The sequence below is a fragment of the Lissotriton helveticus genome, chromosome 2_1 (genome assembly GCF_964261635.1).
Source record: "Lissotriton helveticus chromosome 2_1, aLisHel1.1, whole genome shotgun sequence".
Lineage (NCBI taxonomy): Eukaryota > Metazoa > Chordata > Amphibia > Caudata > Salamandridae > Lissotriton > Lissotriton helveticus.
In genome coordinates, this window is record NC_136059.1 from 1,390,223,581 (window position 1) to 1,390,511,938 (window position 288,358).

Below are 288,358 nucleotides of genomic sequence, written 5' to 3' on the forward strand. Positions count from 1 at the left end.
GTACCACCACTGTATAGTCAGGATAGAACTCTAGTTTGTTTCCCTGGTAGGTCACTTGTTGTTTTTGCCTCGCCATCCTTAGAATGCTGTCTCTATCCCGATAGTTCAGTAGTCGGGCCACTATAGGGCGAGGTGCCGCTCCTGGTGGTGGACGTGGAGCCAACGACCTATGAGCTCTTTCGACTATAAATATTGGGGACAGTTGATCCTTGCCGAAGAGTGACCGACACATCTCCTCCACATATGCCTCCATTCGTCCCGTATTTGTAGATTCAGGAACTCCAGCTATGCGGACATTATTACGGCGCGACCGCGCCTCCAAATCCTCCGCTTTGTTTCTGAGGACTTCCAGTGTTTTTTCCATCCCATTACATTTTGATGTGCTTGTGTGGGCTTCGTCCTCCACTGCCGATAGTCGGTTTTCGGCCTCATCTAGCCTTTCTCCTTGGCGGTCCAGTTTAGTCGCCATATTGTCCATGCGGCACGTAAGGTGATCAAGTTTACCATTGATGTCCTGCAGACTAGTTTGAATTGCCTGTAGAATGGTTTCTATGCTGGTCTTGGGAGGGTTGTCTGTGTCCGCTTCCATGTCTGATTGAGCTGTAGCACCACGAACCGACCTCTGTGGTTCAAAAGTTAGTTTAGGCTGCTGTCTATTAGGTTTTCCCATCGCCTACAATTATAACGTGAACACAGTCCGATAATGGTATCGCGTATACAGCACTAAAGTAGGGTCCAACTTATCATGGTGCCAGACCCGATATCTGAAACTTATGGTATTTCTCCCCACGTGTCGGTAGCTTTGCGAATAGATCTGCTGGATCTCGAGTATTAGGCCAGTGAGTGTGTAATGCAGCGTGCTGAAATGGATCCTGGGCAGTTACCGTCAATCGATGCACTGGGAACAGACCGTAGCAACCGGTATACGCATGTATGGTACTCACTTAGTCGTTTTACTGTTGTGAGCGAGGTGCCGCTAGAGGAAATATTTGTGCAAACATCTACTTATACCTCGCGTTGTACCTTCAGGTTGTCATTGTATTTCATATCCTCCCTGCAAGATGATGGCCGCCATTTCTGCTCTCCATTTCATAGCGCGATGTGTCTGATTTCCCATTGGTTCAGCGCATGCAATGGAGTGCAGCGCTTACATGTAATGTCTACAAAATGGCCGCTCGATAGTTTCCCTTCATAACCATACCATAGGCACGATGTTACACTGTTTTTTTTTTATTTGCCTTTCAGCATGCACAGCCCAGGAAACTTCGCGTTTTGAGTGTCAGCGCCGATAAATACCGATGTGCGACCACTCAGAGCTTCACTGCATCAGTCTCTGAATTATTCACAGTTCGGGCGCCTCATATAGTATGCAAAATAACAATGCAGTCTCTCGCATTGCATTCTCTCTTATCGGCATGTTATCATCACGTCCCTGTATTCCCACACGCGCTGCATCCAACCAGCCGTATTTGTTCACTGTAAGTAGCGCTTTATGAAACGAGCCGATCAGCTGTCATGGGGCGGTAAAAATGTTCATACAATCCAGTACAGTTTATGGGCGCCGCCATTTTGCAAATTTGTCAATGACCTGTCTCCGTTTATTTCGAGGAGCCTTCAATATCCGACAGCGCGTGTTAATCTATTAGCGCTTACCGGAGTAAGAGATGCGTCCTCTCGTAGCAGGGCAGTTCGCGGTTGCAGGGCGCTAGCTGTGAGGATGTATTTCAGCTTTGCTCGCGTGAAGCGCCCGCCATCTTACCGCTCTGCATTCACGTCACTCCGGAGTTTCAAAGAGCGTTTTCGGGTGCCTAAGGATGTTGTTTCTTCTGTCACTGCATCTCGCAGCTGCTCAATATGTTCCGATAGCCAGTCACGTTATTCCGTTGCCATTATTTGCCTCTAATGCTGGGATATGATGCGGTTTAAGGATCTGCCTGGTGGAGCTGTCATTCTAGCCAGCCATCCCGCAGTGCGCCCTCTAGCGCCCCCAGTCATTGTTTTGTTAATAACACAGTTGTGAGCGGATCCGATCAAGCAAGTAAACCTTCTAAGGAAGAGACAGGCCGGAGGAAGGGGACTTACTAGAGAGATGCCTTTGCTGAGCGGAACACAGTATGCATTTCAAGGTTGGGTGATGTGATATGCCAGAGGTGTTTATGGGCCTTTGCCAAATTATACACAGAATTACAGCTTGAGTAAACCAGTGCTACAAATATCTCCAGTTACTGCACAATCGTAGCCCGTACATTAAAATGGGGGGGTGGGGGGCTGCTCTCGGACTTCAATCAAACTTAACCAATAATGTTGACAATAAAATGATCTCTGACGAATACTTAAAAATTTGCTAACACTCGTGCCAAGAATTTTCAATTCTAGTAAGGACAGGAGGCGAGGATTATGCTTTCTCTATTTCTTTACTGAAAAATACAGCAGCTAATCAGCACACAGTAAAGAAAAAAGCAACTACAATACCCATGATACCTGGGCAACCATAGAGTATACAACACTATATAAAGGATCATAGAGGTCACAACTTCCTCTTTCTTTGTCCATAACCGTCACTAAAGGAAAAGTTCAAATGCGGCAAACTCAAACAATCCATGAAGGACGTCCCGAGGATAGGCCATCATCAGGTCGAAGTGAGGAGGCAACATCCGAATCTCGCTGGAACAACCATAGACCATCCAACAGGAGAAGACTGAACCATACTTCATTTAAGGTCGGAGCCTGAAAGAAGTAAAACAGAGCCGTAAAATCCATCCCCATAAAGGATTAAACACAGAATCCATAAGAGGGCGGGACATTGCATAGAACATTCAAAATAATGGCACAGCAGAAATGCATAGAAACAATGCAATCAATTATTAGAAATAAAATAAGGGTGGGATAATCCTCGCCTCCTGTCCTTAATAGAATTGTAAATTCTTGGCACGAATGTTAGCAAATTTTTAATTCTATGGCAGGACGGAGACTCCGATTATGCTTGTTCAAAGCTTAGCCACCACTACTGAAGCAACATTTACAATAGGTTTAAAATAGAATGTCTTAAATACAGATTCATAGACCAATCAGCGGCCTTCATGATGTCATGAAGACTGGCACCCATGGAAAAAGCCTTGGAAGCCATAGCTCCCCGTATCGAATGGGAACCAAAGAGGGAAACATCAATTCCTGCTTCCAGCATGAGCTATCGTAACCAACGTGCTAACGTAGCAGGAGTAACGGGCTTGAAAGGTTTCTGCAAAGCAATCAGTAATTGACCTTGTAAATCATGTCGAAAAGGTGCAGTGCTTACCTAGTAATCCTTGATACATTGGACCACACACAGTTGAGGGTTGTGAGGAAAAGACGGGTAAGTAACGGAAGACGTATTACACAGTCTGTCTCGAGATAACAAAAGTGACGCCCTCTGGGGAGAAAGTACGACCAGCGAGGTCCAAAGCCCGAACATCAGAAACCCTCCAATCGCTGTAATCTCTCAGATGACGAGAATTCCAATCCGCAATCCGATTGTCGCGGCCCGGCAGGTATTCTGCAATAACTATGATCTGACGTTGCAGACAAAGATGCCAGAAGTCTTTCGCAATCTCCGCCAGAAGTCTGGACCTGGTACCCCCCCAGTTTGTTGACATAACGCACTGCCGAGATATTGTCAATTCGGAGTAGAATGGAACAATTTGTCCGTTGAGGAGACAGACACCGAATTGCGAAAGAGCCCGCCAGAAGCTCCAAGCAATTGATGTGAAGGGACAGCTCCTCCTGGGACCATCGACCTCCCGTCGCAACCGGACCGCACCGGGCTCCCCAACCCCAAAGGCTGGCATCGGATTCGATCACTACATCCGGAGTCCTCCCGAACAGCGCACGGCCGTTCCATGACTCCATGTGGTCCAACCACTACAACATCTCCGCTCGGGCATCCTCCGTCAGAGGAACGTGATCCGAATACCGAAGACCCTTCTGCAGGTGTCTGATCTTGAGACGCTGCAACGCGCGGTAATGCAATGGGCCAGAAAGATCGCTTGAATCGAAGAGGACAGAAGACCTACTATTCGAGCCACCGATCTCAAGGAGACAGTCTGGTGAGCCAGGATCAATCGCAAGCCCCTCTTCATGGATCTGATTTTCTGACCGGGTAAGAGGAGTTGACAGGAGACTGAATCTATCTGAAAGCCAAGGAAATCCATCGACTGAGATGGAACAAATTCGGACTTCTGAGGATTCACTAGAAAACCCAGAGATTGTAATAGATCTATGGACCACTGTAAATGAGACCGTAGAAGAAGTGGGCACTGTGCCAAGAGGAGGACATCGTCCAGATAAACTATTAAGAAACCCCGCGCGACCTCAAAGACTCCATCACTGGACGAAGAAGCTTTGTGAAGCACCACGGAGCTGAAGAGACGCCGAATGGAAGGACCTTGTACTCGTACCAGGTCCGAAGCCACTGAAACTGTAGGTAACGACGATGAGGGGTGTAAATCGGAACCGACAGATAGGCATCCTTCAGATCCAGGCGAACCATCCAGTCGCCCTCCTGAAGCAGGTCCCTCAGAAGATGGATGCCTTCCATCTTGAAATGACGGTACACCACTCCGCCGTTAAACTCCTTTAGGTTGAGGACCAAATGAGCCCCTCCTCCCTTTTTCTCTACGAGAAACACATTGCTGACGAATCCCTGTGGATGAGGTTTTGTGGAGACGATGGCCCCTTTGGCCAGAAGAGAAGCGACCTCTGCGGAGATGAATTCCTGATCTTGTTGGGAAAAAACAAGTGGAGGAGGCCGATGACGTTGGTGAGGGTGACTGTAAAATTCTATTTTGAAACCCTGCACCGTCTCCAACACCCAGGCATCGTTTGAGATTAAACGCCAATTTGGGAGAAAAAATTGCAGTCTGCCCCCTAAAACCACATCTGAAGCGAGAATCAAGCTCACCTGAGGTTGAGGAATCCGGACGTCCTCCCTGGTTTCCGTTGTAACCTCCTTTCTTGTATTGTCCTCTGCCTTTCCGAGAGGGATAGAAATTGGATTTTCCGAAGGAGTAATGCTGCCCACCCTTTTGGGACTTGAAACCTCGTTGAGAGTTTAGATCTGAACCACGGCCGAACGAGCGTCCTCGTCGTCCGGCCCTGCCAAAAACTGGGCGAAAAGCCCGGCGCAGATTAGACTGGGCCTTATCCAAACCACTAAAAGTGGCCACAAACTTTGTAAGTTCTTTAAAAAAAGGGGAGCCAAACAGCAAACCCTGGGCTTGGGGCCCCGACGCGGAAGAAGCCAAGTCCGTGAGCTTGGGATCCAGTTTCATCAAGATTGAGCGGCGACGCTCAGAAGAAAGAGCACAGTTGGCATTTCCCAAGATGCAAATTGCTCGTTGCGACCATCCCACTAATTCGTCTGGATCAATTAGTGCGCCGGATTCTTTGGCCTGAAAGCCCAAGTCAAGAATTTTAGTTAGGGGACCCAGCAGATCCTGCAACTTGTCCTGGCAGGACCGCCAGGATCGGTCCAAACCTTTCTTGGGGTCTTTAGAATATTTTTTCATATAAGTGACCATGGTGGGGTCCACTTCAGGGGTTTCAGCAAGCTTATCTGCAAGGTCCGGACGCGGACATTCTGAGCGCAAACGCGCACGCACATCCTTTTCAAAAGGTTGGCGTATATGGTTTTGGATCTAATCCGCCACCTCAGGAGAGGGTAACCAGGACGAAGAATTAGGATGAATAATATCGGTCGGGTCAAAAGTAAGCAACTGGGGCGTAGAAGGAGCATCAACAAAATGTTCCTTACGTGTCTTCTTTGAAGGAGGAGGCTGTGCTGGGTCAGAGGATGAAGAAGAAGATGAAGAGCCATCATCAGAATCAGAAATAGGGGTAGAAAGGCCAGACGCAGCTGGTTTTTTGGATGGAGGTTCGGAAGACAGAGTCTTTGCCAGTTTTGCGAAGTCCGAATGATGAGGATTTCTGGGAGACTTCTTAGTGCGCCCAGAAGATGGAGGCAACCAACCCTGTTGCACAGCGTATTCAGATAAGTGACGTTTCAAAGGGGCAATGGCCTGAAACAAAGCCTGACCCATGAAATCATCCACAGAGCCAGAGGGCTCCTCTTCTTCATAATAGTATCCTTCCTCTTCGTAATAATCTCCCATGGCGACAATAGTCTGCCAAATAAATGCCCACAGGAAGGAGAAAGGTACTTTCAATAGCCAAGGCCAATTCAGGGGGAGTGGAGCCCCAAAGCAAGCCAACAATGCAGGAAAACCTGCCAAAAAAGGTAAGTCAAAAGTGGAGGGAAGACTTGCTTAACAAAAAGTAATTAGCCACTCCAGGCAGAGCCTATGCGAATTTTACAACCCCCAACTATATTGTCAGAGGGCTTGAATGGAGGCCAGTCGACAGGCTTGTGGGCACGCTGAAGTACAGCTGTCAAATTCGCTGTCTGAGGCAAAGCGCCGGCAAAGGAAAGCCGAGCCAGTCAGAGCGAATGAAAATAAAGCTGTTGCGCATGCGCGAACAGCCGCCTGCCGAAGGGAGAGACGTGCGAGCTTCGCGCGCGACTCCCGATCCCCTATCTCCAGCTCCACAAGAAGAACAGACGCGGACAACGCGCGCCTGCACCGGGGAGGTGACCCACGGTCCCGAACAAACGCCGGCACAAGAGCCGAGAAAAACAGTCAAAACACTCGCATGTACAAAAGCGCTACAACGCGAACAATAGAAGCGTACCAAGTGGCAAAAGTGCAAATAAGAACAGCGCAAAGGCAATACAGTAATTAGTAATAAGAAAAGTGCACTTAACTGGCTGCGGCGCAGCAAAGAAAGAGGAAGTTGTGACCTCTATGATCCTTTATATAGTGTTGTATACTCTATGGTTGCCCAGGTATCATGGGTATTGAAGTTGCTTTTTTCTTTACGGAGTGCTGATTGGCTGCTGTATTTTTCAGTAAAGAAATAGAGAAAGCATAATCGGAACCTCCGTCCTGCCATAGAATTAACATTTGCTGTTCATTAACTGAATGAATTTGTGAAACTCAAGACCTGGGAGATGAACGTGGATGAGCTGATGACGTTCGAGGACTGGACACAGACTCTTATGGAATCAAATGAAATTGTAACCTCATCTTGATGTCTACTGAGACCGTTCAAATCCATGCAGAGGGTCTATTAAAACAGGGTGTGGACGATAAAAGGGATTTTACTACTCAGTTGTCTGAAATTATATACAGAAAGTGCTGATTTCTTTCACACTGGCGAAGCTGTACAGCGCTTTAGGCATTTTGGATGGGGAGCGTTGTTTCCAAAATGTTAGGATGACAGCTAACCTTAAGGCAGTGCTAAGGGTTCTCTTTGCGAACATGGACGGTAAAAGCGGCTTCCAAGCAGTGTGTGTAGCTTTAGAGAAATGATGGTTAAATGGAATACTAGAAAGGCCTGTTCGGCTTTTCTTGTCAGGAGACAGCTGGAGACAGACTCTTATTGAACCAAATTAAATTGTAACCTCATCTTGATGTCTACTGAGACAGTTCAAATCTATGCAAAGGTTCTATTAAAAAGGGTGTGGCCGATAAAAGGGGATTTACCACTCAGTTGTCTGAAATTATAGACAGAAAGGGGTGATTTCTTTCACACTGGCGAAGCTGTACAGCGCTTTAGGCATTTTGGATGGGGAGTGTCGTTTCCAAAATGTTAGGATGACAGCTAACCTTAAGGCAGTGTTAAGGGTTCTCTTTGCGAACATGGACGGTAAAAGCGGCTTCCAAGCAGTGTGTGTAGCTTTAGAGAAATGATGGTTAAATGGAATACTAGAAAGGCCGGTTCGGCTTTTCTTGTCAGGAGACAGCTGGCAAGCTAAACTTAATTTTATTTGTCGAGTAACATAATCATTACACTTTACATGAAACAAATGTACAACATCTAAAAACGAACCAGTATATAACACATTTTGCCAAATAAGGACTAGATTGCACAACATTTTTCGTAAACTAACTCATTGTAGACGCACATGATTAGAGCATGATTATGGATGTCGTTGGGTTTCAAATAAATCCAAAGGTATACACTTTAAGATCTACTAAAATCACAGTCATGTGTAGATGTCCAACTATAATTTAGCGGATGCTCTTCTCGTAGAAATATGCCCATTTACGATTATTTCAAAATGTGCAAATGCACCATAACGTTTTTCTTCCCTGAGCACAAGCCCATTCTCACTAAGCCCTAGGGCAGATTTGTGTTGTTTGGGGATGTTTCACAAGGGCATATTTAGATTTAGAAAACTAAATTGAACATGGTGAATACTGGCAGAGTTATACACTTACGGCGTTTATCCCATTTCCATTTTTTACCGTCATGCCCCTTTAGTGTGAATATATTCCATGTTCCCAAAGTTACATCAGTAAAAAAATGAAGGATTTTCCCTTTCGTAAGTGGCGTATGGGCTTGTAAATTTTCACTAAAAACGTAAATGCTTTTTATGCGAAACTAATTTGTGTCTTTTAACTTAATGCCTCTCCAGCCAGCACATAATTTAAAAAATAAGATTAATCTCTAGACAAATTGGTCAGTTTGATAGACCCTCCATTCCCACGTTTTTTTTGGCAGAGCCAAAGTCTTACTAAATTGAAATGCACGTTCCTTTGACCCTTCTCCTCACTTCTGAGCTTCCACATATGTCGTTGGACCAAAAGCAAACAAAATGTCAGCACTTCTGTGTATTGTGATTTTCCACAAAATCATTGAGTAACAGTGCAGGTGTTAACATTCTGGTTTTGTTAAGTACAGTACATCACATCTTTTTAGCCATTGCCGGAATGGTGAACAGAGCTGATGGGCTTTACTCTAAGCACTTCTGCAAAGCCTTCTCCAAACCAACAAGTGATGTGAACCATGTCCAGTGTGAAGTAATATAGACGGTCCTCGCAGCGCTTCCTCCTGTATACGGAGCGAGGGTCGGCGGCTAACAATGTTGTTATGGCACGCTTTGCTTCTTCTGTGGACTGCAAATATTTAAATGGCGTTTTTTCAGGATCTGTATAGTAAAAAGACAAAGCAAATATAATGCTAAACCGAGGAGCACAATATGTTCACTTCGAACGGTTGTTAAATTATCCTTCCTTCTAAATACAACTACTTCTGTTTGTAACGAGAGATTACTATACGTACACATAGGTCTGGGCATGCCTTTCAATTAATACACTGAGACAGATTCACTAAAGTGCTTACCTTGCTTAAAACATGCTTAAAAGGTCTTAAGCTAAGGAAACTATCAATATAATTCAGAAGCCCTTTAGTGTGAATGACTTGGGTACTCCTCTTCACTTGGGTGTGAATTGTTTGTGAAGCCCCTCACCCCACACACACACAAAATCCCCCCCACACCTGAAGCTTCTCGCCCCTTCAATTCCGGCACATTTTATTTACTTATTTCAGCAAGGGTTCAGCAGCTGCACATTGCTACATGCAGATCTCTTGCCCAGGAGTTGCTCTTTGGACCTCTTTCTTGTGAGACTATTTTTAGGTCGAGCCTCAACAGCGCATGCGTTGTCTGCAAGACCTGATGTATCTCTTCTATGGACTTTTGTCACACCTGCCAAATGCCATTGGTTCTTTCTTGTGCCATTCTGAAATGATGGCTTTTTATTGGCCCATTCCCCTCAATTCTCCCTCCTTCCAGCGCTTGTTTCAGTGGAGGCGATTTCACTAAGTGACTCCTTTCGTTGGCCATCACAGCTCCCTCCAGCACAGCGCGCGTGATGGCCCCCCCTCCCATCTGGGCATCGCAGTCTGTTACAGACTGAAACTGTCTGTGGACTTTTGGTTGGCACAGGGATTATCGCAACACACACGATTTACTTTAATAAACAAAGAGTTTTAACATGCTGTTGATAGCGCTAATTCAACCGCAATGTATCGGAGCCCATTATGTGAACACCAGTTGCTTCACAAGCGGGTTATCGCATACAAACACGATTTACTTTAAAAACAATGCATTTTAACATGCTGGGCATTTTAACATGCTGGTAATAGCGCTAACTCAACCGTAAGGTATCAGAGCCCATTACGTGAGCATCAATTGCTTTACAAGGGGACACATTCATTTATAGGCACAGGGCGATACATGTATTGGAATCACAGGATGTTTGAGTGTCCGTGCCGGGACTCGAACCAGGTTCCTCCAGCTTCGAAGTCAGATGCTCTAGCCGTTCTGCTGTGTTGCTGTACAGCCAAGTACATGTATATTCCGGAGCTCTTATTGAAGTGCTTCTGTGCTGACAGATGAGGGTGCCATGACAAGCAACACCGACAAGTGTGTGGGGCCGCAAGACCTGAAAGAGCTGAGCGATGATTTCCTGCCACAAGAAGGCTACATGGGGTCAGCATAGGGGCGCGATCTGTGTGGATTTCTGCAAAGGACCCCCTAGTATCGTCTGCATTGCTGATGCCATGTTTAACTATCTGATTCGCTCGGAAATCACTGCTCAATAAGTGATTCCATACTATTCACATTACGGTATGTGCACTTTTGCATAGGGCTGCTATCATTTTTTAGTAGTACAGGCTTGTTTTATTTTGGTATCGCGGCCATTCATAAAATGCATAAAAAAGTAAGGGAAAGGTAACTCGGAGTTCAATGGGTTGGGTACAGTGATTGTGGGGGTGGGGCCTGACATATGGCTGAAAATAATACAACATTATGTAACTAATCTGCTGGTCTTTCAACCACAGGTAAATTACATTTATTTATAGTGCTAGAAGGTCGCAGCCTGTGCATGAAAGCATTGTGACATAAGCAAGACATCAACAAGAAGCTTCAAATGACTTAATCAAATAAGGCCATATACTGGCTCGAAAGCTGCCTTTAGATGTGCTGTGGTAAGATAGCTAGTTTCTCCTTTCATTGCCGGCCTACCCCTTAGCTTCACAGTAGCGTAGACCACCCCGCATTCCCTTCTCTAACAAATAGGGGAGCCTCCAGCATTACATTGACCATTAAGGAAGAGAAGCTTTTTTAAACAAAAAGTAGGGAACTGTTTTTGTAAAATTAAAATAGATTTGGAACGCCGTTTCGAACAGATCAAGGGCACTTCATCCACATAGACTAGGCCCAGCTAGAAAAGGGATTCATGTTGGTCTCTACCTCACACTCACTGCTTCCTCCATGATCTACCCTCTAATATCACACCCTGAAACCATTCCAAGTGACAAGAACTTGGCTATTGGGAAGAGAGGCAGTGCCGTGTAAGACTCCTTTGTTCCTTGACCCAAACCCAAACTTTAGCACAAGAGGTGACTAACATGAGTGCCGTCTTTGATGGGGGTGGGAGTGATGCAACTTGGCCCTCATTTCTCGAGGACCAGAAAAACTATGAAAGACACACGCCGAGTACCATTGACGATTGGCCTTTCAGGGCTAAAACTGAGATTTACGAACTGTCATTATTCAACAAAATATTTAACTTGGTACTTATGGAAGAGTCATTCTAACGTTAAGAGTTCACCGGGACTGGATATGATTTCATTTCTGTGAACCGCGAAGGAAAATGAATTCCTCCAGATGAGAAACACGCTCCACTTCTCTCTTCCTTTTCATCTGCATTTTTAATAGAATATTTTGGCAAAACCAGACAGTCAGAAATAAAGCCACTAAAACTGATCAGATCTGTAGTAATGATATCATCACTTGAAGTCTTGTTGTGAGAGGACGTTTCCAGCAAGTGTGTGTGACGTCGGATGTGGCCCTATAGTGAGCGCTACCCAGGCGTGTGGTGTCAGCTAGCTCATTTTATGTCATTTGTGGTGATGGGAAATGTGGTCCCAGCTCACATATCTGAGTGGCTGATGCTGGAGGGAGTTCCCTGGTTAGGTCGAGCATCAGCTCTGACCTGTTGTATCTCTCTGAGGGGCTATGGCAAACCCACCCATTGTCATTGGCAGTTAGCTGTGCCATTCATACATGCTGGCTACTGTTTAATTTGTTACTGTAATTGTCTCTCCTTTGTGTGGCTCCTTCCTCCCATGGCGATTTCACTAATGGTTTCTTTTGGTTCTCCCTTTTCATTTGCAGCAGTTCCCTGGCTCAGTGCGGCACCTGATTCATGGACAACGCACTTTATTTTTCACACATGCTCTCTGCCCTCCCCCTTATTTGGTTTTGTTTTCATATGTTATGTTATGTTATGTTATGTTATGTTATGTTATACAAGGGTTTTATATAGCGTGCGGCTACTCGAAGGAGTGTCCCGACGCTTTGAATTGCACACTAATCTCATAACACAACAGGGAAAATAAATAAAAGAAAAACCAGAAAAAGAGAAAACCTAATGGGGGCCAGAACTAAGAAGTAAAAAGCCAGGTTTTGAGCCCTTTCCTAAAGGCCAACAAATTAGGAATGCTGCGCAGGGACACAGGCAGTTTATTCCACAACTGTGGCGCTAGTAGTTTAAAAGAGCGGCCACCGATGCGAGCTCTCTTCACACGAGGAACCGCCGCAAGAGACAGGGTTTCAGACCTGAGCGACCTGGCAGGAAGGTAAAACGTCAACCTTTTCTGAAGGTATTTTGCTCCGGAGGCGTGCAAGGCTTTGTGTGCCAGGGTGAGAGTCTTAAAAATTATCCGCTTCCGGACAGGGAGCCAGTGCAGAGCCTCCAGGAGGCCCGAGGCTCTAGCACGGCGAGAAAGTCCAAAGATGGCACGTGCTGCCGAATTCTGGACAACCTGTAGCCGTTGGAGCAGGTATTCTGGCAGGCCGAGATAGAGGACGTTGGAATAGTCAATTCTCGAGCCAATAATCGCCTGCACCGTGATCTTCCTATGTTCCTCCGATAGCAGGGGAAGGAACTTGCGTAGCATCCGAAGTAGGCCAAAGCAGGTGCCAGTAAGACCGATTACCTGTGAGCGTAGTGTGAGGCCATTGTCGATCTTAATCCCAAGGTTTTTAGCTACCTGGGACGAACTTGCTGGTGGAAACATGTTCTCAGGCCACCACACTTTCCAGTCCGGATCCGAACTGCACCCAAAAAAGAGGACCTCGGATTTATCCGAGTTGCACTTGAGGCTGTTATGATGGAACCATTGAAACACAGCCTCAAGGCAACCCTGGATCCTACCTCCATCGAAGTCCGCACCCCTCTCACAGGTGAAGAGGAGCTGGGTGTCCTACTTTGTTTAGTATCCACATGTATCTGTCATGAAACCATTGTTTACATTTAATTACAATTATTATGCTATAGTTCTTAAGTACAGCGAGCGGTGATTAGTCTTAATTTTATTCTTAAAACATTTTCGTATAATCTATTAATGGGGTTTGGGCATCTACTGTAACCCGAGCAACTACTCAACATTGCCGGACTGTCAGACTGCAATGGCGACAGCTTTTTAACCATTGGTATGGACCATTTGATAGTCATACCTTTATCTCCATAGCCTCCAGCACATGGGTGACTATTCAAACATACACCAGACTCAGCTTTTCTGGTCCATTCTTTTTTTATGATGTCGAGCCTAGTGTAAACCAATATTTCCTCCTGTTGTTGCTGTGAAACCTCTCTCTGCTGTCACTCACAGCCAAGATTCCACAGAGGATATATTTCAGTCATGAAAACATTTCCTGATGCAGCCAGCAAGTTTTGGGAAGTAAATTAAATATTGACAGGTTTTGTGCATGTTTTAAGGACCCGGTGCTGGGCTCTAGGGAAGCAGAGAGGAAGTTTTTAAGGATCTCTTGCAAGTTCACATGGGCCCCACATACATAAATTCAAGTTTATTACAGGAAAGCACCGCAGCGTTAGTAATAATTGCATATTCTTTATTAACTTGTTTTATGTAGGCGTTTCGGGTAGGTTCTTGTAGGCGATTGTGCTTATTTGCCACATTGGGCGTGGCAGTAAAATGTAGGAGAGCAGCACCCTAGAGTTCTCCCTTAAATATCAGTCTTGGCGATCTCGCAGAGCCATGGGCTGAGGGTGGGGCGGGATTGCTCATGAGGTAGTGTTGGAGAGCCAAGGTCTGAAGAATTCCAATGTGCCCCTAGTTCAGTGGGTCATTGTGGCCTGAAGCTGTAGTTTCACACCCGCTTTGCCTGTATGTGGGATTTACGCCAGCATGGCCAGTCCAACTTGAAGTGCAATGAGTTTTGCTGCTTTGTGCAAGTCAGTGAGCTGGTTAAGGTAGTCTGTGCAGGAGGCTGAAGCTTTGCGATGCCGTGGGTGCGGTGCTGCAAGGTCTTCTGAGGCTGCAGTTAACAGAGGCACTTCTGCTCTCGCTGCCGGGGAGACACTTGCTAGATTTAGAGTATGGTGCTCCTACCCTGACACCCAAGGGCATTGGGTTTGCCGGAGAGTAAACAGGCATTGTTCTTAGTTACACATCTGTCTGAATGGTGAACTGTAGGCAATACAAAGTGCCAGTGCCACTGGCTTCAGATTGCAAGAATATAATTGCTGTGGCACTTGGCATGCAGAGATTTCAAGTTGCTTCTTTGTCTGGTGTAAGCAGATCTCAAAGCTCAGTTCTTTTTTGCTTTCTGGTACTGTAGCAAGTCATTTGTTTGGTAAACTCCACATTAAACATGCAGCAGTGCAATGTAACTGTAGGACAACATACTTAGGGCCATATGTAGGTAAACTACATTTACCGATTCTAAAATACCGAATTTTACCGATTCGGTATTTTAGAATCGGTAAATGCAATGTAGGTAAAAATTCGGTAAGTATTACCGAATCGGTACGATTCGGTATTTACCGAATCGGTATTTATCGATTCGGTAATTCCCATTCATTCCTATGGGCCTGGAGGCCCATAAGAATGAATGGGAATGAATGGGAATGGGAATGGGAATTACCGAATCGGTAAATACCAATTCGGTAAAAGGGGGAACACATTGAAGGGTGGCAGGGTGTCACTTTGACACCCTGTTGCACCCCTCAATAGTGCATGGGTGCCCTTGTGGCACACATACATGCCCTAAGGGCATGTGTGTCTGCCACATGTCACTGTTTCAAATTGCAAAAAATTGCTTCTTTTAGGGTTTTCGATATTTACCACCAACTTGTAGTTGGTGGTAAATAACGAATCCTAAAATGGGAAAAGCACTCATTTGAGTGCTCCCTACATTACGGATTCGGTAATTTACCGAATCGGTATGTTAAGAATTCGGTAATTTACTGATTCCTTAAGTTACCGATTCTGTAAAATACAGAATCCTACAATCATGCCACCTACATCTGAAAAGCCTAATACCGGTCGGTAACGGCCTAAATTCGGTAATTTCAGCAGTTACCGACCGGTATTAGGCTACCTACATCTGGCCCTTACTCCCTAAATGGGGCACGTTGGGGGATTTGAACTTGTGCCCTATGTTCATCATGAAGTAGCTACTTATTGGGTTGCTACCTAGTCAGCATCTTTTCTAGAATCCGTGCATCGATTTAGTAAAAACATGTGCTGTATTTACTGGAGGACTCTGGCAACAACATTTAACGTAGCTTGACTCCTTCTACATGGATGTGAATGTTTCAACTTCACCACAATAAATCTGTGCAGATTTAAATTTTCTCAAGTTTTGGACATTTTTGGGTTGTTAGCTGCTTTGTGTAACATCTCCTTTATCACTGTCTCATAGAACATTTTAGGCATTTCAGAGCAGAAATTTGCTGAATCCAGTTGATAGCTAAATACTCATAAGACCCCAAAGGCGAGATCGACTGCAATGCAAATGCTTGTTTTTTTATACTACGGAAGCTGCACGCTGATTTCTTTACAAATACACACACACATACAGATATATAGATCTATATATTGTCACTGTGTAGTTATAGATCTGACTGTGCTTCCATTGAAAAGGCATTTTTTGATTTGTCTATAACTTTGACACAGTGGACGGATTTGCATAAAACATGGCAATCGGTGTGAGTTATTGTGTGTGTTGAGCCGTTTATAACCATTGCCAGTGAATTTTGGTAGCTTTAAGCATTTGAGCACAAACCATAACTATGTTTTTTTTTAAGTGCCCCCCCCCCCCCCAGTGAAAGTATATAGGATATAGTACCCCCTTCTGTACTTTTATAAGGATGTTGCAAGTCACCTCAGAGTTCAGTGTGACAATATAGATTGCGGAGTTACTTTACAAGGTTATGGAACTCTTAGTTGACGTGCAATATCCATCTAATTTACAGCAGGGGGTACTATATTTTTCAATAATTCACACGATAACCCTTACCTAAAACTACTTATATACTTGATGTGGTACTATTTCATACAAAATATTTAGGATGTTTTTAAACTTGAAGAACACAATCTGAACAACTAGTGTAACATTAAACATACCATAAAGCAGTTAGATTTGTTGCAAAAATATGCTTTAAACAGTTTAGGACATGGCAAATAAAAAAATAAAAAACACTATAGCTTAGAATGTATGAAGACCTGTAGAAAGAGTCTGTTTCCTACACTGAACATCTAAAAAACGTGGCAGAAGAAGGAAAAGTCACGTTCTGCTCCCTAGATAGAGGTGAATCATCTCTACTAATCCTACTTGACCTCTCGGCTGCTTTTGATACTGTCCACCATCCCACCCTTCTCAACACTCTCAAAAATCGATTTGGCGTTTAAGGCACTGTATTCAATTGGTTCTCCTCGTTCCTTCAAAATAGATCACAGCAAATCAAGCTCAACCACTACCTCTCTAATCCACAACCTGTCTCACTCGGTGTCCCTCAAGGATCCATCCTCTCCCCAACCCTATTTAATCTTTTCATGGAACCACTCACTCTCATTCTCAAACAAGCCAAAATCAGTTACCACCTTTATGCTGACGACACCCAACTATACTACAAGATCAAATCTCACAATGACATTCTTCACCTCAATGACACCTTGACTAGAGTTCAAGCATGGTTCCATCTAAATCATCTAAAACTGAATCCGAAAAAAACTGAAATCATCCTTTTCACTCCCAAAAACAATTCCCTTCCCATTCAACTCTGGATCAACGATATCAAAGCACTTAATTGCTCCCTCTCCACCTCTAATTCTGTGAAATCCCTAGGCATCAGCATTGACCAAAATCTTAACCTCATCCCCCACATTAAAAATGCAGCCAAAAGTGCTCTTTACACCCTTCACCACCTCAAAAAAATCAAACCTTTTATTCCAGCTGATGATTTTAGAACCGTTGTCCAATCGCTTGTCCTTTCCAGGATTGACTATGGCAACGCCACACTTGCCGGCACACTAAAGTCCATCTTGCACCGATTAAATCTGTTCTCAATCCAGCCGCTAGACTTATCTCTGACTGTAAAAGATTTGACCACATCTCCCCCGTCCTCAAAAATCTCAACTGGCGGGGGCGTGGCCGAGACAGCGATGTGAGAAGACGTGTCTCGAGCGAGCTCCGTTACCCCGCTGCTTTCTTGAGCCTGTATAAGCGGAGTTTTCGGGGGGCACACACTCCTGGTGACCCTCTGTGTACCGCTGGACCTGTTGAGGTCCCTCTCTGGTGGTGATCTACGGCTGGAAGCCCACACGCGGCAGCGGCATCAAAATCCGGAGCCCCTAAGACCGGCCGTTGGCCGCCATCTTACAACAGGGCCTGCTGCCGGGCCGCTTGGATCGGCCCCCACGGCAACGACCAACACTGTGGTCCGGGTGAGGCACCGGTGCACCCCTGACCCCTCCTGTGGCTCCACTGCAACGGAACCGGCCTGACGCCATAGGGGACGTGCCGGTACTGTCGGGGCCGGACTGCCGAAGGCGGGACACACAGCAGCTGCCCGGGCACTAAGACCGCGCGAGTCCCCGGCTTGAGCCGGAGCACCAGGCCCGACCCAGAGGGATCGCCGGAGACCTCCCGCCTGCGGGCCCTGGCCGCGGCCCCCCCCCGCCCACCATCGGACTCCTCCGGCGGCCACCATCTCCCGGGGACCCGGGGACATCGAGGCCCGGCCGCGGGCCTGCCCGCCATTCTGCCTTCTTGGTGGGGGACTGGCCCCAGCATACGGAAGATCCCTGCCGGGGTGGATGGACTGAACAGAGCTCCCGCCGCTGCACACCGGTAAGGCCTGCGCCCTGGGGGCCCTCAGCACAGCCGCCCTCGCCCCCTGGCTCCCTCTTCGACGCGGCCCGCCCCTGCCGGACCTTGTGAGCTGCTGACTTGGCGACCCTACTGCGCACCCACGGGGACTCCGGGGGCCTCCACCGTCACCCTCCTCTGCTCCTGGGACTCTTGCAGCTGGGGTGATTCCCGGGGGCCCTCATTGACACGGCCAACTGGGCACCGAGCCCGGCCCAACGTGGGACGCCTGCCGCCATCACCCCCCAGACGCCTCTCCGGCCTATTAGCTGCAACACCCCCCTGGCTGCACTGCCTGCCCCCGCTCACGCGCCTGGCCTGGCGCCCGGGGGGAGGCCCGACCCTGCGTCCCGGGTGAGGCTCCGGAACACCCCTGCTCCCACCCGTGGGGCTCCCTGCACCAGCGGAACCAGCCTGTCGCCGGCGGAGGCGCGCCGGAGCTGTTGAGGCCGGGCCGCCACACGGCGGCGGCCTGGACGCCGCGCCTGCGCGAGCCCCCGGCTTCGGCGGGAAGAACAGGCCCAGACCCGAGGACTTGCCAGCGGACCCTGCCCACGAGCCCTTGCTCCATCGCCCGTCGCTGGACCCACTCGGTGAGCTGCAGCGCGCTGACCTCCTTCCCCCCCCCCCCCCTGCTGCCTTCCCGGGGGGCCCGGCGGTGGCGGGGCTTGGCGGTTGGCCTACCCGCCATTTTCCTCCTCGGCTGAGGGCTGATCCCGCTGTCGGACGATCCTTGCTGGAGTGCCCCCGGCTGCCCTGGACTCACTGGCGGTGTACAAGCGGACCCTGAGCCTTGGTGAACCCCGTATCTTCTGCCCAAATCCTCTGACCACCTCCCTGCTAAGGCCCCGCCAAAGCCTGGTGGGCCGCAGACTGGGCACACCTGCCGCGGCCAAGCGGGGACCCCGGGAGCCTTTGCCTTCTGCTTTCCCCGGCGCTGGACTTCCCGCAGCTAGGGAGCTGTGACGCCTGGGGTGCCTTCCTGGATAATCCTCGACTGTTGTGGAGGGGCTGGCTAGACGCTGCTCTGGGAACAGGCCCTGACCTTGGTGGGACGAGGGGACTGAGCCTGGCCGAGACTCTTTGGGAGGCCCCCGCCTGTGGGCCCCAGACGCGATCTGCTATGGGACACCTGTAGTCATCACGCACCTAACGCCTATCCTGCCTCATTGCTACCTTGCCTCCCAGGTCGCTGCTCCCGCCCCGGCGGCCCCACCACATTCTGGACTCCTTTAACTTGAGTGCGCCCCACACCTTACTAGAGGACGGACCTGGCTACAGGCAACGTGGGCAGCGGCACGCATTGCCATCTCCTGCATCGTGACCTTGGGCCCTAGATCGTGGGACCCGGGCAGCTACACCGCAGGGCATCAGTGCATCCTCCCTCGAAGCAACCCCCACCTCGACCCGGCGACTGTGTGTGGAAGCCGATCCTGTCCCCCACTGCCCCGTGCCGCCGTGCGTGGACCATGACTCGCGGCAAGGGGACCAAGCTGGAACCCCCGCCCACGACGACCAGAGGGGCATCAGTAGCTTCTATGTGGGGCAAGGCGGGCTCCCCGCCGTCTTCCGGAGGCCCCTCATCGGCGTCAGGGGGAAGACCCCCGCCGCCGTCCGACTCTCCACCGGTGACGCAGGCCTTCATGACCTCCTTCATGGCCGATCTGAAGACGGAGATTGGATCCCTCAGGACGGAGGTCCACACCTGCGTCAAAGAAATGCGCAGGGAAGTCACTGACCTTGGAGATCGAGTCGACGGCCTGGAGAAAACGGTCGACTCCCGCACCGAAGATCTGGAGCAGATCTGGCAGAGAGTGGCGACCCTTGAGGAACAACACATCCAGCTTCAGATTAAGCAGGAGGACCTGGAAAACAGGGGAAGACGCAATAACCTCCGCATACGGGGCGTGCCACTTGGAGAAGAGGGGACTAATACCATGGCCTATGTGGCCCTGCTCTTGCAAGCGGTGTGGGGCGAGGAGGACGCCCCCCCGCCGCGCCTCGACCGTGCACACCGGGTCTTTGGAGCGGGAGGAAAGGCAGGCCTCATACCTGACATCGTCACTAGACTCCACTACTTTACTGAGAAGGAGGCCATTCTGAAGGTAGCTAGGGACAATCCGGACCTGCGGTACGAAGGCCACAAAATCCAGATCTACCAAGACTTGGCCCCCACAACACTCCACAGGAGAAAGGTCTTTCGCCCGATCACCGAGAGGCTCCGGACCCTCAACGTCCCCTACCAGTGGGGCCACCCCTTTGCTCTCATCTTCAAGTGGGAGGGCAAGCGTAGGGCTCTCCGGTCCTACCGAGAAGCGGCGCACCTGCTAAGCATGCCGGAGTCCCCGGACCACAGCCCGACTCGCCCCCCCCGCTCGGAGAGGGGCCCCCCGCGCCCAGATTGGTCCACTGTGCGCCCCCGACGAAGGTCCCCTCCAGTGGACGCGCTCTCTACTTCTCAGTCCAAACAGGACATTATCGCACACATCCGCTCCCTTGAGGGCGACCGCGAGGGACAGGCCTCCCAGCTCCTCGCTCCTGGCTCGGAGGGTGGGGATCGCCCCTCAACGCCGGATGGCTGCTGATCGCTGCTGTTGTATTACATGCTACCCTGGGCGTTCGCTTGCCAGCTGGGCGCTTGGTCTTACCCTCTTTCATCACGGTGGCCTGATCCCAATGCTCTAGAAATGGACAACACTCTTTGCTTCTCCCAGGCCGAGCGCTGCACCGCTGAGCTCCAAACCGGGTCGAATGGACCCCATGGCCCGGCACACCCCCCCGAACTACCTTGATGCAGCGGGGTAGACGGGCTCCGAGACGACTTGTTTGAACACTACTTTCCCAGATCTCCGCTCCCTCCCTTTGTCCCGTAGGAAGTGACATTCCTGAGTTCATCCTAACCCTCGGGTAGAGGATGTCCGGTACCTGGGACACTGTACACTGGGCCCGTTGGCCTGTTTTGGTTCTCTTCCCCCTCTGCGCCTTTTCTTCTTTCTTTCTCTCCTCTCTTCCTGCTTCCCCCTTACACACCCCCCTCTTTCTGTTCCTTCCCCGCGCTTGCGGAGGGGTGGCATGGTGGGTCCTGCGGGAGTTACCGCGCTGGCGACGAGTTGCCGCTTCTGCTGTCCCGCTCGCGGGGAGGTCTGCTAGGCCGGGATCTGTGCGACTCCAAACCCCCTTAGCGCTATGACAGCAAACATCCCTGCACCCTTGAAGGTCCTTTCTCTTAACGTCAAGGGGCTCAACTCTCCCAACAAGCGAAGGCAAGTATGGCGCTATCTCCTACACCACTCCCCCGACATTGTTCTCCTCCAGGAGACACACCTCCTCAGGGGAGACATCAAACGCATGACACACCCTAGGTACCCCACACAGTTCTGGGCATCCTCTGACACCAAGACGGCGGGGGTGGCAATCCTCTGTAGGGCTGGCATTAGGCGGGGACCCGTGAAACCCTTTAAGAGCACTGACGGGCGCTTCCTCCGAACCACGGTACAGATAGGCTGTGCACAGTTCACTCTAGGGTGTGTGTATGCACCCAACCAGTCACAGGACAAGTACCTCCAGGCATTACTGCGGGAACACTTCCCAATGGGCGACGCTAATACAATCCTGGGCGGTGACTTCAATCTTGTTTGGGACCCCGAGCTAGACCGCGCGGGCGCCCCCTTTAACGGCGCGGGAGCGATGTCTTCTACCCTCAAGACGCAGCTTACGGACCTGGGTCTCGTGGACATATGGCGCTACCATAACCCGGGGTCCCGAGATTACTCCTTCTACTCGCATTCCCACCGGACGTACTCCCGTATCGACTATCTGTTTACCTCTCTTGAACTGACCCGAGACTCCTTAGCTGTTGCTATATCCGACATCTCCCTGTCGGACCACGCCCACGTGGAGCTGTTACTGCAGGACCCCCAGGCTCGTGCCACTCGCGAACGCAGGTGGGTGCTCCCGCCGGGAGTCCTTCGAGACCCGGATGACGTTGCCAGCATCCGTGACGCCATAGACTCGTATTTCACCATTAACGACACCCCTGACATGCCCTTTCACACGGTGTGGGACGCCTTCAAGGCCACCTTTCGGGGCCACATCACTTCCTTGGCGGCGGCACGGAGGAAAGAGGTGTTCAAGTTGGAGACTGACCTGGCCAGCGAGATCAAGCTGGCGGAGGCCCAGGATCGGGACGCCCCCACTCGGGCGACAAAGAGAGCCCTTGCCAATCTCAGGGGGCAACTTCGCGCCCTGCGCACTAACAAGGCGGAATTCTCCCTGCTGGCGCTCAAGCAACGGTATTATGAGGGAGGGGACAAAGTGGGTCGCCTACTGGCAGGCAGACTGCGGGCGCGCGCCGCTAGGGCCCACATCGCTAATGTCAAGCGGCAGGATGGCACCCGTGCCACCTCTGAGAGGGCCAAACAGGCTGCGTTCCTTGAGTATTACTCCTCTCTATACGCCGAGGAGCCCACTTCTGCGGAGGCGCGGGAGGCCGTGCTCGCGAACTTTGAGGGATCCCCGCTGTCCCCGGCGTGTGCAGCCACGTTGGAGGACCCCCTGCGGGAGGAGGAAGTGACAGAGGCTATAGGGAACCTCCCCGTGGGGAAAACCCCGGGGCCGGATGGCCTGCCATTGGCCTTCTATCGCCTGTTCCTGACCCAGCTCCGCCCGCATCTACTGCGCCTCTATGGATCCTTTTCTGACACTATCGGCCCGTCCCCCGATATGGGCATGGCGGAAATAGCCTTAATCCCCAAACCTGGGAAGGACCCCGACTTGTGTGCTTCCTATCGCCCCATCGCCCTCCTTAACACCGATCTTAAGATTTACACTAAGATCCTGGCCAAACGGCTGGATCCACATATGCCGGGTCTGGTGAACCCGGACCAGGTGGGTTTTATACGAGACCGCCAGGGGGCCGATAATGTTCGCAGGTTGGCACACTTGGTGGGAAAGGTACACCATTGGAAAATCCCGGCCTGCCTCCTCTCGCTAGACGCGGAAAAGGCCTTCGATCGGGTCGACTGGACCTTCCTGAGGGCGGTCCTTGAGAAGCTGGGTCTTGGCCCTACCATGATCTCCAGGTGCATGGCCCCTTACATTGGACCACAGGCTAGAATCCGGGTCAACGGCCAACTGACACCGCCGCTCTCGATCCACAGGGGTACGAGGCAGGGATGCCCGCTCTCGCCGCTCCTGTTCGCCCTGGCGGTCGAGCCGCTGGCGGAGTTGATTAGGCGTACCCCTGACATCCATGGCATCCCCCACGGGGGGCGTGCTAACAAAGTAGCGCTGTTCGCGGACGACCTGATCCTTACTCTCACGAACCCTCGAGTCTCACTCCCAGCGGTACACGACGCCCTCACGCTGTTCGAGCGGGCGGCTGGCCTTAAAATTAACCACACCAAATCTTGGGCGCTTAACCTCACCGTCCCCGAGGAGGAGGTCTGCCTGCTGAGGGAGGTCACGCCCTACCGTTGGGCAGATGAACACATCAAATACCTGGGTCTGGACCTCACTCCTCACCTCGACTCGTGGTCCTCGAAAAATTGGGCTGCTTGCCGAAAGGATGTCCTGGCGGACCTGCGGAAATGGAAACCCCTGATGATTTCCTGGTTAGGGCGGCTCAACGCAGTCAAGATGTCGATCCTCCCCCGCATTCTATATGTCTTCCAGTGCCTCCCCACCCCGATACCGATTCACTGCATCAAGACCCTCCAACGCGACCTCACGTCTTTCATATGGGGAGGCAAACGACCCCGGTTCTCACAGAAAGTCCTCATGGAGCCGAGGGACAGGGGCGGCCTAGCCTGCCCGAATCTTCTCCACTACTACTGGGCGGCACATCTCCGGTTCGTGATAGAATGGGGTGCACGCGAAAGCGACAAGCACTGGTTCCACATGGACCGAGTGGTTACGGGGCGCACCATATGGGACCTGCCTTGGTTACCGCGGGTGGCGCGCTCCAGAAGTGCATACATGGCGGTCCCCACGAGGACGGTTCTTGAAGTATGGGACAGAGTGGCAGTGTCCAAAGGTCTGACCACGTTCCCCTCTCCGCATACCCCCATTGCCGGCAACCCGCACTTTCCCCCTGCTGCTCAGACCCGGGCGTTCGAGAGCTGGACTCAAGGAGACTGCAGGGTTGCAGGAGATCTTTTTCTTTGTGGGTCGCCTAAATCGTGGCTGGACTGCAAAGAGGAGTTCAACCTCCCCTCGACTGCTAGCTTGCAGTATGCACAGCTGCGCCACTGGACCTTGGGAGATGACATGTGTCAGGCCGCTTCCAGGGCGCACACTCCATTTGAAAAGTTGGCACGCTCCCTCGGGGGACTGAAACGACTCATCTCCCAAATCTACAACATCTTGCAGCATCCCACCACTCCGCCTGCGCATCCCTACCAAAGGCAGTGGCAGACGGCAACTGGCACTGAGATCACGCCGTCTCAGTGGTCTAGGCTCTGGAACGACATCCCCAAAACTTACCGCAGCATCCCGCAGAGGGAAAATGCATACAAGATGTTAACACAATGGTACTACACCCCCCTGCGACTAAGCAAAATGTTCCCTGCCTCCTCACCGCTGTGCTGGAGATGTGGCACTGCGACTGGCGACTTCATACACATCTGGTGGTCGTGCCCTGCCCTGGCTGTCTTTTGGAAGGAGGTCCTCAGTCACATTAAAGAGGTGTTGGGTTTTCCCCTCCCTGAGGAGGTTTACACACTATTACTGGGTATACGACCCCCCACACTTAAAGCACTCACGCGCAGCGACTGGAACCTCACCCTCCACATGCTAGGCGCTGCCAAACAACTCATTGCACTATACTGGAAGCGGACTGAGGCACCGCCGATAGCTTCCTGGTTCGTGCCCCTCTGGCAGGTCCTGACCATGGAGCTGCTCACGGCACGGATACAATCAAGAGGGGTGCGATTCAAGGCAGTGTGGGAACCCCTCATGCGTCACCTGTGCTCCATAAGCTATGCCCGTCACATGCCTCCCAGGCTCCGCGCTTTGCAATTGTTCGAGGACGCCCTCATCCCTGCTGACCCAAGCAGACTAGGCTCATAGCCACTTCCCTCAATGCTGGTTTGCGTCTTATGCCTCCTGTGGGCGACCGCAGATACACCTCCATGGCCCCTCTCCACCTCACCCCTGCTCTTCCTTTTCCGACTTTCTCTTTTTCCTTGCCTTGCCACTCTGGCTTTCGCCCCCCTTTTGGGGCAGTTTGGCCCCTGTTGGGCCTTTGTTAATGTGACACCGCTGCTCTCCTTCCCATACGCGCCTCCCCCGTACTATGGCACATTGCCAGCAAATGGCCACCTCTTGCTTTCCACTCCCTTAGGCCACGCGGCCGGCCCCCTGGGGGTTGTAGGCAGGGCGCTGTGTTTAAGGATTCCACCCCACCTGGTTACCTGCTCCTATTATTGATTTCTATCTGCGCGGCCGGCCCCGATGAGGGGTTGTAGGCTTATCGCTGTGTTCACAATAAAAACAGATTTGAACAAAAAATCTCAACTGGCTCCCAATAGAAGGAAGATCCACCTACAAGATTGCCTGCATCACTCATAAAGCTCTTCACCAAACCACTCCCTCTTACCTTGCAGTCAAACTACAGAAAGCAGGGTGCTCCAGGTCCCTGAGGAGCACAAACTCCCTTGTCCTAATCCCTCCTAGACTCAAATGTAAAAAGACCCAATCCCGGGCATTTTCTGGTAACGCTCCTATGATTTGGAACTCTCTCCCCAAAGATCTTCGCTGCAACCCCTCTTACCCTCTCTTCAAAAAGGAACTCAAAGTACTTCTTCTCAACAAATATTGGTGTACCTAATGCCTTTGATCCTGAACTTGCTCACGCTTTACTCTTCCCCTACCCACTCCTTCCCCACACCCTCTCCCCCTTTCATTCTCCCTCCCCTCCACTGCACCCCCTTCTTTCTCCGATCTTTAAAACCTCATCTTCCCCTTTAATTTTATCTTTGTTTTCTTTGCTCTCATTGCTCTTCTGAATGCATTGCTACATCCCTTGTAAATTCGCTGCACATTGTTCAATTGTTTGTTATTTTCGATTATTATGTTTTACCTTCCCTGTAAAGCGCTCTGATACTCTTGGGTCCAGCAGCGCTATATAAAACCTTTGAAATAAATAAATAAATAAATAAAGTGCACTTTAATTATGCTCTGCAACCTGCCTTTCTACTTGGCAACTGGCTCTGGCAGCAGGCATTGTGAAGTCAGAATTCAATTGAAATACGTTGAGTGGATAAGCAACTAGAGAAGTCACACCTTGCCTGTGTTAGCCCTGACATCATTGGTGTGTGTTTCTCCAGTATTTCTGCCTTTACCTGCTGTGTTTCTGCTGTGTGTTAGATTTGGTTTTGCTTCTCTAGATGTTTTGGGCACTTTTGCCACTGCTGTTCAGTGCCAAAGTGCAAGTGCTCCCTTTTGTAAATTGTTATGTATTAGTGATTCAATTATTGGCATATTTGATTTACTAGTCAGTCCCTAGTACAGTGCACTCAGTGTGCCCAGGCCTTGTAAATCAAATGCTGCTGGTAGGCTTGCAGCACTGATTGTGCCACCTACACAAGAAGCCTTGCAACAAGGTCTCAGGCCTGCCATTACAGGGCCTGTGTGCTGTCTAGTACTGCCATGTCGACCTGGCCAGTGCACCCACTTGCCGGGCCCTAACCTTCCCCTTTCTTACATGTAAGTCACCCCTAAGGTACGCCCAAGGTACCAATGTGGGCAGGGTGTAGTGTATGTGAAAGGTAAGACATGCCCTGATGTGTGTGCCATGCCCTGATAGTGAAATACTGCCAATTTGGTTTTTCACAATTGTAAGGCTATCTGTCCCCATAGGATAGAAAAGGGAGTTTGCTTATAACATCTTATGAGCATTACTGCCCATGGGAACAAGATAGGAAAGGAAAGTTTGATATGCCTGTACTCAGAATGTTAAGATGCATCTTTTAGTGAGGATGATTTTTACATTCTGGGTTTGAAAATGCCACTTTTAGAAAGTAGGTATTTCTTGTCAAACCATCTAGTGTGCCTCTGCTAGGTTGTGTATTGACTGTCTGGCTTTTGAATGACAGGGGCTGGGGATGTGCATTCTGTACAGACAGCCACTTGGGGGTTTAGGTGTGGCCTTCCTTTCCAGGGCGAGCCAGGGCTGGGTGAATAGACCTACGCTGCATTCAGAGTAGGGGGAGGAGATTTATTTTACACCTGAATGAGCCTGGTCTGCCTTAGACAATGCTGTCTCCAACTCCTGTCAGGAAGCTGCACCAGAGAGGACAGAACTGGTTTGGGCTGGGCAAAGAGCTTCTCTGTCACAGTGAACAAAGGATTTTGTATTATAAAAAGAGGGGCCCAGACCCCAGACATTTAGATCATTCTGGGAATCAAGAGGAACCTTGGCCAAGGAGAAGAACTGGAGAAACTGAGGAGGAATACTGCCTCTGTGCTGTCTGGAGTTGGCCTGCAGTGGCTACTTTCTGCCAAGGAAAGAGGAAGGACTTTGCTGTGTGCTTTGTCCCATGCTTGAGGAAGATCTACAAGGGCTTAAAATAGAACTGGTCTCCTGTTCTGAAGTCTCAGGGACACAAAGACTTATTTCCCTGAACTCCTTTGCAGGGAGTTCTGACCTGCTGAGAGGTGTCTGTTAATGTCCTGGACCTCTGGAGGTTGTTTGGGGACTGGAAACTGCAAGAACTGTGAACGTCGATGCATCGCCTGTTTCCGACACACTGCAGCGGTGCAAGAAGAATTTTCTTTCCGACGCATTGCCGCCACCGAAGAATCGCATCATCGCCTGCTCGTGGCTGAAGTGTCTGCTGTGCAAAAAATCCTGTGCACCGATCTCTGACGTCCGAGATCACTGATTCTGACACAGGCACTGTTGGGAAGCGGCTGAAATCATCGCAGTGCTTCCCGGGTCTTCACGCATTGTACCGGATCTGCATACATCGCATTCAAGCGTCAAGTCTGTCGCATCGTTGGAGGACGCAGTATGAAACAGACGCATCACCGCCCCACGCACTAAAAAACCGACGCATAACTACCTCTCCGGTAAGGAACCAACACATCACCTTCCCTGCGCAGCAGTAAGGAACCGACGCATCACCTTTCCCGGAGCAAGGAACCGATGCATCACCTTCCCTACGACCCGTTTGCTTGCATTTTTTGACAAATCCATGGTACTTTGTGTAAAAGTGTTGCAGCCCACATTTTCTTGGTACTGAACTGTTTCTACCTTTCTTATTTTTAGAACTGTATTGTGAATTTTTGTAGTTTTCGGTCTTGTTTGGTTTAGATAGGATTACTTATTTTTCTAAACTGGTGTGGTGTCCATTTGTAGTGTTTTCACTGTATAACTGTATTAACTGTATGTGTTCACAAATGCTTTACACACTGCCTCTGAGAGAAACCTGTCTGCTCGTGCCAAGCTACCAAAGGGGTGAGCAGGGGTTATTTTAGAAGTGTATCCCCCCTTACCCTGACTAGGAAGACAGGGTCCTATTTGGACAAAGGTGCAAACCCTTGCGAACTAGAGACCCCCATTTCGAACAGCCTGTATTAAAGAAATTAGAGACTGATTGCATTGAATATGATGTAATGCCGTTGACGACTTAAATACTGTTGGACTCGGTCCACTCTGCAGGGACACCCCCAGACATTTTGCATTCACCCATTCTGTGTCCTGAACCCGTTTGTTGGCTTTTTGTACTCTGTGCTCCTTTCCACTGCTAACCAGTGCTAAAGTGCTTATGCTCTCCCCCTAAAACATGTTACAATTGATGTACACCTCAGTGGAGCATTTAATTTACTTGTAAGTCACTCGTGTATGGTGCCACAGGTACCCAGGCCCTGAACATTAAATGCTACTAGTAGGCAGCAGCACTCACTGTGCCACCCACTAAAAGTAGCCTTTTAAAATATGTCTCAGGTCTGCCATTGCTGCCTGTAGTGGATATTTAAACTGCCAAGTGGCCTGGCAAAGTAAACTGTTTGCCAGGCCTAAACCTTCCATTTTCATACATATTAGCCACCCCTAAAGTAGGTCCTAAACAGCCAATAGGGACGGCTGCATTGTATTTAAAAAGTAGGACATGTTTTTAAAAAAAAGTCATGTCCTGGTAATGAAAAACTCCTAAATTTGTTTTTTTTTTACATCTGTAAAGCCCACCTCTCCCATTGGATAACTCTGGGATGTCTTATTACATTTACAAAGTGATACCTTGTGATTGGGAGCCGGTAGAAATGCCATGTATGGACTAAACTGAATTGTAATTTAAAACCCTCTTTAATGGTAAAGTTGGATTTTAGATTACAATTTTGAAATGCCACTTTTAGAAAGTTATGGAAAAAGGTACCGCTGTTTGCGGCACCAGCTGTTGCACTGCTGCGAAAAACAAGTAGTGTTCCATATAATCCATCTCTTCTCTGTAAACCAAGTATACCATAGTAAACCAAACACTTTCTCATATATAATACTCATCGTTTTTATAATGTGTAGAATCAATCTGGAGACAGATAAATTGTGCAGAATACTTTATTCTTGCATTTTCAAAGGCTTTCTGTAGCCCATCCAAGCTTAAACAGAAACGTGTGCAGGCAATCAAACATCACAACAGGACTATCAATATAACCCAATGCATTTCAAACGTATCTGGTTCTTCGTCAGGGGTCGCTGTATAAAATTAGAAGAATGCACTTAGCCAACTACTTTGCAACACAACATATGGAGCACTACTTGTTTTTCGCAGCAATGCAATAGCTGGTGTCGCAAACAACGGCACCTTTTTTCATAGTTTTACACATGCTGTGTTGGGACGATACACAGTGCTGCTTGCACGCACGTATCCTGCAGTTTCAGCAACAAGTTAATGAACTGGGAAAGAGTGCATTCGCTACTTATTCATTTACTTTTAGACAGTTGGCATTTTGCTGCCCTAAACTTTCTGAGGCATTCTAGGAGTTTCCGGATGTCTGGGCCTGTTATGTGCTCCTCTATCAGGAATGCGTACTGGGACAAGGCAGTAGACAACAGGATCTTGGTGTGGCTGGTAGAGAGCCACCGTACCAGGATGACAGGGGTGAAGCTGTTCGCTGCCCATCTACATTTCAAAGGGCTGCCTGTAGCACACTCACAAAAGAATTTGACACCAAACTTTTGTCACCCTAGACCTCGTGGAGCTTGGGCAGGGAAGGAACTTTCCAAAAAAAGATTTGGGGGTGGGCTGGAAGTTTCCACCACTTCAAAAGGTGGTGGCAGGTATACATTTTGGACCTCCTGAGCCACTGATCAATACACTCCTGGACCTGCAGACATTACAGAGGACGGACTGCCTTGTTCCCCACCTCGAGGATTGCCCTGCTGCCTGAGTATTGCCTTGTTTTCCAGAGGACTGTCCTGCTGCTTGAGGCTTGACTTGTTCCCCAGAGGGTTGCCCTGCTTTTTTAAGCTCTCTGTAAAGAGGACTGGACCTGTTCCCTTATCCCAGGCTACCTGATTGACTCCAAGAGTCAGTAGCTAATCTCTTGTTCTCAGCTACAGGAACACAACAAGCTCCAGAGGCCTCCCTGCAACTGCCCAGTTGACCTGCTGCAACTCACCCTGCCTGGACCTGCAACTGGACCTGCACGAGTCCTGCTAGTCTCTGCTGGAGTCTGTCCCTGATCCCCAAGAAGAGGTGCCTCACCAGGTCCTGGACCCTTGGCTGGCATGGCTACTCCTGTGAAATCTTGAGATTCTGAACTCTGTGGGCCAGACTTTTAGACTGTACCCTTTTCAGTTGAACTAGCCCGGTCTCTGTATCCGGCCCTGATTCCATTGTGGTACACATGAACTTGAGACCATGTCCCAGTCTAACCGACCAAAGTTAGCACTTTCTGCTTCTTTGTGCTAATATTGCTCAAACCCTTAAATTGTATTTCTCCGGTTCTACTCATTGGATTTTTGTCGTTTTGGTCTCATTCTATGAATCAAAATGTATACTATTTTCCTACATTGATTTGGGATTTTTATTGTGTCATGCTTTCACTATATTGCTGTTTGTGTGCTGCACAAATAGTTTACACATTTCCCCTAAGTTAAGCCTGACTGCTTTAGTGGCAGCTACCAGAGGGCTAAGCGCAGGTTAATTTAGTGACTTTTGTCGTTCAACCACTGTAGTTGTGTTTCAGAAAGCTTTTCACAACCAATCAAAAACTACATTTCTTACAAGTACAAGGAAGAATTATTGAACATTACACGTAGAAGGCACTTTGGTTCATTTGTGCTAACCAGACATATCGGCCTGATCCTTTTAAATGGGGGGATTCGGAGAACTCTAGGTGTTTTATGTGAATCACCTCAAATCTGCGTTTTTCTCAGTGTGGAAGCTGAGTGGAGTTTGCACGGCTCCCAATGGGGGCCTCCCATGGAAGACAGATAACGTTCATTATCTTGGTATGTACAAAGTGCACGGGGAGCAACAGTGCCACACACTTAATAGAGGTCGAGTGCTCACAAACCTCCCCCATCCTTCCATTTTTTGAACACCCTGAAATTCTCACCTATGGGAAAAATAGCCTTGATTAAAATGGTGGTGCTACCTCGATGGTTGTATGTATTACAGGGTAATATGTATGAAGTCCCTCAAAGCACCTTTCAGGAACTAGACCGCATTCTGTTAGACTTACTGTGGGCGGGGAAGAGATGTAGGGGTAGGCTTGGCCAGGCTTAAATTAGAATGGGCTAGTGGTTGTATGAAGATATCAGACATTAAGATGTATTATTTGGCATCACACCTGTAGCACGGTGCTTACTGGTTTGAGGAGGAGCCAAATTGGGAGACTTCGCTACTGTCGGGCAAATACGGTGGTGCTGATTTGGGGTCCGTATTGCTCCGTGGTAACAGAACACCCGGGACTTTGCCACATGTGATCAAAGTGGCTCTAGGAATGGGCAGTGCGGGGTGCTTAATAGAGCGCCTTATGCACTGGAATGGAGATGTAGAAAATCCGGCCAACTGTACAAATAGCGCAATTGGTGGCCATAGACCATTGACAAGAGGGGGGCTATGTCACTTTAGATGAGTTATACCTGGTGGGCCAAATAAATACATTACACGATGCAAGTGAAACGTTTAAACTGGGAAATGGGAAGTTCCTTCAATATGCCAAGATTGCAGCCACTGCACGGCACAGGAGATATGGCCGGGGTTCCCGGAGGCCCCGAAGCTCACACAGACATTTGTCACTCTGTTGACAATAACAGGAGGTCAGAGACTCATCACACACATATGATGTTCCCTCCTAACAGACAGGCCGCAGCCTCCCCAAAGACTGAGGACAGGTGGCGTCAGATGAGTGAATTTCCCTTCACATCTGCGAAATGGACTAAGTGTCATGTTCTAGCCGGTTGCGCCTACCTAGGGATTAGAACTACATGTCCCAAAAGGCCTAGCGGTGAAGGGGAGGTTAAAACAGAGCGACGTGCACTTCCGCGCGTGCACAATTCAGAGTGCCCAGCCGCGTCGGGAGTTTCAGGACGCGAGGAGTTCAGAAGCTGAGGACTCTGTTTCATTTGCGAGGGAGAGGATTCACCCTGCAAGAAACCGGCATCCTTGACAAGCACCACGGTCAGGTAGGGGGAGAGGAGTCAGAGCGCGGCTCTATCTCTCGGCGAATTTAGGTTTTCAGAACATGAAGAGGGTTCTTCCGTGAAGGAACGGAAAGCCCTCGGATACTTTAAGTGTTGTTCCGGTTGGAAATTGACTGCAACGCTCCTCCGGACGGAGGAGCAACTAAGGCAAAATACTGTGGAATTTGGAAGCGTGTTGATCCCCCCGTGAGGAGGAGTGCTATTTAGTTATCAACATTGGAGTTCTTTTCGCCTGCATTTTACAGAGTGCTGAATCCCAAAGGGAAGGGAAATGCTGAGCCGAGTATGGGGAAAAAGCATAGTAGACTTGGGGAAGAGGGATATTTACTTTATGGATTGTTCGCCGGGAGACTTACGTGATTTATAGAACAAGGCTGTTCTTCCGCATCATTATTTCTGTGTACATTGGTTTCTGGTTCATTTAAGAAGCCTTGCTGGTACCTCGTTTCTGGGGAGGACCTATGAATTACGCAGGAGTTGTTTGTCAAAGGCTCTGAGGTTATAGGTAATTATGGTTTAGTGAGACCTAATGAGAGTAGCAGAACTGATGTGTGGAGTGTGTTAATGTTGTCTGCTTATGTATTACAGAGCCTTTGTCCCTGCAGCCCCCTTCCGTCCTTTATCCCCTGCCTGATCTGAATAGAACTCTGTGTATCACAGTCAGAGTTCGGAACGATCTGGAAGCGGAACCCTTATGGCATCATCCTGACCCTGAGGAGCTTGAGGATCTTGACACTAAGATACATACAAGGGTGCAGGAAGGCTCAGTAAATCTGAGATTTAAACGTATTCAATATAACATAATCCACAATGCATGCCTCTCCCCCCAAACTCCTACATGCTATTTATCCCGGCAGGGACTCCGGGTGTGTGCATTGCAGACACACACCATCAGACTTTTTCTATGTCGTCTATGTCATGTAGGTGCTCAAATCACACCTTACTGGGAAGAGATATAGCAACATTGGCATAGGGCTACGGGCTGTATGATCCATAAAGAGCTAAAACACTGTCTACTGGGCTTAGTTTTCACAAAGATAAAAAGAAAACTTACCAGACGATTTGTAATACTTGGGTTGACATAGGGCAAACAACGCATGGCCATTAAATGGCTGAGCCCTGGGCATCCCTTGACAGCTGAATGGCTGAGAGAGATGACAGAATGGGCCAGGGTAGAAGAATACATATGAAAAAGAAGAGACTCGATGATAGACTGGCAGATGATTTACTTGGCTGGGAGGGGCCAAGTTGGTGGGTTGGGAATGTCCAAACAATAAATAAAGATGCCTTTAAATTCTGTATATTCCAAAATACTTTATTTCGGCTAAATGCCATAAGAGTTTCCTCGATCACATCTCATCACAATTCATTATTTATCTTGTCACATTTTCTGTGTTTCAAAGAAAGAGGTCAAATGTAAGTAAAGTGAATTATGTGACAATCTTGCTGGGGCACAGGGATTATGAAAGAAAAGGCTGTAGGATGTCATTTGTTTGTAACAGAACAAAATGTAAATACCTGTAAATTATTCTAAAAAGTTTGGGAAGCAATGATCTAGGACCACCCAGTTGAAGGAACTTAACTGTAAAGCCTATGTCCTGCTGAGATGGGACATATGTATCACATGTTACGCTGCTTGCTGGACGACAAAGTGTAGTACAGGACAATTTTCTCCACATTTAATTATAATCTGACAACATTAAATTGTTTGGTGCAAAACACTTTGAGGCCATTAAAGACTTCTGAGAAATAACTTTTCTAGGAACTCTCATGGTGATATCATTAACTAAAGAGTATATTTCATGCAATGACAAATGATATAAATAGGTCTAATGCCAGGTGAACCTCAAATGCTGTTTTCTTCTAAAAAGGTAGATGCGCTTAGTCATTTAGAGTGGTACACCAGGATGTGGACTAGTTTAAGCTGTGAAAGATTAGTTTTTCTTTAGAGAGACATCCTCAAATGCTGAAGGAAACCTGGGATATATTTATACAGTATGCAAGTGAAAGGAACAAGGACTTGAAATAAATAAAGGTTGTGAATACTGTCCTTACTTGATTGATAAAGTGGTACTTCAAAAAGACAGCATATTAACTCAAAAAATAAAGTAATCATGTATGTATTTCCTTAATCTCTATTTTCAGTTTTCTAATTTGTCCTCGCTAGGAGCAAAACATGTGTTAAACAAACATGTAACTGTTACTGTCTCATCATGTCACAGAGAAGCACACAATTAGCATCAATGTGTACAATATATGATGTAGGCCACATTGTGTGTTTGTAGTGACACACGCACACAGTTTGGCAGTGGTATTTCTGTGCACATATCGTGAGAAATCTTGAAAAAAGTTTTGTTCACTTTTTTTTTTAAGTGTGCTTTTTATACTCATATAGTCCTGAGGACGGTCTCAAGAACTCTTTTGTACTCTTAAGGTTTTGGTTGTTAAGTTGTGTTGTATTCAAATTTCTCTTTCAGGGGATAATCATCAATAGTCATAAGCAGTGGTGTGGCTCAAAGGTTAGAGGCGGCAGACCTGTAAGCAGAGAACGGCCCGGGACCAGGGTTCAATTCCCGACGCGGCAGGGTCTTGGACCAGGGTCAACGGACTCGATAATTCTCGCCTCGGTGCCTACTCTAACCAGGGAACACACTCGGCAACTCTGGGCATTAAGCTTGCCTCATCTCTACAACGGCCCCACACAGACGCCGGGGATGCCTGGTTTCACCCTGGAGATACCCAGAAAAGGGGACCATCTCGCAGGGAAAGCCAGGACGGGTTCCCCAGCGGTCTACAGCGCCAGGACACTCGGGTAGAGTAACAGTGCGCTTTACAAGTATCCAACATTTACATTTACATTTACATTTCACTGAATTATCTCCGCCCACGTGCGGGAACCCGGAGCATATACAAAACAAGCATTGGCATAGCCAATAGGTCTCACATTTGGGACCTTATAAGTGTTTAGCCATGCAACAGTTGATGTTGTTGCACCAAGGATATTGCACTGCAAAACTAAATACTTATAAGGTTCCAAAGGCGAGACCTATTGACTATATCAATGCTTGTTGGTTCTAGAACCAAGTTAGCACCAGCCCACACACTGGCCCTTTGAAGATGGCCCATCTGGCAGTGCTAGGCTGCAAGGCCGCCCGAAAAGCCAGTCCAACACTGGATAAAGTGGCAAACCATTTGCAATGGGGAACCTGTCACCTTTCATTCCCGGCTTCCTGTATTTAGGTATTAAACAGTGCTAAAGAGGTACAAATGTTGCCAAGGCACTATTGATGTAAAGTGACAAAACGGCAAAATAAGGCTGCCACAGAATACGTTACATTATGTCACATAACTTCCCTTTTTGCCACATGATTTAGTGCGCCAACCATATAATTTGGTCCTCAATCGCTGTGCATTTCCTGCCTGCAGTCGGCTGGTTAAAACGAGGTTGGACAGCGAGGCTGTGTTAGGAAGCCGAGACTTGGGCTGACTCGAAAGCCTTGACATGCGTGTTGTCCAGAAATCCCTTCGGTAATTACACACGATCCCTACCTGCTTGAGTTCTATAATAGTGTAACTTTACAGACTTTCCCTGGCGCACGTAAAGAGACGCGCTGGAACGTAGCCGTTGCTTGGCTTACTTTTCCGGTACCACGCCCCCTTCCTACTTCCTGATTCCGAGACGCGCGTTTGTCTCAGCGTGCGCTGATCCTTGTTGGCATCTCTCGGCATTTTCTGTTCCTGGAATCCTGCTTTGGGAGCTCTTCTCTTGGCCCTGTCTTCTACCCTGGCCTTCCTACGTGCAGGACCCGCTGAACCGGTAATTCCTTCGCTGTGCCGGTCGGGCTCTAGCACGTCCCCCTACCATCCCTCACGCATTTAGCGGGCGTTCTGCTCAGCCCGAGGTCGTTACAGAAAATCCCAGGGCTTGTGAGCGGTATTTATCTCCTTCTTATTTCTCTTGCTTTGTTCCTGTTGAGAGAGAGCGCTCCGCCCTGTATAGCCCTCCCGGCCGGGTGTCTCTCCTCCTGGGTGTGTGACTGCTCCGCTCTACTTGCCCCCTAGAGAGCCGGCCAGTGCACCTCACTCCTTCCCCCCTTTTTCTTTTCCATTTTGAGTGCATGAGGTGTGTGAGTCCTTGTTTGAGTTCTGCCCTTCCTGGCCTGGTATCCTGGTTCACAGGTCATATTTTATCTACAAAGAACTCAACTTCAAAGCCATCACGGACTTCATTGGGGTAAGATTTCTTTGTGACATATTATGCATGTCAATGTTTTGAGTGATTACCTTCATATCTAGTGTGTTGTATAGTAGAGTACTTCCTGTTTTTTCCCTAGCCTGGACCATCACCTGAAGTGCTCCTTCCTGTGTGCTGACCCAACGTATGAGGAGAGTGGTGGACACTCCTTGGGTTTTTTCCCTCATACTTTTAGGGGACAGTTGGCAGGAGTGTGTTCCCTATCACATTCTTGTTTCTGTGTCCTGGAGGTATTTGGGATTCCTCTTCGTTCCCGTGGAAAACTGGCTGAAATCTGCTAACAGAAAGCCAAGCCCACGAATACTTATTTCCCCTGAGCGAAGATGAACGACCAGGCACATAGCTCTCCTGATCTTAGCCCCCATGTCCCTACAATTGAAGAATTGGCGGCAACCTTAGTAAACCTGCAATCAGAGGTAGGGAGACTAAGCGTTGAGAATCAGAGGCTGCACACAGAGATACTTCAGTTAAGGTCAGCGGAGTCCATGGCACATAGAGAAACAGGGACTATCCCTAAAACACGCAAAAATTACATACAACCTGCAAGATTTACTATGGCATCTTCAGTTACTGAACCTGGGGCTAGCGCAGAGACTAATCCACCTCCAGTACAAGTCACAGTACATACTCCTAGTCCGGTTCCCCTAGCAATGCCGGAAAGATTTTCAGGCGATAGCGCCAAATACAATATATTCATGAATCAATGCCAGCTACAGTTCTTATGTAAAGCCGCAGCGTTTCCCGATGATTCAGCAAAGGTGACCTTTGTTATCTCGTACCTCGCAGGGAACGCCGCTGAATGGGCTGTACCCCTAGTGCAAAACAATGACGCTTTGTTGTATGACTTCTCCATGTTCCAAGAAAAAATTAGAAGTTTATTCGCCAAACACACATACAGCGATAATGCCTTACTGAACCTCAAACAAGGATCCAAAGACCTCCTTTCGTATATAACTACTTTTAATCGTCTGGTTTCAGAAAAGCATTGGCCAGAAGACAAAATAACCTCTCTGTTTTACCGTGGTTTGTGCGATGAATTAAAAGATTTGCTCTCCCAGATTGTGAATCCCCCCGAAGACTGTTCCTCTTTTATTGATTTAACTGTGAAGTTGGATCATCGACTGCATGAGAGAAAAGGGGAAAAGATCAGAGCCTGCATTCCCCTATATGTCATGACACGTCCTGAGAAACCCATCATAAAAGACACCTCAGAGCCTATGCAAATAGGGGGATTAAGAGGGCCTTTGTCAGTGGAAGAAAAGGACAAAAGAAGAAAAAACAACTTATGCTTGTATTGCGGAAAAGGGGGACATTACGCTAAGGAATGTCCAGTTAGACCCAAAAATCCGAAAGCAGCAGCTAGCGGCTTTTTCAGTTCGGAAAACTAGAATGCTTGGAGAACAGCGAGATCAACTCTTCAAGCAGAAACACCCAACAGATCTCCTTAAACAGACGTGTTGCGCAAAACCCGGTAAAACACTTCACCCTACCCATTGCACTAATATACTCCGCTCAAAGGAAGTATAATATGTCCATTTTATTAGATTCCGGGGCTACGGGAAATTTCTTTGACCTGCAGCTAGCTAAGAAACTTGGAATCTCCTTTGTCCCTAAGGAACAACTGGAACCTATTTGAGCCGTGGATGGTTCTGAATTATCCTCTGGTTTGATAACCTATCAAACCCCTCCTATCGTTATTGTATTTAGCAATGGGCACTCTGAGAACATTTCTTTTGATTTAATAGATGCCCCAAATTTTGGCGCCATTCTGGGAGTCCCGTGGTTACAGGTACACAACCCGCAAATAGATTGGACCAAGAGGACGGTCACCTTGAAGTCTTCGTATTGTCTGTTTCACTGTTATCAGGATGCCAGAGAACAAGAACACCCTTTATGTTGTGCTATTCAAACTGGTGCCGAAGGGGGTGTCCCTGAGATGTATGCCGAGTTTCAGGGAGTGTTCAGTGAAAAAGAAGGTACTAAGTTACAGGAGCTATGACTGTCGCATTGATTTAATACCCGGTGCGGAACTGCCTTGCAGTCGTATTTACGCCTTGACACCTTCAGAGACTGAATATCTCAAAAATTATTTGGATGACATGCTTCAAAAAGGCTTTATTCTACCCTCTACCTCTCCTGTGTCCTCCCCTTTATTTTTTATCGATAAGAAAGAAGGTGGGCTCCGAGCATGCCTGGATTATAGGGCTTTAAATAAGATCACCATTAAGAACAAATACCAGCTTCCTCTCATTCCTGTCCTTCTTGATCAAATCAAAGGAGCAAAAATCTTCACAAAAATCGATCTAAGGGGTGCATACCATCTTATACGCATTAAACAGGGGGACGAATGGAAGACGGCATTTCGAACTAAGTTTGGGCTCTATGAATATTGCGTTATGCCATTTGGATTGTGTAATGCACCTGCTGCATTTCAATATCTTATCAACGACATCTTAAGGGAATATATTGACATATTCGTAATAGTGTACATCGATGACATCCTTATATATTTTTTTTTTTTATTGGTGTAAGAATTTTATTGCACTTTTGTTCATTACATACAAGACAAATCAGGTAACAACAATAGCTTGCCTGCCTACATCCTCATGGGCCGGCGTTCAGCAACCACTACCAACAGCCACATTGTGAGATGCACACAGCCCATCAGCCGACATCCAGAGGACCGGCGGCGCCTTGTTAGCAAGAGTCCAGTCGCACGACAGTGCCATGGCCGCTGTCTGTTGCATCAATAATCTTACTTTTCCAGTTTTTTTTCCCTGTAAACTTATATTTAACTTAACTGTACATTCCCCAACTTGTAGTACCCTCCCTGCATCCTCCCCCCTGCATCACAGCATCCTCCCTCCAAGGTGCCAACACTTTACATTCGTTCGTCCTATGTTGTCTCCATCAGAAGACCAATTACATCGCTTCCGATTCTGAATCTGATTTTCCATGTTCGAGTAAATAGTCACGTAGGTACCCCCAGTAGTCTCTGGGCCTAGAGCCAATCGGTAGTTCCTCCTCGTACGTGTTGAGCGTGTCTCGGCAATATACCATGTCTTCAATCCAGCGTTTCACCACAGGTGCCCTTTTGCTATTCCAATGGATGGACACCCTCCTTTTAGCTAACAGGAGGGCAACAGCACAGAATTTACGCCTCAGGGCTCTCAAATTCGGAGTTATACCCAATAAACAAATTTTTGCTTCACACGGCATGTTAACCCCCAACATTTCATTCAAAACCTGCATGACTTGTTCCCAATATCCCGCCACCTTTCTGCAGTGCCATGCTAGATGCATGAAGTCCGCATCCGCTTGTCCGCACCGGCAGCAGTTGGAATCTTCCCGCAGGCCATGCTTGTGCAGCCTCTGGGGGGTGTGGTAGACCTGGTGTAGATATTTGTAATGTATAATTTTCAAATTGCCGTTGGGTGTCAGCATACCCGTAAGCATGCATGCGGTGTCCCATTCTACCTCTGTCAGGGGTTCTGCTAGCCCTGCACTCCATCTTTCCCTGGCCTTTAGTGTATCGTTTCCCACCGCCCCTTGTGTACACGCATACAGTTTGGACACCATGTGTGATGCTTTGGGCGTAGTCAAGAGCAGTTGTAGGGGCCCCAGGGTTGTCGGCTCCTCTGGATATGTTGGGTAGTGCTCTCGTATTGCACGCTGCAGCCTGTAGAAGTTAAAAGTAAACAGCGGAGATGGGTTTACGATGTAATGCAGTTTATCTAGTGTCTGGAATTCTCCATCTTTGTATAGGTCCCCTACTGTGTCTATTCCGGCCTGCCTGAGTAGATCCATGCCAACCCTTTCCTGTGTCACCGAGAGGGCTGGATGATGTGCTAGTGGGAGCGCGGGTGCGTACAGTGGCAGGCACCTTGCTTCCTTGCCTATTAGCCGCCAAGCCTCAGTGGTCGCGTTGACTGTATTAATGTCCCGATCGTGTAGCCTGGTACGTTTGTGTGTGAGTATATTGGCCAATGGAATCGGGTCCGTGTCGCCCGCCTCCACCGCGACATGAGTCAGGAAGGGCACTTCATGATACCAAAAATGTGCGTATTGCGCTTGCGCGCACAAGTAATAGAGGTAAAAGTCTGGTACCCTGAACCCCCCCCTGGCATACGGCAATGTCATGGTGTGCAAGTCCATCCGCGCCTGCTTGCCCGCCCATAGTAAATTAAGCACTAGCGTTTTGATATGGCGGAAGACAGCGGCGGGGGGTTTTATTGGGATGTTGTTGAATAAATAAAGAAATTTCGGCAAGAGCACCATTTTTATTATCGCTGCCCTGTCCGCTAATGAGAGAGGCAGTCTGTTCCATTTCTTGATTTTATCCTCCAGGGTTGCTATCGCCCTCCCGTAGTTCGTCCTAATGACCACCTCTGGGTCTCTGTGGAACCATATACCCAAATATTTAGTGGGTTCGTCTTGCCATTCCAATGGATAGTCTAGTTTGGTCGGTGTCGTGCTGTCAGTTAGTGCTATCACCAGAGACTTATCCCAGTTTATCTGTAGGCCTGCTTGGTGACCAAATTTTATATATTCCCTCAGTAGGGGATTGAGGTGTTGTTCCGGGTGTTTAACATATAACACCATGTCATCTGCGTATAATGAGATGTGTATGGGTCGTGAGGGCATTTGAATCGCTGAGTGGTGGTAGTGTTGTCGGATTTTGCAGGCTAGAGGTTCTAGCACTAGAGCGAAAAGCATCGGTGAGAGTGGGCACCCCTGTCTGGTACCTCTGCAGATTTGTATGGGTTCTGATATGTATCGGTTCACTCTGATGCGTGCCGTCAAGTCTGTGTAGAGCATCGCTATCCACCCTTGAAATATCCAGGGGAACCCCATGCGCGCCAACACCGCGTGTATGAAGGGCCAGCCTATTGTGTCTAATGCCTTAGCGGCATCTAGGAGCACTGCCACAGCTTTCGTTTCCGGTGCCAGATAGTGTGCCAATGCGAACAGCGTCCGGGTGTTGTGTGTGGTGGCCCTGTCTGGAATGAATCCTGACTGGTCGGGTCTAATCAACAGAGGCATGAGTGGCTTCAGCCTGTCTGCCAGCAGACTCGCTATAATTTTGGTATCCACATTTAACAAAGATAACGGACGGTAGGAGTCGCATTTAGTGGCGTCTTTGCCCGGTTTTAGCAGCGTGATAAGCAGGGCTTCCCTCAGTGAAGCTGGCAATTTCTGGGCCTCATGTGCCATCCCGTACATTCGCACTAAGTGCGGCGCAAGGAGGTCTACGTATGCCTTATAGAATTCCGCTACAAATCCATCAGGACCCGGTGCTTTGTTGTTTGGTAGGCGCCTGATGGTGTCCGTGACTTCCTCTACCGTTATGGGGCGTTCTAGGTATTTTCTATGCCCATCTGCTAACCACGCCATTTCAATGTCTTCCATGTATTCCATTAATTCAGGTTGGGACGGCGAGGGGCGTGCCTCGTATAGTGTGCCATATGTGCCCATGAATGCTCGCAGTATACCCTTAGTGTCCGTGACCAACTCCCCGGTGCTAGTGGTTATGGACGTGACAGTATGTGGTGTTTTGCCTGCGCATATCTTTGCGGCCAGTTCCCTGCCGGGTCTACCCCCCTCTCCGTACCTTCTTGCCGTGGCTCGTTTAGTGACGTAGTTAAGTTCGTCCGTCGCAAATGTAGCATGTTCCGTCAATAGCGACTGGATATCCCCTAGTAGCTTGGTGTCTCCCGTCTGTGTGTAGGATTGTTCTAGCGTTTGAATGGCCTGTTCCCTCGCGTGCAATTGGCGTCTGATATCCTTTAGGATGCCCGAGGCCGTACTGAGGCAGACTCCCCGGATAGTAGCCTTGAAGGCCTCCCACAGCAGACCTGGGTCTTCCGTGGTTGGGCCGTTTAGATCGAAGTAGTCCCCTATCGCCTTGTGTATGGTGGATGCGTATACAGGGTCTTTCAATGAGGCTGCATTAAATCGCCAGGTGAAGGGTGGTGGGTCGTAGTGTGGGATGTTGACTTCCAAAAGTACCGGACTGTGGTCTGACATTGTACGTGGCAAGTGTGTGATATCCACAACCCATGGGAGTATTGCTTGTGTGCCCAACCAGTAATCTAACCTGGACCAACTGTTGTTTGCTGCGTTTATGTGCGTCGCTACTGCCACTCCTGGGTTACGAACTCGCCATAGATCTACCAACCTTATGTCTTCCATCACCTCTTTCACCATAGCCCTGGCATTTCCATGTTGTTCTAAGGTGTGAGCTGCTCTGTCTAGAGTGTCCTGTAGTGTAACATTAAAATCACCTCCCCACAGTACCTGCGGTGCTTGCATGTTAGCAATGTTGTGCCAGACCTTGCTATAAAACCCCGGGTCATCTATATTTGGGCCGTATGTGTTCACCAATAAAATCTGCTGTCTCCTAAGTCTGCCCGCTAGCATAACGCTCCGCCCTTCTGCGTCTCTATGCACATCTGTGACTTCAAAGCCCGTCCCCTTCCTGATCAATATGCTCACTCCCCGTGAGTACGTGGAGTAGTTAGAGTGAACCACGGTCTCAGCCCACCTATCCCCCAGCGTGGAAGTGCCGTTGCGGTCTAGGTGCGTTTCCTGCAAGAAAACAATGTTAATGTGCATTCTATCAAAATATGCAAATAGTCGTCGGATCTTCCTTGGGTTTCCCAGGCCCCTAATATTCCACGTTAGGAATTTCAGCGCGTTACTACGTGACATGAGCGTGTGTTCGGTGATGATGTGCACACTTCAGTTGGTCAGACATCATGTTATATCCCGCATGTGTGGTGTCATGGTGTGCCTCTTGCAGCATTGACAACATTTTTCGCTGATTGCAAACAGTAAGTACATTCCAGCATAGCCCCAAGGAGTTCGCCATGCTTCTTAGATACAGAGGTTGCAGTCGGTTAGCTTCTGATCCCCCCCCCCCTCCCCCCACCCACTTCAGCGCCCAAACTGTGCCAAAGCCATCCCTGAGTTAACTTTAACTTTAACTTAAGCAGTAACTTATATGTCCAACAGAGTTCGGGGTACACCCGCCTGGGGGTGTCACCAGGTGCACACATCTCCACCCACGTAGTGGATGTGGACGGTCGTAAGTGTGTGTTAGAGTATAGCGTGATTGTGACCTCCCCCAACCCCCCGCCTCCCACTAAACATAATGGCATCCTACAGTGATACATCACAATGGGTCCAGACTCCCCCATGTCTCTAGTTCCGGCGCGTACATGGGCCATGCCGCTTAATGCGCGTTATATCCCCTGTATGAGGATCTGTTGCGCCACCAGGTCGGCTATGGTCATGGCTACTCGTTCGCTGCCCCACATCCTGGTAGCCGGCCACCCCGATCCTCCATAGCAATAATGTCGTTTCGCATACTCACAGTTGACGTGCCATGTCCTCGGCTCTACAGCCATCAGGGCCACACTTACTGTATGTTCGCAAATGCCAACCTCTCACGACCTGCGCCACCAATGTGGCCACTATGGTCCATGCGAATGTCTGCAGGCCCAACTGTTTCTAGTCAGTCGCTACGCATTGGCGAAGACCTTAATTTCATCTCGCTGGTTAGCGTCCTTCCCCGCTCATTCCACGTCACTGGTTGGTTCCGTTCTGTCGTGCTGTTTTCTCCTCTTGCCTTGTTGTTTGACAAAGTCCTGTGCTGCTTGCACCGTTTGTAGTACGACTGGTTTCCCGCCAGTCATGACTTTGAGCTTCGCCGGATATAGCATGGCGTACTCCATTCCAAGTTCCCTGAGCTTCTTTTTGACAGGAGCGAATTCCTTCCTGGCCAGCTGCACCGCCATAGTGTGGTCTGGGTAAAACTCTAGCGTGTTCCCCTGGTGCGTTATTTTCCCCATTTCTCGTGCCAGCCTTAGGACCGTGTCTCTGTCCCTGTAATTTAGCATGCGGGCAATAACCATGCGCGGGGTAGCTCCGGGTTTCGGCACAGGCGCCAGCGATCGATGCGCTCTTTCCACCAGGAAAACAGAAGAGAGTTTGTCGGCACCAAAGATTTCTTTCAGCAGGGTCTCTATATAGGTCTCCATCTTCCCTGTGTTTGTGGATTCCGGCAGGCCCGAAATCCGCACGTTGTTCCGCCTGGACCTGGCTTCCTGGTCCTCAACTCTCGCTCGCAGGTGTTCTACTGTCTTCTCCAGGCCAACACAGGTCTTGGTTGTGGTTCTCTGGTCATCTTCCAGCTTCGAGATCCGCTGCTCCGCCTCAGTGAGGCGTCCGTCATGTTGTTCGATTTTCGCCGCCATGTTGTCGACTCTTTGCACCACGCTGTTGAGTTTTCCGTGCATTTCCTGCAAACTTTGCTGTATTGCTCGCAGAACTGACTCCATGCCTGCCCCCTCCGTTGAGTCCTGGCCCCCCTCCACCTCCAGGTCAGTCGCGGTGCTTTTGCCCTGGATCCGCTTTTCAAACTGGATCTTGGTTTGATTCCGGTCAGGTTTCCCCATTTCAGGGTGCTGTTTGGACGGGTGCAGTTCCGTTAATTTTGGGCTGCTGCCCGATGTTGCGCTGGCAGCGGAGATAGCTCGAGGCACTGACACTGCCGCCCCCCCTCTGGTCGATCTGGTGGTCATCTAGCGCCTGGATGTAATTTGGCGCCCAACCCAGACGCTTCCGTCCCCCTCTGGCGGCGGTGTCGCTGTCCGGGCTGTTAAGGCACTACTAGGGCGGTATTCCTTAGCCACACAACCCGCTGTGTGTAGGGGGGCAGACCCCACGTGGGTGGTGGGGCCCGTGCTGTGTCGAAATTTAGTTGCTGCTGTGCATAGATCACAGGCGCCCCGCGTATTGCCCGGGCAGTCCGCTCACCTCCGAGGTTGAGTCCTCCTGCGTGGTCCCGCTGATAGCGCCGGTGCTTAGGTCAGCGCCGGGGGCCTCCCTTTATCGCCGGTTCACATTCGCGCCCCGCGCAGGCTGCTTACTTTGAGTTGTCGTCCGGCGGGAGCGTCCGCCGTCGCCTCCAGTCTGGTGCGTTTCACGGGCGCCGCCATCTTGCCTGTGGTGGAACGCACGCTTGTTTGTTGTGGCGCGGTGTCCAGGGGGCCTTCACAAGCTTCGCCGTCGTCGCGCTGGTGGTCAGTGGCCACACATCAGGTGGCGCTGGGCGTGCACCTTCGATGCCCTGCCTCTGGAGCCTCGGTAGGTACCGATCCGCCAGGTGTCCGGAGCGGCCATTTTGGCGATGTCGCAGCCCGGGGTCCGAGTTTTCGGCTGATTCTGCCTTTCACCGCATAGAACGCCTTACAGCGGTTTCTCGGGACGATGTCCTCACCTTCCGATGCCCAAATCTGCCATCTCCGCTTATTTTTGTGGGGTTACAAGGGGCTAAAGGCCGCTGGTTACGCGACCGTCCGGCGGAGCTGACAAGCTAGTCAGCCATTCCGCAGTGCGCCCTCTAGCGCCCCCCCGATGACATCCTTATATTTTCCCAGAATGAACAAGACCATGTTGAGCATGTTAGAAAAATCCTGAGCAAACTACAGGAAAACCACTTGTTTGCAAAGTTGGATAAAAGCACCTTCCATACTTCAGAAGTTGATTTCTTAGGATTTATCATCAAGCCGGATGGCATTCAAATGGATCCCCAGAAAGTGAAAGCATTGGTTCAGTGGTCTAGCCCTACTTCCATCAAAGAAATCCAATCGTTTTTGAGCTTCGCCAATTTTTATCGGCGGTTTATCGATCATTTTTCGGAGTCTTTCTCCCCGATTACGAAGTTGTTGAAGAAAGGGGTGTCTTTTGAATGGTCTGAAGAAGCGGAACAGGCCTTCTGCTCACTAAAAAACAAGTTCACCACGGCTCCCATCCTCCACCATGCTGATAACACACAACCGTTCTTTGTGGAAGCAGACGCTTCTCAGTATGCGGTAGGAGGAATCCTTTCCCAGAGAGACAAAGAAACAGGTCACATGCATCCTATAGCGTATTTTTCAAAAACCTTGCTACCAGCTGAGAAGAACTACACAATAGGCGAAAGAGAATTGCTAGCAATCAAATGAAAGTTTCAGGAGTGGAGACATCATTTACTAGGGTCCCCACATGTAGTCACCATTTATTCGTATCACAAAAATCTCCAGTTCTTCAAGTCAGCCAGAGCACTCACACCGAGACAAATGAGATGGTTAGCCTTCTTTAGTGAATATGATTTCATCATCACCTACCTACCAGGGCCTCAGCAGGGGAAAGCGGATGCCTTATCTCGGTTAGGACATTTGGTAGATACAGACAAAGAACAACCCCTCCCTATCATTCCAGAAAACAAAATTCTTGGGGTGGGAGATAAGGATACCACGCTCCTTGAGGACTTAAAAGATCACCTCCTCTCCTGGTCATCGGAAGAATGGGTAAAAAAAAACCTTAAACACTATCAGAGAAGGGTTGTATTACCATGATGATAAACTGTACTTACCTACTCCGGCTCTCCAGCACAAGATCATAGAGTGGTGTCATAGCAGCTCCTTAGCCGGACACCCTGGCAGCCGTAAAACGAATGACCTCTGCCACAGGTGGTTTTGGTGGGAAACTATGTCCAAAGATATTCTCTCATTTGTTCAATCCTGCTCTACTTGTGCGCGACAAAAGGCTTCACATTGTGCCCCTGCGGGGCTATTGGGAACTCTAGCTATTCCGCCATCACCCTGGCATACCATAAGCATGGATTTCATTACTGGCATTTCGGGCTGGACTGTTCCCATGAGGCACAGGGTCAGACTGATTTGCATATAGCAATGTCTGAACTGGGGTGGCAGAGTGGGCTAAAGAACGGTGATGGATTAAACCCAGATCTTTTGACCGGGTGTGAGTGTTTGATTGATTCAGATGCTCCGTCCATCACCACCCCCTTTTGTACCGCTTTTGGCCGCCATAAGTGTGGCAGGGTATGCTCAGACGTGAGTCCCTTGCTCACTTTGCCACTGGATTCAAGCAAGCCGGGCTGAAGACGGCTGGAATGCCAGAAACCTGTCCTCGGAAGCTTGTTTCCAGTCCAGTGAAGGCATGGCTTGGCAGTTCGGGCTGGACTGTTCCCATGAGGCACAGGGTCAGACTGATTTGCATATAGCAATGTCTGAACTGGGGTGGCAGAGTGTGCTAAAGAACGGGGATGGATTAAACCCAGATTTTTTGACTGGGTGTGAGTGTTTGATTGATTCAGATGCTCCGTCCATCACCACCCCCTTTTGTACCGCTTTTGGCCGCCATAAGTGTGGCAGGGTATGCTCAGACGTGAGTCCCTTGCTCACTTTGCCACTGGATTCAAGCAAGCCGGGCTGAAGACAGCTGGAATGCCAGAAACCGGTCCTCGGAAGCTTGTTGCCGGTCCAGGGAAGGCATGGCTTGGCAGTTCGGGCTGGACTGTTCCCATGAGACACAGGGTCAGACTGATTTGCATATACCAATGTCTGAACTGGGGTGGCAGAGTGGGCTAAAGAACGGTGATGGATTAAACCCAGATCTTTTCACTGGGTGTGAGTGTTTGATTGATTCAGATGCTCCGTCCATCACCACCCCCTTTTATACCGCTTTTGGCCGCCATAAGTGTGGCAGGGTATGCTCAGACGTGAGTCCCTTGCTCACTTTGCCACTGGATTCAAGCAAGCCGGGCTGAAGACGGCTGGAATGCCAGAAACCGGTCCCTCGGAGGCTTGTTTCCGGTCCAGGGAAGGCATGGCTTGGCAGTTCGGGCTGGACTGTTCCCATGAGGCACAGGGTCAGACTGATTTGCAAATAGCAATGTCTGAACTGGGGTGGCAGAGTGGGCTAAAGAACGGTGATGGATTAAACCCAGATCTTTTGACTGGGTGTGAGTGTTTGATTGATTCAGATGCTCCGTCCATCACCACCCCCTTTTGTACCGCTTTTGGCCGCCATAAGTGTGGCAGGGTATGCTCAGACGTGAGTCCCTTGCTCACTTTGCCACTGGATTCAAGCAAGCCGGGCTGAAGATGGCTGGAATGCCAGAAACCAGTCCTCGGAAGCTTGTTTCCGGTCCAGGGAAGGCATGGCTTGGCAGTTCGGGCTGGACTGTTCCCATGAGGCACAGGGTCAGACTGATTTGCATATAGCAATGTCTGAACTGGGGTGGCAGAGTGGGCTAAAGAACGGTGATGGATTAAACCCAGATCTTTTGACTGGGTGTGAGTGTTTGAGTGATTCAGATGCTCCGTCCATCACCACCCCCTTTTATACCGCTTTTGGCCGCCATAAGTGTGGCAGGGTATGCTCAGACCTGAGTCCCTTGCTCACTTTGCCACTGGATTCAAGCAAGCCGGGCTGAAGACGGCTGGAATGCCAGAAACCGGTCCTTGGAGGCTTGTTTCCGGTCCAGGGAAGGCATGGCTTGGCAGTTCAGGCTGGACTGTTCCCATGAGACACAGGGTCAGACTGATTTGCATATAGCAATGTCTGAACTGGGGTGGCAGAGTGGGCTAAAGAACGGTGATGGATTAAACCCAGATCTTTTGACTGGGTGCGAGTGTTTGATTGATTCAGATGCTCGTCCATCACCACCCCCTTTTGGACCGCTTTTGGCCGCCATAAGTGTGGCAGGGTATGCTCAGACGTGAGTCCCTTGCTCACTTTGCCACTGGATTCAAGCAAGCGGGGCTGAAGACGGCTGGAATGCCAGAAACCGGTCCTCGGAAGCTTGTTTCCGGTCCAGGAAAGGCATGGCTTGGCAATTCGGGCTGGACTGTTCCCATGAGGCACAGGGTCAGACTGATTTGCATATACAATGTCTGAACTGGGGTGGCAGAGTGGGCTAAAGAACGGTGATGGATTAAACCCAGATCTTTTGACTGGGTGTGAGTGTTTGATCGATTCAGATGCTCCGTCCATCACCACCCCCTTTTGTACCGCTTTTGACCGCCATAAGTGTGGCAGGGTATGCTCAGACGTGAGTCCCTTGCTCACTTTGCCACTGGATTCAAGCAAGCCAGGCTGCAGATGGCTGGAATGCCAGAAACCGGTCCTCGGAAGCTTGTTTCCAGTCCAGGGAAGGCATGGCTTGGCAGTTCGGGCTGGACTGTTCCCATGAGGCACAGGGTCAGACTGATTTGCATATAGCAATGTCTGAACTGGGGTGGCAGAGTGGGCTAAAGAACGGTGATGGATTAAACCCAGATCTGTTGACTGGGTGTGAGTGTTTGATTGATTCAGATGCTCCGTCCATCACCACCCCCTTTTGTACCGCTTTTGGCCGCCATAAGTGTGGCAGGGTATGCTCAGACGTGAGTCCCTTGCTCACTTTGCCACTGGATTCAAGCAAGCCGGGCTGAAAACAGCCGAAATGCCAGAAACCGGTCCTCGGAAGCTTGTTGCCGGTCCAGGGAAGGCATGGCTTGGCAGTTCGGGCTGGACTGTTCCCATGAGACACAGGGTCAGACTGATTTGCATATAGCAATGTCTGAACTGGGGTGGCAGAGTGGGCTAAAGAACGGTGATGGATTAAACCCAGATCTTTTGACTGGGTGCGAGTGTTTGATTGATTCAGATGCTCCATCCATCACCACCCCCTTTTGGACCGCTTTTGGCCGCCATAAGTGTGGCAGGGTATGCTCAGACGTGAGTCCCTTGCTCACTTTGCCACTGGATTCAAGCAAGCGGGGCTGAAGACGGCTGGAATGCCAGAAACCGGTCCTTGGAAGCTTGTTTCCAGTCCAGGGAAGGCATGGCTTGGCAGTTCGGGCTGGACTGTTCCCATGAGGCACAGGGTCAGACTGATTTGCATATACAATGTCTGAACTGGGGTGGCAGAGTGGGCTAAAGAACGGTGATGGATTAAACCCAGATCTTTTGACTGGGTGTGAGTGTTTGATCGATTCAGATGCTCCGTCCATCACCACCCCCTTTTGTACCGCTTTTGATCGCCATAAGTGTGGCAGGGTATGCTCAGACGTGAGTCCCTTGCTCACTTTGCCACTTGATTCAAGCAAGCCGGGCTGCAGACGTCTGGAATGCCAGAAACCGGTCCTCGGAAGCTTGTTTCCGGTCCAGGGAAGGCATGGCTTGGCAGTTCGGGCTGGACTGTTCCCATGAGGCACAGGGTCAGACTGATTTGCATATAGCAATGTCTGAACTGGGGTGGCAGAGTGGGCTAAAGAACGGTGATGGATTAAACCCAGATCTGTTGACTGGGTGCGAGTGTTTGATCGATTCAGATGCTCCGTCCATCACCACCCCTTTTTGTTCCGATTACTGATCTTCCCTCCTGCCAGGAGTTCAACACTATTTACGTAGTAGTGGATCTCCTGTCCAAGATGGCCCATTTTATCCCACTAAAAAGGCTACCCTCCTCTAAAGATCTAGCTTATATCTTTCTGGACCACATAGTAAAACTACATGGGTTACCATCAGTCATCATCTCAGATAGAGGTCCCCAATTTATTTCTAAATTTTGGCAAGGGTTGTGTTCCATCCTGAGCATTGATCATGAGCTTTCAACCTCTTACCATCCCCAAACTGATGGACAAACTGAAAGAACCAATCAGACCCTAGAGCAATTCCGTCGTTGTTTATTGACTACCCTCTCCTCTACTTGGGTTCAAGCTCTTCCCTTAGCTGAATTTGCTTACAACAATTCTTGTCACTCAGCTACAGGCATTTCCCCTTTCTTTTTCCTGTACGCTCAACACCCCAGAATGATACCTATTGTACTAGAGCAGAAAGATACAGTCGTACCTGCGCTCGAAGAATATCATGCGCAAATCCAAGAAGTATGGGAAGCAGCCAAGGAAGAACTAGGCAAGGCCAAGATAGCCATGAAAACTCAGGCAGATAAACATAGATAAACAGAACCCATGTACACCATAGGAGAGAAAGTATGGTTATCCACCAGAAACCTTAGAATGGAGGGGTCTAGAAAATTCCTACCTAGATTCATAGGACCCTTTTTGATTGAAAAAATCATCACTCCTGTCACTTTGAAGTTACAGTTACCCCTTCATATGAAAATTCATCCAGTATTCCATTGTTCCTTGGTTAAAAAATACATACCCTTTGTCGTACCTGACGTACCACCCCCACCCTTACAAATCAATGGAGAAGAAGAATACGAAGTGCGCAAAATCTTAGATTCCCGAAGACATAGAGGCACCCTCCAATATCTCATAGACTGGGTAGGATACCCCCCTGAGGACAGGTCCTGGGAGCCTGCTGTTAACATCCATGCAGCTAGATTAATCAGACAATTCCATAGATTACACCCCTCTAAGCCTGGTCCCGGAAATAGGCCTTTGGGGAGGGGTACTGTTAGGAAGCCGAGACTTGGGCTGACTCGAAAGCCTTGACATGCGTGTTGTCCAGAAATCCCTTCAGTAATTACACACGATCCCTACCTGCTCAGTTCTATAATAGTGAAACTTTACAGACTTTCCCTGGCGCACGTAAAGAGACACGCTGGAACGTAGCCGTTGCTTGGCTTACTGTTCCGGTACCACGCCCCCTTCCTACTTCCTGATTCGGAGACGTGCGTTTGTCTCAGCGTGCGCTGATCCTTGTTGGCGTCTCGGCATTTTCTGTTCCTAGAATCCTGCTTTGGGAGCTCTTCTCTAGGCCCTGTCTTCTACCCTGGCCTTCCTACGTGCAGGACCCGCTGAACCGGTAATTCCTTCTGCTGTGCCGGTCGGGCTCTAGCACCTCCCCCTACAATCCCTCACGCATTTAGCGGGCGTTCTGCTCAGCCCGAGGTCGTTACTGAATATCCCAGGGCTTGTGAGCGGTATTTATCTCCTTCTTATTTCTCTTGCTTTGTTCCTGTTGAGAGAGAGCGCTCCGCCCTGTATAGCCCTCCCGGCCGGGTGTCTCTCCTCCTGGGTGTGTGACTGCTCCGCTCTCCTTGCCCCCTAAAGGGCCGGCCAGTGCACCTCACTCCTTCCCCCCCTTTTTCTTTTCCATTTTGAGTGCATGAGGTGTGTCAGTCCTTGTTTGAGTTCTGCCCTTCCTGGCCTGATATCCTGGTTCACAGGTCATATTTTATCTACAAAAAACTCAACTTCAAAGCCATCAGGGACTTCATTGGGGTAAGATTTCTTTGTAACATACTACGCATGTCAATGTTTTGAGTGATTACCTTTATATCTAGTTTGTTGTATAGTAGAGTACTTCCTGTTTTTTCCCTAGCCTGGACCACCACATGAAGTGCTCCTTCCTGTGTGCTGACCCAACGTATGAGGAGAGTGGTGGACACTTCTTGGGTTTTTTCCCTCATACTTTTAGGGGACAGTTGGCAGGAGTGTGTTCCCTATCACATTCTTGTTTCTGTGCCCTGGAGGTATTTGGGATTCCTCTTCGTTCCCGTGGAAAACTGGCTGAAATCTGCTAACAGGCTGTGCGCATTGTATTCTGCTAAAGTTCCCGGCAGACTAGGGTTGTATTGGACGCAAGGAAAGCCAATTCCAGCCCCATGGAAGGACAGAGGAGGCGCTACCAGTGCTATCAGTTACATGCAGTACATACACTTCAAAGGTTGTGGTGAGGGAGGGCTGGACAGGGACAGACTTCAGCCCTCCCCAAACGAGAACTGCCTGCCAAGTTTCATGAAGCTGCATTGTGTGCTGCAGAGAGAGGCAGGTTGCTGCACACGCTTAGAGAGGTGGGTGCGCTTTCTTCCCCTCACTTCCTTCCCCGGTGGCAAAAAAAATTCCCAACTGCAAGTGGTGGGCTGTGAGGGGGCTACTCGGGTGAGGTGGAGGCGGGCGGGGGCGGATGGGCATATATGTCTGTGCATGGAGACTGGTGGGCAGCAGTGCGAGGGGGACATTAAGTGCATGTAGAAGTACAGCTGCCGGGTGGGAGGGTCTGAGGCGTGTGTGTCTGTGAGGGGGAGCACAGTTTTCAAGCAGCCGCCGCCACACTACTGGGGCACATAGTGATTGCAAGTTGGGAAAGTGCCCGAAGGCAGGAAAACGACGTTGGTACCGCAACCTATGTGTTGGAACGTTTTAAACACGGGGTGGGTGAGTGTCCACGGGCTCAATGTCAAATAATGATGTACAAAACAATTCTCCATTGTGTGGTACAATATAACTAAGTCTTGCCACTTGCACCTCCGTATGCACAATAAATTGCAAAAGTAAGAGAGCTAAAAGTAAAAAAAAAACAAGTAGATGCTAAAGTGAAAGCGTTTCCCTTGCGGGAGCGAGCAGCGCCAGGAGCTATAATTGCTAACACATGGCGCCAAAGCTCGCTCCCGCAAGGGAATCGCCAAACGAGCCCGCGTTGCCATTGATAGCAATGCAACGCGTGAACGTTTTCGCCTGCCAAGCTGTGTCGATTACAAAAGGTCTTGCATAGGCGAGACATAAAAGGAAAATCCTACTTACCAGTATGCATCTGTTCTTGGCATGTAGAGCTGCAGAGTAGTATACTTAGCATTAGATCGCTGTTGGACAGGCCCCACAAAGGGCTCGCTCCCTCCCCGCATGACAGGGCCCAGACACCGGCTCTCCGGGGGCTACCCGCAGAAGCAACCCGCCCCCTCCGGGACGCCTGTTCCCGGATATCTCTGTGTCACGGGCCCGGGCCCCCGTCAGCCCCATTGCCCGGCCCAGCCGCCATCTTGGACACTGCACCACGCGGGCGCGTGGCCTCAGCTCGACCCCAACCCTGGGCCTGGCCAGGCCCCGCCATCCCGGCACCACCCTCCACCCAGGAGGTGAACGGACCACTTGGCAGGCTAATGGGAGAAAGAAGTATCGATGGCTCTCCCCCGCCAGGTGCCGATCGCCCCCAGCCTCCCCGGGTGCTGGCTCCACCCCCCTGCTGGGTGTCTGGACTCCCTCATCCCGGACCTCCCGACCTCCCAGTGCGAGGGTCCGGACATCAAAGGGCGCCAGACCTATAACTGAGGCAGCCCCAGAGCAGGAAGGCAGTTGTATCCTGGAGTCGAGAGACACCGAGAAGAACTCATCCTTGACAGACTGCTGGCGCTGCCGCAGCCCTGCCTTGTGAACTATCGTCCTGCCTGCTGGCGCTGCCGCGGCCTTCTGCAACCTTCATCCTCGTGGGACCTGCTGGCGCTGCCGCGGCCCGTTGTAACTTCCATCCTCGTGGGACCTGCTGGTGCTGCCGCGGCCCGTTGTAACTTCCATCCTCGTGGGGACCTGCTGGCGCTGCCGCGGCCCGTTGCCACCTACGATCTCTTCGGGACCTGCTGGCGCTGCCGCGGTCCGACCCGTCCGACCACCGAGCTCGAGGATTGTGAACTACCGCCGTTTCACCTCAGTACCCGTAGGTACCAAGACTGTCCCGCTACCCCCTTTCCCTACCAGAGACTAGAATTGAGAGGATCATCGTGTCCTGATCTCCTTGTATCGTACTACCTTACTTCAAGAGCTGCCTATAAAAGGTGTTAATCTGATCTTCGTGTGGTGTCTATCTGTGGGGGGGAAGTTACTTGTCTGTACGGTCGCTGGAGACGGCCCTCACCGGAGGCCTCTCCCCTTGTGCTCGGCCGACCCTCCAGGTCCCCGTCTAACAATCGCCATCTGGTGTTGGGCTCGGATGATTGCATGTTGTTGTCTTCTTGGAAGAAGTCTTTGTAGTCACGAGATAGGTGACTCCTCCTTTGGACAATAGTGCGCATGGGCATCGGCTCCATCCTTAGATTGTTTTTCGCCATGATGGGAAATGATGGAGTTAGTAGAAGTAAAGAAAAGATGTCCATGCGTGTGCATCTAAGTAAGATAAACTGGAACAGATACAGGTCCCGGGGAGGCGGGAGGGCGTGCACTACTCTGCAGCTCTACATGCCAAGAACAGATGCTTACTGGTAAGTAGCATTTTCCGTTCGAGGCATATGAGCTGCAGATAGTACGCTTAGCATCGATTGTGCAGCAGTGTCTCCCCTAGCAGTGGTCACCTGTATCTGTTGCAGTTGTTTGAAAAAGAGTTTTAAGGACAGCTTGGCCTACTGCAGCTTGCTGCTTGGCTTGCACATCAACACAGTAGTGTTTAGTGAAGGTGTGTGTTGTAGACCATGTTGCTGCTTTGCATACGTCCTCTAGGGGGATGTTTCCTATGAAAGCCATAGAGGCTCCTAGTTTGCGTGTTGAGTGCGCTCTAGGAGGAACTGCTAATGTAAGTTTTGCTTTTTGATAGCATATTTGTATACATTTTACAATCCACCTTGCAATTCCACCTTTAGAGATGGGGTTGCCTTTGTGTGGTGGAGAGAAAGACACAAACAGTTGTTTTGTTTTTCTAAAAGACTTAGTTCTATCTATATAGTAGAGAAGAGCTCTTTTAACATCTAATGTGTGTAGAGCCCTTTCTGCCACAGAGTCTGGGTTTTGGGAAAACACAGGTAACTCGACAGATTGGTTTAAATGAAAAGGAGTTATGACTTTTGGAAGGAATTTTGGATTAGCTCGTAAGACCACTTTGTTACAATGTAGTTGTAAAAAGGGTTCTTGTATTGTAAATGCTTGTATCTCACTTACTCTTCTAAGGGAGGTAATAGCAATAAGGAAAGCTGTTTTCCATGTAAGGAATTGTAGTTCACATTTATGTAAAGGCTCGAAAGGGGGTCCCATGAGTCTTGTAAGAACAACATTTAGGTTCCATACTGAAGAAGGTGGCAACCTGGGAGGAATGATTCTCTTTAATCCTTCCATAAATGCTTTAATTGCAGGCACTCTGAAAAGAGACAAATGTTGTCTATTTTGTAAATATGCTGCAATTGCTGCAAGATGTAAGCGTATGGATGAATATGCTAAGTTACACCTTTGTAAATGTAAAAGGTAACAAATGATATTCTGGATGGAAGCATCCAGGGGATCAATTTGGTTATTGTTGCAGTAAATGGCAAACCTCTTCCATTTAGCGGCATAGCAAGCTCTGGTAGTAGGTCCCCTGGCCTCTTTAATAATGTTCATACAGTCTGGTGGTAGGTTAAGATAACCGAACTCTAAGACTTCAGGAGCCAGATCGCCAAATTCAGTTGATTTGGGTCTGGATGTCTGATGTCTCCATGGTTCTGTGTTAGCAGGGATGGAGCCAGTTGTAGCTTTTGGTGTGGAACTAGAGACAGTTCTAGTAGTGTGGTGAACCACGGTTGGCGTGCTCATGTGGGAGCTACTAGGATTAGTTTGAGAGACTGTTGTCTGAGCTTGCGTACTACTAGTGGTATTGGCAGAAAAGCGTACGCAAATCTTCCTGACCAGTTTATCCATATTGCATTGCCCTTGGACTGCAGGTGTGGAAACCTGGCGGCGAAGGTTGGGCATTTTGTGTTTTCTTGTATAGCGAACAGATCTATGTCTGGATGACCCCACTTGCGAAATAATGGTTGAAGAACCTGTGGATGTAGTTCCCGTTCATGAATTTGTTGTGTCTGCCGACTCAACAGATCTGCTATCTGATTGTGAACCCCTGGAAGGTGCTCTGCCAACAGATATATGTTTTGTGGAATGGCCCATCTCCAAATGTCTTGTGCAAGATGGAACAGTGGTAGAGAGTGTGTCCCTCCTTGTTTTTGTATATAATACATGGCTGTCATGTTGTCCGTCCGGATCAAGACAGCTTTGCTCTGTACTTGTACTTGGAATGTTTTGAGTGCTAAGAATATTGCTAGCAGCTCTAGATGGTTGATATGGAACAATTTTTGTTGACTGTTCCATTGTCCTTGAGTTGTGTGATGTATGAGATAGGCTCCCCATCCTGTGAGGGATGCCTCTGTTGTGAGCACTAGTTGTGGAACAGGTTCGAGGAACGGCCGCCCTTTTGTCAAGTTTTTGGTGTTCCACCACTGCAGAGAGAGATGTGTGCGGCTGTGTACCAACATCAGGTCTGTTAGTTGACCTTGAGCCTGGTTCCACTGTTCTGCTAGGCATTCCTGTAACGGACGCATTTGCAGTCTTGCAAATGGCACTATGAAGATGCAAGATGCCATCATGCCTATTAGTCTCATGAACACTCTGGCTTGCAGAGAGTGTTGCTGTTGAAAGACTGTGACTAAGGCTTGAATGCTCCGTATCCTTGCTGGACTGGGATACGCTAGAGCTGTAGACACGTTTACCGTATTTTCAGGCATATAAGACGACTTTTTAACCCCTTCAAATGTTCTCGAAAGTCAGGGGTCATCTTATACGCCGGGAACCAAATTTTTAGGAGTGGAAGCAACGCTCCACCGACTTTGAATTTGGAGCAAAAATCAAGTAGAACCAAGTCAGCACCCACGAGCCCTCCAATATGGCCTCTGGGCTCTTGCTTCACACTCCTTGTGCCGTAGCAGATTGTGGCACTCTGTTCGGGGCCCTGCTACTGATCCCCCTTATATTTGTGCTTACAGTACCGTATGTGAGTCATACTACAATCCCCTCTAGCTGTACTTTATTTACCATAAGCAATGTTATATAGCGCGGACTTTACCCTAAGGTGTCAGAGCGCTTCACAATAGGACCAGTAATGATACACGAGGAGAAAATTACAACAGAACAAATTACAAAATGAATATGCTACTTACCAGTATGCATCTGTTCTTGGCATGTAGGGCTGCTAACATTCATATCTATTGCATAGATCGCCGCCTAGTGTTGGGTCCGGATGATTGCACATTGTTGTCCTGGAAGAGTCTTCGAAGTATCACGAGATAGGTGGCTCCTCCCCTGAACTACAATGCGCATGGGCAGTCTAGAGACACAGCGGGCGGACACATGCGCTGATCTGGCGTCTCTCTCTGCGCTGATCTGGCGTCTCTCTAATCTCTCTCTCCCTGCTACTGATCCCCCTTATACCCTATTTGTGTTTACCGGTATGTGAGTCATACTACAATCCCCTCTAGCTGTACGGTACGGTACTTTATTTACCGTATGCGATTTTATATAGCGCGGACTTTACCCGAAGGTGTCAGAGCGCTTCACAATAGGACTACGGTAGTAATGATACATGAGGAGATAATTACAACAGAACAAATTACAAAAGCAAACCTTTCGTTAAGGCACATGAATCAAAAATGACATAGTGCACAGGCTCTTACTGTCCTGTAGTGCTGTAGTGCAGTAGTGCCGTAGTGCCGATGGGAGCAGGATCTCACGGGGCATTTCGGTATTTTCTAACTGCGTGTTCAGTCTAGAGCTACAGCCGGCACATGCGCTGATCTGGCGTCTCTCGCTCCTTCCGATGTGGCCATAAATCTCACGTTCATCGGAAGGAGAGGAGCGTCAGTACCGTACGTCATCTCCTCAGTTCATGGGCATTGAAAGGGGACTGTAGAAAGTTCCCGCCGGCAATTCTCAAAATGGCTATGCAAGACTGCGCTGGACTGCGTTGGAAGTGGGGGTAGTCTTATATGGCGAGTATAGCACAAAACCTACATTTTATCTAGAAAAGTAGGGGGTCGTCTTATACGCCGGGTCGTCTTATACGCCGGAAAATACAGTATTGTAGCCCCTAGATACTGAAGTATATGAGAGGGTTGCAGATGCGACTTGGTGTAGTTGATTGTGAACCCTAAGTCGTGCAATGTTTGAATTGTCTGATGTGTGTGTTGAACACACTGGTTGAATGATTTTGCTTTTATGAGCCAGTCGTCCAGATAAGGGAAGACATGTATTTGTTGTCTTCTGAGATGTGCTGCTACTACTGCTAGGCACTTTGTGCCAGATGTAGGTAATCCCAGATTACCGATTCTTAAATACTGAATCATACCGATTCGGTATTTAAGAACTGGCAATCGGGATTTAGGTAATTTTACCGATTTCATTACCGAATCGGTATGATTCGGTAATTACCGAACGGGTAAATACCGATTCGGTAATTGGGGGAAACATTGAAGGGTGGCAGGGTGTCACATGGACACCCTGTTGCACCCCTCAATTGTGCATGAGTGCACATGTTGCAGACATACATGCCCTTAAGGCATGTATGTCTGCAACATGGCACTGTTTAAAAAGCAAAAAAAATGCTTTTTAAAGGGTTTTCATTATTTACCACCAATTTCTAGTTGGTGGTAAATAACGAATTCTTAGACCCCTGTAGTACTGATTGCAGTGCTACCTTCATGTCAAAATACAGAATCGGTAATTTTACAGATGCGGTATTTTACAGAATCGGTAAAATTACAGAATCTGTATTTTAACATGCCCCTACATCTCCATCTTCAAATACCGGTCGGTAACGGCCGAAATCGGCCGTTACCGACCGGTATTTGCCTTCCTACATCTGGCCCCTAGTGAATACTTGTGGTGCCGTTGTCACTCCGAATGGAAGGACCTTGAACTGATTATGTTGTCCTTCCAGTACAAACCTTAGATACTTCCTGTGAGCAGGATGTATAGGAATGTGGAAATAGACGTCCTTTAGGTCTAGTGTTTTGAGGAAATCGCCCTGTTGCAGCAGTGGAAGCACTTGTTGCAAAGTGATCATATGAAAATGATCTGATTGAATGTAATGGTTGAGGGGCCTGAGGTCGAGAATTGGTCTTAGTGTCCCGTCCTTCTTGGGAATTAGAAAGTACAGCGAGTAAACTCCCGTTCCTTGTTCTTGTAAAGGAACTAATTGTATTGCGTCCTTTTGTAGAAGTGACAGAACTTCTTGTTTGAGCAGAGTAAGGTGTTCTGCAGACATTGGACGCTGTCTGGGTGGTATGTGTGGAGGGGCTGCTGTAAGTTCTAGGCAGTAGCCATACTGGATAATCTGTCTTACCCACTTGTCTGATGTGATGGAGTTCCAGACAGGCAGGAATTGCGTTAATCTGCCCCCCACAGGAGTGGAATGCTGTTGGGAGAGCAGAGGAAAGTCACTGTTTTGAGGCGGAAGAGGTTTGATTACTGTTGTTACCACAACCTCTTCCTTTGTTGTTATTTCCTCTATATCCTCCTATAAAGTATCCCTTGTTAGAGGATGTTTGTGTGTTAGATTTGAAGGATGTTGTATTATCTGCACCTTTTTGTTTGGAGCCCCCTCTATAAAAGGAGCGACGACAGGAACCTCTAGTTTGTGTGGACTGTAGAGTCCCCATAGATTTGGCGGTGTCTGTATCCTTCTTCCTTTTTTCAAGGGCGGTGTCTCCTTCAGGTCCAAACAATTGGTTTTGATTAAATGGTTGGTTTAAAATGGTAGTTTGGACTTCCTGTTTAAACCCTGAAATGCGTAGCCACGCATGTCTTCTAAGTATGACACTGGTATTTACAGCTCTAGATGCAGTATCTGCTACATCTAGTGCGCACTTGATTGAGGGATTTGAGATAAGCTTGCCTTCCTGTATAAGATCATTTGCCTGTGTCCTATATTGGTCAGGTAGATGTTCTAGCAGTTTCTCTAACTGGTCATAATGAGCCCTGTAATACCGGGAAAGTAGGGCTTGTGTATTAGCTATACGCCATATGTTGGTAGCTTGCGCAGCTATTCTTTTGCCCGAGACATCTATGACCTTGGATTCTTTGTCAGGTGGGGGTACTTCACCTGAAGTTTGTGAGTTTGCTCTCTTCCTAGCATTTGATACAACTAATGAATCTAATGGTAGTTGTCCCTTAATGTAGGTAGGATCTGTAGGTGCAGGCCTATATTTTCTCTCAATTCTAGGGTTTAAAATCCTAGTACGTACAGGTTCTTTAAAAACTTCTGTAGCATGTTTGATGACCCCTTTAAGCGATTGTTCAAATGTGTCGAACAGACAATCCTGCTCTGCCTCATCAGAATGCAAAGTGACCTCATGGTACATGGCAGCTCTGTTCAATAGGTGCCCAAAGCCAATGTTATCTTCTGGGGAAGAAGGTTTTGATGGGTATGACTGTGGGTCAGAAATGTCCGGTATATCCTGTGGGTTTGGGTACTCCTAGTCTGTATCATGTGTAGGGTCTGGGAAAGGCTCATCTGTGTCTATCCCTCCTCCTAAACTATACTCGTCAACAGTTTCAGGTGAGTGTGGAGGTAACAGAGGAGAATGAGAAGGAGACATTTGTGATGAAATGTTAAGAGGAGCAGGAGATAAAGGAGAAGGAAGTATTGGTGAAGGGTGCATAGGGGATGTGGCAGAGTCCTTCTTCTTGGCAGGAACCATAGGTGTGGGTGTGTCATCTGCCTTCCTCTTCTTGTGTGGTGTAGTAGACACGTGAGCTGTCTTTGGGTCAATATAGATCTTCTTTTGGAGAGGATCTGGCTGGAAGAGTTCTTCTCCTTGAGAAACCTCTGTCTGCGTCGATTTTTTCGGTACCGGACGAGGTTTCTGCTTGTCTTTAGCCTTAAGAGTGGTTACAGTGTCCTTTGGCGTAATTTTCGGCACCGAAGGTGTTGTTTTCGGTGTCGTAGGCTGTTTCGAGGGCTTTGACGCGTCGGAATCAGGCCTTGTCCGTTTCGGCATAGAAGACGGTGTCTTTGGAGTGGAAACTGGTCTCGTCGGCTTCGAGGAGTCGGACGCTGGCTTTGTACCCTTGTCTTTCGAAGTCGACGGTTTCGGAGCCGAGACTTCTTTTGGTTTCGGTGCCGAGGGAGCTGGTGGGATCAGCACGTGCGGCTTGCTCGGAACCGAGCTACCGGAAGGCTTAGTTATTTTCTTCGGAGTCGGGCTCGATGGCGGGGCTGTCGAAATGGATTTTCAGTCGCGACTGGGCCCGGGAGGCGGAGTGTTGACCTTTGCCTTCAATCTGGGTGCTGTGTGTGGTGCAGGGGCAGTAGTACTCACGCGCTGACCCGATGGTATGGAGTTATCTGGGTCGTCTGCCTCTGATACGATCTGGAGATCATCGGAATCTTCCGCTCGTTCCCGAAGAACCTCCTCGTCGAAGATATCCACCTGTTCCGGAGCTGATCTCTGCATGTCGTGTCGACGGGCCCTCCGATCTCGGATGGTTTTCTTGGATCGAAAGGACGCGCAGGCTGTACAGCTGGATTCGTCGTGTTCTGGTGATAAGCACAGGTAACAGACCTCGTGGTGGCCACTGTGTGGAAACTTTGCTCCACACCCGGGGCATTTCTTGAATGGCGTCCTTTCCATGTGGTGTAGGCCTCACGGCGTGGATAGGCCCAACAGCCCGCGTCGACGACCGGAATCGAGCTGATGGAGTCGAAACGATGTTAGTCAATATCGAACGTAGTTTGGAGAGTTTTGGGAAGTTTTTTTGCGCTTTAAAGTGCTTGAAAAGTATATTTCTAGCCGAAGCGGAAAACTTTCATCCGAAACCAAGGGCGGAAAAAAACAATCTAAGGATGGAGCCGATGCCCATGCGCACTATTGTCCAAGGGAGAAGTCACCTATCTCGTGACTACAAAGACTTCTTCCAAGAAGACAACAACATGAAATCATCCGAGCCCAACACCAGGTGGCGATCTAATGCTAAGTGTACTATCTGCAGCTCATATGCCTCGAACATACGTCAGTCAGTCAGTCAAGTACACTTTATTCGATTATTAAAATCATAAAAAGTATAAAATTCAATGTACATACATTCCAGATGCAAGATAACACATAAATAAAACAAGTTAGCTGCAGGAATTAAGAGGTACAGTTAATATTAAAAATTTCATTTCAATTCGAGGAGTGTGAACAGTACAAATGTTAATAAATTCATGTTCTTGTTAAACGAGATTTCGTTCTTATCGCAGCTACCAGGAAACTAGCAACACTAAATATAACGTAAGTGCTACCTAGAAGCTGAAGGAAAATTACAGCAGGCCTTACATGAGTAAAGCCTTCCTTCTTTAAAATAGGTAACAAGAATTTAGCCCTTTCCCCAGTAAAAAACCTGCAGGACATAGTAAAGTGCATTGTGTTTTGAACAGATCTATCGTCGCATTTACAAAATGGGGCTGCCTCCGGTTTCGCCCATTTAGGGAAGCTACCCAACTGGAAGTGAATTAAGTTAAAACGGAACTTAGTCAGCAAGAACCTGTGAAATGGTTTAGTGACAATGGCAAGATATGGTTCAATTGAGGGGGAATATAGAAGCAAATATTGACTTCTGACGGTTGGCTTCATCAGTTCCCTTTCCTCTCGTGCAGTCTAGCCCCCTCCATGTAATGTTTTTTGATCATGCCAATGTCATCCCTCCTGATACAAGAGGGTGAGTAAAAAAGTTCCGGGCGACCCATCTCAGCTAAGGATCTTTTTATGTACTCCAACCAGGGCACCCTATTGGAATGATCTAAGGACATGACGTCAGCCATAATAGAGTGGTTCAGGGATAGTTCGCTGTTCAGCCAAGTCTTTAGCCAAAAGATTATTGGGGCTAGCCGTATCTTGTCGGAAACAAAATCCAACCCCAGCTCCACATGTGTTGAGAAGGTTGGGGTAGACTGTGGGACCAACAACAGTGATCTCAAAAACCTATTTTCCACCTTCTGGATGGTGTCGTCTTTTATGTAACCCCATAAAGGGGAACCATATGTTGCAATTGCAACGCATTTGGTGTTATAGATCTTTAGCATTGCCTGCATCGGCCTGGCCCCTAGCCTTTTAGAGAACCCCATAAGTGAAGCAGTTGATCTTGCAACTGCTAGGCCTCTTGCTCTGACCTGTGGTCTCCATGTTCCTCTCTCATCAAAGAGTACTCCTAAGTAGGGGAAAATGGCCAACCTCGAAACCACCTCCTCTTTGCATTTAAAAATCATCCTTTTTCCCTTTCTACAGTGGAGGCCTACTACCATGGTGTGGGATTTATTGGCATTAATCCTTAAATCAAGTTGATCCATAAAGGCCCCAAAGGCGTCCAACAGCCGTTGCAGACCGACACCAGTACGGGCTATAAGTACTGCGTCGTCCGCGTATAAGAGGGCAGGTATTTTAGCCTCACCTATACGTGGAAGATCACCCTGTACCGCCTCCAGATAGCTGCTTAGGCCATTAATATACAGTGTAAAGAGGAGGGGGGCCAGGATACAACCCTGGCACACCCCCCGCATGGACTTAAAAGAGGTCGTGCATCTACCCTCATTAGTGACTCTGATTTTAGCAAACAATTCCTGGTGTAGTGATGCCATGAAGTTTACTAGGGCCCCGTCAATACCCATCTTCAGGAGAATATCCCATAATTTGGTTCTATTTACCAGGTTGAAGGCCGAGGAGAGGTTCATAAAGGCCAAAAATAAAGACCCCCTCCTTGGCTACAGTGTATTTAGCAAGTAGAAGATGTAAATTTGAACACTGCTCGACCGTGCCTCTCTTCTCCCTAAACCCATATTGGGCATTGGCTATGCCCCCGCTACTTTCCACACTATCCCTTAGTTTCGTCAGAAGGACTCTGCCGAGAATTTTAATGGCAGCATCTAAGAGGGATATGGGTCTGTAACAACCAGGGTCCTCCCTCTGGCCCTTTTTGAAAATGGGTACTATGACTGAGGTGGCCCAGGAGATGGGGATAACATTTCCATTAGCCGCTGTAAAAACTTTGGAAAGCACTCCTGCCCATAGTTTCGGGGAGTGCCGGTAAAAATCTGCGGGCACCCCATCTGGACCTGGGGCTTTGTTTTTTGAGGTTTCCAAAATAGCTGTCTCGACCTCGTCAGTAGTAAAGACTAGTGGGACATACTCAAGGGTTAAAGCTTGGGGGCCCTGCATCCCGGGTGATGGGTCTCCATACACTGTTTTAAAATGGGCAAGCCACCTGTCGTCGGGGATGACAATCCATAGGAGTGTTCTCCTGACCAGAAAACAGGGGCTGATTTATCACTTTCCAGAATAGACTACTATCCCACATAACGTCGACTGAGAGTAGCTTCTCCCAAGCCTCTTGCTTTAAGGCTTCCTTGCGCTCTCTAATAGCCTGCTTATATTCCCTCCTTAGGATAGATACAGCCTCCCTATCGCTCAGTCTACAGTTTAAGGCTGCTAGGAGTGCACTATGTGATTTAGAGCATTTGGTGTCAAACCAGCGATGTTGTTTATTACCACTCTTCCTTGACCTGACGGTCAGCTGGTTTGATATCTGTAAACAAATATCCTCATAGGCACCCAGGATTTCGCAGTTATCTGCACTAGGATTTTGGCAAATTGCCACCGCACTTTCTATGTTAGGGAACAGAGCTTCATAGAAGTCGTCAGGCACCACGTTAGCCCACTTGAGCCGTCTACCCTGGTCTACCACATTTAGTGAACCCACCCTGGGTTTATCGGGGGGTAGCATAAAGCCCATAGAATCACCCCTGTAAACTTCCAATAGGACAGGATTGTGGTCGCTAAAAGGGGATAATAAGGTTCTATATGAGGCAACACTATGTAAAGATAGCTGATGACACAAATATGTAATCAATATTGGAACCTGGATCTGACCCTTTAAAAGTGTTGAGCCTTGGAGCGTCTGAACTACAGACAGGTTCCATCAAATTGGAATTAGCCAGTAACTCCTCTAAAGCCTCTCCCCCTTTAGAGTGCTCGAAGTGCGTAATATCTAGGCCACTCAGGTCCAAATAATCAGTAGTACAACATGACAAAGTACATGGGTGAATGTTAAAATCGCCCATAAGGACGAGTTCGGTATTAAAATGTGTGTCTTGACTGACCTCTATCAACAGTTGGTCCAGGATAGCAAGGTTATCGTTGCTATTATCCTGGGTTCCTGCATTGTAAAAATTAATAAAAATGATTTTCTGAGTTGAAGAGATCACCCTTTCCACTAACAAGAGGTGTGGTGACGGTTGGCTAATTACTTTAAGTGCCCCCTTCAGTTTTAATGAGAAAAGAAAAATGAGACCACCTTTAGCTCTGCCCGCAGCACTAGGGGCGGCAGGCACCACAAAACTCGAGAATCCATCTAGACTGAAGCTGGGTGATGTGTCCCAGGATTCCTGGAGGGCTACAATATCATACAGGGAAATAAAGGCAATCCAGGCCTCATCGGACCTTTTTGTTCTAACACCTGCCACATTCCAACTCAGTAGCCTGCATGTTTCCGTTGTACCAGGATTGTGGCTAGGTTCTACTATTGGGTGTGCTACTGGTGGCTCAGGTAGTCAATCTGTATCCTCTAGCCCTGAAAGTAGGGAAAAGCGGTTACTGTGAGCCACCCCAACCCCTTTTGTGGTCCCTGGCATATGGTGACTAGGGGATACATGCTGCCGTAACTCGGGGGGGGGGGGGTTTAAGCTAATACCGATCGGTCGGTCCGCAACTGTTGGAGCTTGGTAGCGGGGGATTAGCAAACCTGGCCTCCCCGCCCTTACTGGGTGTGGTCCACTACTACCCCCTCTTGGAGGACATTGTGGGCCGTGTGGGCTTATTGTGGGTGGGTAAAAGAAACCTAAAGGCAACGGTCTTAGGTGATCGTTGCTCGAGACTCTAGAACCGTCCCAGAATAACCTTTCAGCCACCTCGGCCCTGTCGAAATTGACTATCACACAATCCCCCTGTACCATTTTTGGTACCCTCCCGATCCATCCCACCCTATTAGCAGAAATAATCCTGTCAGAGATACTGCTCCCACTACAAGAGGCAGTGCACCAGGTACGTGCTTTAGCTATGAGATCGCTGGTGCGCTCGCGCTCTCCTCTATTCAAGGGTGGAGTACCCACAAAAATTGCCACTAGCGGAGCTGCCTCTGGTAGTAGGTGACGATGAATGTTACATCCTATTGGATTTCTTACAATGGGCAGCTTTTGTGGTACCCTAGAATTATCCACTTGGGTGGGAGATGGTGTAGTTACAATGGGATCGGCGGGTGATTCGGTCACCATGGGCTCCCTTGTTGAGCTACCCGGCGCTGCCCCAACAAGGCCCTCCTTGTGTCTATCCAGGAACAAATTGTGATCAGTGACCAATTTGTCAATAGTTACGCATTTCTTAAGGAGTCCCTCCAAGCACGTGTTTAGGGTATCCACAATGTCCTTTGCGATAGCCACAAGGAGTGGTTCGATCCGGGCAACAAAGAGTGCCTCCAACTGAGACTCCAGAGTATTAGTGGGTGGACTTGTGGGCCCTGGCAGATGTTTAGCTTTCCCCCTTTTATTCCTCTTAGATGAGTCATCAGGCTGAGAAGTGGTGGTAAGCTGTGGTGACCCCGACGAAATCCCCGCTGAGGTAGTAGGTACGGCTGCATGCTGTGTGACTATTACCAAAGGTTCCAGTGGAATAGCGGGGGTAATAAGAGCATCGCCACTAACTGCTGGGTCAACAAGTTCCACAGGGGTTGGGGGATTAGGGGTGATGGGTAAAACGGCAGCTTGTCCCAGACCCAGATCAAGTTCGGCGTGAGCGATATCTTTACTAAGAGCCCCCACAGCCGTTGAAAGAAAGGTAAGGATAGACTGTGAGAGTTTTGGTATCTTAGCTTTAGTATTATTCTCATCGCCATTGCTTAAGTTCTTTCGCTTACCCATGTCACGATGGTAAGGGCCGGGCCCAGCCCTGCCTCCTTCTGCCAACGACTGCCTTAGACTGCCCGCCCTCTGCCCGGGCTCAGCCCGGCGCCGTCCGCGCGCGTCCCGCGGGGCGGGAGGTAGCTCTCACTCTTGTAGCGCCTCCGGGCGCTGTTATGGAGTCACAGGTCTTGCGCCGGCCGGGGCAGCTGGGGATGGGGTTCCCGCTGCTCCCGTGCCGACCGGAGTGTAGTGTCGCCGATAGCCGTTGCCCTCACGGCGCGGGAAGGTAGGGAAGATGACGCTGTCCCTGCTGGCTTCCCAAAGCCGTTCCCCTCATGGCGCGTTTAGCTGAAGGTGCCCCCTTACGTATATATGTGTATGTTTTAGAAAAGAAGTACATAGTACTAAATAAACACACATATATATAACATAAAAATATGCAGCCCCATACATATCCAATAGGCTAAGAAGCCAAAGTTACATGCATTTCTCTAGTATGAAAATAACAGATATACATATAATGTAAGAGAAGGACATGCACAGTAACAGTATTCCGCAGTAACCTTTTATTTTCATAAAAGAAAACAAGTAATAGCAGGCAATTAGCCTAAAAAAGGCTGCATAGATAAATAACATCCTTGTACAGAAATGAAAACTGGCACCTTGCCTTTAAGGCCTCAGAGACCCTGAGCACCTTGCCTTTAAGGCCTCCAGGAGCACCCTGCTCCCATCATGCACCACAGGTGACAGTTAGGTCAGTTCTTTTTTCCGGCTCCTTCTGTGAGGAACCTGGAGCTTGAGCTTAACTGATTTTGACTTTTTCTAGTCAGAATTTAATTTCTAACAACTTTATTCGACATTTCTTGTTACTGGTTGTATTTACCAGTTTTTTTCTGACAATTTGGTCATATTTTTAGCCAGAAATGCCACCTTTATTTTATAAATGTTCTTCTTGTGGGAAGATGGCCAAATCTGATCCTCATTTGGTCTGCGACGTGTGTCTACCTCCTTCTCACGACATAGAGACCTGCCACCACTGCCTTCAACTTTCAACAATTACATTGAAAGAAAGAGAAAAGATCAGACTTCTCAGTTTGATGGAGAGAGGAAAACATCAGTAAAAGCGGCCCAGAGAGTCAGCATACCTCTTGAGGGCCCCCCTCTCAGAAAAAACAGCGAAGATCTACATCACCAGACGCTAGAAGTAAGAAAAAACATCATGGCTCGTCGTCGACGTCGAGACCAACGACGCAAGTAAGATCAACGTCAAAGACAAGATCACCGTCGAGAAATAAGACGACATCGAGACATGCTTCGGGCTCGACGCATGATAGACCTCAGTCGACGTCGGAGCGCCCGTCGACATCAAGTCAGAGGTCAACAAAGAGATCTCCACCTCCTTCTCAAAGGTCGGCATCGAGACACTCCAGATCACCCTCTCGGACCTATCAGCGGTCTACGTTGAAGAAATCTACGTTGAAGATGCTGCATGTACATCGGCGGTCGACGTTGAAGAGACCAACGTTGAGGGCTTCTTCTCATAGGTCTCCACCATCAAGAGAGTCGCCCCCACGGTCGACGTCGATGGTGGCTCAATTCGGTTCAACGTACAGACGATCGGCGTCGAGAGACAGAGAACTTGTTACTGCGGAAGACATAGCTAGACCGCCGTCGAAATCACGGCGCTGGAGGTCAATCGAAGCTTCTTCCACACCTGGTATCACTATTATACAGGTTACACAGGAGGGATCTCCGACTAACAGGAACAAGTCTCCTCCTATCAACATGTCACCAAGATGGCTGGAGGACATTAGGCACTGGAAAATCCAACCCAGGTCTTCTGAGAGACCTCCTCCCACGGAATCCTCACGACCTTCTGCTGGTAGGTCCCAGAGGTGATCCAAATCTCCTTTAAGGCGGCTTTCATGCTCAAAAGAGCACGCAAGGTCCCGCCGATCGAATACACCAAGGAGAAAACTGAGGTCCCCTACAACGACCTTATCAACAAGGTCTTTGTATAGAGACTACTCGCCTACTATCTTGTCAAAGCCACCGTCCAGGGTTTCTCCAGTTGTTGATATTGGGACATTGAATGAGCTACGCTGTAGAGGTGCCAGCAAGTTGAATATAAGTATGACTGTTCCTTCAGGTGACCACTTCTATCATATTTGAAACTCTGCACCATCGAGCTTCGGCAAAGCCTCTTCTTCCTTTGGTGCCAGGATTGTTAGAGCCTGCAATGAAATCGTTTTTGGCACCTGCCACAGTGGGCTCGGGTCCTGCAAGAATTTCTAAAAAGTATAAGGCCCCAGACCTGGATCCTTTGTTTCTTCGGTCTGACCCGGCACCAGACTCCTTTATAGTTGCCGCCACTAGGAAGGCTCATTCCAACACTTCCATTTCTTCTGCTCCTCCAGAGAAGGACAGCAAAAATATGGACTCTTTGGGAAGGAGAATGTGCAGTACTTCTGGATCTGTCATGAGGGTGGCTAGCGCAGCCGCTCTACTGGGACGATGTGACCGGTCTCTATGAGATTCTCTAACAAGATTTACAGAAAAACTACCCAAAGACGACCAACCGGATTTCCAAGAGATTTTACAAGAAGGTGGTCTGGTAGCTAATCAGATCATTAGTACAGCAGCCGATTCTTCAGACTTGGCAGCCTATGGATACGACATGGTATGTGCTCCAGGCGATCAGCATGGCTTCGACTCACGGGTCTCAAGCCCGATAGGCAATTAAAATAGTCAATCTGCCCTTTAATGGCTCTTCGTTGTTGGGTTCACATGTGGACGACGAAATGGCAAAAATGAAAACTGAGTTGGATACCCTCAAGGCTGTAGGCCTTGAAAAGAAGAAGGAATTCCGTCAACGGTTCCGTTCTTATGACAAACACCATTCAAGCAGCGGGTTCAAACCCCTAACTGGACCTCGCAGACCCAAGGTCAGACGCAACAAAGGTCTCAATATCAACAACGTAGACAGGGACGAGGTAGAGGTGCAAACAAACAACAGTCAACAGCAACAAAGCAGCCACAAAAGCAATGAGGTGTGTCTTCCTCCAAAGTTGTTGTCCACTCCGGTGGGGGGAAGTGTTTCGTTACATCTGGAGGAGTGGAAACGTGTAACAAAAGACAAATGGGTCATTAATATTGTACAAAATGGCTATCTTCTCAGATTCAGAACTCCTCCTCAATCAATACCTCCGAGAGGGAGATCTCGTCACGACCATCGGTTGTTGCAAGCGGAGGTAAACACCTTATTAAGGAAAGGAGCTATAGAAAAAGTTCCTGTTCCTCAAAGGAATCAAGGAATCTACTCTCGCTACTTCCTCATGCAGAAGAGGTCCCAGCACAGAATACAGACCGATACTGGATTTGAAACTATTGAACAAATACATTCGTAGAGAGAAGTTTCGAATGTTAGCACTGCATCAAATATTCCCACAGCTGCATCAAGGGGATTGGATGTGCTCCCTCGACTTACAGGATGCATACTTTCACGTGCCAGTGTCCAAGAAACATCGCAAATTTCTACGGTTTCAAGTGTCATTCCAACATTACCAGTACTCAGTTTTCCTGTTTGGCCTCAAATCAGCCCCCGAATATTCTCCAAATGTATGGCTGTGGTGGCCGCTTTTCTCCGCAAGCAGAAAATATTCATATATCCTTACCTGGATGACTGGCTCCTGAAGAGCTCATCCCCAACACTGCTGCAGGATCATCTATCGTTCTGCCTTCAGCTCCTCAACAACTTGGGCCTCCATGTCAATTTCAAGAAATCAATACTAAATCCAACGCAAAAGATCCATTACCTAGGCTCCTTCCTAGATACCGAAAAAGCAAGTGTGTGTCCTTTGGAGGAGAGGTTGTCCTCAATCCACGAAAAATGCCTGAACCTCCTTCACACGCATCTCCTGACAGTTCGACAGGTGTCATCACTACTGGGCTCGATGGCGTCATGCATCTTCATAGTACCAAACACACTATTGCATGTGTCCATTACAACAATGCCTGGAAGACCAGTGGATGCAAGTATCAGGGCGCTGGGAAGATCTTGTAGTTCTCCACCAATCAGCCAGAGACTCCATCCGATGGTGGATGAAGCAATCGCACCTGATGAAGGGAGTCCCTTTTCTTCAGGACCCTCCAACCCACACGATAGTCACGGACACCTCTCTCCAGGGATGGGGTGCTCATATGGGTCCTTTACAAGTAATAGGTCTATGGTCCGACTCAGAAAAGAGTTACCACATCAACCTTCTAGAGCTGAGATCCGTACATCAAGCTCTCAAGTCACTACTCCCGTCATTCAAGTCTCGGTCCATTCTAATCCAAACGGACAATACAACGACGATGTATTACTTGAACAAACAAGGTGGTACCCGATCAAGAACACTCTCCGTAGAGTCTCAAACCATATGGAACTGGCTTCTAGCGAGAGACTTGTCAATAGTGGCCATTCATCTACCAGGCTCTCTCAACTCCCAGGCGGACTTCCTCAGCAGAGACTTCGCGAAGCCCACGATTGGGATCTCAACAACGAGGTCGCTCATAGCATTTTTCGAGATTGGGGAATGCCAAATATAGACCTGTTTGCAGACGCAGTAAACGCAAAATGCCCCGTTTTCACATTCAGATTTCCCCAACAAGGATCTCAAGGGAATGCCCTTTTGATCGAATGGTCTCAGAGCTTACTGTACGCTTTCCCACCGATTCCGTTAATCCCAATTGTAATCAACAAGCTGTACAGGACCAACGCCAGGATGATCCTAATAGCCCAGAAATGGCCTCGCCAGTGGTGGTTTCTGGTCCTCCTTCAACTATCGGAAGTGCCACACAAGAGGTTGCCATGCTGCCCGGACCTCCTATCCAAACAGGCAGGGAGAGTATTCCACCCCAATCTCTCCTCCCTACGGTTGACAGCATGGCTCCTGAAGTCATACAATATGGACACATAAAATTGAATCTAGACTGTATGGCTATTCTCAAAGAAGCGAAAAGACCTTCCACAAGGAAATTGTATGCCTTCAAGTGGAAACATTTCTTCCTATGATGTGACAATGAACATGATCCCATCCGGGGTCAGGAACAGGTGATTTTATCATACTTGCTCATTTGGCTAGATCTGGTCTTCAGTTCACAGCTATCAAAGTCCACCTTGCAGCTATCACAGCCTATAGGAAGTCCCCCAACCAGACCTCTTTGTTTAGAATTCCTGTGTGTTGAAATAAAAGTGGCAGCACGAGTTTGGCGTCTAGACGCCGAACTCGTGCTGCCACTTTCATTTGAACACGTAGTTTACTCGATTGCGTGACCTGACTATGCCCTGACGAGGGTATCGATAACTTTTTACATGAAGTGTTAGCTCTTCGTGGATTCCATTTTGAACATTTACTTTACTTCTAAACGCGCCGCTTGGAACTGGTAGTTATTGGTGTTGCCAGTATCTCAATACATGTGTTGCCCTGATGAAGTCTGTATGCATATACTGCTAATTAGACGAAACACGTGTTGGCTAGAACTCAAAAGGATGCTGTTTTGAACATTAAAGAAGAAGATTAACACTTATCTGGATTGTAATGTTTCATCTGGACTCATAATTTGCATAATACGATTGTTCTAATCTGCTCGGGATACAACGTGTATAGTTCTCAGAACACATCCTAGTTTTTTGCCTAAAGTAGTCTCGGACTTTCATATTAACCAGACTATTACTTTACCTACTTTTTTTCAGAATGCTTCGAATCCTCCGGAAAGGTCTCTCCACTCCCTAGATTTCAAGAGGGTTCTGAAGTTTTACCTAGACAAAAGAAAGACACTTAGGAAATCAGAACGTTTGTTTATTAACTATGGACCTGTTAACACAGGTTCTGCAGCCCCAAAAGATCAATTTCGAGATGGATAGTTTCTTGTATTATACTGTTGAACCAATTGGCCAACAAATCCCTTCCGGGAAAACCTAAGGCCCATTCCACTAGAGGGAAAGTTTCTACCACGGCTCTCCTGAGGAATGTCCCCATGGCAGAGATTTGTAAAGCAGCTACATGGCGATCACTTCTGCGTTTACTCGCCACTACTGTTTAGATGCTGACACGCAGGCAGATGCTCAGGTTGGGCAGGCCTCGCTGAGAAGCTTGTTTGCTAATACAGTTTAACATGTGTACGTCAATTTTGTTATCTGTTTTTTGCTCGTCCATGAGGAAGTGGGTATGGGCTTGCTACTCTAGTCAGTGCTTATGACTAATGGAGTATCCCCTGGAAGAGAAGGTTAAGTTACTTACCTGAAATCCTTGTTCTCTTACAGGGGTATACTCATCAAAATCATAAGCAACCCTCCCGCCTCCATCGGACCAGAATTAACAGTTTATACAGTATTGTTGCATCTTAGATGCAGGTTCCTACAGGTTTCCTATACCATACAAAAGAACTGACCTAACTGTCACCTGTGGTGCATGATAGGAGCAGGGGGCTCCTGGAGGCCTTAAAGCAAGGAGTTCAGGGTCTCTGAGGCCTTAAAGGCAAGGTGACAGTTTTCTTTTCTGTACAAGGATGTTATCTATACTACTATTATAAAGAGAGAACTTTGAACCTTTGAGGCGGGTAAACTCAGGAACCACAGCACCAATCCAAACACCCGATACATCATTGTAATTGTCAGGATCTGCAGATGGACATAGGCTATATAAAAAAATAAAATATACGTTCTGTAAAATATTTACGATTAAAAAAAAAAGTAGTCCCTTGGAAGTAGCGCCGGCCGCAGATTGCTCTGAAAGCTGTCAAGGAGCGAGCAGTGAAATGGATGCAAATAAACGTGCTGATCTGAACTTCGTGTGGCTTTGCTTTAATTTGGGGCTTCCTGTTTAGACTTTATGGATATCGGCTGTTTGCCCAGTCGAGAAGCGAGGCCCACCTTACGAAGGGTTCGTGCAGGCTCTGAGAAGGGGCTTGCAAAGACGGAACGAAGACAAGAGCAGCTCCAATGCAGGTGGTGCTGCCTTGAGCACGAATTCACTGCTGCAAAGCTCAATCTGAGGGCTTACAGCGCTTTACTTTACTCCACTTGGTGAATACTTGGTTCAAATTGCAAGGACTGTTGAGTGGCCCCACTGTGGGAAGAGGGCCAGCGTACTACAAGGCACAGAAGGCTTTGCGATTTAGCCACGCTCACTGTGGCAGGTGCCAGTGATTATATGAGCAGACGCGGCCAAAAACTGCTCTTCCAGCCCTTCGTGAACAATGCCTCTGAAGAAAGGATTATTTCCTGAAACGCGTCAGGCTTTACATGTTCAAAGATTGCTCTGAAAGCTGTCAAGGAGCGAGCAGTGAAATGGATGCAAATAAACGTGCAGATCTGAACTTCGTGTGGCTTTGCTTTAATTTGGGGCTTCCTGTTTTATATATATATATATATATATATACTATTATAAAGAGAGAACTTTGAACCTTTGAGGCGGGTAAACTCAGGAACCACAGCACCAATCCAAACACCCGATACATCGTTGTAATTGTCAGGGTCTGCAGATGGACATAGGCTATATAAAAAAATAAAATATACGTTCTTTAAAATATTTACGATTTAAAAAAGTAGTCCCTTGGAAATAGCGCCGGTCGCGACGTGGGTGCTGACATCAGGGGCGCGGGGAGGAGTGGCGTACAGGAGCGCGAGGAGGAGCGGCGGACATGAGAGCGGGGAGGAGCGGCGGACAGGCGGGGAGGAGCGGTGAGGAGCAGCGGACAGGCGGTGAGGAGCGGCGGACAGGCGGGGACGAGCGGCGGCTGAGGTAGGTGAAGCGGCCCGTGTGCGGCTCATTGGGGGCCTTGAAAGTGGCGGGTGCGCTCCGGGGGACCCACGGACAACGTCGGGGCGGGCAGGGGCCCTGAAGCCTGAGACAACGTCGGGGCGGGCGGGGGCCCAGAAGCCTGATTGCTCCCGGACAAAGTTGGGACGGGCTGCTAGTTTATCTATGCAGCCTTTTTTAGGCTAATTGCCTGCTATTACCTGTTTTCTTTTATGAAAATAAAAGGTTACTGTGGAACACTTTCTGTGCATGTCCTTCGCTTACATTATATGTATATGTGTTATTTTCATACTAGAGAAATACATGTAACTTTGGCTTCTTAGCCTATTGGATAAGTATGGGGCAGCATATTTTTATGTTATACATGTATATGTGTGTGTTTATTTAGTACTATGTACTTCTTTTTCTAAAACATACGCATTTATATGTACTTTTTGTATATGCTACGGGTTCCCGAACGTGGGCGGAGATAATTCAGTATTTATGACTTTGATGAGTATACCCTTGGAAGAGAACTAGGATTACAGGTAAGGAACTTATCCATATCAGACACTTGTAGGTCTTATCTGGTGGATTCTGTAAACATGTGACCTTTCATTTATTTGTTTGTACTTTTTTGTTTTTTACAGAATGTATATATACATTTTATTGTCATTAAACTATTGATTACTTACCTATCTTTTTATATGCACTCAAATATTCTTTCAACATCGCTAATATTCAACCTTGAACTTGGATCCTAAAAGCCCAATCTAAAAATTAATAAAATATAATTTACATAATTTCTTTAGGAGTTTTTTGCTGTTCTGATCTGCCTCAAGGCATGTAGGTATGGCAGGGGTAAGCTGATGCCTTGTCCCTTCCCTGCAGTTGGACATGGCCAAAGAAGTGAAATAGTGGGAAGAAGATGCATCTCATTAGTCAAGGCCATTTGTTGCTGAAATGCGTCATCTGATCCTTCTGAAGGGCTAGGGAGATAAGGAGAAGTGGTGAGCAGGCTGAACATATCCTTTCATTGCCAGGAAGAAGGCAGAGGAAATTCGTCCTTTGTTTGGGCAGGCATTTTTAAACTCCCGATCTTGGGCAAGCGGACTGGTTGGGGTTCAAGAGCTTTTTTTCTCCCTCAACAATCAAACTGATGACTTTTGTGGGAAAGTGAGCAAGCCTACACACATTTACATAATGGCTTAGCGTTTGTCCCTCTGCACTCCTCTGCTTTTATTTTCTTGCCTTGACCTACTGCAAAATGTTACATTGGTTTATACAGAAAGCCTCCTTTTCCCACCAAAAAAGAAAAGAAACTACTACACCACCCATCATCTATCTGCTCTACAATGGTACCTGGCCGTCAAACAAACTTCAATATTCTATCTTGTCCATTGTGCAAAGATTACAAAAGAGTTTCTTATTCTCAATTGAAATTTCACCTGTATAACAGCCGAGAAGACCTAGACCGAACATCTGCTGAATCTCGCTTGCATTTGTGCAGCCCACATAGGGTATTATTAATTCTCTGATCAAGCCGCCAAGCACTTGGAAAGCCCTTTCTCCTACTAAGTGCTTTCTGGACATTATTCTGCTTTTTTTAAATTACTGAACAATGGTTATTTTCATCTACCTTAGGTTAGGATATCCAGAGTCTCTCATCTGGTTAATCCCAGCACAAGTACACTTCTAGGGATAACTGCATGCTGTATAAAATTTACCATACAAACAAACAATTGATTCTGTCGGATAACCCTGTAGTTACTCATACAAAAGAAACGTGGAGGTCCAGACAAACAAATTACTAAAAATTATATATATTTGTTTAATGCAGCAACATACATTTCTATGAACTACGCATTAAGGTGCTCCATATGTTATAGGTGAAAAAAGGTTCTGCAGTGCATAAAGAGGAATAGTGCTCAACCGTGTACAAAAACAGTTGATGACTTCAATAAGCCTGTCCAAGTTGTTCAAATCTATAGTCCCTTACTGGTTGGCCAAGTTCGTCAGTTCATAAATTACCCAAGGCCCAGGAATTAATTGGTACAGACAGAGTATAAAACTGTTGACGTTTGGACCCTCTTAGGAAGTGTGTGCTTTCTCTACATCATACAGGTCTTCATGTGGACTGAATATGGAACTGCAGTCGGAGAAGGACTATGTTTCGCCTTGATGTCAATAAAGTTACTCCGCATGGCTTAGAGGGCAATTTCTCGCAGTGTCAGGGCAGAAGGCAAAAAATGATCATCCAGCATATACCCTAAAGAGCCTCAGATCCAGGAGGATTGTGTGCTGGATTTATTAAATTGCATCCAAATGCTTATAACCTGTTTCACACAGAACTGTTGCTGCTCAAAGCGATCCTGAAATGGATAGGGATAACTGCATGCGGTTTAAAATTTACCATCATAGTCTGCAAGGCAAAAATAAATCTTCCTATGAAGTGTCATGTACGACATCACTATAGAAGCATGACTGCTCCCTATGTAATACACAGTCACAAAAACAGATGACCGAGTGTAAGAAATTCGGTAAATAGTTGATGGAGTTGAAACGCTTCTAAAGCAGCAACTACAATCCTTCTCAGGGTAAAGTCACATGCAAACTCCAAATTAACCTGTACTTAACTCTCTGGTAGCTCGGCACAGAGTGGTCAGGTTTATCTTAGGGTCATTGTGTAAAGTATTTATGCAGCACTTAAAGCAGTAACAAAGTGAAGACACAATACAAGAGGAATCCCACACCAAATTAGAAAAATAGAATAAGTTTCAATAAATAAACAAGACCAAAATCACAAAAATCCAATCAGTAGATTCGGAGATAGGCAATTTTTAAGTGAATATAGCAGCACAAAGCAGCAGACGGGAAAAAGTCACAAGGTCAGACCGTCCGCGATAGAATGCGGGTCAGCTACAGGGACACAGTCAGACTCACTTAACAAGAGTACCAAAAATTCTCGTTGCGGAGTGATGCGAAGTCCTTGCATTGGGTTGACCTGGCCGGTGTCGAGAAACAGTGGAGCTTGAAATGTGAGGTCCTGCAACAAGATGGTCGTGCAGCGAAGTCAGTGACAGTTGACAGGAGCTTGCAATGTGAGTTCCTGTGTCATCGTCGAGGAAGCCGCTGGGGCTTGTGAAGACTTGCGCAGTGATGCATCTGTGCTGAGGACCAGGTGCATCACGCTAGGCCGGTGCTATTGAAACCGTTGGGGCTTGCAATGATTTGTGCTGCGTCAAACTGGGCAGGCTGTCGGCGTCAAGAGCGTTGTGCTGGGTAGGGCTGGTGGAGCGCCCGAGGCCATGCACGGTCCTGGTCGAAGTTGTGAGGCGCTGGGACGGGTGTCAGTGTCAAGATGCACAGAACTGGATCAAGCTTGCTGAGCTGTCGGGCAATGCACGGTCCTGTCTAGAAGGTGCTTGGCACAGAAAAGCCAACTGTGTCCCTCTGGCTTGACGACAGGCAGCGGACTATGATTCCTAGGGGATCAGGGTTGTCATGTTCAATGGTTGCCAGAACCATTTGCTATCTGTCTAGGTTAAGGGGTGCTTTTGGCGGCACAGTGAGCTAGCTGGCTTATAGGACAACATATCCTAAGGGGTCTGCACAGAATCAGTCTGGCACCATCCCCCTGATTATGCTGTCCACAACCACGCAGTGTCTTCCGTAGTGTTGAAACTGCACGACAATCCTGCCAACACCCATCTTCTATTTGTCTCACTGTCTGGTAGCACTACACAAAGACCAACTGCCAGCTACTCCTAGCCATGTGACCCAGGAACAGGCTGCAGGCACCAAACGGTTGGAACAGGAAAATGCTAACTTTCTGGGGGTGAGTGTCTGAAAAGTTTCAGCGATACATCCATCATCTCCTTGTGTTTGCTTTTAACTTTCTAAAAGTGGCATTTTAAGAATTGTGATTAAAAATCCAACCTTACCATTAAAGGGGCTTTTAATAACAATTCTTGAGACATCAAACCTACCTGTCTACCTGCTCCCAATTGAAAGCTCACGCGTATTTAATGTAATAAGGTAACCCAATGTTATCCAATGGGAGAGGTAGGCCTTGCAGCACTGAAAAAACAAATGTAAGAGTTTTATACTACTAAATCTAAAAACGTAAAAGTACATGTCCCACTTTTTAAATACACTGCACCCTGCCCTCTAGATGTCCAGGGCCACCTTAAGGGTGACTTATATGTAGTAAAAAGGGAGTTTTGAGTCTGGCAAAAGGTTTATTTTGCTAGGTCGAAATGGCAGTTTAAAAAGTGCAGAACCAGGATGCAATGACCTTCCTGAGACATGTTTAAAGGTCTACTTAAGTGGGTGGCACAATCAGTGCTACAGGCCCACTAGAAACATTTAATTAACTTGCCCTAGGTACATGTAGCACCACTTTAATAGGGCTTATAAGTACATCAAATGTGTCAATTGGGAATAAGACTATTTCACTACATCTGGAGGAGAGGGCACAAGCACGTTAGCACTGGGAAGCAGTGGTAAAGTGTACAGAGTCCTGAATGCAAATAAAAAACGGGTTCAGAAAACTGGAAGGTGAAGGAAGAAAGTTTGGGGATGACCCTTGAGAACGGACAAAGTCCAACAATGAGAATCCAAATTTCTCTTTCAAGAATATTGAAAAGAAATTGTTACATTTTCTAGTGCCTTCTTGAGGCATTGATCGCTATTTGCTAACCTAAATACCTAATATATGGGATACAATTCCTGCTTCTGTACATTACAAGGATTGTTTAAGTCATGAGAAGTCCTGTGACCACACAGGGGAACAAGGCTGAAGGTTGAGTTTGTTTATAAGGTCATGGAAGTCCGAGGTGACTTGCAATATCCTTTTATAGTGCTAAAGAGACTTTTTTTTTAAATTTCTTATACTACATGGTCATACCATTGCCCTTTTCACAAACAGTTACATTTTTCATATGAACAAGATAGTAAGGTTGCAGATTTGAAAAATAAAAGCAGAAGCTGTAGTGCAAATTCAAAACACCAAAAAGCATACGGGGCGATTCCATCATTTCTGTGAAAACCTTTACTATGCAAAAAATAAACATTGCCATAAGTGTCACCTTTCTGCTGATCAGTGTTCATTTTAGAAAACAGGTCAGAAGAATAAAAAGACAGTTTTCATTTTTGTGGTTTAAACTGCAGCTGTTCTTCTGCTGTGTGACCTTCATTGTACCTGTAATTCTGCTGTCACCTGCCTTTCACCTCCTTGGCTGTTGGTTCTAGCAGGAGGCATCGTGACATCACATCTCAAATAATATAACTAACTGCAGCAGAACGGCTACTCATTTAGAGAGAACACAACATGACTGTAATAAGAAAATTAGGAACCGGCTTTTATAAAGGAATTGCAGGTATTACACAGCCCAGAACAGTAACTGAGGTCATAATTAAATCGTTGTCAGAAATTACACCATGGTATGTAGCTGGAAGAGCTGGGTTTTTTTCAATTTAGGCACGCACTTGAAATCTTTTTCTATAGCCATCCTGGAATATCGAAGATTAACTTAACTTTCATTGAGCAGTTAATGATGGCTCATTATAGATAAAGTGAATGTAGGAAATTCAATATGTCCTGTGGTGTACCTGGCTTTTCCAAAGAGTGGACCCAAGTTTTTCAGACTTGGCTGTGGATAAAGGGCTGGTAATGCCATGTGAATTCACCCAAAATGCATCTTTAGGAGTGTGGAACTAACCTGACATGCAGCTAGGTCACTCAGCTGGTACTTTGAGGTATTGAAAATAATTAACGCTCACACTGTAAGATATGTGCAGAACTACAACTTGCTCCGTACAGTTACAAACATGGCTTACTTATGGGTTTGTCATTCAAACTTGGGGGCACTGCGCCGCCTGCACTTTTATGAACTTTTATGTCACTTGTCTTGTAATCGAGTTAGTATGTTGACAATATATATGGTTTCCCTCACTTATTACTTTGTTGTTTGCTCTCCAATACTTGCACAGATTCTGCATTACGGGAATCCGTTACAGTATATTGCTACTGATTGGTTTCTTAGGATTCATTTGCAAAAACACTCAATGTTAAATTAACCTATTCAGAGACTAGCCATATGTCAAACAGTCTTGCTCCTGTCCCAATGGGTATACCCTGAGGGAACTCAATCTATAACTCACTGGTGAGGTCTACATAGACCAAAATCGGTCTGTAGTTGTTTGTGTTTGCTTCTGGAGGGGGCCTTGTCTGGCTGTCGGGTTGGAATGTTTCTCCTGGAGCAGGACTAAGACGGATTTGCATAAGGCTAGTTTCTATCTATAGTGGCATAGTGACCAGAAAACGACAGACTGAAAAGTGGTCAAGTGGAACCCACTGGCTCAGATTTATTTAAGCATTCCACCTCACTCTGATGTTTGTTGCAGGGTGTGAGGTTAATCACAGTTAACATCAAGACCTATAGGCTGGCAGACATACTGTACAAGTTGTAATCATTGAGTTGGTTTCTGTAAGCTAGCAGTACCAATGACAAGATGACCCTTGCAGGAAAACAGATTCCAAGAAATAACTCATAACAAAACATAATATTTTGGTGTACCTGTGTCATCAGCAGCTTTAAATGTCCTGAGTTCCATTTCAGCATGAGGAGTAAAACGAACATGTAAGGTGGTGACTGGAGAGTTGCTCACCCAGGATGGAACACTGCTTGTTGAACCTTTTGAGGTACATTTTTCCAGAGGTTGCATCTCTAGTTTGTTCTCAGGCAGACTTGACTGCATGCTATTGTCTATGCCACTTTCTGTGGTTTCATATGATACCTCCTGTAAAAGGTCTTGTTTGGCCACTTCAATAGAAGTTCTTGATTGAAAAGTGCTATTTTCTTCACAAACATGAGCCATGTCAGAATAACTACCTTCAGGCTTCTTTGTTTGCTTCAGATAGTCTGTACAATCGAAATACATTTCTTTATCTTCTATAGACTTCATTGGCTTTGCAGCCTCAAAACCATCCATCCCACTTGAGTGGACAGGCTCGTCACTGCATAGGAGCAGGTCAGCAGCTTTGCAGTCAGCAGGGGTATCTCCATCAATGGGCAAGCACCTCTCGTGCTGTTCTTCATGCACTGTGAGCTCATTCGGAGACAGCTTTGTATTATGTGGAGAGTCATAGTCCGCAATGTAAGGTTTTATGTCAAGAACTGGTGTTCCTTGTATCATGTCAATTCCAGAGAGGTATAGGGTTCCACCTTAATGCAGAGAAAGACAAGTCTGTTAAAATTCACAGCATTAACCTGAACTGAAAAACATCTTGATATCTTTCCAGCAAAAGGGACACTGTCCATTAGAAAAGAGATAATGTACATGACAACAGATATTATAGTTCACTCTATTTGTCCCTAACGCTTAATACAGCTGCAATTGTTTTCCTTTTCATTTAATAACATTGACTGAAATAATGCTCCATTTGGCCATTAAGGATGCTATTACCAGAAAAGCAAACGGAGGGAGTCTGGTTCTCTCCTTGGCTGCTTAGTAGGGTTGTGCGGTCCCGCTAAAGTAAGATACCTCTTGGAAGTTTAGCAGTTTGCTCACAGGTACAATGCGTGGGAAGCATATCATTCTGGTCAGAATAATACATCAAACAGCTGATGCAGCACAATGTCTGTCCAGATGCAGAACATCACTGGGTGTGTGGCAGAGTGTGCATTCATGTGACCGTTTGCAGAAGCTCATCAGATGCCTGCAGCTCAGTGATGTATTTATAGGAGCTCAGTTAGGTGCATGAAGGAGCTCACGGAGTTGCCTGCTGGAGCTCATCAGAAGAGCTCTGTGAGGTGCATGCGGAGCTCATTTAGGTGAGCTGAAAAAGCTCTACGAGATGCCTACAGTCGCTCGTTTGAGCATCTGAATTAGTCCAGTGAGGCGAATTCAGGAGCTCGGCGTAGCACCTACAATAGCTTCCCTGGTTGCCTGCAGGAGTTTAGCTGGGTTTCTATGGGTGCTCAGTTTACTCCCAGCAATGGCAAAGATGATACATAATAGAAGTTCAGCGGGGCCTTTCAGGAACACAGTGACGTAGGGACTTAAATTGTAAATTAAGAAAAGAAACTAGACTGCAATCACATTACATTGATCAGACATTTCCATTATCCCATTTCAAGTCAACTTCCACACAAAAAAATGCCAAATTGTTTGTTGAAAAATGTAGAAATATTAGGGTGAGGGGAAGTTAACTTTCAAAAGTGAAACTCCTAGAAGTAAGAAAACAAGAGAACATGGTTACTTGGCATTGTTTCTACTACAAGAGCAAAAGTGTAAACACTACCTGAAAGCAAATTCAAAAGGACAATACATTAGACAATTCGCACAGCACTGCTCAGATATGGCCTATAGTTAGAGGGCTACCAATACAGTACAAATAAGCTTCATAACTATCACTTTGTTCCCAGGAGTACTTGCCAGCAAGATAAGTCAAATTTAAACATACAGCAGAACTTGTGGGACAGAAAACTCCACAAATATCCAACACAGCTTAGTTATACTACATTGGTGGTTACTTAGACTTAGAGGGTACCAATACTAGTCATCATGACATCACGCCAAGAAATACAACAAAACAAAATAGACTACAACAACAGATCACACACATCCTGTGCAGGTCAGTTATTTCCAGCCCTGCCATGTGCCACGCATTTGTGGTCTAGTCTAACGTAATTTTAGTAAATGTCCCAGCATCACCGCACTAAAATACATGTTCTCTGTGAAGAAAACACACACTACAAGAGATGCTGCATGTGCATTTATTCTGAGAAATCAGCAAGTGGATCAAAGAGGTTTCGACTTGATACAAGTCTTGTTCAGAGTGGGTGCCATTTTGCATTTCATCATCATAGTACAAGTGAATTACCTTAACTGTTACGAAGGACTGACAACAATAAGCGGACAACAAGGAACGTTGTGAGTTTATGTGTGGTATGTGTTTTGAACATTGAAAATGAAACGTTGGATAGGTTTGCTTTGACGATAACAAAAGATACATATAGTGCTTTCAATATTTTCAATAATATGGGTATAAAACAGACTTATACATTAAGAGCGGCTTTAAGCTCAAATCTGGTACAATGCCAACAGTGGCCTATGACTCTACTGATGTGTCTAATTAATAAATGATCTTGGAGCTGAAACAAATGAGTCACCAACAACTTACAAAAAACTAAACAACTCTCACTTGTTCCCAATGCAAGGCACTAGAACGGGGAAAAATGAAGGGATACTTTATAAAAACCTCAGCCAAAGGGAGACATTAGGTGATCAGGCCAAGAAACAAGTATGTGGGGGAAGTGCTGAAACAGCTACATGATTAATGAATGAATGTTATTAGAAAATTGAAAAGGGCTACCATAAGGACCTGGTGAAAAAACCTGTTCGCATTTTAATGACACTAAAAGATTAAGACCTTTTAGAATACAAAAGAATAGTTATTCCTCACAACAGAAGACCATATAATTCCCCAACCCTATCTGTTACACCAGAACTCCAAAACCCCTGAGGAGACTTCTAGTATCGTCAAAATGGAGTGTGTCTGAAAATATGTCTACCTACATAGATCACTTCCTAATCCCCTAATCAAAATTCTGACCAATTCTTAGAAGCACAACACTGATCTTATTGTGAAAACGCAGAATATGCAGTGTAAACCAGGATCTTACATGGTAACTATGGATTTAAATGCATTCTATATAAGCATGCATCATAATGATGTTATCAGGGCTTGCAAGTATATCTTTCAAGCTAGACCCATTAGCTTGTACAAACACACAAAAATGTGATTAGATATAATTGACCTGTTTCTTACTGAGAATTGCATACATGGTCAACGATTGCTGGCAAAGCCAATAGGTTTCGCCTATACAAGAGCTATTGACTTCTTTTGTTGTACACAAGTGTGGCTGCTGTTCATCATGGCTGAGAGCTAGTGGCATAGAGCAGAGTGGCGTAGAGTAGAATGGCGGAGTGAAGTACAAGTGCTGCAGAGTGGAGAGGCAGAGAGTTTCATGTAATGAAGTGGCATAGTCTGGAGTCGCATAGAGTGGCATTCACTGGAGTAGCATAGAGTAGAGTGGACTGGTGTAGAGTGCATTAGCATAGAGTGTTCCAGAGTATAGTGGTGTAGAGTGCAGTGGCATTGAAATCAGTGGCGTTCAATGCAGCGTCGTAAAATGTATTGGCGTAGATTAGAGTGGTGCATAGTAGAGTGCAGTGGTGCAGAGTGTAGTGGTGCAGAATGTAGGGGTGTAGAGTGCAGTGGTGCAGAGTGCAGTGACGCAGAGCGCAGAAATAACTGAAAATGTGCTTCATTCTTGCTCCTAATTCTGATGTATTCTTAAATACTTCCACAGTTCATTTAAATGTTGTCCTGTGCTAGAAAAAAACTCTTTACTACACCCAGTATCTAGCAAGATTGTCACATAAATCCTCTCACTTTAAAATTGGAGAAAGAAAAGTAAACAATAGCCTTCAGAAGACAGTGCCTGACATTTGACAACGGTCTCTGAACGCACAGCAAATGTGACGAGAGAAGAACAACATTTAGAGGCCTGTTTACAGAAAGCGAGTTTGTAGAAGAATATAAATCATAAAAATGTTACTAGACCTGCAGGTCTAGTAACTTCAATAATCTTCTTGACTTAACTGGAATGTACTTGACCCATGAACTGGTCTCAAATTGTGTGATCCTAGGCAAATATTTTGTCTTATGGATCCGCCTTTTTCTTTATTATCACATGAGAGAGCTCCTTCAAATATGCAAGTTCACTATTTCTGCTGTACAAAAAACTCTTAATGTACTAGACTAAAAGTATGCTCCATGTATAACAAGATTTCAGCCCATATACAGGGTACACATGATGCCTGGTTTTGAAAATCACTTTTCATAAATATATTACCAAGCATGATGTGGTAGTGCATTGTCATTTACAGATAGCATATTTTCCATTGAAATGGCCACAAAACGTTCCCACTAACATGTAGTTTCACTGATAATTGTGCATAAACAATTTTGGGAATTTGGGTTTCAGCTCAAAATATTTAACATTTGCACATCACCAAGTAAAGTGTTCTAATTTGTTTTGATCCCATAAAAATATTTTCTTACCACAGAATTACTGAAATGGGTCTTCCTAAATAGTGAAATATATTTGAAATGTTTTAATAGTTCACTTAGCTTTTTTTAGTGTTGTGTTAGAATAAAGCCTGACATCTTACAGCCTTTCATTTAACATGTTTTGCACAGTTCAATTGTCACACAGTTCACTTTACAAAATTCTCTAACTAAAGTCACAGAAAGAAAATTAAATGTAATAAGATACATTGACTTTTGACCTCTGTCTCTGAAAGCCAGCAAATGTGACAAAATAACAGGATTTAATGGGATTTGTATTGCTCTTTCACTTTGTGAGCAATAAAGATGCCTTTAAATCTTGCTATCTGGTCACATTTGCTCTGCTTTTAGAGACAGAGGTCAAGAGTCAGTTTGTCTTCCCTGAAGTTAGAGGATTTTCAAGCTCCTCCTGCATAAATCTTGCTCAGCAAGTGGATTTTTCGAGCCCTGAAACTGTAATCAAATATATGCGAAAAATACCATAAGGCTCATCAGACAAAAACACATTTTTATGGTATAGATATAATTCTCAAATGCTTAGAGAAAGTGATAGAGAGGGCATCTTTCACAGGCTGGAATACAGGCGTCTTATTGAATTAGAAACTTGTGACCCAACTACTAATGAAGATCTGTTTGTTCATCTCCCTCGATGATATACATCACATTGGTATCACAGAATCCACGTATAATGCAGGGCTATCTTTCAGCTTTATTGTTATTCAATTGATGAGCTCATAGGTAGGCTAAGCGCTGCCAAATTCCTCAATACCTTTGATCTCACATCAGGGTACTGGCAGATTGCTCTGAGGGGGAACAAAAGAGATCAGCATTCTAGACCCCCGATGGTCACTTCTAGTTCAGGATGATGTCCTTTGAATTAACTAATGCCCCTGCCACCGTGCAGATGTTGTTCAACAGGGTCCTGGCTGGGAAGGAGGCCTTCTGTGCTGCCTACTTGACGACATAGAGGTCTTTAGTTCTATCTGGCTGGGAGGAAAACCTTTTGTAGGAGAGTAGGGTCTGCTATCCTATGGTCACCACAAATTTTAGCTTTTTGCTTCACTGGTTTATGACTTAATGTGGCTGTGGGCCTGCTAATCAGACCCACAGCCTGCTGTTCTCTCTCTAAATCATTGCCAATGCACTTTAGGTGCATTACGAAATTGGAACTGGTTCACCTTATTGGCCCCTGTAACAGTGTACCCAGGTACCCAGGGCATAGGTGCTTCCAAGGCCTACCAGGGGCTGCAGCACGTATTGTGCCACCCCTGGCCTGGCCTCCATATTTGACACAACTGGCTGATCACTCAGCTGGGGTAAGTCGGTGTAACCACCCCTTACTTAGGTGTAGTATGCCTATACCTAATCCAAAATAGACACATATGTTCCTATCAGCCACTCCTATGGAAGGCCTCATCAATCCTGGACGCAGAGTGCTTGGAAATATGTGAGATGGTGCTCTGGCATGAGCTGAGCCTGTCTGCAGCTTTCGGAAACATGTCCTTTAGCTGTTTCATGACACTGCCATACCATACACTCTTAAGTGCATTATAATCCTCGCGGTTAAATGCTATCTTTGGTTTGGCTTTATCAAAACATGTCGAGTAAGGTGTCATACGAATTGGACTACTACCCCCTCGCCAGTTCTGGCGACGGGGGTAGCATTCCACCCTTCTAGAGGGACACGACATGTACCTAACCTGAACCCCGGTTAAAGTTAAACTGAGCCTTAGCATCACAAAATGGATGCTGCCACTACAGACACAAGTCTGACCTCCTGCTGCTGGGAGTCCTTCCAGCGAGGGCAGCTTGGACAAGGGGTTTCCCGCCTTGGGAGGTGCTAGCACCACCCCAGACAGGATTTTGTGTATTGGGTAGGACAGGGCTGAAACGAATCAGACATGCCTGGGTCACACAAGGTGTCCCTGTGCATTTGCCAGTTCAAACCGGTGCCTTGGCGCGAAACTGCACAAAGGAAAGGGGGTGTAACCGCCCCCCTTCCTGGTCCCACCCAGAGGAGGGACCTAGTAGGTGATCCGGCCCCTAGAATTCGAATAAGAGTAGGAGATGTGTCCCAGGACTTCAGATCATCCTGAACTCGACTTGAAATACAGAAGAAAACTGGACTTCGACATTCTGCTGCACAGAAGACTGAAGAGAATCTCCCTTGTGGCCAAGGAGTGACCACCCTGTGAATACAGGCACCAACCAGCAACTCGACGTCTGCTTTGCCGCCGCCTCCCGCCGGAGCCCGAGCCCAGAGCCTGACAAGACTCAGACTCCCAGACATCTCAGAGCCCGATCCACAGTCCCTGAAAAGAAGAGACCCGTGGAGGTACCGAGAGACGTGGGACCGGACATCTTGGAAGACCCCTGAGAAGCTGACTGCGCAGCACCCGAGGCACCCTCGACGCTGTGCTTTGGGGTTTGAGAAGCCCCAACACCGAGCAGCATTTGCACCGAAGATCAGCCCCCCAGCATCTCCACGATCTGCGTGGGCCCCTTTTGCACTTTGCCACTCGACGCGCCATCCCGGCCACTTGCCACGTGGCTTGCGGCCATCTTGGCGACGAAAACTACGACTTACACCGCTGGTCTGGTTGCTCCAGACTGGCCCTTGCTCCCCTGAAAAGGAGCATCCGCTCTGACCTTGCTGGTCCGAGTGAGAAGCTTGCATCGATTCCTGCATGGCTTGCTTTAGCCAAGGCCTGTTTGCTCCAATCAAGTTGCTCAGCGAGAGCCTTCGTGTGACAGCTCGTGATCGACTCCTGGACGTCCTTGCCCTCTTCGTGTCCACGTGGCTGCAGAGACAATCTTCACGTCTTCACCTGTTTGCACCCGACATTGCCTGGTTCCATCCTGGTTCCACGGTAGTCACTGGCTAGTGACTTTGAACATTGTCCCCTCTGCTTTCAGGTCTTCACCTCTTCAGATCCACCCTTGGATCCACCGGAACTCTCCTCGACGACCCGCCTGCAGCATCTTCAGCTCCAAGCACCATCGACCTGCGTGACGAAACCCGACACTACTTCGCACCTATGCACCCGCTTCCTGTGGGTGAGGTAACGCCGGTGCTCCCACACTGGTATACACCTCTAGTGCCTGTGTCTAAAGTTTTATCCTTGTAGGTCAATCGGAAGGTTCCTTAAACACTAACTTTGTAACTTTTCCGCACCATTGACATTGCATTGGTGCATGCGTGCGCTTTAAGCGCTGCACCCGAGTCCCGCGGGCCTTTCCCGACTTCATCACTGCTAGTCCCGAATAGCTCCAGCGATTCCCCAGGCACTAGGCCTCTTTCCTTTCATATTGGTGGTTCTTACACCACTATTTTAGTATATGGTTTAGGTGGCCCCTAGGGCTCATCCATATTCGTGCAACTTTTGTATATTTAAACTGTGTTTTGTTTTAACACATATGCTTCTGTGCTCATAAAGAGTATAGGGGATATTTGTAGAAATAAATCTATATATATTTTCAATATATATCTGTGTGGTGTCCTTTCATTTGATATTCAAGGGGATTGTATATGGTAAAACAGCTTGCTTCACATGCCTTTACAGAGTTTAGCCTAAGACTGCTTAGTCCATGCTACCCCTAGGATAGCTTGTCTATAAGGTTGACTTTACAACCAATCATCATAAGGGTTGCTTGGCATGGTACAAGGTGATCACTAGAACTAGTGAGCATCATATACCAGGCCAACTTCTCACATTGGTGAGCAGCGGATTGGGAGTTGAGCTTGCTGTTGTTTTACCATTGCAATCTTTGAGAGTATCATTTGAAAGATCATACAGGTACCTGATAGGTACACTAAAACAAGACTAGTATACTTAAGTTCTACTGAACTTAGTTGTTGTAGAGGATAGGGAGTAGCACACCCCGACTACAACTACTAGATAGGTTTAGTAGGTAAACACAAGTGTAGGTAGATTGTAACATATCCACCCACACTAGAGCAATGTCTGGAGCAGAGGGATCCACTGGACCTATCTCTGTTGAGAGTGACCCTCCAAGGGCACCATCCAAATGTGCTATCTTTAATTTTAAAGAACTGAGGCAGCTGTGTTCCTTAAGAGGAATCAAAACGGGTCCTACCCCTACAGCAGATCACCTCAGAGAGCTTTTAGAAAAGTCTGAAGCTCTAAAGACCTCCAAACCAGGCCCCTCAGGGAATGGAGATGGGGCTCTCCCACTGAAGATGATAACACTGATGCCCCTGTCCCTGTCATCCAGATAGATGGGGATAACCAGACCTCTGGGGATACTCAGCCTGAGGATGAGGAAGAAGAGGAAGAGGAGGAGGAAAGTGGGTCTGATGATGAGAGAAATAGTCAGGTGCTAGTCAGCAGGCTTAACCAGACTAACTTAAGCTTATTTGGGACTGAAGGTGGGTCCAACCCATTCAGACCCCCAAATGGACTTAACCAGGAGCCCAGGAGGAGGAGGAATCACTCAGGTGAATCCAATACCTCCCATGCTTCTAGAGGTTCTCATGGTCACTCCAGAAGGGAGTTGACTAGCCCTCAAAGAAGGGAACATGAGGCCAAAATGAGAGAGGCTGAACTTAGGATCTAGAAGCAAGAATTAGAAGTTGCCCTGGCCAAAGAGAAACTTGCTAGAGCAAGGCAGCCTAGAGAGGGTGGATTAGGAACAACTGGTGGCAGCACTATCCCTAAGGATAAAGACAGGTCCTATGACAATAGAAACCTGAGTAAGATTGTGCCCCCCTACAAAGTTGGGGATGATATCCACAAATGGATGACTGCACTTGAGAGAGCCTGCAAAGTATAGCAGGTCCCTCAGGATCAGTGGGCAGCAATCTTGTGGCTCTCCTTTGAAGGTAGAGGCCGAGACAGACTCCTCACAGTTAGTGATGGGGATTCTAGAAACTACCTGGTCCTGAAGAGTGCTCTGATTGATGGGTTAGGCTTAACCACTGAACAGTACAGGTTAATGTTCAGAGATACCCAGAAGACACAGACTCAGGACTGGTCTGAATTAGTTGAATGTGCCACTAAGGCTCTGGAGGGCTGGTTGCTGGGAAGTAAGGTTACAGACTATGAAGGATTGTACAATTTGCTTATGAGAGAACGGATTTTATTTATTTATTTATTTATTTTAATATTTTTATTGAAAAGTTTTTTCCCCCTCTTTTTTACATATATATACAGGGCACGACAATATTTACATAAAACATGGCATATGAATTCGAACAGAAACAAGTGATATTTAGTGTGAGAGAATATAAAGAAAGAGATTACTTATCCCGTGAAACATATAGACAGATAAATACAGTGATGATTAAGATCCAAACAAACAAAATTAAATTACAAACTTTTTCCCCCCAGAATGGGTCGAGATCAGCGTCTCTTATCGTTTCTTCAACAGTAATAATAAACTTCATAACAAAGTATATATTATTCAAACATTTTCAAACCTTTCAGACCATATTCCCTTCTTTCCAACGAGTAATGGGATCCCAAATATGTTTGCCAGTTTTCCTTCCCTTTTTCCCTTTCCTTGCATATATCTCAGTTTCCAGATTATATACTGATAATAATTTAGCCAACCATAGATGAAATGATGGTGGTAATGGATCCAGCCATGCAGAAGCAATACAGAGTCTCATGACTGCCATAGCTAAGAACAAAAAAGATTCCCAACTATCCTGATGTTGTCTCTCCTCCTCCTTTATCCCCAGGAGAATTATTGGGGGGTAAGATGAATGTTTATTCCTAATTCTTGATTTAGGAATCCCTGTATGTTCTTTATAAGTGGCTGCCGATGTGGGCATGCTGCAAATACATGAATTAGATCCGCCTCTGAGCTTCCACATCTAAAGCAGTTTGTTCCTACTGTCCCCCCCCATTGGGCTATCCTTGCAGGCGTATGGTATAGGTGGTATAATGTTTTATAATGTTGTGCCTGGAGAGATGCTGAGCATAAGAGTGTATACCCCATTTCCAAAGACATATAGAAACTTTCCTCCCTGATTTCTAGACTATCTTTCCATTTATTTGCCCATTTTTCAATATCATCCTCTTTTGAATTTAATAACTCAGCATAGAATTTCTTTATAGTGCATTCCTCGCCAGCCTCGATCACTTCCATAATTGCATTTTTACTGAATCCTGACGCGCCACCTTGTTTGTTGTGCAGAAGACTCCTTATCTGTAAGTACTTAAAAAACTGTCTTTTATCAATTGCATACTTAGCTTGTAGTTCAGAAAACTGGCAGATGCCCTGCTAGCCCATTAGGTCTCCCATCCTTCTAATTCCTTTTCTTTCCCATTCTATGAATATAGTATCAGAGACTACTTCCACAGGAAGATTTGGATTCCCTCTCAGTCTGGTGTAGAAATTATACCGCCCCAGCCCAAATCTTTTAGTAAAGGCTTTCCAAACTATATAGGCCGCTAGGAGCGTCCTAAATCGTGTCCTTTTGTAATAACTAATTTCAGTATATTTAAAAAAAACATTTTCTGCTTCTGGTCCCAGCAGCAAACCATAAATTACAAGTGATCCCAACTCATTCCACCCATCAGATTCTGCACCCCCCACTAAGCCACCCATGTTTTGCAAGGCTGCTGCCCAATAGTAAAACTTTAAATCTGGTAGTGCCCACCCCCCCTCTCCCGTGGTAGTGTCATAAATCTAAGTGCTCTCCTAGTTTTCCCCTTTGCCCATATAAACCTATTAATCATATCTTCTATCTTCTCAAACAATTTAGCTTCGAAAAGTAAAGGTATTGCCCTGAAAAAATAAAGAAACTTAGGTAAAATCAGCATCTTTACTACATTTGTTCGTCCCACTATTGATAAATGTAAATTATCTAATCTATCTAGATCTCTCCGTACTTTATTGATTAGGGGTGTTAGATTCTTTTCCACTAAGTGATCTAAATCAGCTGAGATAGACACTCCGAGATATGTGCCTGCCTGTACAACTCGGGTATCTGTACAGATGGTGTTGTGGTTTTTAATTATCTGGGTCTTATTAGTGTTAAGTTTATAACCCGTGATTTCCCCAAACTTCAAAGCTTCTATTTCCACTTGTGTAATAGCTTCCATAGGTGTTGTTGTAATTATTGCGACGTCGTCGGCATACGCTAATATTTTGCAAGAACCAATTCTAGTAGGCAATGCTTTAATTCTATCACAGGTCTCTATTCTCCGAATTAATGAGTCCATATAGATTGCAAATAACAATGGAGAACAGGGGCAACCTTGTCTCGTACCTCTCCTAATCTGAAATTGTGTTGTACTCCCCGCATTCACACGCACAGAGGCCACAGGATCTACGTATAGCCCCTGAATTGCTTTAATATACTTTTTTTTTACTCCTGATCTTTCAAGAGTATGCCACAGATAGTCCCAGGAGACCCGGTCAAATGCCTTTTCCGCATCTAATAGCATAATCGCCATTGGGTCCCCTGAGACTGCTGTGGCATCAAGTAAAGTTATTACCTTACGTATGTGGTGCGTGGTGCCTCTTCCAGGTATGAAGCCATGCTGGTTATTGCTCACTACTCTATCTATTATTTTAGCAAATCGTGTTGCTAATACTTTAGAGAAGATTTTAGTGTCCGTGTTCATCAAAGTAATGGGCCTGTATGACCCTGGTTCTTCCGGAGGCTTTCCTTTCTTTAGGATTATCATTATTTCAGCCCCCCCCCCCATGAGGTAGGTATTGAATCTCCAGTTTGTGCTTGCTGCAGCATCCTAACCATGTCAGCTTCTAAGACATCCCAGAATACTTTATAAAACTTTATCGGAATCTGGTCTGGGCCTGCCGCTTTTCCAGAGGGAAGATTCAAAATAGCGTTTTTAATTTCTTCCCCCTGAAAAACTTGCTCTAGAGTATCTGCCTCTTCATCCGAGAATCTAGTCACTGGAATTTCCTGTAGATAATCTCTAATTTTAGTAGCATCTCCCTTTATTGAATCCTCATATAGCTTCTCATAGAAGTTTCTAAACACCTCCCTTATTTTCCCTGATTCTGTATAGATCCTACCAGAGGTATCCCTAATCTCCCTTACAGTTCCTGTCGCTTCTTGCTGCCTTGTTCGAACAGCCAAGGTTCTACCGACTGTTTCGCTACATTCGTGGCATTTTTCTCTTTTTGCAGTATATAATTTTGCCGCCTTTCTAGCGATTTCTCCCTCTGCTTCCCCTTTCACTTTTAAAAGTTCCACAATTGCATTATCTACTGGAATACCGCCTACTAGACATTCCTCTAATTTCTCTTCAGCCTTAAGCACTGCTTTTGCGAGTTCAGTATTTCTCATCTGCTCCTGTTTTCTCTTGTAAGAGTTAAAACTCAAAGTTTCTCCCCTGACCCCCGCTTTAAAAGCATCCCATACTACTCCTACAGTAGAGCTATCTCTATTAATATCGAAAAACTCTTTGATCCATACTTTCATATGTTTCACGTATTTTTCTTCCTGCAGTGATTCTCTTTCAAAAGTCCACTGTCTTTGCTCTCGAGTATATGCTGCTTTTGGTAATGTGAGAATTAGTGGATTGTGATCACTTAGGATCCGTGGAAGTCTTTCTATTGTTGATTCCGATATAAGTACGTTTGATATAAAGAAATAGTCCAATCTTACACATATTTTATGTGGGGCCGAGTAATATGTATAACCCTTATTTCCAACATTTTTTTTTCCCCCCAAACATCAGATAGAGTATTATTTGCCACTAGTCCCTGCAGGGCTTGGCTAACGCGCCTCTTTCTCCCAGAGTATTTACCAAATGAGCCTAAACCCAGACCTTCAGCCCCATTGATATTCAAGTCCCCTGCCAAAATAATTCTGGGTGCCCAAGTAGCTAGCTCTACATCTAGAAATTGAAAAATCTCCGGATCATCCTCCGTTGATCCATATACAGTTATCAGCGTAGTCCATTCCCCATCTATCATGCATTCAACCATTGCCCACCTTCCCCATTGATCTGATGCTTTTTTTCTTAGAAGCAAATTTTTATTTCTAGATAATATTGCTACTCCCCTCTTTTTAACACCCTGCTGTGAACTTACTAATACGTGATAGCCCAATTGTTTTAGATAGAATTCTTGTGAGGTCATAACGTGTGTCTCTTGTAAAAAAATAAAGTCGACATTCATCTGTCTCAATAACATTGAAGTTTTTAGCCTTTTCTGGGCATCGTTTAGCCCGCACACGTTCCACGTTACATATCTAGTCCCCATAAATAATTCATTTTTTTGTTACCATACTGATTCACATTATACATTTTGTACAGATGATTTCCTTTTTTAACCTTTTTTTCCCCCATTTCCTCACTCTTATCCCCCTCGCTGGAGAGAACGGATTTTAAATAACTGTCAGAACCAGCAGTTGCATCAACATTTGGTTGACTCAGATCTAACCTCTCCCCAAGAATTGGGAAAGAGGGCAGACAAATGGGTTAGAACCAGAGTTAAGCAAAAGAACCAGAACCAGAACCAGGGTGGTGACCAAAATCAAACAGACCAGAAGGGTGGGGAGCAGAAAGCTAAAGACCAGAAGTCTTCAACAGGGCCCCAAACTAATACTGAGGGTGGGTCCCAAACTTCCAAGAAGAAGAAGAAAGAAGGTCAAAGAAAACCCTGATGTAGTTTTTGTAAAAACACATCTCACTGGACAAGTGATTGTAAAAAGGGTGGAGCCCCCAACACTGCAGCCCCTAAGGCACCTGCACCCACTAGTACAGTTAGCAGTGTTGGTCCACAAACTAAGGGGGTAGTGGGTATCACCTTGGGAACTGAGGGAGAGTCTGGCCTAGTCAGAACCCCTACACAGGCTGTTCTGATCTGTGATGTGGAAATTGATGTATCCACTACTGTCAGTCGCAGTAATCTGGGCAAGTACAGACAGACACCTTTAATAAATGAAAAAGTGGCTCAAGCATACAGGGACACATGTGCCAGTGTCACAATGGTGACACCTAGCTTTGTGGACCCTGTACAATACATACCAGGTGATAATTACCTGGTGACCAATGCCAGCAATGTCACTACTACACATAGTGTGGCAATTGTTAACTTTTCCTGGGGAGGGGTAACTGGCCTAAAAAGAGTTGTGGTTAGTGCTGATCTCCCAGTAGAATGATTGTTGGGCAATGACCTGGAGAGCTCTCTATGGTCAGAAGTTGAGTACAGGACTCTTGCAGAGATGTTAGGGATATCATCACATGTCCTTGCTGTGACCAGGTCACAGGCCAAAAAGTGCCTCTCTGAACCTTATGTCTTGGATCCTGGAACAATGGACCATGTACCTCCCAAGACAAGGAACAGGAGGGTAAAGGCTGTGCCTTCCCAACTGCCTACAAGTGAGGATCAGCCTTCACAGGAAGATGATCTTGAGACCCCTGAAGGAACTGTCCTTGAAGAGCTTGAACCTGATCAGGTTGAGTTTCTGGGGACAGGGGGACCTTCTAGGGCAGACTTGGGGCAGGCTCAGTTATCCTGTCCTTCTCTTGAACCCCTCAGACAGCAGGCTGCTGCTGAGGCTGCTGTGAATGCTCAAGGTACCCATAACGTTTATTGGGATGATGGGCTCCTTTATTCAGAGGGTAGAGACCCCAAGCCTGGTAAAACCAGGAGGTTGGTCATACCTCTGCAATTTAGGGGCTTCCTTCTTACCTTGGCACATGATATTCCTTTAGCAGGACACCTAGGCCAGAATAAGACGTGGGACAGGCTTGTCTCACACTTTCACTGGCATCACATGTCAGAGGATACCAAGGAGTTTTGTCGCTCCTGTGTAACCTGCCAAGCCAGTGGCAAAGCAGGTGGTACCACAAAGGCCCCCTGATACCACTACCTGTGGTAGGGGTGCCCTTTGAAAGAGTGGGGATTGACATTGTAGGTCCAATGGATCCCCCTACAGCATCTGGGCACAGATTCATACTGGTGGTGGAGTACCATGCCACCAGGTACCCAGAGGCAATTCCACTTAGGACCACAACAGCTCCTGTTGTGGCCAGGGCCTTACTTGGAGTTTTCTCCAGTGGGGTTTCCTAAGGAGGTAGTATCTGATAGAGGTGCCAACTTCATGTCAGGATACTTAACAGCTATGTGGAAGGAATGTGGTGTCAACTACAAGTTCACCACTCCCTATCATCCACAATGCAATGGGCTTGTTGAAAGATTTAACAAGACCCTAAAGGGTATGATCAAAGGATTACCAGAAAAGCTCAGGCGAAGATGGGACATCCTTCTACCCTGCCTTCTGTTTGCTTACAGAGAGGTCCCACAAAAGAGGGTTGGCTGCAGCCCCTTTGAATTGTTGTTTGGGCACCCTGTAAGAGGACCCCTGTGTTTGGTGAGGGAAGGATGGGAGTTACCTCTCAAAAAGCCCAAGCAAGACATAGTGGACTATGTACTTGGTCTCCGCTCCAGGATGGCTGAGTATATGGAGAAGGCATCCAAAAACCTTGAGGCTAGCCAGGAATTACAGAAAGCCTGGCATGACCAAAAGGCTGTCTTGACTGAGTACCAGCCTGGACAGAAAGTATGGGTGTTGGAGCCAGTGGCCCCAGCAGCACTCCAAGACAAATGGTCTGGACCCCATACTATCATTGAAAAGAAGGGAGGGGTTACCTACTTGGTGGACCTAGGAACTCCCAGGAGCCCCCACAGGGTGCTCCATGTTAACAGGCTGAAATCATATGTTGACAGGGCAGACATGGGCTTGCTCATGGCTACAGATGAGGGGCAGGAGGAAGAGAGTGACCCTCTCCCAGACCTGCTGACTCAGAACCCTGAGGATGGCTCAGTGGATGGTGTGGCCTTAGATGGCAGCCTCACTGAACATCAGCAAAATGACTGTAGACAAGTTTTGCAGTCATATCGACATATGTTCTCCCTGACACCCAGTCAGACTAACTGGTGTACCCATGTGGTGGACACTGGTGATAGTCTTCCTGTAAAGAACAACAACATTTACAGGCAACCAGACCATGTCAGAGATTGTATCAAGACTGAGGTGCAAAAGATGCTGGAATTAGGTGTCATTGAGCCTTCAGAGAGCCCCTGGGCTAGCCCAGTGGTTCTGGTCCCCAAACCTCACACCAAAGATGGAAAGAGAGAGATGAGGTTCTGTGTGGATTACAGAGGACTCAATGCTGTCACCAGGTCCTCGGATGCTTGATTCCGGTCTGGGAAAGATATGGCTGTTGTAGTTCGGACTGGACTGTTCCCATGGGGCAACAGGGTCAGAGCTGATTTGCATAAAGCCATTATCTGACCCAGGGTGGTGTGGAGTGCAAAAAAACGATGGATTTGGGCCCAGATCTTTTGACTGGGGGAGTGTGTGACATTGATCCACATTCAGTCCATCACTTGTTGTTTTTTGCAGTCACCAGGACAGATGCACACCCTATTCCAAGGGCAGATGAGCTCATTGACAAATTGGCTTCTGCCAAGTATTTGAGCACATTTGACTTGACAGCTGGCTACTGGCAAATCAGGCTAGCTGATCAGTCTAAGGCCAAGACAGCATTTCCTACCCCAGGTAGGCATTATCAGTTTGTGGTAATGCCCTTTGGTTTGAAAAATGCACCTGCCACCTTCCAAAGGTTGGTAAATCAAGTCCTTACTGGGTTGGATGACTTTTGCGCAGCATATCTGGATGATATTGCTGTCTTTAGCTCCACCTGGGAGGATCACCTGGTCCACCTGAAGGAAGTGCTAGAGGCTCTGCAAAAGGCAGGCCTCACTATCAAGGCAACCAAGTGCCAGATAGGGCAGAGTAAAGTAGTATACTTGAGCCACCTTGTAGGTGGAGGCCAAGTTCAACCACTGGAGAGTAAGATCCAGACCATAAAGGGCTGGACTCCTCCAACTACCCAGACTCAGGTCAGAGCTTTCTTGGGCCTGACTGGGTACTACAGGAAGTTTGTTAAGAACTATGGGTCCAGTGTGACCCCTCTTAATGATCTGACATCTAAGAAGATGCCCAAAAAGGTTCAGTGGACAGTAAACTGTCAAAAGGCATTTGATGACCTGAAGAAGGCCATGTGCTCTGCACCCATCCCGAAGAGTCCTGACTACTCAAGAGAGTTCATTGTCCAAACAGATGCTTCTGAGTTGGGAGTGGGAGCTGTGCTTTCACAACTTAATGTAGATGGTCAAGACCAGCCCATTGCTTTTATTAGCAGAAGGCTGACCCCCAGAGAGAAACGTTGGTCAGCCATTGAGAGGGAGGCCTTTGCTGTGGTGTGGGCCCTGAAGAAGTTGAGACCATACTTGTTTGGCACTCACTTCAAGATTCAGACCGACCATAAGCCCCTCTTATGGCTTAATCAGATGAAGGGAGAAAACCCCAAACTGCTCAGGTGGTCCATTTCCCTACAGGGGATGGACTTTACAGTGGAGCACCGCCCAGGGACTGACCATGGTAATGCAGATGGTCTCTCCAGGTACTTCCACTTAGAACATGAAGACACAACTGGTCAAGGTTAGTCTAATGTCCCTGCGTTTGGGGGGGGGGTTGTGTAGGAGAGTAGGGTCTGCTATCCTATGGTCACCCCAAATTTTTGCTTTTTGCTTCACTGGTTTATGACTTAATGTGGCTGTGGGCCTGCTAATCAGACCCACAGCCTGCTGTTCTCTCTCTAAATTATTGCCAATGCACTTTAGGTGCATTACGAAATTGGAACTGGTTCACCTTATTGGCCCCTGTAACAGTGTACCCAGGTACCCAGGGCATAGGTGCTTCCAAGGCCTACCAGGGGCTGCAACACGTATTGTGCCACCCCTGGCCTGGCCTCCATATTTGACACAACTGGCTGATCACTCAGCTGGGGTAAGTTGGTATAACCACGCCTTACTTAGGTGTAGTATGCCTATACCTAATCCAAAATGGACACATATGCTCCTATCAGCCACTCCTATGGAAGGCCTCATCAATCCTGGAGGCAGAGTGCTTGGAAATATGTGAGATGGTGCTCTGGCATGAGCTGAGCCTGTCTGCAGCTTTCTGAACCATGTCCTTTAGCTGTTTCATGATACTGCCATACCATATACTCTTAAGTGCATTATAATCCTCGCGGTTAAATGCTATCTTTGGTTTGGCTTTATCAAAACATGTCGAGTAAGGTGTCATACAAATTGGAATACTACCCCCTCGCCAGTTCTGGCGACGGGGGTAGCATTCCACCCTTCTAGAGGGACACGACATGTACCTAACCTGAACCCCGGTTAAAGTTAAACTGAGCCTTAGCATCACAAAATGGATGCTGACACCACAGACACAAGTCTGACCTCCTGCTGCTGGGAGTCCTTCCAGCGAGGGCAGCTTGTACAAAGGGTTTCCCGCCTTGGGAGGTGCTAGCACCACCCCAGACAGGATTTTGTGTATTGGGTAGGACAGGGCTGAATAGAATCAGACATGCCTGGGGCACACAAGGTGTCCCTGTGCATTTGCCAGTTCAAACCGGTGCTGGGGCTCTCCAGCCCCAGCCTTGGCGCGAAACTGCACAAAGTAAAGGGGGTGTAACCGCCTCCCTTCCTGGTCCCACCCAGAGGAGGCACCTAGTAGGTGATCCGGCCCCTAGAATTCGAATAAGAGTAGGAGCTGTGTCCCAGGACTTCAGATCATCCTGAACTCGACTTGAAATACAGAAGAAAACTGGACTTCGGCATTCTGCTGCACAGAAGACTGAAGAGAATCTCCCTTGTGGCCAAGGAGTGACCACCCTGTGAATACAGGCACCAACCAGCAACTCGACGTCTGCTTTGCCGCCGCCTCCCGCCGGAGCCCGAGCCCAGAGCCTGACAAGACCCAGACTCCCAGACATCTCAGAGCCCGATCCACAGTCCCTGAAAAGAAGAGACCTGTGGAGGCACCGAGAGACGTGGGACCAGACATCTTGGAAGACCCCCGAGAAGCTGACTGCGCAGCACCCGAGGCACCCTCGACGCTGTGCTTTGGGGTTTGAGAAGCCCCAACACCGAGCAGCATTTGCACCGAAGATCAGCCCCCCAGCATCTCCACGATCTGCGTGTGGCCCCTTTTGCACTTTGCCACTCGACGCGCCATCCCGGCCACTTGCCACGTGGCTAGCGGCCATCTTGGCGGTGAAAACTACGACTTACACCGCTGGTCTGGTTGCTTCAGACTGGCCCTTGCTCCCCTGAAAAGGAGCATCCGCTCTGACCTTGCTGGTCCGAGTGAGAAGCTTCCATCGATTCCTGCGTGGCTTGCTTTAGCCAAGGCCTGTTTGCTCCAATCAAGTTGCCGACACCGCCATCAGCGAGAGCCTTCGTGGGACAGCTCGTGATCGACTCCTGGACGTCCTTGACCTCTTCGTGTCCACGTGGCTGCAGAGACAATCTTCACGTCTTCACCTGTTTGCACCCGACATTTCCTGGTTCCATCCTGGTTCCACGGTAGTCACTGGCTAGTGACTTTGAACATTGTCCCCTCTGCTTTCAGGTCTTCACCTCTTCAGATCCACCCTTGGATCCACCGGAACTCTCCTCGACGACCCGCCTGCAGCATCTTCAGCTCCAAGCACCATCGACCTGCGTGACGAAACCCGACACTACTTCACCTATGCACCCGCTTCCTGTGGGTGAGGTAACTCAGCAACGCCGGTGTTCCCACACTGGTACACACCTCTAGTGCCTGTGTCTAAACTTTTATCCTTGTAGGTCCATCGGAAGGTTCCTTAAACACTAACTTTGTAACTTTTACGCACCATTGACATTTCATTGGTGCATGCGTGCGCTTTAAGCGCTGCACCCGAGTCCCGCGGGCCTTGCCCCACTTCATCACTGCTAGTCCTGAACAGCTCCAGCGATTCCCCAGGCCCTAGGCCTCTTTCCTTTCATATTGGTGGTTCTTATACCACTATTTTAGTATATGGTTTAGGTGGACCCTAGGGCTCCTCCATATTCGTGCAACTTTTGTATATTTAAACTGTGTTTTGTTTTAACGCATATGCTTCTGTGCTCATAAAGAGTATAGGGGATTTTTGTAGAAATAAATCTATATATATTTTCAATATATATCTGTGTGGTGTCCTTTCATTTGGTATTCAAGGGGATTGTATATGGTAAAACAGCCTGCTTCACATGCCTTTACAGAGTTTAGCCTAAGACTGCTTAGTCCATGATACCCCTAGGATAGCTTGTCTATAAGGTTGACTTTACAACCAATCATTATAAGGGTTGCTTGGCATGGTACAAGGTGATCACTAGAACTAGTGAGCATCATATACCAGGCCAACTTCTCACACCTTTACTACTTCCAGGCGGTACTTCAAGCCCTGCAGTAGGCCGGACAGACTATGAAGGCCATCAAGTGCCAGATAGGGCTGGGTATTGTGGTATATCTGGGCCACATGGTGGGTGGAGCAAGGTGAAGTCCCTCCAGGCCAGGATTGAGACTATCATGACCTGACACCCTCCCAAAAACATGTTACAGGACGTTTGTTAAAGGTTATGACACCATTGGTGCCTCCTTAACTGAGCTGGCTTCCAAGAAGCAGCTCAATAAGGTGATCTGTACAGAGGCGTGTCACAAAGCACTCAATTCCCTCAAGGAGGCCATGCGTACAGCACATGTACTCAAGGCTCCTGACTTCTTCAATGAGTTTATTGTGCAGCCAGACAATTCATAGCATGGCTTGGGTGCTGTGCTATCACAGTTAAATGAGGAGAGCCTAGACCAACCTGTAGCTTCATTAGCAGGGGGTTACTTCCCATCGAACAGCGGTGGAGTGCTATTGAGAGTGGGCTCTTTGCTCTGGTCTGGGCATCAAAGAAGCTGAGACCATATCTGTTTGGGACTCACTTTTGTGTTCAGACAAACCAAAGGCCCCTCAGAATGCTCATGCAAATAAGTGGTGAAAAGCCCAAGCTGTTGAGGGGGTCCATCTCCCTACAGTGAATGGACTTGATGGTTGATCACCACCCTGGGTCAGATCAATCTAATGCTGTTGGGGGAGGTTGGGTAGTTCTCCTCACTTCAGTTGGGGTTGGGATGAGGGGAGTACATGTGATAGACCTGTCAGCCCTAGGATGGTTTGTTCCCAAACTTTTTGCCTTACTCCTTGTGCTTTTGCTGAATTTGTTTTTGTTGGTCTTGGGACTCTGCACACTTTATCATTGCCAACCAGAGCTAAAGTACATGTGCTCTCTCGTTTAAACATGGTACAATTGGCTTATACTCAATTGGCACATTTAATTTACCTCTAAGTCCCTTGGAAGCGGTTCTGCATGTCGCCAGGGCCTGCAAATTAATGCTACTATTGGGCCTGCAGCACCTATTGTGTCACCCACTTATGTAGCCTCAGGCCTGCCATTGCAATTTTAAAGTGCCATTTCAAACTGGCAAAAGAAACCTTTTGCCAGGCCTAAACCTTCCTCTTTTAATATGTATGTCACCCCTAGGGTAAGCCCTACACTGCCTAGAGGGCAGGGTGCAGTGTATTTAAAATTTTGGACATGTGCTTGTTAGTTGTACATGTCCTGGTAGTGAAAACGTCTTACATTCAATTTTCAATACTGCAAGGCCTACCTCTCCCATAGGATAAGATTGGTTTACCTTATTTCACTTAATAATTGATAACTTTCAATTGGGATCTAGTAGGAATGTTGAGTTTTAGGTCTTAGGAATTGTAATAAAAACCCCTCTTTAATGGGAAAGTCAGATTCTCAGTCACTGTTCTAAAAATGCCACGATTATAAAGTTGCATTTTTCTGTCCTAATCATTTCATGCCTGCACCCTGTATCATAGGTCACATGATTAAGTATAGCTAGCAGTTGGCCTTTGTGTATTGCTCCCAAACAGTGAGACATTGGGGGAATACGAGGTGGCAAGATGGGCCATCAATGACTTGATAGGGTGGAGGAGCTGTCACCTACCATAATAGCAAATCACAAAGTCTCTGCCTCAACACACTCACAATGGGTTTCACACCACTCTATTGTGGCCCCAGACAAGCTGGGGACAGGGCAGGCAGGACATTCTAAACACTTCTCGGGGTAGAAACCTCCAGAATCTTCTCCTACTTCAAAGCTGGCACTTAGTATACATACTGGACTTTCAGATCCTACTCTTCAGTACACCGCTGGACCTGTGGAAAACTCAGAAGGACTGCTGTGCAGCTCTGCAAGACAACATGCTACTCTGCTGCCTGAGTGAAAAGGACTGGACATGCATCTTGAACCTAAGGACCTTCCGAGTGACTCCACATGCTAGTTGGCTGGCTTCCTGATTAAATTATCAGAGACAGAAATGTCTTCAACCACCTTGAAATCAGCATCTGGTCTCTGCCTGCTGCGAGTTCTGCCTCTCCCTCCCCCGCCCCCCCCAATTAGTGCCACCCCAGTCATGGATCCTCTGATGTGGGCCGGAAGATGCTTTGACAGCCCAGATGTAGTGTCTTGGGCAGAACTGACACAGTGGGCAGAATTTCCTTGCAGCCTTGCACCAGAATCGCTGCTGCACGACGCAGGACACCACATAACAGCCCGCAGCTCATTGGAACCACAGCAAAACATCCCCAATGCAGGACTTCACATCACAAACGTCTCTCGATGGCATCATCGACAACAATGCAGGTCCTCACATCGCAAGCCTCGTCACCTGCTCCATCAGAACCGCTGCTGCCTCATGCAATCTCAAACGCAGGACCTTACATCACTGCCCGTAGCGCATCTGAACCGCCTCTGAGCAACGTATCCTCAACGCGGGATCTTGAAACGCTCTGCAAACAGGATTTAAGGGATTTTGCTCAGAGACTAACATGGTCCATGAATCCAGCCCGCGCTTCATCGTGGTTAGCCTGTACTTGTGACTTTGACCCAGGCCAGTGCAAACAGATATCCATGGTCGGGGATTTGTGATTATAGGTGCTGGTTTCACCTAAATCTTTGACATATTGCACATATCCAGCTCTACTGATTGGATCTTTGTTACTTTGGTCTAAAAGTATTTATTAAATTTTACTCTGTTTTTCTAAATTTGTGTTAAATATTTTTTTCTCGGCTGTATTTTCACTTTTTTACTGTTTGAAATGCTGCATAAATACTTAACACATTGCCTCTATTTTAAGCCTGACTGCTTTGTGTCAAGCTACCAGAGGGTTAAGCACAGGTTAATCTGCTTGCGTTCTACCCTGACATGAATTGTGGTTGCTGCTCCCATAGTGTTACCTCCCCCTCGATCAGTAACCCAATTTCCTAAAAGTCTGATCGTCTTCACCTACACTTGTGAAATAATTCAACGGAGTCTGGAGATGACATAAATGGTGTACAAGCATGTAGACAGCACAAGCATCAATCTCACCTATTTACTCAACGCCTGGAAACAATTAACAGGTTCCATCAAACTAAACATCTCTATTTGTTTTCAAAGCCAGTCAACTGCTTTGCAGTCAACACTGACAAGGGAGCTGCGGGGGAGGTGGGGCAGTGAAGTTATTTTTGTTATGAGGGAAACATTTCAAGCAACATTTGCTCCTTGTACCAACAATGCTAAGACAAGGCGTTAAAAATAGAATAGCTTTCTTGGTAGACATTATATAGGCCTCTGATTGGATGAGAACCTTACACTTCTTGGAAGAGTGACAACTCATGCCTCTCTTCAGACAGAGGTCTCACAACAACACATTATCAGTTGAGGTCTAAGTAAATAACAAAGTAGCTTCGTACTTAGCCAGAGAGTGATTCTCGGAGTATGGTTACTTACGTTGAGAAAAAAAACGTTTAACTAGCTACAATTGTCCTAATCCATACCCTCTCCCCTTATTTCTCTGGTTCCACAGACAAGACCAGCGTCTATTTGTCTGGCCAATGATTTGCATCTCTAGGTCAAATCATCCTTACCTGACAGGTGCTTTAAGCAACAAAGAGTCCGCGCCTCCTGTGAAAGCCACAAACCTATTCTTCAAAGGTGAAATAATTGCATTACTTTAATTAGACTCAGAGACTGTGTTGTTCAAAATGAAAAAAAAAGGTTCGAAAATGTCATTACATATTCATACACATGTCGGAGGCCAGCCGATACATCTTCATTGTTGCAGGACCAATGTGCTTCTTCCATTTTTGATTAGTAACATCTCTGGTATTAATAAACAATTATAATTGTAGGCGAAGCGGCAGGGATATATGACGCTGTTTAGAGATCAATTTGTGAAAGAAAAGTCAGCCCCAACTGAACACTGACAGGTACATCAGAAATAAAGCATCCGAGACGTAAATCGCACATGCAAAATAGCATGTCCTACAACATTTTTAGAAAACTGGAGCATGAAGGGTAGAGCCAAGGGGTCGGCAGATGGACACTTGTTCTGAGCTCTGGCGAGGTTCTGAATGCTGGCCCAGCTCCAAAGTACTGTGGCTCCAAATCTTAGGAGTAAGCTTCCGAACCCCGGAGCAGCATGCGAACTTCAGAGTAGTAGAGTGGTCCAAAACAACTGTGCCTAATGCAGCATTTACCTCCCTTGTGGTAAGTGGGAGACTGGTTGTCTTGTCATCAAAATGTCCAGCGTTACTTGAAAATCTGTGCTGGCAGTCAATTTGATGGCAAACGCTTTTTGCAAGGACAGAGGTGCACAGAACCCTTGGTGAACACACTGTAGCCTTCGTGCCTGAGTTGGGGGAAATAGATACACAAGAGAAGATATTTAAAGGGAATTGCAGATCCAGAGGTTGAGTGCCTCGGAGAACTTAAGAAAGCAGAAAGGATGCTTATGGTATCATTGGAGGCTTTACAAAGAACATAGGACACAAAATTGACAGGCCAGTGAGAACAATGCATTTTATTATATTTAGTTCTAGCAGCTCAAGACATTTTGTTTAGAAATGCTGTACAAGAGGGGATTCTTTTTGTTACATAGGCCATTAGATGGGTTAGGTGGCTTACACTGACCGACATGGAGAAAACTGGTAAGAAAAAGCCTTTCTGTATGTCATTAACATCACAGACAAACATAATTATAACAACATAGTTACAAATCAAAGTAGAACACCGGCTGCATGAAGGTTTCAAACTGTATTGTATTGCAACATTGACATAGTACTTAAAACACCTAAGTGGAGCGCTCAAGCACCTGCTTCTATGGGTAGCACACTACACAAAGGACAGTGTGTGTTTGGAAGGGAGTTGTCTTTTTTTAATCCTATTTGGGAAGTGTTCTCATGTTGTGCATGATGATCATCGAGCGGCGGTTATCACATTATGGGATGTAGGGCTTAGCAATGTGATAGACGAAGAAGTGTGAGCGAAAGGCGCGCAATTTATGTTTTTTCAGTAAGCTGGCAGCTTATTACAGTATACAGGCCACTTTATGGGATTTCTTATGTTCGCAGGCCACTTAGCTGGTTACTCTACTGTGTTGCCCATTCAGAGATATTGTGTTTGAAATTCAAGGGACTGAGCAGGCACGGGTTATAGGGAGACAAATGCAAAAAGAACAACTGATGGATCGAATGCTGAACAAAGTCAAAATTCAACCCTCCGCCCCCCTACCCAACACGTCAATAGAGATCTGGATCTAAGTCTGTCGGTTTTTTTCATACCTTGTGATTCCAGTTTAAACCCAGCCATATGCAAATCAGTCTTGACCCCGCTTCTCATGGGAACAGTCCAGCCCGAACTGCCAGGCCAGGTTCTCCCTGGACCAGAAACAAGTATCCTGGGGCCGTTTTCGGGGTATCACCCCTCATCAACAAGGCCAAGACTGATTTGCATGTGTCTGGGTCCAAACTGGGGTGGCATAGTGAGCCAAAGAACGATGGATTAAACCCAGAACTGTGACTATGGGATGAGCGGTTGAAAAGTTTCAGCACTCCATCCATCATCTTGTTGTGTTTGCACAGGTTATACGGAGATATGATGGAGATATGATGGAGAGAGCTGCTGAGATTAACTTCGCTATTATCATCCTATATTGGTTGAATTTTTTAGATATCAAGAAGCGGTCATAGTTTGTAAATTTTGAGGACCTGCAGTTGTGGACTAAATTTAAGCCCGCCTTTGGCCAGCTCCATGTGGCAGATCTTGCTGGTTATTTCATGATCACATGGTAATGGGTGGTTTATTGTTGTGGAATAGTACAGTATTGTGTGATGGACATGACCCGAAGCAGTTTTATCTTATGCGAGTGTCACACAATATATGGGGATTAAGGACCTTAGGAACAACCTACCAGTCTTTTTCAAGATAAAATATTGAAACTATGGTCCTCTGTAGGGCCTGAAGCTACTGGTAGCGCTACCTGCGATGGACTTTTAACCGCTGCTCCATATCATAGCATCGTAATGTCTGAATGTTCTTCTTTATGTATTGAGATACTTATATCGCTTATGGGTTCCCTGTCTGCCTTGGATCTTGGCGCTTGCCAAGGATATAGAAGCACCTACATTGGTGGAAATCTGCAATAAATCCTTGGCTACTGCCACTCTTTCAATTAGCTTGAAACATGCTTACATAGTGCTATTGCCCAAAAAGCCATCTTTAGGCACTACCATCTTGGCCAACTACAGACCTATTTCTTTGCTCCCAATCAAAACCAAACTGATCGAAAGTTATGTCAACTCTCAGATTACTTTGTAAGAAACAGCTACTGGACATAGCCCAGGTGGGTTTTAGAGCTTTTCATAGCACTGAGATTGCCCTTCTTGCTGAGGATATTAGAACCATGTTGGATGCGGGCGGCTCTGCTTCATTGATCCTATAGGACCACTCTGCAGCCTTTTATATGGTTGCTCAATCAGTGCTTATAGAGAGGATAGTTAGTACTCGAGTCTCTGCTCTAGCCCTGAATTGGATTAAACCCTTCCACTCAGAAAAATCAAACTGAGTCTTTCTACGTCTTTTCGTCTCCAATTACTTCAGTATGCCTTTTGGGGTGCCTCAGGCATCTTCTTTGAGCGCTGCATTATTCAATGTACATATATGCCTCTGCTGGCAGCCCAGATCAGATACTTCAACGGATTCTCCTTCATCACTTATGTGGACGATACTCAGAATGTGGTTTCTATCACAGACAACCTGGGTAAAACCCAGGAGTTGCATCTCAGCTATAATGTCAGCTATTGCTAAATGAAACAAAGCTTTATACAGCTCAATGCAGAGCCAACTGAACTACTTCTCTTTGGAGAAAAACAGCCCTAGCATGAAAAACTGGGCACATTACCCGCCCCCACTCTTCGCACCAGAAATCTAGGTGTGCTATATGATTCTGATATTTTATCCTCAGACCAAATTACTATGGTAGCATCTCAGGGTTTGATTACAAGCTTGGCAGTGCGGCGCAAGGTCCACCCCTGTTGCCGCCGCACAGCCAAACCCATGGTCAGGCAGAGCGCCAGATTTCGAGAGTTTCATGTGCCTGGCAGGCTTTTTCTTGACGTTCCCACGACGGTGACTCAAAAAATGGGCACCGCAATGGGAATGCCTAAAACAGTTCCTGCACAGCATGGACTGTAAAAGTCCATCCAGTGCAGGAACTGGTGTGCATGCACAAGAGGGGCGGGGCACATTTTGTGCCTCACTGTGTGCATCCACATGACATGAGGCACCAGGGTGCCCTGTAGGGCCCCCTAAGTTTCCTCTCCGCCACGGTTTTCATGGCGGTGGAACCGGCATGAAAATTGTGGCAGAGAGAAAACTTGTAAAATGCTTGATGGGACCGCAGCGGTCCCGCCAAGCTATTACTGCCTCTACATTGCAGCACCACTGCCATGGAACGGTGGTTCCCTGGCAGCTATGGTGGGACAATGGTGGTCCGACCGGCCTAACTGTAAAAGGGCTGTCAGGAGAACGCCACCACTGCACCCCTACGAGTCCAGCAGTCCGTGAACCGCTAGTCTCTTAATCAAGCCCTAAGTGTTTTGCCTTGCTTCCGGCCATCCACAAAATCCTTCCATATTTGCCACTCTCTGCTCATAAAAACATGCTTCATTCCCTTATCTCTTCTCGACTTATCTATACAAATGCGTTATAGTTAGGCATACCAGCTTATTTTCTTGACTACAGAATATTATAGAATGGTAAATTCTTTACTGCCAAAGCTACTGGCTACCTATTCTGCAGAGGTGTGCTTTTAAGGTGCTCTGCCTAGCTTTTAAAATCATTAAGGTTACTGACTCAACCTATTTGTTCACAAAGATCTGTTTGTATCCAACATTACGCACTATTCACTCCTCTGGAACCAGATTTCTCCGGGTTGACAGTTTTATGTGTCATAGTATCCGAGGGTGCTCTTTCTTATAATACACCAGCAAACTGGAAGTCACTGCCTGCTACACTGAGGATGGCTTCTGATTACCTTTCTTTCAGAAAGATATTGAAAAAATGGCTGTTCAGCAGTTGCAATGACCTCACCTGCTTGTTTATGTACAGTGCCAGAATACCCCGTTTTCTGATTAGCAGTGCACTTTAGTAGTATTAATTATTTATTCAACCATTCATTATGCAATCTGTATAATTTACAATCGACTGCCCGACCACTGACTGGTATGGCATCAGTATTATTATAGGCTCAAAGGGCCACTGGAATTAGGCAATTCTGCAGCTTTTTTGGCACAATCATAGATTCACCGCATTTGTCACATAATCCATAATCTACTGCATAATCTGTAGATTTTAACAGAAGAACAGTTTCTAGCTCACACAGATCAACTGTTACTAAAACGCGGCAACGTGTGTATTTGCGCAGTGGGAGGCCTTCGCAATAGTAAGCTGGTCAACTTTCAGTTGCTAATTTCTGTATTCGGCTGTTAAAATGAAACTTGTATTGTGAAATCTTTGCCCAGATAGTATCAGCACATATAAAAAATGGCAAAACAATGAAGTAATACTATAAAAAAAAGTGCCCCATTATGCCACATAATTTAGCATTTTCTTGCTGCAGATACAGTTAACCATGCCACATAATTTGGTGTTTCTCTGCCGCATAATACAAGAGGCACTGGATATATTGCATTTATATAGCTCTTACTATCCCCAGTAAGGTGTTCAAGTGTTTTGCATGGGGTAGCTCACTGTTAGGAACCCAAGGTCAATGTTTTTCAGTGATTATTGTAGGATATTATATACTGCTTGGTTGATAAGAAAACAGATTATTTTTTAGTGCCGTTTTGAATTTCGAAGAAACTAGCCCGGTTGACGAATAGAAGTTAATTCGACTGGAGGATTTCTAGCAGGTGAAAACACTAGTATTTAAATGTTACACCTGACTCTTTAGGAGAAATTAAGATGAGAAGACTTGCTGATGTGAAGACGTAGGGTTTGGTTGAGGGTGTATCATGTTAAGTTGACCTAAAACAAGCCATTATTTGTTTTGTATACCCAAGCCAATAACTTTTGTAGGGTCCTATTCATGCCAAAAGCCAGCTTGTCTGCATTGCGGCGACAGTCAGAAATAGGTCTCTGTGTTTTGGACTGACTAAGGTTAAGGAGGAAACGTTTAGGACTTTGTCCAATGTGGAAACAAATATTGTTCAACACACACAACTGGGAAGTTTCGGTTGTTCAATCCGCTGAACTCTAGTGAGCTAATTAGAGCCTCAGCTGTAATGAATAGGACACAAGAGAACATGTTATGAACGTTTAAAATCTGATGACTTTATTGTCATGGAATAAGTATGAATGTATAAAACACTTCTTTTTTAGGTTTCGCCTGTACAGAGCTTGCGCTGTGCTAATTCAATCTTTTGTATTACATTTATCTTTAAAGGGACTTACATCCAAGTCTTCACTTTTTATTGGTCCTTGTGCTTGTCACTTTACAATTCCTCGTTTCTATTGGCTGTAGGGGGTTCTATTTCCTGTTATTCCTTGTGTGTTTCTCTAATCAGTTTCCCATCTGTAAAGTACTGTGTTCATCCACTTTGGTGGAACTTCTTTTAAGCATCTCAAGCAACGATCAGGAAAACAAAATAAAAACAAGAGCTACACCCTTGCTTTAAAGCTACAGTGCTGCCTGAGTGCATGGCACTCACCACACCCGGGACAAAGTGCATTCACCAGTCCCCTTGGAGCCGAAGCAGGCACCCACTCTATTTCTTTGTTATTACCTGCTTCCACTCTATAGGTGAGCCCATGTATTTATGGCAAGTGACGTATAATGGTGGTCATAATGGATTAGGCTAAAGTTTGTAGTGCGGTCAATAAAAGAAACACTTAAGGCGTATGGCTTCATAGAAGATCATTTGATATTGCTAGAAATGCAACGTTGTTAACATAGAATCAGCCAGCAACAATCCTGAATCCTGCTTGTAATTTGCTTTTGACACTGCTTTGGGGCAGCTGTGCCGCTATCTGCGCTGCCCAATTGCTCTAGAGCTGAGCGCTGTGGAGACTTGGTGCTTCTAGTGCCATTTCTTTCTATCTGCAGCACTCCGATCGAGATTAACCTTTACAGTGTGCCTGGGGCACAAGCAGGCATCCACTTTGGCGCCCCTCTCGAGGAATCCCCTGTGCAAGGGGTTTCCTTAGGAATGGGGTGTCCGTTTTGCGGGTCGTACCGCACAGGCAATGTGGGCAAGACGAGCCGCCTTGCTTGCCCCCACCCCCACCCCAGGAAGCCCAGCACGTGTGGAGCACTGTGCACTGCTCCTGGCTACATTTACCACAGCACATAAGAGGTGCTTTTTCCCACTCCTCTCCTACGACCAGAGACCATCAAACCACCCGCAGTGGCACTGCGGGGCCCCACGAGTGGACCTGTTGAGTCCCACGAGGTCCTCTGCATCCCTCCTTTACCCCACTGGAGTTGTGCTGGAACATATCCATTGCACGTTTGGGCAGTGCTGACTCCGCACTTATACACATACCTCTCACCCAGCACTCACATTCCTCTCATCCTCCAAACACACCTCTCACCCTGAACTCAAACCGCTCATCCTGCACTTATACTGTTAAAATACCACCCACCACCTACTCGCACCCCTCTTACCCTTGTACAGGGTAACACCTCTCACACCCTGTAAACTCACACAATTCCCATTCAGCAATGAACGCACATTAGTCAGCATGCATTGAGGCACTTTCACCCTGCACAGACACATTTCAAACTTCATTCACGCACCACTCAGCCTGCACAGAGAGCACTCACACCATTCTCCCTGCACTCCTACACTGCTCCCGCACCCATTATTAATCCCATAGGCAAAACCTAAAGCATTTACCAATGCTTGTTGCATTTGTACTTTCTTACTTTTTACCAATCTCTTCTTACTTGTTTCGCTGTTATGAAACGTTCTGTTTTTTTTAACTTGTAGTCATACCTCGGGATATCTTATCACTAGCCTTTCTCTACAGTACTTCAGTTTAAACCTTGTTAATTTTTGATAAGTGGTCCTAATGTTTATTGATGGGCCGTTTCTACCATTAGGCAAGACTAGGCGGCTGCCTAGGGCGGCAAAAGGGCTAAGGCGGTAAAAGGGGAAAGCATTTTTAATTTGTGCATGCATACTATGCCCACCGGAACAGTCTGCATTCATTTCACAGTAGTAGCAGGTGAAATTCTTTACGTATGTTATCCTTCTTTTCTTTTTTATAATTTCAGTATTGTAAAGAAATCATAGGGAACCCATTTCATTACCTTTAAAAGCAGTATAAATAATGTCACCATTCTCGTGAAGACACATGGAAAAGAGTACACACATAAGTGAACGTAAAACAAGTAAGAAAAGCTACAAATATATTGTATTTTAAATAACATCAATAAGTTTGCAAGGGACACTTTGCAGTGCTCCAAGTGACAAATGGGAAAGTAAAATAGAAAGAAAAATGTGGAGAAGTGGAGATAAAGGGAGCTGTCAGGAATAACAAAGCGGAAAGGAGCACAACATACAGCACAATAAGCTCTTTCTTAAAGTGTCAAACAGAGTTTCTACACAGAATCCATGTCATAGAACACTGCAACTTATTGGGAGACTCAATCTGTATGAGCAGCAAGGAATCAGGGCCTAGATTCACAAAAAGTCATTCAGAGATGGGCTGCATCATAAAAAGTTGTACTGCACTGTACAACTTTTTTGCCTCATGGTCAGGCAGCAGCATTTGTATGTGAATGCAAGTGCACCTGCTTGTACATGCTGCACAGCGCACCATAGCATAGTGGTGTGTGGAGCGGGCCGGCAGTACCAGTGTGTGGGTCCCCAGGGCCGTCAATCTTGTAGCGCGGGAAAGCGCTACCAATAAGGGCCCTGGGCATCATTTTTGGCCAGTCTCCGAGCGGTGACTGTGACTACGTCCCGCACGTCGCACCACCCTCTCTCTCAGCGCGCGGGGGATGGACTGTTTGTGTCGGCTACTCTGGTGCCTAGGAAATAAAATAACCCTGTCAGGTAATTCTTTTATAATTCACGAATTTCATTTGTTTTTAAGCAGTGCAAACAGGTGGCTAATAGCACGCCACACATAAAAAAATATATGGCGCTAAGAGGCTTATTTTTTTCATCACGTCAATCTGAAATTCATTTTTTGTTTTTTCACCCCAAAATACAGGTTCCCGTCTTATTATGGTCTAGTGAAAAAAAGACGACTAGCCATAATTTATTTTCTAACCTACAATAAAAACAAGTTCACATTGTGCTCGGCCTCATGCGCTTTAGCTTTTGGGGTTGTTTGTCACGATTTATGCGGCGAGACATATCAGCGGTGGCTAAATATCAAGCGTGTGATGCTTGACCTGTGTGAATAAAATCATATAGCGAGACTATCCAATCCACCTGGTTCTAGAGTCAGTTTGGCAGCTCTATATGATTTACCACTCAAATGTACCCAGGCAACTATTGTACCGCGCTGTGATGTTCTACAGCTACGTTTGCGCTCTATACGCCCACTTACAAAACATACATCACTAATTAAATTGTACCTCGGGCTTAGCTAATAGGTCAATATTACTGAACACAGAGGCACTCCTTTTTAACTTGGAAAGATAAAAGGCTGAATAGACTGTGCAAATATTTCTATTTGTGACAAGCTAACACTGCAGATCTCCGCAGCAAGCGGTTAACCTGCTCAGCTGTTTGCCATGTGCTCTTTGATTGTTGGTGTTATTTATACTCAGGGCCACTTGAAATTAAGCGTCAGGGGGAACCAAATTATGCAGAGAGTTGGCTAAATTATGCGTCAAAAAAAGGCAAATTATGCGGCATACCGAGGCACATTTTGTTACCTAATGCATTCATTATTTTAGCCTGGATGACAGGGGGAGAGAGTGATGGTAGTAAAAGGGAGGAGGCGGCATTATTTAATTCTCCCCTAGGGCAGCAAAACACCTAGAAATGGCCCTGATGGCTACTGTATTAAAAGTCAATACAGATACTAGCCAAAAAGCGAATCCAGTACCTTACAGCAGAGGCTGTTTTTTGATGATAGATTCCATCCACATAGGCTAAAGAGAACACCAATGTTTCTGGCAGAAGATGTGACAGTCAGGGTGTTAGGAGTAAATGAGACTGAGGAAAGAAGACAAGTAGTTGCAGAGAAAGTAGGAAAGTAAAGAACATCAGTCACTGTCAAATTCAATATTGGTGAACGTATGGCCATCCAGTGACGTATGACTGTTAGACTATGTGGTACAAGTACCTGAACGTGGGTCGAGGAAATTGGGAATAAGCACACAGTAGAATGGGTTAAAGAAAGACAGATTTGTAGGAGGGTGAAAGAGAAAAGGAAAGAGAGTAACAAAGGCACATTCAATCATTAATTGAGAGTACGGGCTATAAAAAAGATGTAATGTGGTTGCTGTCTCTATAACCAACAAGATGGCAAAAAATACGACCAAAAAATACTTATGTAATCGTGCAATTTTGTACAACAGGTTGACTTTCTATTGCTCACGTGCACCTGGAAACTTAATGATGCAACTTGTGGCATACACTTCTAGACTCCAACGATAAAATAAACTTTGAGATTATCAGCCAGATTCATGAAAGCAAAATTGGCTCGCAAAGGGCCAGATTCTGAGAATCCAGCCCTTTGCGAGCGCTATTTTTGCATTTGGGATTCATCATCCCAAATGCAAAAATCGCAATTCTAGAAATCGCTAAATTGCGATTAATTGCATTTAAGGAATCTCAATTTGAGATTCCTTAAATGCAATTCATTAACCATTTTAAAATTGCGAATTCGCAATCTGGGGCCACTATTTACCGCGAAGTCTAACTACGTGGTAAAAAGCAAAAACTTAGAAAAATGCACTTTAGTGCATTTTTCTAAGTTGTAGGTTACACACACATGTCCTTTCGACATGTGTGTGCGCAACACCAGTGTACATTACCATTTCAGGGGTGCTACAGGGTGTCCTTTGGACACCCTGGCACCCTTTAAATTGCTTCCTTATTTGCGATTCGCTAATTGCTAATCGCAAATAAGGAATAACTCCCCATTCATTCCTATGGGCCTTTAATAGCGATTCCTTAATAATCGCTATTAAGGACTCGCAAAACATGACCATGATAAATCTGGGGGTTAGTGCTTTTTGTTGAAGTTCCTTGCCGAAAGATGACCCTTTTTTGCCATAAAAAATGCATGTAGTAACCGGTTCCATTGTGCTGGTTATCCTAAATATTTTACAGTGATGGCTTTTGACTGTAGAATGCCTAAATTCGCATTCCTCTGCAGACCAGATTTTGACCAGTTTTATTAATATTACTAAAGTAATTAGCAAGGAGCTGCTTCGTAAACAAAAGCAGAATGTCTCGCATGAAAAAGGGTGGTTTAATTCTGAATGTCGTAAAGCCCTTTCGACCCTAAAAATAGCCTTACACAAACCCGAGTGGGATCAGCTTGAAATTAGGAAGCTGAGAAAGCTTTATAGTTGGCTAAAAAAGAATGTAGCCAAGAAAGGAAAAAAGATCTGTGGGATCTCCACGAGAGCTGTAATAGAAAGGATAGTTTAATGTTCTGGAAAGTGGTCAATTCACCCTTCCTGACTGATGTGAACACTGGCCCCAGTATTGAGGTAGCAATTACTGCAGAGGGATGGGTCTCCCACTTTTCAAAAATATTCTTAGCTGAAGGTGTTAACCTAAATGAAAGTACATACACATCACCTTATCCTATTGAACTATCTTTTAGTCACGATGAAGTAATTAATGCTCTGTCATCCTCGAAACCTGGCAAAGCCCCCGGGCCGGACGGCGTACCGTTGGATATCTACACGCATACTCAGGAGCTCTGGTCGCCAGTACTGACCAGAGTAATTGCAGCAGCGCTAAAAGGGGGTCTTGTAAAATCTTGGTCAACCTCTACCCTGCTGCCCATTTTCAAGAAGGGTGACCGTAACAATCCCGCATGCTACAGGCCCATTTCCCTCCTGGATTCTCTTGGTAAAGTCGCAGGTCGCTTGATCCTAGATAGATTGCGGGCCTGGTCTGAGGACAACAACATCATGACAGACCTGCACTACGGCTTCCGGGAGGGCCTGGGCACTGTGGAGCAGGCGCTGAATCTCTCCCTTCTTATTGGGAAATATGCCCAGGTTAAGAAAGGCAATCTCCGCTTGGTCTATGTGGATTTGACCGCAGCTTTTGACTGTGTTTCACATTCAAGGCTGTGGTCAATCTTAACAGAACTGGGCGTAGATCCACCGATAATATCCTTCCTGCGCGAGCTGTATTCGGAAGCATCGGCCAGGGTGAGATTTGGGGTGAACGGGGAGCTTACTCCCCCGTTCGCAGTCACAAGGGGAGTTAGACAGGGGTGTGTCCTGGCTCCCTTTCTATTTAACCTCTACACGAACGTTATCGAGAAGGCCATGCTAGAGAGGAGTCAGGACCTACCAGCAATCGCCCATCGTCCCATTCCTGCGTTACTTTACGCGGACGACGCGGTGATCATGGCGCGAACCCCATTACAACTTCAGATCCAGTTAAACTCCTACTGCAAATTCATGGCTTCACTGGACCCAATGGTCAATATTAAAAAAACCTTTGCTATGCATTTTGGTAAAAAGACAGCCAAGAAAAAATCGATACTTATTGAAGAAGCCAAGTTGGACTGCACCAAGACATACCCATACTTAGGTATTTTATTCGATAATACTTCTTCTTGGAAACCGGCCATCGTTAGTAGGCATCTCTTATTTTTAAGAGCTACTTCTGCACTTATTGCCTTTGCACGTAAAATAGGGAAGCCTCCCCCAAAAGAACTTATGCAAATATACTATGCTAAGTGTTATAGCGTAGCTGTCTACGGTGCTGGGGTGTGGGGCTACGTACCTGTGGACATCTTGCAGAGGGTAGAGAACAATTTTATTCGTTACTTGTTGGCCGTTCCACAGTGCTCTCCAACGTTTGCTTGCCATGTCGAATTGGGCATGGATTACATTGCTGATCACATAAAAATTCAGCCAATATTACTATGGCACCGTATTTGGTCAATGGAGCAGTGTAGCTTAACACGTGCGTTAATCTCAGACTGTTTGGGCCTAGACAATTGGTCAGATATTCCGTGGCTGTCCTTTGTACACAACTTTCTTAAGGATTTGGATCTTTCTATATATTTTAAAGAACCTGCTATTTTATCTACTATTACAAGAAAGACCTTGAGATTGTTATGTTTGTCACATTTAAGGGAACTACGCATAGCCCAAGAAATTAATAAAGTTTCAAACCGACAAATTATAACTATTCAATGTACTCAGGGCATCCAACCGTATCTCACCTTTTGTCTGACCAGCTATGAAAAATATTTGTTGACACGGTTTAGGCTCAATACGTTTTTCCGTTTGGTTACATTTCCAAAGAGACAAGATTGGTCCACTTCAATTATCCGGTGTCCTTGTGATGGTATTTCTGAACAGTCCAATATTCATGTATTTCTGTTCTGTAAATTCTATGAATTACCACGCAAGCGTTGGATTGTTCCAATATTGTTATCCCAGGGTCTGCGAAGATGCCGCCCTGCCCTTATGGCGTTACAACATCTAGAATCAGTATCAAATGCCAAATGTATAGCTATGTTTCTTAAAAACTGCTTGAAAATTCGTCGCATACATGATCAATTGTAGTTCCAGTGTTTTACTAAATTCCTTGGCTGAAAACTGAAGCATTTATAGCAATTATGTCTGATACTACACAACTAGTCTGCGGAATCAAAACTTTTTATCTAGCAACTGTAGTTATGAAAGACTTTATTTTGTCAACGTACATATAATGTTTAACCCCTTGCATGCTGGTGACGAACCCCAGCCGTCACGCTCCACGGTGCTCATGTGCTGATGACGGCTGGGGTTCGTCACGGCCCCGCCCTGTTCGTTTGTTTACCGCACAGCGGCGGAAACGGGCCAGCAGTGAAGGGGTTAATACTATTTTTATTCTATTTCTATGATTGTGTATGAAATTGTATATTATGATTGTTGCTTTTATGATTTTATCTTGTCTTAAAATCGAATAAAGCTTTCTACTACTACTGTAGAATGGTAAGCTGTTAAATGGCCTCAAAGCGCTGTCTGTCTTCCAGTATTCATCCCACATGTTTCTGAGGTTTCCATCGCAGACTGGAGTTGTCTTGCAAGCGATATGTTCGAGTATAGTGTTTTAGTCTGTCTCTGGGTTGGGGGTAAATATTTAATTCACTGAACGTCAAGTGTTGATTTTGATGTTAGAGAGATGGGACCAGAGTCCTCTACCAATTGATATGCTATATCTGAGGTTGGAGTGCTCAGGAAAACTTTTACTGATAATCTGAACGATGCTGTTTAATGTGCTTGAAGTCTTTGCCGCATGCGTGGGTATGTGTGCGTTTGAACATGTATGTGAGTATTATATGTGCTGTGTTTGTATGTGCAAATGTTTCCATACTTGTTGGTACTGTTTCTGCCTGTGTTCGAGTTGTGAGATTAATGTAATTTAGTGAGGTATTCTGTCCACTGTCTTCTGTTGATGTACATGCTTTAATGGATATTTGCGTTTTTGTCTACTATGCTCTCTTCAACGTTTACGCATGGTATATGGCAAATGCTTTTGGAACCCTGCAATACCTTACCATATGACATATTTGATTTGCACACAAGTAAGGAAAGCAGGGCGTGGGTGGACTTCTGACTGACGAGGAGGCCAATAACAAAAGAGTAAGAGAGGGATTGGAAAGGAGAAGAGTGAGGGGACAGGAAAGGAAGGAACAGAAATCCAGCAGGTAAACTGAGTGGCGACAGGGGATTAATGGGATGACAGAGTTTGAAATTATAAAGTGCTCTTAAAACAGTACTTAATTTGTGCTGGTGTTTTTCAGCGCTCAGTACCGGCACTTATTTGTAAGCACTGGCACATATTTATGAGAAGTAACTACATAGTGGTGCGGTGTGTGACAGCTACAGTGGCTCACGAAATGGGCAGCAAACCACATTCGGAGACTGGAGGAGACAAGAGAGGACTCCGTGACCCTAAGAGTGATGTCCCAAATCACACTGAGGCTGCCTGTTCGACCTTCAGCCCTCTCGTTGGAACTACGCACAGCCTGCCAGTGTTGGCACAGGTACCTGAGACGTGCCAAAATTAGATGCCCTTATGCTCCGGAAATTCTGCTACTTATGTGCGAGGCCCTGCCACACGGAGGTAGTTGGCAGAGACTGGTGGCTTGTTCGGAACAAGGACAGGATATTTTAGGTGACTTATATGAGGAGGGCACTATGATCCTGTTCAACGATCTGCAAGATCGATATGACTTACCCAGGGGGGACTTCCTATTGCACTCTGCCCTCACTGCGGCCATTCGAAAACATTGTGGGGAGGGACTCACTGAGCCACCAATGTCATAAGGATGTCAGTATCTGGTAATGGCGGCAGAGACGGTTAAAGCGGTCAGTGTATATACAGGCGAATAACGCTGGAAATACTGCTGCCCTTAACAGAGCTGCGAATAAAATGGGAAGCGGACATCAGCGAGGTTATTCCAGAAAAATCATGAGGGGAGATAGTAGAGAGGGCTTGGAAGAGCACCAGAAATGCCAGATTCCAATTGATGCATTTTTATATCTTACACAGGGCATACCTTACTCCGGAGAAGATAATTCAGTATTATAATTCTCAACAGGTGGCTCATCCGCGATGCAATAGGGAGGGAGCTGGGTTTAGACATATGCTCTGGGACTGCCCACAGCTGAGTAGCTTCTGGGAAGAGGTAACTATGCTGTTGGTAGATATCACTGACAGGGAAGTCGTGGCATCACAGGGATATTGCCTATTACACTGGTTCCCACACGCAACAAAAAACAAAATCACGAGCAAATTCATAGATATGGGGCTTAGTACTGGCCAAAATAGATATAACCATGCACTGGAAAGCAAAACAAGGGCCAAATACAACCAGGTTGAAGAAAGAATTTATTAAGTGGGAAAAGTGTGAAGGGATAATTAGGATGCAAATAGCAAAACGAACAAAAAGCGAGACGGCGCTAGAGGCAGCTAGAGCATGGCAAACCCTATAGTCTTACTCTGAGTCCTAGATGATGCTGAAGACGAAGAATCGATTGTAGAGCCTCCGGTAGGGGTAAATTAAGCCCTATACACCCCTAACCACGAAATAGTCCCGGAGCGTTGGTTAGCAACCATAGTGCACCGCAGTCCTCATAGACCAAGGGTACCTATAGTGATACCTCAGACAATCGCAAAGCACAGCCTGAACCAGAAGATTATCACAAATGAGCAATCTGTATATAAGTGACACGCCAGGGGGGAGGGAAGGGAGGGGGGGATAGTTGACAGGTGGGAGTTCGAACTTGAGTACGTCAATGTATGGAATACTCCAAGGACTGACCACAAATGAACCCTGTCCATTGTATAACTGCGGGGAGGAGGTCTCATGAGTACAGCAAGGACCTGAGTCTCTTCCATGTTGTTGTACTACGGAGCTGTACATATCAGAGTCCAGTAACTTTGTATTTGAATACATGATAAATGTGATGCCTTAATGATTTCTGCAAAATTCTGTAAACCCCAATAAAATTTGTTTACAAAAAATATTAAAAATTGGTGCTGTGTGTGTATTTTTAAACAACGTTCATTAGTGGAGCATTAAACTATTTAATAAAACTTTAAAAAAAATCATAAAACTTGATCTCAAATCCGCAGTTTAAGAGATATGGATTGTGCCAGCTGCACTGGACCAGTGACTAATACTTCGGGCCCTGGCAATTCATTATTTATAAATTAGGCACTAGTACTAGGCAGGACACAATGAGTTCGTCCTTTCACCTTTTCCACAGTAGATACATTTACCAGCGAGTCCAAAACTGTAAGGCAGGAGGAGGGATGGAGTGACATCGAGCTCTTTGTTTTGTTAGGTGCTGATGCTTGTTGGGCGACAGACATATATGAGTCGGAGGAGGAGCCTCCTCAGGGTTCCAAAACAATCTCATGAGTACACCTAACGTAGAGTAGTCGAGACCGGGCTTTCAGCAGTCAAGGCCTCCCATTAGCACACATTTCTTTAAGGCACATGCCACCTTAACCCCTTTGTCAAGTTCCCTGTCTCTGTACAACTCTGCATTGGAAACAACATTAATGTGAGGAATAAACTAGGAGCCTAATGCTGTGGAACTAATTGTGAAAAGTCTATGGTAATGCCAATACCGCATGAAATTCGGCACATTATCAGTTAAATTATTTATTTATACATTAGATTCAATATAGCACTTTTCCCGAAAGTGCCTTAGATGTGTTAATGGTATGCTACAATAATTAAAAGTGAGTTGACAAGATGCAGAAGAGGGGTAAGAGTACAGTGAAAACAAGGTTGAAAAGCCAGATGTTTATTTCATGTTTAAATAAACATGTAACAGGTGATAATACTTAGAATAAAACGTCAATTTTCACGTCCCACTAGCCTCTCTAAAATGCCGCTTGGAAGATAGTCAACACCACCACCTGCCCCTGTAAATGCAACCTGAAGCCAAGGGATGTTCCAAACAAGCTCCCAGGAATGGGTGGATGGCATTCCATATAGTTATAAAATCCAGTCAGCATAATGTAGCTCATCCAATGAAGGATGAGAAAGCACAAAAACGAGCCCAATGTGCAGAATGCACAGAGAAACCAACCTAGCATCACCCAGCTGTCAAAAATTAGAACCAGAGGGCTCCCTACTGTGAGAAGTTGGCCTGGTATATGATGCTCACTAGTTCTAGTGATCACCTTGTACCATGCCAAGCAACCCTTATGGTGCAGGTTGTAAAGTCAACCTTATAGACAAGCTATCCTAGGGGTAGCATGGACTAAGCAGTCTTAGGCTAAACTCTGTAAAGGCATGTGAAGCAAGCTGTTTTACCATACACAATCCCTTGAATACCAAATGAAAGGACACCACACAGATATATATTGAAAATATATATAGATTTATTTCTACAAAGATACCCTATACTCTTTATGAGCACAGAAGCATATGCGTTAAAACAAAACACAGTTTAAATATACAAAAGTTGCACGAATATGGATGAGCCCTAGGGGCCACCTAAACCATATACTAAAATAGTGGTATAAGGACCACTATGGGGAAAGTGAAGAGGCCTAGGGCCTGGGGAAATCGCTGGAGCTGTTCGAGACTAGCAGTGATGAAGTCGGGAAAGGCCCGCGGGACTCGGGTGCAGTGCGGAAAGTGCACGCATGTACCAATGCAATGTCAATGGTGGTAAAAGTTACAAAGTTAGTTATTAAGGAACCTTCCGAGTGACCTAGGAGGATGAAACTTTAGACACAGACACTAGAGGTGTATACCAGTGTGGGAACACCGGCATTGCTGAGTTACCTCACCCACAGGAAGCGGGTGCATAGGGTCGAAGTAGTGTCGGGTTTCGTCACGCAGGTCGATGGTGCTTGGAGCTGAAGATGCTGCAGGCGGCTCGATGTGAAGAGTTCCGGTGGATCCAAGGGTGGATCTGAAGAGGTGAAGACCTGAAGGCAGAGGGGACAATGTTCAAAGTCACCAGCCAGTGACTACCGTGGAACCAGGAAGGAACCAGGCGATGTCGGGTGCAAACAGGTGATGATGCGAAGATTGTCTCTGCAGCCACGTGGACACGAAGAGGTCAAGGACGTCCAGGAGTCGGTCACGAGCTGTCCCACGTAGGCTCTCGCTTGGCTAAAGCAAGCCACGCAGGAAGTGATTCAAGCTTCTCACTCGGACCAGCAAGGTCAGAGCGGGTGCTCCTTTTTAGGGGAGCAAGGGCCAGTCTGGAGCAACCAGACCAGCGGTGTAGTTCGTCGTTTTCGTCACCAAGATGGCCGCTAGCCACGTGACAAGTGGCCGGGATGGCGCGTCGAGCGGCACAGTGCAAAAGGGCCCCACGCAGATCATGGAGATGCTGGGGGGCTGATCTTCGGTGCAAGGGCTGCTCGAGGTTGGGGCTTCTCAAACCCCAAAGCACAGCGTCGAGGGTGCCTCGGGTGCTGCGCAGTCAGCTTCTCGGGGGTCTTTCAAGAGGTCCGGTCTCACGTCTCTCGGTGCCTCCACGGGTCCCTTCTTTGCAGGGACTGTGGATCGGGCTGTGAGAAGTCTGGGAGTCTGGGTCTTGTCAGGCTCTGGGCTCGGGCTCCGGCGGGAGGCGGCGGCAAAGCAGACGTCGAGTTGCTGGATGGTGCCTGTGTTCACAGGGTGGCCACTCCTAGGCCACAAGGGAGATGCTCTTCAGTCTTCTGTGCAGCAGAATGTCGAAGTCCAGTCGTCTTCTTAGTTTCAAGTTGATTCAGGATGATCTGAAGTCTCAGGACACAGCTCCCACTCTTATTCCAATTCTGGGGGCCGGATCACCTACTAGGTCCCTCCTCTGGGTGGGACCAGGAAGGGGGGTGGTTACACCCCCTTTCCTTTGTCCAGTTTCGCGCCAGGACTGGGGCAGGAAAGCCCCAGCACCGGTTTGAACTGGCAAATGCACGGGGACACCTTGTGTGCCCCAGGCATGTCTAATTCTATTCAGCCCTGTCCTACCCAATACACAAAATCCTGTCTGGGGTGGTGCTAGCACCTCCCAAGGCAGGAAACCCTTTGTTCAAGCTGCCCTCGCTGGAAGGACTCCCAGCAACAGGAGGTCAGACTTGTGTCTGTGGTGGCAGCATCCATTTTATGATGCTGAGGCTCTGTTTAACTTTAACCGGGGTTCAGGTTAGGTACATGTCATGTCCCTCTAGAAGGGTGGAATGCTACCCCCGTCGCCAGAACTGGCGAGGGGGTAGTATTCCAATTCGTATGACACCTTACTCGACATGTTTTGATAAAGCCAACCCCAAGATAGCATTTAACCGCGAGGATTATAATGCACTTAAGAGTATATGGTATGGCAGTATCAGGAAACAGCTAAAGGACATGGTTCCGAAAGCTGCAGACAGGCTCAGCTCATGCCAGAGCACTATCTCACATATTTCCAAGCACTCTGCCTCCAGGATTGATGAGGCCTTCCATAGGAGTGGCTGATAGGAACATATGTGTCCATTTTAGGTTAGGTATAGGCATACTACACCTAAGTAAGGGGTGGTTACACCGACTTACCCCAGCTGAGTGATCAGCCAGTTGTGTCAAATATGGAGGCCAGTCGAGGGGTGGCACAATACGTGCTGCAGCCCCTGGTAGGCCTTGGAAGCACCTATGCCCTGGGTACCTGGGTACACTGTTACAGGGGCCAATAAGGTGAACCAGTTCCAATTTCGTTATGCACCTAAAGTGCATGGGTATCAATTTAGAGAGAGAACAGCAGGCTGTGGGTCTGATTAGCAGGCCCACAGCCACATTAAGTCATAAACCAGTGAATCAAAAAGCAAAAATTTGGGGTGACCATAGGATAGCAGACCCTACTCTCCTACACCTACCACTACCCAAAGGGCCCAAAGATAACCACACTGACACTCAGCACAGACAGTTCGAGGGTGAGAAGTGAAACTATAGAGAGATGAAGAGCAAAAGAAGAAGCATTATTACCAGCACAGTAGACCTCTTTAAGGCCGCAATCCCCTCCCCCTTTCGATGGTCCTGGGGAAACTGCCATATTCCGCATTTCTGCTCCACACTCTTGCAGAAGCACCAAGGGGGTCCTACCTCTAGGGCATCCTTCTGTGTCACTAGAACTAATCCCTAGGGGAATAGGGTGCTCCAGTAAGGGGTCTTCAGACTCCTCCTGGACATGCTTAAGAAAATGTTTTATCAGTCTGAGAATTTGGAAAAGTTCCTACTTAGGTACTCCATCATAGTGCGATACAGGCAAAGGATCTAAAAAACACTGAAAAGGAAATGTTTCATCAGTCTGAGAATTCGGAAAAGTTCCTACTTAGATACTCCATTTATCATATCCTGAAAGACCAGGGTGAAGTCAAGGATTCCCCTATGATTTTGTGCCTTTGAAATTAGCCCATATATCCACTGACATGCATGAGGCACAAAATGCCCCTACAACTACTAAAAATCATTTCACAAAGGTAATAGGTTGTAGTACACCTCACCCTTGTGATATGAAAGAGCGGGGTGTCATTGGTCCAAATTGTAGGCCAGTATCCCAGCAGAAAGCATCACAATGGGGAGGAAGTCGTTTGAAACTGCAGTTATTAATATGTTGTTACGACACAAAACTTACTGACAATCAGTAGACGTAGCATGTGGTATTCCAACATTTTCTATGCATGTTTTAGCACAGCCTGAGGTTAACAGTGTAAACAGCCTATAATGTAAAACCCTCCATGATGTTCAAATAAACTTGAGGGTAGTTTACTTGCTATAAATCCTTTACTCAAATTGAGCCAAAGGTCTAAAAAGGCTGGATTGTTTTTATAATCAACTGTATCCTAAACGTCTCTGTGAGTGTGGTATTCTTTTTACAATGCTCACACACAATTCTGTTCAAGAAAAGTTAGCAAACCAGTGTCTGGGCTGAGCAAAGGTACAATAAAATATGTTTTGGTATTACCTTCCACTTTTTCGAGTTTAGCAAGAGTTAGTCCTATGGCATTAGGACGGTGAGGACTTCTTGTGGAGAACACTCCAGTCTTTGCTCCATTAAGCCTTGGAGGCTGGACTTTAGCTTTGCAGCTCAGGCGACCATTGTGATGAAAAACAAACAAAATCCTAAGAACAGAAAGGGAGGGACGAATTAGCTTTACTGGATAATTTAGAAAATATAATATTTACAAATGATGGGGATATCGTTAAGATGGCATACTGGGAAATTATCACACCACTCCACTTGCTTCGGTTGCAAAAGGCTGCTTTATTTACAACTGGCATGCAGAATCCGTAGCCCTCCGGCTGAACCGCACAAGCTAACTTGTCAACTAAGCTTCCCTCAAATCTTGGCTCCATTGTTCTTTGCTCATTCTTACACCCCCCATCATTCTCCTAAACAGATAAACAGTTTGCCTTCCTCCGCCATCATAAAAACACCCCGAGGGGTCATTTCTGTCCCGCCCCCCCAAACACATTTGAGCTTCTTACAGTCTTTCACCCACCCTTCCAGCGATGTCATCACATTTTCTACATACAGGTTATTGCCCTGCTCAGATGAAAGCACACCACTATGCATGAACAAATGCAGGGACTCAAAAAGAATGCTCTGATGTGATATCACCCGCACACCTCTCACGTTGCAGAAATCAATCATCTCTCTTTTCAGTTTCTTCTGGCTCTATCTCAGCAGGCCACTTCATGCCCCTTCACACCCATATAGGCCACAGGCTAGTCCAGAGAACATCTGATGAAATGCAAATCACTAGGAAAGGGACTGGGGCTTGATAGGTAAAGCATACGTGCCCCTATGTATGAATGGCAAGAACAGGGGCATGCAGTTCCTAAAGGATACGGAAGAGGGGCCGGCGAGTGAGCAGTAGTAAGGAGTGGTTATGTAACACATGTCCAAAAAGGATGTAAAATAGATGGAGAGTAGCTCCTATTAAGAGCAAGGGCCCTCACACACCCCAAGAGGTGTTATGCTTCATCATCGGGCAGCTCCTCGTTGGGCTGACGCTGCAAAGCCCAACGGGTCCCGCATGGGGGCTTTTTGCTGGAAGTCTTTTCTTATTGTCGATGTGCAGTCTGAGGGGTGGAGGGGCATATGTGTAGAGAGTAATATGAGTAGAGGTGGGTTAGGGTATGTGTGGGATACAAATAGCTATAGGGATACCATAGGACTCCTTTATTGGCTGGGTTTCTATGCTATAGCAAAAACAAAGGACTTTAGAGTTGTGGCTACAGAGGTGAAACTGCAGCCTCTTGAGCTCAAATTAGTGTGTGTACAGTGAAGGGGACATGTTTCATGCCTATTATAGTCCACAGGATCTTGGCATTTCCTAAGGACTAAGGGATGGTCGTCTACTCAAATAGAGACGGGATAGGTGTGTGCCTGTGTGGTCCCGTACCCAATAATTTGGACTAGTAATGCAGTCTCACATACACAGATATACAATATATCTTCTGGATTCACCTGGAAAGGGAACAAACATTGACACAGTTAAATAACCAAGGCAACTAGTGACATATAGGCCATGGTGTAGAGTGGCTGGTAAGGGAACATTGCAGAACGCTCTAAAAACAGTAATTAATCATTCGGGAGATGAAACGTGTTTGTGGTTGTAAAGCAAGATAATTCATAAACTTTTTTTTTATAGAAATAGATCCATTTAAGTCCAGAGAAATACATTTGTTAGTCCTTCATGCATGGTTCATGGTTTTAACGGTATTCGTATGGCAGCACCAGAAGGTTTGTGTGGCCTTTAACATGGGGATGTCCCGCAAAAGCGGTGGTGGTGTACCATCGCGGTGGTGGTGTACCATCGCGGGAGTGCCCCAGCGCATGTGACCCTGTCACCCTGCAAAATAGTTGCCAGGTAAAGGCTTGTAGGCTCCATGGTAACTTACCTAAAATGGGGAGTGGGGGGCTGCTTGCCCCAGCAGTGATATCCAGGACGCTCCCACAATAGCGAGAAAGGAGCCTGCAAGCGTACAATTAAAAGCCCAAAAGCAGGGGTGGTTGAGTTAGGTGGAATAGAAAGGTGCGGTAGATTGCTCAAGCAGAGGGTGGCTGTTTAACCCCAGCACCGGTAAACAGGCGGCCATTCCTGGTCCCTTATGTCAGGGTGATCAAGTGGGTTAACAGTAATGGGCTCATCGAAACGGCTCCAGGGGCCTAAGCCGGAGTGCCAAATATCAAAGGGGTATGCTGGGAGGATCGCTTCCTGGGATGTGACCACAGGCTCTGGAATTCGTTAGTGCCAAAACCCAGAGGGAAGCAAGGCGGCCCAAGCCCAGTAATGCCGCAAGCTCACACATTGGTGTAGCGGGAAACTTTAGCGGCCCAGGAGAGAGTACTTACTGTTATTAAAGTTCCTGAAGGTATGGGACCAACCCCCGCTTTCGGCTGCCACGGAAATTGCCATTTTCCCGACTGGATGGGATTTTTAACTCAGGCAGGCTGGGCGTGGTTTTGAAAACTGCAGCGCTAACCTGGTACCGAATTAGTCACTCCACAGCTGCCACATTGTTTTTCCAAATATAGGCGCCATCTTGGAATGGTGTCAAGCGATATGCGCCGTACCCAAGCAATTATTTGGCATAATGGTGTGATGGAAACTACCCGCTATTTTTCAGATCTAAAGCAAAGAAAGATTATATAGGTCATGCAGAGATAGGGTGATTGGTTCTGGTGGCCGATACTCCAGGTCACTAGGTGGTAACTTGGAATGTTGGCCCTCAGTGGAGGTGTTTACATGGCAGGACTTGGGGGACTGCAGCCACCCAGCTGTGCACTTAGAACAGATGGGGGCGGGGGAGCTGGTAAGAAGGTCTCGTGCTTTTGTAGAAGTTGATTACATGGAAATCACATACAAGGTATTTACTAAATGCGTGGGCAACTTATCGCCCATGGAAGACCAATTTAGGACCGCACAGGAACGGCATCGCTTCTTCAGAAATATCCACCTACATGCATTCTTTCTAGACAAACTGAAGATGGAAAACCCGGACTCAGACCTCCATAACCCTTCCACCGTCACTCCCACGGCAGGATTGGTGCCACATGAGGTCTTACCTTTTAAACAAGCAGTCCTCAAAGATGTGGAGAAAAATGTCCACATAAGTCTCCCTTCTACAATATGCCTAAAACGTTATGCAGGGGTGACAACAAGGGCAGTAAAAAACTAGAATTACTTAACACTGCAGTAATGTAAGGTATGGTAGGACAACAACCAAAATGCTTACCCATTACATTGAGATAGGCCATACACCGGAGGACATACACTGGACGATACTTGAGGCACATGCACATAACCAAAGAAGCCCTTTTTAGGTCTCGCCTACGCAGCGCGCATGCTTTGCATAGAAGGGGACCTTTTGCAATTGATCAGTACTTTGCCTAAAAGCGTGCACGTTTTGCATTGCTTTCTTTTGCAACATGTGCACGTTTGGCGTTTACCTTGCGGGAGCAAGCATCGGCGCCATCTGTTTGTAATTATCTTGAAAACAGATGGTGCACCTGCTCGCTCCCGCAAGGGAAATGCTGTGTGTGTCTGGTCCATCCCGTCTTCTCCGTACACACCCTGATCCTTGAAAGGCTGCCCTTCCCCGGACTATCCGAGAAGTTTTTGGGACACTCTCCAATAGAGGGCAGGCTCGGATCACAAAACCCATCGGGCTTGATGCTGTTGGGGAGTCCTCTCTACTTCTGAAAGTAGCATTTTTAATCAAGGAGGGGTTATGTGAGGTAAACCTAATAAGATGGCTGATTCTTATCTTGGTTGCCTCGAAAAGAAAAGAGAACTCTGCCACCGAGGGAGGAAGATAGCTTAGTTGGTTGTTGCACCAGCTGGAGAATCTGTACAAATTGCATAAAATCACAGAATTAAATCCCGTTTGTGGATTCAAGTGTGAGCTCTTTAAATGAAAGCTTTCAAAAGTTTATCAGCAGTGTTCTGAATAAGCGGAAACCCCGGCATATTGTATTTTTGGGCGGAGTTTCCACCTGATCCACGCCTTCTGTGTTGCGGTGCTGCACAATATTGTCTTGTTCCTTCAAGGGGCCGCCTGGGTCTCATTTCAAATAATAAATGCACCATAACTCTCACTAATTTTCCGTTGGTGTGTAAAAATAGACATCTGCCAATATCTCTGGTTTGGTTTCTGTAAATCTGGTTGTTTATCCATGAATTTCCATGAGCTTCCGAATGAGCAAGGGGACACCTCCAGAGTCCTACTGACTACTAACAAATGCAGGTGGCTAGTGGAACCCACACACCTGTAAAAACTATGTGTGTGTGTATATATGTATGTATGTATGTATGTATGTATGTATGTATGTATATATATATATTCACTGAAAAAACCATAGGTTTCACACCAGTTATAGTTAGCTGGAAATTTTACTCGCATTGAAATTCCCACGTTATAGTTAGTTGGACTCACTATAACTTGCGCGTGCAATGCACTGCTGATGACGTCACATATTACATCACTCATGACATGGTCAGTGACATCACTCATGACATCACTGATGACACAATCCAGTGAATGTGTGTCTTTCTGAAAAATAAATATGTGCTATATATGTATATGTAAAAGTTGATGGAAGAATAAATGTTTAAATACGTTTTTACATGGATGTTTTTTTTTAAAAAAATTGATTGGTTAACTGGTTTATTAAGTGTATCTTAGTGAATACATATATTAGAGAGTAATGTTTAAATATTTAAATATATGTATTAGTGTTTCACTTTCTGTATAAGTGGCTGCATGGCTTGGTGAGTAGGTACATGTGTATGTATATAGGTTATTAGATGTTTTTCTTAGTATCAGTATGAGTGTTTGTATGGTTTGGTGGAGGTATTACTTAGCACATAGATGCATGACCGACTCTCTCTTTGTATGTGTTTTGAAGACAGCATATGTGCAGGACTGTATGGGTGGATGACTGTGTATATGTGTGTGTTACTGAGTGAATGAGTGTCTCACTAGTTTCTTTATCAGTAACTACATATGTTTTAATCTAGTGTATGTGGATATTGATGTATATAAGTGAGTATATCTGAGAGTAAGAGATTGTAAGAGTTCCTATTTAAATTAGTATGTGTTTATATAAATGATTGTTTAAGAGAGCAAGTATGTGTAAGTTTTCTTAGAAGTAAAGTGGTAGTGTGTGTATAGCTGTATATGCAAATAAATGGATGTTCAATAGTTTATTTGCATGTGTGAGTATGTGTGTGAGTAACTTTTGGATGACTGTCGGTGTGTAACAGGATATATAGGTGTATCACTACATATGATGAGTAAGTATATGTATGAGTGACTATATAGAACTGTTGGTGAATCAGTGCATGTGTATATAGATGGTGGAATTACTGAATTGGTTGTTGTAACTGGTATGGGTATCTCCTTTTTTTGTAAATTTTAGTTTCTATTTTTGAATATGTGTTTCAAGGGTTACATTACACTGAAAGGAGGTCTGTCACTCTGTCACAAGGATGGTGTCATCAGTGATGTCATGAGTGATGTCACGGACCATGTCATGAGTGATGTAATATGCGATGTCATCAGCAGTGCATTGCACGCGCAAGTTATAGTGAGTCCAACTAACTATAAAGTCGGAATTTCAATGGTTTTATGCGAGTAAAATTTCCTGTTAACTATAACTGGTGTGAAACCTATGGTTTTTTCAGTGAATTTAATAGGTTTTTTAATGCTAATTCCTAACTATAACTGATGTGAAACCTATGGTTTTTTCAGTGAATTTCAATGTTTTTTTAATAGCAAATCTCTATAGGTATGAAAAGTAATATTTTTTATAACGAATTTTGTATTGTGTAAATATGTAAATTTATTTTTTTTTGCCCCGGGGCGCTCTTGGGGCGCGTACCGGTGAACGCACAGGTAAGCGCAATGTTACGGCGTGCCCCGGGGCGCGTACCGGGGAGTGTCCCGTTAGCGCTATTCCCGCGAACAAAAACAACATCGTGACGTTTTGCGTAGTCGCGGGATGCGTCATATGACGCACTGCGTAAGCGCACCTGGAAGCACGCGATCGCATACGATCGCGCAACGTCTCGACTCACTTACGCGGCGCGCCCCGGGGCGCGTAGCGTAAGCGCGTCGGGTCATGTGATCTGAAAATAACACTTTTCATTGGTGCAGATCAGTTTTGGTTTCCAAATGATGAAAGCCTGGATCATGTGACTTGAAAATAACACTTTTCATTGGTCCAGAACAATTTTGTTTTCCAAATGATGAAAGCCCCCACCTTTTTTCCTTATTCTGACTTTGTCCTTTGACTGAGGAAGACCTGTTCGAGTTCTATCTCTACTCTTTACTAGTAGAAAATGGCTACAGTAGCAGCAGCAGCTGAAGCATCTGCCCCACCACCACCACCACCACCATCTAAAAGACCACCAGAAGATTACATTGGTGATCAAGAGGAAGAGGAGGAGGATGAGGAAGAGGAGGAGGATGATGAAGAGGAGGCACAGACAAGGGAGTACCTGCCTGAAGATAAACAGCCCTACAAACCAAAAGAGCACTTTATATGGGAGTTCTACAAACTCCCAAGGGGTTTTAAAAAAGTCAACGCTGCAAAGATGACTTGTTTAATTTGTGGTGCTGAGCTATCCAGGGGGAACCCTAACAAAAAGTATTCCTTCGGGAATCATACCATGATTCGCCACATGATGCGTTGGCATCCAAACAATTATTCTAATGCAGAGTTAAGGGACCTCTGCAGTAAGCTACCCCCATCAACGTCTAGACGCTCAACATCAAAACAACCCACTCCATCGGGTCCAGGGGCAAGAGACACATTGGCTACTATTCAACCTAAGTTTGCCGATTACAAAATCGTGTGCAAATATTGTAACAAGACACTTTGCTATGGTGAGCAAAGCATCGAACTTATCATGGTTGCTGGTGATAACCATAAGTGTCCCAAAAAAAACTAATTTTTCCTGATTTTTTTTATGCTCCAGTTGAGCCATTTACAATTCCCTGTTTTTGTTTCTCCCCATAAAAAATACAAAAAAAATATAAAAGCCAAAAAAAGTACAAAATGTTCATAAAAACATAAAAAAATATATAAAACAACAAAAAAAAGAAAAAAAACAGTTATTTTTAGAACTACCTTTACTTTATAAAAATAAACCTATATTTTTAAAGAATCTCTGTCAATCTTTTTTCACCAAAGTACGCTCCCTGGTACACTCCCCGGTGCGCGTACCGGGCGCTCCCCCCGCGATTTTTTTTTTTTTTTTTTTTTTTAAACATTTCACCCGCGTTTCCCTTTTATGGCCCCCACATCAAACCTAGGGGGTCAGGGGGGGTCTACCCTGCCCCCTTTTGGTCATTTCCCCCTTTGTTTTTTGCCACCTCTTGTGTCTCCATCCTACCGAGACACAAGATGGCGGCCACTGCGGACTGTTTCGAATATTTACAGACACCCGAGAGCCAATCAGCTTTCCGTGTGCAAGTCGCGTAGCGCGCCCGGTGCGCTCCCCGGTACGCGTACCGGGGCGCGCTTATAGATATATATTTTTTTTTAAACTCAAATTCCTCAAAATCCTCTGGAGCACATATCTTGAGACATAGCAAAGGCACATCGGGCTACCAGTCCCTACAATTTTGCCAAGTTTGGTGAAAATCCATTCAGCCGTTTGAGCTGAAAGTGAGTTCAACCGCCCTATGGAAATTAACATGGGGAAAACACGTTTTGGGACCCCCCTTTTATCTCAGCCCCCGCTTGACGAATCCCCCCCAAACTTTCAGGGAAGGAGCGGAGAGCCGCAAGGCAAAGTTGAGGAAAAATTCAGGCAGATTCCTCAACCGGCGCCAAGGTTATTCCCAATAGAATGTTGCGATTTCCCTATGGAAACAATCCTAACTATAACTACCTACTGGCGACCGCCAGTAGGATATAGATATAGATATATATATATATATATATATATATATATATATATATATATATATATCCTACTGGCGGTCGCCAGTAGGTATATATAGTTAGGACCTAGTTACCATAGGAAATTCCGAACATTCTATTGGGAATAACTTTGGCGCCGATTGCGGGATCTGCCTGTAATTTTCCTTAAATTTGCCTCGCTGCGCTCCGCTCCTTCCCTGAAAGTTTCAGGGGGGGATTCGTCAAGCGGGGGCCGAGAAAAAAGGGGGGTCCCAAAACGTGTTTTCCCCATGTTAATTTCCATAGGGACATTCTGACAAGGCTACAGCTCGAACGGCTGAACGGAATTACACCAGATATGGCAAAATGGTAGGGACTGGTATGCAGCAGTGCCTTTTGTATGTTTGGTGTAAATCCCTCCAGTAGTTTTTGAGAAAATCAAATGTGAAATTGAGTCCAATGCAATTTTCCATAGGACCTTTAGACACGGCTACAGCCCGAACGGCTGAATGGAATTACACCAAACTTGGCAAAATGGTAGAGCCTGGTATGCAGAAGTGCCTTTTGTATATTTGGTGAAAATCCCTCCAGTAGTTGTTAAGAAAATCGAATTTGTTCAAATTATATATCTATATGTGGCACACGTGAGTGCACTGTAAGCTTACTGTACTCTGTACCTTCCAGAGTACTTGCTGCATGCTGATTGGCTGCTACGGTCTGTGAACATTCCAAAACAGAAATTGTTGGCAGCCATCCTGTGCCTCGGTAGACTGAGGCACAGGAAAGCAGAAAAACAAACTTGTAGAACTCAAATAGGGGGCAGGGTAGAAGCACCCTGACACCCTAGGCCTGCTCAGGGGGTCCCACAAGGCCCCCCCAGGCCCCCCCCCCAAAAATATTTTTTTCCGGAAAATCGCGGGGTACAGAGTACAGTAAGCTCACAGTAAGCTTACTGTACTCTGTACGGTACACGTACCCTCTTGATTTTATTTTTTTGGGCCTGTGGGGGCCTTGTTGGGCCCCTGAGCAGGCCTAGGGGGTCAGGGTGCTTCTACCCTGCCCCCTTTGCGTGTTTTGCACCTTTGTTTTACTGCTTTCTTGTGCCTTGGTTCTACTGAGGCACAAGATGGCTGCCAACACTTCCTAGTTCGGAGGGTTGACAGACAGTGGCAGCCAATCAGCATGCATTTCACAGGAAAGCAGCATGCTCATTGGCTTTCAACACTTCTAACCAGGAAGTGTTGGCATTCATCTTGTGCTAGGTAGACCGAGACACAAAAGAAGCAGAGCTCACAGCACACACAGCTCTCACAGCCCACACAGCTCTCACAGCCCACATAGCTCTCACAGCCCACACAGCTCTCACAGCCCACACTCTCACAGCCCACACTCTCACAGCCCACACAGCTCCCACAGCCCACACAGCTCTCACAGCCCATACAGCTCTCACAGCCCACACAGCTCTCACAGCCCACACAGCTCACAGCCCACACAGCCCTCACAGCTCACACAGCCCACACAGCCCTCACAGCCCACACAGCTCACACAGCTCACACAGCTCACACAGCTCACACAGCCCACACAGCTCTCACAGCTCTCACAGCTCTCACAGCCCACACAGCCCTCACAGCCCTCACAGCCCTCACAGCCCTCACAGCCTTCACACAGCCCACACAGCTCACATCCCACACAGCTCTCACAGCTCTCACAGCCCATACAGCTCTCACAGCCCACACAGCTCTCACAGCCCACGCAGCTCTCACAGCTCTCACAGGCCTCACAGCCCTCACAGCCCACACTCTCACAGCCCACACAGCTCTCAAAGCCCACACAGCTCTCACAGCCCACACAGCCCACACAGCTCTCACAGCTCACACAGCCCTCACAGCCCACACAGCTCACATCCCACACAGCTCTCACAGCTCTCACAGCCCATACAGCTCTCACAGCCCACACAGCTCTCACAGCCCACACAGCTCTCACAGCCCACACAGCCCTCACAGCTCACACAGCTCACACAGCTCTCACAGCCCACACAGCTCTCACAGCCCACACAGCTCTCACAGCCCTCACAGCTCTCACAGCCCACACAGCTCTCACAGCCCACACAGCTCTCACAGCCCACACAGCTCTCACAGCCCACACAGCTCACACAGCCCACACAGCTCTCACAGCCCACACAGCTCTCACAGCCCACACAGCTCTCACAGCCCACACAGCTCTCACAGCTCTCACAGGCCACACAGCCCACACAGCCCACACAGCCCACACAGCCCACACAGCCCACACAGCTCTCACAGCCCACACAGATCTCACAGTCCACACAGCTCCCACAGCTCACATCCCACACATCTCACAGCCCACACAGCTCTCACAGCCACACAGCTCTCACAGCCACACAGCTCTCACAGCCCACACAACCCACACAGCCCACGCAGCTCTCACAGCCCGAACAGCTCTCACAGCCCACAGAGCTCTCACAGCTCTCACAGCCCTCACAGCTCTCACATCCCACACAGCTCTCACAACTCACACAGCCCACACAGCCCACACAGCCCACACAGCCCACACAGCTCTCACAGGCCACACAGCTCTCACAGGCCACACAGCTCTCACAGGCCACACAGCTCTCACAGCCCACACAGCTCTCACAGCTCTCACAGCCCACACAGCCCACACAGCTCTCACAGGCCACACAGCTCTCACAGCCCATACAGCTCTCACAGCCCACACAGCCCTCACAGCTCACACAGCCCTCACAGCCCTCACAGCTCACACAGCCCACACAGCCCACACAGCTCACACAGCACACAGCCCACACAGCTCACACAGCTCACACAGCTCTCACAGCTCTCACAGCTCTCACAGCCCACACAGCCCTCACAGCCCTCACAGCCCTCACAGCCTTCACACAGCCCACACAGCTCACATCCCACACAGCTCTCACAGCTCTCACAGCCCATACAGCTCTCACAGCCCACACAGCTCTCACAGCCCACGCAGCTCTCACAGCTCTCACAGGCCTCACAGCCCTCACAGCCCACACTCTCACAGCCCACACAGCTCTCAAAGCCCACACAGCTCTCACAGCCCACACAGCTCTCACAGCCCACACAGCCCACACAGCTCTCACAGCTCACACAGCCCTCACAGCCCACACAGCTCACATCCCACACAGCTCTCACAGCTCTCACAGCCCATACAGCTCTCACAGCCCACACAGCTCTCACAGCCCACACAGCCCACACAGCTCTCACAGCTCTCACAGCTCACACAGCTCTCACAGCCCACACAGCTCTCACAGCCCACACAGCTCTCACAGCCCTCACAGCTCTCACAGCCCACACAGCTCTCACAGCCCACACAGCTCTCACAGCCCACACAGCTCTCACAGCCCACACAGCTCACACAGCCCACACAGCTCTCACAGCCCACACAGCTCTCACAGCCCACACAGCTCTCACAGCCCACACAGCTCTCACAGGCCTCACAGCCCCCACAGCCCACACAGCCCACACAGCCCACACAGCCCACACAGCCCACACAGATATCACAGCTCACAGCCCACAGCCCACACAGCTCTCACAGCCCACACAGCTCTCACAGTCCACACAGCTCCCACAGCTCACATCCCACACATCTCACAGCCCACACATCTCACAGCCCACACATCTCACAGCCCACACAGCTCTCACAGCCACACAGCTCTCACAGCCCACACAGCCCACACAGCCCACGCAGCTCTCACAGCCCGAACAGCTCTCACAGCCCACAGAGCTCTCACAGCTCTCACAGCCCTCACAGCTCTCACATCCCACACAGCTCTCACAACTCACACAGCCCACACAGCCCACACAGCCCACACAGCCCACACAGCTCTCACAGGCCACACAGCTCTCACAGGCCACACAGCTCTCACAGCCCACACAGCTCTCACAGCCCACACAGCCCACACAGCTCTCACAGGCCACACAGCTCTCACAGCCCATACAGCCCACACAGCCCACACAGCCCACACAGCTCTCACAGGCCACACAGCTCTCACAGCCCACACAGCTCTCACAGCCCACACAGCTCTCACAGCCCACACAGCCCACACAGCTCTCACAGGCCACACAGCTCTCACAGCCCACACAACTCTCACAGCCCACACAACTCTCACAGCCCACACAACTCTCACAGCCCACATAGCCCACCCAGCTCTCACAGCCCACACAGCTCTAACAGCCCGCACAGCTCTCACAGCCCTCACAGCTCTCACAGCTCTCACAGCCCACACAGCCCACACAGCTCTCACAGCCCACACAGCTCTCACAGCCCACACAGCTCTCACAGCCCACACAGCTCTCACAGCCCACACAGCTCTCACAGCCCACACAGCTCTCACAGCCCTCACAGCCCACACAGCCCTCACAGCCCTCACAACCCTCACAGCCCTCACAACCCTCACAACCCTCACATCCCTCACAGCCCACACAGCTCTCACAGCCCACACAGTTCTCACAGCTCACACAGCTCTCACAGCTCACACAGCTCTCACAGCCCACACAGCTCTCACAGCCCACACAGCTCTCACAGGCCTCACAGCCCTCACAGCCCTCACAACCCTCACAACCCTCACATCCCTCACAGCCCACACAGCTCTCACAGCCCACACAGCTCTCACAGCCCACACAGCCCACACAGCTCTCACAGCCCACACAGCTCTCACAGCCCACACAGCTCTCACAGCCCACACAGCTCTCACAGCCCACACAGCTCTCACAGCCCACAGCTCTCACAGCTCACACAGCCCTCACAGCCCACACAGCTCACATCCCACACAACTCACATCCCACACAGCTCTCACAGCTCTCACAGCCCATACAGCTCTCGCAGCTCTCACAGCTCTCACAGCTCTCACAGCCCCCACAGCCCACACAGCTCTCACAGCCCACACAGCTCACACAGCCCTCACAGCCCACACAGCCCACACAGCTCACATCCCACACAGCTCTCACAGCCCACACAGCTCTCACAGCCCACACAGCTCTCACAGCCCACACAGCTCTCACAGGCCTCACAGCCCTCACAGCCCTCGCCCTCACAGCCCACACAGCTCTCACAGCTCTCACAGCCCACACAGCTCTCACAGCCCACACAACTCTCACAGCCCACACAACTCTCACAGCCCACACAACTCTCACAGCCCACACAGCTCTCACAGCTCTCACAGCCCACACAGCTCAAACTCTCACAGCCCACACAGCTCTCACAGCCCTCACAGCCCACAGAGCTCACACAGCTCACACAGCTCACACAGCCCACACAGCTCTCACAGCCCACACAGCTCTCACAGCCCACACAGCTCTCACAGCCCACACAGCTCTCACAGCCCACACAGCTCTCACAGCCCACACAGCCCTCACAGCCCTCACAGCCCTCACAGCCCTCACAGCCCACACAGCCCACACAGCCCACACAGCCCACACAGCTCTCACAGCCCACACAGCTCTCACAGCCCACACAGCTCTCACAGCTCTCACAGCTCTCACAGCCCACACAGCTCACACTCTCACTGCCCACACAGCTCTCACAGCCCACACAGCTCTCACAGCTCACACAGCTCACACAGCTCTGGCAAAGATAATACCAGCAGCGAACAAGCACTGGCAAAGACAATAAGGGCAGCAAACAAACACTGGCAAAGACAATAACGGCAGCAAAGAAACACTGGCAAAGACAATAACGGCAGCAAAGAAACACAGGCAAAGGCAATACCAGCAGCGAACAAACACTGGCAAAGATAATACAACCAGGGGGGCAGGGGCACGAAAAACGGCACAATCAGGGGACAGAAGGCCCGACAAACGGCACAATCAGCAAGAAAAAACGGCACAATTAGTGGGAAGAAGGCAAGAAATACAGCACAATCAGGGAGCAGAAGGCAAGAAATACGGCACAATCAGGGTGCGGAAGGCAAGAAATATGGCACAATCAGGGTGCAGAAGGCAAGAAATACGGCACAATCGGGGGGGCAGAAGCCAAGAAATATGGCACAATCAGGGGGGCAGAAGCAAGAAATAAGGCACAATCAGGGGGGGCAGAAGGCAAGAAATACGGCACAATCAGAGAGCATCTTGCTCCGGTCCAAAAATCGGATCCCTAGGGCTGCTCAGGTGGTCCCACAAGGATATTAACATATTTAAACGTTATCCGCTAATAGAATTAGCATTTTAAAAACCTTGCAAATTCACTGAAAAAAAGATAGGTTTCAGGCCTTATTTAGTTAGGAATTAGTATTTAAAAAACCTTGCAAATTCACTGAAAAAACCATAGGTTTCAGGCCTTATATAGTTAGGAATTAGCATTTAAAAAACCTTTGAAATTCAGTGAAAAAACCAGAGGTTTCAGGCCTTATATAGTTAGGTATTAGCATTTAAAAAAGCTTGCAAATTCACTGAAAAAAACATAGGTTTCAGGCCTTATATAGTTAGGAATTAGCATTTACAAAACCTTTGAAATTCACTGAAAAAACCATAGGTTTCAGTCCTTATATAGTTAGGAATTAGCATTTAAAAAACCTTGCAAATTCACTGAAAAAAACATAGGTTTCAGGTCATATATAGTTAGGAATTAGCATTTAAAAAACCATTGAAATTGCTCCTATATAGTTAGTTGTACTAACTATATTTCGCGCACCCGCAATCCACTGCTAATGATGTCACATATTACATCATTCATGACATGGTCAGTGACATCACTGATGACATCACTGATGACATCACTGATGACATCTCAAATGACATCACTGATGACATCACGGATGACATCATCCAGTGACTGTGTGTTTCTGTAAAGTTTAAATATGTTTTACATATTGAAGAATGAGTGGATGTATAGGTGTCTGGATGAAAGATTTAGTAGGTACATGACTGAATGTATGAGTGAATGATTAAATGTGTCGTACTGAATGCATGGGTTAGTGACTAAACTGTCTGAATGTGTGCACCAGTATGTCTGTTGTTGTGTAAGCAAATGCATGTGTTGATTAGTAGCTATATGAGTGGCTATATGTGTTATTGATTGTTTGCCCAAATATTTGCATGGGAGACTGAGTGTGTGTGTGGGTAGCTGGCATATATAAATGACTATACATAAGAGCCACTGATTGTGCGAGTGGCTGTATGGATCATTGTGTACTTGTATCAGTAATTGTATAACAAAGTAAGTATGTGTTAGTATATGTTTGAATAAGTAAGGTGTTGTGTGTATAACTGTATAGTTAAGGAAATAAAAGTGTGATTGATTCTTTGCATGACTGACTAGATGTGTGAGTAACTCCATGGAAGAGTGGCAGAGTATGAGTGTCTGTATAGGTGTTTGAGTGCAGATGATAGTGTTGTATTGATGAGTGGAAGTATGTATGAGTGATTCTATGGGTAAATGATTGGATGTGTGTATAGACCTAGCAATCAGTGTGTGCGTATGTAGTAACTGGTATTGGTGTGTCAATGGTTTCAATAATGGTAATCTGTGTTTAACACTGGGTGTATCAAAGGTTATATTAGAGTGTGAAGAAGTGCATTGTATTATCACATGAATGATATAATCAGTGATGTGATCAGTGATGTCAATTGAGATGTCATCAGTGATGTCATTAGTGATGTCACTGACCATGTCATGAATGATGTAATATGTGACATCATCAGCAGTGGATTGCGGGTGCTCGAAATATAGTTAGTACAACTAACTATATAGGAGCAATTTCAATGGTTTTTTAAATGCTAATTCCTAACTATATATGACCTGAAACCTTTGTGTTTTTCAGTGAATTTGCAAGGTTTTTTAAATGCTAATTCCTAACTATATATATTTCCGGAACTTCCAGCCGGAAGTAACCAGGGAGAAAAAGGGTCTAAATATCCAGAATAAGTGTTGTTAAATCTGTCTCACCACCTATAATACGAAATTAAAATGAGTATCCTGTGTTACAAAAAGACTCCTCGCAATAGCGTTACAAATCGCTTAGTGTTGAAACCTGCAATGTTAGCTTCAGACACGCCAGACTCCACGAGACCCTTTCCTGCCTGGACAGGATTCTTAATTGTGGCAGGCCGGGCGTGGTTTTGAAAACTAGAGCGCAAACCTGGTGTCGAGTTAGTCAATCCACGGGCATCATATTGTGTTTCCAATTAACGGCGCCATCTTGGAGTGGTGTCAAGCCATATGCGATTTTGGAAAAGGGGGTGGTGATGGACAGAGTTTCTGAATGATGCAGAATACTCTTACCAAGTCAAGAGATCATGGTTTTAATCCATCACCTGTTTTTTAGCTCACTGCACCATCCCAGCTCAGAACCTGGCTATATGCAAATTAGTCTGTTCCTGTCTCAGTGCATGATGGGAACAGGGCAAACCAAACTACCAAGCCAATTCTTATACTGGGAAGGAAACAAGCTTCCGGGGACCGGTTTCTGGTATCACAGCCTTCGTCGGCCCGGCTTGCTTGAATCCTGATGGTGCAATGAGCAAGGGACTCACGTCTGAGTATACCCTCCCACACATAGTGTGGATAAAATCGATTTTGGAAAAGGGGGTGGTGATGGACAGAGTTTCTGAATGATGCAGAATACTCTTACCAAGTCAAGAGATCATGGTTTTAATCCATCACCTGTTTTTTAGCTCACTGCACCATCCCAGCTCAGAACCTGGCTATATGCAAATTAGTCTGTTCCTGTCCCAGTGCATGATGGGAACAGGGCAAACCAAACTACCAAGCCAATTCTTATACTGGGTAGGAAACAAGCTTCCGGGGACCGGTTTCTGGCATCACAGCCTTCGTCGGCCCGGCTTGCTTGAATCCTGATGGTGCAATGAGCAAGGGACTCACGTCTGAGTATACCCTCCCACACATAGTGTGGATAAAATCGATTTTGGAAAAGGGGGTGGTGATGGACAGAGTTTCTGAATGATGCAGAATACTCTTACCAAGTCAAGAGATCATGGTTTTAATCCATCACTTGTTTTTTAGCTCACTGCACCATCCCAGCTCAGAACCTGGCTATATGCAAATTAGTCTGTTCCTGTCCCAGTGCATGATGGGAACAGGACAAACCAAACTACCAAGCCAATTCTTATACTGGGAAGGAAACAAGCTTCCGGGGACCGGTTTCTGGCATCACAGCCTTCGTCGGCCCGGCTTGCTTGAATCCTGATGGTGCAATGAGCAAGGGACTCACGTCTGAGTATACCCTCCCACACATAGTGTGGATAAAATCGATTTTGGAAAAGGGGGTGGTGATGGACAGAGTTTCTGAATGATGCAGAATACTCTTACCAAGTCAAGAGATCATGGTTTTTATCCATCACCTGTTTTTTAGCTCACTGCACCATCCCAGCTCAGAACCTGGCTATATGCAAATTAGTCTGTTCCTGTCCCAGTGCATGATGGGAACAGGGCAAACCAAACTACCAAGCCAATTCTTATACTGGGAAGGAAACAAGCTTCCGGGGACCGGTTTCTGGCATCACAACCTTCGTCGGCCCGGCTTGCTTGAATCCTGATGGTGCAATGAGCAAGGGACTCACGTCTGAGTATACCCTCCCACACATAGTGTGGATACAATCGATTTTGGAAAAGGGGGTGGTGATGGACAGAGTTTCTGAATGATGCAGAATACTCTTACCAAGTCAAGAGATCATGGTTTTAATCCATCACCTGTTTTTTAGCTCACTGCACCATCCCAGCTCAGAACCTGGCTATATGCAAATTAGTCTGTTCCTGTCCCAGTGCATGATGGGAACAGGGCAAACCAAACTACCAAGCCAATTCTTATACTGGGAAGGAAACAAGCTTCAAGCCATATGCGCCATACTCAAGCAATTATTTGGCATAATGGTGTGATTGAAACTATCCGCTATTTCTTGCATTTAAAGCAAAGAAAGATTATATATGTCATGCAGAGATAGGGTGATTGTTTCTGGTGGCAGGTCCTGCATGTCACTAGGTGGTAACATGGAAACTTAGCCCTTAGTGGAGGTGTATACATGGCAGTACTACGGGGACTGCAGCTACCCGTCTGCACACGTAGAACAGACCAGGGGGGTAAAAAGGGGGAGCTGGCAAGAAGGTCTTGTGCCTTTAGTAGAAGTTGATTACATGGAAGTCACACAAAAGGTATTTACTAAATGGTTGGGCATGGTGCGGGCTGTCAAATCAGGGCGGGACATCTAATTTAGAGATGTGGTTCGTGGGGAGACTCTGGTGAGTCAAGTAGTATGGAGGTAGCCAATTGGGAGCAGATCCACCGAAGCCATGGTGAAGTCTAGGTGGTCGGATACACAGATCCAGTTAGGCCGGGTAGAAGGGGCTCATGCAATGTTTTCGGTATGCCAATGGGGCCAATATCGTAGGGCAGGAGATAGTGTTACTGTGACACCTCTACCCATGGTATGTTGTCATTTAGTCCTATGCAGTGGATTGCAAGACGGTAAACCCATTGTTGTCCTTTATTAAACAAGCATTGGCATAGCCAATAGGTCTCGCCTTTGCGACCTTATAAGTGCTTAGACATGCAACAGTTGATGTTGTTGCACCAAGGATATTGTACTGTATAACTAAACACTTATAAGGTCCCAAAGGCGAGACCTACTGGCTATGCCAATGCTTGTTGAGACTAGGGTATTACAATGTTAATAGTGAAGCTATTCTATCCAAAGTTGGCCGCCCCTCTGGTGGCCTCACAATATGGGTTAAAAACTCACCTGATGTAATTGTAAAGAAACTGGATATCCATAGTAATGATATTTTGGGCCTGTCGCTGAGGGTCGGTAATGGCTGCATTATAGATTTATACAATGTTTACAATCGCTCAGTATCACGTAGCAAGGAATCTCCCACTCTACACGTACTTGCCCACCATCTTGCCATGAGAGCTGGTTGTTCCCCACTCATAATCACAGGTGATTTTGTGCTCCAGGAGTCGTATAGAATTAACTATTCAACCCCAGCAGTACTCTGACCGCTCCAGCATCCGGCTGGAAGCCCCAGTGCCAAGAGTACTCTGTCTGGAAACCGCCAGTGCGCGCTCCGCTTCGTTTTACCCTCCAAAAAACACTTTGAGCTATCCAGGCTATGCCTGCTGAGTAGGCCCCGGGCCCTGATAAAATCCCTGGAGACCTGTATCTCTCTGGGCCCCTGCGTTAACGCCATTTCAAATGAAATACTGGCAGGAGGACACGTTCCATAATCACGGGAAATGCGGAGATTGTCCTGATCTAAGGAAGATAGAGGCACCCCAAATAACTATCGAACCTTCGAGCCTTGATGGAAAATCCGCAATAAAGGCCTCAATTTTTCCAGTCTTGAATGGAGAGTGGCAATCTCCTGAGCCTGGGATTTTTTCATCTCCCTGATTTTTTCCAATATAAGTTTCAGCAGCACTTTCACCTCCATCTGCTGTGAGCTGGCCCCGGAGGGAAAGATCTCTGACTCCTCAATCGGATTCTCCATCCTCTGGCTTGAGGGATCTCTGCCCTTCTCTGCTACGGCACCAAGAACTATTTGAGGGTTCTACCCATTCTCTAGTTGCTGCTGTTTCAGAAGGTTTTCGGCAATTAAGGTTAATTTAGAAGGGGGCTGCTGCACGGCTGTGGCACTTGAAGGGTAAAGCCAAGAATTCCCTTCCAATGAATCAGTTAAGGCAGAGGATATCGCAGAGGATAACGCAGAAGATGTCGCAGCCATAACCGTATCCTCGGGGGTGGAGAGATATGTAAACCTTCAAAAAGATTAGATGTCTCGTCCTCAGGAGTTGTTGAGGAGACTGTACTTAGTGGAGATGGACCCTGAGTCACAAGAGGCTGCATACTCTTTTTGATGAACAGTGGAAAATCTTTACAGTTCTTAGATTCAGCCATCTTGAGTCCCGGCGTAGCACTCCCAGTCAGTCCCTTAGAGACCTCAGAGAGAGTATTAGTTACGAAGGTGGGAGTCCCGGTAAACAACCTTTACAACGCAACTTTTACCAGGCAGTGCCTTTACAACGCAACTTTTACAATGCAAACCATTACAACGCATTGCGCTGGGGGGTGCTCTAGGATAGGGAATAGGTTTAATGTACTATCCAACACCTTCCCTACTATCCACGGGGACTGGAGTTGGAATAGTAAATTAAACAATTCACTATCCAGCGCCTAAAAGCACTATGCATTGTAATGGTATGCATTGTAAAAACCGTGTTGTAAAAGCATGCGATGTAAAAGCATGCGTTGTAATGTCATACATCCGGGAGTCCCACCTTGCGGTAGCGGTAAAGTTCACACAGACTGTGGCTCGGATTGTAACTCCGAGTGATCAACTGTAGAGGTCTCAGAACTAGAGCTCACTTCAGACTGATTCAAACTGGCTGGGATTTTTACTACAGAAGATGCGCCTTTTGCTTGAACAAGGCGCTTTTTAGCTTTTATCCCGGTCGCCACTTCTACCCTGGCTACTGCGTTGGACTGCTTTTGGTGCCTTCCCATTTTGCTGTGTAGTTGTAAATTTTCTCCTCCTTTAAAATGATCACAACTTGCAGTCCATCTGGAGAATCACCACTCTCCACCTCCACTTCTGCGAGTTTACTACAGGGAACAGCAAATCTCAAAAAAACAAAAAAACTCTCTTTTTGAGGCATAGCAGTTTCTTCCTTTTTTCTTCTTCCTCTCCCCTTTGTAACGTTTCCAGCTGTTACTGTCCGGCTACAGTCTCCACTTAGCTGTTTAGTTACTCCAATTTGCAAAGACTAGCTAGCAGCCTTTCACGAGGCACAAAGATATGGGGCTGCGCACCTCCTGCGTTTTGAAGCCTCTTACCGGTCGAGGTAACTGCTCCTCAGTCCTCAGCCATCCGCTTTTAGCCTTTTGCCTAAATTTGCTTCCCCACAGCGTCTCACCGCCTTTCACTGCAGCCTTACACATCTTTTGAGGTGCTGTGCTCGTCTGCCAAATCAGCCCCCTTGGGGTGTCGTCAAGTGCTCATTATCAGCTCTTCTATCGGGCTCATTACCTTCACAGCGCTTCAAAAAAGTTTCAGATCGAAGTTCCGTGTTCTGCCGCGATCGCCATTCCTCTCTCCACTGCGGGCTTCCTTCAGGTGGGCGGGGCCTCAGTCACTTTGGCTACGGAGAGGCGGGAGTCTCCATAGCCATCCAAAATCATGGCAGCTATTCTGGCAGGAAAAAGCATACGTGCCATTTTAAATGCATAAGCACTTCTCTTGCGCCTGGCCTAGATTCGCATATATAATGTGACCCTCAGGAGGCGATGGCTAACGTGGCTTGAAAATTGCACAAGTTTCTTTTAGGGAAATTGATCTGTTTCATCATTTCTTTTAATATGTCCATTGTATTTACTATTTTTTATTTTGCACCAATATATTATTGGTACTATATGTTATGTTATTAATTCATATTTTATTCCTCTTGCTCTACACTGAACTGTGTCTCAAATCTGTTTTGTCCTCGGACATTTTACACGTGTTATATAATGTGCTTTTATGGTTCCATGAAACAAAATGAGGACGATTTGAATAGTCCTACTACTCTGTGGACTGTTTTGGTTTTAATATGGTCGCCTTAAAAAGTCACCTAACTATGTATTGCTAAACACTTTCCCCAAATTAAAAGCCAGACCTGTTGGCTTTGGCAGTACTTAAAAACAAAAAAAACAAAAATATATATATATATATATATATATATATATATATATATATATATTAATTCATTTTGGTTCTGCAAGCGCCGAACGCCGCCTTAACTCGACCTCTTAGCGATGGGGGCTCGTGCTGGGTGGCGAGCCCTTAAATCAAATCGCTGCTCCACACAAAATTCCTTTCGTCAGGTTTGCATGAAAAACACGAGCCCAAAAGTTGCATCCACAGGTTTATTTTACAAAGTTGGCAACAGAAATAACTCGACGCGTTTCGGGAAGTTTCCCTTGCTCACGAGTCAAGTTGTGTGCATTTCATTGGGTAAATAAAGGGTCATGTGTCAAAATAACATTAACAAAAGACTACCGCGATTTATGTAAACAAAGCGGTAGTAGGGAATGTTTTCCAAATATAACGTATATGCAATGCAAATCACCGTTATTTCCACACTAATAACCAATCATTTATATAGTATTAATTCGTTGCAATTCTAAAGTGATTTTAAAGTAAGAGACCATGCATTTCTGAATTTATAAGACACAATTCTCAATTCTCATGTGTGCAATCCATAGGTTTCAGTGCAACATTATCGTCCTGATTATGGTCCTGAGAATCTTATAGACCAACAGAGGGCCGAAACGTCGACGCACCAACATCGTTTTGCTTATATGTCAATTTTTTGTGATTGTAAATTTGATGATTTGTCACATAGAATTTATGTTATGCATGGTATTTCATTCATCCATACTCTAAGCAAAAGGCGTTTTATGTACTACTACCAATTGATTGTAGAATTCTAGTAGTATGTTCGTTGCCATGTTGCAGTGATAAGATAATTCAAAAAAGTACAAAAGTCTAATTAAATAATCTTTTGGATACTTTCTTGTATGAATCTCCCTACACTTTTGGATTAATAATCACTGTTGTGACATCGCTAAGTTGCAATTATTTCCAAAAAATTCCTTGGGGACAACCTACATTTTGTTACAGGCAGGAAAGCGTCACTTTCCGTGACGGCCGATGTGGGGTAGGTCCCATACCTTCGGGAGCTCTAATAATAGTAAGTATTCTCTCCTGGTCAGCTATAACTGGGCTTGGGTGGCCATGCTTACCTACAGGTTTTGGCACTCTAACGAGTTTGAGCGCCCACGGTCACTTCCCGGGAAGCGATCCTCCCAGCATCCCCCCTTGATACTTGGCACTCTGGTTTTAGCCCCCGGTAGCTGTTTCAATAAGGCCATTTCCGTTCACCCAGCTGATCACCCCGATTTAAGGGACCAGGAATACCCTGTCTGTTCACTGGTGCTGGGGCTAAACAGCCACCTTCCTGCTTCAGGAATCTACGGCACCTTCTATTCCACCCAACTCAACCACCCCTGCTTTCGGGTTTCAAATTGTACTTCTCTTTGCAGGCTCTTTTCTTGCTATAGTGCGAGCTTCCCAAAATTCACTGCTGAGTCAAGTAACCCCCCGCTTTCCTTTTAGGTAAGACACCATGGAGCCTAGAAGCCTTTACCGAGCAACTTATTTGGCAGGGTGACAGGGTCAAATGTGCTGGGGCATCCCTGCGATGGCACTCCACCACCGCCTTCGCGAAACCTCCCCATGTTAAAGGTCACACTAAATTTCTGGTACTGCCATACGAATACTGTTAAAACCAATTGCATGAATGACTAACAAATGTATTTCTCTGGACTTATATGGATCTATTTCTATAATTGTTTTTAATGAATGATCTCATTTTTACAACCAAAAGAAGTGCACACACTATCACAGTAGGTGCATCCCTGTAATTGGGCACACTTTTAGGTTCAAATATAGACTCCTCAATGCTTGATAAGAATTTTTTCTCTTTATTTTCTTATGTTAACTTGATATTCGTTTCATATCCGTTATATATTCATTATAACACACTTTTACTTTTCGTGTTTGTATCCACAATTCTATTTAAACGCTCCAATGCATTTCGGGCCAGTGCCCTTTTTACATGAAAGAGTTTGAGGAGAAGTACATCTATGACAACGACACATGGACCAACAACCTGAAAATGTATACCAGGTACATAGATGACTTATTTTTCATTTGGAAGGACACGAAAGAAAGTCTCACAGCAGCCCTAACTGAACTTAACACCAAAGATGACAGAATTGAACTAACATGGTCAATAGAAGAAGACACCATCACATTTCTGGATGTATTGATCTCAAAAACACCCACAGGTTTTGAAACAGACATTTACAGGAAAACCACTGATCGCAATAATACGCTGCATTTCACAAGCTTTCACCAGGGAGCCTTAAAGAACCATCTCCCATACTCCCAAATGCTAAGAGCGAAACGTATTACATCTAACACGGAACTAGGTGAAAAACGCATTAAAGAAATGGGCGAGAGATTTTCAGAAAGAGGATATCCAAAACACATCATAAATCAAGCAGAAAACAGAGTGTCAAAAATCACTAGAGAACAGGCATTATCAAAAACCACCAAAACCAAAGATGACAGAATCGTTCTGGTATCAAAATTTTCTACAGCAAGCTCTATATACAAAAAAATCATTCTACGACACTGGACAATCCTTTCTTCTGAAACTGAATTTAACAACATCTTCAGCAAACCACCAATCTTTGCGTACACCAGAGGAAACAACATCAGAGAAATATTATCAAAAGAAACCAGTACGAAAGAAAAGACAAGAGGAACCATCCCATGTATGAATTGCAACAACTGCAACAATGTCATTAAAGGTGATGCTATCACACACCCAATGAGAGGCCAAACCATTAAACTCCATGTAAATGCCACATGTGACTCAATGAACTTAATATATCTTCTTAAATGCCCATGTGGGAAAATTTATATTGGCAAAACAGAAAGAAAAATAAAAACACGCTTGAATGAACATAAATCAAATATCCGAACAAAGAATGTAAAATCTAATGTAGCGGTACACTTCATGGAACAGCATCATAACATCGCACAGTTGAAATATATGGTCCTTGAAATTATTGAGAAGCGTGAGGGAAGAGACAATAATAGGTTCCTACTTCAACGCGAAACAGCATGGATATACCGTCTACAATCAATGAAGCCCTTCGGGCTTAATGATCGGACTGAACTCAGTTGCTTTATATAATTACAATTAAGAGACTCTGACTAGTGACATCTTTGCTGCTTACTACATATATCATTTTATATAGTGCACAATGTAAAGTATATTTTATTTTCATTTTCATTTATAGTTGTGATACTATTGGCTAACCATTGTACCTCTTCATACACACCCAATATGACACCCGGGAATCATAGTCCCTTCATTATGTTTACTTGCGCCACGTGACCCGCATCATGTGATCATATCACATGACTTACACACCGTTGCCCGTAACCACACACACCGCGACCGCCATAGCCACTGGTAACGAACCTCGGATACTTTTTTCAATCTATGAAGCATTCACTGCCTAAGTAAGTTCGAACACGTCGGCTACCATCATTTAAACTCGCTACCCTTCTACGGATGTTACAATTCGTTCCTTTATGTTCTTTTGCAGATAGAACCCGGTCACGTACCCACATTGGAACTTGAATAAGTACGACATGTACGCTTTTCCCAACGCATCGGCCTCACTTTTCGCTCGTTTTTTTATTTTTTTTATTTTTTTTCGGTTTTTTTCAGCATGCACAACACACCACACGCGGCACAATTTGCATGTATGACTGCAATACTAACCAATGTGTCAAACAGTATGTTTTCATGTAGTAACATTGTTGCATTACAAGAAATGTCCCGTTTGTTTTTTGCTCGTAGTGCTCCTGGAAAAAGGGCACTGGCCCGAAATGCATTGGAGCGTTTAAATAGAATTGTGGATACAAACACGAAAAGTAAAAGTGTGTTATAATGAATATATAACGGATATGAAACGAATATCAAGTTAACATAAGAAAATAAAGAGAAAAAATTCTTATCAAGCATTGAGGAGTCTATATTTGAACCTAAAAGTGTGCCCAATTACAGGGATGCACCTACTGTGATAGTGTGTGCACTTCTTTTGATTTTACGAACCAACGGAGCAGGACGGCCCCGTCACCTGTAGGAGCACCTAACCATACACAAAAGTGATCTCAAATCAGAAAGATTTACAAGAACTTTCAAAAGCTGTGCAACACCTCCATTATATGAAGTCTATACTCATTTTTACAACCACATTTCATCTCCCAAATGATTAATTACTGTTTTTAGAGTGTTCTGCTGTGTTCCCCCACCAAACACTGTACACTATGGCCTCGATATCGCAAGTTGCCTTGGTTATTTAACCAAGGCAAAAGTTCCATGGCTTTATTGCATAGTCCTTCTTTTCTCACTTTAGAATCTTCAAAGGTGATGAGTCTTTCAGTTTGAACCTCTTGGATAGTAGCAAGATTTGGTTGTCTGCTACATCTTGGGAGTCCACTGGGCCTACTACTTATTATCGGCCACATGGTGTGGTTTTACAAGGTCAATTGACACAGACCGGTTCTCCTTTTTTCCAGCAAGGGGCGGCATTAGTACTGTTCTTGATCCGAGGATTGCTAGTACAGGTACTGGTTTTCTGTAAGAAGGCCGAAATTCCTTCTTGTCCGCTATTTTCTCCCTGACCAGATCCCCAATCTTTGGAATCAAGACAGATCTTGCTGGGACAGGTGTTTTTCTTCAGTGGCCGTTGGCTTTTCACTGGTATTGCTTAGACTCCTTCTTGTTTCATTTAAGTCCTTTAAAACAGCCAAACGATCTTTGATATCAAAGGGTTTTTGTTCTACCACTTAAGTGTGACGATCGAGGTCTTCAACCAACGTTCTAGTACCAAAAAGGATTTCATATGAAGTGATTCCACCCAGAGAATTTCTTGGCAGGTTATTAAGACTATTTTGGACATTGATTAGATGTTTGACCCACCCATCACCCGAACCCAATACCCTAGCTGGTATAGATTGCTTTATGCTACGGTTTTTTCTCTCCACAACCAAATTTCCCTCAGGATGAAATAGACTCGAAAATCGCAATGCAACGCCCAAGCTGGCCATGGCCTCCTTGTAAGCCCTAGAGCTAAACGCAGGACCCTGGTCAGAATGTAACGTGCCGATTGCGTATGTGCCGATAAAGACTCGCAAATCTTTTATAACAGTTCGGGCGTCAGCTGAGCGCTGAGGCCACATTCAAATGAATCTTGTGCATGAATCCACTGCAACCATGATATATTTATAGTTGCCATCCCTTTGTAAGGGACCACAGTGGTTGAGGTGAACACATGCTAGTGGTTTATCTGAAATCAGAAGGGGCGTCTGCGCCGGGCGTTTCACTGTTGAAACTTTCATTTTCTGGCAGATTTCACATTCCAAAACATAGTTTCTGGTTTGTTTTCTTATGCGTGGCCACCAGTATCGCTGTTTTAATAATGAAACTGTGGCGGAAACACCTGCACGTGCAGAGGCGAGCCCTTCATGTGCCGCTAAGATTAGTCCTAACCTGTGTTCCATGTTTGGTATTACTCTATCCCCCACTCCAGGGATTCGAGCAAAAGGAACATTATTCGCATCAGTTATACATGAGTACTTGAGTGGAAAGCCCTTCAGTAGTGTTTTACCACTGTCTTTTATTGAAGGAGTGACTGCTTGCATTATTTCGCTGTCTATTTTCGTTTTTGAAAGAGTAATTGCAGCTACGGAAGCCGTTTGCACAGCTGCCTTCGTGGCTTCATCAGCCAATGAATTCCCTTCAACGTGAACGCCATCACGCTGATGACTCAGTGTATGGATCACGTGAGTCTTTTGTAGTTCTTTCTGCAAAAGAACTACTTGTTCCCAAAGCATTTTATGCTCGATTGTGCCACCTTTTGCGTCTTTAAAACCATTTTGAACCCAGTTCTGCAGATATTCATTGTAAGACTGGACACAGTAATACGAATCGCACACTATGAGTGTGGGGAATTCGCGATCAGTATTTTTCAGCGCCATCTTGAATGCTTGGAGTTCAACTCGCTGAGCTGTACAGTATCCTAGTGACGGAGTTTTTGTTACCATAGGTCTAAATTTACCATCGTGCCAGCGACCTTTAACAATCGCGCACGCAGCACTGTAAGCTTGTTTACCCCCAATCACAGGCTGTGCTGATCTGTCTGTATATATTATACAGCCGTAATGTTCTAGAGGTAGAATTTCAGTAGGCAGAGGACAGTCTTGTTCGTATTGGAGAAATTCTTGTGTCTTCAAGGGTCAAACACATATTCAACATCTGTCGCAGCAAGAGAGTTAACCGATTGTATCCATCTCGGATGTAGAGCTTTTGCATTTGGAATGCTTGCCTTTGTCACTGTCTCTAAGGCAGGTACCGTGTAACGACTTTAATGCATTTACTCTGTGCGAGGGCTCTCTCCTTTGCTACAGCAGTCTGAACCGCTGTCAGAGTTTTTTCTGTTCAAGTGAATTTCATTTCAGCTTGTGTGTACAAGTGTGACTTGTAAGCTATTGGTACCTTTTCACCTTCATTAAAGGTTAGGTACGTGAATCCGCATCTCCCTGGGATGATTCGGATTACATGGTTGTGTACATTGTCGCGTGTTTGTAAGTGTGTTGTTGCCAACATGTCTGTTTGTAATGAACGCAAAAGTTCTGTGTTTTTTAGTCCAATTAGTTGGTTTGAAATCAGATTTGATTAGTTCGTAGAGAGGTTTAACCCTTTCTGCTTAATTCAAAATGTAAGTTCTTCCGAAGTTTAGGAATCCTAGAATTGACTAAGTTTTTCAGCATTTTTGGAGTTTGGAGCAGCGCACATTTTTCTAAAAAGTTTGCTGCCAGGCTTTTGCCTTCAGTCGAAAGTTCGTATCCTAAGAATAGGACGTTGAGGTGGGCAATTCTTGATTTTTTAAAGCTGAATTTATACCCTTCTGAGGCGAACCCAAGTATTATGGTGTTCACCCTGTTCAAGTGCTTGTCCAAATCATCATCTGTAAGGTAGATGTCATCGACATAGGATAATGCCTCATCCCCATACGTTTGTAGTAACTCTGTTACTCTGGCTGAAAATAATCCAGGACTGTTCTTGAATCCCTGGGGGAGACGACAGAAGTGTCATGTGTCCCCATTATTGAGAAAGCGGTCAAGTATCTGCTTTCTGGTGCAATGTTTTGACAGAAGAAACAGTTTGAAATATCTAAAGTAGTTTTTTATTTCTTTCGAACTATATCATTCATCAGTGCTACACTGTGTGAATTTTGTACTGCAAAAGTTTTGCAACAAGAGTTTAAATGTCTGTAATCCAAAACTAGACGATATGTTTCGTCTGGTTTGGAGACAGGAAACAAAGGATTGTTCATTGACGAGGTGCATGTTTCAATCACCCCTTGGTATTCAAGTTGATCTAAGATCTCCCTGACTTGTTTTTTTAGCTTCCTGCTTAACTGGATACTGCCTCTGTGCAGTAGGTTGATTTTTTTAACTGGATTTTATGTTGAGGAGAATCCTCATCCCATCCCACATGATTTGTATATAATGCTGGAGCCAGCGCAACAGTCCATTTTCTGGGGTAGGTGTATTTTTTATTCATAGGAATATGATTAGAGAAGGCTGGCATAATGATCTCTTCGCCATGTGGGCACTCCCTGACAATTTCAGGTGGCCAGTCTTTTTCAGCAAGAAGGCTGTCATAACCCCTAGATAGTTTTTCCCAAAAGAGTGCTTTTATCTTCCTAGTTATATCCCCCACTATTCGGAGTGTTACTTCATATAACTTATGGGGTACACTAACCCTGGTGTCGGCAGTTTCAACCTGAATGCATTCATTCAGATCCACTGTCTCCAGATGATCTTTCGGGATCCTGCGAGCTATGGTGACCTCTGCTGCGCTGTCCAGCATTGTCTGGGCCCACTCCCCGTTCTTCAGTTGTGTCCTCAAGATCCTCGGCATGTCTGATTTTAATACTTGCTAGCTTCTTTTTGGAGAATTTTGTTTCCTTATTGTTTGGAACGTGTTGGTCATCTTTGGACTTCACACGTTCTTCTTTTTGTTCTGATCGTCCTCTTCTTTCGGATTTCTGCGAGGAAGTCTGAAAGGTACGAGAGGATCGTGTATAAGTATCTTGATATCTATCAGGTTTTCTTATATTATCCCTATTTCTAAGGTTATATCTCTTTTCAGAGTGCTCCTTTTGAGGAGATCTACCTCTGGACTAAGAGCGCTTCTCTTTAGGAAGTGACTGTCTACTATTTTCCCATTTCTTTTTAGGAGTAGTTAGATTGTTTTTGATAAAAACTTTTTCAGGATTTTCTGTTAGTTCAGGCTTTACAGGTTTCCCTCCCAAACGATCTCTTCCTAGTTCTTCCTAGGATTTTTCAATAATTCTGGCAAGTGCATACGGTTGTTCAGTAATATCAAGTTCTTTTAATTTTTGGCGGATTGCCACTGATGCTGCTTCACCTTTAATGTCAGCTAATAAGATAGCCGAGACCTGTTTGAAGTCTTTCAGTAATTTCATACCAAGATTCAAAGCTGGTTCTGGACCTTATTCATTTTGAATCTGTCTCAGATCGTCTGGTATTACCGCCATAGACGGGACACCATGTGTTTTTGTGTAGATTGAAGCAAAGACTGTACCCCAGTGTCACAGTCCTCTACGTGTGGTGCAATCCCCATTGGTAAACAGATTGTTAGAATCCTGTGTTTTTCATGAGGTGTACTATCGGGAAATACTGCCTCTATTGGAGTAATTTTCTGGGCTAACCAGAATGGAATTTGTTCCCTTTTTGCGGGCAACTTACCGATTACTGACTGTATAGTCTGTGGTGTGATTTTGTTTCTGTTCCCCTGATGAGGGGTGTGCTGTGGAATTCTTATAGCAGGTTGGACTGTTAACGTCCGCAGGACATATTGTACCAATTGTCTATGTATTTTAATTAATTGTTTTAGCTGAGCTAACAGTTCTACATCTGACATTCTTTCAATGTTAGGATGTGGTGTATAGCTGGCTAGTACCGGCCATGTAGCCCCTGGTCTACCTAGTGGACCGAGCCTGGTAATGTGATTTTGATGTTGTAGGGCGCCTTTAAACCAGAGCTTATGCTCTTGGTAAGTTAGTGGAATTTCAACGTCGTCGAAAGGAACGTATTCCGCTGGATGTTCCCCCATCTTGTAGAAGTGGAACACATGTGTTGTTGGATTTGCCTGTGGAAATACAATCCATGAATAGAATACCTTTGTCTGCCGATATTCATGTGCCTCTATGACAAATATGACCATACCACCTCTCGGTGATAGGCCATTTTCTATAAGCTTTATAGCTATGGCTTTTCTTAAATTTTCCGTGATGATTATGGCATCCGCGTCGTCTTTATTAAACCCTGTAATGTCTAAACCCGGTTGGGCTGCTGCAACTCCACCGGTTGCGTTGTTGTTTGTTGTTGTTGCGTAGTTTTTGCAGAGAAAGTTTCAAGGAAATAAATATTAGGTGCACAATATTTTGGAACACTGTATCCTTCAACTTTGAACAAAACCAAAAACTAATACATAGGATTTTTCGTCCTACTCAGTTTAAGGCTGATATTTTATCCTTTAACCCACTCCAGACGTCTATTGGAGTTTTTTACGTGATAAAGGGGTCTCTGTGAAAAGCAAACTGAGTTACTTTAGTACATACTGTTAAATTAGTGCCTTACCAAACGTTGGGCGCCATGTAGTGTAGTTCCTATATTCCCAATAGGCTCTGCGCATTGGAATAGTATATCCTATAGATTAGATGTAGGACTGAGGTCGACTAGGTCTCTATCGAATATACTAGACTTAATTGTGTGTGCCAGCTAGCTCAGAGGTCACTAGAAACTTTCTCGAATTCACAAGAAGGGATTAGTCTCTGACAACCGCATAAACATGACAACTTTGTTTCCCCAAGATAAAACGTATCTTCAGAGTCGTGGAAACAATAGATAGATATTTCACTCAGTCAATCGTGCATGCTTCGTTTCACCAGAGGTGCAGAGAAAGTAGAAAGACGGGCGTTTTCAATAAAAAAAACAGTCTTCTTTCTCAAGCATAAGAAATTAACTGCTACAATAGTAAAACTGTTTGTAAAATATAATGCGTACAGTATAAATAGTAGAATAAAATAATACTGTAAGAGTATTGTATGGTTCCTAAACCATATATAAATACATACATAAATAACAGAGGCTAAAAGTACTCAATTGGTGCTTCTAAAATACACCTACCCCGGTGTACCTAACCTAAGCTTAGTACGAGGGAGGAAGTAAGTGAGGTGTAGTATTCTTTTGCCAAGAATCTGCACAAGATTTCTCTATGGGTCTAATCAGCTCCGTACCTTAGTTTAGAATGGAGAAGGTCAGTCTTGGGACTCGATTTCCCAACAACCCGCAAGGGTAGCTTGGAAACACTGGAGCTGGATTTCTCGGCAGGAGAAAGACAATGTCTCTCTCAGTGCGTCTGCTGGAGGGTCGGCACTTGCTTTAGCAGGGCGCGTCGGGCAAGTAGATAGTCAAACTGCTTCAAACCACTGTGTGTTTGCTTGGGCGAGTGTGGGCATATTTTTACCTTGAAGGTGCTGACTTTGACTTACAGTTCGACATAATAACGTCATCAAAGAGCCTCAGTTCTATGAAAACTCCATGAGTTCTTGGACAAATCAATATTCAAGCAAGGGGAAGTCCCCGGCTGCTGAAGCTGAGTTTTCCAAGAAATCGTTGTGGATTTTCGGAACTAGTGGTAGTAGCCCTGCCGTATTTAGACTGCATGAGCTATGCCTAAATATGGTTATGATTTCTATGTCTATATAAGGATATGGTGATTTATACCTATATAAGGGCATGAATCGGGAAACTTACAATAGGGTCCTAAAATGATACATAAAACCGCAGACCACTACCGACGCGCCGGGGTACTGCTGAAAAACATTTTCCGTATCCAGTCTGACGCTTGGGGAAATTCTAAGGTAAGGAATCTAACACTAATGTGTTTCTTTCAGATAAAGTATGCACCCAATAAGGATCAGCCTGACTTACCACCTACAGCATGCCCTTATGTATTAGTTCTAGGTTAGTATAGAATATACATATGCCATGGGTGCCAATGACTCTTATGTGTGTGGTCTTTTACCATCATCAGCATTAGAAAAAGTCACCTATTACCACATGCGTTTATCTTATGGAATTTCATGTTGTATATTACCTATATATAGACAAGAGCAATATTTCTATTCTAACTATAGTGCCATTGATAGAAAGCATGAATTTGCATTACCAGAGAAAAGAAATGGGCACAGTTGGTATTATTTCATGCCACATAGATCTATAGATAGTGTAAAAGCTTACCAGAATAATTTAACCTGTTTGGTGGGCTGTTAGAGGAAGTAATCATCATGGCATTTGAAGAAAAAAACACTAACATAACACCTTGTAAAGACAAACAGTTATGCTTTGAGAAATGTTTGAATGAAGGATATAGATGGATTTAGAAAGAAAAAGGTTTATCCAAAATTAAGATTAGACAGTCAACACATTGGGAAAGTTTGATTTTACAGAAGGAGGACACCAAAACGAACCAGTCATGTGGGAATTAGTAGTTATGAACACCGTTTTGAATTGATGGGAAGATAATGACAAATTTTGCAAGGAGAAGAATCTGCAATTCCCTGAGTTTATAGTGATGTAGACGGAATGCATATTTTCTATTTCCTGCTGATTAGGAGGGCATTTGTTATTTAGGGGTGCTATTTCCTAAAATATACCATGCGACTGCTATAGAAGCTTTAACAATAACACCAACCCACATACACACTTTCAGTACAGAAAAGGGAGCTCAACTAGTAAGAGTTATTTTTGGAGCGATCATTCCAACTGTGGGAACTATTTTAAGTGATGAGAAGATTAGAAAACTGTCAACTGTTGTCGACAACCTGGCAACAAGCAACAAAGCAGAACAGACGGTCGACCAAAATTCCTGCACCTCCAGGCAACAACCGTCTTGTGATGCCTCTGTGCTCCAAGATCCTTAGTACAAATAGATGAAAGGCATTTGCAGGATTCAAGAAGTCTAAGAGTAAATATTGACATTTTCAAAGTTCTTTATTTAACAGTTTTTTACGAAGGTTCAAAACCAGAGTTAAGCCAATGCGTTTCGTTCTCGAAAGAGAACTTCATCAGGGCTTCTAAAGGCAGTAACCCTTCCGAAGGAGGAATGCAAAGTAACCAAATGTTGAGTGGCTACGAAGACGAAAAGCAAAATCACAAAAACCTAAAAAGGTGTGAGACCCCGATGACCATACAATAATCTTTGAACAGCGACATCAGTACTAAGGTCACGGTCCCACTCTCTAAAATAAAGGCTTTAAGTTCTCTTCATCAGGTATGTAAGCGTGTTCTCAATCTAAACATTAAATATGTAGAGGTACAATAGGGTGAATACTCCAGGCAATATTTCTGGAGTACTCCGAGAATTGTCCCACGGCCAAATAGGGCCCGGTCAGGGAATCAGCGAATATAGTGCCTGGCAACAAGCACATTTGTAGCTTTACTAGTAGTAAACACTGGGCAAATAGCCATACGTTCAATGGTTTTGTAAGATCACTTGGCATTAGACATTTTACTCACAAAAAGGGCGGCGGCTGCAAGATGCCTACATTAACCCATTGCTGGTCCTACATACCTGATGAGAGTAAACATATAGAAAAATTTGCGAAGAACATTTCAGATTTAAAGCTTCAATTTGAAAAACTGTAAACATCCAGTGTTTTAGAGAATTTTGGGAAAGGAATTCACGCAAATGGAAATTGTATTGCAACTGAAGAAGGAGGTATCTTAAAGGCTATATTTATACCAGTGCTAGCAGTAGAGCTTTGTTTGCTATTCCAGTTAGCTTCAGTCAAAGGCTGCAGATATTACTTACACAAGAAAAGGGAAAAAGAAATGAACAAAAGATTAGAAAAGTGTGTGACACTGAATGGCATCATGAAAGATGACTATAGATAACCATGACAATTAAAAAAAATTTAAAAAAAGACAAAGGTTCCAACTGATGACAAGAGTGCCTTTTGAATAGAACTCACATGTGAAACCAAAAATTATGGCGACGGTTATTAAACCATAAGATGAGGGACTAATATAGTCTAAAAATGTGGAAAAAAATTAACATAGTATGCTAAATGTGCTGTAAAAGAGTACTTAATGTTAAACTGACACACATTTGAAATGTGCTAATTTGCAGTAGGCAGTCATAGTTATCCATGTAAGCCATAAAAAGGCGAGCTAAAGAACGATGATGGATTCAACCCAGATCTGACGGGGGTGAGTGTCTGAAAAGTTTCAGCGCTCTGTACATCATCTCTTCGTGTTTGCTTATTTTCATAAGCAACATTTTATTTTATTTATTCTTGAATTTCATGAACTTCCTATTCGCTTTCAAATAAAGGTGAATAGAATAACTTTTGCATTTTGAATAATAATGGCTTGATTTCTCTTGAACAAGAGCGGTCGCAGAGCTCTAAGCTCCGCTCTGCGTCTGCTGAAATAATCCTGATTCCCCATTGCCTGGCCCAATATCCTGCAGAGATATAACATTGGACAGCCAGCTACACCATCCCAAGCTGATTCAAAGTTTCCGGAGGATCCACGGGTCCGCTGTGGGCTTCAACCCCTGATCATGCTGACGGCGCCCCACTACTATTGAGGCCAGAGGATCTCGGGAGCGATTGAGACGAACCGGCGCGGGCCGCTGCCCGGCTCCTCCGAGCCTCAGCCTTGCCATGCAAGTTTCGGCACTTTCGGCCTCCGGAGACGGAGGCCGCCGGAGCCTGAGGCTGAGTGCCCGCGACCTCCGGCCTGCAGTGAGTGCGCAGCCAGGGTCGTTGAGTAGCGAAGATCGACCGGCGGTGGCTGTCTCTGGGGGCGAGAGAACGCTGGGGACAGCAGAGGCCTGCCGAACCACTGTGGACCCTCTCCTGTGATGTGGCAAGCGAGCTCCTGGGCCATTGATCCTCGCTGGATGCTGCTAGGCGTGCTGTGAGCCGAGACTGAACCCTTAAGCCCGTGTCCCTTGGCTCTTGCGACGCCATTTTGTGCCAAGAACGGAACCGCCTGCAACTGAGCCAGACACCTGCGGCTGCCTACTCTGAGCCCGGGGGAGCCAGTGAGAGCCTGATTAATTGCTGTGGAACTTCTCCTGTGTGAGGTGAGGGAGCGCCTGAACCCCCTCCTCCTGAGTGACTTTTGTGAGTGAGCTTGTTGCAAGGAGATCGGGGCCCCCCTTGTGGGAATATATGTGGGCGTTGTTCCTCCCTGGTGAACCACCGATCAGCCACAACACGCTGGGAAGGATAGCTGAGATAATACACAGTCCCATCGGCTGCTATTGGAGAGGCCTACAGAGCGTGACAAGGCCACATATTCCCAGCCCGACTTGCGCGCCTCCACCTGTGCCACACGGAGACCCCAACCTGGGACCCTTGGCTAACTCTTACACACTACAGGACGCATAATTACACTCGGCCTGCCGCTTACCGCATGCAACGAAATGGGTAAACCCAGCGCAGAGCGGCCACAGACACAACCAACGGAGGTGGAATCAGCATCCTCAGAGTCCAGGAGTGCAGACTCCTCGCAACCTCCTGCTTAGGGGGATCGTAGCGATCACTCCCATCGCATTGATGTATTGCTTGAGGCAAAAATAGACATTAAGACCATCCTAGGAACAAAGATAGACTCCCTCAGCATCGACATGGGGTACTTACGGGAAGTATGTTTAAAACGCACTATAAGTGATCGACCAGCACACCTTATATGACTGAATCAATAATCAACTCGTGTTAACCAGTGTGGGAGCAACCCTGCTGGGGTTTTGCCCAAAACCCTGTTGGAAAACCGCACTGTCGAGGCCTGGAGTGTCCAGGTCTGCAAGGTGCTCACCCAAAAGTCCCTAAGGTTTCAAAAATATGTTTATCACACTTATTACAATTTGATTTCAAGTTTATATGAAATAAAGAAATTCAACATTTACATGTCAATTCATCAATCGAATTTAACATTACAACATAATGTGCTCCATGAGAATCACACAAATATCCCGCAGAGAAACATTTTGGATTAAATATTTGGGCACCATGAACCCAGGGGGGCTCAATGATCAATACGAAATGTTATGTTTTTTATAGGAGGATGTTCATTGAAGGCACTGTATTATCTTGTATTTGAGGTCAGAAAGTGGATATTGACTACAAGTATTTTTGGTTCAATCTCTCACCAATCATTCATTAACCAAATAGGAGTTGCTGAATGTAGTTATATCTTAAATGGTGTTACATCAAGTTTTGCATTTTACAAGTAGCATTGTGATTGTAAATAATTTGCACATCTACATTTGATATTACTCATATCTTTCCTCTCCTTTCTTTCATGGCACACTTTACACAAGCACATTCACCAGGCACAAACTAACAGGTGGGATTTTCCATGAATTGCATGCCACCCGCGGCAGCAATAAAGTTTATTGAAAGAGTAGCCCTTTAAATTTTGAGGAACCAGACCGCACGGACGTTTACTCCGGATGGAGTCATCACGTGACAGTACAGCACGGTGACGCGAGGACGCAGGCACTACCGGTACGTGAACTCACAAGCTCACAAACAAGCGCGGAGATTTCGGTTTTGGGAGTAACTCTATTAACGGTCTCCCGTTATTTTCCTTTAAGCTGGGCAGTTAAAAGGCGACACCGTTTCAATGAACGGGAACTATTTTCTTCCGAAAGCTCAAGCACCGACATTAAGAAACCTGGCATTTGACACACCGGGGGTAAGACAAGCAGGATACACTTTTTACGTTATTTCGGTGCTTAAGGGGGTAGAGAATCTGTTTCTCACGTGCGTACATTTTACTCTAGCAGAGTTTCACGTCGACTGAGATCACGACATGCAGGAGCATTAAGAGTCTGGTGGTACGAACTTTCCCGAGTTGTAAGTTTCCCCTTAACTCTTGGCTACCTTGGAGGAGGTTCATGGGATTCAGCCAAATAAACAAAACATGGGGCACACTAGATTGCATTGCTTGCATGTTCTGGGAAACTGAGGGCCATTCTCATTCTGTGGTCACGTTATGTTCATTAATGTCCCAAAGCACAAGTTTGGAAATCAGGAAACTGGTGGTTTCGATTTTCCTTTGTTAAATCATTCTTTTTCACTCTTCACTTCATTTTCTGTTCACCCTAAAAATGTGCAAATTCTACATAGGTTACTCATGTACCTTTTGCGTACAATGCATATCATTAGGCTTTCATTGTTTGTTTTGTGGAGTCCTGCCACGGAATAACGAGAGAAATGTCATGAACATATGGAAATGCACAATAACCCCTGAAGAAGGGTTCTGACAACCCGAAATGCATTGGGTTTAAGTGAATTCTCATGTCAAGCAAGTTTTGTAACATTTATAAATCAGGCAATTAATATATAGGTTTGTTCTGTTTTTCCAAACTCACAGGATACCATGTTAAGACATGAGTGGTTCTCATGGAGCACATTATGTTGTAATGTTAAATTCGATTGATGAATTGACATGTAAATGTTGAATTTATTTATTTCAAATAAACTTGAAATCAAATTGTAATAAGTGTGATAAACAGATTTTTGAAACCTTAGGGACTTTTGGGTGAGCACCTTGCAGACCTGGACACTCCAGGCCTCGACAGTGCGGTACTTACGGGAAGACCACAAAAAGCTGAAAGGCCGGATGGACAAAACTGAGTCTTCCTTGGCATCACTAAGGCCCACTGTCAAGGGGACGGCCACCCACTGGAAACTCTTCAGCAAGAGGTGGACCTCCTCAAGGCATGTGTGGAGAACCAGGAGGGGCGCTCGCGATGCAATGATGTGCGCATTGTGAGACTTCCTGAACGGGTGAAAGGCCCAAACATGGAGCTCTTCCTGGAAGAGTGGTTCTCAGAAGACGTCCTGCAGGGTAAGATGTTGAAGGTTTTCTCCATTGCACAGGCGCACAGAGTATCGGGGGGCCCTCCCCACCCAGGTGCTTTTCCTAGACAGGTGGTGGCTAGGTTCTTCAACTACCATGACAGGGACCACGTGCTGCAAGTCACTTGTGTCAGGGGTCCCTGGCAAATCGACAACGCCACAGTTCACACCTACCCGATTACACCCTGGCTGTACAACGTCACCCCTCCTCATACCTGGGGGTCCTGAAATGTCTTTGGGACCAAGAAGTTCAATATTCCCTCCAATTCCCGGCATGTTTTGCTGAAATAACCCCCAACAAGGCGTGGACCTGGAATGATCAACAGGGCCTGGCTCATGAAACCCCCCACACCATCGAAGGGCCCCCCTCATGCATGGACAACAGTTGAATCGCGCAGGGGCCGAGGCAGTGGTCGGCCACGCCGTCAGACTAAATCGCAGGTGGCCCAGTAACGAGAGCAGACAATTAAGTCGGTGGAACACTTGGGATCTTCCAATTCTTCCCCTCAACAGGACTCAGACTTTGACATAACCATGGACCAAACATTACATATCACAGCCTCGCAACTTGAGGCGCTATCGAGTAACGGGACAGCCCTTACCCCGCAAACAGCAAATGCACTGGGTTGATACCTCCAGATTTTGAGATGTTTGCCATCAGAGTGACCAGACGGTCAACACATGCTCACTGAGTGCCAGCCTGAGCCACAGGAGCCGACATGGTCGATACGTGCAGATTCTGCAACACCCTCCCCAACGAGCGATAAGTAGCTGATATAGTACATCACTTTTATTAATTTGTTTTATGTTATGATTGTTGTTTTGATTGACCCGCAATATAGTGCGAATGGCCCATTGCCCATTGGCAAACAGGCCTGGGGTGGGGAGTTGGAAACCTCCGATTCTTAGGTTTATCTCTTTGTGTGTCTGCAGATGATGGGGACTGAAACTGGGCTACACTTGGGTCCTATTACATAGGGGTGATGGGGCGCAAGAAGGGGTGCATGATATATACCATATTTACATCCTACGACCATGCCGATGCTGCTTGGGGATTATGCTTTACTAACCTGGAATGTGAGGGGGCTAGCGGGGGGTGCTAAGAGAAACAAAGTATATCAATACCTGCGCAGTCACTGGATTACATTTGCCCTGCTACAGGAGACGCATCTCACAGCACTAACACTTGCATCACTCCGTAAGTGATGGAGGGGCACAATTCTGGGCACAACGTACTATGGATATGCACGGGGACTCCGCTGCAAATTACACATTCCAGAGAGGACACGCAGGGACGCTTCATCATCATGGAGGGTCTTCTAAAGGAGTCTTCCCTGGCACTGGTCTCCCAATACGCCCCGAACACGGGGCAGTCCAACTTTTTACAAACATTTACACCTTGCTTGCTGGCGGATCCAACAGCCCCCACGTATTGGAGTGGTAATTTCAATGGAGTGCGGGACCATTCCTGCCCTCATCTCCGAGGAGCACAATCTATTAAACTAGCACAACACATGACGGAATGGGTGTCAAATATGCAGGTTCACAATGTATGGCGGAGGCTGCATCCTCAGATGCGCATCTATTCACATTATTCAGCATTTCATGACTTATATACTCGGATAGACACAGTATTTTGCTACGATTACGCCCTCTGCAGTGTAGTACACACTGACTATTTAGCATCTGCGCTTTCTGATCACGCTCCGTTACAATTTACTTTGGCCTGGGGCAAGCAGCGCCCTGAGATCTCGACCTGGCACCTACCTGGTGCCACACTCACCGATTCTTCCTACCGGGCCACCGTCCTAGCCTCTATCTCCTCCTATTTCACGGATAATGAGGGCAATGCCTCATCGACAGGAGTGGGATGTCTTTAAATCTGTACTCTAAGGACATGCTATTAGGACCATATACGGTCCCCACAAAACACTGACTGCTCACTCCGCACACACGAGTTAATGATACAAAAAAGTGAGCAATGTATCCCGACTGATCCTCAGACTAGCCCCTTGCTCGCCCAATCTCGCATGGCGTATAGAAGCACGCTGGATGACATCTGCGTGCTAGATTATAAAACGTACTTAGCACGGAGACACAGGGAGGGGGACAAGTCGGGAAGGCTGCTGGCATGGCTGCTGAGATCTGATACTGCTCGGCCCCATACTACTACCATATACATGTCAGCTTGGACCCTGGTGAACTCGCAAGAAGCCATTAACCAATTTTTTTATGATTACTATACAACGCTATATGCTGCCCTGGCCATGCAGGACCCCACCTCCATTCAGGATTTCTTAACAGAAATAAAACTTCCGCAGGCCATGCCAGCTCACTATGATGCCCTGGAAGACCCCATTGCGCTGGAGGAGATCACGGACGTAATTGGACAACTGGCATCGGGCAAGACGCCAGTGGCCAGTAGAATTCTATTCCACTTTCTCCTAGCAATTGGCGCCTAGGCTGGCCAAGGTGTACATCGAGGCATATGAGATAGGTGTGCTCCCGCCCACTTTATAGGAAGCTACGCTAGTGGCCCTACCCAAGCCGGGCCGAGATCCTCTTCAACTGGCCTCATATCGCCCTTTGTTGATGTGGAATGTCGACTATAAGGTGCTTGGGAAATTATTAGCAAATATGCTGATGACTGTTGCTCCCTTGTTAGCACACGAGGATAAAAACAGCTTTATACCTGGGCGCAACACGGGTCTGAACTTGCGGCGGCGGTTTACATTGTTGCATTGGGCACAGAGTCAGGCGGGTGCGCCCTGGATCGCCTCCTTAAATATAGAGAAGGCATTCAACACTTTAAGTTGGGCATATCGTGAAGCGACACTAGCAAGATTCGGTATTGGTCCCAATTTCTTGCCATGGATTCGACTGCTAAGCTTCAAACAGCAGGCTAGGGTAAAGACAGGCTGCACCTTTTTGCCGCTCTTCTCGATAGCGAGGGGCAAGCGCCAGGGCTACCCCTTGTCATCGATTCTTTTTGCCTTGGCCATGGAGACACTGGTGTGCAAACTGAGGCAATGAGTTATGGACTGGGGCCTACAGGTAGATCGACGATGGCACATTGTGTCATTATACGCAGTCGATGCATTAATATACCTGCACCGCAGGGCTGCAATACTACAATCAATCACGGACCTTTTAAATAGGCACGCGAGTGTCTCCTGACTTCAGGTTAACTGGACTAAGACAGTAGTGTTCCAAAGGACACCGGCACAAAGGCTAATGGCACCAGACAAACCGTTGACATGGGCGTTTGATACTTTTAAATTCCTGGGGGTCCAGATTTATCATCTGGGGACGGACAACGTGGATGGGAACCTCGGGCGGGCAATAGCACGTGCCCGATCGACTCTTCCATTTTGGCTGTATCTACCTCTGTCCCCTATGGGCCGAGTGGCCATTTCAAAGATGGTGATCCTGCCTCGCCTACTGTATTTCTTTTATACACTTCCCTACCATCTACCTCAGAGAATCTTTCGGGAGTTGGAATCGTTACTGGTCTCCCTGATTTGGGGAGCTTCGAGGGCTAGAGTGGCTCTACATAAATTATATCTTCCATTGTCGGAGGGTGGCCTGGGAGCCCTAAATTATGAGTGATATTATGCAGCAGCGCAATTACAATAGCCAATGCGATGGCTTGCCAAAAGCAACCTCGCTGAAGTGACCACGGGAGCCATGACTTGGGATCTTCCAACGTTACTGGAATGGATGTCGGGAACGACTACCCCGACCCAGAAACAGCGAGGCAACATATCAATGACAGCAGCTAGACAGCACTGGTCCAGATATGTGATGCCCAGGACACACCTTACGCTCCCAGCCTGCCTCTAGAGCTCCTTTCCATGGAGAGAGAGTGGGTTGGATACCTGGGGCGACATGTATGCAGACTCGCAACTGCTAACATTTGAAGACTTGGTGGACACTTACGGAGTGCCGCAGGGTTCCTTTTTACTGCATGCATTGTTGACACGCCAATCCAGGCAAGTGTGTGATAATGACCGGACAGAACCTACCACATTGCATCAATTACAAACACTGCTCACACACGGCTGCGGCCACCATGCCTTGACAGCCATATACACTTCCATCAGACTGGACGACCCGCCCGCATTGGCGGCGCTGCGTGGGCACTGAAATGGCGAACTGTCCACCACCCTTTCAGACAAACAGTGGCTACAATGCCTTAACCACCTGAAGATTTTTTCGGCCAACGCCAGACTAAAATACACCCCACTTAATTATTTGCACCACACGTACCTCTCCCCCCACAGATTGGCACACATGTTTCCTACCGCCATAGACATATGCCCTAGATGTCTTGATTAAGGAGCTGCATTCACACTAAAGGTATGGAATTGTAATGTTATTCAAACATTCTGGTCTGAGAAAGCCACTGTACCCGCAGAGGCAACAGGCACGCGGGTGGCGGTGAAACCCCTTCACTTTTTATTGGGAGTCACGAAACGTAGCTCGTCTTGCAAGGGCCTGAACAAATTCCTGGACCTTGCTCTAGGCCTTGCCAAAGGTAAGATTGCTATGGCCTGGAAAGCACAAATGGGCCCCAATTTCAATGTATGGATGCATAATCTTCGTAGGGCATTGGTCTCAGAGCACAAAAATCAGCTAGAGACTATGGCACGTGCGTCAGCACCCCCGTGACAGGTCCGTATGCAACGGTGGGAGTATTTAACCGTGATTGAGACTAAATTATCTGTACATTCCCTTCCCACCTAGACTTGTTCCAACTGTCCGTCCCTCCTCCCGTCACTCGCCTTCTGCCGGCCCCCGCACCAGCACCCCCCCCCCCGCACCCTTGGTATATTACATTAGTGCATGACTTAACTCGTCTCCGCAACCACATATATGTTACTCATTGCTACACTTATTTGCCATACACACCTGCGACTGCGATTTCATGAAGAGAACAGTTTTTATTTCCTTTTCTTATCCTTCATTCTCTTCCTCCCATTTCTTTTATATCCCCCATTCTCTCTTTTTCCTGCGTTTTCTTTTTGTTCAGGTTCGAACTCATCTTGCAGATTTATTTGTAACTCACAGGGGAAAGAGTTTTGGGGAACAATGGCCGATTCATTATTTGATAATCCTGATCTAATTGACTGGTAATTTTTAGTTATGCAGCGCTGTGGAGTGGAGCGGCTTGCCAGCCAGTAACGTAGACTTCTATGTCTCCTAAATGAGTATTTCCCTATATCCTCACCACTGCCATTTAAATGTATTGCTATTGTATAATGACAATGCCAGATTGAATCGTCATGCAAAAGTTCTTGATGTTACTTTATTGAAATAAATAAAAATCATTTATAAAAAAAACTGTGATTTTGCCTTTTTTAGTTAGTAGTTCATTGCTCTCACAGTGAAAGAAGTCGAGATGTAGAATGTCCATTGGTGTATGAGGCCTATAGAAACCATGCCTGATGTTTCAAGAATTTAACCATGCAAGACGGTAGCTAACCGCATGATAAAAACTTTAATCCATATGTATTTACATTGTAACAGAGGAGCTGTACTTGCTTACTGAGGAACTCTGTCTTTCGACAGGGTCGTGAAAAAAAGACAGCCTGCTACAATGTTTTCGATATGTGTTCTTGACTTTTATATTAATGCCTGTTCTTACGTAGGTTAAAGGAGTTTTAGGTCTCGCGACCTATCGATGCGCGCAAGCGCATCGAGCGGAGCGAGAATTCATGTCCTGAAAATCCTCGTGAAACCAAGGGCTTCTTGCGCTGTGGTTTTCTTTAAGTTCACGTGAATCACGTGACAGCAAGCTCCTTCGTGCACGAGCTTGCCTGAGCCTTCTGCCTATCAGCCTGCCAGTTCTCCTCCCCTAATTATTCACTTCACTTGTGACTCCCCACATCAAAGCCTCAGCCTCCCTCCCTTGCCATTTGCTTCCTAACCAGCCTGCCTCGCATAATTGCATCAGACCCGACACTTCAAAGGAATGCGCCCCCCCCCCCCCAGAGCCACTTTCATGGCAGTGCATTTATCTTCCCCCCCCTCCCCACAGCAAAGCCAGGAGCTTCTTTTTAAATGCTTCAATGAGATAGAACAGAGATGGCAATGCGGTGCATGCAATGATACACTTTAAAAACTCAATTCGGTTTTACTTCACGAGCCGTTTTCCAAGCTGCAACCGAGATGGCAATGCGTTGCATGCAATGATACAGTTTAACAAGCATTGGCATAGCCAATAGGTCTCACTTGTGGGACCTTATAAGTATTTAGTTTTGCAGCACAATATCCTTGGTGCAACAAGGATATTGTGCTGCAAAACTAAATACTTATAAGGTCCCACAAGCGAGACCTATTGGCAATGCCAATGCTTGTTTCTAGCAGACTCTTTTGGGTGCTCTTTCAGAACCTTGACAGTCATGGCTACTGCTACCACTGTTTCCCTCTTCTGGCCTTATTTTGTTATTGATTTGATAACTTGCTACAGCAACTGTATGCTGGTCTAATTGGGTTCCTAAAGACTCGGATGAGTCTTATGGTCTGCTCTTCATGGGGAGTTATGTTACTTTAATTCGAATGGGAAGCTTTATGCTCATTTGATTTCCTAAATGCTCTGATCATGATTTATAGCATAGGGAACGTATTTCTTTTGATGAACATGCTCAAATGCAATTTATAATTAATGTTTGATTCTAAACATTTTCTTTGATGAGATATTTGTAAAGTTATTTGATTTGTGGAGTCACTGCAATAAAGACAAAAATAAAGAAAATAACTTTACTGATCTCTTAATGAGAAATAAAGCCTGTAAACTGTAATAAAACTCTTTATCATTGAATGAACTTAAACTAATAATGAAATTTAAAGATGAAAAGCCTAACTTGCGCCTTGACTCTAAATACACATTTCCAAGGTCCACTCACGAAAAAAAGATTTAGCGTGGAACGGAGTTTAAACTCTGGAGGGAAAAGATTTTGGGCCCATTCAGAGTTTTAGCTTTAAACATATGCCACGATGTGTAGACACCACATTGAATCATACTATCAGCAAACATGATTGCTTTCCCAAACTACATGTGTTCGCTGCTTTACTATTAGGTGAAAGCAGACTTTGGCTTGGGTTTAACGGAGGATGCTGTTGTTGTACTGATGGGACCCATAGTCTTAATTCTGCCATTAGGAAATGTTTTGATGTTCGTCTCTTCTATTATCAATGTTTTATCATTAATATGTACATTTAGGACTGTTTTAACTTGATGAATAAAGTTTTGAACTGAACTGAGACATATTGAATTATCTTTGAAAGTTGAAGCGTCAACTTATAACTCTACAGCATTAATTCTCCACACAACTTATTGAGGGGATATTGGAAATAATTGATCCTTACCCACTCATGTCACGCAATTCAGCCCATACATGCACTATTCTAAATTATTACCGCTGTGTTGCACAGGGCTATCAGCATTTCAATTAATGTTCTTTCTTTCCCTACAATGCAGCTATCTATGTAAATGTATACAAGAAATGCTCTGGCAACAAATCCCTCTCGTCTTAAGGATCTACTTTGAATTCTAGAATATACCACTACATGTAAATAAACATTGCCTGTGATTTCCTAACAGTAAGAATATAGACGACGTGAGGAATATATAGCCATGTCTGAAAGATATCATCTGAATCTATAACAGACACTAGGGGACTGCTTTCCTGATTCGTACTTTTGAATATAAATCACAAGGAAGAAAAACTTGTGAAATGAGACAAAAAAAATCTGATAATGGTTGATTAGTTTTGATCAGAGATGCACTAAGTTATTGAGCAGGACAGAAGTGTTTGCTCTGAACAATCCCTGGGTACAGTAACCTAATAAGACTTCTGTCGGAGACTTCAGCAACCTAAAAATAGTTCATGTTACCTCATCAACACAACAAATTCATGCACTTACCTACAACCTTTTTGAAAATACAGTCTACCAGGACAGTCTACTTCAAAACGCCCATCAAAACAGAAATGGTTTACTTTTTTTACGTACCAAACATGGGAAAATTGATCCAGACCTATTATGGAGTGCTCGGGATTGTTGAAAACGCTTTTATGTATCTTCAGGCAAGCTCGTGAAAAGCTGCAAACTGACGGTTGTCTTGGCGTCCCATTCTTTGCCATGAAACAGGACTCTATGTAGCCAATGGGGACGGTCAAAATATTACCTACAAAACATAAAAAATGCATAAACCCAGAGAACCAACAACAGATGTAGACACTGTAGTATTAACAACATTCATTTTTAGGTCTCGCGTGGAGTAGGCTGCGCACATGCGTAGTCTTGCTCACGAGATTTAATGACTGAGTAGCGAGGGTTAACCCCGCCCCTCTTCTCCATTGGATGGCCTCCTAAATGGCGGGCAGCCATTGGAGAAGAGGTCTCAGTGTCGTCATTCTCTCCATCTAAGCCCCGTCCTTTTCGGATTGGGGGGCGTGTTTTTTAGTTTTGTTCTACTAGTGACGTTCTCAGTCAAAAACACGCCCCCCCAATCGCAAAAGGACGGGGCTTAGATCGAAAGAAGAACCATTTGTCTCTAAGCCCCGTCCTTTTCAGACTGGGGGGCGTGTTTTTGATTGTTGTTTACATCCTAGAAAACACGCCCCCAATGTGAAAAGGACGGGGCTTAGAGACAAATGGCGAGCGCTCAAGCACTTGTGTTTTGGTGTGCTCGGGCCGATTTTTTCTGAATTTTGATCCCAATCCAACCCTGTTCCTAATGATGAGTTCTCCAAAGGCGCTCTGGTTATTTTATTATCGCAATGAAACTATGGAACCCGCATGCTCTGTTCGAGTTAATGAGCTGAGTGCTGTGACTTGCCTGACTCTTCTCGGCGCTGCCCCGGGCCTAGCATGAATGGTTTATTAGCTTTTCTTGGACCTGAGGCTCCTGCTCTGAGAAGGTCAGCCTCCTGATATCGAGTCCACTTCTTTGTCTGGTCTCTCTCTTTTCCACTGAAAGGCCTGTCAGCATGGTAATGTACTCAGCGCAGGCAGATAGAAATGCATCAAAGCCAATAATGCAATGACTAGCCCTGCACTCTGTCATCATTCTGACAGCACGCGCTCTTCTGCCTCCTGTGTGGTGTTGCTGCCGCGCGTTGCACGCAAGCCAGCAATTAAGCAAACATGCGTTCACGCCACGCAAAGGCTTTTTTAATATATCGCGTCATTTTGAAGCTACATTTGGCAAACAGTTATTTGGCAAGTTCAGAGAACTAGATGTAAACAACGGATATCATGATGAATCTGAAATGTTGAATGGCCGGCCCTGCCAGCAAGACCTCGTGGCTCGAGAATATCAGTGGCTCACGCACCTCTAGACCTCAGTGGATATGTTGAGACCTTACAAATAGCAGCTTTGTATGTGTCACTATTCTAAAATGACTGCTATCGCTTTAAATAAAGCTCAGACACCATTTCAAGACAAGTACACATTAGGCATATTGAAATCAAGAGAGGAGAAAGAGAAGTACAAGGCCAATGTCTAATTTTCCCCACCTTTGATAAAATAAAAGACAGACTATAGTGATCTTTCAATACCTTGCCGTTTTAACTTGCAGAAAAATTCCTTTTTACATGGCACTGGCTCCAAGCTCGATAAATTATCCAGTCTAATGTAATGAGACTCAATTTATTGGCCTCTGGAGTATGACGGAATGAGTTAGCCTTGCTTGAATTCTATCATGTGCGCAGCTGATCACCCAATTTGTCAACCGCAACTACTTTTGGTGCCAGTTTGCAGAACACATACTACAAGACATTCATTAATTCTCCTTGAATGCAAGTTAAGCTTCATTATTTCCGCCTATAGCAAAAATTAACGACTCCCATTACCACATATTAAAGCAATATTATAATTTCTTCAGCAAGAGTGAGTCTGTGGCACAATATTAACCGTCAAAATTCAAAATGTAAATGTTAACGCTATTTCCCAGAAGGAAGTCGTGAAGGTGTCAAGAAACATGACACAGAGATTAAATGTGTTTGTTCCCACAAAAGATATTTAGACTAATTGTGTGTCCTTCTTTCTTTTCCGACATATTGGTGTTTGTGATATTTTTCTGGAATGTGGGAAGGAAGGAGTGGCTTGAGCTTGCTGAGAAAATAGTTAAAACTGGCTACATTTGACTTTTGTTTTGATAAAATAAAATATTAAATCCTAAACCAGAAAGTGTTTTTTTTACCCCCAAAATTACCCTCGTAAGATTAGCTACTTCCTAGTTCTTCCTGTGCGAATATCAGCATGACCCAGTAACAAGTTAGGATGGCGATCAGGTAGATCTGATTAGTACCTCGCTTTGAAAAAGGTGCGTCACTTGATTTAGTGAGATGAATTTCCTCAAACGTACTCCAGAGACTGACCATGTGCTTCTTCTACACTGAGAGGAGAGAGCTCAACGAGAGCTCCACCCCTCGTACCCTTTGACCGAGGAGAGCCACCAGGGAGCCACAGACTCCTGGAAAGACACACCTGTGGGGAAAGAGTCCCACCGGCGCCCGGGAGCCGCTTGGCACATACATGGTTCCAGTTGCTGTGAAGAGTCCAGCTGAGTTCAGCTCCTTGGAACACGAGCGTTGCCAGGGTTGTTTTACGTCACGGGGGTCTCGCGAGTACGCAGCTGAAGTTGGTTGACAGCTGGCTGATTTAGGGAGCGTTATTTATGGGCATCCTGCTTCAAGAAATCAGTTATTAATCCCACTGAATCTCGGAAATGCTTACTACATATTGGCTACGACAGGCAGTAAGATCACCAGATGGTGCAGAAGAAACCCATGCACACTCAACTGAAGACCTCAGTCACCTTTGAAGCATCCGCTATGGGTACTACAATGAATGTACATTGGTGAATTATTGCGAGTCAGTTTGAGAACCCTGCTTAGGGAACCTGATGGTGGGTGGCCACTTAAGTGAGGCGTGGCCTCGTTTGTGCACTCTCCTTTACTATTGGCGCAAGACCATCAAACCACCCACCACCACATCCACCACCACATCCACCACCGCATACACCACCACCACCACCACGTCCACCACACCCACCACCACCACGTCCACCACCACCACGTCCACCACATACACCACCGTCACCACATCCACCACCACATCCACCATCACCACATCCACCACCACATCCACCACCACATCCACCATCACCACCACCACCACATCCACCACCACATCCACCACCACATCCACCACCACATCCACCACCACGTCCACCATCGCCACATCCACCACATCCTCCACCACCACATCCACCACCACCACATCCTCCACCACCACAATATCCACCACTACCACCACATCCACCACCGCCACATCCACCACCACTACATCCACCACCAAATCCACCACATCCACCTCCACCACCACATCCACCACCATCACATCTACCACAGCCATCTCCACCACCACATCCACCACCAACACATCCACATCCACCGCCACCCCCACATCCACCACCACCACATCCACATCCACCGCCACCACATCCACCACCACCACATCCACCACCACATCCACCACTACCACCACCACATCCAACACCACCACATCCAACACCACCACATCCAACACCACCACCACATACACCACCACATACACCACCACCACGCCCACCACATCCACCACTACCACCACCACATCCAACACCACCAAATCCACCACCACATCCACCACCACCACACCTATGTGTGTGTGTGTGTATGTGTGGGTGTGTGTGTGTGTGTGTGTGTGTGTGTGTGTGTGGCTCTGTGTGTGTGTGTGTGGCTCTGTGTGTGTGTGTGGCTGTGTGTGTGTGTGTGTGTGTGTGTGTGTGTGTGGGTGCAAATGCAATAGGTATCGCATTTGCGAGAGATTAAGTTATTTGCATTGTAATTGACAATGCCATTTATTTATCTGTTTTCAAAACCAACACATAAATAAAAAATGTGTCATTTCCAATGCCAATAGCTCTAACTTTTGCAAAGGCGAGACTGTTGCATTGTAAATGCTTGTTTGCATTTACGGTTTGATACAGGTAGATTTTACTTTCATACCTTCGGTTATTTTATTTGAAATAGTAGCTTCCTACAAAACAACACTAATTTGCAGACTGCCATAGAAGGCCACCTCCAACGTGTGTAAATCCCAAATGCCGACAGAAGGCTAGAAATAATCGTCTCAGAAACTATCACAAAGAGCTGAAACCTTGTGTAGCGAATGTCATTAGTACAACGGTTCCGCTGGTCCATCAAAATAAATAAATATATCGCAGGTACAAAGCTAGCATTCCCGGAGTAAAGAAGGGGTTGTCTTAGAGCTTGCTCGTTAGAAACGTAATGAGCTGTTCATTACAATGTACTGTATCTGATTCCACAAGCCACTGACACCTTCCTTCCACAGTACCAAGCTCCAGATGACAACATGGGCTGTACAAATAACAACCCTTTACTTCCTGCCTAAAATTATTGTTTATCTTTCACTCAATCAATCAATCAATAAAACTTTATTCCGCTTTTGTGATAAAAACCATAAAAATTATAAATACAACAAAGCTATAAGCTCCCATCCAATTGGTATCATCAATCGCCATTTCTCATCCAAAAAGATATTAAAATGAGTAGATAATGCTAATCACAGCTGGATCTAAGCCTAACTGCGGCCTTTAAAAAATTAAGAACATACCATAACGTGGACCCTGAGAGCATAGCTAGAAAAGTAAATGCAGAACGCACTTGATTAAAATTTGCTGATTTTAAAATTTGGATTAATTAGGTCTTCCTCTACACCTCACAATAGATACAAAACATTAAAAAATTAATCATGTCCTGAGGGGACTTGCTGTCACAACAGCATAGTGGCAGGGTCTCACCTTTCTACTCCGTCGAGGGTGGACGAGGAGGAGATAAAATAGTTCAAAACGGAACCTCATCAATAGAAAACAGTTTTATGTATGGGAAAGCCCAAGGAGATACGGTTCCGTGGTGTGTACAGTTTTCAGGATGATGTATTTACGTACACTGGGCTTCATTAACCCACACTACTCCCTGTTCACCACACGGAGTCTGCGAAAAGACTCTTTGGCCCAAAGTAAGTCCTTCCTGTGTATTGAACCTGGGTCATTAAAGAGATCCTACCTGCCAAGAGTCCTGAATCCTTCCTGAATATATTTAAACCAAGGGATGTGGTGGGCATAGTCAAGGGCATCACAATCCCTTAAGATGTCTTTGTGTAATGCGGTCCCCTTATTCAACTAAACTTTAAGCCAATAGGATAATGGGCGAAATGACAACAGGTCTGACAGGTAAGACATACCCAGTTCTTCGTGTACAGAAAAAGTAGAGGTTCCATGGGGTACACATAGGAGTTGTCTCAGAAACCTATTATGTTAACTGTGCTAAACACTTAGCTCTGTAAATATCCAAGAATGCACCTATTAGTTTTTCACCAAGCCGCGATGCGAAGTTAAAAATAGCCGCCCCACCTGAGAGAAGCCTACCCGTGTGTCAACTAGTACCCTCTCCAAGTTGTTGATATACAAGTTAAATAAGAAAGGGGCCAGGGTACAGCCCTGTCGCACCCCTCTCTGAATTGGGAAATGACTTATCTCTGCTTTAGTATCCCTGTGAAGCTCACGGAGGAAGGGGGCGTGGCCAAGCTGGCGACCAAGATGGCTGCTCGGCTTTGAAGCTTCGTCCGGCACTCTAATATCCTGGCATGTTCCTGCTGACATTGTTACCCCCAGAGATGCAAGAACGAGGTGAATAAACGCTGGGAGCAGTGCCGGACTTTCCGGTCGCTGTGTGGAATCGCCTGGCACCCGTGGACAGACGCTGGGACCCTGTGACGAGACTCCCCCCTCGGCGGGATCAGCTCAAGTCTCCCTCCGGCTTTCTGAGGCCGTGGCTGCCCGGAACACCAACGGCTGCATGGATCTCTGGTGAGTGCCTCCCTCCCCCCGCAGTGAATCCTCCCGCAGCCACCATTGACTCTTACCGTAGGCTGGGAGTCGCAAAGGTCCCGGCATAGTAACCATTGAGCCGGACCACGAGACGGGTCATTTCCTCACGCTGCGGTGGCGCAGCATCCCTATGAGCAGACTTCAGGCCCTACTGTTTTGTTGCTGGGGGCTACACGTTATCACTTGTACACACTCGCGCCACATAGGAGGGATTGATACACCACGGAATCACCCTTGGGTCCTGTCTGGTGACGGCAGTAGCTCCTAGCGCGGCATGGGCGGCAAAGATCCGAAACAGAAAACATTGCCTTTTAAGAAACTGGCGGACACCTCCGTCACGCAAACCTTCAATATGGCGGAATCAGCGCAGAGTCCGGCCCCTGGAGATGGCTCCTCCGACGCTGCAAACTCATTACTTCAAGAGACGCGGGCTGGTTTCAAGGCGCTGGATAGCCGATTAGATTCCCTCGATAACACCATTGCAAGTTTAAGCACCAAAGTACAAGCGCACAACAGAAGGTTGGACCTCGCTGAAGCCCGCATATCAGATATTGAGGATGGGACGGCACAATCAGCTAACTGTCTAGAACAAGAGGAGCGCATTTCAAAGGAAGTGGCTTTTAAGAATTAGGACTTGGAAGCGTGGAGCCGACGAAATAACGTACGCATTATTGGTTTCCTGAAATCGACCCCTACTGGCCGCATGGATCTGTTCGTCGAAACTCTGCTACTGGGGCTGTTCGGCAAGGAGTCTTTCACCCCTGGCTTTGTCCTCATTCAAACTCTGGTCTTCCTCCCAGGCCTATTGTGGCACGTGTCATGAACTTCAGGGACAGGAATACGATCCTGCACTTAGCAAGAGAAAAGGGAGAGGTGGACTGGCAGGGCGCCAAGTTATCCTTCTAGCCAGATTTCACCGCCATGGTGCAGGATGCTAGGCGGAAATTCAACAGTGTTAAGGCCGCCCTGAGAAACCTGAATATGAGCTATGGAATGCTGTATCTTGCTCGGTTGAAGGTGGATGTGGATGGAAGGGCCCGAATTTTTGACAACCCGTCGGAGGCACAGGAGTTCTGCAAAATGTACAAACAGAGGAACAATCTTGCAGATGGGGCCAGGTCCAGGCCATCACCCCCACACAGCGGCTCAGATGCAAGCGCAGAACTATTGTCGAATTCTGGCACTGGATGATTGCTCTGTTATTTGACATTCTTTTATGTTTCACCCTTCAGGAACAAGTCACAATTTTGCGAGAGTCCAGCGGGGGCGTTGCTGCCCCCGTGGTATATCCTTTTAGGACGGTTCGGTTCATATTGGGGTACTGTTTTTTGGGAATGTCATTGCTATGTAAAGTATTTTGGTACTTTTTGTTCATTTTCATTTGGGGTCTGGCCTTTCCCAGATTGGGGACTGGCTGGGTGGTGGGTGGGGGTCGGGGTATTTCTAGTATGAGTCAGTCCGTTCAGGTGAGGTTACAATGTTTCACATCGATCACTGCTATCCAGAGTAGACAGTTTGCAATAATGAGATCATTACAGTTTTTAGATGATCAGGTTCGGTAATGTCGAGGGTCAATTGGGCCTCACTCTAATCTCATGGAACGTGCGAGGCTTAAATGACAATCGTAAGCTACGTCAGATCATGCACTATTTAGCGAGGCACAGGGTGGATGTTGCATTTTTACAAGAAACTCATCTGCCCAAGACTGACAGGGCGCACTTTGGGTCTAGCTGGGGAGAATATAGGTATTTTGCAAATTATAGTATTTACGCTAGGGGCAAAGCCATTTTGATTCCCAACAGGGGTGCCCTTCCGCACGAGTTCTGTACAACAGGACAATAAAGGCCGATATTTAACAGCTTCTGGTATCCTATCTTGCAGGAAGGTGACATTTATGTGCATATACGCCCCCAATGTTGATGCCCCTGATTTTTTCCATGCCCTGTCTTCCCATATAGACAAGCTTGACCGGCAGACAGTAATGGTGGGCGGAGTCTTTAACCTCTTACCTGACCCTGTCATGGATAGTACATCAGAGGCACAGGACACCAAACCCTGGGCTCGCTGCGCTCTCCGGGAGCTATGCGATAAGTTCTCTTTATTAGATTTCTGGTGGACACGCAACCCCAACACGACAGAGTACACACACAATTCAGGACAGCACGACACATGGACCATGATAGACTATTGTCGCCTCTCGACCAACATATAAGGCTGGTGCACACAGTTGGAAACTCTGCCTAGGACTTATTCTGATCACTCCCCAGTTAACTTACAGTTACAGTTACCCCGCCCAGAGGGATTTGAATGACAATGGCGGTTCCCTAACCGTGCGCTGCAGGATGAAGTTTTCAGGGCAGAAACACAAGAGGCTATAGTCGACTATTTTGATTTAAACACTGGTTCGGAAGACTCATGGGCAGTGCTCTGGGAGGGTTTCAAAGCAGTCCTCAGGGGCACATATACACCAAGCACGCTGGCATCCTTAGAGATTTACGCAACACACTGTTGAGACTGGAGCTAGATCTCAAGACACTAGATGAGACTTCAATGCGACGTGCATCTCCCACGTATGAACAGAGACAACTGGTGTTATTAGAGAACTACAGGAATACAGCGGACAGGGAAATTCTGTTTTGGGGTAAATACCAGACTGCTAGAAGATACAGAGAGGGGGGAAGAGACCCGGCAGGGCCCTTGCACAATTATTGCGACCGCGATAGCACAAAACATACATAACTGAGCTAAAGTCCCCTGACGCACACACTTCTTCCTCCACCAAAGACATCCAGAATAGCTTTCTGAGGTTCTTCTCCAATTTATATAAGCCCACACTTGGAGAAGATGAAGCAGCACAAGAAGGTTACCTGGATGAAGTTGCGTTTGGTATACCTGGAAAAATACATGCAGGACTTTTTGGCTGAACCTATTTCTGTAGCGGATGTGCTACTTGTCATTGACACCATTCGTGGTTCCTCGGCTCCCAGGTTGGACGTATTCACGGGCGAATTTTACAAAACGTTCAAAGACATTCTGGCCCCTAAACTTATTGAAGTATATGCAGAGGCCTTAGAACAACAGATTCTTCCCCCTACCCTATGCGAGGAGGTTATAATCCTTCTTCCCAAACCTGGCAAAGACCCTAGGCAATGTGGCTCATATCGTCCGCTGTCCCTGCTAAAATTAGATAATAAGAGATTGGCTAAGGTCATCTGCAACAGGCTGTCTCAACTTATGCAATTGATAATTTCCCCAGCTCAATCGTGGTTTGTGCCTCATCGCTCCACCTCCCTGAATATCCACACACTGTTTTCGGTCCTCCACAGGATCGACCCAGAGACCCCTGCGGCCGCCGTCCTTCTAGACATGGAGAAGGCCTTTGACTCTCCGGAATGGTCCTTTTTCCTCTCCATAATGCGCCGCATGGGCATGCCTATGGGTTTTATTGCCACACCAACCCTCTTATATAATACACAGGGCTGCCCATTGTCCCTTTTATTGTTCATTCTGGCCATGGACACCCGCATAAGTCATTTTTAGGAAAAACTCCTGCACAGGGGATTACAATTCAATACTGGCCCCTTATTGGTATCGTTATATGCCGACGACACTACCTTATGTGTCAGGCACCCCCAGGATAATTTGACAGAGCTGATCAGGGAGATTATCCGCTATGGCAACTTTTCAGGACTGGGCATTAATTGGCATAAGTCAGTCATCTTTCCACTTACACCCAGCACGAAACCATGGGAACTGGAGTTTCCTCTGGAATCGTGTACCGAGTCGGTAAAGTACTTGGGCATTCATATTCACCTGGATACATCCCAAATACTCTGTCTCAATTATGGTAGGGCTATAGATGCACTTGGCATTCAGATAGAAAAATGGTTGAAGTTACCCCTGTTGATAGTAGGACGTGTGGCCATTATTAAAATGGTAGCCCTACCCAAATTTTTGTTTTTCTTTAATAACATACCGATTCCCCTCACCTATAATTTTTTAACACACTTTGTTCACATCTGAGTAAACTTGTTTGGGGGGGTAAACAGGCACGGGTCCCCTGGGCAGTCCTCGTGTTACCCTATAAGAGAGGGAGTTATAAAGTGCCAGATTTCCAGCTCTATTATCTGGTAGCACAGAGCAGTTATGCTTTTTCTTTGTATCATCCTGACGTCCGTATTCTCTATTTGAGACAGGCAGCAGACCTGGTATCACCCGGGCGCCTGTCGGAGGGTTTACCCTTAGGCTTTCCCCAGAGACCCTGTCGATATTCAGACTGTATCTTCCACGAGTTGGGCATGGCACAAACTATGCCGGGTCACTGGAACGGAGAGGCTCTACTCCTCCACCCTTCCTATAGTTAATCCTCGACTAATCCCTATCACATCCAAATGTACCCTCACAAAGTTTGACCTGATTAAGATGGGAGATTTATACTATGGCTGCGCAGTATTGCATATTGTAACGTGAACAGTGAGCTTTATGCAGACACAATACCCAGCACATCCCGCCCTAAGGACATCTGGGGGCTATACAAGTCATATGTCGAGGCTCTTAGACAAGAAAATGAAATGCAGTTAGAGCAGGGAATTGTTCCGACAGGAGTGGGGTGATTCTGCTCGAAAGTCTGGTCTACATATTATCATACTCATAATAGAAAATGTACCGGATTCAGGAACTGCTCCAGTCAGGGAAGTGGGAGACATGGCTACCTGAAGGGGATAATGCTACTGGTCACAGTTATAAGTGAGGCTGGCCTACAGACCCTAATATACCACGCTATTATTGATGCAATTTGTTTTCTTAATTAGTGTTTTTGTTGAATCTGCTTTTGGACACTGTAGATGCTGATTCTGGAAGTCTGTGACATCTTTTGGTTTTGGACTGCTAAGCATTCATGCTTATCTGTTTCTTTGTATTGATGGAAATGCATAAATAAAGTTAAAAAAATAAATTTAAAAAAGCTCACAGAGGAAGAGGACAATATCTTTGTCCACGCCCATACCCACGAGGGTCTCCCATAACTTGTTTCTGTTTACACGGTCGAAAGCGGAAGACAAGTGTAAATGTAAATGTAAATGTAGAGGTACTTGTATAGCGCACGACTACCCGGAGGCCCTGGCCTTTCCCTCTGATATGTTCTTGAATTCTGTCTATTAATGATCAACTACAAAATGGTGGGTACTCTAGCGAAACAATAAGGGAGTTCGTAGTTGTGAGTCCGTTCTCTATGCTTAAGTGTGCTTCCCATGCCGTGCGGGTTTAAATGAATGGCGGCATCACGGACGCGGTGCTTACTTTGCTAATGAACTAGACGGATACGCACCGTAAGAGACATCGACATATCTCAAGGTAGGCTCATGAACGTGAAAAGGCGGGGTGGTTTGTTGGTCAGAGGTTTTTAGTTGCGCCTTTTTAACGAATACTCTGATCGTTTTTGTTTTCATTTTCACACTCCCGCCATCGTTTTACGATCAGATGCTGTCCCATGTTTGCAAGATGTATCAGGATCAGGCACTGGGATACAATTAGGAATGATGCTCGAAAAACTCGAAAGTGCTCAATTGATGAAGGAGCATCTTGAAATATAAAGAGGACTATTACCTGCATCTTGGGGTAAGGTTCTAAATCACGTTTTTCTACATAATCACTTAATATTATATTTGCATTCCCTGTCTGCATAGCAAACAACATTTTTTCATGATAAAAATGTTTTTACTCGTCGCCTATATGGAAGCTTCAATGGACTTCTATAGAAAAGATGTTGGCAATGGAGGCTCAAAGATGAGAGAGGCACTGTGCCAAGTTTACAGCAAAACTATATAATTAATCTGGGAACTTTTTCAATAGTATACATGTGTGCTGACATACTATGGACACCATAGAATGTAATAGATCAGGATAACGGACTCACATTATTTCCCCTTGCAGAAATATAGAGAGTGATTATATTTACATCACCTCAATCTATCTGCTTCCATCATTGGATTTAAACTATCGCAAGACTTAAACATCACCTGGACAATTCAGGAGAAAATACGAATTTTCTGATGCAGCTCACATCCCGAAGGTGAGATTAGGGATGAGCCGCTCAAAATGCACTACGCACTTGGTGATGGTTGCGTGGGTGATGCATGACAGGACCACTCCATATCACATAAAGGATATGATATATTTTTGTACTATCCTTATGATGGGGACCTATTTTGAGTTCCCTAAGGGAAAGATATATAAATACTCTCCACCAACACAAATGGGACTGCTGCATGAGGTTATTTTTTACCTCATATTCTCAGAGGATTAATAATACATAAAATATTTTTTAGCAAAAAAAAGTAATAACATTTCTTGTTTTACAACATTTTCCAAATGTAGCAATGTTAAAATAGTGAATATTGTTTTTACATTCACGGGGGTTCATTCTGTTGAAAAATGAATTTGAAGTTCAAATGGTAACTAGTGTGTGTACACATTGTGAAACAGTGGTAGTACATTGTCTAAAACAAGTGTACACATATTTTGTTGCAGCCTTGAAAAAGCCCTGTGGGCGAAACGCGCGTCGGCTGCTGCTGTATCAACAGTTATTTGATTGGACAATAAAAAACATACAGATCTGATTGAAGAGTGTGACCTGATCACTTCCCCTGATTGACAACTGTGGGAAATTGAACTACATTTTTGGAAGGACTTATTTACATGCTGATCTCCTTGTGCGCAACAGATTGACTGGATTACAGATATAGTGATTGGGTGTGCTCAGGTGCAGAGATTAAATTGCAGTAATCAAGTCTGGACATTACCAGAGCAATTACTGCCTGTTTTCTGGATTCAAAGGAAACAAAATGGGAAATTTTTCTAAGCCACCTGATTATCCCAAAATTCCTATGGCATACATGAGAAGGGCAGCTACCCAGCGTATCTGGTTACCACTCCTTAGTCCAGATTTCATGTTGATTGCCAAAAATCAGGATCTCCATTTTTTCCCCATTTAATTTTAGATAATTTCCAGCCATCCAAGCTGAGACTGCCTGCATGCAGTTATTAAAACTTGCGGCAGATTCTCTAATGCTGTTAGTAATGGACACCATAATTTGAGTGTCGTCAGCATAGGACAGTATCTCAAATCCAAAGGATCTTACGACACTAGCTAGAGGGGCCACATAAATATTACACAGAGTAGGGCTCAGGGAAGAGCCCTGAGGCACCCCACATATCAGAGGATTGGAGGCTGAGTAAAAATGGCCCATTTTCACTATCTGTGACCTTTCACTGAGGAAGGAGGAGAGAAGCCCAACCCCTATCTCCTTGAGGCGATCAACCAGCCTCAAATGAGATATGGTGTCAAACGCTGCGGTAAGGTTGAGCAAAATCAGCAGGGTAGTGTGCCCTGCATCGACCTGAACCCGGATGTTGTCAAGAACTGCAGTTAGCGCTGATTCAGTGCTTTGATGGCTTCTAAAGCAATGCTGTAAGCCATCTAGCAACTGATAGTCGGATAGAAATGTGCTAAGCAGGGAATTCAAATATCTCTCCATAATCTTAGCTGAGACTGGTAACAACGAGATGGGGTGATAATTTTTTTGTTCCAAAGGGTCCAGAGAAGGTTTTTTTAAAAGTGGTTTAACCACAGCAGTTTCCCAAGGAATTGGATACTGTCCCAGAGAGATAGCCATGTTAATTACTGCAGTAAGGTGGGGGACAATAACTTTCCTTCAAAGTTTTAACACTTTTATGGGACAGGCATCCAAAGACGACCCAGAGGTGACCCCTTCTAAAAGATGGTCAGTCATTTCAGGTGAGATACAAGGGAAAGTGCGTAACTTAGGTATGTCCTCCAATAATACTGAAACATTAGAATCAGATACGGAGTTAACCGACATAGCCCTTCCAACATTATAGTCCTCCAGAATAGAATATATCAGTGATCTTGGTGCGAAAAAAATCTGCCATTCTGTCACGGAGTTCTTGAGAGCAATCCACAGAGTCAGCAACCGGAGGAGAGATAAGGGAGTTAATGACCTTGAAGAGCTCTCTGGAAGATTTCATAGACGCAGTGATCTTGGAATAATACATTCTTTTTTCCTTCATAATGGCCGCTTTATAGACCCTTAAGCTCTGTCTATGTAGCTCTCTACCCACAGGCGCCAGATCTATTTGCCAGATCCTTTCCTGCTTACGGCAAGCTTGCCTCGGCTTTCTGAGTTTGTCCGAGTACCATGGAACGGAGGGTTTTCTTCTTGCTACATAGTGGTTCGAAAAGGGAGCCAGAGTGTCTAAGGCTCCTAGCAACCCATTAGACAATTCTTCTGCTGCTAGATTGGCATCCAGGTGACCTGAAAACTGGAAATTCAATAAGTATTTAGCAAGATCCTTCTTACTAATACGACTCAGGTTTTTCCTTTCATCGCCAATCTTTTTACTAGCTAAGGGAAGATTAAATGTTGAGGTCTGGAAATTAAATGGGACCGCATACCTGGTGAGGCGCTAGCTACGCTACTAGAGTTTTTCTAGACTGCCCAGAGCGCTTCTCGTGATCTAATTTTACACTTCATTTAACTGTTCCTCAGACTAGCACATTCTGTTTTAAATTGTTCATTTAATCCTATTGCACTGCTTGATGTTTTAATACTCCCTCTCCCGACTTACCCCCGGCTTCGGACTCCTTCCTCCGGCGCCTCCTAGCGGTCATTGGCCCCGGTCCACCACGGCTTGTGCCGTTTGAGTGGAGGGCTCTTCTGACCAATAGCCGGGTTCCCCCAGGGAGTGAGGTACTTCCGGGGACGGTGAAGGCGGGCCTTCCCCCTGTCAACCACTACTTCAGGGGAATGCCGGCTCTGACGCGTAGCGGATGCGCGCAGCGGGCGCGCCAAAGGCAAGCCCGCGTGCACCCGTCCGCGACCGTCGGGACCAGGCCGCCTTTTTGTCTGCCCTCCCTGAAGAATGGAGCCCATCCGTTGCCCGATAGATTACTAGCAAAACTTGAGCGAGAGGGACTGCTGAAATTGCAAGTAAACCAGAGGAAGTTAAATAATGCCCCACTAAGGGTAAATCCGTTAAAGCAGGCCAGCCATCAAGGGTGCAGGTTTGCACTGCTTAACACCTGCTCACTACAGAAGCACTGCCTTGAGGTCTTTTCGCTTCTACAAGAAGAGAGCCTGGACCTCTTATGTGTCACAGAAACGTGGCTTAATGAGTCTTCTATGCCGGACCTGGTTGCGGTGCTGCCCCCTAATTTTACTGCTATTCAATTTAATCGACCTAATAATATGGGGGGGGGCTGCGAGACTCTATTGTAATCATTTCTGCTTACAAGGAGTCAAGGGAGACAGGAGACAAGTGATGTGCACGCGCAACCTTGCGGAATCGGATCAGGTCGCGCGCGCGTTCACAATCTCCTTTCTCCCTTGGCTCCTTGTAAGCAGACACACACGCACACACACACACACCCACACACATAGAGAACCTCCCTCCCCCGCCGCGCGCACGCACACACACACGCATGCACACACATACATACAGAAACCCCCCCCTCCCCCTCCCCCCCTCAGTCGGTAACTACACAATCAACTACCGACTTCGTCTGCAACTCCAACTCCGATTGGCTGAGATCAGCTGCCTGGTTGGCTCGTGCAGGCTCTCGTGACACAGTCCCCAGGCACAAACTTGCTTCTCCACATATCCCGTAACCTGCGCCAACCAGTCCGACAAGGCAAAAGGGCACGCCCGGGCCACGCGGCCCTGGCAGAATTGGAACGGATGGCTTTGGGTGAGGTGCGCGCTTGCAACGACGTGTTACGTCAGAGGGGTGGGCTGGAGTCGTGTCTGGACTCTGTGTTGGAGGTTGACGGGGGCGAGCGTGTGGGCTGATGCACAGGGTAAGCGCTCGTTTCTTTTAGCGTGTGTTTTCAAAGCTGTCTTCCTCGTGTGCTTCTCTACCCCTGCATGCTGCGGTCTGTCTCCATGTGCTTCTCCCGTCCACTTCCCTGTTGTGGTTACCTGTGTGCTCTCCGTACTTCATCCGCCCAGCCCTCCACCATAATGCTTCCAAGTCCCCCTGCCCATCCAGGTTTGCTTCTGCATCCCCCACCCTCCCCTTCCTTACTCTGTGCAGCATTCCCCAACCCTGCCCGCATTGCTTCCGTGCGTCCGTTCCCCTCTCCCATGCTGTTTCTATGATCCTGCTATTGTTAGGCCCCCGGTTATTTCCCTTCCCCTGCATGCTTTTCTATGTTTTGTTTCATTTTTAATTACCAATCCGACTGAGATCAGCAACTAAAAACAAAAAACTGCTTCAGGTTCATGTACGGTGTGCACACCTAGAAAAATAACACTGGCGGCTGCGTACATTTTTTTTGTTTTACTTTAGCCATGCTGCACAGCATAAGAGTACGTTTTTTAAGATCAACATACTCTAAACGTTCAAAGATAGATCTTTCCAAAGGAGATGACACAAAAGGTAGATTAAAAGAGAACACCAACAACCTAGCGACACGGCGGGCAAAAGAAACCCTTTAAAAATATGAAGAATATAATCTCACAATCTTCGACTCCGATCTAAGATTTCCTGAAAGCCGTACTGGCAGCAAACCAAAGTACATGAGTACAAAACTTTTATGCCTATTTGAAATCTTTCCTTGAAGGAAAGACCAGATAGGTACGTGATCACTACTCAAACGATCAAATACCCTTAGAACCACGCCAATCTTCAAAAGAATTCTAATTGTGAAAGTGAACTTTCAAATTTGATTGTCTCCTGGAAACTAATGCTGATAAACCGAACTCTCAACATAACCTGGTCATCTGCAAGCTGAGCCACTTAACTTGCAGCCTTTAAAGCACTTTGCACATTGCTTTAAGCAATCAAGTGCATACTTCGTTAAAAATAATTACCCGCTATCTGTTCGTACTCAACTAAAACACCATAATGTGCTGCAGGAACAGGCGCAGTTTGGGGAGCAGGGCCACAGCAATGAAATATATACGTTTTGAGTCCAAGGATGCCACTTTTTAATGACCTCAAACACGGGTTGGCTCTGGTGCCTCAGAATGGGAGCATGTTAGGTATGCGTTTTTGGGGACTTTTCTTTAACGCAGTCAAAATATTTTGATCAAAGGAGTTAATGGCATTAACACAGAGAATAAACCAATATTTAGTTTTTATGGCATTTACAGAAGTTTGCCTTGACTGGGGTCTGAGTCCAGCGCACTTGTGTCTCTGGATAGGATAAACTCAGGTTAAGATAGGGTTACTAAGTTTTCCTGCTGTGTCACTGAAAACCACTACAAATTATACCGGCATAGCCAATAGGTCTTGCTTTTGGGACCTTATAAGTATTTAGTTATGCAGCACAATATCCTTCTTTTACTTTATGGTTGCCGTTTGAGAACATTAAGGGATACACATTAGTACCTTCTGAGTAGATGGTGCACAGTTTGGACAAAGGAATGCACATTTCCCGGCCGCTTTTCATTATTCATTATTCTGCCCTCTGTTAGACTCGTTTTTCCCTTGTTTTTCTGCCCTTCTGCCCTCTGTTAGACTCGTTTTTTGTGCCCTTCTGCCCTCTGTTAGACTCGTTTTTTGTGCCTATCTGCCCCGTTAGACTCGTTTTTTGTGCCCTTCTGCCCTCTGTTATACTTGTTTTTCCCTAGTTTTTGTGCCCTTCTGCCCTCTGTTAGACTCGTTTTTCCCTTGTTTTTCTGCCCTTCTGCCCTCTGTTTCACTGCTTTTTGTGCCTTTCTGCTCTCTGCATCGCCACCTCATCACTCAGCGCCACCCCAGCATCACTCAGCACCACCACATTATCACTCAGCACCACCACATTATCACTCAGCACCACCACATTATCACTCAGCACCACCACATTATCACTCAGCACCGCCACAGCATCACTCAGCACCACCACAGCATCACTCAGAACCACCACATTATCACTCAGCACCACCACATTATCACTCAGCACCACCACAGCATCACTCAGCACCACCACAGCATCACTCAGCACCACCACAGCATCACTCAGCACCACCACAGCATCACTCAGAACCACCACAGCATCACTCAGAACCACCACAGCATCACTCAGCACCACCACAGCATCACTCAGCACCACCACAGCATCACTCAGCACCACCACAGCATCACTCAGCACCACCACAGCATCACTCAGCACCACCACAGCATCGGAGAGGTGTGGCGCCGCGGCCAGGGCGACTGAAATTGGAATCTGGGGATCACGGTTCGATCCCCGGCTCCGGCGGCAGGTCAGCCCAGCACCATGTGACTCTGGGCAATAGCTTGCTTAATCTTCCCGACGGCCCCCAGCGCCTAGAGACCCTTACGGGTGATTGTGCGCTTTACAAATGTGGATTATTATTATTATTACTCAGCACCACCACAGCATCACTCAGCACCACCACAGCATCACTCAGCAGCACCACAGCATCACTCAGCCCCACCACAGCATCACTCAGCAGCATCACTCAGCACCACCACAGCATCACTCAGCACCACCACAGCATCACTCCGCACCACTACAGCACCACTCAGCATCACCACAGCACCACTCAGAATCACCACAGCACCACCACAAATACCACCACAGCACCACCACAGCACCACTAAGCACCACTCAGCACCACTCAGAACCACTCAGCACCACTCAGCACCACCACAGCATCACTCAGCAGCATCACTCAGCACCACCACAGCATCACTCAGCACCACCACAGCATCACTCAGCACCACCACAGCATCACTCCGCACCACTACAGCACCACTCAGCATCACCACAGCACCACTCAGAATCACAACAGCACCACCACAAATACCACCACAGCACCACCACAGCACCACTCAGCACCACTCAGCACCACTCAGCACCACCACAGCACCACTCAGCACCACCACAGCACCACTCAGCATCACCACTCAGCATCACCACAGCACCACCACAGCACCACCACAGCACCACCACAGCACCACCACAGCACCACCTCAGCACCACCACAGCACCACCACAGCACCACCACAGCACCACTCAGCACCACCACAGCATCACTCAGCGCCACCCCAGCATCAATCTGCGCAACCATTCAACAACAACTGGTTCAAATGTGTTCTCTCAATGTTTCAAGCTTTATTACAAATGTCACAAAAAGATGTTAATATTTCACTTCTGTTCTTGGATTTTCGTCACAATAAAATACACTCAACATAATCTTCACAAAAGTTATTTACAAAAGTTTAAGCTATTGCCATTATAAATTACAATCACTTTTATTTAAGTATTAATTATTTAAAAAATTAAGCCATTGTAATTTGTGATATCAATACATCTAAGTCACGTAAATACAAAACGTGTTGCATTACAAATGCTATATGTGTCACATTTGCGAAAGTTATAACTATTGGCATTGTAAATGACAAAGCGATTAATTTAGCTATTTTCAAAACCAACACATATATAAAAAAATTGTCATTTACAAGACCAATAGCTCAAACTTTCCTAATGCGAGACCTATTGCATTGCAAATGCTTGTTAACCATGTACTGAAAACTGAAACCCTTTGCTCTGAAAGTATTGAAGGCGCAGATGTATTGGGAGTCAAATTTTGCTCCCCTGCAGACTGTGCAGTATTCCTCTTAGTTTACCGCCCACCGCACACCTCAACTAGGTTTATGGAGCCTTTCTTGGAACTAGTTCCCGATCTCCGCACTCGTTACCAAGGAATGGTGGTGCTTGGGGGTTTTAATTTTCACTGGGAAATAACCCCGAAGGACAGCCATGCAAAGCAGTTAGAAGAGGCTTTAACCTCTCTAGGACTCCGAGAAATGGTGAGTGGGTCTACACATGAGAAAGGTCATACATTAGATCTGGTCTGGTCATCCTGCCCGCTGATTGGTCCCATAGTCATCTCTCTGTGCTCCGGGTCGGACCATTATTTAATTGATGGCCAATATCCTCTCTCCACAAGAAGGTCAAATGCCATGCCTGAATGGAAAACACTGCGCAGTTGGAAGCAGGTCAACGGGACCGACCTGACAACCATCTTATTGCACCCAGATAACCATTCATTCAGGAAGGACAATTTGGAGACTGCGAGCGCCACCCTACAGTCTAAACTTAGGGAAGCCATCGAGGTTATGGCACCGGCCCGAAGGATCAGATTGGTAGACAAGGGTAAGGGGACACAGTGGTTCAACACTACACTTAGGGAACTAAAACAAGCACTTTGTCAGTGTGAGAGAGCATGGTGCAAATCTCATGAACCCAGTGCCCACTCTGCTTAAGTACTGAAGTTTGCCGCATAGAAAAAAGCCATCCAACTACGGAAGGCCGAATTTTATGAGGCTGCTATCGTGGAGGCTGCTAACCCTCAGAAAGAGGTTTTTAGGATCCTAAACGAGTTAAGGAAGGTTAGGGTGCAAAAATCTACCTTTAGTCAAAAGGATTGCCATGATTTTCAATCCTTTTTTCTGGGAAAGATAAAGGATTTAATTACAGAAATCCATCACACCCCGACCTTTCACTGCTCAATTTAGCCTCCTTACCCATCCCCCAGGCTGATGACTAATTTATTGACCACCTTGCCCTTACTCACCAAGGAGCTTCTGTCCATCTTAGTGGGATGTGTGAAATCAGGCTCTCCAGCTGACCCATGCCCTCCTAAAATTTTTAAGATGGCATGGCCAGGTATTGAGGACAAAGTGCTCTCCCTCCTGAATCGCTCCTTGGAAACAGGGCTTGTTCCCGCCAATTTTAAGGAAGCCCGGGTGATTCCGCTTTTAAAGAAACCAGGCGCTGATCCTAGAAGTTTAAAGAATTTTAGGCCAATTTCTCGGCTGCCTTTTCCGGCAAAAATTCTAGAACAGCATGTTCTACATTCCCTTACGTGCCACCTGGAGTCTAACCATCTTCTCGAGTTTAATCAGGCTGGGTTCAGAGCCCATCACAGCACGGAATTGGTTATGCTCTCCGTGCTGGACGATCTGAGACTCAGGGCTGACAGAAAAGTACCGTGTGCTCTGGTGTTACTGGACCTATCCGCGGCGTTTGATACCGTTAATCATGGCCAATTACTATCGCGGATTGTGGATCTAGGGATTCAGGGCATGGCTTTGGCCTGGCTGCGCTCCTTCCTTAGGGACCGCTCCCAGAGAGTCCAACTAGCAGATTTGGTGTCCCACCCAGCCACTCTGGCATGGGGAGAGCCTCAGGATTCAGCTTTATTGCCCCTGCTTTTCAATGCCTATCTGCAGCCCCTGATTGCAGCACTGAACCAGATGGATTGCAGGGTTTATAACTATGCCGACGACACTCAAATACTGATCCAGATTGACCATTCACCTAGGGCTCACTTGAGAATGCAAGATATTCTCAAGTTCACCATCAAATGGATGTCGGCTTATTCGCTAAAAATAAACCCTGACAAAACTGAGGTTTTAGCGGTCACCACAGCCTCAAACCCCTGGAATGATCTGTTCTGGCCTTCAGAACTGGGGCCCTTTCCTGAATCTGCCGTGGCTGTGAAAAGCCTTGGTATCAAAATTGATGCCATGTTATCCATGACACAACAGGTGTCGGCTGTGGTTGGTACCTGTGTGGGTCTAATGCGTCAGCTTCGGAAACTGTCTCCACTGTTGTCCTTTGCCACCGTTAGACTGGCAGTTTCAGCTCTGATTCTGTCGCGTCTCGATTATGGTAACTCTCTATACTATGGTGTACCAAAAAATCTTCTGGCTAGGCTCCAGGGTGTAATGAACGACGCAGCCAGATTAATCTTCAAAAAAAAACAGACATGCACATGCCATGCCCTTATTGCAGGACCTACACTGGCTTCTGATTATACAGAGAACTAAATTCAAAAGCCTATGTATTGCGCATAAGGCCATTAATGGCTTAGCTCCTAGCTATATTAAGGACCGACTATCTAACTATACTGCGAGCAGGACTCTTCGGTCAGCTGATGCCTGCTACCTGGTCTGCCCCCGGTTTAACCTTTCGTCCATGGGTGGTAGAGCTTTCTCAACCACAATTCCTCAGGCATGGAACAGCCTTCCGGTTAAACTACGTAAGGAAACAAATCTCATTCCATCCAGGAAGAGATTGAAGACTGCTTTTCTTAGAGGCATGGGGGCCTCATTGAGCATGCTATTCTCTCCTCAACTGGTGGTGGACGTCCGCTGATAGCGCTTAGAGACCACTGGGTGATAATGCGCTTTATAAATTCATATTAACATAACATAACATAATGATTTGACCAGGAGAGAGGTAGAGGCAATCCCACCTCAATACGAGAACCATTAGAAAATATGCCATCCTATATATGTCCGGCAGAATGGGTAGAGCTAGTAACCAACTGCGAAAAGCCACAGCAACCTAGAGTTGCCAGAGGGGATCGAGTGTCTTTACATGAGGAAATATCTAAATGTAAATTAAAATCCCCAAGCAGGGTTAAATTGGATCTTAATAAATAAGGTTCCAAAAGGTTACTAAACTCTTGACTAAAAGAGGATCTAGAACCAGGGGGGCGATAGGATAGCACCCCAGAAAAACTTTCGGTGGGGAGAATGTTTATTGAAAAATATAAAGCCCGATATTGGTCCAAGGGAGAGGTAAGGGGCTCAGTACGACACGTATAGGTATCCCTATAGAGAATACCCTACCCCCCCTCCCATTTTACTTACCCTATCAAGTCTAGCTAAGCTATACCCATAGGGAATAGCTTCAGCAAGATCAGGGCCAGAGCAGCCCCTTGCCCAGGTCTCTGTGATAAACAACCGACCAGGTTTGCGCAGGGAGAAGAAATCTCTGAAAGCGGTCATATTTTTGATTGATGATCTTGCGTTGATAAGGTAACCCTGGATCACAGGCTCTAAGAGGAGTGGGATATACTTGATAGGTTCCACAGGAATAGAATCCGCACCTACCTGGGTCAGGCCACAATTACACATGGGACAAGCAAAAGAATGATTTTCACTTAAGAACTCAAGGTCAGCAGTGTAGCAGCAAGGAACTCTGGCTTGCTGAAATCCCATAAGGAGGCTGTGATAGGGTCCCGGCATAGCCCACTATATCCGGCCTCCTTGCCTGATTTTCCAGCCTGCAGCACCCCCACGATCACAGAGGCCTAGGAGACCCTTCACAGAAGTGACTCCAGAACATCCAGTTACAAACAGAAGGGAGTTAGAGAGTGAGCTCCGGGTGGAGGGAGTTAACAAGGAGACCCTGGATAGCCATTACTCAAGAGCGTCCTGCCACCAATAGAAAGGCTCAGAGTGAGCTCTGGGTGAGGTAGGTTAACAAGGAGACCCGGCAGAGCACTGACTCCAAAACATCCTACCATTAAAAGGGAGAGGGTCAGCTATGAGGGGGTGGGGCTAACAATGAGACCCTGCCCAGCACTGACTCCACAGCATGATGCCACTATCAGAAGAGGGTGAGAAGGTCAGTTACAGGTAGGGTGACCAACTGGCATGGGTGCAAATTCAGGACAGTGAGTGTAAAAATTCAGGACAAAAATTCAGGACAGGAGGTCAAAATTCAGGACAAAACTGCGGTACGTTTTACAGACATCAGAGGAGGTCTCACTATATTATATAAGTAATCCCATCTATATCCAAACATATTCATCAATATGAAAACCTATTCATCATGTATCCTTCCTTTCATACATCCCTTCATCCACACTTTCACTCATCCATCCACCCACCCTTTCACCCTATCCATCTGTACACTCATCCATCCAGTCTTCCACCCATCCATCCACTCATCCATCCAGACATTTACCCTTTCACCCATCCAGCCATCCTTTCACTTATTCATCCATCCACCCAGTCACTCATCCTTCCACTCATTCACCTTTTCAGTCATCCATCCATCCTTCCTTTCTCTCTCCATTGACCCTTTCACTTAGCCATCCTTCCTTCCATCCATCCATCCATCCTTCTACTCATCGACTCATGAATCCATCCTTTGACCCTATCACTCATCCATCCACTCATCTATCCACCCAGTCACTCGCCCATTATCCACCCTTTCACTCATCCATCCTTTTTCTCATTATCCATTCACCCTTTCATTCATCCATTCACCCTTTCACTAATCCATCCAGCCGTCCACCCATCCCTTCACTCACTCACCCACCTTTTTCCATATTAATTATGAGCGGAGTCTTTATCTGCAGAGTCGCATACAGAAGAGGCCCATCAAGAATTTCACCCTTGTTATAGTTCCTAAGGTAAGTTCTAGGATAGGCCATGGGACGGACACACCCTTCACCCTCAATCTAAAATAGCGAGCTTCTTCTCCGGATGTCGATCAATGCAGAAATTGAGCCAGCAGGTTGAGTTCAGTAATTTGCGACCAATAAACACGACCCCTTCATCGGTCACATTGGACTGAGGGACTCCTAAAGTTGCAACCAGGCACAGGCTGCTGGCCGCCTTCAGTACACGCCGAGGTCCGCCTCAGATGCTTACCTCGTTCTTGACCGGTGAAAGACGAGGTGGAGAGCCACATTCCGTCCATCATCTTGTGTGTTTTGCTGTTCACCCTATGTGGAAAGGGTATGCCCAGACGTGGGTCCTTTGCTCACTAAGCCACTGGAGTCAAGCTATCGTGGCTGAAGACGGCTGATAGCCAAAAACCGGTCCTAGGATGCTGGATTCCGGTCCAGGAAAGACATGGCTTGACAGTTCGGTCTGGACTGTTCCCATGAGGCACAGGGTCAAGACTGATTTGCATATGGCCATGTCTGAACTGGGGTGGCTTGGTGAGCAAAATAACGATGGATTAAACCCAGATCTGCGACTGGGGGTGAATATTTTGCCATTGTGCAACATTCCGTCCATCATCTTGTGTGTTTTGCTGTTCACCCTATGTGGGAAGGGTATGCCCAGACGTGGGTCCCTTGCTCACTAAGCCACTGGAGTCAAGCTATCCTGGCTGAAGACGGCTGATAGCCAGAAACCGGTCCTAGGATGCTTGATTCCAGTCCAGGAAAGACATGGCTTGGCAGTTCGGTCTGGACTGTTCCCATGAGGCACAGGGTCAAGACTGATTTGCATATGGCCATGTCTGAACTGGGGTGGCTTGGTGAGCAAAATAACGATGGATTAAACCCAGATCTGCGACTGGGGGTGAATGTTTTGCCATTGTGCAACATTCCGTCCATCATCTTGTGTGTTTTGCTGTTCACCCTATGTGGGAAGGGTATGCCCAGACGTGGGTCCCTTGCTCACTAAGTCACTGGAGTCAAGCTATCCTGGCTGAAGACGGCTGATAGCCAGAAACCGGTCCTAGGATGCTTGATTCCGGTCCAGGAAAGACATGGCTTGGCAGTTCGGTCTGGACTGTTCCCATGAGGCACAGGGTCAAGACTGATTTGCATATGGCCATGTCTGAACTGGGGTGGCTTGGTGAGCAAAAGAACGATGGATTAAACCCGGATCTGCGACTGGGGGTGAATGTTTTGCCATTGTGCAACATTCCGTCCATCATCTTGTGTGTAATACATAAAGACGGTCATGGAAGGGGCACCAACAAAGATTGTCGCCCTGGGCGCCACTAATGCTCATAGTTTAGAGTTTGGCAGTTCTTCCAGAGCCTTTGCAGCAACCACCTATAACGTTTTTGTCCTGTTTTAGTGCTACAGAGTTACATGAAAGCTAAGCCTCATTGTTGTTTAAAATAGGTTTCCCATTTGCAAACAAATACAGAGCAGAGACGTTTTAAGGCAAGGGCTAAATGTGCAATTCCAAGGTCCCCAAGCTATAAAGCCCCCTCCCTCCCCTAGGAAGATGATCTATTTCTATATTGTGTAAGTCTATTCATTTAAACGTACCCCCCTCTCCTATGCAGTTTTAAGGCTTGTTGGGCCCCAACGGAAAACATATATCAGCTGTTTCTGCATGATTCAGTTTCTAAAACTTTAACATCGTTTACTATTTTTGTGCGTTATGTAAGCTTCAGTTTTCAGAAAATAGTTAATAAAATTCACAAATGTTCCGAACAGGGGGCGCCTAAACATGTCATGCGCAGGCCCCAACAATCATTAAGATGACAATGATACAGGGTCCATTGCACACCAATTACTGTTGCCTTTTACTGTGCAAACAGACAGCGGTGTGACATTATCATTGCTTGCACTGGGGCCCAGTGCTCTCGTGTTACACCACTGCACAGAGACCATATTTTATCTGTCATTTAATCTGCTTAATGCGTCCTGCGATAAGGATCTCCTGAAGAAAAGCCAGAACTGCAGGAAACCTCCATAAATGCATAAGGCTCGGATTCTAACATTAACAGTTCCCCTGCCTCCAATTCAGCCAATGGCGCCTTGAGGCCTAGTACCTTTAGAACGCGTTTTACTGAATCTACAGGTCAAGGGTAGAATAAGGGTCCCAAAAAATATAAAAAGGGAAAGGCTCAAAACGTGCCCTGCACGTCCAGAAGTACAGTGGCTGGGTACCCTAAAGCTGTTCTTATTGGCCTTGAATCAGGGCCAATGAGAACAGCACTCCTGCAGGGTACCAGCGAGCTCTAGGATTGGCTGATGGCTTTAAAGCCAATCCTAAAAAAATCGCTTTGTTTGGTCTCCACAGCAAACGTTTGGCATTAGAAAGGCACATCATTGGCTCTCACCCAACAGCTGTTTAAATTACGGACAAATGGCGTCCGTTGAAGAAACCTTCACGGACAACGGACAGATGGCCGAAATTACGGACTGTGCGTGAAATTTACGGACGGTTGGTCACGGGGGGGGTAGGCCAACAAGGAGATCCTGCCCAGCACTGACTCCACTGCATCCTTCCACCATTAGAAGGGGGTTGGGCTAACAAGGAGACCCTGCCGGCACTGACCCCTAGATCATCCTGCCACCAATAGAAGGGGGTGAGAGGGTCAGGTATGGGGAGGGAGGTAACAAGGAGCCCTTCACAGTAATTACTCCAGAGCATCCTGCCACCATTAGAAGGGGTGGGAAGGTCAGTTACAGGGAGGGTGGGCGGGGTGAGGCGAACAAGGTGACCCTGCACAGCACGGACTCCAGAGCATCCTGCCAACATTAGAAGGGAGTAAGATAGTGACCTCCTGGGAGAGGGTTTAACAAGAAGGCCCTGCACAGCAAGGACTAATGACCTACTGCAGTCAGTCCCCGAGGCTCCACTGACCAACACTGGCGGAGCATTACCACTGGAGGGAAGTAATGCCCCTAAAGAGTCACAGACGAGGATGACGATAAGTAGCAGACAACAGGAGGTGCGCAATAAAATGAGGACGGCCGGTATGTGACAACCGCATGGAAAGTTATCGTGAGATAGTTATCCTTGTAACTCAATGCAAATTATAGCAGGAAACACAGACGAGCGATATAACAGCAGAAGATAAGATAAGAGGAGGATCCGCAGATGATAAGAGGAGTTGCAGCCGAACGATAACACTGAGAGCACTCTTGATATAAAGAGCAGGGTAGGTGAAGCAGACCAACATTGTAGCAGAGCACCAATGGTGGAAGAGAAGTAATGCCCCTAAAGAGTCACAGATGACGATGACGAGAAGTAGCAGACAACAGGAAGTGCGCAATAAAATGAGGAGCACCAGTATGTGACAACCGTATGAAAAGCAATCTGGAGACCATGTTCCTCATAACTCAAGGCAAATTATAGCAGGAACCACAGCAGATGATAAGAGGAGGAGCTGCAGGTGATAACAGGAGGAGCAGCCGAACTATAATGTTAATATAAAGAGCAGGGTAGGTAAAACATACCAACATTGTGGGGGAGCACCACTGGTAGAAGAGAACTAATGCCCCTAAACGGCCACAGACAAGGATGACAGAAGTAGCAGGCAATAGGAAGTGCGCAATAAAATGAGGAGCACCAGTATGTGACAACCCTATGGAACGCTATCTTGAGACAGTTATCCTCATAACTCCATGCACATTATAGCAGGAAACAAAGCAGAAGTGGATGATAAGAGGGGGAGCATTGGATTGAGAAGACCATTCATATAAAGAGCAGGGTAGATAAAACTGGAACCCGCAAGCAGGATAGATAAAACTGGAACCCGCAAGCAAAGAAAATAAGCGCACGCCTCGCGCTGAAAGTTTTAAAAAAAAAAAACAACACGTGCGGCCCAAAAGCAGACATGGCAGGAGCCACAAGACGTGCGGCCGAGTGTTGCTCTTAATGACCCGTGAAAGACAGATGGCGGCTGCGTGCGTGCACGCTTGCGTGAACGCAAGCGCTAGGCCAGCCAAAGTGTGGTGTGGCACTTTGAAAACTCACCTAAATGTCGCAGAGCTGCGCATGCCCTTGCTCAGCAAGACCTAAAAATGGGGGTCTTAAGTATACAGTCCTTGGGGCATCATTTCTACACAGCTTATAGCATCCACAATACCATTCAAATACAGGACAAATGTGTGGGAGCAAGCACACTCCCCTGGCGCACCCCTCTCTTAACCTTAATTACCTCAGTGAGCTTGTCTTGCTTGCCCCACATTATTTGGGCATTAGTGTCCATGTGTAGCCGAATTAAGGGACTAAATCGGTTTTAAAGTCAACAAAAAAAAAATACAGTGGGCTTTTCGTATATTCACCATTTTCCAGTAGATAGCAATTAATCTAAACACTTGATCAATGGTGCTTACTTGTTTTCTAAAACCTACCAGAAAGGATGATAGGGCATTAGCAGCTTCAATCCCTGTTTCAAGTGAACTCAATAACTGTCTATTGAATATTTTTGGGGAAATGTCTATTGGGCTTAAAGGACTATAGTTTAATGGAAAATCCTTAGTGCCCTTTTTGTGGATGGGAAGGTTCGACAGTACAAGAGAGTTAGTACCCTGGACCTTTTGTGGAAATCCTATGTATGGGAAGATGCGTTGCAGAGTTTTTATGGTAATGAATCTTGATCTAGCTAACTTGTCCCTTGTACATTCGTCAATTATTTGGAGTCCATGTCCGACCTCGAAAAATCATACAAATGTTAGTGGACCTGCAGGTCTAGTGACTTAAATAATCTACTCGACCTATTTGTAATGCTCTTGACCCATAAACTGGTTTCAAATGATGTGAACGTGGGCAACTATTTTAATTCATTGAGCCGCCATTTTCTTCATTATCACATTTGAAAGCACCTTCAAATGTGCGAGTTCAGCATGTCTGCTGACAAAAAACAATTTTGTTTGATTTATTAGACTAAACTTTTTCCTTTACATAATACAAATCTAGCCACAGGACACACATAACCCCTGACTTGCCTCTTAGTTCAATAACAGCATTGGCATCTGGGCGGGGGAAGGAATGTTTCTCAAATCATTTTTTAAAACTATCACTTTTAATAAATACATACTTACAGCATGAAGTGGTAGTATGCAGTCATTTGTAATCCGCAAATTTTGCATTGAAATAGCCACAAACATTCCCACTGACATGCGGTTTTACTGATAAAACTATATAGCGTACAAACAATAATGTTTGGAAATAGAGTTCCTGCAAACGTGTCATTTGCATATCACCAAGTAAGATTTTCAGGTTTGTTTTGCTCCTATTTAACTCTTTGTTTGCATCACACTTCTTAATTACAAAAAAATGTGCTTTCATAATACCCAATATGTTTTGAAATATTAATGAGCAGGCTATTTATTTAAATGTTATGTGTTAGAGAAAAATAAATTACATCTTCAGACAGCTCACTTGACAAAAACCTCTACCTCTATTAACCCTTGCTTGTGGCGCGAATTTTCGCACTGTGCGGGGGTTTTAATTAGTGGCTCATCGCGGCCATCACGAGCATGCAAGGGGTTAAGAGAGAGAAAAATAAACTCCATTTTCCAAGCAGCAGGTAGTAAAAAGACAAACTAACATTTGGCCTCTTTCCTTGAACAGACCGCAAATGTGTCAAGATAAAAACAAGATTTAATGGCATCTTTATTGCTCATTCACTTTCTGAATAAACAGAACACCTGCTCCTTTCCAGCCTAAATTCACTTGCCAGATAGGACTAGTAGGTGCTAAAAATAGCTCGACCTGATAAGATTTTTACTTGCAATTGCGAGTGACAGAGTAGATTTTTCTAGGCCTGCAAGGTGATTGCAAGGATTTTTACTTCCTTAGATACTTTAGGAGGTGGTCCCAGGTCACGAGGCAAGGCGCAGAGTGGGTCAAAGTTTCCAATCACCAAATGAGAGTATTTCCAATTTGGAAGCATTCGATTTGAGGTGGCTCCATGTCATCCACTGATGAATGGTTCAGAGGCGACTGAAGATTTTTGAGTTTATAATATCTTTGGGGCTTTCCAGTTTCAATCAAACAATAAATCAGGATTTATAAAGCGTTGCTAATCACCCAAACGGGGTGGTAGAGGTGTATCCATAAATGTGGGTTGGGGCTCCAAGTTTCTGCATATGAATGTGATCTTGTCATTTAAGAAGTCAGTGAGGTTGTCGCACAATTCTTGCGAGGGTGTGATATTGTTTAGGCTGGCAGCTGGGTTGGAGAATTTCTTAATGATGTTTAAAAGTTTCTTTCTGTTGTTGGTGCTTGTTGGCCTTGGCCCTTTTTGCAGGATTATCTACAAACATTTTGGCTTCCGCCTGTTTTTTTCTGACCTCCTTTCAGTGGTTTTAGGACTCCGGGTACTTTACACTGCTGATCAATGCTAAAGTGCACCTACTCTCTCTTTTAAACTTGGTAATACTGTTCTACACCCATTTGGCATATTTAATATTCTATATACCTAGGGCCTGTAAATTAAATGCTACTTGTGGGACTGCAGCGCTGCTTGCACCACCCACAAAAGTAGCCTTCCAAACCGGTATCAGGTCTCTGCCACTGCAGGGCGTGCATGCGCAGTTTACTGCCACAGCGACTTGGCATTTAAAGTTACTTGCCAATTATGTAACTTTCCTTTTACTGCATATAGTTCAACCCTAAGGTAGGCCCTAGGGAGCCCAATGGGGAGGGTGCTGTGAAGGTAAAAGGTAGTTCATGTGCCTTTGTTGTGTGGCATGTCCTGGCAGTGACAAACAATCTATTTGACTTCTCACTCCTGTGAGGCTGCTCTTAGGTTTGCATTGGGAATTCCCTGGTATGTGTTTCAGTGGTAATTTCTGATATGAAGTAGTGCTGTCATGTTATGTATGTTAGGAATAGTAGTGATAAGTCCCCCTTATTGGTGAAAGTAGATTACTATTTTTAAAATGCCACTTTTAGAAGTGGTACAAAAGAGGTGGTGATGGACAGAGCATCTGAATCAATCAAACACTCACACCCAGTCAACAGATCTGGGTTTAATCCATCACCGTTCTTTAGCCCACTCTGCCACCCCAGTTCAGACATGGCTATATGCAAATCAGTCTGACCCTGTGCCTCATGGGAACAGTCCAGCCCGAACTGCCAAGCCATGTCTTCCCTGGACCGGAAACAAGCTTCCGAGGACCGGTTTCTGGCATTCCAGCCGTCTTCAGCCTGGCTTGCTTGCATCCAGTGGCAAAGTGAGCAAGGGACTCACGTCTGAGCATACCCTGCCACACTTATGGCGGCCAAAAGCAGTACAAAAGGGGGTGGTGATGGACCTTTTGTATCACTTTTAGAAGTGGGCATTTCTGTGTGCTTATGACTCTTTGTGCTTTGCAGCCTGACTATAATCAACGTCTGGTTTAGACTGACAGGGGCTTGTTTTGCGCATTCACTCTAGACAGTCACAAATGGAGCGGAAGCGAACACCGCATATCCTAATGGGTCTTCCTGAGCTAGAGTGGTGGGAGGAGCTGTCACTTGCACCTGAATAGGGCTGTGCCCACTTTTCACAATGCTGTCTCAGTCCCCCTGTAGTTTTTGTAGGGCCAGGGCCGGGATTGAATGGAGGTGTTGTGCACTTTTAAAGCTTGTATTGAAGTTACCTCCACAAATGCACTAGGAGTACAAGTACAGGGGCTCTGACCCCATGATTTTAGACACTGAGTGGGATTTGTAAACGGGTACTGCTAGATATATAGACTGCACCTTACCTGAAGGAGCTGTTATGCTGCCAGGAGAAACTGCTATTGGACTCTCTTGTTTGCTGTGCTGAACTGTGGCCTGCAAGAAAGACTTCCTGCTTCCCTAAAAGCACTCTGTGTGCTGGCCTGCTGCATCTATCCCCGATTGGTGTCCCCAGTGATCACCCTATGCTTTTGAAAACTTAGCTCCTGGTGAGCCCTTTATTTGGATTTCATTCTTGGCAGTTAGAGGACAGTGTGTAGTGAGCGCTCCTCAGCCTAATTTGCATGGTGTGCATTGCATTAAGCTCCACAAGAGCTTACGACTTTAAAAAAAACACACGCAACTTGGGTTCTGGCAAGGAATCACCCTTAACTTTGCTATCTCACAGTGCATGGGTAGACGCTCCCCATGTTCCTCTCTTTGACCAGGAGCAGATTGGGTAGTATTTAAAACACGCCCCCCCCTTCTGAAAGGGGGGCACACAGGTTGTAGTTGAGGAATATAAACCACGTGTCAGCAGTGGTGGCAAAACTGAACAAGCAGGCACTGAAAGGTGTCTCGCACCGATGTCTAAACGACTCTTGGCTTTGTAATGGCTCTGAAGCGGGCCAGCTATACACCTTCGTGCCTGACGGAGGGAGCGAAGCACAGGGGATAGTCTGTTAAAACTTTCCATTGGCATGATGTCAATCGAAGCACTAGTATCTATGATGGAAGTTATAAGGCGATTGTTCATGTTCAACATGATTTTGGAAGAGTGTCTGTTAGACCTGGCATAGTTTCGAGTGAATTCCCCATTTTTTTTGCTTTTGGCCTCCTGTTTTTGACTGGATGCTGCATTTTAATTTTGCTAGTTTTAAGTCTCTGGGCACTTTACCTTTGCTGGCCGGTGCTAAAATGCAAGTGCTCCCTGTGTAATTTGTATTGGTTTAATCATAACTGGCATATTTGATTATACAAGAGGGTCTCTAGTAAAGTGCACCAGGGGTGCCCTGGGCCTGTAAATTAAATGCTACTAGTAGGCCTGTAAAGTTTAATGGGTTTGTGAGGAGCACTCCGATATAAACAATGTATTCAACCTGTTAATCGGTGCTGCAACTAATCAGGTGTGTCACGCCTGGGACTAAATTATGGTTTAAGTGAGAAAAAACTCTCAGCTAGTTGCGCACTGTTCACTCAGTGTTATCCAACACTCATCAATGTAAACACAAAATCAAACTGAAACTTCAGTTATTTTAATTCATAACCTGTTACTTCTCTGAGCATCTAAGCGTTTTTACAAAATGCAAATAATGAACCAATTAAACATATAGTTTTCTGATTTTCAATTCAATTCATAAAACATTTTCATTTTCAAATCAACACAACGCAAAACATTTGATAATTGATTTTCACATTTTCATTTCATGCCCAATGCATTTCGGCACAACGGGTGTGCCTTCATCAGGGGCTGATCTGTAATAAAAGTAGAAACAATGGAACAGGTAAGTGTATTATGTGTGATGAATTCCATGGGGGTGTGTATTTACAAATGAAGCATCATCATACCTCTGATGGACGTTAATTCCTCTTATAACACTGTAAAAATGAAACAACAAACCGAAGAAGAAGCCAGTATTAAAATTGCCTAAACCAGATAAAAAACAATAATGCCATTCGTGCAAAAATATTAATGCCAGTTCAACAAACACAAGATCCGCTTACCTAGATGAAAACTGAAATGTGTCACCCTGTAAATACAAGTAACAGCCACAATATATACACCTATTAATTCGCATAGTATTCACAATGTAAAATCTCCATAATAAAGAAACTTGGTTCCTACCTGATTTGCAATGACTCTTCCAATCTAGAAAATATATATAATATGATATATTTGAAAATTATCCAAAACGGACTCCAGGTGTCCATAAGCGCCGCTAAATATCAAATCACTCACCTCATGCTCGCTAAGGTCTAACCTAAAACACAAAAACGAGTAGTTTTCAGCTCCATAGTGTCTCACTGCGACTGTTCTACAACAGTAAAACTAATGTTGCTCTCAATCCCGTATATAACCAAAGTACCCCTTTACCTTCTAATGGTGTCGTCACTGAATTAAACAGTAGTACTCAGCCTCGTCAACCGCTATAATCCAAACTGCCTTAAAACAAGACGTCTCGCGCCATTGCCTCAATCCTCCGCGTTTGTAGTGTGTAGTTGTCACCAACACTGAAAACGGACTCTATCACCAAATAGACCGATCACCAAAGAAACCACTGCGGCCATTTTCAAAGGGAGTAAACCCAATAATCCGAACGCTATCTCCCAGGGAAAGATGCGCCGTGCATAGCATACTGTGATCAAACACCATCTGAATATTCGCGCTAATCAAGTTCACTGCAGTCCCACCACGCTCGTGGGCTCTACTCTCACGATTGCATCTGCAACACTAAAAACGGACTGACACCTCCGTAGTCAGCCCACTTTAAGCTATCACCAACCTAACCAACACTGAGGACAAACTGCCGCCTCATCATCTGTTCTTTCACGTCCTGTACACAATCTGGATAGCATTATTACTTGGATCCTGTCCCCATTATAAAACGATGTGATATGCTGTAGTGTCAAGTGTTATCAGGCACGAGACGGCGGTGAACGTTATAAAACAAAACTCCAAACTGTGTACATACCGGATAAGTGATAGATGCAAAGGTGTTAATAGTTCAATACATGATATAGCATCCTAATAATAATCCTGGAATGATCTATTCCATAAAGGTAATAAAAAACATGGGATACATAGTAATATTGTACAGTACAGATATCTTTTCACTTTCACTATTCCAGTGATAAATAGAGTTGCATGCTCACTTGACTCACTCTGTGAACACTCTGCTTAATAGTTGTTTGTGGACATGTTCCTCTTAAAAATAATACATTCAATACAACGTTACCAGCTCATTAGTCACCATTGTTTCACAGCACTTAAACTTACATCTAAATATTGAATTATCATCCTGATTATACAGTTCTAAACCTGTGATCAAATCACAAATCAGTAATCATTGTTGTGAGTATATACATTCGAATATAGGTAATGCATTGAATAGGATTTACATCATGATATAAGGGAAACTTATAACAATGTCAATATTGTTGCTATGTATTGCGGGGGTAAGCCATTTAACATAATGCGAAAGAAACCCTAACCTAACTCAAAATAACGTGTAGAGTGATAAAAAAACTTAAATAAACTTGAATAAAACTGCTGTATCTGAATATCATGTATGGAGCTATAGATAACATGAAAGGTCATATCTGTCATTTAGTCCCTTGGGCTGCATAGTCTGTAGAAATTTGATCCAGTACAGCTCACGTTGTAAAAGGCGGAGTCTGTTGTCAGTGCCTGATTTAATCTCAACCTTCTCAATAATGAAACATCGTAATTGAGAAATTGTGTGATTAGACTCTTTCCAGTGGGTAGCTAAAGGAGATGAAAGATTCTGATTCCGTATCCGACTCTTGTGCTCATTTAGTCGTGTTTTAAGCTTGCGCTCTGTCTTCCCTACATATAACTTGCCACATGGGCACTTAATGCCATAGACTACATTAAGAGTGTTACAATCACTACTGTGTCTGAGTTTGATTGCCTGGCCAGATGTCGGGTGCGAAAAAACATTACCAGTGATTATATTATTACAGTTCACACAGTTCAGACAACGAGTTGTTCCTTTGTAGTCTCCATGTTGGTCATCTTCTCTCCCTTTCAAGATTTGTCGTATGTTGGGTCCTCTTTTATATGCATGCATTGGGGGTTGGGCAAATATCCCATTGAACTCTGACTCTGTGGAAAGCAATTCCCAACGTTGATTAACAATGCGTTTAATCTCTGTTGAAACTGTGGTAAACTTGGACACAAATACCACTCTGTCCTGGTTTGTTTTCAGTTTTGGTTGTAACAATGTGTCTCTATTCATTTCTGCCACTCGCTCTCTACTCCGTTGTATGATGGTATCAGGATATCCACGACTTTGATATCTTTGTGCAAACTTCTCAATATTGGTTTCACTAGTAGTAGTCAGTGAACAGATCCTTTTAATTCGAATAAATTGAGACAAAGGTAAATTCTCGATCAATTTTCGTGGATGAAAGCTAGCGTAATGTAAAGCACTATTTCGATCAGTGTCCTTGGTGAATAATTCTGTTTCAAATCCTGAGGGTTTTTTTCGAATTCTCACATCCAGGAAATCCATTATGTTAGAATCAATTTTATGAGTAAATTGAATCCTAGGATTTACAGAATTCAAATACAGTATCATGTCAAGTAATGCTTTCTCAGTGCCTCGCCAAATTAAAAAGATGTCGTCTATGAAACGACAATACATCCTAATTTGTGTCCATGCTGCTGTGTCGAACACATGTTCAGCCTCAAATTGCGCCATAAAGATGTTCGCATACGCAGGAGCCCCTGCAAAGCCCATTGATGTACCAGTCATTTGAGCATAAAACCTTTTGTCCCATTCAAAATAGCTGTTGTTCAAGCAAAACTTCAGTAGCTGCAAGAGAAACACTTTCTCCGTGGGTAATTCCTCCATTTGTAGAAGAGCCCATTCAACTGAATCTAATCCCTCTGAGTGTGGAATCGAAGTATAGAGAGAGACTACATCTACTGTACACAGAATCCAGTTCTCGTCTATTTCACCTCCAATTTCTGAAATCTTTGATAAAAAATCACTCGTATCTCGAATGTAAGATCTCCAATTTTGAACAAATTGCTGCAAAAAGAAATCCAAGAATTTTCCAAGGGGGTCAAAAAGAGACCCACATCCCGAGACAATAGGTCTGCAGGGTGGGTTCGTTAGGTGTTTATGCACCTTGGGGAGCATGTAAAGTTTTGGACAGCGTGGATTGGTTGTCGTCAAAAATCTTTGGATCTTCTCATCTATCCATTCTTGTTCTCGAGCTTCTGATAAGAGAGTTTTAAGCATTGATTGCAGTGTTGTCGTGGGATCTCTATCCAGAATCTGATAGGTACCAGTATCTGAAACATGCTCCTCAACTTTAGCCGTATAAAAATACTTATCCATCACCACCATGGCTCCTCCTTTATCTGCCGGTTGTATTTGGATGTTGCTATTCTTTGCCAAGTTGTGCAGAGTCCGTTCTTCTGATTTTGTAAGATTACCACGTGTTCGTGACTTATAATCCAGACTTTGTATATCCTTTTTCACCATTGTCTCAAAAGTGTCAAGCATTTTATGGGAAGTAGGTGGTTGGAAAGTACTTTTTGGTTTAAACCGTAAGCTGTATTCAGACTGCATAGTATCTGTTGCTGGTACAATATTATGAAAAAAATGTTTCAATCTCAATGTTCGCATGAAGCGAAAAAATGCTGCTTCCAACTCCATTTCATTTGCTCTAGCCGTTGGTACGAAAGATAAACCCTTGTTCAGGACCCTTATTTGTTGTTGATTAAGAGTAGTTGAAGATATATTAATAATCAAACTACTGTCCTCCCGCTCCTTAACGATTTTCCTGTGGCTTCCTCGTCTGGTTTTCCGCTTGATGTTAGAACTTCGCGGCGGTCCGTCGGTTGTAGCCCTTGATTCTGGGTTTGTGACAAAAAAGCCACATTGCCACTGGTGGACGCCTGTTGTGTACCTTCAGTCACAATTACTGTTGTTTGATCCGTAAGTTGGACTGGTCCACGAGTTATCGATGTCTCTTTATCTGTGACTAGGCTCTCTTCTGAAGAATGTGCCGGTGTTTGTGGTTTCTTTGGATGGTATTGTCGTCTAGCATAGATCTCTGCCCAGGTGTACACCTCATTAAGTTTGTAATCAATGGTGTCACGTTTGTACTTTCTCAATTTACCCTCCTGAAGTTCTCTACTATATTTCTCTAATTTCTGTTGCAACCCATCGAGGCTTACCCGCCATGTGTCATTTTCCATCCTAGACTCAAGTTCAGTTTTCAAAATTAAAATTTCCTCTTCAAGGTCTCGTATTGTCTTAGCGAGTTCCTCAACAATAAGCAGAATTAAATCAAGGGAGCATTTGTTAAGGATATTGTACCACTTCTCCATGAATTTCGCGTTCAAGTTAAATCTGAACAGCATCGGCTTAATTGATAGTCGCAATCCGCGGGGAATTCGTTGAGCCTTATGATATTGCACCAACGTGGATGCGTGCATCTTCTGATTTAGTTGTCGTCTCGTGAGGTATTCTAATTGCCTTAATTGTTGACTAATGGAACCCCCATGTGTGTCCATTGTCCTGACTTCCTGTATCATAGCATAGATTTTATCAGCCTGTTCTGCAGTGTAGGCCAATGTGCTAGCCCTATTATGCGTCATTCCTGTGATGTTATCAAACTGCATAGTTGGTGATGGGTGCCTCCCCACTAGTGACTGGTAGTAAAGTAAAGTTTAATGGGTTTGTGAGGAGCACTCCGATATAAACAATGTATTCAACCTGTTAATCGGTGCTGCAACTAATCAGGTGTGTCACGCCTGGGACTAAATTATGGTTTAAGTGAGAAAAAACTCTCAGCTAGTTGCGCACTGTTCACTCAGTGTTATCCAACACTCATCAATGTAAACACAAAATCAAACTGAAACTTCAGTTATTTTAATTCATAACCTGTTACTTCTCTGAGCATCTAAGCGTTTTTACAAAATGCAAATAATGAACCAATTAAACATATAGTTTTCTGATTTTCAATTCAATTCATAAAACATTTTCATTTTCAAATCAACACAACGCAAAACATTTGATAATTGATTTTCACATTTTCATTTCATGCCCAATGCATTTCGGCACAACGGGTGTGCCTTCATCAGGGGCTGATCTGTAATAAAAGTAGAAACAATGGAACAGGTAAGTGTATTATGTGTGATGAATTCCATGGGGGTGTGTATTTACAAATGAAGCATCATCATACCTCTGATGGACGTTAATTCCTCTTATAACACTGTAAAAATGAAACAACAAACCGAAGAAGAAGCCAGTATTAAAATTGCCTAAACCAGATAAAAAACAATGATGCCATTCGTGCAAAAAGTGGTACAATATCCTTAACAAATGCTCCCTTGATTTAATTCTGCTTATTGTTGAGGAACTCGCTAAGACAATACGAGACCTTGAAGAGGAAATTTTAATTTTGAAAACTGAACTTGAGTCTAGGATGGAAAATGACACATGGCGGGTAAGCCTCGATGGGTTGCAACAGAAATTAGAGAAATATAGTAGAGAACTTCAGGAGGGTAAATTGAGAAAGTACAAACGTGACACCATTGATTACAAACTTAATGAGGTGTACACCTGGGCAGAGATCTATGCTAGACGACAATACCATCCAAAGAAACCACAAACACCGGCACATTCTTCAGAAGAGAGCCTAGTCACAGATAAAGAGACATCGATAACTCGTGGACCAGTCCAACTTACGGATCAAACAACAGTAATTGTGACTGAAGGTACACAACAGGCGTCCACCAGTGGCAATGTGGCTTTTTTGTCACAAACCCAGAATCAAGGGCTACAACCGACGGACCGCCGCGAAGTTCTAACATCAAGCGGAAAACCAGACGAGGAAGCCACAGGAAAATCGTTAAGGAGCGGGAGGACAGTAGTTTGATTATTAATATATCTTCAACTACTCTTAATCAACAACAAATAAGGGTCCTGAACAAGGGTTTATCTTTCGTACCAACGGCTAGAGCAAATGAAATGGAGTTGGAAGCAGCATTTTTTCGCTTCATGCGAACATTGAGATTGAAACATTTTTTTCATAATATTGTACCAGCAACAGATACTATGCAGTCTGAATACAGCTTACGGTTTAAACCAAAAAGTACTTTCCAACCACCTACTTCCCATAAAATGCTTGACACTTTTGAGACAATGGTGAAAAAGGATATACAAAGTCTGGATTATAAGTCACGAACACGTGGTAATCTTACAAAATCAGAAGAACGGACTCTGCACAACTTGGCAAAGAATAGCAACATCCAAATACAACCGGCAGATAAAGGAGGAGCCATGGTGGTGATGGATAAGTATTTTTATACGGCTAAAGTTGAGGAGCATGTTTCAGATACTGGTACCTATCAGATTCTGGATAGAGATCCCACGACAACACTGCAATCAATGCTTAAAACTCTCTTATCAGAAGCTCGAGAACAAGAATGGATAGATGAGAAGATCCAAAGATTTTTGACGACAACCAATCCACGCTGTCCAAAACTTTACATGCTCCCCAAGGTGCATAAACACCTAACGAACCCACCCTGCAGACCTATTGTCTCGGGATGTGGGTCTCTTTTTGACCCCCTTGGAAAATTCTTGGATTTCTTTTTGCAGCAATTTGTTCAAAATTGGAGATCTTACATTCGAGATACGAGTGATTTTTTATCAAAGATTTCAGAAATTGGAGGTGAAATAGACGAGAACTGGATTCTGTGTACAGTAGATGTAGTCTCTCTCTATACTTCGATTCCACACTCAGAGGGATTAGATTCAGTTGAATGGGCTCTTCTACAAATGGAGGAATTACCCACGGAGAAAGTGTTTCTCTTGCAGCTACTGAAGTTTTGCTTGAACAACAGCTATTTTGAATGGGACAAAAGGTTTTATGCTCAAATGACTGGTACATCAATGGGCTTTGCAGGGGCTCCTGCGTATGCGAACATCTTTATGGCGCAATTTGAGGCTGAACATGTGTTCGACACAGCAGCATGGACACAAATTAGGATGTATTGTCGTTTCATAGACGACATCTTTTTAATTTGGCGAGGCACTGAGAAAGCATTACTTGACATGATACTGTATTTGAATTCTGTAAATCCTAGGATTCAATTTACTCATAAAATTGATTCTAACATAATGGATTTCCTGGATGTGAGAATTCGAAAAAAAACCTCAGGATTTGAAACAGAATTATTCACCAAGGACACTGATCGAAATAGTGCTTTACATTACGCTAGCTTTCATCCACGAAAATTGATCGAGAATTTACCTTTGTCTCAATTTATTCGAATTAAAAGGATCTGTTCACTGACTACTACTAGTGAAACCAATATTGAGAAGTTTGCACAAAGATATCAAAGTCGTGGATATCCTGATACCATCATACAACGGAGTAGAGAGCGAGTGGCAGAAATGAATAGAGACACATTGTTACAACCAAAACTGAAAACAAACCAGGACAGAGTGGTATTTGTGTCCAAGTTTACCACAGTTTCAACAGAGATTAAACGCATTGTTAATCAACGTTGGGAATTGCTTTCCACAGAGTCAGAGTTCAATGGGATATTTGCCCAACCCCCAATGCATGCATATAAAAGAGGACCCAACATACGACAAATCTTGAAAGGGAGAGAAGATGACCAACATGGAGACTACAAAGGAACAACTCGTTGTCTGAACTGTGTGAACTGTAATAATATAATCACTGGTAATGTTTTTTCGCACCCGACATCTGGCCAGGCAATCAAACTCAGACACAGTAGTGATTGTAACACTCTTAATGTAGTCTATGGCATTAAGTGCCCATGTGGCAAGTTATATGTAGGGAAGACAGAGCGCAAGCTTAAAACACGACTAAATGAGCACAAGAGTCGGATACGGAATCAGAATCTTTCATCTCCTTTAGCTACCCACTGGAAAGAGTCTAATCACACAATTTCTCAATTACGATGTTTCATTATTGAGAAGGTTGAGATTAAATCAGGCACTGACAACAGACTCCGCCTTTTACAACGTGAGCTGTACTGGATCAAATTTCTACAGACTATGCAGCCCAAGGGACTAAATGACAGATATGACCTTTCATGTTATCTATAGCTCCATACATGATATTCAGATACAGCAGTTTTATTCAAGTTTATTTAAGTTTTTTTATCACTCTACACGTTATTTTGAGTTAGGTTAGGGTTTCTTTCGCATTATGTTAAATGGCTTACCCCCGCAATACATAGCAACAATATTGACATTGTTATAAGTTTCCCTTATATCATGATGTAAATCCTATTCAATGCATTACCTATATTCGAATGTATATACTCACAACAATGATTACTGATTTGTGATTTGATCACAGGTTTAGAACTGTATAATCAGGATGATAATTCAATATTTAGATGTAAGTTTAAGTGCTGTGAAACAATGGTGACTAATGAGCTGGTAACGTTGTATTGAATGTATTATTTTTAAGAGGAACATGTCCACAAACAACTATTAAGCAGAGTGTTCACAGAGTGAGTCAAGTGAGCATGCAACTCTATTTATCACTGGAATAGTGAAAGTGAAAAGATATCTGTACTGTACAATATTACTATGTATCCCATGTTTTTTATTACCTTTATGGAATAGATCATTCCAGGATTATTATTAGGATGCTATATCATGTATTGAACTATTAACACCTTTGCATCTATCACTTATCCGGTATGTACACAGTTTGGAGTTTTGTTTTATAACGTTCACCGCCGTCTCGTGCCTGATAACACTTGACACTACAGCATATCACATCGTTTTATAATGGGGACAGGATCCAAGTAATAATGCTATCCAGATTGTGTACAGGACGTGAAAGAACAGATGATGAGGCGGCAGTTTGTCCTCAGTGTTGGTTAGGTTGGTGATAGCTTAAAGTGGGCTGACTACGGAGGTGTCAGTCCGTTTTTAGTGTTGCAGATGCAATCGTGAGAGTAGAGCCCACGAGCGTGGTGGGACTGCAGTGAACTTGATTAGCGCGAATATTCAGATGGTGTTTGATCACAGTATGCTATGCACGGCGCATCTTTCCCTGGGAGATAGCGTTCGGATTATTGGGTTTACTCCCTTTGAAAATGGCCGCAGTGGTTTCTTTGGTGATCGGTCTATTTGGTGATAGAGTCCGTTTTCAGTGTTGGTGACAACTACACACTACAAACGCGGAGGATTGAGGCAATGGCGCGAGACGTCTTGTTTTAAGGCAGTTTGGATTATAGCGGTTGACGAGGCTGAGTACTACTGTTTAATTCAGTGACGACACCATTAGAAGGTAAAGGGGTACTTTGGTTATATACGGGATTGAGAGCAACATTAGTTTTACTGTTGTAGAACAGTCGCAGTGAGACACTATGGAGCTGAAAACTACTCGTTTTTGTGTTTTAGGTTAGACCTTAGCGAGCATGAGGTGAGTGATTTGATATTTAGCGGCGCTTATGGACACCTGGAGTCCGTTTTGGATAATTTTCAAATATATCATATTATATATATTTTCTAGATTGGAAGAGTCATTGCAAATCAGGTAGGAACCAAGTTTCTTTATTATGGAGATTTTACATTGTGAATACTATGCGAATTAATAGGTGTATATATTGTGGCTGTTACTTGTATTTACAGGGTGACACATTTCAGTTTTCATCTAGGTAAGCGGATCTTGTGTTTGTTGAACTGGCATTAATATTTTTGCACGAATGGCATTATTGTTTTTTATCTGGTTTAGGCAATTTTAATACTGGCTTCTTCTTCGGTTTGTTGTTTCATTTTTACAGTGTTATAAGAGGAATTAACGTCCATCAGAGGTATGATGATGCTTCATTTGTAAATACACACCCCCATGGAATTCATCACACATAATACACTTACCTGTTCCATTGTTTCTACTTTTATTACAGATCAGCCCCTGATGAAGGCACACCCGTTGTGCCGAAATGCATTGGGCATGAAATGAAAATGTGAAAATCAATTATCAAATGTTTTGCGTTGTGTTGATTTGAAAATGAAAATGTTTTATGAATTGAATTGAAAATCAGAAAACTATATGTTTAATTGGTTCATTATTTGCATTTTGTAAAAACGCTTAGATGCTCAGAGAAGTAACAGGTTATGAATTAAAATAACTGAAGTTTCAGTTTGATTTTGTGTTTACATTGATGAGTGTTGGATAACACTGAGTGAACAGTGCGCAACTAGCTGAGAGTTTTTTCTCACTTAAACCATAATTTAGTCCCAGGCGTGACACACCTGATTAGTTGCAGCACCGATTAACAGGTTGAATACATTGTTTATATCGGAGTGCTCCTCACAAACCCATTAAACTTTACTTTACTACCAGTCACTAGTGGGGAGGCACCCATCACCAACTATGCAGTTTGATAACATCACAGGAATGACGCATAATAGGGCTAGCACATTGGCCTACACTGCAGAACAGGCTGATAAAATCTATGCTATGATACAGGAAGTCAGGACAATGGACACACATGGGGGTTCCATTAGTCAACAATTAAGGCAATTAGAATACCTCACGAGACGACAACTAAATCAGAAGATGCACGCATCCACGTTGGTGCAATATCATAAGGCTCAACGAATTCCCCGCGGATTGCGACTATCAATTAAGCCGATGCTGTTCAGATTTAACTTGAACGCGAAATTCATGGAGAAGTGGTACAATATCCTTAACAAATGCTCCCTTGATTTAATTCTGCTTATTGTTGAGGAACTCGCTAAGACAATACGAGACCTTGAAGAGGAAATTTTAATTTTGAAAACTGAACTTGAGTCTAGGATGGAAAATGACACATGGCGGGTAAGCCTCGATGGGTTGCAACAGAAATTAGAGAAATATAGTAGAGAACTTCAGGAGGGTAAATTGAGAAAGTACAAACGTGACACCATTGATTACAAACTTAATGAGGTGTACACCTGGGCAGAGATCTATGCTAGACGACAATACCATCCAAAGAAACCACAAACACCGGCACATTCTTCAGAAGAGAGCCTAGTCACAGATAAAGAGACATCGATAACTCGTGGACCAGTCCAACTTACGGATCAAACAACAGTAATTGTGACTGAAGGTACACAACAGGCGTCCACCAGTGGCAATGTGGCTTTTTTGTCACAAACCCAGAATCAAGGGCTACAACCGACGGACCGCCGCGAAGTTCTAACATCAAGCGGAAAACCAGACGAGGAAGCCACAGGAAAATCGTTAAGGAGCGGGAGGACAGTAGTTTGATTATTAATATATCTTCAACTACTCTTAATCAACAACAAATAAGGGTCCTGAACAAGGGTTTATCTTTCGTACCAACGGCTAGAGCAAATGAAATGGAGTTGGAAGCAGCATTTTTTCGCTTCATGCGAACATTGAGATTGAAACATTTTTTTCATAATATTGTACCAGCAACAGATACTATGCAGTCTGAATACAGCTTACGGTTTAAACCAAAAAGTACTTTCCAACCACCTACTTCCCATAAAATGCTTGACACTTTTGAGACAATGGTGAAAAAGGATATACAAAGTCTGGATTATAAGTCACGAACACGTGGTAATCTTACAAAATCAGAAGAACGGACTCTGCACAACTTGGCAAAGAATAGCAACATCCAAATACAACCGGCAGATAAAGGAGGAGCCATGGTGGTGATGGATAAGTATTTTTATACGGCTAAAGTTGAGGAGCATGTTTCAGATACTGGTACCTATCAGATTCTGGATAGAGATCCCACGACAACACTGCAATCAATGCTTAAAACTCTCTTATCAGAAGCTCGAGAACAAGAATGGATAGATGAGAAGATCCAAAGATTTTTGACGACAACCAATCCACGCTGTCCAAAACTTTACATGCTCCCCAAGGTGCATAAACACCTAACGAACCCACCCTGCAGACCTATTGTCTCGGGATGTGGGTCTCTTTTTGACCCCCTTGGAAAATTCTTGGATTTCTTTTTGCAGCAATTTGTTCAAAATTGGAGATCTTACATTCGAGATACGAGTGATTTTTTATCAAAGATTTCAGAAATTGGAGGTGAAATAGACGAGAACTGGATTCTGTGTACAGTAGATGTAGTCTCTCTCTATACTTCGATTCCACACTCAGAGGGATTAGATTCAGTTGAATGGGCTCTTCTACAAATGGAGGAATTACCCACGGAGAAAGTGTTTCTCTTGCAGCTACTGAAGTTTTGCTTGAACAACAGCTATTTTGAATGGGACAAAAGGTTTTATGCTCAAATGACTGGTACATCAATGGGCTTTGCAGGGGCTCCTGCGTATGCGAACATCTTTATGGCGCAATTTGAGGCTGAACATGTGTTCGACACAGCAGCATGGACACAAATTAGGATGTATTGTCGTTTCATAGACGACATCTTTTTAATTTGGCGAGGCACTGAGAAAGCATTACTTGACATGATACTGTATTTGAATTCTGTAAATCCTAGGATTCAATTTACTCATAAAATTGATTCTAACATAATGGATTTCCTGGATGTGAGAATTCGAAAAAAACCCTCAGGATTTGAAACAGAATTATTCACCAAGGACACTGATCGAAATAGTGCTTTACATTACGCTAGCTTTCATCCACGAAAATTGATCGAGAATTTACCTTTGTCTCAATTTATTCGAATTAAAAGGATCTGTTCACTGACTACTACTAGTGAAACCAATATTGAGAAGTTTGCACAAAGATATCAAAGTCGTGGATATCCTGATACCATCATACAACGGAGTAGAGAGCGAGTGGCAGAAATGAATAGAGACACATTGTTACAACCAAAACTGAAAACAAACCAGGACAGAGTGGTATTTGTGTCCAAGTTTACCACAGTTTCAACAGAGATTAAACGCATTGTTAATCAACGTTGGGAATTGCTTTCCACAGAGTCAGAGTTCAATGGGATATTTGCCCAACCCCCAATGCATGCATATAAAAGAGGACCCAACATACGACAAATCTTGAAAGGGAGAGAAGATGACCAACATGGAGACTACAAAGGAACAACTCGTTGTCTGAACTGTGTGAACTGTAATAATATAATCACTGGTAATGTTTTTTCGCACCCGACATCTGGCCAGGCAATCAAACTCAGACACAGTAGTGATTGTAACACTCTTAATGTAGTCTATGGCATTAAGTGCCCATGTGGCAAGTTATATGTAGGGAAGACAGAGCGCAAGCTTAAAACACGACTAAATGAGCACAAGAGTCGGATACGGAATCAGAATCTTTCATCTCCTTTAGCTACCCACTGGAAAGAGTCTAATCACACAATTTCTCAATTACGATGTTTCATTATTGAGAAGGTTGAGATTAAATCAGGCACTGACAACAGACTCCGCCTTTTACAACGTGAGCTGTACTGGATCAAATTTCTACAGACTATGCAGCCCAAGGGACTAAATGACAGATATGACCTTTCATGTTATCTATAGCTCCATACATGATATTCAGATACAGCAGTTTTATTCAAGTTTATTTAAGTTTTTTTATCACTCTACACGTTATTTTGAGTTAGGTTAGGGTTTCTTTCGCATTATGTTAAATGGCTTACCCCCGCAATACATAGCAACAATATTGACATTGTTATAAGTTTCCCTTATATCATGATGTAAATCCTATTCAATGCATTACCTATATTCGAATGTATATACTCACAACAATGATTACTGATTTGTGATTTGATCACAGGTTTAGAACTGTATAATCAGGATGATAATTCAATATTTAGATGTAAGTTTAAGTGCTGTGAAACAATGGTGACTAATGAGCTGGTAACGTTGTATTGAATGTATTATTTTTAAGAGGAACATGTCCACAAACAACTATTAAGCAGAGTGTTCACAGAGTGAGTCAAGTGAGCATGCAACTCTATTTATCACTGGAATAGTGAAAGTGAAAAGATATCTGTACTGTACAATATTACTATGTATCCCATGTTTTTTATTACCTTTATGGAATAGATCATTCCAGGATTATTATTAGGATGCTATATCATGTATTGAACTATTAACACCTTTGCATCTATCACTTATCCGGTATGTACACAGTTTGGAGTTTTGTTTTATAACGTTCACCGCCGTCTCGTGCCTGATAACACTTGACACTACAGCATATCACATCGTTTTATAATGGGGACAGGATCCAAGTAATAATGCTATCCAGATTGTGTACAGGACGTGAAAGAACAGATGATGAGGCGGCAGTTTGTCCTCAGTGTTGGTTAGGTTGGTGATAGCTTAAAGTGGGCTGACTACGGAGGTGTCAGTCCGTTTTTAGTGTTGCAGATGCAATCGTGAGAGTAGAGCCCACGAGCGTGGTGGGACTGCAGTGAACTTGATTAGCGCGAATATTCAGATGGTGTTTGATCACAGTATGCTATGCACGGCGCATCTTTCCCTGGGAGATAGCGTTCGGATTATTGGGTTTACTCCCTTTGAAAATGGCCGCAGTGGTTTCTTTGGTGATCGGTCTATTTGGTGATAGAGTCCGTTTTCAGTGTTGGTGACAACTACACACTACAAACGCGGAGGATTGAGGCAATGGCGCGAGACGTCTTGTTTTAAGGCAGTTTGGATTATAGCGGTTGACGAGGCTGAGTACTACTGTTTAATTCAGTGACGACACCATTAGAAGGTAAAGGGGTACTTTGGTTATATACGGGATTGAGAGCAACATTAGTTTTACTGTTGTAGAACAGTCGCAGTGAGACACTATGGAGCTGAAAACTACTCGTTTTTGTGTTTTAGGTTAGACCTTAGCGAGCATGAGGTGAGTGATTTGATATTTAGCGGCGCTTATGGACACCTGGAGTCCGTTTTGGATAATTTTCAAATATATCATATTATATATATTTTCTAGATTGGAAGAGTCATTGCAAATCAGGTAGGAACCAAGTTTCTTTATTATGGAGATTTTACATTGTGAATACTATGCGAATTAATAGGTGTATATATTGTGGCTGTTACTTGTATTTACAGGGTGACATTTCAGTTTTCATCTAGGTAAGCGGATCTTGTGTTTGTTGAACTGGCATTAATATTTTTGCACGAATGGCATTATTGTTTTTTATCTGGTTTAGGCAATTTTAATACTGGCTTCTTCTTCGGTTTGTTGTTTCATTTTTACAGTGTTATAAGAGGAATTAACGTCCATCAGAGGTATGATGATGCTTCATTTGTAAATACACACCCCCATGGAATTCATCACACATAATACACTTACCTGTTCCATTGTTTCTACTTTTATTACAGATCAGCCCCTGATGAAGGCACACCCGTTGTGCCGAAATGCATTGGGCATGAAATGAAAATGTGAAAATCAATTATCAAATGTTTTGCGTTGTGTTGATTTGAAAATGAAAATGTTTTATGAATTGAATTGAAAATCAGAAAACTATATGTTTAATTGGTTCATTATTTGCATTTTGTAAAAACGCTTAGATGCTCAGAGAAGTAACAGGTTATGAATTAAAATAACTGAAGTTTCAGTTTGATTTTGTGTTTACATTGATGAGTGTTGGATAACACTGAGTGAACAGTGCGCAACTAGCTGAGAGTTTTTTCTCACTTAAACTAGTAGGCCTGTAGCACTGAGTGTCACCCACTAGTAGTCCTGCAAATCGGTCTCAGACCTGCCACTGCAGTGTCTTGTGTGAGCAGTTTTAAGCTGTCATATCAACCTGCACCCACTTGCCAGGCCCTCACCTTCCTTTTTTAGGTCTCGCTGAAGCCATCCCTTTAGGGATGCTTTCGCGAGATTAAAGTAAGGGCTTTACAAAGTGCACCCAAAGGTGGATTGCCTACAGTGCATGTGAGCCAGGCGCATGCACATCGCACACCATTTGTCAGCTTGTGAGCCTCGGCATCAGACTTCAAAGAAATCCACTCCCCTGCCCCCGCATCAGACTTCAAAGGAATCCGCTCCCCCGTCCCCCTCGCCACGCAATGCCGAGAGCTTGTTAGTCTCACTTTAGTTTCCCGCTCCTTCCCAAGTCTTTCTGCCTCTCTACCCCTACCGCTAACCAATAATGTTTCTGTCACTCCCAAAACATCTGCTTAGCACAACTATACGTACTGCTCCCTTGTCTTATTTTTCTCTGTATCTGAACAAAAGAGCTTCTTTGACGTCTCTCCCTTCCTCCACTTTTCTTTCTGCCTTATATCTTTTTCATCTGTTGTCAGGTGGTGTTTGTCACAGCTGCGTCTTGTGTCATCAGACAAGATGCAACTTCCTTGTTGTCATTAACTGGCAAGTGACAAGTTTTTATATTTGCAAAGATCAGCCAATCGCTTGTCGGGCACTGAGGTTAAAAGAAAAGAATAAAAAAACGACAAGCATTGATTGATTCAGTACATCCACGCTGTTCTTTACGTTCTCTGTTCTCACCTAAAAATAAGCCTTGCTGCCCTCTCGGGTGACAGCAAACTTGAGATGTGACTGTACCTTCCCAGGAGCTCTGCCAACTGCCACTTGTAGCATCGAGAGCTAACTCGACAACTACACCCCGCACCCACTCCACGGAGGGCAGCGGCGTTATACACTTTCTTCCGCTGTGTGAAGGTGTGTGTGCATGAAAGCCAGGCAGAAGCAGTACTGTACTTCATGGCAGGACCGGAAGACGGTACTTCGGTTACTGTGAACGACCCGAGACAACCCCAGATAAGTAAAATATATCTAAAACGCAATCTCTTTTCCAAGACACCAGAGCATGCAAATTCTCGGTTTACGTCACACGCTACAGACACTGACCACAGTAATAATAATAATAATCCACACAGTACAGTCATTCCACACGCTACATATTACTAAATTCACCCACATTTTCACAGCAATTTTAAGAGAGAATGCTGAGAGCGTGTATGTTTTCTCTGCAAAGGCCCTTATACGAGTTGTCCGCAATTGGAGGGCATAACAATTGACACCGAGTTGCTCAGTATTTTATCCAGTTCTAAAATTATCGCCTATCACAAGCTCTTGAGGAGTAACGTTAAAATGTTGGTTCTTACGCCACATAAGCCATATTTTCCCAGAGAAATATTGGCAGGTTGGACCTGGTGATATTTATCTCAAAACACCACTTGTAATGAAGGCCATGGCCAGTCTGCACTGGAGAGATGCACAGAAGAATCTAATGGGTACAAGTTATTCAACCCACGAGGAGTACATTTTCCTTGGGTCAGTCAGAAGGGCAATGGAAAGGTTAATCCCAGTATGTTCGGTTATTTCCTTCACTGGCACCTCCGTTTGCTTAATCAGGTTGCAGCTAGGGAGCATGTTGAAACAGTCTAAATAATTAGGCAACCCCATTCTCGGCACAACAGGGGCGTAACTTACATTGGTGCAGCAGGTGCAGTGGCACCAGGGCCCAGAGGCCTGAGAGGCCCACTGACCCCTGATTTCACACCAATATAATATTCCCCATGTAAAAGCGAATGTGCTTTTATAAGAGTCAAAGTTGAGATACAGTCTTTGCTATCTAAATATACGTATACAATGTATTCATTCATATCTAAATGACATATACACGTACATCTATCTACTTGCCTGTGAACGCAAACCAGTGGATGTTAAGCAGATCTACATTTAAAGCGTAATCCATGCATTTATAAACAGTTGATTCATTTACACAGTATGACAAAATTGGCAAATGTGATATACCTGTTTTGCAAATACATATACAATTGATGAATGCTAATATTAAGAAGCTATTCACAGCTATCATTCACACTCCAAATACCACTCAGTGCCACATAATTACACGCCCCATCATTACACTGCACTCAATGTAACATACACTCCAAATACCACTCAGTGCCACATAATTACAAGCCCCATAATTACACCGCACTCAATGCAACATACACTCCAAATACCACTCAGTGCCACATAATTACACGCCACATAATTACACTATGTATCGCCCTCACTCTATCTATGTGGAGAAGTGTGGCTCAATGGTTAGAGTGGCAGACCCTGATGCAGAGGTCTGGCCCAGACCAGGGTTCAATTCTCGCCTCAGTGGGTCTTGGGCTCAATCTCCCCGGACCTGATAATTCTCGCCTCGGTGCCTATTCTAAGCATGGGTCCCACTCCGCAACTCTGGGCAATAGCTTGCTTAATCTCCACAATGGCCCCAACAGCGCTAGGATGCCTGGCTTCAACATGGGGGTGCCCAGGAGTGGGCATTTCACAGGGAAGAGCCAGGAAGGGTTCCACAGCGGCATGTGTACAGCGCCTTGATACCCCTTCGGGGGTGATACGTGCGCTATATAAGCACTACTACATTTACATCTATCTATCGCCCTCACTCTATCTATCACCCGCACTCTATCTATCGCCCCCTCTCTCTATCTATCGCCTTCACTCTATCTATCGCCCTCACTCTATCTATCGCACTCACTCTATCGCATCACCACAGCATCACTCAGGGGCACCACAACATCACTATGCGCTACCACAGCATCACTCGTCGCCCCCACATCACTCAGCGCCACCACTGCATCAATCTGTGCAACCATTCAACAACAACTGATTCAAATATGTTCTCTCGATGTTTCAAGCTTTATTACAAATGTCCCAAAAAGATGTTAATATTTGTGTTGTGTTTCAAGTGACTGTGAACTCTCTATCCAAAGTGGGAGACTAATTGAAAGTGCTTCCTTGTGGATATCTGTACTAAATGGATTGATGCCTTACAGATTTTTGAAGTATTACGATATAATGATCCTGGAACCACAGTGATCGGTATAAAGATTAGTGCATTGCGAAATTTGCCCTGAGGAAGCCCCATCTGGGACGAAACGCGTTGGCTGTATTAGTCCATCACTTTACGCCACAAGTGGTCCAAGAAGCTATTAAAGGATCACCTTTTGAAATCACTGAAGAGTCCGGATTGATTCATGTTCTGTGCATTTATGCTTCGAAATTTCCATTTTGCCTCTCTGTGCATTTTTGTACTGTTTTATGAGTGTTGGGTCCTTTGGCAGTGGACTGAGGAGGTGGGCAACGTAACTCATGAGTAGGTTTATGACCTGCATATAGCGAGGTGGTGTGGCTCTTAAGTATCCCTTACTGCTGTTTCACTTCTTTTTCTGTTTTTTGTATTTCTTAATCTCGTAAGAATGCTTGGGCCCGCAGAGTAGTTATTAACCCCCTTTTTAAGGCGAATCACTTTCTCCAACAGCAGTAGCCTGCAGTTGGTTACAGCTGTGGGCCTGTATATTATTTGTTTGAAAAATGCTTGTAATGATTTTCCCGGCTGAAGCAGCAGCCTTTGGGGAGAGTCAGATTTTTTCTGTTTGTGTTTATACAGCATAGGGGTCCGGTGCATACTTGCACTCAAATGCTCGAACGTCTGGCGGTGCACCGGCCCTCACAGATGAAGTTGAGGGCTGTAAAGTTGTGTGAACATATCCTTTCACTTACAACCTCGAGCATGCAGATTCGTAGCCCAATTACAGGAGGCATTGCTATTGACAACTTCAAGTGACAGTGACACCAGATGTGTAAATCTGCAGATTTACAAATAACAGTGCTTACTGCTTCTGGTTTAATCTTTCAAAATACTGTAAAAAAAGGCAGGTGTTATTTTTACTTTATACATTAACAAAACAGAGAATATGAGTACATAGCCAGCCCTGGTAAAACCATAATGTAATGGAAATATTGAGTATACTGTCTGTGGGTTCCACCTTTCACATGCAATAAGTAACAGCTGTCGTTCATATTATCACATGGGTAACACAGAATGCCTAATAACATATTGAATTATTGTTTAGTGCCTCTGGCATGTACTAAGCGCTTTGTGTATTTTCAGCTTTCTCCTATTGATCTATGCATGATTATAGCTGCAGAGTGTGCACTCTGTTGCTGAGCACTGCAATCATGGACTCTATTTCGGTTAGTGCTCTTCCATTTCTAGTGTTTTGCAACAGCTTTAATACCTTCTTAAAGTTTCTCCTTGCTCAAATGGATGCAATTTCTGATATTTATGTTTTCTTCGTCTTCATTTTTTACTCGAGAGAAAGTGTCACTCATAGTTGTTGAACTGTCACTCATAATTACATTGAAGTTATAAAAATGTCACACATAGCAATCTGAAACCATGGCAACTATGGCTCGGGCTAATCACTTCTAAGAGCCTAAAGGCGAGACCTTTTGGCTATGCCAATGCTTGTTTCTCTTGCAACGCCATACCTCAGCAAAATGAAATCGAGGCTTGAAGCGCACGGCTTTAGAACGTCGCTTCATGCAGAGAAAGAGAAAGGAGAAACACAAATACATCAAAAAGCGATGGCTATGTAACACGGACCGATATGCCTCACTCACCGGTTTCGAGTGAAGGAGTCACTTCTCCAAATCTATTGGAACGACGCTCTTTGCCGTGACCAGGCATTTGAAGTTACTTAGAGGCGCCTCTTAATGAGCTGCATGTAAATATCAGGTGCGTGATGCGCGGTGACTGGCAGTGACACCTAAAGCAGCTGTGAAAACAGATGAAGGACAATAATAATAAACGCCCTTGAGATATCCGCTCGAGGTCGGCGCCCATCTTGGAGTGGCTACTTTCATTCTTTGAAATTAGTCGATATGACGTTGCTTAACCGTCCTGTGATTTGAGTTTAGCCGCAGTGGGTCGCCATCATTCTTTTCTGTCTTCTCCACGTCGTTTCAAGTTTGAAGACTGCTGTATGACAGCAACCTCGGGCACACTACTAAACAATGAATAGAATAAGATCCTTATTGCAGAGAACTTTTGGGCTCGTTAAAGAGCATGTCGGCACCGACCACCTTGGGAACAAATACTATATCGTTCCAGAGCAGAAGACGTGGACTGGCCAAACTGTCCGGAAAAGACGAACAGTGGAAATGGTAAACTCCGAGGAGCACGCCTATGAAGCTGAGACCATACCCTCAGAGTGGGATGCCTGGATCCGAGGAAGGAGGAAAGACCCGCCCACGATCGAAGAACTTCTCCAGAACGAACAGTACAGACATCAGATTAAAGCAAAGGTCGAGGAGGCATCAGCGAAGGATAAGATGATACAGGAGAGAGACTACAAGGAGGGACATGTGTCTGAGCCCACGCACACCAGAACCAAGGGGCATGCCTCTGCTGCTTACTACGGAAAGCATGAAACTACTAAAGAGCCCACAAGCACCGCCAATGCCTTCGAGCCTGGGTCCTGGACACCGCCGCGGGGCGGCAGCACTAAGAAATAAATATGAATTCCAACTCCGTGCTATTATGCTGTCTTCGAATAAAAAAATCACCTCCGGCAAAGCTTCCCAACTGAGAAGGGGTTGCAACTCACGGGCATAAGACACATTTCCCAGAAACATTTTAGTTTGAGCAGATCAACTAAATAATTTCTAAGAAAGTAATACATACTTGTATATAAATATTAACTGACTTTGTGCAGGAATGACTTGTGTCACTGGAAGAACCAAGGAATACTGAAAGCTGCTGTTGCCTCGGATAGTGTTATTAAAATCGAATGTGAGGGCCAAATGCTCTGAAATCAGGAAAAAATGTTTGATGAAATCAGAATGGACGTGCTGTTTGTGGATAATTGGCTTGTTGAAATGTTGCCTTAAAGCTGTTCCTTGTGTGATATAATAAATAAAACAACTTTGTGGCAATTTGATTTCTACGTTTATTTATTTTAAGGTTTCCCATCCAGAAGATTAATATAGGGTCAGACTTGTGTCAAAAAGTTTGCTGGCTAGTTGAAACAAGCATCATCAATGCAATAGGTCTTGCATTCATGCGAGTTTGAGTTATTGGCATTGTAAATGACAATGCCATGTTTTTATGTTTTGGGTTTTAAAACAAAAACCATTTTAAAAAAGCATTGTCATTTACAAAACTAACAGCTTAAACTCTTGCAAATGTGATGCCTATTGCATTGCAATAAAGGGCCTTCTTGACCACTTGTTAGATTGTAAATATCAGAGGAAGAGACCGGCCTGTGACGTCTTTAAGGTAGTGATAAATAGTGCAGTGAAGATGTGTAAGTGTTGTAAATAACACAGACAAAATGTGAGGTAAGAGTTACATATGTTCCAAGCTATAAACACTAACAAAGTGCTCCAACACCTCTCGCTCTGTGATTACACTGTCGTGGCTCAGGAGGAAGAGGCTATTTCCTGCCCTCTCCGTGATTTGAGTGTGCAGAGCGGCATTGCGTAATGTCATTGCTATCTTTGGCCTAATAAAAAACACACCAGCCATAGTAGGGCCCTGGCTTCACTTCCTGGTGCAGGGCGGGCTGTGCTTTATGGCAGGCATGGAGGACGGGAGGGAAGGTCTCACAGTATCTCTGCTATTACTAATGAGCGAGAGGTACTGACGTGGTGGTATTGATAGTGGTGGCACTGGTGGTATTGGCAGTTGTGGTATTGGTAGTGGTGATGATATTGGTGGTGTTAATAAAACAGGCTTTTGAAAACAACCATCCGGTGCCTTTAGTGCAGATGACACGTAACACAGATGTGCTGTTGTCAGCTTCAGCCCATAATGGGGTGGGGGGTGTTAAAACAGACATGAGATAATGCCAGGTTAAAGTGATTGAAAGCTTGCTCCCGTGTATCGGGGGCGTCCATGCTGCTTAAAAACATGTGGTTTCAGCTGAAGCAGCGCATGTCGGGCCTGCAGTAAGAGAAACTCAATAAAGTAAATGTGCTTACAGACTAAATAACAGGTCCTGTGTAACAACCAAAGTAAAGGGGCCAGTAGCAATGGGAGGTTACAAATGAAGGCAATGCCATACTAAGGAGGGACAAACAAGCCTATTAACAAATCCGAAGGCAGCATTTACAAAAGACAATGACACAAGCCAAAAAAAATATGGGCGGAGAGTGAGCGCTGGCTTCTCTCCCACACTACTTCAGCAGTCTCGCAGACCTAAATCGAGACCTGTGCTCGACCTAAAAACATTTGTGACTCGTAACTGTTGCACATCTTTGCGTGGGAGTAGTTGCTGTTTAGACAGCCAGGTAATTGTGAATGTTTTCTGCTCTTTGGCCAGCAGCCACGCAGATAGCAAAGAAAGCTCAATATGCATGATTTGTTTTGTCCTTGTCCTCATCTGCCTTGTTGCCACCCTTCTTACTAAACCGCCTTGGGTTTTCAACCTCATTTACTGGATATAGGGGGTAGATAGATAAAAGCTTAGGGAACAGAGGCCCCCGCGACCGGAGCACCCACGAATGCCACCGGAGGGCCTCCTCCCTCAGCCACACAATTGAACCCTTTCCCCTTATCTTCCTGCATTCACAGAGAAGATTTCCACCAGCCGAGGCAGATAAAGGCTTAATCATTGGACTGTAAAACCATAACCCCCAACCTTCCACCCTATTGTGCTAGAAAAGGCTTCCAGATATTATCTTTTTCTCGTCTGATACGAAATATCCAACTTAGCAACAAATCTCATTGATTGTAACGAATCACCCTCTGTTGGGGTGACAGGGGAGACCCATAGTTTACATAGCTCTCTTCGAGCCAGAAGTACAGCATAGAATACGAGCTTTGCGCTGTCACTCGTGCCCTTATCTTGCAGATCCGATCTTCCGAATATAACCAGCTCAGCGCTTACCTTGATCTGCAGAGCTAGGACACTTGACAGGCAACTACTCAGGGCCTCCCAAAAGGTCTGAATCTTCGGGCACTGCAGAAACGTGCAAATCATGTTTGTTCGGGCTTCTGCACTTAGGACATGCCACAACTCCACCTGAGCCAAATTTTGAAAGCCTTCGTGGAGTCCAGTAGGCCATGTGCACCGTAAAAAAATGGTTCCCCCTTAAATATGCGGGTTTTACTGTTTTTTAAAGCATGGACATTGTTACTTGCCATTGGTCTTCCATCGCGATCTCCGGCAAGCAATTTCCCCACAGGCTCTCTGGTAGCGTGAAAGGACCATCCTCCATCTCAAGCATCAACCAATACCATAGTGCAATTTCTTTTTTAAAAGTATGATTAGAAAAAGCTTCTCCTCCAGTTCATTAGAGGTTCCTATTAAATCGCCCTATACCGCGTACCAGCTTTCAATTTGGAGAAATTTAAATCTAGAAACACCTAGGCCTCACTCCCTCAAAATGCATGACGTTCCAATGTAAATAGTAGAGATTATTGACTGTTCGGCTAGTGGCCGAAGAAATTCTAAAGGAACTTCAATATGTCCGTTTTTAAATAGAGATTACGTACCATTTTACTGTTGATATAGCATAAAGCAAAATAACTTAATTTTTTACTTGACTGCCAGTTTAAATTTCAAATATTTTGTACAAGTTGGCAAGGCAAATAGCAGAGAAACTTCACTTTATATTCCACTGGCGGCTGAATTGCAAATTTAAGAGCTTATATACTACTTGTCTCTGCCTTGGTTCTGTGCTGGGGTGATATTGGTTGCAACCTTCAGACTCCTTACACACATACACAGCTTTGCACAACATCAGCCTCACTTACCTCAACAATTTCATTAATTTCCACATACCTACCTGGCACCTCCTCTCAGCCACACTCCAACTCTCACACATCCCTTCTATATGCGGAACCAAGCCTGATGGTTGGGCCCTATCCCTTGCTCCCAAAGCCAGGAATGAACTATCCTTATACTTCTGAGCGTCTTCAGTTCTTGATTTTCACATGAAACAGAATAAAATGCCAAGCGGCGTCTGGCCGCACAGCCTGGCCGTTACCTATTTCGCAAACTCCGGACCCCGGCCACCACATCCTGCAGCCACACCGTCACGGCGGCCCTTCATTGCTCTTCTGCGGAGCTCCCGGAGGCAGGGTGCAACATTTGGCAAAGGGGAGCTTGTCATGGTGCAGCCCCCACCCCATATTCCAGTCAAGCTCCCTTCGAGGCGTTTGAGGAGGTGGCTGGCGGGGTTCGGCTGTAGACTTTGTTCCAGCATAGGATTTCGTCAGCCAACCCCCTGGGAGATCCGGGGCCTACCAGAGGTAGGCAGACGTGGGAAGGGGCCCTGCATTGTGCGCCCTTCTGCCGTCTGGCCTGGGGCCTGCCCTGTATGTAAATGTAAATGTCATGGTACTTATAGAGCGCACTGTCACCAGACGGTCACCTTGCAGTGTCGCCTATTCGGCTTCCTGGCGCTGATACTCATACCGCTGTGGAACCCCTCCTGGCTTTCCCTGTGAAGTGTCCACTCCTGGGCACCCCCAGGGTGAAGCCAGGCATCCTTAGCGCTGTTGGGGCCGGTGTGGAGGCTAAGCAAGCTATTGCCCATAGTTGCAGCATGGGGCCCATTATTAGAATAGGCACCGAGGCGAGAATTAACAGGTCCGAGGAAATTGAGCCCGAGACCCCGCCGAGGCGGGAATCGAACCCTGGTCCCTAGCCAGAACTCTGCATCAGGGTCTGCCGCTCTAACCATTGAGCCACACTCCTCCATGGGCTGCATCGCTGGGCTTGGCCTGGAGCTTCATTGAGAATATGGCTCAGCCTGGAGGGGGACCGCTGGGCTCTTGACTTGGCCCTCCAGACTTGACACAGGTGGGGCCTTGGCGAGGCTGGTCAAGACTGGTGGGGAGTCTCTCACATCACTGGGGCCTGGGAGCCGTGCCTTGGAGCCCTTCTGTGGCGCAGCTTTGTGAGGATACCATTGGTCACGAGACCTCCTTCTGTGGCCTGGCCCCTTGCCCCCCCTGCCTCTCTGCATCGGTAGGGGCCCACCCAGAACATTATTCAGGGGCTCCTCCTTCGGATTCCTATTTAACCTCCTATTGCTTGCTGGAGCTGCTCCTCTTTACCTGGAGGAATCGTCTGGGGGGTGTGTGTGTGGGGGGGAGGGTAAGCCGACCACTCTACCTTTGGACCTCTACAAATCGTCCCTGAGCTGGGAGTCTGGCTTGAGACTTTGGGGGCCCTGTAACTGATGACATGGAGTGTATGGAATCAGCCAAGACACCACTGCCTTGGGCTCCAACTACAGACAGGTCTCCCAACAGGGACAGGACCCACTCTGGCCCGGATAAGCTTGATGCGATCCTGGCTGCCGCAGAGCTCACACACCTTAGCTTGAAGGTGAACATAGTAGCCATTGATTATCTTATTGGCCTTCCTGAAGACAGAGAGGACTCAAACATGGTTGCCTGTTTGGAGAAATGGTTTCAGTAACTGATACCCACAGATGAACTCACTCCGTTCTTTTCCATCGAGCAAGCACACCAGGTACCGGCCCGTCAACCCCCACTGGGGCCCCCCTCCCCCGAGACCTATTGTCTAGCTGATACACTTTTAAGGATAGAGATGCTGTTCTCCAGGTAGCCAGTCTGCCTGCTCCTCTCCTGCGGGACAACCACTGTATCCTGCTCTTCCCTGACTTTACTTTTGCGGTGCAGCACCAATGGGCCTCTTTCCTGTGAGTTAAGCGCAAACTTCGAGAACAGGGCCTCACTTATGCATTGCTGTTCCCCTCCAGGCTTAGGATGATCCGAGACAACAGATCCTATTTCTTTCAAGATCCTTCCAAAGCTGGTGACTGGAACAAGACTTTTTCACCTAACCCGGTGATCCAGGAAGAACGGATGGAGCGGCCTAGTCGTTGCCATCGATCGGGACGCCTCCACCCGGCCACAGATCCCTGTTGCACCCTCCCCAGAACAGGCACAATATGACCTCCTCTCAGCCTTGGATGCTGCAGCAACATTATATGTTCCATCAGTGGGTCGCTAGACCGCCTCGTCAGCTCTCTCTGTCATGGATGGGTCTACCTCTCCTTCTGTCTCCGATGGGAATACCCCGCCAAGAGTGACTCTTAGACAACTAATGACATTCTCTGAGCTGGATAGATATCGCTTAGCTACTACTCCCACCCCCTTTTCTGTCCTGGATGCTCCTCATCCACTCTTCTTTTTAATTGCAGAGTTTGAGTGACTGTTCCCACTAGGCTAGGGCCCTCTCTGCTTGCTGTCTGCATTACTCCTCTCTGGACTCTTCCTCTATGAGGCCGTTTGCTACCTGCCTCTCCTCTAGGATGGTTTGCTGTACTTGTTTGGGTGGCTGGCCGTTGCCTTGCGGCCCGTCAATTGTTGTTATGTTTTATTGTTTCTTATTCAAGTCACGTGTGGGTGGTCTAATTAAATGTGAGCCTCTTCTTCACTGTATTATTAGGGGGGTTCTGTTGCTCTTTGGTGTTTGAGCGTCCTCATATTTTTGTTACCCAGTGGGATGTGGGTGGGATTGGTTTTCTAGGGTCACCATGACAACTCAGAAATATACAGTCCTCTCTTGGAATAACCATGGGATGCATACACTAGCCAAATGTTACCTCATACATGCATTTCTTAAGTGGAAGGGCGTCTTCATAGTCATGTTACATGAGTCTCACATCACTAAGGTGGAAGGGCTTAAACTGAAGAAACAATTGAGGGAACAGGTCTTCGCCAGCGACTTCTCAGCAGTATGCAAGAGTGGGCCTGATTTGGGTGAGGGCAGGAGTCCCATTGGAGGTGTAACACCAGGAGGTTGACTTGGAGGACAGGTGTGTGCTCCTGCAAGCGCACCAGAATGGTAATTGTTGGACTTAGCCCTTTTGGCAGGTTCACCCCTAAACTTTTTGCCTCTTCTGTGACCTGATATTAGTAGTTTTGGGCCTCTGCGCACTTTAGTACTGTGTCACATTGTAAAGTGCGTGCGCACTCAGGGTGCGTGTGGTGAGTTTGGCCTGCCCTCCCATAGGAATGCATGGGGGAGATGTGTGTCCCTGATAATTCCTGGTATGAGAGGAGTGCAGGGGTGAGTTTAGTATGTGCAAACTCGTGAGAATAAATGCTGCGCAATGGTGTGTGCAGATTTATCGTGACTGGTGGAGAAATGCCACTTTTAGAAGTTGCCATTTCTGTGTACTGTGTGTCTGCCTGCCTGATGTGAATTGCATGTTTGGCTTGTGATTGGAGCCAGGATGAGTTTTCCCAGTGGTGAATAGGGAGATCTGCATGTAGATGGGAGGGAGGAGTTGCACCTGGGACTTGAACAGGGCTGTGCCGTCCCTCCACAGTCCTGGCTCCGCCCCCTGTGGTGCGTCTGAGCACCTAGCCCCCACCTGACAAAAAAGAGAGGAGCTGAGCACAACAAAGTGCTCCAAAGCTCCCTTATACCAGTTCTAACTGGTATCCCTAAACCCTGTGCTGTGACACAAAGGGAATATGTGTATAAAAGAAGGGGGTGTGACCCCATGAAAATGTTCTGTTGTGCTTGTTCTGACGCTGGGGGCTGATGCTGCTGGGCTCCAGGAGGAACCGCCACAAGGGACTGCCTCCCCGCTGGAGGGCCCTGTGTGCTGGCCTGCCAGATCCCAGCCTTCTGCCCCCTGAACTTTGCCTTGGAGACCCAGGACCTAGCGCCTAGCGGAGCGCTTCTACTTGTAACCTGCACCCCAGATCTACGACTTGAGGATTCCCCTAATTGGCATGGGAATCGAGCAGGGAGCCCATCCCGCGTTCGTGCTCTCTAGCGGGTGCCTACCCTGCATTTTTGGTGACTTTCCATGTTTATTTTCATTGGCGGGAGCCTACCCTGCATTATGGCCGCATCGGGAAATTAATTAATAGCGGTTGCCCAACCCGCGTTTTTGCCATTGAACGGGAGCCTACCCCGTATAGCCGCCACATCAAGAATCACCGCCGCAGCCCAGGACTGGCCAAAAATGTTGCCGGGCCACTGCCGTCGCGACCCGGAAGCCAGGCGGCCCTTCCTGGTTGTGGGCGGGGCCGCGTGATGAGAGGAAGTTACCGGTGAAGGAAAGGAGCCTACCCCGCCTCCAGGACGTCCCGATGTCAAGTGGAGAGCCCCGTGTGTGCTGACGAGTGGAGCCTGGGTCCGGCGGGAGCCCACCCCAACTGCAGGTTGCCGTGCCTGCGCCCCGGTGCAGTGAGAGCTCCGCGACGAGACTGCATATAGGGAGGCATCCCTGGGGCTGAGGAGAGGTGGGGGCCGACCAAGGCTCACGGCCAGTGCCTCCCGCTGCCTCAGCATCACCGCCGGAGGAGCCCCAGTGAAGTGGGGGCTCCACCCAGCAGTGCAGATACCACCAGAATGAGACGGAGCCGACCACGACGTAGCCCGGTGAGTGGGGCTCTGTGTTATGGTGGTTGGGGGTGTGTCAGGTCACATTTTCGGTGCCCGCCCCCGTGACCAAGCCTCGAGTACTGCAGGTGCTGTGCTCATTTTTCCTTCCCGGTGCCCCGCTTGACACCGGGAAGGAATTCGTTTGGACCGCCGTTGCGCTGCTAACTGAACTACAGAGATCTAGTCTCTGCCGCCCTGATCACTCCGAGGATCGGCAGCATCCCCACCCTCAGCACATTGTTTTTCAACCAAGTCACCCTGGACTTATCCCGCTCCAGGCTTGCTACCCCGCTGAAGACCGTTCGGCTTCCACCTCAGGATTCCCAGTCCTTGGAATCTCTTTAGCACTGTTCCATAATCAATCCTGTCCTGAGGAAGATCCCAAATTAGGAGGATCGAAACGCCTTCGACTACTCAGCCCAATAAAAGGCGCTATCCACAACGTGGCTACTTTCAAAATCAGCCTTTCTACATTCGAACCAGGTTCCTTAATCATTGTAAAGCCACATTGTTTCATCCAATCACTGTATATATTGAACACCAATCACCTATGAGCCGTTTACGCTGATCACCTTGTCACTTGCGTCGCCACTGTGCACACCACATGCACCTTTATGCACCAAGTACAAATAGGGTTGTAGTATTTGTTTACCTACAGTGTTGTTACTACTGTTTTCCCTTTTTACTTTACTTGCATAAATATGATGCCATTGGCACATTTACATAGATGTATTGAGTCTCTTTACTTCTCTGCTGATAATGTTTTTGCATATCTTATCTAACTGCCTAAGAAATTATACCTGTTGGGATATTCTCTGTTTATTCTAATTTCCTACCCCAATCCCAACATGGTTGAAGGGTTTATTCTCCTGTTGTTTTCACATGACAGTGGGCAGCGGCAGCGCCTTGGGGGCATTTCTTGGCGCCCTCAGATTGTTAGTTGCAGTGAAAGCACAGTGCCTGAGCAGTCCCGCAAAGGGAGCGGGCCGCTCCAATGATGGGGGTTGAAATTGTGGTTTACAGGGCACAGTTGGTGCCAGTGCTTATTCCTTGAGCGGCCCGCCTGCCAAAGGGCCGCTCCAACATTGGCATGTGTTGATAGATTCCCAGTGGGGGTCCAGAGGCACCAGGGTGCCCGTGGCTGCATTGCTGAGCCCAGCTGCAGCGTTTGGCCCTCATTTGAATCAGAGTCCCTGAGAGGGACCAGAGGCACAGAGGTGCCAGTGAGTTTTTCCCAGCTGCCCAGCAAGTAGTGGGCAACTGCCACGTTTAGGCCTGATCTGTTGCGCCTTTTGATGCTTTTGTAGCCACCCCTGACATTCTGAACATTGGGCATTGTGAGCCCCTGTAAAAGGCAAGTTGGCCTGGGGCCAGTGTCTGTGCGTTGCGCCCCCGATTGGGGCACCCTGGCTTTACGACCATTGTTTTCTAAAGTGTTTTATGCTTGCGAGGCCTAGTACCTCATATAGTGCTTATGCATAATGTATTTATGCCTCCTAATGTGTTTATGCCTAATGTGATAATGCTGAGGTCATTATTGCGCCAGTAATTATTGGTTGTTGGTTGTGCTCTACATCTATGATTTGTGCTACAGTTAGTATATGTTCTACATTTACTAATTTCACTTTGTGATGGTTCTGACAGTGGCCAATTGGCCCTGTCAGGTGTGTATAATCCCCTGTAAATACTGCCCAGTGCCCGTTGGCACAGTGTACCTTGTGTGATTATGATCTAATGTGTTTTATGATAATACAAAGCTATTTTTAAATAACATTATGTGGAGTCTGCTGTTGTGGTGTGCCTAGTGTGTTGCTGCTGTGTGTGTGTGTTGCACGACCTGTTTACACATTTGCTTCCGGGATAAGCCTGACTGCTCGTGCCCCAAGGGGGTGAGCAGGGGTTATCTTGGCGTGTAACTCCCTTGCCCTGACTAGAGTGGTGGTCTCTGCCTGGCTTTGGCGCAAGCCGTAGCCAACCAGAGATCCCATTTCTAACAGTAATCATGTCCTGCTGGTGTGCATTTATGCCCCCAATACTGATCAGCCTTGGTTCCTGCAACGCCTCTCATTTGCGCGGGGATCATTTGCCTTGGTTGTTGGGTGTCAATTTTAATGCAGTCCTGGATTCTGCCCTGGACCACTCTAACCCTCCACCCCCGCGATTGCTCATGCGGCGAGTCTGCAGGCCTGCCTGTGCAAGTGGGAGCTCTCAGACGTCCGGCCACACCAGAATGCAGGATTTCGACTCTACTTCTTTTACTGACATTTGCATAGGGTCTATGCTCGGCTTCATCGTATGGTGTGTTCTCAAATCCTCTGCCTCTTTACAATGTCTTCAGATTGTCATGGGAGGGAATTATAGGATAATAGCCCCATGGTGGCAAAACTCTATTAGGGTTGGATTTCTTTCCCCATAACTGCTCGGCGGCTTTCCCCTGAGTTGCTAGAGGACCCTCCCTTTCGCAACACTCTTGTCACTAAGATTCTGTAATTCTTTAATTATAACGACGGCACAGCTTCTTCCCCAACTGTGTACTTGGAGGCCTTCAAGGTTGTGTTGTAGAGTGAGACTATACAGGCGGTGTTTGGTGTCTGCCCTGTGATTCTCCATGAGCTGGAGATGGCCGAATGTAATTACATAGATGTTGAATGACGTGTGGCAGAGGACCCTTTCCTGCCTACCCCGGCCTCTCTCCGTGAGACAGAGACTCCATTGCTGAAACAGCTACAATGCCTGGACTTCACATCTTACACTCCCAGAACGGATGCAGACTGTGATTGATCGGGTAAGCTTTTGGATTGGCTGGCTAACAGGGACACTAGACAGGTACCAGTGCTTGAGCTTTGTGCCCCAGATGGGGGTGTCCTTCACTCCCACCTGGAAATTCATGATGTCTTTACGGCCTACTACTGATCTATTTCGCCCCCGACTCCCTCCTCTGCTGGCCCTTCGGGAATCCTTGGACCATGCACAGCATCGTAGGCTGACCCCGCTTGAGTGGGAGGACCTTGATGCCCCCCCCTTACAGTCAAGGGAAATTAGTGCTCCCGCTATGGCTTTGGCCTCCGGGAAGACTCCCGGGACAGATGGCCTCCCTACTGAGTTTTATCATTTCTTTTGGGGTGATTTGGGCCCACGACTCCTCCAGCTCTATGAGGGAGCATTGGCTGCCGGATGCCTCCCAGCCACAATGTGTGACACTTCCATAGCTTTGCTGCTTAAGCTGGACAAGGACCCATTGGACATGACGTCCTATCACCCTTTTGCCATTCTGAGTGTAGACTATAAGATCTTGAGCTTGCCCCTGGTCAGGAGGGTCCAATCGGTGCTGCCATGTTTAATCTGTAGTGACAAGAAAGGGTTTAATCCTAGAAGGACTACCTCTCTTTGTGTTTGTTGGCTGTTTCAGGTCATGGAGGTGGTACAGACCTGCTGGCCTAAAGTAGCAGCACTAGTCATCCATAAGGCTTTAGACTCCCTCAGCTTCGATGACCTTTTTACGGTCTTGCGGGGATTCAACCTTGGCCCCTACATTACTAAGCATACCCAGCTCTTCCATAAGTCCCCTACAGCTCAGACCCACTTTGGGGAGGGAGTGTGACATCAGGCCACTTCATGGTCTGGCGTGGCACCCTGCAGGGCTGCTCTCTTTCGCCTTTGCTCTTTGCCATGGCTATGGAGCTGTTGGCTTCTCGGGCATGAGTGGATGGGCTAGGCTGGGGCATTTCAAGTGCATGACAGGCTCGATGTGGCTTCTCTTTAAGCAGATGGTGTCCTGATCTATCTGCAAGATGGGGACTCTGTTGTTTTTGTTGTTGCTTCCCTCCTTGCTGACGTAGGACATGTGTAAGGACTTTTGGTCAGTTGGGAAAATCCTGTCTGTCCCCACTGGTGCGGGGATTGGAGCCAAGGGCTGTCGATCTGGGGGGGGGGGGTTTGCTGGGAACCTGCTTCTATCTGATACTTGGGGATCAAGGTAAATCACATAAGCCCAGACCTTTTAGAGGGGAATCTGACAGCAGCAGAGGCCTCAATTGGCTCATCCATCCCATACTGGACATCGCTCCTCTTGTCAGTCTCAGGACATGCAGCAATTTAAAGAATGATCAGCTTCTCCCTCCTCCTTCATTATTTTGTGCACCTCCCCTTTCCCTCCCTTTTCCTTTGTTTCGTTACTTTCCTGCCCTGCTGGAGATCTCTTCTGGCATGGTTCACGCAGGTGGGTGGCTATCACGCAGCTCCAGCTTCCTCCAGGGCTGGGAGGAATACTATTATATGTCAGTGTAACTGCAGTAGCTCTTTGTTAGACTTTTTAGTAGTAAATGTTTTTTTATTGAAGAAATCAACACTGGTCAGGCATCAACAATCACGATCACTTGTCAGACAAATCAGCAGAGGTAGGGCGCATGTACATCAGAGGGCAAGGCGTACAGCGTACAGTAAGTTTTAGTTATACACAGCAAGCCGCCTACAACCCAACCGGGCCGGCCGCGTTTCAAAACAGTGCAACTGTAGTCGGGGTAGCTCCAACTCCTGTCTCCAGCTCGTGCCCTCTGACTTTGACGTAAGGCCTGGCTCAATCCCGCCCCTCAACCGTGCAGATTGTCAACACACTATTAAACTATCAACTCTTCCTTAAACACCCCACCCCTCCCAACCCTCCCGTACCCAGCCCTCCCGTCATCCCCAACACCAACCCCAATAAGCCCACCCCCAACCCCCACCGCCCTCCCCCCCCTCACCTCCCCCCCAGGAGTTCCATGGTCTCAGTCTGGCAGCTCATATCCCATTCTATCATCGCTCGGGGGCGGGCTTGGCGTCACCCTCCATGGGGGCACACTCCGTCAACCTCAAAAGTCGAAGATACCTCGGGCAGGTGACTTCCACAAATTCCGAGGACAGAAGGGCTAGAAACGGCTGCCAAAGTTCCGCATACCTTGCCCCATCCCCCGTTTTGTACAGGGATAGTCTCTCCATACCTAGGACCATCCACAGACGGTGGAGCCACCCCTGATATGCGGGAACGTGGGTCGTGCGCCAATGAGCGACAATGTTCTGTAGCGCCGAACCCAGAGCTATGGCTATCAGGCGTCCCCTCCGCGAACGTAAGGGGTATGTCAGTGCATTTGGGAGCCCTAGGAGGACGTAAGACGGGAAGCGCGGGAGTTCAGTGTCAAAATGTTTATCCACGTCATCCAGCACTTGGCGCCAGTAATCCTGCAATAGGCGGCATTCCCAAAGAATATGCGTGAGGGTACCCAATTGTCCGCAACCTCTCCAGCACAGGGGGTCCTTGTTACTATCCATCTCATACAGTCGTTCTGGGGTGTAGTACCAGTAGGTCACCACTTTCGTTAGAGTATCCGTGAGCCCCATATGATACGCCGAGTGTCGTGCCCTATAGTATACACCCTCCCATTCTTCATGGGTAAATGACCTTCCCATCTCTCTCTCCCAGCGCGCCCTACTCGCACTGTAGGTATGTTGGTGCTTGAGTGTGAGCGTTTTGTATAGATCAGAGATTAACTGCTTGTCCGACTTGCGGGTAATCAACCAATATTCGAAATGCGTCAGTCGCCGATCCGCGTCCGGTCTCACCGTATTACTGAGGGCCCAGTGCCGGATCTGAAAATAGTGGAGTCGCTCAGTCTCCGGGAGGCCAAAGTCCTGGCGCAGCTGCGGGAACGGGATTACGCCTTCGGGCCCGTATATCTGGCATAGGGAGCGGCAACCGGCCGACTTCCAACGTTCGAAGGCCTTTCCGTCCATTCCCGGCTGAAAGTCAGGGTTATCAAAAATGGGGGTGAGAGGGGAGGGGGCCGTCGTGAGACCGAGCTCCACACTCACCCGATCCCATATCTCAAGCGGGACTCGTGTAATGTGGGAGGCATACAAGTTGCGGGGCCTGTGCATTTTGCGCATAAACGGGATCCCTTGCAGCGTACGCCCCGCCACTGCCTGATCTTGGAATAACCAATGCTTCCCGGACTCCCATTGTACCCATTCCGCCAGGAAGCGCAGTTGCGCCGCCTGGAAGTAGGAGGCCAAGTTTGGAATCCCGATCCCCCCTTGTTCCGGCGCGAGCATCGCTATTTGGGCCTTTAGGCGTGGTTTCTTCCCGTTCCACACAAATTGGGAAAGATCCGACTGCACCAGTTTAATCCAACCTGTAGGAGGGGCGAGAGGTATAGTGCGGAAGACGTACAGAATCTGGGGAAGGATCGTCATCTTGATCGCCGCAACCCTGCCCAGCCAGGACAACGGGAAGTGTTTCCACTGTCCTAGCTCTCGTCGAACTTTCTGCCGGAGAAGGGTGTAGTTGACGTCCACCGTAGTCTGAAGGGAGGCCGCCAGTTTGATCCCCAGGTAAGGAACCGACTCCGCAGCCCATCTCAAGGGGAATTTGGCCTGCAGCGTGGCACGCGTGTCCACTGCCAGTGATAGGTCGAGGGCCACCGATTTAGTCAGGTTAACCTTGAAGCCCGATACGTCTCCGAACCTGTCCAGGACGGCCATGCAAGCAGGGAGAGAGGCCCGAGGATCCGCGAGCGATAACAAGACGTCGTCAGCGTATAGACTGATGACATGAACGTCAGCCCCAAATTTGATGCCTCTAACATCCGGGTTCGTTCGGATGAGCTGTGCCAGCGGCTCCATGTATAAGGCGAATAGGAGGGGGGACAGCGGGCACCCCTGCCGTGTGCCTCTCCCAATCTGGAACCGCGAGGACGACAAGCCATTAACCCTAACTGATGCCGAGGGAAATTTATAGCAGTTAAGTACTCTGGCCCGGAATTTGGGACCCATACCAGCCTTCAGGAGGACCTTCTCAAGATAGGGCCAATGAACCCTATCAAAGGCCTTTTCTGCGTCGATGGCTAACAGCAGATACTCGCCCTGCGTGCGGGATGCTTTCTCAATGAGATGGAGGGCCCGCTTGGTATTATCAGAGGTCTGGCGCTCGGGGATGAAGCCCGCCTGATCCGGTTGTATAAGGCCCCCCATGTAGGGGCTCAGCCTAGACGCGAGGATGCTTGTGTAGAGTTTAAGATCGACATTTAAAAGGGAGATGGGCCGGTACGCCCCACAGTCAGTAAGATCTTTGTCGGGCTTGGGTATAACCGCTATGGACGCTTCGAGCAGGTCCCGGGAGATCGCCCCGTCCTCCGCAAACGAGGTATAGAGTCTGGCCAGTAAAGGGGCAAGTTGAACACAAAAGGTCTTGTAGAAGCTCGCCGGGAAGCCATCCGGCCCCGGCGCCTTCCCAAGTTTGAGCCGTGAGATCGCTGAGATAACGTCCTCCGGTCTGATGTCTCTCTCCAGGTTATCTACTTGGTCTTGGGTCAGGGCTGGCAGCGGTATCTCCGCGAGAAAAGCCAGTTCCGCCTCTTGGTTAGGCGGGTCTGCTTCATAGAGAGTGGCATAAAAGTCGCGGAAAGCCTCCGCTATTGCGAGGTCACCGTGGACCCTAGTGCCATCAGGACCCTTGAGTTCCTTAATTTCACGTTTCTGGGCCACCGTGCGTAGCTTGTGTGCCAGGAGGCGCCCGCATCTATCCCCCCCAGTGTAGTAGGCATGTTTCAGCCGTAAAGTTGCATACTCCGCCCTGTCGATGTCCAGAGCTGCCAGTTGTTGACGGGCGGCTCGTAATTGGCGCCAAATCCTCGGGGCTCCCGTCCTTCTATGGATTTGCTCAAGCTCTCTGGTCTTTTGGGTGAGTTCGTCTCTCTTGATCTGGCGGTCTTTGTTTTCCGCAGAGGAGAGCGAAATAAATTCACCCCTCAGCACAGCCTTGAGCGCAGCCCATTGTGTAGCCAGCGCCGTGTCTCCGTTACTGTTGTGGGACAGGTAGTCTTTTATGGCGTCCTGAATTCTAGTGACCGTGTCCTTCCTATGGAGCAAAGAGTCCCGGAGGCGCCACACCTTGCCCAAACGCGGTTCTCGAGGTCCTCTGAGGGTGATCGTGACCGGTGCGTGATCAGATAAAGACGCAGTCCCGATGTCTGCATTGGTGACAAGTGGGCGAGCGGCAGTGGAGACAAGCAGGTAATCTAGGCGTGCATATGTCCTACGCGCTGCTGAGAAGTGCGTGTAGTCTGTTTCGCCTGGGTGAAGCTCGCGCCACACATCCACAAGCCCAAGGTCCCTCAAGCGGCCCAGACCCGACTGAGACAAGGCACCCACCCGGCCAACGCGCTGACCGGACCGATCTAGCAAGTTGTCCAGGACTAAATTCAAATCCCCCCCAAGCAGAATGTGGCGGTCCACCGTGTCAGTCGCATCTGTAAGTGCGGAGTGTAGGAACCTTTCCTGGCCTTCGTTTGGGACGTAGATCGAGCCAATCGTGTAGTTCAGACCCCCTAACGCAAACCTGTAAACTAGCAACCTGCCCTTAATTTCTGCCATCTTACCCAAAACCTTACCCCTGAATGTGCGCGCCACCAGAATAGCCACCCCGGCCTTCTTGTCGGTGCAGGAGGAGAAAAATTGTAGTGGAAATGTACTAGAATGAAGGCGGTGGCAGTCCTTAGCTAGGAGGTGTGTCTCTTGCAAGAGGCAAATGTCAGCCTTGGAATGCTCTAGAAGCAAGAGTACCGCCTTACGTTTCACAGGGTTATTCAGGCCTCTCACGTTGAGAGTGAGCACTACCAAGTCACCCATTGTTGTCCAATGAAGTAAAGATTATCAGCTGACCCTCAATGCCGCGCTCCATGCCCGCAACAGCAAGTCCATCCCCCTCCCCGCTATGCCGCCATTCCCTCCCCCGCAGCATCGGCATTCCATACATCCAACCAGCCACGCACCTTGGAACTCCCCACCCCCCCTCCCCAAGCCCAACCACAAAGAACTCACCCAACCCCCAAGGCCCACCCCCCTCCCCCCCAACTGCAAACCCTCAATGTGTGTCCAAAAGAAGATCATAGTCTCTCATCCAGGGATGAATAGGAGAAAAGTGAAGTAAAACAAGACAGTCTTACTTGAGTGTCCGGGAGTCTGTCTCCCGCCAACGGCCAGAAGGCCAGAACGGACATATGAATCAGGCAGTGTCTGGAGATGGTCATCCTGTGGGGCCCGAACCACCATCCGTGGCCACGGCGTCCACCGCGGCGCGCTGACCCGCTGCAATCTCCATCGCCGGGGGTTTCTTAATCCGTCTCCTACGACGCTGTTGACTCCATTGTGGCCTCCTCCCCTCGGTCTCTGGCAAGGGCCCCCGGTCTTCCGCGTCCTCCGTCGGCGTCTCAATGCCAAGCAGCGAGCAAGCTTCAGCCACCGACCGAAGTTGGTACTGCTTATTTTCCAGCTTGAAGATCAGGCGGAAGGGGTGGCCCCAACTGTATGGAACACCCTTCTGCTGTAGGAAGGAGGTGACCGGCTTGAAGAGCCGGCGTTTATGTAACGTAAGCGCAGCCAGGTCCTGAAACAGCAGCGGTGATGTGCCCTGAAAGGCTATCGGGTGCGTCTGGCGAGCTTTTTGAAGAATTTCCTCCTTAGTGCGATAGTCCTGAACACACACCAGGATGTCGGGCGGCGGGGCCGTCGCCGCTCGGGGTGGGCCAGTCCTGTGGGCTCTGTCTAGCTGCAAGGGTGAGTCCAGCGGCCTCCCCAGCACGTGGTTGAAGAGTTCCCTGGCGTAGCGAAAGGCGTCCTGAGTAGCGTCAGACGTGGCAACGTTGCGAATACGGATGTTGTGTCGCCTGGAACGATTTTCCAGGTCTTCCAGATGAAGTTGCAAATCCACCTGTTGATCATGTAGGCGAATGATCTCCTGCTGCTGAGTCGAAAGTTCCGTCTCCCGTTCGTCGCCCTTGGCCTCCAAGTCTGCCACCCGTTCCCCTATGCCGTCCATCTCGCGCCGCACCTCCCGGATCTCGCTGGCAAACTCAGTCTTAAGGGCTTGGATGTCCTCCCTCAGGGTGGCGAAGAGGGACTCCAGGAAGGCCTTCGTGATGGGTTCCGAGTCCTCCTCCAGGGCCCGCCCCGGCTTCTTCGGCGCCGGGGCCAAAGTATCTTTCTGCTGAGGGGATTGCGTTTTGGCGAACATTTCCTTCACCGTCTTGCCTCGGGGCGGCCTGCCCGCGGACATTCCTCCGTCCCAGTGGCCCAGGCGCCCCCTCCTCCGCTGCCCCTCCTGGTCGGTGGTCGTGGTCCGCTGCGAGCCCGCCACCAGCCGAGGGGTCCCCCGGCGTTACTCCCTCCAACCGCCCCTCCTTCAGTCGTGGCGCAGTATCAACGCGCGTCCCTCACGACCTCCGTGCAAATCTCTGTGGAGGGCCTGTGTGGCAACCAAGCTGTGAAGATCAAGGCCCCCGGGGAGGGAAGAAAGTCTTGGCCGCGGGGCCGCGTGGGGGTAAAAGATCCCGGCGCGGTCGGTGGTGCTTCCTTGGTGCAGCTCCCTGGTTGGCGCTATCCGGCACACCGGGAGGGGGGCAGGCCCACCCAGACTCCTCAGGGCCGCTTCTGGTAGGATGGCAATAGATGTCCCAGAGACGGGGCCCCCACGGGGACCCAAACAGTTCAGGGGGTGGTAGGGCCCAGCAGACCCCGGGTCGAAATGCCCACCGGGAGGCTCGCTGCACAGTCACTCCTGTCGCGCTCCGGGACCCCCTCAACGCAGCCTAACGTGCCCAGGGCCCGCTCTCACCTCTGTGCGCGCCACACTGCTGGTCTCTGAGATGGGCGGGCCGATGCACTCTCCTCTCCGTCAGGGCCGCCTCTCTCGCTCCGCCGGACCTCAGGCGCCTCTCGCGGGGGTCCCGGACCCGCAGCAGCCACTAAACGTCCGTGAAGGGGACCCGTCCCAGGGCCCAGCAGATGCACCCTCCCGCGGCCGCGTCCTCCGCCGCACGATGGCCTCGCTTTCACCCAGAGGGGGGGATGGGCGCTCCTATGCCCTCGAGCCGTTACGCTGCTCCGCTTCTGCCCACGGCGACGATGGATGCCTCTGAACAGTCCGCTCTGGTGCTGAGACGGCTCCGGCAGCCCCTGACACCGACTTCAGTCGGAAAAGGCGCCGGAACCGGTGCCGAATACAGGCCGTTGGCAGGAGTTGAGGTGAGACACGTCCTCTCACTCTGCCATCTTGGCCACGCCCCGGTAGTTCCTTTGTTAGACTTTTTAACAAAAGAGGGACATGGAGCCGAGTTATGAAGTCCTGCACACATGTTCCCAAAGAAGCTAAGCTTGAAGGGAGTGTGCAGTTCCTGGCTGGGCGTGGGAGACAGACAGGTCTTTCTTCGTGATGCCCTCACACACCCCGGGTGATGTCATGCTTCATCATAGGGCGTTTTCCCCTCATCAGTCCGGCACTGCAATGCCTAATGGGCTCCCGTAAATGTGGCTGTTTATTCGGGGATCTTTTTGAAGAAGCCGTTGGGTGCGTGCAGGGGCTTGGTAGTGCACAGGAGAGTGAGATAAGTAAAATAGGTCTGGAGCAGTCATACTTAGGTCAAGTGTTAATGTATTAGGTAGCTCTAGCCTGGTTAAAAACGGTGCGAATGCCCCTCAGTGGGAATAATGTTCCTAAAGGGCTGTAAAGGTACAGTTGGTCAACATGTTTCGTGCCCAGTTTGCCCCTAACGGGTCAATTGGCACTTCGTCAGGACCGAGCAAACTAAATGTGAATGGTGCACTACTGTCTGGTATTGAAGTTCTGTGAGTTTAATTGCCAGATGCGGTAGGGAGTACCCTAGTAGACTTGTACTGGGGAGTACTGGAGATCCCTAGAAACACAGTCTAAGGCTGACGGGGAAACTGGAGCACATTGTTGCTCCGGGAGATACCTAAACTGTTGGGTTGGCCTGCAGTTGCTGCTTCTGCCTTGGACAGTGAAAGAACTGGACTGAACTTTCTTTTACTTGTGCTGAATATCTCCAAGGGCTTGACGTAGCACCTGCCTCTTATTCTGAAGTCTCAGGGACTGCAAAGACTTCACCAACCTCTGGGTACCGAAAACACAGCGGGGAGAAAAGGAAAACAGTGTCAGATGTCTGGCTGGGTAGGTGACGGCCGAGGGGGTGAACCAGAGCCAAACTCCTCTATAGCTGCATAGGACAGATCCACCGGGCATCGGCCATGGTTGCTCCGGTTCCGCTGTAAGTATGAACAGTTAAGGTATCCGCCTAGGGGGCATCGTAATAGTTCCATCAAAGCACTGGTCCCAGTGTTACTGGGAAGCGCCGACCGCCTTGTCCTCCATCTCGCCCCCAGGTCAAGAGTGGAGAGAGAAGAGATGCAAGGGACAGTTCCAAAGTTTGTAGAATTGTGGGACAACCCATTGTTCTAGCCTTCAGTCCTCTTGTCAGGAGTGAAACTGAAAAGGAGTTGTGACTAGAAACCTGATCCTCATCAGGATTTAGTCCTCAATAGACCCCCATAGTGACATTGCAGATATTGATTCTGGGCGCCATTTTAGAGCCAGGCAAGCCTCGGCCTGACCTTTCCTTGAGTTAGCAGGTTTTGCTATTTCCCCAGTATAGAGCGATGATTATAGGGATCAGTTGAACCCTGTGACTCTGTAGCTGGTCTTGCCTCTGTGATTCTATTACTCTGCTCGGTTATGCATTGTATCAAGTTTATACATTGAACGATGATGGGTCAGCCTCTCTCTCATGTGGTATTACCCTGGCGGTCGGCATTTTAAAGTCAGGCGCGGCGTATCCCACTTTGAAGTATTAGCAACGTTTTCATGAGGGATTGATTCAGGTACCCTCCGGTCCTCAAAACTCCGTGGAAGGAGGAGGAGCATGAGGCAATTTTGCCGATACTAGGCCATGGACGCCATCTTAGGGCCAGGCCCCGCTCTGAAGAAGATCGCTCTGCTGGTGGAAACGATTGTGTGCAGAAACGTTCTTTGAAGGCAGCAGACACAGCCTTACTATTAAAACTTGCACGGGTTGTCAATATTTTGGAGCGCATCTCCACAGGGAAAGGTAAAACACTTTCCGTACATTTCAGCCGCCATATTAGGGTCAGGCCGCTTTAGTTACCGTTCATCCCTAGGCTAAAGTCATTGGTGTTGGTGGTTTTAGGACTCTAGGCACTTTAGCACTGCTGTCCCCAGTGTAAAGTGCGTGCGCTCTCTGTGTTACATATGGTAAGATTGGTCTACACCTGTTTGGCCTATTTAATTTACCTGTCAGTCTCTTGTAAAGTGGTATCTCATATACCCAGGGCTGGTAAATCTAATGCTACTGGTGGGCTTGCAGCGCTGATTGCGCCACCCACCAAGGTAGCCTTGCAAACCTATCTCAGGCCTCTGCCCTTGCAGGGCCTGTGCGCTCAGTGTTACTGCCGCTGTGACGTGGCGCCTAAAGTGAGTGCCATGTCTGTGATCCCCTTTTACTACATTTCAGTCACTCCTAAGGTAGGCCCTAGCTAGCTATATGGGCAGGGTGAATTGTAGGTAAAATATAGGATATGTACCTTAAGTGTGTGCCATGCCCTGGTAGTGACAAACAGCCATTTTGGTTTCTCAGCACTGTGGGGCTGCCCTCCCATAGGAATGCATTGGGGATTCCCTGATAAGTATTTCAGTGGTAATTCCTGTTATGAGAGGAGCAGCGTGGTCAAGTTTAGTATATTTGGAATGGTAATAATAAATGCTGTGCAATTTTAGAAATACCACTTTTAGAAGTTGGCATTTCTGTGTGCTATGTGTCTGCCTGCCTGATGTGAATTGCATGTCTGGCTTTTGAGTGACAGGGGCTGGTGAGGTGTGTGTGTGTGTAGCTCCAGGAGGGGCAGGGGGAGTCAGCATTAGGCTGAATGGGACAGCTACATTCGGAGTAGTGGGAGGAGTAGTCCCTGACCCTGAATAGGATTGTGCTAGCCCTGTACAATGCTGGCTCCGCCCCCTGTGGTGTGTCTGATCACTGAGCCCCCCTGACAAAGGGGAAGAGGAGCCTGGGAAACAGCATGCTCCAATTCCCCCCTGAACCAGTTTTTGCTAGTTCCCCCAAGCCCTGTACCAGGGCAGATAAAGGAATGTGTAATATACATATAGGGGCTGTGACCCCATGAAAGTGTGCTGTTCCTGAACTTGCCAGGGCTTGCTGCTGCTGGGGGCCCAGGAGGAACCACCACGAGGGATTGTCTCCCTGCTGGAGGGCCCTGTGTGCTGGCCTCCCTGGGCCCAGCTGTGCCCCTTAAATCCTTGGACTTTTGCTTCTAGCCCCTCGTGAGCGCTATACTTCAATGGCCCTGAAAGAGGAGAGCGTGTGTCAGGAACCTCAATGCTCTTCGGGATCCGGGTGACGCTCAAAGGGTCCTCCTCCAGACCTCCCCAAGCTTGGTTCGATTAGGTACCCAAAGCTTAGAGGCGATCTGGCGAGGGAAAATGTAAATGGCCGGGATGATGCGGCCTGGGAGGTGCCAATCTGGAAAACAAAGGAAGAACCCGTTATAAGTACTCTAAGATACCTCTCTATTCTTAGTATTCGTTACTTCCATTTACCCGTACCTTGCTAAGATTACCGGCGTGGAAGAACAACTCTATCACCTGACGCTCTCCTCTTATGTGAAGCCCCCAGGAAGGTTCCTACAAAAACACAAGCACAACATTACTCCCCGTAATCTCCTGTCAAGTGCCTCTCAGTCCTTAGATCCCTTCCTGGTACCTACCAGTGACACACACCACAATGGCTCTATGGAAAACGTCAGGTAGCGCCTTTAAGCAAATCCTCTTAGCAAACAGTCGATATAGCACCCTGCCCCCTCTTCTGTTAATATCACAGACGTAAGGACAAGTATCCAAGAATAATGCACCAGAGCCCGGAAATTAAGGTAAAATATGAAAAGAAAACAAGGAGGCTCCCAGGAGCGGTGAGCCTAATCACCTTACCGCCAACACCTCCGGAGTCAACAGCTTACTGGGCTCCTATGGATGTAGAGAGCAGGCACCTCGTTGAACACCGAAGCACTCCTCTTCGGGAGAATCCCTCCACAGCGATTCCTCTTCTGAGCACAGGAGGAAAGCCGGCGTCTGTGTCTTCGTGACTGATTCAGCGAAGCACCACAGCGCCACCTAAGCGCATCATCCGACACGCTTCTCGGATCACGAAGCCCGTTCTGAAGGTGGCTGTGTCTTCGCGCAACACACACAGCGAAGCACCACAGCACACCGGAAGCGAGTCCACCGACTCGCTCCTCCGCAAACAGCAGTACCAGATCCCGACCCCGCAAAGGGTCACAGCAAACAGTTGTCCGTTTCTGCACGCATAGTACTGCAAAGCACCACGGTTCCTACAGGACTAACGGGCAGCCGCACCGTTAACAAATCCAGGAAACACAAAATCCAATACAACCCGACCTCGGGGTTCAGAGTGATTATATAGTTCCCGCCTCCATGCCGCCAAGACTTCTGGGACATGTAGTACCAACATTAGGCAGGCGCGATTAACCGGGTCTCAGAACCTGACAGTACGTCCCCCTCCCAAGCGCCTCCTAGAACCGGGTTTACCCGGATTGCGAGCATGGAACAACCGCACCGCCTTCGGCGCATGCACTCCCGCACACGGCTCCCAGGAATCTTCCTCCGAGGTATATCCCTTCCAGGAAACAAGGTACCAAAGCCGGCCCTGACGATACCGGGAATCCAGGATCCTGTGCACCTCATACTCCAGCTGGCCATCCCGCACCACGGGAGGAACCGCCACGCGTCGGCGACCACTGGCCGGCTTCAGTAGGCTGCAATGAAACACCGGATGGATCCGCAGGGAGGCAGGCAACTTCAACCGATACGACACCGGATTCACTTCGCGGATGACAACGTACGGACCAATGAAGCGAGGGTGGTATCGGAATCTGATGTTCTTGGTGGATAACCACACCCGGTCCCCCGCTTGGTACTGAGGTCCAGCTTGCCGATGGAGATCAACCCACTTCTTGTAGGTGAGTTTAGACCGAACCAACTCCGCACGTATACGCTTGTGTACCTTAAGTAAGTCCGTTACTTGTGCATGTACCGATGGATGATTCAGAACTTCACTTGGTACTGTCAGGGGCAACGTGTTGGCATGGTACCCGGTGTTCGCCCGAAAAGGGGTTTCCTTAATGGAACTGTGCCAGGAGTTATTATACGTGAGTTCCGCCAGCCACAACAGCGACACCCAAGATTCAGAGGCCTCCTTTGCATAGCATCTCAGGTATTTCTTGAGAGTCTGATTTAGCCTTTCGGTCTGGCCATCGGTCTGCGGATGGAAACTTGACTTGTGGATAAGGCCGCTTCCACCCGTAACGCCTTACACCATGCCTTCCAAAACCGAGCAACAAACTGTGGTCCCCTGTCGGAAACAATGACCTTGGGAAGGCTATGCAACCGAACCACCTCTTGTAACAACATTTGGGCGGTCTGGGCGGCAGTTGGCAAGTTCTTACATGGAAGGAAATGACCGGCTTTGGTCAAGCTGTCCACCACCACTAGAATGGCGTTACAACTTTTGATCCATGGGTAACCCCACCACGAAATCGAGACTGATGGTCTGCCACGGGCTGGAAGGAGTGGGCAACGGCATTAGAACCCCCTTTGCTTTACAGGTTTCTCCCTTGGCTCGAGCACATGTGTCGCATTGGGAAACCCAGGTTTTCACATCCTTAGCCATGTTCTCCCACCAGAAGGACCGCTGCAATGATGAAAGCGTCTTCTTGTATCCAGGGTGTCCTGCTAACACGGCGTTGTGACACCAGTTGAACGCTTTCTGGCGTATCTCATGTTGCGGCAAATAGTCTGTTGTGATGCAAAGGCACACCGTGCTGTAAGGAGCGTTGTTGATCCTTCTTGACCCATTCTTGCCATTGGGCTAAGGTCTTATAATTCTTTACCTGATCCAGGAAACCGTCCACAGTGACCCCACACAAAACCCTCTTGGGGGGTACAATGGCCTCAGGGGTGACCGGGCACGCAACGTGTTGGACTTTGGCCCTTAGGGCAGGTTCACCCCTAGACTTTTTGCTTGAGGTGGTGACCTGGAGATGGTGATTTTTGGATTCTGCGCACTTTCACTGTGTCCCAGTGGAGAGTGCGTGCGCACTCTGAGTGCATGTGCTGAGCTGGGCCTGCCCGCCCATAGGAATGCATGGGGAGTGTGTGTGTCCCTGGTAGTTCCTGATGCGTGGGGTGTACAGGCTTGAGTCTGGTATGTGTGAACTCGTGAGAGTGAATGCTGCGCAACGGTGTATGCAGCATGTATGTGTCTAGTAGCGAAGCGCCATTTCTAGACATGGCTGTACGTGTGCTGTGAGGGTGCTGGCGTGTGATTGGCTGGAGCTGGCTGGCATGCCAGGCTCCAGGAAGTCTGGATGGGTCTGCCCGGTGGTGAGTGGGAGATTAGCATGAGTGATGTGTGGGAGGAGTGTACCTGTGTCCTGGATGGGCTGGGTTTTCCCCACACAATGCTGGCTCCGCCCCCCTGTGGTGTGTCTAATGACCCAAGCCCTGCCAGTGAATAGAGAGGGTGGTTGAGGTAAACAGAGTACTCAAGAACCAGCTGCGACTGGTTCCGCCCCCACTCTGCACCCTCAGACAAAGGAATGCACTGTATAAAAATGGGGCTGTGTCCCCACTGAAGTTGTTCTCTTCCAGGATCCTGAGGGGGCTGTTGCTGCTGCTGGGCCAGAGGACCGCCACTTGGGGTGTCTCCCTGCCTGGAGACCCAGTGAGCTGGCTCTGGGCCCAGCCTTGCCCCCCCCCTGCCTGCCCAAGGACTGCTGGGACTCTGCCCTGCTTGCTGAGGGCACCTGGGAGCGCTTTATTTCACTTATAGCGCTTAAAAGCGCTTTCCTTGGCTTGTAGCGCTTGGGAGCGCTGTGCCTTCACCCTAGCGCTGAGAGCGCTTTACTTTTCCTTTTTGCGGCTGCCCACGCCGAGTTTGCAGTCCCCTGGCAGGTGCCCACCCTGCCAAGGATCTTGCGCTGTACACTGCCACTAGCGCTGTGGGAGCGCTTCATTTATCTCTAAGGCCGGTGCCCACCCGGCATTACCGCGGAGATTGTCCCCGTGGCCGCCCGGCCGCGACCAGGAAGTCAGGCAGGCCGGGGGCGGTACTCCGGGACACTCGTCATTTCCCGGGCCGCGCTCTGATTGGCTGCCGGCCCGGGACAGGAAGGAGGAAGCCAGAAGCTGCCGGGAGCCGACCCCGGGATCCGGGGAACAGGAGAGAGAGAAGCCGGCGTCTTCCCTTGTCCCCCCCCCCGGGCTCCCAAAGCGAGGGAGAGCCCAGGAGAGGGAGGACAGAAGTCTGCAGAGAGCCCCGAGAGGCGGGAGCTCTCTTGAAGCAGCCGCCTGCCAGACCGGTGAGTGGGGCTTTGAGTGAGGCGGTTGGGGGGTGTGTCGGGCACGCTTTCGGTGCCGCCCCCGTGACCTGGGCCCCCTTCTCCCTTCCATTTGTTTGTTGGAGCCTGCGAGGCTCCGGGGGCATAATTGAGTATTTGAGCCCTGAGAGGCTCCAAGTGCCCACCTTGTGTTACGAGCCCTGAGAGGCTCCAACGTCGTGGGGGCAAGTCTTGCTGCAGAGCCCTGAGAGGCTCTGGGAGGGCCATAATTGCTTCGAGTCCCCAGGAGGGGGGCTACAACGAAGGGGCAGTCCTTTGGTTTAGAGCCCCGAGGCCCTTGAGTGCCTTTCTATTTGTTGGTTGAGCCAGAGAGGCTCGAGGGGGCCGTCCATTTGTTTAGAGCCACGAGGGCTCTAAGGCCATCAGTATTCAGAGCCCAGAGAGGCTCTGAGGGTGCCATTGGCTTTGAGAGCCCACGAGGGGCTCAAGTGCCACAAGTATCTTTAAGAGCCCAGCGAGGCTCCCCCATTGGCCCCATTGTTGTTCTTGAGCCCTGGCAGGCTCAAACATTGTTGCAACAGTTGCCCAGCACTTTGTGGGCAACTGCCACGTTTAGGACCCTGACACTTTGGACACAGGGCGTCCTAGCCCCAACAAGGCCAGAGGGCCTAGGGACAGTCACAGGTGGTGACTTACGTGAGTTTGGCGCAATTGTTATTGTTTATGCACCTCTGAATGTATTGTTTATGCGTCATGTGCCTTTACACCTCTGAATGAATGTTATGCATTGCATCATGTGTTTTCCTCTTACACCCCTACAGGTATTGTAATACATAGGTGGTTGTTTTCTCCCTAGTACAGGTGGTGCTAGTGAGATCCTGGTTACCAGTAATTACTGGTTGTGCGCTCTATTGTTATATTGTGTGCTATTTTGTGCTAAAGTAATTTTACTTTCTGAAAGTGCTACTTCTGATTCCTGACAGTGGTCCAGGAGGCCCTGTCTTGTAAATATCCCCTGTAAATTCTGCCCGTGCCCCTGGCACATTGTAAAGTGTGTGTTTTATCTAATGTGTTTTGGTGTAATACAAAGGCTATTTTTATATAACCTTGTGTGGAGTTTCCTTTGTGGTGGGCCTTTGGTTGTTGTTGCTGGGGTGCGTGCGCAAATACTTAGCCTACATCGCCTCCAAGTTTAGCCTTGCTGCTCGCGCCACGTTACCTAGAGGGTGAGTAGGGGTTATCTTGGCGTGTAACTCCCTTGCCCTGACTTGGGTGTGGTGGTCTCTGACTGGCTTTGGCGAAAGCCCTGGCCAGCCGGGGATCCCACTTCCAACATTGGCGGCAAGCGGCGGGATAAGGATTTGTGTTTGCGTTGTACCTTAGTAGTAACTGGCCATACCACAAAACTCTGCATTTAGATGACCACATTTTTGGGGATTGTATTGTTTTGGAAGTTTCATTATTTTCTTCTCCTGAAGAGTGTCATTTGATTGTGTTCAGTACATTTGTCCCCCGCCCTGCTTCCAGAGTTTGGTACCTGTGTCGCTTTTGGTCAGGTTGAGAAGTCAGGGGTGGTAGAAACTGCCTTACCGATCCGAGGGGAGGGTGTGTGTGGATGAATGGTGTGTTTTCCTGGACGCATGAGTATGAGTTCTCTTTGATAAGGAGATTGTTGAAGTTTTGGAATTGTGTCCTCTTACTTCAGATTGTTAAGTCCCCTGTGTTGCACGTGTCTGTGAGCATCTTGCCAAGATGGAGTCTGCTTTTAATGTCTGGGGTCTGTTTTTGCATGAACTGAGAGAGTTTTGCGAAGAGAGAGACATTGAAGTGAATGAGTCAGACACCCAGTCCCAACTTAGGGGTAACCTGATCCAATGGCAGAAGGATGACTGGGAGCGTGAGCACAGTGCGGAGAGGGCCCGGGTCTCACACCATGAGGGTGGTGGGTCAGAGGGGAGCCCTGAAGAGTCTGAGGAGGAAGAAGATGATAGCACAGGGACGCCAGCAGATAGTGAGGACCCCATAGGTAGGGAGTCCCTTGCTGGGTCCAGCGTAGGAGGCAGCGCCTCATCCCTTTTCCTGTCCCCAGAGGAGCTGGAAGATAGGAGGAGAGAAAGGGAGCACCAGCTGGCTTTAGAAAAGCTCAGGTTGGAGCATGCCCAGGCTATGGCACAGCTGGGCATTAGAAAGCAACAGCTGGAGGTTAAGAAGCAACAGCTGGAGACCGAGAGGGTCTTAGCGCAGGACAGGATAGAGGAGGCTGAGAGGGCCGCCACCAGAGGCAAAGTAGCTCTGGAGGGTAGACTATCCCCTGCGCGCAGTGTTGAGTTTCTGGATCCCCCAGGGAGGGTTGGGTCCAGTGGTGGCAGCTATTTAAATCTCAGTCTAGAAAGTCCCAGTTCCCAGAGTATGGTTCCTGTTTCCCCAGAGGAGGAGAATAGGTTGAGGTTTAGGAACCTTAGGAAACCGTCTCATCAGTCTTGGGAAGACTTTGAGGATGACTGTTGTAGAGCCCTGTGTGATTGGGTACGGGAGCCCACGAAATGTGATTGGGACCTATTGCTCGATATGTTTCTCAGAGAGCAGTTGCTCAGTTGTTGTTCACCAGGGTTGCGCCAACACCTGTTAGGGTGTGGATTGTCTGAACCATGTGAGCTGGCAGAGGAAGCAGACCGCTGGGAAGGGACCAGAGGTTCTGTAGAGTCATTGGTGAGTGACTCCAAAAGTAGTGGGTCAGGGATCTTCCAGCCCAGCGTGGTGGAAGAGGCTCAGTGTAGCCCAGCTAGGTCCCAGTATAGTGAGAAGGGTGGAGGGGCTGACTGCCTGGCTCAGTGGAGCAGGAGTCAGTGGGTGGCTGAGAGCCCCCAGAGGCCCGAAGCCCTGTCTCAGAACCTGGGTGGTTTCTTGAGGGAACACCAGGTTGGGGACCTAGGCTGTCCTGTTAGTCCACTTGAGGAGGATCTCCTAGTGAGTAGAGGACCTGGAGTGTCTGTAACCAGAGCTCCTGTGGTTCTAGAGTCTGGCAGTACCGCTCCGGTAGGGAGGGTACAGGAGTTCAGAGTGAGGAGTGATTGGGGGAGTTCCCCAGTGGCTGGACCAGTGGGTCAGGGACTACCCAGTTGGGCTAAGTTCCCGTGTAGTGACCATGGTGACACCACTTCTGGTCTGGGGGATCTTCGCGCACTGTCAGGTGGACAGGGAGCGGGAGATCTGCGCCAGACAGACAGTCACACGACACATGAGCCATTTGTTAGCCTCAGGGGGATTGCGTGTGAATCCCCAGAAGTCCTGGAGTGCCAGGCAATTGTTCCACCGAAGGTTCTAGACCAGAGGTTGGGAGGCCAGGTTCAGGATCAGCCTGACCTGAAGGGTAGGACGACTGTAACCAGTGTCCTGACCGGTTCTTCTTCCAGAGGAACTTCTCCAGGTGGGAGAGGGCAGACCTCTGGAAGGGGGTGCAGAGGGTGGGAGAGCCCACCTCTGACCCCGGTGCAACCTGAGTGGATAAGTCCTGGGTTGGAATGGCGTTCTAGGTGTACCCCTCGCCGGAGGAGGAGGAACCCTAGAAGAAGAGGTAAGGGGAGGAGAGCCTTCCCTGAGACTCCTGGTCCGCCTGAGGTTGTAGGCCTTAGGCTGGAGAACCAGTGGCAGTCTAGTCCTGCCTTGCAGACAGGAAGAGTGGAGAATGGCTCCTATTTGCCAGGGGTTACTACCCCCCGCTCTGCGAATTGGCATGGACCAGTGGCACCTGGGTGGCCCGGGGCCTGGTCCTGGCCGCGGACAACTTGGGAGTACCAGTGGGGTAGCCCAGTTGGTCCAGACAGTGTGTTTAGAAGGAATCCCATGGGTTCACCGTGGCGTAGAACAGGAGGGTGTCCCTGCAGTTGTGGGCCCGCGTCCGTGTTCTACCGCCCCAAGCAGGGAAGTCCATCACGGTGGTGATTGGTCTCCCCTGCGTTTTGGCTGGAAGGGGGTTATGTTGGACTTTGGCCCTTAGGGCAGGTTCACCCCTAGACTTTTTGCTTGAGGTGGTGACCTGGAGATGGTGATTTTTGGATTCTGCGCACTTTCACTGTGTCCCAGTGGAGAGTGCGTGCGCACTCTGAGTGCATGTGCTGAGCTGGGCCTGCCCGCCCATAGGAATGCATGGGGAGTGTGTGTGTCCCTGGTAGTTCCTGATGCGTGGGGTGTACAGGCTTGAGTCTGGTATGTGTGAACTCGTGAGAGTGAATGCTGCGCAACGGTGTATGCAGCATGTATGTGTCTAGTAGCGAAGCGCCATTTCTAGACATGGCTGTACGTGTGCTGTGAGGGTGCTGGCGTGTGATTGGCTGGAGCTGGCTGGCATGCCAGGCTCCAGGAAGTCTGGATGGGTCTGCCCGGTGGTGAGTGGGAGATTAGCATGAGTGATGTGTGGGAGGAGTGTACCTGTGTCCTGGATGGGCTGGGTTTTCCCCACACAATGCTGGCTCCGCCCCCCTGTGGTGTGTCTAATGACCCAAGCCCTGCCAGTGAATAGAGAGGGTGGTTGAGGTAAACAGAGTACTCAAGAACCAGCTGCGACTGGTTCCGCCCCCACTCTGCACCCTCAGACAAAGGAATGCACTGTATAAAAATGGGGCTGTGTCCCCACTGAAGTTGTTCTCTTCCAGGATCCTGAGGGGGCTGTTGCTGCTGCTGGGCCAGAGGACCGCCACTTGGGGTGTCTCCCTGCCTGGAGACCCAGTGAGCTGGCTCTGGGCCCAGCCTTGCCCCCCCCCTGCCTGCCCAAGGACTGCTGGGACTCTGCCCTGCTTGCTGAGGGCACCTGGGAGCGCTTTATTTCACTTATAGCGCTTAAAAGCGCTTTCCTTGGCTTGTAGCGCTTGGGAGCGCTGTGCCTTCACCCTAGCGCTGAGAGCGCTTTACTTTTCCTTTTTGCGGCTGCCCACGCCGAGTTTGCAGTCCCCTGGCAGGTGCCCACCCTGCCAAGGATCTTGCGCTGTACACTGCCACTAGCGCTGTGGGAGCGCTTCATTTATCTCTAAGGCCGGTGCCCACCCGGCATTACCGCGGAGATTGTCCCCGTGGCCGCCCGGCCGCGACCAGGAAGTCAGGCAGGCCGGGGGCGGTACTCCGGGACACTCGTCATTTCCCGGGCCGCGCTCTGATTGGCTGCCGGCCCGGGACAGGAAGGAGGAAGCCAGAAGCTGCCGGGAGCCGACCCCGGGATCCGGGGAACAGGAGAGAGAGAAGCCGGCGTCTTCCCTTGTCCCCCCCCCCGGGCTCCCAAAGCGAGGGAGAGCCCAGGAGAGGGAGGACAGAAGTCTGCAGAGAGCCCCGAGAGGCGGGAGCTCTCTTGAAGCAGCCGCCTGCCAGACCGGTGAGTGGGGCTTTGAGTGAGGCGGTTGGGGGGTGTGTCGGGCACGCTTTCGGTGCCGCCCCCGTGACCTGGGCCCCCTTCTCCCTTCCATTTGTTTGTTGGAGCCTGCGAGGCTCCGGGGGCATAATTGAGTATTTGAGCCCTTAGAGGCTCCAAGTGCCCACCTTGTGTTACGAGCCCTGAGAGGCTCCAACGTCGTGGGGGCAAGTCTTGCTGCAGAGCCCTGAGAGGCTCTGGGAGGGCCATAATTGCTTCGAGTCCCCAGGAGGGGGGCTACAACGAAGGGGCAGTCCTTTGGTTTAGAGCCCCGAGGCCCTTGAGTGCCTTTCTATTTGTTGGTTGAGCCAGAGAGGCTCGAGGGGGCCGTCCATTTGTTTAGAGCCACGAGGGCTCTAAGGCCATCAGTATTCAGAGCCCAGAGAGGCTCTGAGGGTGCCATTGGCTTTGAGAGCCCACGAGGGGCTCAAGTGCCACAAGTATCTTTAAGAGCCCAGCGAGGCTCCCCCATTGGCCCCATTGTTGTTCTTGAGCCCTGGCAGGCTCAAACATTGTTGCAACAGTTGCCCAGCACTTTGTGGGCAACTGCCACGTTTAGGACCCTGACACTTTGGACACAGGGCGTCCTAGCCCCAACAAGGCCAGAGGGCCTAGGGACAGTCACAGGTGGTGACTTACGTGAGTTTGGCGCAATTGTTATTGTTTATGCACCTCTGAATGTATTGTTTATGCGTCATGTGCCTTTACACCTCTGAATGAATGTTATGCATTGCATCATGTGTTTTCCTCTTACACCCCTACAGGTATTGTAATACATAGGTGGTTGTTTTCTCCCTAGTACAGGTGGTGCTAGTGAGATCCTGGTTACCAGTAATTACTGGTTGTGCGCTCTATTGTTATATTGTGTGCTATTTTGTGCTAAAGTAATTTTACTTTCTGAAAGTGCTACTTCTGATTCCTGACAGTGGTCCAGGAGGCCCTGTCTTGTAAATATCCCCTGTAAATTCTGCCCGTGCCCCTGGCACATTGTAAAGTGTGTGTTTTATCTAATGTGTTTTGGTGTAATACAAAGGCTATTTTTATATAACCTTGTGTGGAGTTTCCTTTGTGGTGGGCCTTTGGTTGTTGTTGCTGGGGTGCGTGCGCAAATACTTAGCCTACATCGCCTCCAAGTTTAGCCTTGCTGCTCGCGCCACGTTACCTAGAGGGTGAGTAGGGGTTATCTTGGCGTGTAACTCCCTTGCCCTGACTTGGGTGTGGTGGTCTCTGACTGGCTTTGGCGAAAGCCCTGGCCAGCCGGGGATCCCACTTCCAACACAACGTCTTCTTCACTTTGTCTTGACAGTGAGTCTGCTTTCCGGTTGTCGGTGCCAGGATGGAAGGTGATCACAAAGTTGTATTCCGCAAAGAACAAAGTCCATCGCATCTGTCTCTGAGATAAGTGTTGGGTGGTTTTCATGAATTGCAGATTGCGATGGTCCCTGTATACCGTGACAGGATGTTGAGCCCCCCACAGGTAATGCCTCCATTCCTGGAAGGCTCGTTTGATCGCCAGAAGTTCTTTCTCTGCCACGGTATAATTGATCTCTGCCTGATTCCGTTTTTTGGACAGGAAGGCCACCGGATGCAACTGTCCTGTTTCCCGTTCCCTTTGTGACAGAACCGCGCCAATAGCCAGGTCTGACGCGTCTGCCTCAACGATAAAAGGAACCTCGACCTGAGGATGGTGTAATATAGGTGCAGAACAGAACGCCTCCTTGAGCTGTACACACGCTCTTGTTGACTCTGGAGTCACGAAGCCCGTTCTGAAGGTGGCTGTGTCTTCGCGCAACACACACAGCGAAGAAGCACAGCACACCGGAAGTGAGTCCACCGACTCGCTCCTCCGCAAACAGCAGTACCAGATCCCGACCCCGAAAAGGGTCACAGCAAACAGTCGTTGTGTCTTCGCGCATAGTACTGCGAAGCACCACGGTTCCTACAGGACTAACGGGCAGCCGCACCGTTAACAAATCCAGGAAACACAAAATCCAATACAACCCGACCTCCGGGTTCAGAGTGATTATATAGTTCCCGCCTCCATGCTGCCAAGACTTCTGGGACATGTAGTACCAACATTAGGCAGGCGCGATTAACCGGGTCTCAGAACCTGACAGCGCGTGCTTCGCAGCGCTGAGCTGCGGCCCTTTTAGAGGGAATCCCGATGTGGGGATTCCCCCAAATTCCTGCCAGGTGAAGCGGGAGCCCACCCCGCATTATGCCTTTTGAGCGGGTGCCTACCCCGCTTTATGAATATTTAAGAGGCGGATGCCCACCCCGCTTCAGTGATTTATTTTCGTGCGGGTGCCCACCCTGCATTGCGGCCGAATATGGAGCCGCCATCCCGACCAGGAAGCCAGACAGCCTTGCCTGACTCTGGGCGGGGCCACAGAAGGATGTTGCCGCAGCTGCCAATCACAGCGCGTCTGAACAGGAAGAGGCAGCGCCTGTGCCAGAGTGAGTTGAGGCGGGGCTCTCGTGAGCGGAGAGAGACCCGCTTGTGGCTGAGCCCACACAGAAAGAGTGGAGAAGAGCCTGCAAAGCCCCGGTGAGTGGGGGAACTATTTTATACCTGGATGGATCCTTTCAAGGCACATTTCCGGTGCCTGATGTCCTGAGCGGACCCGCAGAAGAGCTGGCTGCTCCAACATGGGTGCCCGTGCCTCTTGTGGATATGGTCACAGCTGCCCCGCCTGACAGTTGGCAGTTGCAACGTTGGCCATAGGTGTTTTTAGGGCCCCAGTGGGGGTCTAGAGGGCACAGTGGTGCCCGTGCCTCTTTCTAGTTTCTTCACAGCTGCCCCACCTGACAGACGGCAGCTTCAACATTGGGGCACTTTTGTTTCTACGAATCCCAGAGTGGGGCACAGGCCATTTTACTCAGTTGCACCACCATTGCGGGCAACTGCAATGATTGGGAATATTTGTTGAGAGAGTCCCAGTGGGGACCCAGAGGGCACCGTGAGTGCCAGCGCCCACAGTTCCTTCACAGCTGTACCGCAATTAGCGGCATCTGCAACGTTTAGGCCAGCGCAGTTGCGCACTTTGGATTCTGCTGCAGTGGCAGCCAGCCCTGATATTTGGGACATAGGGCATTTGAGCCCTCTGAGAAGGCCAGTTGGCCAGGGGGTCAGTTGAGTTGGTAGGGCACCAGCCCTAAAAAGTGATTTATGTGGTACCTAGAATAAATGTGATTTGTTCACCATTATTTATGCCTCTGATGTTTATGTTTAGGAGGTGTTTCTCTAATCTGAAGTTTATGCTTGAGAGGTTATTGCCTAATGTGGTTTCTGCTTATGAGGTTATTGCATAATGTGTTGCTAGTGAGGATATTATTGCCTAATGTGTTTAGGCTTATGAGGTTGGTGTAGAATGTGTTTTACACTTGATGAGATACTGATTGCATTATATGATTTATGTTGCAGTATATAATGTTGAGTACAGTGTTTTGCCAGTCATCACTGGTTGTGTTCTACATTTACTATTTATGCATGTGATGGTTCTGACAGTGGCCCAATTGGCCCTGTCATGTGTATATAATCCCCTGTAAATATTGCCTAGTGTCAGTTGGCACAATGTATATTGTGTGATTACTATTCTAATGTGTTTTTTTTTAAACATCTTTTTATTTAAACAAGGACAGTACACAAATCAAAACTGACCAGAGCGCATTGAGTACATTCACATATGCATATTGAGAACATAGACTTCCAGAGGTATACAAATAAGACAAAATATATAAATAGGTCTAGGTGTCCTCCAAATCCACACCGGCAGGGTCAATCTCAGGCGGTGCGCAGATGTCCCCACGATAGGCGTTCCAAACACCCCAGATCTTACCCCACTTGCGGGGTTGCCCCCTTGACACATACACAGACCTCTCCCGAAACATACACCAATCAAGGTCCTCCATCCACTTCCCAATCCGAGGCGCCTGGGTCGCACCCCAGAGTTGAGCAATGTTGCACTTGGCAATTGCGCAAGCAAGAGTGACCCAAATCTTGCCATAAATCGAGAGGTCTGAAGGCTCCCAGACATTCAGCAAACAACGACGCGCCTCTGACTCGATCCGTACACCCCACACTTCACTCATTTTCAAGTGTATCCTCGCCCAAAAATCACGGACCTTCTCACACTCCCACAGTATGTGTAAAAACGTTCCCGGCCTCCCACACCCTCTTCGGCAATCCGCAGACGCCGCCAACCCCATCCTCAACAATCCTGGACCCGTGGTGTAGGAACGGTGCAGAATCCTAAGTTGGACCAAACGGAGTCTCAATGGGACCGCCACTATTCTAGGGGATGACACTGCCTCCCTCCAGTCCTCCTCATCCAAAACAAAGCCATCTGCGACCCACTGGTCCCTAAGCTTCACATGGGGATCCTCAATATGATTAATCAGCTTATTGTATGTCAGTGATATGGCTCTGGTCGGCATGTGACCATCTAATAAGCGATCCTCAAGTGGAGAGGCCACCGGGGGTTTCACACCATGGGGGACCACTGCACGTATAGCATGGCGAATCTGAAGGTATTGAAACCGTTCAGTGTCATGCAGCTGGTACTTAGCCTGCAGTTCCTCAAACGTTAACATCCCATTTTTACCCCACACATCTCGCACCTGCACAATTCCAATCAAATCCCACCGGTCAAACCCTTTCGTTTTCCACAGTGTCCCCAGCTTCTCCGAGCTCCACAGGGGAGTAGCCATTGTTATACGTCCTGCCCAGTTAAGAGCCCTTGTAGCCTCGTGCCATATCTTCGTCGCCGTCGATGGAGGACCCACCAAGGGGAAACGACCATATTTCGCGTATAACACCCTAGTGTACTCTCCCCCGGGCACCTGGCCACGGTCCATAGCAAAACCCGGATCCATCGGCGAGCCATAAATTGCTTGATTAATGGGCGCCAACTGGGACGCCCAATAGTATTTCCTGATGTTGGGCAGACCTATACCCCCGTCGTACCAAGCAGCATCAATTTCGACAATGCAATACGGGGCCTCCCCTCCCACAAAAGGCCTCGCTGCAGCGATTCTATCTCACTAAAATAAGACGGGGGCACCGGATCACAGGAGTTCTGCAAAGCATATAAAAAGCGCGGGAGGGCCATCATTTTAAAGAGGACCGCACGGCCCAATAAGGAGAGCGGGGGTGTTTTCCACCTAGTGACATCGCCACGCAATCTGGCCAGCGGGGGCAGCAAATTCAATCTGAAGCGAACCTTGGGGTCTCTCGAAATCTGAATTCCCAAGTACCGGAAACTTACCAGTTCCAGCTTCACTGGGCAATTCTCTGGGACCCTGGGAGGCTCACCACTCAGCACGAAGAGGACCGACTTCGCCCAATTGATTGCGAAGCCCGAGTACCTCCCGAAAATCGCAAGAATATCCATAAAGACCATCAGGGAACTGCGCGGGGAGGTCAAATATAACAGAATGTCATCTGCATACAACGAGATCTTATCCGACCAGTCTGAAGTACAGCGCAATCCCCTGATCGAACGGTCCCACCGTACCCAGGCCGCAAGCGGCTCGAGAGCCAGGGCGAACAAAAGAGGTGAGAGAGGGGAACCCTGTCGAGTGCCCCTCCCAAGTGAAAAGTCGCTGGATTTATGATTGTTCACGACAACGCGAGACAGTGGGGCCGAGTAAAGGAGGCGGACCCAACCAATAAACTCGGGGCCAAACCCCATCTTCTCCAGGACCGCAAAAAGATACGACCATTCCACTCTGTCAAAAGCCATAGTGGCATCAAGGGACAACAACACCGCCGGCTCATGGATGTGGGACGCGCTTGCCCCCACCCCATGAAGCCGACGGAGATTAAGGGCGGTGTTTCGACGAGGCATAAAGCCGGACTGGTCCGGATGCACCAACGTCGTAATGACCTTCACCAGTCGGGCGACAAGCAATTTGGCCAACACCTTAGGCTCCACATTCAATAGTGAGATCGGGCGATATGACGAGCAGTCCAAACGTGGCTTACCCTCCTTATAAATGACCACTATATCGAGGCGTTGATCATACGGCAGCTCGCCACGGTCTCTGCTCTCAAGATACATATCTTTTAAATATGGGGCCAAGCGGTCAGCGTGTAATTTAAACAATTCAATGGGAAGACCATTCGGGCCAGAAGCCCTGCCAGAGTGAACACCTCTGATGGCTATTGCCACCTCATCATTAGTGAGAGCTGAATCCAAGAACTCTTTATGCTCGATAGATAGAACCGGCATCGGGATGTCACGAATCAAGTCAGCATTCTCCTCCTCCGTGTAGCCCCCAGCTCAACTATAAACCTCCTTAAAATACCGGGCAAAGTAATCCACAATCGCTTGGGGATCCGATGACACGCGTCCGCAATATGCAGTTCCGGTATCAGCCGGGAACCCCAATCGCCCTTTTCCAACCAAGCTATCAACTTCCCGGCCTTATCGCTGTGTTCGTATAGTCTACTCTGCGTGTTAGCATGCTGCGTCTTTGCTCTGTCACGTGTCAGGGTCCGGTACTCATCCCGGAGCACCCGAGACGGTGCCCCGCCCCCGGGTCGCTCCCAGAGGAGACAGAGGTTTCTAAGACCAATAGCTCTGTCTCCACTCTATCTATTTTGGCCCTGCTCTTCTTCTTCTGCACGGATATTAGGGAGAGTACCTACCCCCGTGCAACAGTTTTGTAAGCCTCCCACAGGGAGCATTTCGACGTAACCGACTCCTCATTCTCCCGAAAATAACGGTCCGTAACAGTCACAAGCTCCTTCTTGACAATAGGGTCTTTCAGGCGCCATGCATTAATCGGTGCAACGCTACCAACATCACCCAGTCCCATCCGCAATGGAAGCCAAATCGGCGAGTGATCAGACACGCCCCGCGCTAAATAAGTTACCTCCTGAATAAAGGCCGCCTGAGATGCTGGCAGTAGAACATGGTCTATCCGAGAGAGCGAGTGGTGCGCCGCCGAGGCGTGGGTATAACACACTTCACTGGGGTGTCGAAGTCTCCACCCATCCACCAAACCCGACGCGGCGACAAAATCGCGCCAGCCATCTGCGGGAAGGCAAAAGTACACGGGGGGGAGTCCTGTCTAACTCACCATCCATCACAGCATTGAAGTCCCCGCCCAGCACCAAAATTCCAACGGGCAGCGTGAGAAACACTCTGCACAAATCGCAAAAAGTATCCGCCTGTAGCGCTGGGGGGACATAAATAGACAAAAACGTGATAGTCCTACCTTCCCAAAGTCCCGATATACCGACATATCGGCCTCTATTATCACACCACGTCGACTGAATAGTGAGGGGAAAGGAGTTTTTTACCAAGATCCCTACTCCTCTAGAGCCAGTAGTGAAGCCAGCATACGCCACTAATTTGCAGCCCCCACGGTGAAGTGCCATACATCGTTTACCCATGAGATCGGTTTCCTGCAACAACGCCACGTCTGGCGAGGGCCTTCTCATCAACTGATTCACCATGGTACGCTTTATCTTATCACCCAGCCCATTCACATTCCAGCAGAGGACTGAAAACCCCAGACCCAACCTACCAGAAGCCATTCACATCTCTAAAAAGGAACAGGATATCCACGAGTACCCATAGCGAATTCTGGTCACACAAAACAAACAAACCAACAAATAAAAGCCCCTCGGACCCCAGCCCCCAACCCCTCTCCCTGCACCCCTGCATGTAGCATACGCTCATCTCCAACTCGCAGTGTGCCTGTCTCCCCCAACTAACTACAAGTATCTAAAAGTAGAAAAACGGAGGAGAACCTTAGAACAGGCCGCCCGACCCCGCCACCTCAAACCAGCCACTACCCCCCCACCCGGTAAAGACAAACATGAACCACCGAAAAATAGTTCACAAAAAAAGGGGGGCGGATGAAGAACGATCAACCCCTACCAGACCCCTCTTACCACCAGCCACACTGATACAGTGCAAAGTCAACTAGTCACTGGTCTTCATTATCTGTTTGGGCTTTAGTCCCGGCATCCGAGCCCTCGATCCGGTCCAGCCAGTCCGCGGCAACCTCAGGAGAGTCAAAGAACCAAGTCTTAGCATCATGTTCAATCCGCAGACGAGCCGGATACATCATCGAGTACTTAATGTCCCGGTCTCTCAGTCGCCGTTTGATGACCATAAAGCCTTGCCGTTGCCTCTGTACCATCTGGGTGAAGTCCGGGAAGAACAACAGTGAAGCGTTCTCATAGGCCAGCGGGCCCGTGGACCTCGCCGTTTGCAGCATAGCATCCCGGTCTCGAAAGTTCAGGACTCGGGCGATAATGGGTCGTGGAGCCGCACCAACCTTCGGTCGACCGCCGGGGACTCTGTGGGCCCTTTCCACAGTGAAAAAGTTACTGAGGCCCTTGGGCTTAAGATGCTGCAGGACGAGCTCCTCAACAAAGAGGTCTGGAGCAATCCCCTCTGATTTTTCTGGCACTCCCAAGATGCGGACGTTATTGCGGCGTGCCCGACATTCGTACTCATCGAGCTTTCGATCAGTTTGAGTCCGGGCCGTCTTGAGATCACGCACCTCCTTCTGTAATTCAGACACATCCTCGATGAGACTCTTCGTCTTTATTTCGAGGTTCTTGACCTTCTCAGAAGTTTTGGTGAGGTCAGCCCTTATGAGACCCACCTCGATGGATACCGTATCAAGTTTATTGTCCATCCTACCCAAGGAAGACTGGACCCCAGTGATAGCAGCCATCAGGTCCTTCATAGTGGGATCATCTTCAATTGGCTCACCATCCCTGCCCCCCGTCGGGGCTCTTTTCGCGTAGACTGGGGACCCCTTGGAGGTAGCATATTTGTCAATTTTCTTTGACTGGACCTGCCGAGAGCCTTTCGATATTCTCAGCTGAGGCTTCTCAGGGTCACCTCTTGACGCCATTGCCACCGCAAAGGCAGGGGAAACCCACCACTCTTCAGTCGAGCCCAGGCAGGTTCTTCGGTAATTAGCCTCCGACCAGGGCAGGGAGGCCCAGGACGTCCCGTCCGTCACCCTGCTGCGACAAAGGAAGCTCCGACCGGTCACTTCTGGTCCGAGAGGCCGCTGTTGTCGCACTCTGTCACGGGCAGCTCCACACTTGAGGTCCTGGCGTCCGAGATCGTAGGCCCCAATTTTTCCAACGACGATAATCGGTCGCCGAAGCGCCCAATCGAACCAAAATTTCACCCGGTGACTTAGGCGTTGGTCCCCCACCCGATGGTAGGGACGGGGTTCAGGATACTATGCTGGATAGCTGATCAGGATGTGGCGGCCGGCGGAGCCGATGCTCAAGCAGCCATCTTGGTCACTGGCGCGGCTCCTCCTCCTATTCTAATGTGTTTCGATAATACAAAGGCTATTTTTATATATAACCTTGTGTGGAGTTTCCTTTGTGGTGTGCCTAGTGTGTTGCTGCTGTGTGTGTGTTGCGCAAATGCTTTAGACATTGCCTCTGGGATAAGCCTGACTGCTTGTGCCAAGCTACCAAGGGGGTGATCAGGGGTTATCTTCAGCATGTAACTCCCTTGCCCTGACTAGAGTGGTGGTTTCTGCCTGGCATAGGTGCATTCCCTAGCCAACCAGACATCCCATTTCTAACAACCAGCATTTTTTTTATTAATGATGCTGTACAGTCCCTCTGCCTATCCACTCTACTTCCTCTGCATGGATTCCTCATTATAGAAACCATTACTGAAAAATACCTGTGCTGCAGAGCACCCTAAAGGAAGCACTGCTGCAAGCAAAGTTTGCTGTCTCCACCAGCTTCAGCAGTCTGTGTGCGCTCCTTTCACTCAGTGCAGAGCCCGCACCTCTCCTGTGTCTCGTTGAACTCCTTTTCCAGAGTAATTATCCACCTGTCGGCACCTTCCAGAGTACATTCTGACCTAAATACCTGACAGGGGTCCCTTTCAGTAAATCCACAGCCTTGTACCACTGTCTGCAATTGGAATGGTAGCCGATTCTCATGTATCAACTGCTGTGGCCTCCTTTTTTAGGTTGGGCCTAGGCAGCGAATGTATTGTCTCCTTGAGACATGCTGAATTCGCTCTGTGACCTTAGAGCTTAGAGCATGCCCATTGCCTTTTTATTCGTTCCTTCGATTGTTGTTCAAAAATGCTTACTTGCTAGTGGTTAAACCCTCCTATTTGCCCCTCCTTTTTTATGTTTGGTTTTGTCCCACAGACCAGCTCCCAACTACTATTAACATTACACTTCTGTGTTTGAGTTCATTTTGGGGACTATTTCTTTCTTTGATTCCGCCTCGTGTCACCGTTTGTTAGTCTTCGATGGTTCAGCTTCGGCACCCGTCACTTAAATTCTCTGTCCCATTCAAATGCAGAGATGAAATGCCAGACGCTATTTTCGAGGGTGCCTCTTTAATTTTTTCTGACTTCAAAGTGCTAGGATTTTCCCCAATCCCCTCCCGCTTCGCTGCTTGTTGCTTTAGTGAGCCACGGTCATCTGCCCTACAGTAGGCCAATCTTGCAGCACAGTTAAGGGCAACACTCAGCAACTCCTGTCGCATTTTCTCTGACACTTGTTTATATAATTGATCTCAAGTGACCCCAAGGTGTTGGAGCGCTTTACATGAGCGCTGGTTGGTTTGCACAATGTATTAATTTATTTTTAGAAGCATTTTTATAGAGTGCAAACTCGATTGACCCAAAGGTATTGAACAGCTTTACAAAACCGTCAGTTACATTGCACAAGGTCAGGTTAACTGTTTTGTTTTAGGTGTGTGAAGATGAAGTAATGCTGGCACAGCCACTGTTTATTCATTATTTCACCTCTACGTGACAAATAGGAGCAGCATTCATCCCTCCCACCTCCTCCTATGTTGCTGCATGCCCGCCATGCAGCCTCTTCCTGTCATCCTCCTCCTTTCAGAGCTTTAATTTCAAATTACATTCACAGGAGATCCCCAAGGACTGTGAGGCATTTTTTATTATATAATATGAACTCAAACTGCCCGAGGCTGTTAGAGCGCTTTACATGAGCATTTGTTACATTACACATGGTCAGATACATATTCGGGGGCATTTTTACACAGCGTGAAGTCGACTGACCCAAAGGGATTAGATCGCTTTACAAAAGCGCCAGTTACATTACACAAGGTCATATCAATGTTTTTGTTTTTAGGGGCGCTGGGATTAAGTGATGCTGACGCTGCTCCTGTTTCTTTATTATTTCCCCTCTACCTGACAAACAGGAGCGGCATTCATCCGTCCCACCCCTCACAGGTCGCTGCATGCCTGCCCTGCTGCCTCTTCCTGTTGTCCTCCTCCTCTCAGAGCTCTAATTTCAAATTGCATTCAAGGCAGATCCCTGCAATGTTATTATTTCCACTCAACATGACCTATCTATTGTGACTTTTCAATACTCTAGTGATGCAGTCACACACACAATGGTATGGTTCTGTTGACTTGCATCAAGGCATTTGTCTTTCTGTCTGTGCCTTAAAAAGCCTTGGAATGTGTCCATAAAGGTTTCCTAAGGCAAGTATGTATTCCTGAATCAGACTGAATGACCCAGTGTGTAGCAATTGTATGGCTCTTCAATCCCTGGTGGCACCACACCCAAGATAATGTGCTGCATTGTTATGAGCCAGGGTAAGACCCATGTAATTTAGGTGCACATTTTCTTAAATTGTCCTCTTTCAGCACAGTAACATTTGTGCTGTGACCTTTTGCAGATATTTGCATGTGTTACAATGTTCAATTTGTATCTCTGAAACTACATCTGGCTTTGCATAACATTATCACAATGCCTCAAATGCCAAGTACAAGGCCTTTACACACTATGTACAAATGTTGTTCTATCTTCATCCATGGGGCTACAGGGCTATCTACATATCCATAACATTGCTATTCTATATGGATATCACAAGGATGCTTTTTTTTTTTGAAAAAGATTTTTATTTTTCATACCGTCAATGCAGTATAACATCCTTGTATAAAGAAAATCAATGTCGCACAACACTTCATTACAGTTAAGTATACCAATCATTGCAAAGTCACAATTTTGTATTCTAGCATCATTATAAGCCGGGCCCCACCCGCACACACTTTGGGCTTCATTGTCCATCAGAGTCTGAGTCTTCATCTTCTCGGTCAGGTGGTGGATCACATATGCCTCCCCTATATTTATTCCATGCCCCCCAGATTTTACTCCACTTTTTGGGGCACCCCGAGTACTGAACACTGTTCTTTCGGCTATCATGGCTGCGTCCATGTCCCTTCCCCATGCAGCAAGAGACGGTCCCTCCCCATTTCTGGGCAATGTTCCTTTTTGCCATCATGATCCCTAGTGTGGCCCAGCTTTGAGCCGGACGAGTGAGGTAATTCGGTTCCCATATATTTAGTAAACACCATCTAGGCTCCGGCACCAGTGACAGTCTCTCTGATTGTGACATTGTTCTCATCACTTGTGTCCAGTTTTCCATTATTTTAGGACAGTCCCATATGGTATGGAAAAAGGTGCCCTCATCCCCACAGCCACGCAGACAGAAGGTGTGCGCTATTTTTCCCATCTTTTTTAAAAAAAAATAATATTTTATTGGAAAGAAAACAGAGTCATGTAATCAGTCACATTGAAAACGACACAATTGCATCAATTTACAGAACAAGCAGAAAATTAAGTTCGCATACAGTTCATCATATGGGTCCGGCTCGGGTCATAGCCAGCTCGATTGTCGGAGATTCACAGAGTTCACCACAATATTTGTTCCAGTGTCCCCATTTCTTATACCACTTCTTGGGGCAGCCCCTGACTTTGTACACAGTTTTTTCGGCAATCATGCAACGGTCCATCTCAGCCATCCAGCCCACCACCAGCGGCCTCTCCGGAGCGCCCCATTTCATAGCAATGGACCGCTTGGCAAGGAGGAATCCCAGCGCAACCCATTGTAGTTCCAGTTCGTTCAGGTCATTAGGTTCCCACATATTAAGGACACATTCCTTCGGCGATTGGGGGACTGTCTTACCCAGGGAACTGCCCATCTTACGAATAGTTCCACCCCAAAAGTGTTGGATTACCGGACAGTCCCATAGGGTGTGATAGAAGGTGCCAGTTGAGCCGCAGCCTCTCAGACACGTCTCGTCAGGGCGTTTACCAATTTTGGCCAGTGTTGAAGCCAACATGTAGGCTCTATGTAAAACCTTCAGTTAGATCAGTCGGAAGCGGTGGCAAATAGCTGCCTCCCTAGGGGACATTAGGGCCGTCTGCCATTCCTCATCATCCAAAGGACCCAAGTCGTCCTCCCATTTATTCCGCAGAGATTGGAAGGAGTTAGGGAGATTGTTACAGAGCTTGCGGTAAGTGTAGGAAATGGCCTTCACAGGGAGAGGTTCAGACAGTAGTCTATCCTCCAGAGGGGAAGTCTCAGGTATAGATGTTAGGTCGGGGATTGCAGTGAGAATTGCGTGTTTGATTTGTAAGTAACGAAAGGATTCAGTCGGTGCAAGGGAGTGTTTGGCCTGCAACTCAGCAAATGTCAGAAGTTTGCCCTTATGTACTAGGTCTCCTACCGTCGAAATCCCTATTGTGTCCCATTTGTCGAAACCCTGAAGAAAGCAAAGGGAGCCCAGTCGCTGGGACGACCAGAGGGGTGTTGCCCTGGTAAGTTTATTTGACCATCCCATACACTTAATGGCTCTGTGCCATATTGCAACCGTGTGTGCCATGGGACCCGTGTATCTATTCCTAACCGGCTTACTGTAGAGGGCTCCCAAATATTCCTCCCTCCCGGTCTGGCATCTATCAAGGAGGAAGGCCGTATTCATGGGTGAACCATGTATCCAATGATTGATCGCCACCAGTTGCGACGCCCAATAGTAAAGGCGCAGGTTAGGCAAGGCAATTCCCCCGTCGTACCAGCCTTGAAAGAGTTTGTGAAGGGCGATGCGGGCCGCCCCGCCGTCCCATAACAGAAGATGGATATCACTCTCCACTGCGTTAAAATAGGAGTCAGGGATGGGGAATGGACAGTTTTGCATGGCATACAAGAAACGTGGGAGCGCCAGCATTTTAAAGAGGGCCGCTGTGCCAGGGAGGGAGAGCGGGACGGATCGCCAATGGGTCACGTCACTGTATTTTTCCCATCTTGTGTAGGGTGTGTCTGGTGTGGTAGGAACGGTGTAGGATTCGGAGCTTCACTAGCCTGAGGCGTGAAGGTATGGCCACCTCCCTTGGGGAAGCCAACGCTTCCTGCCATTCTGAATCATCAATATCGCCTACTTCTTGGGGCCATTTGTCTCGCAAAGGTCCCATCGGGTCGGGGAGGTTATTGACTAATTTGCGATACGTGAGTGAGGTGGCCTTCTTTTGCATGAAGTAAGGTCAGTAACCTATCCTCCATCGGTGATGCCTCCGGCACTTCGGTACCAGGTGGTAGTGCTGTCATTAAGGCATGCCTTATCTGCGTGTAATGAAACAGTTCTGAAGACGCCAGGTCATATTGTTGTTGAAGACTCTCAAAGGGGACTATTTCACCACCATGCCACATGTCTCCCACCGTGGATATGCCTATATCATCCCAATTATCGAAGCCCTTACTTTTTCTTAGTCTGCCTAATTGCTTCGTGTCCCACAGTGGAGTAAGTTGGGTCAGAACCCCAGGCCATCCCAGTTTGGCCTGGGCAGCATGCCATAGGATAATTGTATGTCGTAGTGGTCCAATCATTGCTGGGGTCATTTTCCTGTCATAGAGGGGAGAGAGCATACCTCTCGTGCCTAATAGTGCTCTGTCCGCCTTGAATGCTGGGTCTGACTGCGGGGCATGCAGCCATTGATTAATTACCTTCAGTTGCGCCACCCAGTAATAAAGTTGTATATTTGGGAGTGCTATTCCTCCATCGTACCAGCCACACACCAACTTGGATTGCGCAATGCGTGCTGGCTTGTTACCCCATAGAAGGCCGGAGACCTGCACCGTGATAGCCTTAAAGTAAGTTGGTGACACCGGGCATGGCGTATTCTCTAATACATATAAGAAGCAGGGCAGAGCCATCATTTTGAAAAGCGCTGCTTTTCCCAACAATGTCAGCGGCAGTGTTCCCCAATGTTGTACATCTCTTTTGAGACGTTCCAGTGGTGGTTGCAGATTCCTGTTAAAAAATTCCCCATAGTCGGTGGTGACATAGATGCCCAAATATTTAAATGTACTCCCCGCAATCTGGAGTGGGCAGTTCTCAGGAAGATGTGGCGGGGGGCCGTGTAGCACATACAATATTGATTTGGACCAGTTTATGGTGTACCCAGACGCCCTACCTTAAATCCTACAGATATTTAGATGGGTCAGTATGGAGCGCCTAGAAGATGTCAGATAGAGCAGGATATCGTCTGCATATAAGGAGACGCGATCTTCCCAACTGTCTGTCCATTTGAGTCCCCATATCAGTGGCTCCCACCGCATCCACACTGCCAGGGGTTCTAGTACCAGAGCAAAAAGCAGTGGTGACAGGGGACAGCCCTGGCGCGTGCCTCTTGCCAGGGGAAAATCGTTAGAGATGTGACCATTAGCAGTGACATGAGCCATTGGTTTGCTATATAAAAGTTGAACCCATGCACAGAAGTTTGGCCCAAAGCCCAGGTGATAGAGCACTGTGAACAGAAAGGGCCATTTGACCATGTCAAATGCCATTTGTGCATCTCGCGATAGCACCACCGCCGGTCCCTGTATATAAACCCATCGAGCAAGCACTCCATGTAATCTCATCAGGTTGAGGGCCGTGTTTCTGCCAGGCATGAAACCTGATTGGTCTGGGTGTATGAGCGCTGATAGATGAGGTGTGCGCCTATTAGCCAGTAGTTGTGCGTCGATCTTAGCCTCTGCATTTATCAAAGAGATAGTGCGATACGAGGTACACTTATCAACAGGTTTCCCCGGTTTCGGTATAGCCACTATGGTGGCCGTGCCTTGGTCCGGTGGGAGTTCGCCTACTTTCAAACTGTCAGTAACCATATTTAACAAGTGAGGTGCGACGGTCTCTGCCGTCTTCTTGTAGAGTTCGACAGGTATGCCATTTGGTCCTACAGCTTTACCCGACTGCAGCACTCCGATTGGGACCTGCAGCTCCTCTGCCGTGATATCTGCCTCTAGTTCCTGTGCTGCTTCTGGGGTTAGTTTGGGCATAGCAAGGTCTTTTACGTAAGTCAGAACTTCCTCTAGTGACATCTCAGAGTCTGATGAGTAGACTGTCTGAAAGTGCAGCGCCAGTGTGTCCACTATCGTCCGTGGGTCGGTTGTTGCCGGTCCCTCTTCCGAGCAAAGTTGCGCGATCCATCTATCACCTTTGTCCCTTCTATCTAGCCAAGCCAGTAATTTTCCCGGCTTTATCACCGACATCATATATCTTGCGTTGTGTGGCCTCTAACTGCTGTCTGGTCAATTCTGTAAGGTGTTATTTGTGTTGCTGCTGCTTGATATGCAAGTTGTGGGAAGTGTCAGGGGTTGGGTCATTGGCGTGTTGGGTCTCTGCGGTATGTAATTCTAGCTCTAGATTTTGCCCTCTCCCGTTTATGTGCTGTAATGGAGGCAATAGCCTGTCCCCTGAGGACTGTTTTATACGCCTCCGAGAGGATGGTCGGAGAGGCAACCGACCCGGCATTTTCTTGAAAGTAATGGCCCGCGGTCTTTTTAAGCGCCCGCCTAATCTTGGGGACTTGCAAATAGCGGGGACGTATCGGGTAGATACGGCGTCTTTTCTGCCATTTATACCAGAACTATAGTACCATAAAGGGGGACGCAGTAGCATTAGCTATACACCAACATCTGAGGGAGTTAACTCATGCACAACAGGTGCGGGAATTGCCTAAAATTATCAAACAAACCTATGCTACGCAGGGTAGAGATAATTTGGAGCCAGACCTGGGAAACCACAAGTTAAGAGTAATTCTGAAAAGGATAACTCTAAGCAGGCACCTAATTCTTACAAGAAGAAATGGGGCAGTAAACAAAACATAAAAACAAAACCCAATCACGAGGTGAGTCTCCTCAAAGGGAGACCACTGAAAAGAAATATCATTTTGGAAACTGTGATATCATTAGAAAGCCTGACAGGTATCAGGATACTGATACAAATTCCTCTCATTCCTTTCAGGAGTCATCCGATACACGTTCGGAGAGAGGTGGCCCGTCAGACAGCAGATCAGAAGAGCATGTGAAACCGAAGAAGGAAACATAACGCTCATCAGTCTACATCATTAAAAAAGAAGACAAACCACAGAATACTAAACCTCAATTCAAAAAGAAGAAAGTAGTTGGGATTAAAATAAGCCATGCCCATGCTACTGAGGACTCTGCTTCTGAACAGGGAATGGGCAGTGACAATGCTGGACAGCATGGCAGAAGTTACAATAGCTTGCAGGAACCTGATGATTTATCTGGCGGCAGTAGCGTTGAGAGAGCAGATCACGTTGGAAACATCAGATATCTGATACTAGGGTAAGTGTTACCCACCGTTTATACGAAATAACACTGCAATTGTGAGGGGGATATACCCAGAAACATCAAGGCTCTCTTTTGGGAAAACCTGACATATGGTTATTATATTCTTTTGGCTGAAAAAGACTGGCCATCTGAGTTTGTAGTGGGAGTCCCAATTGGGGAACCTGTAATGTTACCAGCTTTTTCCGACCTTGTTCTGGAATCAATTAAAAGTTCTTACTCCAAGGAGTGGGAGTTAGTGCTAGGTCCTGTACTGTACCACAATCATGTTGGGTGGGATGATGAGTCACCTCATCATGATAATCCCAATAAAATCAATTCCTAAACCCCAGAGACAATCTATATATATAAAAACGAATGTATGTCTGTCTGTCTGTCTGTTTGTCCTTTATGCATTACTACACCATTCATCCGATCGCCATGAAACTTTGGGAAGTTGTTGAGTACACTCCCGCGAAGGTTTCTGGCATACATTTTTTTAAAATATTGGCCCCCCCAGGGCCCTCATAATCTTTCGAATACTGATGTATGCACAAGACGGAAAAACAGAAAATCGTGTATCCACAAGCACTTGAATAAATAAATAGAATTAAAACAGCATTTATCCGATCGCCAGGAAACTTTGGGAAGTTGTTGAGTACACTCCAGCAAAGGTTTCTGGCATACATTTTTTTTACATTTCGGCCCCCAGGGCCCTCATAATCTTTCGAATACTGATGTACACACCAGACGGAAAAACAAAAAATCGTGTATCCACAAGCACTCGAATAAATAAATAGAATTAAAACGACTCTTTGAAATGTTTTCCATATTAAAATGAATAAGTTTCAATAAAAATGACACAATGTAAATTGAATGTTATCATAACGAGTTTCCTTGAATTTCCTTTCTTCGGAGATCGCAGCAACGCGCAACGGGTAAGCTAGTACCCATTAAAACATGAAGCTAAAAAGACAAGTTAGGGGAATTCTAGACCAACTTGAATTCCCAGGTGTAATTAAAAACTGCACCTCATCAATGAATAATCCTTTGTTTCCTGTAATGAAACCAGATAATTCATACAATCTGTTACAGACATTTAAACACAGCTACTTGCACATCCGCAGTACAAAATGCTCACTGTTAAAATGTTGGCAGAACATACATTTTGGATTACGCAGAAGGAGTAAAACCATTCTCCGATTTAATTAGAACTGATTTCAATAACACATTGGACACAGGAACATAAGAACATTTTACGTTCTGTCCAAGCTGACATGATAGCTTCCAAACATTTACACACACGTGTAAACACGTAAACACGACCAACCAGGCGATCCGTGTAGTATCTGGAATACATAGATCACGTTCACTGAAGGTGATACTATACCTATTACATACAAATGCAGTTGCAGCGGTATTGATTGCGGGGAGGAGGGGGGTTCAATTTAACAATGAAAAAAATGTACCTGTCCAAAGGCCGTGTACCGCGTTTTCTGGGCGCCTGCTTCTGTTCTCTGGACTTCTGCTTCGGGCAGGAGCAGGGAGCAGGCAGACTCCTTCCCCTACCCTAAGCCAATCACAATGCTGCAATGGCAGCGTTGTGATTGGTGAGGATGCCCCCCAGCCAGGGGCTTACGGGAAGGCCCTTTGCTCCATGTAGGCTGCATTACAGCCTGCATGGAGAAAGGGCAGAGTGCGCATGACTTGTTTGGGAGGCACACCACTCCTACCTTGCACGCAAAGCGGCCCAGCCTACATGCCCGCCCGCAACCAAACCCTTCTGCTTTCTCGCAGTGCGAGAAGCAAAGACATGAAATGGTAGTTATTAACATTTTATGTTTCTGCTTCTCACACTGCGAGAAAGCAGTGGGGCGATGCTCCTCCGCCCTAGTGGAGGAGCTGCCCCTCTACAAATAACATTTGTATACAAAAGCTAAAATGCATTTTACACCCACTGTGAAAATACTCACAGTGGTACAGACTGCTGTTGTGAAAGAGAGCATTAGCTCAGAGAAAAAGGCAACGCATTATTGTGGTTACCCCAGTACCGACCTCAGAGGCCATCATCAAAGCAACTGAACCAAATGCCAAAGCTTTACATCCAAGAAGGATACAACAGACTAACTCTCTCACTGCATCACATGTAGATTACAGATTTGATTCTACATTACAAACACCAGCATTTTTGCAGTATGAAGAACATCCTCTGCCGAATGAAATAATGCCTCTATATTGATATGATTTCATTATCTACACCGATGGGTCTACTCAGCCTGCCATAGGGACACGATAAAAATATTCTGTGGCATATGAAATAGTAAAAGGAAAAAAACTAGTGGTGAACGGAAGGCTGAACAATGCAAAAATTCACACCCACTCACAAAGATCTGCGTATAATCCATTGTTCTTTTGCTAACCACACCACCCCAGTATGGACAAAGCCATATGCAAATCAGTCTTGACCTTGAATCTCATGGGAACAGTCCAGCCTGAACATCCTGAGACTGTGTAAGAGGTTGTCCTGGCATATGCTGTCCACTAGTTCTAGTGGGCACCTTGCACCAGTCCAAACAACCCTTATTGATGATAGGATTAAGACCACCTTTATTGAACCTTTATATAGCTCTAGTGGTAGCTATGGAGAGCAGCCTAAGTCTTGAAGGAGTGTAAAGCAGCTTGGTTTACCAGATTATAACCTCTTGAATGTCTAAATGAAAGGAGAACCACACAAGGTATATATAAAATATATGTATTGATTACTAAACACTCTCTAGTAATCTCTTTATGAGATTACAGAGCAAAGTACACAGTTTAAACACAATTTAAACACAATAGAACTTCAGTAAATAGCACAACATACAATGGGCTCCAGGGGGGAACCAAACCATATATTAAGAAAGTGGTATAAGAACCACAACTTGACTAGACACATTGCCTAGAGCACGTAGAATCTCTGGGACCCCAAGGAACCACCCAAGGTAGTGACACAGGAGACCCACGGGAGATGCGTGCAGTGTGAGAACACAGGCGCGAGCCCCAGACTATTCTATGGGAAAGTCGCAGTTGGAATTTTAAGGATACAGGACACATAGGAGAGGACTTTGAGCAAACCCCCTTAGACTTATGGGGTTTTAGGGCCAATACCCAGGGGAGCACCGGAGTACTTGAGTTACCTCACCCAGGGAAGCCATGTGACTGATTTGGAAGGCGGTCCTGGGGTGGATTAATACATGCTTCAGCCCCTGGTAGGCCTCTGGGGTACCTATGCCCTTGGTACATAGTGTACCATATACTAGGGACTCATAAGGGCACCCCAGTATCCAATCTGGAGTGTACCTAAAGTACATAGTATAATTTTAGAGAGGAAGCAGGTAGGCTGGGGTCCTGGATAGCCGGGCCCCAGCCAGACGAAAGTCGAAAAACAGCGAAACATCAGCAAAAAGTGGGGGTAACTATAAGAAGCAGATACTACTCTCCAACAGACTGGTTTCGGGGTATCACACCTCATCAGCCAGGCTAGCTTGAATCCAGTGGCACAGTGAGCACAGGACCCACGTCTGAGCATACCCTTCCCACTTTGGGCGATAAAAGCAAAATAAACAATTGATAGACGGAATGCTGAACAATGCAAACATTCAGACCTAGTCACAAAGATCTGGGTTTAATCCATGGTCCTTTTGCTTACAATGCCACGTCAGTTTGGACCCAGCCATTTGCAAATCAGTCTTAACCCTGTTCCTGTAGCCTGAGCTGCCAAGCCATGTCCTCCCTGGACCGGAATTGTGCATCCTGGTACCGGTTTCTGGGCATCACCCCTCATCACCCAGGCTGACTTGAATCCAGTGGCCCAGTGAGCACGGGACCTACGTCTGAGCATACCCTTACCACTAAGGGTGACAAAATCAAAAGAAACAATTGATTGTACTTTGGTGAATGTATGATATTGTTTAGCACTCTGACCTGTCACACCTGCACTCAACCAGGACAACAAATACCCAATATAAAACTGACAAAGGTTAGTAACTGGTAGTCATGAGGTCAGCAATCACATGGAGGACTTGAACTGTCTCTCTTATGTTCACTACCAGCAGTTTATATAGGAATTAAATGTGCCCTCATTGAGGGACCTTTTTCACAGTTAAAGACCTTAGTACGAGACCCATGTGTGGGATAGAGAATGGGATCTAGCCCCATGGGAAATGCACAATTGCAGTATGGCAATCCGATCCTGGTTAGTTGGGGTGAATTGTAAAGTATTATATTGTAGCAATTACATAGCATTTCCTACTTGCGAGATGTCGAAGTACATTTCAGGTGGGTAGCACACCACACTGTTGGGGAGTGCTTGAGTGTTGTATATATTGTGCTCCTTTCTGGGAAGTGCTTTGGTGTTGTCCTTGAGGGATCAAAGAGGTGCTCTCCTGTTTAGGGATTCAGAGGCTGGTTATGTGGTGCTGGAAGGGATGTATGACATTACAACGCATGCTTTTACATCGCATGCTTTTACAACGCGGTTTTTACAAAGCATACCATTACAACGCATAGTGCTTTTGGGCGCTGGATAGTAAATAGTTTAATTTACTATTCCAACTCCAGTCCCTGTGGATAGTAGGGAAGGTGTTGGATAGTACATTAAACCTATTCCCTATCCTAGAGCGCCCCCCAGAGCAATGCGTTGTAATGGTTTGCGTTGTAAAAGTTGCGTCGTAAAGGCACTGCGTGGTAAAAGTTGCGTTGTAAAGGATGTTCACCGCTGGAAGATATGTAGAAGAGAGCTGCATAATTAAAGCTAAAGAGCGGATACACAGCAAGAACGGCAGGGCACTACTAAGTTCATATACTCTAAAGACAAGGGTAATGAGAGATGTCCCAGTAACCCATATAGAAACGTGCCAGGCAGAGATGCAATAAGGTGAATAAAATCTTACCAAATGGGCGAGAGTTGGAGTTGGTGACGACAGCAGAAACCATGCACCTTTTTAAAAGCAGTGCTATTGCCCACTGCTGTAGAAATAGAACTCATAAATTAGTAAATAAAAGTGGACGAGCAATCAATATTGGTAACCTGTGCAGAAACGACGGGTCTTTAAAAGGCCCAGATTCCACCTACTCATGCTAGGTTAGAGGGAGCCAAAATGTTGACAATTTGAGCAGGGTTTCATGCCCCAAGCCCCTCATATACTGCCAAAGACTCTCCATAATGGACAAGCACCAACTTGTGAGTAGCTTTAGTGAGGTAATGGCCCAGACCCTAACTAGACTGGTCCTCTGCACATGCATGGGTGAGAGATAAAGTGCTTGGTAGGTTGCCGCTCTGACAGCGCCAATTCAAACCAACCTAACCCATGTTACCCTTCTGTCCCTCCCTCTCCATGGGAGCCTAATACTTTTATTACATCCCAGAGACCCTTTCTGTGTCTCAAACACTGTAATCGCCTGCTTGCACCTAGGAACTTCCACCACCTTCATTCCTTTCTAGTAAATGTTGGAACAGCAGACATCTGCACAGGGAGCAGGAGTAGAACCTCCACACTTAGGTTTGGCAATAGCATTTTGTAATTCATTAGCAGTACTAATGTAGTACTAAGAAACGCTCTACAAAATTTACAGTGCGAATAGGCCTCTTAGTGTTGGCTGACATTAACGCTTGTATGGAAATAATTAACTTACCCTCAGCTAGTAGGTTAATTAACTCATGTGCCACTCTGTGACTGAAGCACACGGTGTCGGAACCAACTCATAGTGCAGGTAACTTTCTTGATTTAGTTTTTACAATGAACATGTCGTTTTAGACTTCAGGCATTTACTGATTAGTTGGTCAGATCATTGAGAGCTCTTGTTTTTGAAGCAGTACTTTGGGCCCTCTACTAGGAAAGAGGCCTCATCCAGATCTATCCTAAAATATTGTTACTCTAAAACTGTTGCATGTCAAGACCTGTAATCCTGGCATCCTCCCGGTGTACTGTGTGTGAGCACCCAGAGAACCAGGAGAGACAGGGAATATCAAAACTGACCGTAAGTGTCTGAGGAAAGATGGATAAACAAGATCTCTTCAACTGCTGCCTCATCCCAGGAGAGATACTCCTGGTGACGATGGATTCCACCTTACTTTGCCAGTTTAGGCTGGGTGCATATTTTCAGGGCATCATAGTGCCACAGAACTTTATTCTGATGATGCATCAGAGTTTCAGACCGCTTTGTATAATTCCCTTCCCCCACAGCACTATTATCACAAAGACTGGAATCAGCATTGTTGACACACTGTGTGGATCCATGCCTCAGAGGCCAGAAGATTAGCCCTGTAAAAGAAGTCAACAATATTGTTTAGATTTGTTGGGCATGATTAAAGGGGAGAGCATGGATTTACAGATCATGCCTGTTCAACCTGAACACACTGTTCTCTTCAATATTTCGTCTGTGTTGTGGACTTTGAAGTGTGTTAAAGCTGAGCGTTTCATGATCTCCTTGCCAGTGTGACACCATCTTGTCTGAAGCTTTGGAAAACACAATGCTGCAGATAAACTTTCCTGCATCAACAGAGCACTGAGGACTTTGGGGCATCAGTTTGTCACAAACTGTTACAAGTACCTTAAATTACAGGAATATTAAAACAAAATACATTTAGGTTAATAGCAGGCCCTTTCAATGTATGGGGCAGTCACTCCATCGGGGATGCTCTCTGATTTGTTTGAATATTTATTTTGAATACAGACAATGTTCAGCAATTCCTTTCATTTCTCTTTTCTGTGAGGTTTCTCTATTGGTTTGTAGCTCAGCAACTTTAGGGAGAGACATCCTTACTGGATTACTTGAATTCAGTGAGAAGCTTTCAACTTATTTGTAGGTCTTGCTTCTAGCAATGCCTATACTCTGCTGCAACAGCTTGCAAGTGCTGGCCAAACACTCAAAGCCCAGTTGGCGGCACCACAACTTATCTAGAACCTGACAATGAGTTCCAGGGCATATTACATAAAGATTATGGAGCACATGCATCAAAAAACGATTTTGCGATTCCTTAACGATTTTTAAGAAATCGCTATTACGGAATCGCAAAAGTGAATGCATAAAAAAATTCGCTATATTTTAGTGATTCGGTAAACATTTTCATGTCAGTCACATCCTTTACACTTTGTCGTTTCGCCCGCATGATTCCTGAACGATGTTTAAACACGTACATCATGTGAAAACATGGGGGAGTTGCACTACTGTTACCACACCAGGGATATAAGGTACTCCCTCATTTTATGATGTTACAAGGTATTTAATTGTGCACCAGGATGGTACCAGCCAATCATTGAAATACGGTTGTTTTATGATTGCAGAACATTAAGTCCCCTGAAGAAGGGCCAAGCGGAAATGCATTGGGCATAACGTTTGGAATATTTGATGAAATGAATTGACATTGGAAGAAAAATACATTTGAATAAATTTGATTAAAATCAAGAAACAGTTGTTTGAACGTTAATGAATTTGTTCACTTGAGTGCATCCTGGGGACGTTTCCCATTGAGAGGGATAACGCAAGTCTTTGGAATCACAGAAAATGGGAACAATAAAGGAGAAGGCAAGAAAAGAAAGCTCAAATTTAGTGAAAAAGAACTTGAAATCCTCATTGAGGAAGTGGTGTTGAATCACGACAAGCTTTTTGGAAAACTCTCCCTGCAGGTTGCAGAGTCAGTCAAAATAAAAATTTTGCTGGCAATCCAAGCTAAGGTTAATGCTGTGGGGGTAACACAGCGTGCAATCTCAGACCTGCGCAAAAGATGGTACGACCTGCGCAGCCGAGCTTAAGAGAGTGTGGTTGAAAGTCTAGCAGATTAAAATAAAACTGAAGGGGGACCATCTTCCGAATGCGCAAATATACTACTGGAGGACATGGTGGAATCCACACTGCATCCAGAGGCAGTCATTGGGAAAACACAGATCGACATCTCTGAACAGGCAGTTCCCTCCAAAGGTAAGACCACTGCTAAACATATTTCAATGTTAAATGTAACTAAAATAGCCCCAAATGCATACCCTGCGTAGTGTAGCACACCTGAGTCCAGTCGACTAATTACTTGCAACAACCAAATGCATTGTGGTAGTTGGATACAGACAAATGTAAGGACAAGGCAAGGAGGGCCAAAAACAGATTTAGTGCAGCAGAGTGCAGCAAGGAAGTGACTAAAATAAACTTTGTCCATAACAGAAGTACATTTATTAGACATTTGCATGCGCTATGTCACAAACATGTGCAGAAAAAAAATAACTGAACTTGCACTGTTTAAAATCACAGATGCAGCATTGCAGGAGAGTGATGTGGCTGACGCCCACGAGTCAGAGGGGCCAGTGGAACAGTCTGAGGAGGGACCAGAAGTGCCAGCATCCTCACCCATACCGGCTCCCACTTGATGCAGGCGAATAGTCCCACCACTGCCTGCTTCAGTGAGGAGGAGAGTCACACAGGAACTCCCACAGCAGGTTGGCAACACGCGACCACCACCAACAGAGGTACCAATGCAGTGCCGTTCCATCCAGTTCCGCAGGCGAAGGCCCAGGGCAATCCTGACGTCTGCAGAGGACAGAGGGCAAGATGCTGAGGGTCCAGCGCCTGCAAGGAAGAAACATGAGGATCATGCAGGGCCAACTAGGGACAATGGCAAAACACATGGGGAACATACGTGACTGCCTGAGAGAGCTTACCACTGCGATAGTTGAAGGGCACAGGGGAGACACGGAAAACCTAGCCAGTGTTGCAGCAGCTATGGACGAGCTGTGCAGGATCATCCAGGGTGAGCATGCCTCCTATGGCAGGAGGCATCCCAATTTGATAGGGCGCCAGGACGGTTACACCAGGGCAATCAATAGGCTGAGTACAACTACAGCTCAGCTTTCCAGGCGTGCTGTCAGCATGCAGGTGGAGATGAGCCACTGCTGCGTGGATGTGACCAGGGGCCTCATCCAGGTCACAAATGCAGTGCAATAACTCTAGACTGCTGCAGTTAGAGGAAACAACGTGCTTGTAGGGGGGACAGTGAGGAGACCTGCAGCTACTTTACCCACCTTAGAAGTAATATTGCGTAATTTCTGCCAATCTCCTTCTCCACTCTGCTGCATTTGGACCGCATGCGACTTGAGGTGGTTGTCTTGGCTGGATGTTTACCTCAGGCTCGCTGTCAGAGTCTTCCAGGGGAATGCCTCTATTAGTGGCTATGTTGTGCAACATGGCACATGTGGAGACTATTTTGCAGCAAGTATCAGGCCTATACTGTAATGCACCCTCAGTTTTGTGGAGGCAGCGGAACCTAGATTTTAGTAAACCAAATGTCCACTCAATCACGTTGCGCGTAGAGATGTGGGCCTCACTAAATCGCTGCTCACTTTGTGTTGTAGGATTTAGGTATGGAGTCACGATGAAAGAACATACAGTGTATGCGCTGTCACCTACAGGATGTAATGAGAAAATACATTAGTCACTGTTAGTGTCACCATGGCAGACAAGTGTGCAAGAGTGTATTACATATGTTTACCAAGCAAATATCCTTCGCCAAATTCCCCCGCAAGTAGACGTCTGTGTATGCCACTATGCCGGAAGATGTAAGAGTCATGTGCACTGCCAGGGTAACCAGCCACTATGTCTGTGATAATGTTTTTAGTATTACAGATTACTTGAATATTCAATGAGTGATAAGATTTCCGGTTTCGGTAAATGTACTCATTCACTGAGGGTGGGCAAATGGCTACCTGCATCCCATCAATGCAACCAATGACATGGGAAATGGGCAACATGATAAAAATCCAATTTAGTTTGCAGCAATTCCTGTGGTGTTGTGGGGAACCTGGTGTGGTGGTGTATCCCCTGC

General features: G+C 46.8%; 2 protein-coding genes across 2 annotated transcripts; one reads left to right on the forward strand and one right to left on the reverse strand.

Annotated features, from left to right (window-relative positions):
* Nucleotides 1-7,840: 7,840 nt before the first annotated feature.
* On the reverse strand, nt 7,841-228,932 carry TRMO (tRNA methyltransferase O). The gene is made up of 5 exons (XM_078676327.1): nt 228,672-228,932; nt 174,633-174,807; nt 127,999-128,156; nt 82,571-83,218; nt 7,841-9,025 (listed from the first exon to the last, which is right to left on the reverse strand). The coding sequence occupies exons 1-5, from the start codon at nt 228,736-228,738 to the stop codon at nt 8,793-8,795; spliced, it is 1,281 nt and encodes a 426-aa protein (XP_078532453.1). The 5' UTR covers nt 228,739-228,932; the 3' UTR covers nt 7,841-8,792.
* On the forward strand, nt 228,932-229,990 carry LOC144818678 (NADH dehydrogenase [ubiquinone] 1 alpha subcomplex assembly factor 2-like). Its single transcript, XM_078676328.1, has one exon. The coding sequence runs from the start codon at nt 229,065-229,067 to the stop codon at nt 229,563-229,565; it is 501 nt and encodes a 166-aa protein (XP_078532454.1). The 5' UTR covers nt 228,932-229,064; the 3' UTR covers nt 229,566-229,990.
* Nucleotides 229,991-288,358: the final 58,368 nt, after the last annotated feature.

Excerpts from the sequence above, each read along its gene's own strand:
- TRMO (XM_078676327.1), bottom strand. The coding sequence starts at position 228,738 with ATGCCTGGTCACGGCAAAGAGCGTCGTTCCAATAGATTTGGAGAAGTG. Across the intron at positions 83,219-127,998 it reads TAAACTCGAAAAAGTGGAAG|GTGGAACCCTATACCTCTCT; the intron begins GTAATACCAAAA and ends CTCTGCATTAAG. Across the intron at positions 9,026-82,570 it reads TAAAGCTGCTGATGACACAG|ATCCTGAAAAAACGCCATTT; the intron begins GTACACCAAAAT and ends TTTACTATACAG.
- LOC144818678 (XM_078676328.1), top strand. The coding sequence starts at position 229,065 with ATGAATAGAATAAGATCCTTATTGCAGAGAACTTTTGGGCTCGTTAAA.